The 288,358-nt window shown below is 43.2% G+C and overlaps 1 protein-coding gene and 1 long non-coding RNA gene across 3 annotated transcripts; one reads left to right on the top strand and one right to left on the bottom strand.

Moving 5' to 3' along the window:
* Positions 1–76,461: 76,461 nt before the first annotated feature.
* On the bottom strand, positions 76,462–249,422 carry RAB3C (RAB3C, member RAS oncogene family). Of its 2 annotated transcripts, none has more exons than XM_056540873.1 (5): positions 249,256–249,422; positions 209,238–209,465; positions 103,197–103,315; positions 80,217–80,341; positions 76,462–79,262 (listed from the first exon to the last, which is right to left on the bottom strand). In XM_056540873.1, the coding sequence occupies exons 1-5, from the start codon at positions 249,271–249,273 to the stop codon at positions 79,075–79,077; spliced, it is 678 nt and encodes a 225-aa protein (XP_056396848.1). In that variant the 5' UTR covers positions 249,274–249,422; the 3' UTR covers positions 76,462–79,074. The 2 variants fall into 2 exon arrangements, with proteins under 2 accessions (XP_056396848.1, XP_056396843.1); XM_056540868.1 differs by lacking the exon at positions 249,256–249,422 and adding an exon at positions 248,637–248,842.
* A 221-nt stretch (positions 249,423–249,643) lies between these two features.
* LOC130291729 (uncharacterized) lies at positions 249,644–260,032 on the top strand. The gene is made up of 4 exons (XR_008848017.1): positions 249,644–249,962; positions 254,430–254,593; positions 255,818–255,857; positions 259,897–260,032. It is a non-coding gene; the product is annotated as an uncharacterized LOC130291729 (long non-coding RNA).
* The last annotated feature ends 28,326 nt before the right edge of the window (positions 260,033–288,358 follow it).

Genomic DNA, 288,358 nt, shown 5'->3' with positions numbered 1-288,358 from the left:
ATATCTGTCTGTAGCCACATTAAATCTGTGAGTACAAGTCAAGTCTCTACTGTCCCTAACAAAGTCATAGCAGTAGTACAGTGGCCTGCATCATTATTATTACAACTACAAGTCCAAGCAAGCCAGAGAGGTTCCCTGTGTCCCGGTCACCTCTGTAGAAGTTGGCTGTTTGTAAAGACTTTTTTCTGCCTTCTTCAGTAAAGTTTCAGTTGCATCAAAACCCTGTTTTGGACTCTCATTTAATATATGCCTTTGGGGTTGGTTGTCGGCGGTGCTTTACACCATACAACCACATCCTGGAGTCATGAATACTAGGGGTTAACAACATCTTACCCCAGGGGTTAATACCATCTGGCCCCGCTACCGACATCGCTACACCCCGTGGTCCCGCCATACACCGGTGGCTCACGACAAAAGTGTTCCCCTGTACAGCGTGAGTCAAGCACTGGCGGTGATAGTGATTGGATCTTGTCAGAACTAGAGATGAGCGAATCGAAGTTGACAAACCCAAATTCGTTACGAATTTCATGAAAAATTCGATTTGCAATGAATATGAATATCGCCGCGATTCTATCGCGTGAATCGCTTCATTAAACTCCATTTTACAGCATTCCAGGCTATTGGAGACCTAAGATGGCGGATCCACATGTGAGTACATGGGGCAGGGGATTATGGGAGGGCGGGAAACAGTGGCGGGAATGAAGGTAGGTGGGCTGACCCTGAATCACATGTGAGATGCAGCCTATCAGTGTTCACTGACCCCTGTGATGTAACAGCCCTATATAATCGGCGGCCATCTTCCCTTTGGTCATTTCTCCTATGCACGAGATAGGGAAAGGAAGTGACTGCACGTCTGTGTGCTGATCGCATACAACGGCGTTATACAGCATATATGCAGCGGTGACATCAGCATTAGGGAAAGACACAGGGCACAGTGTTGCTGCAGTTCTGACCGAGAACGATTCCAGCAAAACCTCGTATTCTCCTTACTCCATATAGCAGGCATAGAGGTGCTGCACAGCAGTCACCTGCGTCATAGATCTCACAGCTGTTTTACCTGTATGGAGCATCTAATCTCCTCTTTTTTCAGCCCAATTGAGTTTTTTTCTGTTGCTCTACAAATCTGATTCTCACAATTGTGTGACAGAGTTCAATTTAGGGTTTAATCCCTGTAAAAAAAAAAAATTCTGGATTTCTGTGGTGCTGCCCAGTTGGGTCCTGCTGCTGTTCAGAAATAAGTCATATTAGTGTGGACTTTAGTGCCTTTTTACCATTTTTTTACCTGTTACTCTGTCTCTGTGCTAAATTCAGTGTTATACCACACGTTATACACCTGCCGGTGTATGAAAGAAAAAAAAAGTTTTTCCTGCGTACAAATACGCTTTTTCAGTGGCCTTATCATTGCAAAGGGCCTAAATACAAGCAAATAGCGTACCATATACCACCTTTTTTTCTGTGTCAATGCTAAATTCAGTGTTATACCACACGTTATACACCTGCCGGTGTATTAAAGAAAGAAAAGGTTTTTCCTGCGTACAAATACGCTTAACAGTGCGCTCATCATTGCAAAGGGCCTACATACAACCAAGTAGTGTACTATTTAGTACCTGTATTTCTGTCTCTGTGCTAAATTCAGTGCTATTCCACACATTAGTATACACCTGCTGGTGTATTTAAAAAAAAAAGTGTTTTTTTCTGCGTAGAAATACGCATTCCAGTGCGCTCATCATTGCAAAGGGTATACATACAACAAAGGAGTGTACTGTTTAGTAACTGTTATTCTGTCTAGGGCCTATATACTTTGAAAGGACAGCCGTAAGTAATCGCCTGCTGCTGTTCTATACCCTCATAAATGCACTAAGTATGTCAGGCAGGGAAGTGCCAGGACTTGCACAGAGAAGGGGCAGAGGCCTACATACGTGAGGCAGAGTTGGCAGCAGACTTGGGGCAAGTGACGGCAGGAGTCGCAACAATAGGCCTGAGCTCCCGTTAACACCCAGCGGTCGAGTCGTTGACCCATCTCTCCTCGTCAATTGGTTTGCACACTCATCCCCATCATCACAAGCGACATCTGACAACCTCAGTCAAGAGTCGGTGGGTTCCTCAGACACAACCCTCAGTTGGCATGGCCCGGGAGCAGTCCCCATAATCCCATTGCCTTTGTCCTATGCTGTTCCCTCTCCCAAAGAAGTATCTCATGCTTTGGTTTCAGCTCCACTATTTAGTGAGGACGATGTAATAGAGGACAGTCAGCAGCTAATGGGCAGCCAAGAATGTGAGGAGACATGCGCCGCTTGCTCCGCAAGGCGGGCAAGTAGTGATGCGGAGAGTGACGTGGGAGGCGGTGTTTCAATTGTTCAGGGTCCTGAGGCAGACACTGTTGTGTAACACGAGGAGGACATCAGTGACGTGCACACATCTTTTGATGATGATGAAGCAGATCGCAATTGGGAGCCGGGTGCAGAAGCCGGGGCTTCATCATCATCAGGAGAAGAGATTTGCTCTTTGTCTATGAGGCAGCAAGGCGGTAGCACGGTTGGCAATCAGCGTGGTGGTGGCAGTAGTGGAAATTCAGGAGCCAAACGTGCTAGGGGGAGACCACCTGCTTCGTGGCAAGCTACCATTCTGGGAGGTTCCTACAGGGGTTCCTGGAGACGGCGCCAATAGCAGTGAAATAGTGCGGACTGCGGCTGGGAAAATCAGCTACTCTGCGGTGTGGTTGTTCTTCATAAAATATCCGGACGACCTTAGCGTAGTCACATGCAAAATCTGTCGGCAGAAAGTGAAGTGTGGCCAGGGTCCCAACCTCGGCACCACAGCCCTGCGTCAACACATGATTCGCCACCATAAAGCGGCCTGGGATAACTGTGGCTCCGATGTAGTGGTCCAGTCTGCCGCATCACCCAGTGGCCATCCGCTCCCGCCGTCATCCAGCCAAGGCTCCACCACCTTCTTGTGCTCCTGCTTCTTCCGCTCTTAGTCAGCCATTCCGCCAACAATCGATCGGCGAAGCCATGTCCAAGAGACAACAGTATGCGCCCACTCATCCAACGGCGCAGAAGTTGAATGTACTTCTGTTCAAGTTGCAGGTGTTGCAATCCCTCCCTTTCCAACTTTCAGTCTAAATTCTATATCAATCAAGTGGGTGAAAAGCACCATAAGTCCCAGCAAGGCAACAGGGCTCCCAAGGGTTACACTGCATCCCTTCTACTCTGCTCTGTACTGTGTGTAATACCATCTGCACCTGCTCAGTAAAAGGCAGTTATCCTTAACCCGACATCGGTGTGTTCCTTACCCGTGTCTGGGCAAGGAAAAGCTCCACCTTGACCGTGTATAGGCTAACGGTGCCCTGGCATCACAAAGTGATAAGAATGCCTTTCACCCCTGTGTCATCACAAATCTTGGCGTCATAAACAGGATAAGAATTTCTTGCACCTCCGTGTCACCAGACCTACCCACTGGAGCAGGGGCGGACATATCACATGTGCAACATGCTCAACTGCACAGGGACCCAGCGTGAGAGGGGGCCTGAATGGAACCTCATGGAACCTGAATGATGCAGGCGGCATTTGTGTCTCTCGTGCAGGGCCGCCATCTGGGGGGTACAGCCAGTTCTCCAGTAAAGGGCCCCATCTCCCAGGGGGGGCCGGGCCCCTGCTGCACTCCCCTGCACAAAGTAAAATTGGTGGCACAAAAAGCAACAAGCCTCATATAGGTCTGAAAGTTGAAAATTAAAGTATTATGGCTCTAATACACAAGTGGTAGAAATCTCATGGTCGCAGCTGTCACAATCATGACTGAGCCCCCTGTGACCGGCCACCACTGCTGCCACAATACATGGCTGATCTGCCGGCAACTGTAACTGTAAGGGTAAAACTCCAAAACAAAGTACCTACACAAAACAAAAAAAGTGTCCACATATCGCTAAAAGTTTATTTTGTTAACACCAACCAAATTAAAAACATGTATATCAGGAGAAAACCACAAGTAAGCACAGAGGCCACAACACACATGAAATTCAGAGATAATGGGGGAGATTTATCAAATCCTGTGCAGAGGGAAAGTGGAGCAGTTGCCCAAGGCATCTGAAAAATTAAAGAACTGCTCCACTTTCCCTCTGCACATCTGCACAGGATCTGATAATTCTTCCCCCAAAAAGTGGCAGGGGGGGATCGGGTGGGGGATAAAGTGGCAGGGGGGGTCGGGGGGGGGGGGAATAAAGTGGCAGGGGGGGAATAAAGTGGCAGGGGGGGTCGGGGGGGAATAAAGTGGCAGGGGATCAGAGGGGGGATAAAGTGGCAGGGGGGATCGGGGGGGAATAAAGTGGCAGGGGGGATCAGAGGGGGGATAAAGTGGCAGGGGGGATCAGAGGGGGGTATAAAGTGGCAGGGGGTGGGATCAGAGGGGGGGGGAATAAAGTGGCAGGAGGAATCAGAAAGTGGAAATAAAGTGGCATGGGGAGGATCAGGGGGATGGCAAATGATATAGTGGGGAGTGGTTGAAATGGCAGAGGAGGTTGATCAAGGGGGAGAATGCATGGAGGTAGCAGCCCAATTTGTAATGCTAATACCGGTATCATGTTATATGTCGTAGGACATGCAACGCGATATGTGCAATTGGCGGTACTGTGAGGGGTGTCCAGGGGGCCCAGGCCTGAGCTGTGTAAGGGGCCCCAAAATTTCTGATGGCAGCCCTGCTCTCGTGTCCCGACGCCCGGGACATGCAGTCCCGGGGCGCCGGGCAGGAGATTTCTGCTAATAGCTACTTACATCTGCCTGCGGGTCACGGGATGCGGGTACTTCCTGGCGGAGGTGCGCATAGTGACGTCATTGCAAGCGCAGCACTGCGCCGCTACGTCGACTTCCTGCACGGCACATGCGATGACGTGCACACATCACTTATAGCGCGCACCTCCAAGAAGTCCCCGCATCCCGCGACCCGCCGGCAGATGTAAGTATGCTGCCAGTGCCTGATGTGGGGGCTCTAAATATCTGCTGCCTAAAGGGGATCTAAAGCTATGCTGCCTAAAGGGGGGCTCTAAATCTACAACATAGATTTAGAGCCCCCCTTTAGGCAGCATAGATTTAGAGCCCCCCTTTAGGCAGCATAGATTTAGAGCCCCCCTTTAGGCAGCATAGCTTAAAGGGGGGCCCTAAATCTATGCTGCCTAAAGGGGGGCTCTAAATCTATGCTGCCTAAAGGGGGGCTCTAAATCTATTCTGCCTAAAGGGGGGCTCTAAATCTATGCTGCCTAACGGGGGGCTCTAAATCTATGCTGTAGATATAGGGCTCCGCTTTAGGCAGCATAGATTTAGATCCCCTTTAGGCAGCATAGATTTAGATCCCCTTTAGACAGCAGAGCCTAAAGGGGATCTAAATCTATGCTGCCTAAAGGGAGGCTTTAAATTTATGCTGCCTAAAGGGGGATCTAAATCTATGCTGCCTAAACGGGAGCCCTATATCTACAGCATAGATTTAGAGCCCCCCTTAAAGCAGCATAGATTTAGAGCCCCCCTTTAGGCAGCATAGATTTATTTGCATTTATATGTTCATCTGTGTTGGGGGGGGGGGGCAGGCACATCTTTTGCACAGGGGCCCTCTGCTGTTTGTGTCCGCCCCTGCACTGAAGGCTACTACCTACAGGGGTTCTACCTACCACGGGAATTATCTATAAGGGGTGCATCCTATCTTCAGGGGTTATATTACATACAGGGAAACTTGCTTTTAGGGGAACATACCTACAAGGAGACCTGCCTACAAAAAACACTTACAAGGACCTAGTTAAAGGGGGGACCTACACAAGGGAGACCTTCCTACAGGGGTACCAACCTACTATGGGGAACCAATGTAATGATATAATGAGGAAAACTACCTACTGGAAAAACCTGTATACAGATTTGAGCAGCCTACCTACCTTATAAGGGGAGTATGCAGCGGTATTGTTTATGTCAAAACAACAGACACATGGATGGAGTCCATTATAACACAATACAGTCCATCAAACGGATCCAGGTGCACCTGTTACTTTCACAGGAACTCTATCATTCGCTGCCCTAAGATTCACCGGCCATGATCTTTGGTATGTGTGCAGAATTTCTGGCATGTGTCCCATGTATAAATTGTTTGTGTGCATGTGTGACTGGTGTGTGCAGCATATAATGTGAGATTATTATGTGCCACAATAAAACATTCTTCCTATAAGAATGGACTTCTTCCTCTCTGATCAGCTGCAAACTCTTGTAGTTCCATAGCAAATGACAGCCTCAAATTGTCCGTAACCCCGTATGCACATCCAAACTGTAATAGAGACACCTAGTGGCAGAACATCATATATGCCGGCTTTGGATAACATTTTTTTCGTCTTCAAGCTTATATTTGCTTCCACTTTGGGATGTACTTCTATGTTTTGACAGACTTGACAAACAGGAAGAACACATAAATGGTACTAAATATGCTACATTTTGTACTCCTTCCTTTAACTCCTAAAGTAGCAGCAGCAATGGGGAAGATTCGGGCCCTCATATACTAAGAGTAGAGCATTGGTTTGTGTTTGACTCTTGCTTTTCTGACCTTTTTTTCTCTTGGTATTTATTAATTTGTTGCACTTTTCCCAATCTTTTTAGTCGCAGGGAAAAATGGTCGCATGGTAAAATTTGTCGCAGGGTTAATACTGTCGCACATTAAAATCTGGCGTATGCATAAATCTGGCGCAATGAAAATTCGGTCGCAGTGCGACAGATTTTTAAAATAAAAACCGGGTAAAGAAAATAATATATAATTTGTGAAAAAAAAAAAACTATATATATGTATAGATATACAGTGATCCCTCAACTTACAATGGCCTCAACATACAATAGTTTCAACATACAATGGTCTTTTCTGGACCATTGCAACTTGAAATCAGACACAACATACAATGCTATGGAATCTGCGAAACGTGTCAATGGCTTGAAGAACTGACCAATCAGAATGGACATTTACACCTGTACTACTGAAGTGCATGCACTGACTGTCTGGTAGCATCCCCTACAGTACAGGTAGGTATTACACTACTCTTTAGGTAAGGATGTCTCCATTTTGCATGTACTGTACAGGACCCTGAAGAAGCTCCTTTCCTCTATATCGACCAGTCTTTCCCAACCACAGTGCCTCCAGCTGTTGCAAAACTACAACTCCCAGCATGCCTGGACAGCCTTTGGCTGTCCAGGCATGCTGGAAGTTGTAGTTTTACAACAGCTGGAGTCACCCTGGATGGTAAACACTGACATAGACAGTGATTACAGCTCCCAGCAGATCTTTCTTAATTTCATATGTAAAGATTTGCTTTATCTGTATTAGTTATCTACTTATTTATCTTTAATCCTCACTTTTTCCTATTTTTGGATGACATTTTGGTGGCTTCAGAACCAATTACCAGGTTTCCATAGAGTTATAGTCTCAACATACAATGGTTTTAACATACAATGGTCGTCCTGGAACCAATTAATATCGTAACTTGAGGGACCACTGTGTATATATATATACATATATGTATATGTAGAGAGAGAGAGAGAGAGGCTGACAGGCTAGCAACATTATTGCTCTTAGAGGTATTCCCAAAATTTACAGGGATCCCCTATCCACAGTGTGGTGGGCCACGGGGTGTGAAGGTGAGGTGTAAGGGGCAGATGTTATAGATATTAACCCCTAAATGTTTGTGATGCCAGGGCATGGTTTTCCCGATAACCACCCGAAGGGTAGTGCCGCTAGTCATAGTTAGGCAGGGCAAATAAGAGTCCAAGGCCAGGTCAGGGTTAACGGTAGCTTTAAGGTAGACAGATGGTAACAGTCTTTACAGCTAGGCCAGGATTCCAGAGAGGTTTTAGAACAGCCACGCTGACTATAATAGACGACTTGAATAAAGGTAGTGACAGCAGCCATAGATGACTTGACCTACTGACATGTGGCTGTAGTTTAGGCTTGAGGCCTCCAGGTGTGCTGAACACTAGCTCTGAGACATCTGGACTGAACTTGACCTCAGGATCTAAGAGAGTGATTGTAGTACCTCCCCTCTTTTAAAGGGGGGCTGAGCAAGGATCCCATAGGTCAAGCTGCAGGTCACCTGGTTAGCTGGTGCTCTCTTGGTAACAAACATGTGAATTGAACAGTATCATGTGACTAACTCTAAGGTCCTCAAAGGTCCTTTATACATAATACGTGTAACACTATGGGGGAGCCCCTAGGACACAGAGGGACTCAACCTGACAGGGCCTAAGTACTGTTACGGGACTATATCCCGTACTGGGACATCACAAACCCCTTCTACTTAGTCGCCCTCGACGAAAGTCCTGTCGGGCTTGAGGATTGAAGTGGCCTTGGGGCCGAATGCAGTCCTGGGGCATTGTAACCCAACGTCCATTTCAAGGCTGTTGTTTAACAAAAACTGATAATGCAATAGATTCTCTGTATCAACATCCATACATGCTCTGGTAGATTTTTGAATTTAACAGAGAATAACAACATACCTATGACTATGGTATAACACGACTTATGGACTATGACAATGTATATCATAACATGAGACTATGGCTATGCATACTATTACATTTGACTATGCATAACAACACTTTATACATTACTAAGAGATAACACTGGCAGATTGGGTTGCTGGAGGCTTTCTGCCCTATGCCTTGGCTACTGGGGTCCCTTGGCATTATACACTTCTCCCCAGAACACTAGGTATTTTTATACTAGACATTTTCTTATGCTCGACATTTTTTTACATACCATTTGACATTTTGTTACCTTTGACTTTTTGTTACATACTTTTGTGAGTAACAGGAATACCTTCTGGCCAGCAAAGTATCCTGAGCACAAGGACACAAGAAATATCACATTTGACATTTTTATGGACTGTGTGGTTGTGAGTGTTGCAGTCCTACTGTACATGAAATATGTGTACATGACTTTATGTGAACTTTATGTGTACTTATGACTATGTGTAGTACACAACTTTACTGTTTATTTAACTTTAATCTTTGTATCTGGCTGGTATTTGACCTTGCATGGACCGTTGGGACCTACACAGCACTGCCTCTTGGGACTCAGGAACGCCTACTTCTTAGGGAGCTCGATTGGAAATGCAACCGGGTTCTCCCTCATTGAGGCTGAAGTAGGTAGCGAGCCTGGACTTGCAGGACTTGGACTTGTGGGCATAGACATGGGTGAGGCACGTGGCCGGAAGACAGGAGTATAGACTGCCACCAACAATGAAAGGACTTGAGCTGGTGAGGTGACGAGAGTTGGTTGTACTGGCACCTGAGATGACATGATACTGAAGATGGCAGGTTGGCAGGGAGAGAACATGGGGACATCCATGGATGGGTGAATTCCCTCTCTGGGCACGTACTTCCTCACCGGTCTAACTGTTGGTGGTTAAAGTTTAGGGAATACAGGCAGGTCTTCTTTGTGGCATACCTTGATTCTGTTGTGATGGATGGCTTGCGGCTCGTACCCTGGCTCCTGGATTGCATACACATCTGAGTCTTGGTAGGGTATGGCCGTCACCATGTAAGGCTCCGTTTACCAGATGGAGTCCAGTTTGTGGGTCCTCAGGAACTTCCACAGCCAGTCCTTGTCGCCTATCTGGAGAGGTTTGGCAGAGGTATGATGGTTGTAGTCTTGCTGTTGTCACTGTTGAGCCTTGCCCATCTTTTTGTTGACTCTCTTTTTTACTTCCTGGATCCTTCTTTGGTGGTCAGAGACCCACTCCATAGAAGCATGTGGAGAGTTGTTAAAAGGAGCTTGGAGTCCAAACATGCGATCTTTTGGCAGCTGGCCGTGTCGGCCCATCATCAAGTAGAACAGAGTTTATCCACTAGAACGTTGGACTGTGTTATAGATTTGTAACAGTTTGGGTAACAACTGGGGACACTCTTCGTATTTGGACACAGACGCTGCTCGCAGTGTGTGGATGAAGACTTGATTAATGGGCTCACAGAGCCTATTCCCTTGAGGGTGTTAAGCAGTCGTCCGGAGTTTCTTGCAGGCATGGAATTGACACAGCTCCTGGAAGAGTTGAGCCTAGAAGGCCGTTCCTTGGTCCGTTAGGACAGATTCCAGACACCCCAGAATTTGCACCCAATGGGAGTAGAACATCTGGCCGGTAGTTTTGGCTGTGAGGTCTTTAACTGGAACTATGACAACCCACTTGGAGTAGTGATCCACCATGGTAAGAGCATAAGTGTACCCAGAACGGGTAGGAAACAACTTGACATGGTCTAATGCTAACAACTGGTTAGGCCTTTCAGTCTGGATGGAATGGAGGGGTGCTCCGGCATCCTTGCACCCGTTCTTGGTGACGTTGCAGACGGCATACTCACTGCATTGTTTCTCAATGTCATTGTGTCCCGACTGATCATGGTATGCATTGAGGACCATCGCCGCATCTCTTCATGGAACCAGGATCTGATAAAGTCGGTCACCTGACACCGAATCCAAAGAGTTTTGGAACAACAGTCCCTTGCGTATGAACAGTCGCTTCCTCTGTCGCCACAGACGCTTCAACTCGTAGTCGATCTGGGCCCGGCATAGACGGGTTGGCACCTTTTTCAACAGAAGCTAGTCCAACAAATCTTCCATGACTCGACTTTCCTCCTGTAGAGTCTTCCAGGTGTATAGGTCTTCCTGGACCTTCTCTGACCAGGGTTCACCTTCTTCAAGGGTGGTCGCGGTATTCTGACTCACAAACCTCTGGTAGAATGGAGGCATCTCCACGTCTTCCCACTCGTCTTCAACAGGTGGCTCTTTGCCGGGGGCCATTTGAGATAGTACATCAGCATTGACATTCGACTTGCCGCTTCTGTACTTGATGGTGAAATGGCACCCAGTTTGTTGGCGCTCAGGTGGGCACACAGGTTATTATCTGTGTAGACAGTGAATGGCGTGGAAGCCACGTAATCCTTAAACTTCTCAGTCACAGCCCATACGAGGGCAAGGAGTTCCAGTTTGAAGGAGCTGTAATTGGCATTGTTCTTCTCTGGTCCTCACAGATTATGAATAGGCTATCACCTGCTCTTGCCCCTCTTGAACTTGGGACAGGACAGCTGGCATCTGTATACAACCGGAACAGCTGAATGTAGTCTGGATAAGCCAGGATAGGAGGTTCGGTCAACAAGTGTTTCAGAGCTTGGAATGCTGTCTCTTGCTCCTTTGCCCACTTCACAGGTAGTCTTCCACTGTAGTTCTCTTTTGCTGTGCCTCGCAAGAGAGTTGTGAGGGGTTTTGCAATCTGGGCAAAGTACGGAATGAAGCAGCGGTAGTAGCTGGCAAATCCCAGGAAGCTCCGGACATCTTTCACTGTGCGCGGAGTAGGCCAGTCCTTACAATCGCCACCTTCTCGGGATGCAGAGGGCACTTGGACGGCTTGATTTTCAATCCATGTTTGATAAAAACTTGGAAGATGTCCGACAGATGACCAAGGTGCTCCTAGTAGGATTTGGAGTACACGATGACATCGTCGAGGAACAACAGGACACTCTGGAAGTTTAGATGACCCAGGCACCGCTCCATCAACCTCTGGAAAGTAGCAGGGGCATTGCACAGCCCGAATGGCATACTCTTTAACTCAAACAACCCCATGGGTGTCATGAAGGCTGTTTTCTCTCGGTCTTTTTCAGCCATAGGCACTTGCCAATACCCACTGGTTAAGTCCAATGTGGAGAAGTAGGCAGCCGACCCAAGAGTGGTGAGTGACTCTTCGATTCTTGGAAGGGGACATCGTTTAATTTCCTGTAGTCGACACAGAAACGGATGGTCCCCTCCTTTTTCTTGACTAAAACAAGGGGCACCACCCAGGGACTCCGACTTTCTTGAATGACATCCGCGTCCTTCAAGTCGACCAGCATCTTCTTGACGGTTTGGTACATGCCTGGCACGACCGGCTGGTGTCTTTCTTTGATAGGTGGACTGTCACCTGTCAGAATCCGGTGCTGGATCATGGATGTACGTCCAAAGTCTGTGGGATGCTTACTGACAGCTTCTTGGTACCTCTTTGCGACATTGATGACTCCATTAACTTTATCCCTCGGAGTAGTTTCATCTCCCACTTGAAGTCCCACTCATGGGGACTTTCAGCAGAACCCGGAGTCACTTGAGCTGTCTGTCAGTTGCTGAGCCACCTTGCGTTCTGATAAGATGTCACTTGACACAAGAAGATACAACTAGGCTTTGTCCCATTTATTGTGAGCCCCATCAATAAACCTGTCCATCTGTACTTTTTTAGCTCTAAGACTCTCACCTGGCTTCTGCGGTCTATCATACAATCACAGACGTACCTCTGACGGAGAATGTGACTCAAATACCTAGTACAACCCCTCGAAGATCTGCTCTACCGTCCCCTTCTCGGAGGCTGGCCAAGTGCAGACTTCCTCAAGTGCTGGTCCTTGTAGATGTGAGAAGCGGCACCTGTTGATTAGGAGGGAGAGAGTAAAAGACAAACAAACTCTGAATCTTCTCCTTGAAACCCCTCAGGGTGAAGGGGTCTCCAAAAACACTGGTGCTGATGCTGGAACACCCACATTGTTGACATGAACTGCCAGCGGGACCGGCAACATCCCGACCGCTGGAGTAGCTGGTGTTCTCACTGCTGGTGATGGAGAGGCAATAATGCCAGGTCGATCTGGAGAACCGGGTGCTGACATCTTGTAGATCTCCTTGAGTGTGCTGTCTCTTTAAGAAGATTTGAGTGCGTCGTCCCATGAGTGAGCTGCCTCTTTAAGAAGATTGGGGTGTTTCGTCTCTTTATTTTGCTTAAATGGTTTTTGGGGGACATTTAGCATTTTGGGGAATATGGTGCCAGAACAGCAAAAAAAAAAAAAAAAACCACATGGCATACTATTTTGGAAACTACACCCCTCAAGGAACCTAACAAGGGGTAAAGTGAGCCTTAACACCCCACAGGTGTTTGATGACTTTTCGCTAAATTCGGATGTGTACATGAAAATTTGTTTTTCACTAAAATGCAGTTTTTTCCCCAAATTTTACATTTTTACAAGGGGTAATAGGAGAAAATGCCCCACAAAATTTGAAACACCATTTCTTCTGAGTAAGGAAATACCCCATGTGTGGACATCAGGTGCTCAGCTGGCGCACTACAATGCTCAGAATAGAGGCAGCGCCATTGAGCTTTTGGAGAGAGAATTTGTTTGGAATGGAAGTTGGGGGCCATGTGCGTTTACACAGCCCTCCATGGTGCAAGAATAGTGGACCCCCCCACATGTGACCCCATTTTGGAAACTACACCCCTCACAGAATTTAATACGGGTTGCAGTGAGCATTTACACCCCACTGGCGTTTGACAGATCTTTGGAACAGTGGGCTGTGCAAATGAAAAATTATATTTTTCATTTTCACGGACCATTGTTTCAAACATCTGTCAGACACCTGTGGGGCATAAATTCTCACTGTACCCCTTATTACATTACGTGAGGGGTGTAGTTTCCAAAATGGGGTCACGTGTGGGGGGTCCATTGTTCTGGCACCATGGGGGCTTTGTAAACACACATGGCCTTCAATTCCGGACAAATTATCTTTCCAAAATCTCTTATGAGCATAGTAGTTCGCCCACAGAGCACTTTACATCCACATATGGGGTATTTATATACTCAGAAGAAATGGGGTTACAAATTTTGCGGGTCTTTTTCCCTATGTTTCCATGTGAAAATGAAAAATGTAGGGTAACACCAGCATTTTTACATCCAACTTTAACGCAAATTCGTCAAACACCTGTGGGGTGTTATGGCTTACTATACCCCTTGTTAAGTTTCCGTGAGGGGTGAAGTTTCCAAAATAGGGTCACACGTGGGCATTCATTTTTTTGCCTTTATGTCAGAACCGCTGTAAAATCAGCCACCCCTGTGCAAATCCCCAATTTAGGCCTCAAATGTACATAGTGCGCTCTCACTCCTGAGCCCTGTTGTGCGTCCGCAGAGCATTTTACGCCCACATGTGGGGTATTTCCATGCTCAGGAGAAATTGCGTTACAAATTTTGGGGGTAAATTTTTCCTTTTACCTCTTGTGAAAATAAAAAGTATGGGGCGAATCCAGCATGTTAGTGTAAAATGTTATTTTTTTACACTAAAAGGCTGGTGTAGACCATAACTTTTCCTTTTCATAAGGGGTATAAGGAGAAAAAGGCCCCCCAAAGTTTGTAACACAATTTCTCCCGAGTATGGAAATACCCCATATGTCACCTTAAACTGTTCCCTTGAAATACGACAGGGCTCCGAAGTGAGAGAGCGCCATGCGCAATTGAGGACTAAATTAAGGATTGCATAGGGGTGGACATAGGGGTATTCTATGCCACTGATTTCCAAACAGGGTGCTTAAAGCTGTTGCTAAACTCCCAGCATGCCCGGACAGTCACTGGCTGTCGGGAAATACTGGGAGTTGTTGTTTTGCAACAGCTGAAGGCTCTGTTTTGGAAACACTGCCGTACAATACATTTTTCCTTTTTATTGGGGGGGACAGTGTAAGGGGGTGTATATGTAGTGTTTTACCCTTTCTTATGTGTTAGTGTAATGTAGTGTTTTTAGGGTACATTCACGCGGGCCGAGGTTTACGGTGAGTTTCCCGCTAGGAGTTTGCGCTGCAGCGGAAAATTTGCCGCAGCTCAATCTTGAAGCAGGAAACTCACTGTAAACCCGCCCGTGTGAATGTACCCTAACAGACAGTGCATTCTGGGAGTTGCACACTGGTTGGAAAACCTTCAGTTAAGTTCTGTTATCTAACTCAGTATTTTCCAACAAGCGTGCCTACAGCTGTTGCAAAACTACAACTCCCAGGATGTACTGATCGCCGAAGGGCATGCTGGGAGATGTAGTTATGCAACAGCTGGAGGTACGCAAATACAACTCCCAGCATCGCGAGACAGCCGTTTGCTGTTCGTGCATGCTGGGAGTTGTAGTTTTGCAAGATTTAGATGGCCACCGTTTAGAAACACCACACAATGTTCTCCAAACTTTAGCCCTCCAGATGTTGCAAAACTACAAATCCCAGCATGCCCAATCAGCTGTCTGGGCATGCTGAGAGTTGTAGTTTTGCAACATCTGGAGGGCTACAGTTTAGAGACCACTGTATAGTGGTCTCCAAACTGTAGCCCTCCAGATGTTACTAGGCAATTTACCGGCTTCCGTAGTCTGCACCAGGGAGCCAGCACTTCCGCCCGCTGTGGCCGATCATTGCCTCCGCTGCTGTCGATGGTAAGTGGACCTTTGCTGCCGGTCACAGGACAGTTCCCCCGTTCTTCCTGCACTACTGTGGGTGGGCAGAACGGGGGAACTGAACTTTAACCCCCCCCCGCCCCCGATCTGCTATTGGTTGGCCACTTCTGACCGACCAATAGCAGGGGGATCGTGGGTGTCATGGACACTCCCGATCCCCCTTATTTTCATAAGACTGTCTAGGTTATATACTTCTGACCACTAGGTAATCCTGACTAGAACATTTTCTTTTTTGGCACAAGTTCAAGGCACTTTGGTGGTTTTTGGCACTAAATTAGAGAAAACATATGAAGACTTATTGGCTAAGTGCCAGGCACATACTCCTGCCATCCCATTGGCGGCAATTGCTACTCCTTCTGGTTTGGGACAGGAATCTTGCATCTCTTCCTTGAGAACCCTCTGGTGGGTTAATGGTATTAGTCCATGATACTCTTGACAATTTGGAATAGGACACGCTGGCGCTGATAGTGAGCACCATTTGTACTGAGGCGGCTTGCACCATTGGGGCTGGTGGTGCTGCAGCAGCTGTTCCCTCAATGTCTTCCTCTGATGGTAGTGCAGCAAGCCTAGGTATGGTCACAGCAGATGTTGGTTTCATGGACTGGGGTTTCCTCCCTGCAGTCGTCCTTAGGGGTTAACAGCCCATGGGGGTCAGAGGCCCAATCCTCGGAGGAGAAATAGATAATTGGCAGCTGAGTAGGGTTTTTGTGTCGGATCACGGCAGCTGCCCAAACAGCTGCGACTTTGTATGTGGGTATACTCCACAATTTTCCCACTCTCAAGGTTGTGTAGGTGTTGGGGTAGATAGTTCCTTTTCACCGCCCTCCTATTGACAAGTATGGTTCCCCCATGGTGACAGTGCATCAATGTGCCGAATCCTCGGGCCCGGTCAAACTTTACAACAGTGGCTCGTCGCTGTTTTAGCGGGGGGGGGGGGGGTTAGCCAGGGTGGGGGTGCTCGAGCATGTGCATGTATACATGCTGTAAGAATTTGGTATCAGTCTGCTGCTGCTGACGCACCTCTGGTGGGAGCTGTCGCTGGTGGGCTTCAGCTCGCTTAGCCTTCTGGATTCCCTGGTTGATGCCCGTGATGCGGGCCTCTCGCTCCACTTCTTGAGTCAGGCTGGAGGAAATCTGGGGGGGTGCTCTTTTCCCGGAAGGGGCAGCAGGAGCTGGTGCATGGCCCGGATGACTGCTGTCTCGTAGCCAAACACCTACCACGGTAACACTCTCTCTAAGTGCTCTCTGCAATCTTCTCTCTTCACAGCTCACAAGGTGCATCTCGTAGGCAGGATTCCACAGTCTCTCTCCACCAAAATGGCCACCAACTGGAAGCACATCTGTGCAGCCTCTTCAACTGTCCCCTGTGCAACAGGGGGGTGGTCTTTTGGGTTCCACCTTGGGCTTGGCACAAAATCTTGGTTCCCGTGCCCGGGGCTTTTTGCTTGGCAGGCTTTTTTTGCACTCTTTGTGGTCTGGGTTAACCCCTGCTGAGGCGGAACAAACTTTGTGGTGCAGCATAGGTTCTCCCCGCTGCTTACACATGCCGATTGTAGCAAACAACAAAGTCTCTAGTCACGGCCTCTGAATACAGTATGGCCGACAATACACTTCTTCTCCCCTTCTCTTTTCATAGCACCTCTGGTAATAGATGCTTGCAATGACAAAGTCCCATTTGTGTTCGGGGCTCCATACGTGTACTAGTGACAGGAAAGATTGCCTACATATCTATACAAGATCTTACCCTAGCATAGCGGTCTGAGTTGTGCCATAACCGCGTAATGAGGGCACGCCTATAGAGGGCATGCACTATAGTGAAGGAATAGAATAAGGGAGGGTTGGTTGGGTTCCACAAACGTCACGTGCTCCGCCCCTGTAGGAGAGGGGGAAGTTATATACACACGCCCCCACCTGTTCCCAACAAGCCCCACCTGGAAGTGCAGGGAGCGATAATTACTTCTGCCCCTCACACAAATACAGCCCATCAGGCTTTATACTTGTATTCGGGGCTCCATACGTGTACTAGTGACAGGAAAGATTGCCTACATATCTATACAAGATCTTACCCTAGCATAGCGGTCTGAGTTGTGCCATAACCGCGTAATGAGGGCACGCCTATAGAGGGCAAAAAGCAACCATTCTAGGATGAATACAATTCCTGAAATAACACATCCTACACCCAGCATCAATCTTCACCTTCCCAAAGTAGACTATACCTAGTGTGCTGAAAGAGTAGCCCCGACCGACTAGTGACTACTAGAGGTGGTAACCATACCTTTGAAACCGTGGTATTAAGTCCATCTGTAAAGAATCAACCTGAGAATAACATTCCCTGCCAAATATACTAACTGAATTATACCTATTACCATCCCTACTTGTGACATTACTTCAAATGGACACGGAAAGGCTAACTTCATGGCAGGTCTAAAAAAAAGCACCAATCCCTTGCTATTTAAGAGGCAAAAACTAAACTGACAGGTAAATGACAAGAAATACCTATCTACCTGATAGACCGTGTGGGTCATGTCGCCTGACAAGGTTCACGAAGGCACCTTACCTGATTGAGACAGTAACAACAGACATACCTAACTAGCCACTGTTCTGACCCAACTGGACTTGGAAGTGATGACCCGTTGCAAATGACAGCTCCCTGCGTGAGCAACGTGCCTGTAGATGTGACCAGTGTTTAGGTGAACCATCATGCCTGTAGACCTGATAGGTCTTTGTGACACCGTCGTGCCTGAACCCGTCACAGGTCCCCGCAAAACCATCGAGCCTGTAGACATGACAGGTCTTTGTGAAATCATTGCGCCTGTAAACATCACAGGTCTTTGTAAACCACTTTTTTTTTTTCCCAAATACGTAAGTGTGAAATGCCATATTGAGATTGTATGCTATCTGAAACGTGTCAGATTACCTACATAACCATGTCAAATCAATTGCTCTGAAATGAGACAGCAGCAACCACGATTCAATCCCCGATCCTAAAGAAATGAGTTATGTAACTGTGTATTAAATACACAATATATCTGCAACCAAATGCCGGCCCTCCTTAAAAGAGAACGTGCAACTATGCCGGATAGTTGAATATGTGTACTATAACGAAATGATAACGTAATCGAGAAATAGAACAGACGAGGTGGTATCTGACCTGAAAACGTGTCAGGTCATAACAAATATAACAAACGACAAAATTGCTCTGAAAACGAGTCAGTAGCAACTGGCATTACCCCTTTAACCTGAAGAGGAGTCAGGCAACAGGGTAACATCATGAGTATTCCTGACAAAAAACCTGTATGAAGCTGGCGTGTTGTTCTGAAGGCAGTAACAAAAATTACCAATTGTGTCCAAAACCCTAACCAAATGATCTACACCCACTGTGTGCACCGCATGAAACATGTTAACCATATGTGCGGCATAACCTGCTAACAGTATACCCAACTACAAGTCGCTACTCAATATGTTATTGCTCTGAGACATGTCTGTAACAATAACCTATGTGTTGCATCCCCCCCTGCAGACGTAGGAGGTTTAAGAATATGTGCTCGATATATCTGCAATGAATGCAAGCACAATATGAATACTGTAATCGTGTATTGTAAATATATGTACAGCCAGAGGTGCAACTGCTATTCAACACTAGGAACGAATGCACATAATAACCTACCCGCATACAACTATGGTAGTATGCAACAAATGCTGTGTACTGGTGCATGTATCATATACAAGCTGGGAGCGTAAGTACCGTGAAAATGTAAGGAATGTTATGAATTTATGCTCTAACACCATTATGAGTACAGCATACATGCCTAGAAATAAAGTGTAAACAACATATCTCTAAAAAGATAAAAGACAACGTGCATCTATACCGGATAGTTGAATATGTCTACTATAAGTAACTGATAACGTGGTCATGAAATACCACGGAGAAGGCTGTATCTGTCCTGAGAACGTCTCAGGTCATGACAATAAACTACAATGCAATTGCTCAGAAAATTCGTCGGTAGCAACCAACATTAACCCCTTAACCCCTTAACGACGCAGGACGTATATTTACGTCCTGCGCCGGCTCCCGCGATATGAAGCGGGATCGCGCCGCGATCCCGCATCATATCGCGTCGGTCCCGGCGCTAATCAACGGCCGGGACCCGCGGCTAATACCACACATCGCCGATCGCGGCGATGTGCGGTATTAACCCTTTAGAAGCGGCGGTCAAAGCTGACCGCCGCTTCTAAAGTGAAAGTGAAAGTGACCCGGCTGCTCAGTCGGGCTGTTCGGGACCGCCGCGGTGAAATCGAACAGCTGATCGGACACCGGGAGGGCTCTTACCTGCCTCCCCGGTGTCCGATCGACGAATGACTGCTCCGTGCCTGAGATCCAGGCAGGAGCAGTCAAGCGCCGATAATGCTGATCACAGGCGTGTTAATACACGCCAGTGATCAGCATTAGAGATCAGTGTGTGCAGTGTTATAGGTCCCTACGAGACCTATAACTCTGCAAAAAAAATGTAAAAAAAAAAGTGTTAATAAAGGTCATTTAACCCCTTCCCTAATAAAAGTTTGAATCACCCCCCTTTTCCCATAAAAAAAATAAAACAGTGTAAAAAAAATAAAAATAAACATATGTGGTATCGCCGCGTGCGTAAATGTCCGAACTATAAAAATATATCATTAATTAAGCCGTACGGTCAATGGCGTACGCGCAAAAAAATTCCAAAGTCCAAAAAAAAGAGTATTTTGGTCACTTTTTATATCATTAAAAAATGAATAAAAAGTGATCAAAAAGTCCGATCAAAACAAAAATCATACCGATAAAAACTTCAGATCACGGCGCAAAAAATGAGTCCTCATACCACCCCATACGTGGAAAAATAAAAAAGTTATAGGGGTCAGAAGATGACATTTTTAAACGTATAAATTTTCCTGCATGTAGTTATGATTTTTTCCAGAAGTGCGACAAAATCAAACCTATATAAGTAGGGTATCATATTAACCGTATGGACCTACAGAATAATGATAAGGTGTAATTTTTACCGAAATATGCACTGCGTAGAAACGAAAGCCCCCAAAATTTACAAAATGGCGTTTTTTTTTCGATTTTGTCGCACAATGATTTTTTTTTCCGTTTCGCCGTGCATTTTTGGGTAAAATGACTAATGTCACTGCAAAGTATAATTGGCGACGCAAAAAATAAGCCATAATATGGATTTTTAGGTGGAAAATTGAAAGGGTTATGATTTTTAAAAGGTAAGGAGGAAAAAACGAAAGTGCAAAAACGGAAAAACCCTGAGTCCTTAAGGGGTTAAGCTGAAGGAGTCAGGCAAATAGGGCAACGTCTAACAAAGCTGTATAAGCTTTCCGTATAAACACTATGCACAAATATGCAGTATGGAAGCTATGAGCATGAGTACAGTAAAGCTACGGGAGCATATGTGTGGTGTAGACTCTAAGGATGGAAATGCTGAAAAACTATTACCCATTTGCAGTACAACAAAATAAAGCTATGAACGTAACCAGACTACCAAACTATGAGCGTAACGTGCAACTATGCCAGATAGTTGAATCTGTGTACTATAACGAAATGATAACGTAATCGAGAAATACAACAGACGAGGTTGTATCGGACCTGAAAACAAATACACAAACGACAAAATTGCTCAGAGTCAGTAGCAACCGACATTACCCCTTAACCTGAAGAGGAGTCAGGCAACAGGTTAACATTGTGACTATTCCTGAAATTGGTTGCTCTGAATGTGAGTCAGTAACAACCGCGATTCAACCCCTAATCCTGAAGGAACGAGTTAGGTGACCGGGTATTGAACAGCCAATTAGTGCCACTAAAATGATGACCACCCTTTGAACGAGTACCTGTGCCGGGTAGTTGAATATGTGTACTATAACTAACTGATAACGTAGTTGTGAAATACAACAGAGGAGTTTGTATCTGACCTGAGAACGTGTCAGGTCATGACCATAAACAACAATGCCATTGCTCTGAACGAGTTAGTAGCAACTGACATTGACCCCTTAACCTGAAGAGGCGTCAGGCAATAGGGCAACATCCTGACAAACCTGAGTGAACTTTCCGTATAAAAGACTATGAACGAATACACAGAATGAATGCTATAAACATACATACAGTAAAAGCTACGGGAGCATGTGTGTAGTGTAGACGCTATGGATGACCATGCAGAATACATACCATTACCCATGTACAGTAAACGCTATGGATGTTAATGCAGAGAACATAACAGAATGAATGCTACATGTACGCAGAATAAGTACTACAACGTGTCAGCATAATAATTACTACCAGCGTATGTACAGAATGGAAGCTACGAATATCCGTGTAGTGTATTGCTACAATTATGTGCAATATACATGACGTGAACATGTCTGTGGTATGAATACAACGAGCGTATATGTGGTATAAATGCTATGAGTGTATAGTGGTATGATACTATCAGCAGTATAATGCTATGAGTATACTTGCGGTATCAATGCTAAGAGCGTATGTGCCTGATGTAGGCCATGAGTATGTGCAGTATAAATGCTACAAGTACATGTGCAGTATAAGTGTCGAGCATATGTGCTACAAATTAATATGTGGTATGACGCTATGAGGTATGAGTACTATGAGCAGTATAATGCTGTAAACATGCTATGAGCGTGTGGCCACAACCGCACGAAACAGCATGACACTATGTGTGAGAACCGTATGAAACCTGCATGTATAAATGCGGTGAACGTGTGAACAACAAAACCATGACCGTGTAACCAATATAACTGCCATGAGCTTATGAACCATAGGAACCCTGCGTGTATGAATGCGATGAACGTGTGAACAACAAAACCATGACCGTGTAACCAATATTACTGCCATGAGCGTATGAACCCTGCGTGTATGAATGGGGTGAACGTGTGAACAACAAAACCACGACCGTGTAACAAATATAACTGCCAGGGGTGTATGAACCCTGCGTGTATGAATGCGATGAACGTGTGAACAACAAACCATAACAGTGTGACCAATATAACTGCCAGGAGCGTATGAACCCTGCGTGTATGAATGCGATGAACGTGTGAACAACAAAACCATAACCGTGTGACCTATATAACTTCCATGAGCATATGAAACCTGCGTGTATGAATGCGGTGAACATGTGAACAACTTAAGAACCGTGAGCGTGTGACCACTGCCATGAGTATATGAACTGTATAATTGCTATAGGCAGTATACTGCCGTAACCAGTATGAAATACCATTAACATGAACCGAATGATACTTTGAGCGTATGAACCAATGATAATTACGAGGTGTTTGATTGCCATGAACGTAACATGGTAGAAAGAACGTAAGACCATGAACATGCCAAGAATATGTGAACAGCATAAAAGCCAAGTTTGTGGACCGTGTAAAACACCAGCTAGTGAGAGAATAACCATGAGGTGAACAGCATAAACGAGTTTGCACAGTATAGATGCTGTGAATGTATCGTCAGTGAGTATATGTACCGTATATAATGATATTTGCACATGAAACTGTATACATACTATGCGCGTACGAGCAGTGTGCCATAAGCGTATGAATTAACCATGAGAGTACGAACGATAAGAAACTTATTGAGTTATCAAACCGTGAAGATGCTCTACTTGTGTGCACCTTGTACCAGTAATGCGTGTATGCACATTATAAACCAAGCGTATGAACCGTATGGATACCATGATCGTGCAAATAACGAGTATTACACTGTGTATACTATGATTTAATTAGATGTAGCCTATGTTATATCTCTACAAAGAATTGCACCCTACTGTATACTATATTGAAACAAGACACTCTGCAGAGCACTGCATCACCCCACACAGCATATGCTACGCTGCAACGAGATCCTCTGCAGAGTATTGCACCACACCAAACAGTAAATGCCACCCTGTCTTGCAACGTGACCCTTCGCAGAGCATTGCACGATACTGCACATGCTAACTGTAACGACCCTCTGCAGAGCATTGCACTATGCCCTATATATTATGTTATATTTAAACCATCCCATCTGCAGAGCATTGCACTGACTGTATAAAGTTTGTTTACAATGAGACCATCTGCAGAGTATAGCACTATACTGTATATAGTATATATTATATTGTAACAAGACCATCTGCAGAGCATTACACCAGAACTATATATCATGTATACTATATTGTAATGAGACCATCTGCAGAACATAGCACCAAAGCTGTATATCATGTATACTATATTGTAATGAGGCCATCTGCAGAGCATTGCACCATAGCTGTATATCATGTATACTATATTGTAACAAAACCATCTGCAGAGTATTATACCACAACTGTATATCATGTATACTATATTGTAACGAGGCCAGCTGCAGAGTATTACACCATAACTGTATATCATGTATATTATATTGTAACGAGACCATCTGCAGAGCATATCACCATAGCTGTATATCATGTATACTATATTGTAACGAAACCATCTGCAGAGCACTGCACTAAACAGTACATGTTATATTGTAACAAGACCCTTTGCAGAGCATTACACTGTACCGTATACTGCAAGGGCACCGTATACTCCGCAGAGCACACAACAAAAGTTATATTGAAACGACTCTTTGCAGAGCATTGCACCACACTGTAAACAGCAAACGTTATATTGAAACAACCCTCCGCAGAGCATTGCACTAAACGTTAGATTAACGATTGCAGACCAGCTGACAGGACCGCCTAACGAGGACTGGGCAGCTGCCGCAACCTGTCCCAAGGGCATAGACAATTGTAGCTGTGCGGGTGGTCCACATGTCGCCATGAGCGCGAAATGCTGAGGCCGTGCCACCCCCAGCACCGATTTAACTCACCTGCTTGCCGCTCCTGGCCCCCACTACCGCTGCGAGCAGAGCCACCCAGAACCATACCTGCCCTATATTACCTAATAATCAGAGTGAGACACAGCATCCCCAGATAAGACAGCCAGCGGAGCTGCCAGGATGCCGCGCCTGCACCCTCCAAGCCAGACTCATGATCAGCGAGGCCTCCGCACCGTGAGCAGCAGCTCTGAAGATTTTTGTGGGAGATTCAAACACCAGACACAGGAAGCAGAGATTCCACAAACGACACGTGCTCCGCCCCTGTAGGAGAGGGTTAAGTTATATACACACGCCCCCACCTGTTCCCAACAAGCCCCACCTGGAAGTGCAGGGAGCGATAATTACTTCTGCCCCTCACACAAATACAGCCCATCAGGCTTTATACATAACAAAAACTGGCACATAAACTGTTGCATGCTCGTGCGTTCTCTGTAGTTTTGACACAGTTCAGACACACACACCCGAATCCTGTTCGTGCACACCAAGTTTTGTGGTGACATGGGGGTGCAAGATATACTTGTCAGGTCATGATGCCAGGGCATCATTAGCCTATACATGGTCCGAGGTTGAGACAGTTTCTCCTGGGCCTGGCACGGGGAAACAAACATGCCAATGCCAGGTTACGGATAACTGTCTTTTTACTGAGGCAGGAGCAGATTGTACAATACTCACAGTACATGGGTCCTGTTCTATTTCATATATTTATTAATGACCTTGTAGAGGGGTTGAAGAGTAAAGTAGCAATCTTTGCAGATGATACTAAACCCTGTAAAGTGGTAAACACAATAGAGGACATGGCACTGTTACAAATGGATCTGGATAGGTTGGAGGCTTGGGCTGGGAAGTGGCAGATGAGGTTCAACACTGATAAATGTAAGGTTATACACATGGGGAGGAAAAATACGGGCTGGGATTATGTATTAAATGGGATCACACTTGGGACGACTGACGTGGAAAAGGACTTGGGAGTTTTAGTTAACAGTAAATTTAGCTGTAGTGACCAGTGTCGGGCAGCTGCTGCCAAAGCAAATAAAATCATGGGGTGCATCAATAGGGGCATAGATGCCCATGACAAGGAAATAATTCTACCGCTGTACAAATCACTGGTCAGACCACACACAGAATACTGTGTACAGTACTGGGCACCAGTGTACAAGAAAGATATAGTGGAGCTGGAGAGGGTTCAAAGACGGACAACCAGGGTAATCCAGGAAATGGGAAGACTACAGTACCCAGAAAGATTATCAGAATTAGGGTTATTTAGTTTAGAAAAAAGAAGGCTTAGGGGAGACCTAATAACTATGTATTAATATATCAGGGGACCTTACAGAGATCTCTCCCATGATCTATTTATACCCAGGACTGTATCTATAACAAGGGGGCATCCTCTACGTGTTGAAGAAAGAAGGTTTCTACACCAGCACAGACGGGGGTTCTTTACTGTAAGAGCAGTGAGACTGTGGAATTCTCTCCCAGAGGAGGCGGCCATGGTGATCTCTGTAAAAGAATTTAAAAGGGGTCTGGATGCAATTTTGGACAGTAAGAACATTGCTGGTTATGTATACTAGATTTATAGGGACAGAACATTGATCCAGGGATTTATTTTGATGCCATATTTGGAGTCGGGAAGGAATTTTTACCTCTAGTATGAGGTTTTTTGCCTTCCTCTGGATCAACTCAGTAGGGAATCATTAGGGTTATAAGTTGAACTTTATGGACTCTGGTCTTTTTTCAACCTTATGAACTATGTTACTATGTAGAAGGGATGCAGTGTAACCCGGGGGAACCCTGTGGCCTTGCTGGGACTTATGGTGCTTTTCACCCACGTGAATTGACTTGCTATTAGATGTGACAGACTTGAGACTTGAAGATCTCCCATGCTGGCTAGGATTCTGCTAAGGTCCAATTTCACTGACACTGCCAGGGTATGAACTCACCAACTGTACGGGGGACACTTACAGAATGGCAGGGTTGATTTGATGAGAGATTTTCTTTAAGCTTCCCTTGGAATCACCTCACACTTTTCCCACCTCCTTTCCACACTGCAGCTTGCATGGAGCTCTGCACTAAGACTGAACAGCTCCTCCTTCCCTACACTATATACAGGGCAATTTGGTGGTTCCCATTGGGTAACTGGGCCACCTGATTACTCTGCATCTCCTTTTTTAAGGGTACAGTACACACATAATACAGTGAATCACAATATCATAATAAACAAGTAGTTAGTCCAACATAAGGGCAACAGGCATACCCGAGGCGATCTGCAGCTCACAGGTCAGCCTTTGGTGCTGGGACACCACAGCAGCAACTGTGTGAAAGAAGAGACAGAGTAAATGAGTGGGAATGCTGGTCACCAGGCTTATTCTCAATTTCATAGTAGGAAAGTTCTGTTCTAAGCCAGATAGGGAAATGCAATAGGACACAGTCTACTATCTGGCTCCTGGATCAGTCCAGCGTTTCAACTGACATGCTGGATGCAAGGAATGGCTCAATATAGCACAATGGGATTGGTTCTGGCATCAATTTCCCTCATTTACTACATTTTACTACTTTACCAGAGGTAAATTCACTGGATTGCTGGATATATGGGAATGGGGCCCAGGCCGACACTGTAACTTTAGGATCTAAATTACATGATAAGCATACATACCAATTGTGATACCACTCGTATATCAACATCTTAGAATTAACCTATCTATTAGGGCTGTACTAATATATGTATATATCGCACAGTGCATTACTTGCTTTTATATGAAAACATATTTTATTGTATTATTGCATTTTTTTAAATCTTTTTTACGTTTGTACTTTTTACATATTGTAATTTTAAAGTCAAGTCTCATATACCAGTCATCCAATCACATACTCCCAGCGGAATCTATTTTATATCATACTTTAAGATGTAACCAAGCGCTGCTTCCGGATCGAGTATCCCAAATCCAAAATCACTTTGCTGACATCTCTGCCAACCATACCAATCATGGGATGCATCTGAATACATCAGTTCCGTCACGGGGTGACGTCACTGAGATACGGATATTTCCCGTGTCCATTTGAAACTGTAAACATTTCTTCCATGTGTATAAATACAAGCTGCTTGTACCTTTTAAGTGTATAAACCTCGCAAAACGCGTTGTTTTACCTGACTGTATGCAGATAAAAAAAGTGTTTAGGCTAATCCGAAGCACTTGCATCACTGTCATCACGATTGCAGTGAACCTTATTCCTAGGCACCGCTGGAGCTACCAATTCTTCTAACCTGGAAGACACGCTAGATGCCTACCCCAGGTCCATTATCTCAACTTTAGGATCTTGACATACTGCAAATGAACAGTAGGGGGAGCCCTAAGACAAGATAAAATAAAACACTATTAACAGTCCTATGAAGTAAATGTAGGAATGTAGGTTCAATGCTTATGGATAGTAAATGTTCACTGACAATTTGTAAGTTTATGTTCTTTGTTATGTTCATTGTAAAATATGTATAATACACATTAATTTCATGTCTTTGTAAGCCCTAACACGAAAGAGGTGCAAGTCTTATTACAGTTTGCCGGTGTTTGTTCCACTGAAGCTTTAGCTGACAAATACTGATGTAAAATACTGTCCCAAATACTACTGTGACTGTGGCATAACAATGTAGGTTTTGGCGTGGACGTGGGAGTGTTTTTTAGGCATTTGTTTCCTTACATACTTCAATAGAAATCCTAAAATTACAAGATGAAAAAATCACATGACTTGTGAAGATAAAAACACAGGTGAAAATAATGGCACACTAATACACAACACACTATTTTGTGGGAAAACACCACAAAAACTGCATTATGGAGGACAAGGAGAAGGTGCCAATTTTTTTTTTTTTAGGTCAAGAAAACAATGAATAGTATCTGGATCTGAAAGACGCCCCAATGATGTCTACTACAATAACTTTACCACATGAAGGGTACATTCACATGTACAAAATCTGCTGCAGAAAACTGCTTGCAGATTATGTTGCTACCTATTGACTTTAAGGGGTCTGCAGAAAATCTGCAGCATAGGTTATGTTTGTGTGAACGTACTCTCAAGGGGTGTTTCCATTCTAGCCATGGGAATATCCTTAGGATCCCATCTCAAAAACAAAACCAATATATAATTCATATTGTATTCACAATTTAGTGGCTCATTTTTGCTACCAATAAAACTGATTGACTGGATTTACCCAAGAGCTGGCAAAACAAAATCATCAAGTGTTGATCTATACAGATCTGACGGTAATGGTAATCTGCAATACGACCACCAGATGGTGACAAAATCCATCTTTGTTTTTCTATTTTTAGTGAGTTAGTAAATTTTTCAGTTACCTTGTCACATTCATGGAACCCAAGACAACACGGATGCTGTATATGGACAGGGTACTGTAGCTGGCTGTTAGGTTGCTAGTAGAGAGAGATGAGTCAAGTTACACTGATTTGATTCGTCACAAACTTCTCGGCTCGATGTTTGCTGACTTTAGCCTGCATAAATTAGTTCAGTTTTCAGGTGCTCCGGAAAAGGTGGATACAGTCCTAGGAGAGAGTCTCCAGCCCATCGGAGCACCTAAAAGCTGAACTAATTTATGCAGGCTAAAGTCAGCAACTGCCGAGCTGAGAAGTTTGTGATGAATCGAATCACTTCACTCATCTCTAGTTGCTAGAGTTACAGCATTATACTCCAAAAAACATCCTGCTCCCACTGCAAGGTACCATATAGCTACAATAGTGCCTCTGATATAAATAAACACCCAAAAGAAAAAGACACTACCAATACCAATAGATAGTAAACAAGATAAATCTTCATTGAAAATGACAAGAATTATTATTAAAATATTAAAATAATGGCCCAATATAAAATCCCTATGGTAGACACAAACTATAGAAGGCTAGTAGGTAGCATACAATTGTACTTGTATCTATACTATATACTTATATCTAGTCACTATTGGCTATATGGGATTGGGTCAAGTTGGATATATATGTATGTTACCTACTAGCCTTCCATAGTTTGTATCTACCATGGGGATTTTCTATTGTGCTACCATTATTTTAATACAGTAATCCCTCAACATACGATGGTAATTTGTTCCAAAGACCCATCGTTTGTCGAATCCATCGTATGTTGAGGGATCCGTGAAATGTAAAAAGTGCATTAAATACTCACCTGTCCCCGCCGCTCCGGACCACGTCCTCAATGCTCCCGATGGTCTCCCAGGGGCTCCCGATGCTATCCCGCTGCTCCGGCGTCTTCTTCTGGGTCCTCCGGCGTCTTCCGCATCTTCACCGGGCCTCGCTTTCTGGTGACGTTATTAGGTTAGTGCGCCGGGACGGCGTGCGCAGCTACGTAATAACGACGCCGGAAAGCGAGGCCCGGACCCCGGAGAGGACCCGGAGCAGCAGGGATAGGTAAGTGAACCTGCTGGGGCACATTACACTGCTATCCGACAGCAGCTTAAGCATTTTGCGCTGCCGGATAGCAGTTAATGCGATGGCCCCGACATAAAAAAGCATTGTATGTCGATGCTGACATCGACATGCGATGGCCTCTGAGAGGCCATCATATGTCGATTTGATCATATGTCGGGGCCATGGCATATCGGGGGGTTACTGTATTTTTTAAATAATTCTTGTCATTTTCAATAAAGATTTATCTTGTTTTCTATCTATTGGTATTGGTAGTGTCTTTTTCTTTTGGGTGTTTAGTTACAGCATTATGTAAAAGAACTGACAACAAATGATAATAGTGTGCACTCAGGGGCTGCTTGCCCTTTTACCAGTTACACTTAGAATGATGCTGTGGCTAGCAGATGGTGGCTCCGTCCTGTCACTGCAGACTGTGCTTCCAGTGCATGCAGTATCTCTGTATGACACTGTCTGCACAGAAAGAATAGAAGCCTCAGGGAGAGGAGCACCTGGAACTCTGGGGGAATGATAGAAAGGTAAGTAGTAGTAGTTTTTTCATGGGGACAATGTGAGTGAATATGGGGAGGGAAATTGTGAGGAATATGGGGGCAATGTGACGGGCCTGCTATATGGTAGCACAAAGTGGGCACTATTACAGTGTGGAGCAATACGCATGGATAGTTTGTAAGAATTGTACTAGAACGAGCAGTCTAAAATGTTTGTCTGGCAGATTCTGTGAAGAGTCATGGCTGGAGAACTTGTAGAACATGTAGTTGTAATCAGAGCCTGTGTAGTTCTGAAATTTACCTCTATATGGTTACTGTTTGTGGGAATATTGATCTCTGTATAGTAGATTTTATTCAGTAACAGTATAGCACAAACAAAGGGTGCAACCAAAGAGGCGGGATCAAAGGGACGGAGCCAATGGGCAACAAAATAAGGTTTTGCCAAGTCCTGCATGGGGATGTAAGTTGTACAGAAGTTTATGAGATTTTGCTCTATTGTGCTTCTACAGAGGCATTCCCTGAACTGGGGCTCTTGTTTTTGGTTGGATGAGGAAATGGTGCATGCCACAGTTCTGTTCAGGCATAAAAACTGACTGCAAACAGAACTGAAGTAAACTGAGATGACATCAATGGGATAAATTCATGTTAGTTTCTGTCCCTTTACTGGATAACATGAATGGAACACAGAGTGTGTTCTAGCCTTAAGGAAACTAGTTCATTCCGCACCCACCTTTGTGAGCTCTCCGTGTTAAAAAAGGCTCCGAGTGTGAAACGTTACAACAACGTGGCCGGAGTATCGTGACGTCACGACTCCGCCCCTGTGTGATGTCACGTCCCACCCCCTCAAAGCAAGTCTATGGAGGGGGCATGACAGGGATAGGGGATAACATGTCTTAGGGCCAGAGTCCCACGTGCTGAATTTAACCCTGACAATGACATTGGCTGGCTGATGCTCTGCCAACCAAACTTCTAATTGCTTTACCCCAAGTTTTGCTTGACAATCGACTTGGAGGTGCTAACCACATATAGGGGAACAGAATGGTGGGGCATAACTACAAAGCTGGGGTGCAGTATGGTGGAAGCCTATCTACAAAGCTCGGGTGCAGCATGGTGGGGGGCTAACTGCAAAGCACAGTATGGAGACCTAACTACAGAGTGGTCAACACAGTATGATGTACAGTGGGGCCTAACTACAGAGTGGTGCAACAGTATGGCGGGCCTAACTAAAGAGTGGGGAAAAAGTATGGCAGGCCTAACTACAGAGTGGGGCAACAGTATGGTTGGGGCCTAAATACAAAGCGGGAGCATGGTAGGGGGGCCTAGCTACAGAGCAGAGGCACAATGTGAAGGCCTAACTAAAGAACTACGGAGAAGGGGAACTTTATGGGGGTCTATTTACAGATGGGGTCATTAATGCCATTTGTGGGGGGGGGGGTCTGTTTAGGAGTAGGAAAGGTGTTACAAATGTGAGGAGCTTAATATGTTTTCCAGCTAATTCTGCAGAGATGATTAATGTTTGAAATAAAATGTCATGACGGTCTGGGCCGGATAGAGAAGAATATGTCACATGTGAGTCACTAAATGTAGCTACACTGTAATCACTTATATGGTCTGCATTGTGCTTTACTGTATGGGGTGAATATTCTTTTTCTTGTATATTATTAATACTATGGGTTTTGACATAATAGGGTTTGACAGTAACAGTATGGTGATATTTGTACCTTGTACACTGGTCCTATTTGGCAGCTGTATTAGAAGTATATATTAATAATACATAGAAAATTATAACAGCTATGGTTTCCTCTGGTGGGCCTGACATCATACTTCCATATTATAATAAACCACTTAATACTAAAATATTCAATGGTTTTGTTTAAAGCTATGCAGTAAAGAATCACTTTTCAGTAAATGGAATAACAAAGCAATATGTATGTCACCTCAGAGAAGAGATTATGGATTGAGTGCAGTAGAGCTATTGATCCCACATTTACAGTGTTTACTGAGATGTCGGATGTTAAAAACTAATGTCCAGATGTCAACATAGTTACTTCTTAACTGCTGTAAGTGTTAGGCTATGTAACACTATGGATACACAAAGTGTATCGCTAGCCTGGTGGAGGCAAAAGGATGTCCTTTTGGACAATATATACACTAGACTACATTATTCAATATATAGAATCCAATAAAAAAACTATTTATACCATCATTTACATGTTTCTTTTTATCGTGGAAGCCTATGATAATGGATACCACTAATGGAAAAGTTGGATCTCTGCAAAACTCAAATGCAGTTATGTGTCAGACAAATATGTAAACGATTAAAGATCTGGTCTGATTACACCTTGGGCTTTTCCAGAAGAGGGCATAAAAATGCCTCCCTGAGGGGGGCGTGGTTTTGCGCGCTGGCGGCCCCCTGCTCTCCTAACCCAGGGGCATGCCCCATCCTCAGCCTTGCCTCCTACACCAGGTGTACCTGCCAGTGCCCTCTTGCCTCACCAGGGGTTTGCACAAGTTAACTCCCTGCATGCCATAGGGCCGCAACCAGCACCATCCTATGCCTCAGTGCTGATGAAACCACAGCCTGTCTCTCATACTCGCCCATCATCCGCCTCAACAGTGGGGGATTGGGCGAAACACTGTGCAGACATGGACTCAGATGCCTCTACACCTATTAATGATTCTTCTGAGGACAGCAAACCTTTAGACTACTGGGGGGAAAGCCAAAAAGAAATGATTTAAAACCCCACTCAATTGCATTCCATGAGCGGGCCCACGTTCTGGATGCTCCTCATCTGATGACTCTCAACCTGCTGATACCCCCTCAAACCTGTCATATGCCTGTTCCAGATTATGCTGCTCGGTATCCCCCGGCTGCACGGCCTGTGACCGCCCCACTACCTTCTACTGAGGTGGCTCTCCATGCCCTGAAAGATCTCCCACAACTCCAGGTCCTCCTAACCCTCATCCCAACTAAATTGGAAATTGTGTCCCTGGCTCCACCTCAAGAGAGCCTGGAAACAAGATCTACTCCCAGTGCTCAAAGATGTTCACCACCTGCAAAAGAAAGTTACTGACTTAGAACTATTTCGTGAAACTGTGAGGGCACAGGTGCGGGATCTCCAGATCTCTACAGCTCACAACAGCGCCCAACAACTCACAACTGTTGATCTTCTCTACCATATGGACAATTGAAACGGAAGAAATAATATTCATATCAAAGGTCTCCCAGAATCTCCCATTGCTCCGAATGTCATCCCGGGGACTTTGCAGGGATTATTCAACAAAATTGTTCAATGTCCTCCTGACACTCCCCTTGAATATGACACGGCTCAGCGGGCTTTGAAAGCGAAGAACCCTGACCTGAAGAAACCGCGTGACATGATCTGTTGAGTACACCACTATCTTGTCAAGGACAATATTATGCGTAAAGTGCGCACACTCCCAACCCTTACTTATAACGGGACACCTATCCAAATATTCCAGGACTTATTGTAATAGATTTATCTATGTAAAAAATGTTCATATAGGAGTCCCCCCCCTTCCTCATTTGTTTTCCTCCTCAACTCCTTCCGGTATCTGCTCTGGACCCCTCCCATCGTGTGAAGACTTTGAATAAAGGGAGCCCGGGAAAGTTACAGGAAGTGGAATGCCATGAGGATGAGGCACATTCCACATGATATTTGCACACTCCCTAAATGCTAGAACATCCCCTAGCAGGGGGTGGGAACTTATGTTAATGAAAAGGTGATATAAGCTTGAACAATTTGAAATAAAGTCCAGTGGACAGCACACAGAACGCTAAAGCACAATGGCTCTGTCTGAGTTATTTCTCTATGCTTCGGTATATACATTGTGTACAAGAACGATGGAGCTAATCTACAACAGATGTTGCCCAACGGGGGCTGGGCTATTTCGTTCATAATCTAGTCGCGCTGAATTGGGGAATCATTTTGAACCAAAGGAGATGGCACAAAGGAAGGCAGTAGATCATCTCCGGAAGTACGGTAAGAACACCTTCTTGTACCTAGTCACAGTGCTCCTGCCCTGCCTTTCCTTTGGTTTATCTTGATGCCTTAAAATGACTGGTTTGTGATGAAGAAGAGAAAGATGGATAAATTCTCGTCCAGCCAATTACCCATGTATAATGTAGATATCTTGCTGCCCGAGTGTGTATGAAATGTGTGTGAGTAAGCAGGATCCTGTTGGGGAGGAGTTGATTGAGTTAGCTGGGAGAATTGCATTTTTGGGGTGTGAGGTCTCTTGGGGGATTTCCAGGGACTCCCAAAAGTTACAGATTCTCAGGACTCTTTCCTTGGTCGCCTTGGAGGATTGGGTTTTTGGGGTGAGCTGATGATTTGAAGAGAGGGTATCAGTGGAATTTTGGCGCTGGACGCCGATTAAACGGGCCTATGTCCTTTGGGGGAATTGACTTTTGGGGTAGACTGTCAGCTAAGACAATGTGTCTTAAAATAACATATTTCCATGGACTCCCCAAAAATAACATATCCTCAGGACCTTGTCCCATTATATCTGATTGATATGTGTCTTGTCTTGTTTTGTCTTAATGTGTCCATGGAAATTAGCTAATTCAGACGAAGAGGGGAAATAACTTCCCTTCTAAAACTAGATCTAATGTATTAGTGTTTTAAAGATATCTCCTAAAAAGTAAGAGGTTTTTGAGAGGGCTTTAGTTGCAACAGCTGGAGGCACCTGTCAGGATCCGGACTGGAATGCAGCGAGGACACTGGAGGTGGATCCTCTGTGTCAGTGAGGTGATGGCGTGGGCCGTACCAGGAGAACGGAATCTAAGGGGTTACTGGTTTTCACCAGAGCCCGCCGCAAAGCGGGATGGACTTGCAGCGGCAGGTAACCCCCAGGTCGTTCCACGCGATAGCGACTCAACCCCACTGACAGCTGAGACAGGCGCGGAACACAGGGACAAGGCAAGAGCAAGGTTGGACGTAGCAGAAGGTCAGGGCAGGCAGCAAGAGTCGTAGTCAGGGGCAACAGCAGAAGGTCTGGGTACACAGGCTTGGAAACACACTAAAATGCTTTCTCAGGGCACAAGGCAACAAGATCCGGCAGGGACAGGAAGGGGAAGTGGGTTTTATACCAATGGAAGTGATTGACACTGATTGGGCCAGGCACCAATTAGTGGTGCACTGGCCCTTTAAATCTCAGAGAGCCGGCGCGCGCGCACGCCCTAGAGAGCAGGGCCGCGCATGCCGGGACGTGACAGCCGGGGAACGGGACAGGTGAGTGGATTGGGATGCGACCCGCGGGCGGGCGCGTCCCACTACGCGGATCGCATCCCCGCCGGCAGAAACAGTGCAGCGCTCCCGGTCAGCGGGTCTGACCGGGGCGCTGCAGAGAGGAGAACGCCATGATCGCTCCGGGAGGAGCAGGGACCCGGAGCGCTCGGCGTAACAGCGCCTTAGGATTTGTGTGTTTTTGGAGGAGACAGAGGGGCTATGGCTGCAGGGGGGGCTTTGGAATGCGCAGAAGTAATCTGATCCCATTGAAAGAATTGCATCTGGAGAGGAAGTGGGGGAAGGGAATTACACAAAATTGTAAAGAAAGAAAATGCAGTTTGATGGAAAGCATGTGGTGAGTTCAAAATGGAATTGATAAATTAAAGATATTAAGGCAGTTACAAGTTTGAAATATATTGATCGTTGAAAGAATAATAAGGTTTATATATATATATATATATATATATATATATATAGCAGTGTAATATACATTTATATATAACAGCGTGATTCTTGAGAACAATTATGATGTGACTTAGTTATATTGTAACTATCTGAATGGATATAGATAGACAAAAGAATGTGAGGCAAATAGATAGGCATAAGGTGTTGATTGAAAATATGATGCAAATATTTAGATATTGAAGTTAACACCGATGTACAGACATACATATGTTTATAAACTGGTGATAGGATGGTGAGAGTTATCATATCTTCAATTAAGAGAGTCTTTGTAGTAAGCAGGGGGGAGGGAGTGAGAAAATTGGTCTGTATATTATTATTATTATTATTATTATTATTATTATTATTATTATTATTATGGAGCTAAGAATCCCTTATGGAGTGACACCCTAATACTAATCCCTAAAGTTATAACCCAGATCTTACCTTTCTTCATTCCATGCTTTCTCTCTGTCTCTTTCCATGAGGCTGCTAGTCTCTGCCACATGCTTATTCTGTATGGGGGCAGCCATTTTGGCACTCCCAAAAGTGAAGTTCCTCCCCAGCAGCCATTTTAGTTCATTTAGTTCTCACCTCCACTCCCCGGCAGCCATTTTTAACACACCTAGTCAATTGAAACATATATGATAAATTAGAAATACACAGAGTATGACCAGTGAATGGATTTAGGTGAAACTATGTATGTACATGATTATGTCACAATGAAACTACTTGATGATATTTTATTAATCTCTTAATAAGTTTGTTTTAGCAGGAATGCAAGATGGATAAAAAAAAAAAAGGAATTTTATAAGGAAATGCAATTGACTATCTGATTATATTATGGGAGTAACAAGAGAACTTTGCCCAAGGAGAATAAAATAAAACATAAAATAAATAAAAAAGTGATCACTGTTTAATTAATGAATATTACTTTAAGCATTTAAAATCAGCTAATGGTTTATTGATTATAAATAATGAGCATTGAAGATGATTTTTTCCCAATTTTTTGAAAGAGCTATGTATATGTTTTTATTCATTTACATTTTATTTTTGGTGAGAATGTGGGCCCTGTCTGTATGTGTTGTATGTTGAGTATTTGTAAATGTTGGTATTGTTACATGTGTATGGTATGTCTCCATGTAGGCACTGATTGGTCAAGAATTTTCATTGAAGTTTCATTGAAGCCTCCCTAGTCAACAAATCCAACATTCCAGTCACCCGTCTAGTCAAACCTCTCTTCATTTCATCCGTCAATGGAGAGAGACTGGTCTGCACCGTGCGTTACCGCACTCAACCGCTACTCATATCTGTTGGAGTTCACTGTCATGAACATATTGAATTTTTTGTGCTACCCAACTGCACTTCTGAAATTCTTCTGGGCTTGCCCTGGCTCCAACGTCATTCGCCTAGCCTCGACTGGGTCACCGGGGACATTAAGAGCTGGGGATCTTCTTGCCACAAGTGATGTCTTCACCCAGTTTCTTCCTGCCAAGTCTCCATGGCTACTCCATTGCCAGGTCTTCCTAAGGCCTATCTGGACTTTTCGGACATCTTTTGTAAAAAACAAGCAGAGGTCTTACCTCCGCATAGACCCTATGACTGCCCTATCGACCTGCTCCCCGGTACCACACCGCCCCGTTGTAGGATTTACTCACTTTCTGTCCCGGAAACACAAGCTATGTCTGAGTACATACAAGAAAACCGCAAAAGAGGTTTTATCCGGAAATCCTCTTCCCCAGCTGGAGCTGGATTTTTCTTTGTCGCTAAAAACGATGGATCTCTCCGCCCTTGTATTGATTGTTACGATCCAGACTGGTAAGCGGGTAGTGGATCCTCTGGATCAGTGAGGCGATGACGGGGGCCGTACCGGGGGACCGGTTCTAAGAAGTTACCGGTTTTCACCAGAGCCCGCCGCAAGGCGGGATGGGCTTGCTGCGGCGGTAACTCCCAGGTCGTATCCCCCGATAGCGACTCAACCTCACTGACAGCTGAGACTGGCGTGGTACAGAAGGACTAGACAGAGGAGAGGAGAGGTCAGACGTAGCAAAAGGTCAGGGCAGGCGGCAATGGTTCGTAGTCAAAGGCAACGGCAGAAGGTCTGGAAACACAGGTTATGGCACACACAAAAACGCTTTCACTAGGCACAAGGCAACAAGATCCGACAAGGACAGGAAGGGGAAGTGGGTTTTTATATGTTTGGCACTAAAGAAACAGATGGGAGGTGATTTGGAACAGATTGGGCCAGGCACCAATTAATGGTGCAATGGCCCTTTAAATCTGAGAGTCCCGGCGCACGCGCGCCCTAGAGAGCGGGACCGCGCGCGCCGGGGCTGAGACAGAGGACGGGGCAGGTAATCAGAACGAGATGCGACCCGCAAGCGGACTAGTGCCGCCATGCGAATCGCATCCTTGCCGGCAGCACTGTAGCAGCGCTCCCGGTAAGAGTGAGAGACCGGGGCGCTGCAGGAGGGCAGATGCCTTAAGCGCTCCGGGATGGATGCGGGACCCGGAGCACTCGGCGTTACATTGATTGTCGCGGCCTCAATAAAATTATCGTAAAAAATCGCTATCCTCTGCCTCTCATCTCCGAACTCTTCGAACGACTGCGAGGTGCCAAGATTTTCACCAAACTTGATTTAAGGGGCGCATATAACCTCATCCGTATTCGAGCATGCAACGAATGGAAAACCGCCTTCAATACCAGAGATGGTCACTTTGAATACCTAGTCATGCCCTTTGGTCTATGCAACGCCCCAGCAGTCTTTCAGGACTTTGTTAATGAGATTTTTTGGGACATGCTGTACTCCTGTGTGGTAGTCTACCTTGACGACATCCTCATTTTTTCCTCCAACCTAGATGAACATCGCCTTCATGTTCATCAAGTGCTCCAACGATTACGTCAAAATCAACTTTACACTAAAATTGAGAAGTGTCTATTCGAACGCAGCAGTCTTCCCTTCCTGGGATACATTGTGTCCGGACAAGGTCTTCAAATGGACACTGATAAACTTTTTGCGGTAAGGGATTGGCCTTGTTCCACTGGTCTGCGAGCAATCCAAAAATTTCTTGGATTTGCAAATTATTATCGTCAATTCATTCCCCACTTCTCCACCATCGTTGCTCCTATTGTAGCACTGACTAAGAAAAATGCTAATCCGAAATCCTGGCCGCCACAGGTGGAGGAAGCCTGTAACCCCCTCAAAGCCGCATTCTCCTCTGCTCCTGTCTTGTCCAGACCAGATCCTCAGAAACCCTTCTTCCTCAAGGTTGACGCCTCCTCTGTTGGAGCCGGAGCTGTTCTCCTTCAAAAATCCGCTAAAGGAAAAAATGTCACTTGCGGATTTTTCTCCAAAACTTTTTATCCTCCAGAAAAAAACTATTCCATTGGAGACCGTGAACTATTGGCGATTAAGTTGGCCCTTGAGGAGTGGAGACATCTTCTGGATGGATGCCTTCACCCCATCACCATTTATACTGATCACGAAAATCTCCAATCCTCCCAGCGGCTAAATCCTCGCCAGGCTAGGTTGTCGTTGTTTTGTGCCCGTTTTAACTTTCAGATCCATTTTTGTCCCGCAGATAAGAATGTCAGAGCTGATGCTCTATCTCGTACCACCGATGCCTCTGAAGCCGAGACCCTTCCTCAGCACATCATTCCCCCTGAGTGTCTGATCTCTTCTGCTCCTGCTTCTCTGGTGCCTACCCTTCCAGGAAGGACTTATGTTTCTCCCCGTCTTCGCCTCCGTATGTTCAAATGGGGCCATTCCTCCCTTCTGGCTGGTCACGCTGGAATAAAAAAGACTTTACAGTTAATTGCCAGACACTATTGGTGGTCCTCCTTGGGAAAGGATGTGACCGACTTTGTACGAGCCTGTACAGTATGTGCACGTGACAAGACCCCTCGTCAGAAGCCTTCTGGTCTTCTCCATCCGCTGCCGGTGTCTGAACAGACTTGGTCCCACATAGCCATGGACTTCATCACTGATCTTCCTGTATCCCATGGCAACACTGTCATTTGGGTGGTCATTGATCGTTTTTCCAAAATGGCTCACTTAATTCCGCTTCCAGGCCTTCCTTCTGCGCCACAGTTGGCGAAGCAATATTTTCTGCAGATTTTCCGTCTTCACGGGCTTCCCACGCATATCGTCTAGGATAGAGGCGTTCAATTTGTGTCTAAATTTTGGAGAGCTCTCTGTAATCAATTAAAGATTAAATTAAATTTCTCGTCCTCCTACCACCCGCAGTCCAATGGACAAGTGGAGAGAGTGAACCAGTTCCTTGGTTACTACCTGCAACATTTTGTCTCCTCCCGCCAAGATGATTGGGTCGACCTGTTACCCAGGGCTGAATTCTCGTACAATTTCAAAAACTCTGAGTCATCCGCCAAGTCTCCATTCTTTGTGGTGTACGGTCGTCACCCGCTTCCCCCCCTCCCCATCCCCACTTCATCTGGAGTTCCTGCCGTAGATGAATTGACTCGGGACTTCTCCACTATCTGGAAGGAGACTCAAAAGTCGCTCTCACTGGCCTCTTCTCGCTTGAAGAAACATGCGGATAAGAAGAGAAGAACTCCACCTGTCTTTTGCCCCTGGTGACAAAGTGTGGCTCTCTGCCAAATATATTCGGTTTCGTGTCCCTAGCTACAAGCTGGGTCCTCGTTACCTCGGGCCATTTAGAGCCAAAAGTCAAATCAACCCTGTCTCCTACAAGCTCCATCTTCCTCCTTCTCTTCGAATTCCTAACTCCTTTCATGTATCCCTTCTCAAACCTCTCGTTCTTAACCGCTTTTCCCCCAAGGTCACCGTTCCTGCTCCTGTCACTGGGTCCTCTGACGTCTTCTCTGTAAAATAAATCCTCGCCTCCAAGGTCGTCAGAGGTAAAAAAAAAAAAAAAAAAAAATTCTTGTTCACTGGGAGAATTGTGGCCCCGAAGAGAGGTCTTGGGAGCCCGAGGACAATATCCTCGACAAGGAGCTCATCCATAGGTTCCTGGGCTCCAAAAAGAGGGGGAGACCAAAGGGGGGGTACTGTAACGCCGAGCGCTCCGGGCCCCGCTTCCCCTCCTGAGTGCTCGCAGCGTCACTTCCCTGCTTGCAGCGCCCCTGTCAGCGAGTCTAGGGCGTGCGCGCGCCGGGTCACTCAGATTTAAAGGGCCAGTGCACCATTAATTGGTGCCTGGCCCAATTAGTTCCTAACACTCCCTACACTATATAAACCCACTTCTCCTTCCTGTCCCTGCCAGATCTTGTTGCCTTGTGCCCTGAGAAAGCGTTTCTGTGTGTTGCATTGCCTGTGTATCCAGACCCTTGCCGTTGCCCCTGACTACGAACCATTGCTGCCTGCCCAGACCTTCTGCTACGTCCAACCTTGCTCTTGCCTTGTCCTTGTGTACCGCGCCTGTCTCAGCTGTCAGTGAGGTTGAGTCGCTATCGGGTGGAACGACCTAGGGGTTACCTGCCGCTGCAAGTCCATCCCGCTTTGCGGCGGGCTCTGGTGAAAACCAGTAACCCCTTAGATTCCGTTCCCCTGGTAAGGCCCACGCCATCTTCTCACTGACACAGAGATTCCACCACCTGTGTCCTCTCCGCATACCAGTCCGGATCCTGACAACTGGTTTTATTTAACAGTCAAAAAAGGTATTTTTTATTTTTTTTATTTGCACAACTGTCGCACCAAATGTTATTTGCACTAGGGTGACACAATTTGCCCTGCAGGCAAAAAAAACTGGCAACTGTGATGTGAACTGACAGTGACTGGTTTTATTTAACAGCCAAAAAAGGTATTTTTTTGTTTTTATTTGCACAACTGTCACACCAAATGTGATTTGCACTAGGGTGACACAATTTGCCCTGCAGGCAAAAAAACTGGCAACTGTGACATGAACTGACAGTGACTGGTTTTATTTAACAGCCAAAAAAGTTTTTTTTTTTTTTTAATTTGCACAACTGTCACACCAAATGTGATTTGCACTAGGGTGACACAATTTGCCCTGCAGGCAAAAAAACTGGCAACTGTGACATGAACTGACAGTGACTGGTTTTATTTAACAGCCAAAAAAGGTATTTTTTTTTAAATTTGCACAACTGTCACACCAAATATGATTTGCACTAGTGTGACAATAAGCAAAAAAGCTTGCCAGCGGAGTTCCCCTTTTAAGCAGTGGTCCCCAACCAGGGGGCCTCCAACTGTTGCAAAACACACGGACTGATATATTTCAGCCCTTTGAATACTGTAGTAGTTAGTTGCTTTAAAGAAAAAAAGCTTGCCAGCGGAGTTCCCCTTTTAAGCAGTGGTCCCCAACCAGGGTGCCTCCAGCTGTTGAAAAACACATGGACTGATATCTTTCAGCCCTTTGAATACTGTAGTAGTTAGTTGCTTGAAGGAACTTAAGTTTTATTTTGGAGTACCCCTTTTAACCAGCGGTTCCCTCCCAACCAGGGTGCCTCCAGCTGTTGCAAGACACACGGACTGATATCTTTCAGCCCTTTGAATACTGTAGTAGTTAGTTGCTTGAAGGAACTTAAGTTTTATTCTGGAGTACCCCTTTTAACCAGCGGTTCCCTTCCTCCCAACCAGGGTACCTCCAGCTGTTGCAAGACACACAGACTGATATCTGAGCCCTAAAAACAGCTTTTTTGGGTGCTGTCCTTAAAGCAGATGTTACACTAGTGCTTTAGGAGTAAACTGGAGCCTGACTACATCACCTAGCAGCAACCTAGCTATCCCTATACAGAAGGAGCAGCTTCTCTGACCCTCCACTTCCTAAGCCTGCAGCATGCCGAATGAGGGTAAAATGGTGTCCGTGCAAGAGGTAGGAGGGTCTGGAAGTGAGCGACTGCTGCTGATTGGCTGTAATGTGTCTGCTGACTCTGACTCACAGGGTCAAAGTTTACCGCAATGTTAAAGTATAGGGGGCGATTCGGCAAGGCGGAGGCGAACGCGAACATGCTAAATTCGCCTCTCTACCTGTCAACCAGACAGGCAGGAACAAGCGCTGTGCATGGTAAGCCAGACGGCTGTTGTGCCTGCTAGCTTGCCCGTGATGACCCGCAGTGCCTGACAACATCCCTACCACCCTCCTTACCACCCAGTAGCAATCCCCCCCCCCGGATTACATGAATGGCGGCGACAGTGCCCAATAGCACCAGCCCGGATTAGATGCCGGACGCAGCGCCCGCGAAAGCTCATTCCCCCACCCTTCGCCCAGTGATTACATGTCGGCAGCAGCGTCCGCGGCAGCTCACCCCCCCCCCCCCACCCCCCCGTGATTACATGCCGGGCGCTACACACGGCAGCAACATTCCCCCTCCCTCCTGTGAATACATAACGGCTGCAGTGCACAGAAGAAACCGCAGCCCCACTGGGTAACACAAGCAGGCCCGCAGAAGTGCAGAAGTGAGCCCAGGCAGGCTTCAGCTGATGTCAATCTTCTCGGCCACTCCCCCTTCCTCTCTAAAAGAAGCCAGGTAACAAAATGATAATGATAAAGGTGGGAAAAGGGTTTTTAAAAAAAAGGTAGGATTAGAGTGAGGAGGAGTCAGGGACAGATGAGGGGGGCAATAAGGGACAGATGAGTTAATGATAGGGATTCTTTAAGTGTTTGCAATCTAAAGACTACAGGTTAAAGTCCCCTATGAAAATAGTTAAAAAGGAAAAAAAAAAAAAGCCCTTTCCGATAAAAACTACAGATATGTAAAAATGAAAGTGTTTTAAAGTTTAACCCCTTAACGACGCAGGACGTATATTTACATTATTAAACGTATCAATTTTCCTGCATGTAGTTATGATTTTTTCCAGAAGTACGACAAAATCAAACCTACATAAGTAGAGTATGATTTTAACCGTATGGACCTACAGAATAATGATAGCATGTCATTTTTGCCAAAATTGGCACTGGGTAGAAACAGAAGCCCCCAAAAGTTACAAAATGGCGTTTTTTCTTCGATTTTGTCGCACAATGATTTTTTTCCTTTTCGCCGTGAATATTTGGGTAAAATGACTAATGTCACTGCAAAGTAGAATTGGTGATGCAAAAAATAAGGTAAGGAAAAACTCTGAGTCCTTAAGGGGTTAAAGCATACTCCTTTTCCTACAAAAAGTTATAATTTTTTTTGTTGTAGTCGTAAAGACTAGAGATGAGCAAACTTTTCAAAAATTTGATTCGGCCGATTCGCCAAATTTTCCGATAAAGTTTGTTTCGATCCGAATTTTTTCGTGGCAAATCTATGTTAAAAAAAAGGCTATTTCTAGCCTACATACAGCCTCTGTAGGGGTATAGAACACTTTGTTGTGTACTAAAACGCAGCATGAGGAGACCATATAGTGGCTGAATGGCACAGCGTGGAGGTGTTGACAGCATGAGGAGACCATATAGTGGCTGAATGACATAGCATGGATGTGGCTGAAGCATGAGGAGACCATATAGTGGCTGGATGAAACAGTGTGGAGGTGGTGGCAGCATGAGGAGATCATATAGTGACTAAATGACACAGCATGGAGGTGGGAGCAGCATGAGTAGACACTAGGGCTTCACAATCCCTAAGAATTTTGAAATTTACTGCTACCATAAAATTTTTCAGGCCCAGACCCAGCAGCATCAGTAAACCATATATTGGCTAAATGACACAGCCTGGAGGTGTTGGCAGCATGAAGAGACCATATAGTGGCTGAATGGCACAGCATGGAGGTGTTGGCAGCATGAGCACACCATATAGTGGCTGAATAACACAGCTTGGATGAGGCTGAAGCATGAGGACACCATAAAGTGGCTGAATGACACAGCGTGGCAGTGTTGGCAGCATGAGGAGACCATATAGTGGCTGAATGGCACAGCGTGGAGGTGTTGGCAGCCGGAGGACACCATATAGTGACTGAATAACACAGCTTGATGAGGCTGAAGCATGAGGACACCATAAAGTGTCTGAATGACACAGCGTGGAGGTGTTGGTAGCATGAGGAGACCATATAAAGGCTGAATGGCACAGCGTGGAGGTGTTGGCAGCATGAGGACACCATATAGTGGCTGAATGGCACAGTGTGGAGGTGTTGGCAGCATGAGGACACCATATAGTGGCTGAATGACACAGCGTGGAGGTGTTGGCAGCATGAGGAGACCATATAGTGGCTGAATGGCACAGCATGGAGGTGTTGGCAGCATGAGGACACCATATAGTGCTGAATGACACAGCATGGACATGTTGTCAGCATGAGGAGACCATATAGTGGCTGAATGACACAGCATGGAGGTGTTGGCAGCATGAGGAGACCATATAGTGGATGAATGGCACAGCCCGGAGTTGCCAGCAGCATGAGTAGGCACTAGGCCTTCACAATCCCTAAGATTAAAAGATGAATTAAGAAATTTAAACCGAAGATTTTGGATAGCGGGTGCTACCTATGAGAACATTTTTAATTCCCAGACCCAGGCCCAACAGCGGCATCAGTAACCCATATATTGCCTGAATGACACAGCCTGGAGTTGGCTGATGCACGAGTACACACCAGGGCTTTACAATCCCCCCCCCAAAAACACCACAATTTTAGAAATTTTTGAAAAAGATTTTGGATAGCGGGTGCTACCTATGAGAAAATTTGAAATTACCAGACCCAGGCCCCGCAACGGCATCAGTAACCCATATATTGCCTGAATGACACAGCCTGGAGTTGGCTGATGCACGAGTACACACCAGGGCTTCACAATCCCCCCCAAAAAACACCACAATTTTAGAAATTTTTGAAAAAGATTTTGGATAGTGGGTGCTACCTATGAGAAAATTTGAAATTACCAGACCCAGGCCCCACAGCGGCATCAGTAACCCATATATTGCCTGAATGACACAGCCTGGAGTTGGCTGATGCACGAGTACACACCAGGGCTTCACAATCCCCCCCAAAAAACACCACAATTTTAGAATTTTTTTAAAAAGATTTTCGATAGCGGGTGCTACCTATGAGAAAATTTGAAATTACTAGACCCAGGCCTGTCACGATTCGGCTTACGGGTTGTGGATCCGCTGTGTCAGCGAGGGATTGGCGTGGACCGTGCTAGTGGACCGGTTCTAAGATGCTACTGGTTTTCACCAGAGCCCGCCGCAAAGCGGGATGGTCTTGCTGCGGCAGTAGCAACCAGGTCGTATCCACTAGCAACGGCTCAACCTCGCTGACTGCTGAGAAGGCGTGGGACAGAAGGACTAGGCAGAGGCAAGGTCAGACGTAGCAGAAGGTCGGGGGCAGGCGGCAAGGTTCGTAGTCAGGATGGATAGCAGAAGTTCAGGTACACAGGCTTTGGACACACTAAACGCTTTCACTGGCACAAGGCAACAAGATCCGGCAAGGGAGTGCAAGGGAGGAGATCAGATATAGCCAGGGAGCAGGTGGAAGCCAATTAAGCTAATTGGGCCAGGCACCAATCATTGGTGCACTGGCCCTTTAAGTCTCAGAGAGCTGGCGCGCGCGCGCCCTAGAGAGTGGAGCCGCGCGCGCCAGCACATGACAGCAGGGGACCGGGACGGGTAAGTGACCTGGGATGCGATTCGCGAGCGGGCGCGTCCCGCTGTGCGAATCGCATCCCCGACGACCATGACAGTGCAGCGCTCCCGGTCAGCGGGACTGACCGGGGCGCTGCAGGGAGAGAGACGCCGTGAGCGCTCCGGGGAGGAGCGGGGACCCGGAGCGCTAGGCGTAACAGTACCCCCCCCCTTAGGTTTCCCCTTTTTTTTGTCCGGTAACTGCCTCCCCTGGGATGAGGACACCGGGAAAGAATGGAGGGTTTCCTCAACGGCAGGCAGTACAGCAGGAGTTGGAATGAGGAGGGAGGGCAGAGGGTGAAGCTTGGCACGGGGCAGGGTGACACAAGGACGGGAGCCATGAGGAGGCACAGAGGCTTGCCTGACGGGACTGGGAGGGAGGGAGAGGCACTTCCTAAGGCAGGCAGAGTCCCAGTTCTTGATCTCCCCGGTGGTCCAATCAAGGGTGGGGGAATGAAGCCGGAGCCATGGCAGGCCGAGGAGGACCTCAGAGGTACAGTTGGGTAGGACGAAGAGCTCAATCACTTCGCGATGGGGTCCGATACACATCAGGAGGGGTTCTGTGCGGTAACGCACGGTGCAATCCAATCTGACTCCATTGACCGCGGAAATGTAGAGCGGCTTGACGAGACGGGTCACCGGGATGCGGAATTTATTCACAAAAGATTCCAAAGTAAAATTCCCGGAGGCACCAGAGTCCAAGCAGGCCACGGCTGAGAGGGAGGAGTTGGCTGAAGGAGAAATCCGCACGGGCACCGTGAGACGTGAAGAAGCAGACTTAGAACCAAGAGACGCCACACCCACGTGAGCTGGGTGCGTGCGTGCGTTTCCCAGACGTGGAGGACGGATAGGGCAATCCACCAAGAAATGCTCGGTACTGGCACAGTAAAGACAGAGATTTTCTTCCCTACGGCGATTCCTCTCTTCCTGGGTCAGGCGAGACCGATCCACTTGCATGGCCTCCTCGGCGGGAGGCCCAGGTGTAGATTGCGACGGATACTGTGGGAGAGGTGCCCAGAGATCTAAGTCTTTTTCCTGGCGGAGCTCTTGGTGTCGCTCAGAAAAACGCATGTCAATGCGGGTAGCCAAATGGATGAGTTCTTGCAGGTTGGCAGGAACCTCTCGTGCGGCCAGCACATCCTTGATGCGACTGGATAGGCCTTTTTTAAAGGTCGCGCAGAGAGCCTCGTTATTCCATGATAACTCGGAAGCAAGAGTACGAAATTGGATGGCGTACTCGCCCACTGAAGAATTACCCTGGACCAGGTTCAACAGGGCAGTCTCGGCAGAAGAAGCTCGGGCTGGCTCCTCGAAGACACTCCGGACTTCAGCGAAGAAGGCCTGGACTGTGGCTGTGGCAGGATCATTGCGGTCCCAGAGCGGTGTGGCCCAAGACAAGGCCTTTCCTGAAAGAAGGCTTACTACGAACGCCACCTTACACCGTTCTGTAGGAAACAAGTCCGACAACATCTCCATATGCAGGGAACACTGAGACAGAAATCCACGGCAGAGTCTAGAGTCCCCATCAAATTTGTCCGGCAGGGACAAGCGAAGGCTAGGAGCGGCCACTCGCTGCGGAGGAGGTGCAGGAGCTGGCGGAGGAGATGGTTGCTGCTGTAGCAGAGGCAGAAGTTGCTGTAACATGGCGGTCAACTGCGACAGCTGCTGTCCTTGTTGGGCAATCTGCTGCGATTGCTGAGCGACCACCGTGGGAAGGTCAGCGAGACTTGGCAGCGGCACCTCAGCGGGATCCATGGCCGGATCTACTGTCACGATTCGGCTTACGGGTTGTGGATCCGCTGTGTCAGCGAGGGATTGGCGTGGACCGTGCTAGTGGACCGGTTCTAAGATGCTACTGGTTTTCACCAGAGCCCGCCGCAAAGCGGGATGGTCTTGCTGCGGCAGTAGCAACCAGGTCGTATCCACTAGCAACGGCTCAACCTCGCTGACTGCTGAGAAGGCGTGGGACAGAAGGACTAGGCAGAGGCAAGGTCAGACGTAGCAGAAGGTCGGGGGCAGGCGGCAAGGTTCGTAGTCAGGATGGATAGCAGAAGTTCAGGTACACAGGCTTTGGACACACTAAACGCTTTCACTGGCACAAGGCAACAAGATCCGGCAAGGGAGTGCAAGGGAGGAGATCAGATATAGCCAGGGAGCAGGTGGAAGCCAATTAAGCTAATTGGGCCAGGCACCAATCATTGGTGCACTGGCCCTTTAAGTCTCAGAGAGCTGGCGCGCGCGCGCCCTAGAGAGCGGAGCCGCGCGCGCCAGCACATGACAGCAGTGGACCGGGACGGGTAAGTGACCTGGGATGCGATTCGCGAGCGGGCGCGTCCCGCTGTGCGAATCGCATCCCCGACGACCATGACAGTGCAGCGCTCCCGGTCAGCGGGACTGACCGGGGCGCTGCAGGGAGAGAGACGCCGTGAGCGCTCCGGGGAGGAGCGGGGACCCGGAGCGCTAGGCGTAACAAGGCCCCACAGTGGCATCAGTAACCCATATATTGCCTGAATGACACAGCCTGGAGTTGGCTGATGCACGAGTACACACCAGGGCTTCACAATCCCCCCCAAAAAACACCACAATTTTAGAATTTTTTTAAAAAGATTTTCGATAGCGGGTGCTACCTATGAGAAAATTTGAAATTACTAGACCCAGGCCCCACAGTGGCATCAGTAACCCATATATTGCCTGAATGACACAGCCTGGAGTTGGCTGATGCACGAGTACACACCAGGGCTTCACAATCCCCCCCAAAAAACACCACAATTTTAGAATTTTTTTAAAAAGATTTTCGATAGCGGGTGCTACCTATGAGAAAATTTGAAATTACTAGACCCAGGCCCCACAGTGGCATCAGTAACCCATATATTGCCTGAATGACACAGCCTGGAGTTGGCTGATGCACGAGTTCACACCAGGGCTTCACAATCCCCCCCCAAAAAACACCACAATTTTAGAAATTTTTGAAAAAGATTTTGGATAGCGGGTGCTACCCATGAGAAAATTTGAAATTCCCAGACCCAGTCCCAGCAGCGCCATAATTTTTTTATTTGAAATTTAAAACAACCTTTGCGTGTCCCGGACCCCAGCGTGTGGGTACGAAGGACCAAATCCAACAAGCCCCCACAGGGCTCATGTGGCCATGAGATTTAGGCGCAACGTCTCCATTGCCCTGACCAGCCATTGTTTCCAAGAGTTCTCGCCAAGGCAAACCATGTGAAGAACAGCTTGACAACGCCGTGACCTGCACACATGGTATGCTGAAGGGCCACTGAGACTTGTCCGGGCAGTGGAGGCTTAACCCCTTAATGACCAAGGACGTACCGGTACGTCCTTGGTCCTGCTCTCCTGATATAACGCGGGGTTACACAGTAACCCCGCGTCATATCACGGCGGGCCCAGCGTCATAGTGAAGCCGGGACCCGCCTCTAATAGCGCGCAGCGCCGATCGCGGCGCTGCGCGCTATTAACCCTTTAGCCGCGCTCAGAGCTGAGCCGCGCGGCTAAAAACGAAACCGAAAGTTGCCAGCTAGCTCAGTCGGGCTGTTCGGGATAGCCGCGGCTAATCGCGGCATCCCGAACAGCTGACAGGACAGCGGGAGGGCCCTACCTGCCTCCTCGCTGTCCGATCGCCGAATGACTGCTCAGTGCCTGAGATCCAGGCATGAGCAGTCATGCGGCAGAATCGTTGATCACTGGTTTCTTATGAGAAACCAGTGATCAATGATGAAGATCAGTGTGTGCAGTGTTATAGGTCCCTATGGGACCTATAACACTGCAAAAAAAAAAGTAAAAAAAAAAAGTGAATAAAGATCATTTAACTCCTCCCCTATTAAAAGTTTGAATCACCCCCCTTTTCCAATAAAAAAAAAAAAACAGTGAAAATAAAAATAAACATATATGATATCACCGCGTGCGGAAATGTCCGAATTATAAAAATATATCATTAATTAAACCGCTCGGTCAATGGCGTGCGCGCAAAAAAATTCCAAAGTCCAAAATAGTGCATTTTGGGTCACTTTTTATATCATTTAAAAATGAATAAAAAGCGATAAATAAGTCCTATCAATGCAAAAATGGTACCGTTAAAAACGTCAGATCACGGCGCAAAAAATGAGCCCTCATACCGCCACATACACGGAAAAATAAAAAAGTTATAGGGGTCAGAAGATGACAATTTTAAGCGTATTCATTTTCCTGCATGTAGTTATGATTTTTTCCAGAAGTCCGACAAAATCAAACCTATATAAGTAGGGTATCATTTTAATTGTATAGACCTACAGAATAAAGATAAGTTGTAATTTTTACCGAAAAATGTACTACGTAGAAACGGAAGCCCCCAAAATTTACAAAACAGCGTTTTTTTTTTCAATTTTGTCGCACAATGATTTTTTTTTCCATTTCACCGTGAATTTTTGGACAAAATGACTGACGTCATTACAAAGTAGAATTGGTGGCGCACAAAAATAAGCTATCATATGGATTTTTAGGTGCAAAATTGAAAGAGTTATGATTTTTTAAAGGCAAGGAGCAAAAAACGAAAATGCAAAAACGGAAAAACCCCCGGTCCTTAAGGGGTTAAGGCACAGTGGAGGATGTGGAGGCAGAGTAGCACACTGTAGCAGGACCAACGGGCTGACAGAGTGTAGCAGGAAGCAGCATTGAGTAAACACCAGGGCATCAGAATCCCAAAGAAAAAATAACCATTTTTGAAATAATTTTAAGAATATTTAGGACAGCGGGTGCTACCTATATATTGCCTGAATAACACAGCCTGGAGTTGGCTGATGCATGAGTACACACTAGGGCTTCACAATCCCTCCAAAAAAACACAACAATTGTAGAAATTTATGAAGAAGACTTTTGGATAGCGGGTGCTACCTATGAGAAAATTAGAAATTCCCAGACCCAGGACCAGCAGCGCCATCAGTAAACCATATGAGTAAAAAGCTGCACCTTTTTGAGATTTCAGTAAACCATATATTGCCTGAATGACACAGGCTGGAGTTGGCTGATGCATGAGTACGCACCAAAGCTTCACAATCCCTAATAAAAAAGACAAACATTTTTGACAAAAAATTTTACGGAAATTTAGGACAGAGAGTGCTCTCTATATATTACCACAATGACGCAGCCTGGAGTTGGCTGCAGCATGAGGAGACCATTGAAATGTGTGATTTTTTTATTTGAAATTGAAATCAAAATTTGTGTCCCGGACCCCGCCGTGTGGGTACAAAGGACCTAATCTCACAAGCACCCACAGGGCTCATGCGGCCATAAGATGTAGGCGCAATGTCTCCATAGCCCTGACCGGCCATTTTTGTTTTTTGTACCTTTGTTTAAGAACAAGCGCATATCCAAGAGTCCAGAAGACTCTATAATGTAGGACGGTGGACCACCAAAAGACATTCTTTTATAAAATATTTTTTTCTGAAATAAAGAAGCAGAGTTCATCCCTCTGCGTATTTTTTTTTTGAAAATTTTACTTAAAAAATCACACGCAACAATCGTTCAATGGTGTAATGGTTATTAATGTGGAAAATTCAAGTTTATTACTGTGAAAATTATCAGAAAATTTGAGAAAAAAAAACACTACCCAAAAGTGTTTAATAACCCCATACATTGCACCATAAATGTTGAAATTTAAATTAAGCATGTATGTATGTATGTATGTAAAAATCCTAAAATTAAAGGCCCAAGCCCAGAAGCATCATGAAGTCAATCACTCGCGAGATCGAGCAATAACAGGTGTGTTATGCCCTCAGATGTCCAGGGCTGCACGCACGCTACACTGAACGGACCAGCATGTGTCTATCTTTCCCCGACAGGTGCGGTAACCCGCTGAACTCCGTTCGTGAAAGGGATCAGTGATTGCAATTATTTGCCAGGAAAGAAGAATCAAAACTAAGCACGGGTCATAAGCTCGGGTTCATTAAGTCCCTGCCCTTTGTACACACCGCATGTCTCTACTACCGATTGGATGGTTTATTGAGGTCCTCAGATTGGCCCCGGTGGGGTAGGAGAAGGCCCTAGCAGAGCGCTGAGAGTTTAAAGATCATTGTTGAAATTTGCATTAAGCATGTATTAGCTACTGCTAAACTTCCAAAAATTGAATGCCCAAGGCCTGAGGCATCAGGGAGGCAATTATTTCCTGAAACACACAGAATGAGTCAGGAGCAGTCATTCGCAGTACCCAAGAGGGTTTTATAACCAACCCCTTACATTTAAAGATCAATGTTGAAATTTGCATTAAGCATGTATTTAGCTACTGCTAAACATCCAAAAATTGAAAGCCCAAGGCCTGAGGCATCAGGGAGGCAAGTAGTTCCCGAAAGACACAGAATGAGTCAGGAGCAGTCATCCACAGTACCCAAGAGGGTTTCATAACCATCCCCTTACATTTAAAGATCAATGTTGAAATTTGCATTAAGCATGTATTTAGCTACTGCTAAACATCCAAAAATTGAAGGCCCAAGGCCTGAGTCATCAGGGAGGCAATTATTTCCTGATAGACACAGAATGAGTCAGGAGCAGTCATTCGCAGTACCCAAGAGGGATTCATAACCAACCCCTTACATTTAAAGATCAATGTTGAAATTTGCATTAAGCATGTATTTAGCTACTGCTAAACATACAAAAATTGAAGGCCCAAGGCCTGAGGCATCAGGGAGGCAAGTAGTTCCTGAAAGACACAAAATGAGTAAGGAGCAGTCATTCGCAGTACCCAAGAGGGTTTCATAACCCCTTACATTTAAAGATCAATGTTGACATTTGCATTAAGCATATATTTAGCTACTGCTAAACATCCAAAAATTTAAGGCCCAAGGCCAGAAGCATCAGTGAGGCAAGTAGTTCCTGAAAGACACAGGATGAGCCAGGAGCAGGCAATCGCAGTACCAAAGAGGGTTTCATAACCCTAATTGATAACCCAAGAGGGTTTCATTACCAACCATAATTGGGAAATGTTGGTGTAGCAGCATGGTCAATCTACTCTGAGGCATCTGGCATTGGTGGCTGGAAATCCTGGCTGATCCATCCCTGAATCATCTTGACAAACGTCAGTCTCTCCACATTTTTAGTGGACAGACGAGTTTTCCTTGGGGTGACTATGGCCCCGGCCGCACTAAACACCAACTCTGATGGCACACTACTGGCCAGGCAGGACAGCTTTTCCAGGGCAAACTCTGCTAGTTGTGGACATAAATCAAGTTTGGCTGCCCAGAAGTCCAGCGGATCTTCAATGGTTGTTGGCATGGCCATGTCAAGGTATGCCACCACCTACTGGTTCAGGTCCTGCTCCATGTCTACCTGCTGCTGATGAGTTGCTTCACTATGCGGGTGAAGAAAGCTACTCATCAGTGACTGTAGACTCAGGCTGCTGCTGATTGAGCTGGTACTGCTCCTGCCACCCCTCCCCTCCCCAGCAGCCATGGCAGTGGAAGGTGAGCGCAGAGGGCCCCCCGAGTCAGACCTGCGAGTGGATGGACCATGTGACCGATAGGCATCAGCCAACTGACTACGTAGAATCTCTCTGCAGTAGGTCAGTTTGTCCTCCCTCTCAGTGGGTGTAAAAAAGGCCCCCATTCTGGGCCGGTAGCGAGGGTCTAATAAGGGGGAGATCCAGAAGTCATCCCGCTGACAAATTTTGACAATTCGGGGGTCACTACGCAAGCATCTGAGCATGCATCGTGCCATTTGCGCCAGTGACTCGGAGGGGCTACCTGCCTCCATCTCCACTGCATACTGCCATGGTGTGTCTGGGTCCTCTGTTTCAACTTCCTCATAACCCTCCAGCTCCTCTGGCTGCTCCTGCTCCTCCTCTCCTGTCCGATGACTAGAAACACCGGCCATCTCATCCAACCTAAACTGTGCTCCGCTCTGCCCCTCATCATCCTCCTCCTCCAGTTCAGCCCCCACAGGGCTCATGTAGCCTTAAGATGTAGGCGCAACGTCTCCATTGCCGTGACCAGCCATGGTTTCAATCATTTGTTGTAGGAAATGTAGGAGTGGAATTACGTCGTTCATTGCGTAATCCAGGCGACTCACAAATAATGTGGCTTCCTCAAAGGGTCTCAGCAAACGGCAGGTGTCACGTATGAGCTGCCACTGGTTCACATTGAAGTTACACAGGGGAGTACCCCTATTTGCTTGGATCATCAAGAAATCGGTGATGGCTTTTCTTTGTTCGTATAGTCTGTCCAACATATGGAGGGTGGAATTCCAATGTGTGGCAACTTCACAAATAAGACTATGTTGTGGAATACCGTTTTGACGCTGCAGCTCAAGGAAGGTGTGCTTGGCGGTGTACGAGTGGCTGATGTGCATGCACAGTTTCCTTGCCATTTTCAGGATGTTTTGCAAATGGGGTGAAGACTTGAGGAAGTGCTTGACAACCAGATTCAACACTAGTGCGGACACAATGTTCTTCCCATTGTCGGTCACCATGGTTCCCATTTCCAGATTTCGTGGAGTAAGCCATACTCGGATTTCTTTACTAATGAACTTTAGCAGTTCCTCCTCTGTGTGACTCCGTTCACCAAGGCAAACCATGTGAAGAACAGCTTGACACCGCGGTGCCCTACACACATGGTACGATGAAGGGCCACAGAGATTTGGACGTGCAGTGGAGGCAGAGGACACGGTGGAGGATGAAGAGGAGGCGTTGCACACTGTAACAGGACCAGCTGCCTGGTAGCGAGAGCATGGAGGAGGAAGCGGTGTGACCTTTCCAAGTTGCTGTTGTGGCTGTGCAGGAACCACATTTACCCAGTGGGCCGTAAAGACAAGTATTGTCCCTGCCCATAGTTACAGCTCCACACGTCGGCGCTGCCGTGCACTTTTGAACACACCGACAGGCTCAAGGACTGGCCCACCTTCTCTTGTACAAACTTATGCATGGCTTTTACTGCCTTCTTCACAAAGAAATAACGGCTTGGGACTCTCCACCTCGGCTCGGCACAAGCCATCAATTCTCTGAAAGGTGCAGAGACCACCACTTGAAAAGGGAGGGACTGCAACACCAGCAACTTGGACAGGAGCACATTCAACTTCTGCGCCATTGGAAGAGTGGGCGCATACTGTTGTCTCTTGGACATGGCTTCGCCGATGGATTGTTGGCGGAATGGCAGACTAAAAGCGGGAGAAGCAGGAGCGACAGAAGGAGGGTTTGACACACAGCTCCCTTCGGCTGAGGTGGTGGAGCCTTGGCTGGATGAAGGAGGGAGCGGATGGCCACTGGGAGATGCAGCAGGCTGGACCACTACATCGGAGCCACGGTTCTCCCAGGCCGCTTTATGGTGGTGAATCATGTGTTGACGCAGGGTCATGGTGCCGACATTGGGACCCTGGCCACACCTCACCTTCTGCCAACAGATCTTGCATTTGGCTACGTGAACCTCCTCTGGATGCCTTATGAAAAACTTCCACACCGCCGAGTAGCTGATTTTCCCACCCGCAGTCCACACTAATTGACTGCTACTGGCGTCATCTCCAGGAACCCCTGTTCCACTACCTCCTGGAAAGGTAGGCTGCCGCGAAGCAGGTGGTCTCCCCTGGAAACGTTTGGGTCCTGAATTTCCACTACTGCCAACATGCTGACTGCCAACCATGCTACCGCCATGCTGCCTCAAGGGCAACCTGCAACTCTCTTCTCCTGATGATGATGAAGCCCCTGCACCTGGCTCCCAATTGCGATCGGCTTCATCATCATCAACAGGTGTGTGCACGTCACTGATGTCCTCCTCAGGTTCCCCAACAGTGTCTGTTTCAGGACCCTGAACCCTTGCAACACCGCCACCCACGTCACTCTCCGCATCACTACTTGGCCGCCTAGCAGAGCAAGCAGCACATGTCTCCTCCCCTTCTTGGCTGTCCAGTAGCTGCTTACTGTCCTCTATTAGATCGTTCTCAGTAAATAGTGGAGCTGAACCCACAGCATAAGATACTTCTTTAGGAGAGGGAACAGCATAGGACAAAGGCAATGGGAGGACAGGGACAGCTCCCGGGCCATGCCAACTGAGGGTTGTGTCTGAGGAACCCACCGACTGTTGACTGGGGGTGTCAGATGTCACTTGTGATGATGTGGATGAGCGTGTTAACCAATCGACGACGGCAGATGGGTTGCTGGTGGCGACACGACCGCTGGCTGATAACGGGAGCTCAAGCCTCTCGCTGCGACTTCTGCTGCCACTCGCCCCAAGTCTGCTGCCAACTCTGCCTTAAGTATTTAGGCCTCTGCCACACCTCTGTGCACATCCTGGCACTTCTCTGCCTGACATACTTAGTGCGTTTATGAGGGTATTACAATACGCTACCCTACTCTTTAAGCAGTATTTGTATAGAACAGCAGCAGGTGATTACTTACGGCTGTCCTTTCACAGTATGTAGGCCCTTGACAGATTAACAGGTACTAGATGGTACAATATTTGGATGTACCGATGCGGTATGCACTGATGAGGGCAATAATATGCGTAACTATACGCAGAAAAAACTCTGTATTTTTGTAAAAAAAACACCAGCCGGTGAATACTATTGTTTGGACTTTGATGGTTTGGAGCACCTTGACAGCTTAACAGGTACTAATTGGTACAATACTTGGATGTACCTATGTGGTATGCACTGATGAGGGCAGTAATATGCGTAACTATACGCAGAAAAAACTTTGTATTTTTGTAAAACACCAGCCGGTGAATACTATTGTTTGGACTTTGACGGTTTGGAGCACCTTGACAGATTAACAGGTAGTAAATGGTACAATACTTGAATGTACCTATGCGGTATGCACTGATGAGGGCAGTAATATGCCTAACTATATGCAGAAAAAAATCTGTATTTTTGTAAAACACCAGCGGGTGGATACTATTGTTTGGACTTTGACGGTATGGAGCACCTTGACAGCTTAACAGGTACTAATTGGTACAATACTTGGATGTACCTATGTGGTATGCACTGATTAGGGCAGTAATATGCGTAACTATACGCAGAAAAAAACTCTATTTTTGTAAAACACCAGCCGGTGAATACTATTGTTTGGACTTTGATGGTATGGAGCACCTTGACAGATTAACAGGTACTAAATGGTACAATACTTGGATGTACGTATGCGGTATGCACTGATGAGGGTAGTAATATGTCTAACTATTAGCAGAAAAAAATCAATATTTTTGTAAAACACCAGCCGGTGGATACTATTGTTTGGACTTTGACGGTTTGGAGCACCTTGACAGCTTAACAGGTAGTAAATGGTACAATACTTGGATGTACCTATGCGGTATGCACTGATGAGGGCAGTAATATGCCTGACTATACGCAGAATAAATTCAGTATTTTTGTAAAACACCAGCCGGTGAATGCTATTGTTTGGACTTTGACGGTATGGAGCACCTTGACAGTTTAACAGGTACAAAATGGTACAAATGCACTACAGTCCACTGAACAATCACGTATTTCTGAACAGCAGCAGGACCCAACAGTGCAGCACCACAAAAAATAAAAAAAATCCAGAGATTAAACCCTAAATTGCACTCTGTCACACAATTCTGAGCAGCAGAAGATTTGTGGAGCAAATAAAAATAAACTCAAGTGGGCTGAAAAATTAGGAGATAAGATGCTTCAGAAAGTTCAGGCAGCTTGGAGATCTGTATGAGGCAGCTGACAGCTATCTGCCCCTCTCTGATGCAATACTCAATAATGTGAATAGGAGGTTTAGCTATCAATGATCCTTCTCAGTGTTACAGCAAAGCACTCTGCACTCCTGCCTTTCCCTAATGCTGATGTGACTAGCAGTTGCAGTGTAACGCTGTGGTATGAGCTATTCACACACACACAGTCCCGTCCTCTCCATCTGAGTGCATAGATGAAATGAAGAGAGGCAAGATGGCCGCCGATTATATAGGGGCTGTGACATCACAGGGGTCAGTGAACACTGATAGGCTGCATCTCACATGTGGTTCAGGGTCAGCCCGCCTACCTTCATTCCCGCCTTCCCATAATCCCCTGCCCCATGTACTCACATGTGGATCCGCCATCTTAGGTCTCCTATAGCCTGGAACGCTGTAAAATGGAGTTTAATGAAGCGATTCGCGCAATCTAATCGTGGCGATATTCGCATTCGTTGCAAATCTAATTTTTCATGAAATTCGTAACGAATTCGGGTTTGTCAACTTTGATTCGCTCATCTCTAGTAAAGACCTACAGAATAAAGATAACGTGTTTATTTTACCAAAAAGTGCACTACACAGAAACAACTTTTTAATTGATTTTATTTTGCTTCATAAATATTTTCTTTTTGATTTTAATATAGATTTTGTGATAAAATGAGTGTTATCATAACAATACAATTGGTTGTACAAAAAAACAAGCCCTCATATGGGTCTCTAGGGGGGAAATTAGGGTGTTATGGCTATTAGAAGAGGAAGAGGAAAAATAAAATAAAAACACAAATAAAAAATCCCTGTGTCCTGGTGCCAGAACGTTAAACAGATTTGTAAATTACTTCTATTAAAAAATCTTAATCCTTCCTGTACTTTTTTAGCTGCTGAATACTACAGCGGAAATTCTTTTCTTTTTGAAACACAGAACTGTCTGCAGACATCACGAGCACAGTGCTCTCTGCTGACATCTCTGTCCATTTTATGAACTGTCCAGAACAGCATATGTTTGCTATGCGGATTTCCTTTTACCCTGAACAGTACCTAAAATGGACAGAGATGTCAGCAGAGAGCACTGTGCTCGTGATGTCAGCAGAGAGCACTGTGTTTCAAACGGAAAAGAATTTCCACTGTAGTATTCAGCAGTTAATAAGTACAGGAATAGAAATAATTTACAAATCTGTTTAACTTTCTGGCACCAGTTGATTTTAACCTCTTAAGGACTCAGGGTTTTTCAGTTTTTGCACTTTCGTTTTTTCCTTCTTACCTTTTAAAAATCATAACCCTTTCAATTTTCCATATTATGGCTTATTTTTTGCATCAACAATTCTACTTTGCATTGACATTAGTCATTTTACCCAAAAATTCAAGGCGAAACGGAAAAAAAATCATTGTGCGTCAAAATCGAAGAAAAAACGCCATTTTGTAAATTTTGGGGGGCTTCCATTTCTACACAGTGCATATTTTGGTAAAAATAACACCTTATCATTATTCTGTAGGTCCATACGGTTAAAATGATACCCTACTTATATAGGTTTGATTTTGTCGTACTTCTGGAAAAAATCATAACTACATGCAGGAAAATGTATATGTGTCACGATGCCGGCTGGCAGGTAGTGGATCCTCTGTGCCAGAGAGGGATTGGCGTGGACCGTGCTAGAGGATCGGTTCTAAGTCACTACTGGTTTTCACCAGAGCCCGCCGCAAAGCGGGATGGTCTTGCTGCGGCGGTAGTGACCAGGTCGTATCCCCTAGCAACGGCTCAACCTCTCTGGCTGCTGAAGATAGGCGCGGTACAAGGGAGTAGACAGAAGCAAGGTCGGACGTAGCAGAAGGTCGGGGCAGGCAGCAAGGATCGTAGTCAGGGGCAACGGCAGGAGGTCAGGAACACAGGCTAGGAACACACAAGGAAACGCTTTCACTGGCACTAAGGCAACAAGATCCGGCGAGGGAGTGAAGGGGAAGTGAGGTGATATAGGGAAGTGCACAGGTGTAAACACTAATTGGAACCACTGCGCCAATCAGCGGCGCAGTGGCCCTTTAAATCGCAAAGACCCGGCGCGCGCGCGCCCTAGGGAGCGGGGCCGCGCGCGCCGGGACAGAACTGACGGAGAGCGAGTCAGGTACGGGAGCCGGGGTGCGCATCGCGAGCGGGCGCTACCCGCATCGCGAATCGCATCCCGGCCAGAGGCGGTATCGCAGCGCCCCGGGTCCGTGGAACCGACCGGAGCGCTGCAGTGAGAGGAGTGTAGCGAGCGCTCCGGGGAGGAGCGGGGACCCGGAGCGCTCGGCGTAACAGTACCCCCCCCCTTGGGTCTCCCCCTCTTCTTGGAGCCTGAGAACCTGAGGACCAGACTTTTGTCCAGGATATTGTCCTCAGGTTCCCAGGACCTCTCTTCTGGACCACAACCCTCCCAATCCACTAAAAAGAAGGTTTTCCCTCTGACCTTTTTAGATGCTAAAATTTCTTTGACGGAGAAGATGTCCGAGGAGCCGGAGACAGGAGTGGGGGGAACAGATTTGGGAGAGAAACGGTTAATGATAAGTGGTTTAAGAAGAGAAACATGAAAGGCATTAGGAATACGAAGAGAAGGAGGAAGAAGAAGTTTGTAAGAGACAGGATTAATCTGGCGCAAAATCTTGAAAGGACCAAGATAGCGTGGTCCCAACTTATAGCTAGGGACACGGAAGCGGACATATTTGGCGGAGAGCCATACCTTGTCTCCAGGGGAAAAAATGGGAGGAGCTCTTCTTTTCTTATCCGCGAATCTCTTCATGCGTGAAGAAGCCTGTAAGAGAGAATTTTGGGTCTCTCTCCATATGATGGAGAGATCACGAGAAATTTCATCCACAGCGGGCAGACCAGAGGGCAAGGGGGTAGGGAGGGGGGGAAGAGGGTGACGGCCGTACACCACGAAAAACGGGGATTTGGAGGAAGATTCAGAGATTCTGAAATTATACGAGAATTCGGCCCAAGGTAGAAGATCTGCCCAGTCATCCTGGCGGGAGGAAACAAAATGTCGTAAATAGTCACCCAAGATCTGGTTAATTCTTTCTACTTGTCCATTGGATTGAGGATGGTATGCAGAAGAAAAATTTAATTTAATCTTGAGTTGTTTACAGAGAGCCCTCCAGAATTTAGACACAAATTGGACGCCTCTATCCGAGACGATCTGCGTAGGCAACCCGTGAAGACGAAAAATGTGTACAAAAAATTGTTTAGCCAACTGAGGCGCTGAAGGAAGACCAGGAAGAGGGATGAAATGTGCCATTTTGGAGAATCGATCAACGACCACCCAAATAACAGTGTTGCCATGGGATGGGGGTAAGTCAGTAATAAAATCCATACCAATCAGAGACCAAGGTTGTTCGGGAACAGGCAGAGGAAGAAGAAAACCAGCGGGCTTCTGGCGAGGAGTCTTATCCCGGGCACAGATAGTGCAGGCTCGCACAAAGTCCACCACATCAGTCTCTAGAGTCGGCCACCAATAGAAGCGAGAGATGAGTTGCACAGATTTCTTGATGCCCGCATGACCTGCGAGATGGGAGGAGTGACCCCATTTGAGGATTCCGAGGCGTTGGCGTGGAGAAACAAAGGTCTTTCCTGGTGGAGTTTGCCTGATGGAGGCTGGAGAAGTGGAAATCAGGCAGTCAGGAGGAATGATGTGTTGAGGAGAGAGTTCAATTTCAGAAGCATCTGAGGAACGAGAGAGAGCATCGGCCCTAATGTTCTTATCAGCAGGCCGAAAGTGAATTTCAAAATTAAATCGGGCAAAGAACAGAGACCACCTGGCCTGACGAGGATTCAGCCGTTGGGCAGACTCGAGGTATGAGAGGTTCTTGTGATCGGTGTAAATAATAACTGGAAATCTTGATCCCTCCAGCAGATGCCTCCATTCCTCAAGTGCTAATTTAATGGCTAGAAGCTCTCGATCCCCGATGGAGTAGTTCCTCTCCGCCGGAGAGAAGGTCCTAGAAAAAAACCCACAAGTAACAGCATGCCCGGAAGAGTTTTTTTGTAGAAGGACAGCTCCAGCTCCCACTGAGGAGGCATCAACCTCCAATAGGAAGGGTTTAGATGGGTCAGGTCTGGAGAGCACGGGAGCCGAAGAGAAGGCGGACTTGAGTCGTTTAAAGGCGTCTTCCGCTTGAGGAGGCCAAGACTTGGGATCGGCATTTTTTTTGGTTAAAGCCACAATAGGAGCCACAATGGTAGAAAAATGTGGAATAAATTGCCTGTAATAATTGGCGAACCCCAAAAAACGTTGGATGGCACGGAGTCCGGAGGGGCGTGGCCAATCTAAGACGGCAGAGAGTTTATCTGGATCCATTTGTAGTCCCTGGCCAGAGACCAAGTATCCTAGAAAAGGAAGAGATTGGCATTCAAACAGACATTTCTCAATTTTAGCATAGAGTTGATTGTCACGAAGTCTCTGAAGAACCATACGGACATGCTGGCGGTGTTCTTCTAGATTGGCCGAAAAAATTAGGATATCATCAAGATATACAACAACACAGGAGTATAACAGATCACGAAAAATTTCATTAACAAAGTCTTGGAAGACAGCAGGGGCGTTGCACAGGCCAAAGGGCATGACCAGATACTCAAAGTGTCCATCTCTGGTGTTAAATGCTGTTTTCCACTCATCCCCCTCTCTGATGCGGATGAGGTTATAGGCGCCTCTTAAGTCCAATTTAGTAAAGATGTGGGCACCTTGGAGGCGATCAAAGAGTTCAGAGATGAGGGGTAAGGGGTAGCGGTTCTTAACCGTGATTTTATTAAGTCCGCGGTAGTCAATGCAAGGACGTAGAGAGCCATCTTTTTTGGACACAAAGAAAAATCCGGCTCCGGCAGGAGAGGAGGATTTACGGATAAAGCCCTTTTTTAGATTCTCCTGGACGTATTCAGACATGGCAAGAGTCTCTGGGGCAGAGAGAGGATAAATTCTGCCCCGGGGTGGAGTAGTGCCCGGGAGGAGGTCGATAGGACAATCATAAGGCCTGTGAGGAGGTAGAGTCTCCGCTTGTTTTTTGCAGAAAACATCCGCGAAGTCCATATAGGCCTTAGGGAGACCGGTTACTGGAGGAAGCACAGAGTTACGGCAAGGGTTACTGGGAACCGGTTTTAGACAGTCCTTGGAACAAGAGGGCCCCCAACTCTTGATCTCCCCAGTGGACCAATCCAGGGTTGGGGAATGAAGTTGAAGCCAGGGAAGTCCAAGGAGAATTTCCGAGGTGCAATTGGGGAGGACCAAAAGTTCAATCCTCTCGTGATGAGATCCGATGCTCATTAGAAGGGGCTCCGTGCGGAAACGTATGGAACAGTCCAATCTTTCATTGTTTATACAATTGATGTAAAGGGGTCTGGTGAGACTGGTCACTGGGATGTTGAACCTGTTGACGAGAGAGGCCAAAATAAAATTTCCTGCAGATCCAGAGTCTAAGAAGGCCACAGAAGAGAAGGAGAAGGCAGAGGCAGACATCCGCACAGGCACAGTAAGACGTGGAGAAGCAGAGTGGACATCAAGGATTGTCTCACCTTTGTGCGGAGTCAGGGTACGTCTTTCCAGGCGGGGAGGGCGGATAGGACAATCCCTCAGGAAGTGTTCGGTACTAGCACAGTACAGGCAGAGGTTCTCCATGCGGCGTCGTGTCCTCTCTTGAGATGTCAGGCGAGACCGGTCGACCTGCATAGCCTCCACGGCGGGAGGCACAGGAACAGATTGCAGGGAACCAGAGGAGAGAGGAGCCGAGGAGAAGAAACGCCTCGTGCGAACAGAGTCCATATCTTGGCGGAGCTCCTGACGCCTTTCGGAAAAACGCATGTCAATGCGAGTGGCTAGGTGAATAAGTTCATGAAGATTAGCAGGCATCTCTCGTGCGGCCAGAACATCTTTAATGTTGCTGGATAGGCCTTTTTTAAAGGTCGCGCAGAGGGCCTCATTGTTCCAGGATAATTCAGAAGCAAGAGTACGGAATTGTACGGCATACTCGCCAACGGAAGAATCACCCTGGACCAGGTTCAACAGGGCAGTCTCAGCAGAAGAGGCTCGGGCAGGTTCCTCAAAGACACCTCGAATTTCCGAGAAGAAGGAGTGTACAGAGGCAGTGACGGGGTCATTGCGGTCCCAGAGCGGTGTGGCCCAAGCTAGGGCTTTTCCAGACAGCAGGCTGACTACGAAAGCCACCTTAGACCTTTCAGTGGGGAACTGGTCCGACATCATCTCCAAGTGTAATGAACATTGGGAAAGGAAGCCACGGCAAAGCTTAGAGTCCCCATCAAATTTATCCGGCAAGGATAGTCGTAGTCCAGAAGCGGCCACTCGCTGCGGAGGAGGTACAGGAGCTGGCGGAGGAGATGGTTGCTGGAGCTGTGGTAGTAACTGTTGTAGCATAACAGTCAGTTGAGACAGCTGTTGGCCTTGTTGCGCAATCTGTTGTGACTGCTGGGCGACCACCGTGGTGAGGTCAGCGACAACTGGCAGAGGAACTTCAGCGGGATCCATGGCCGGATCTACTGTCACGATGCCGGCTGGCAGGTAGTGGATCCTCTGTGCCAGAGAGGGATTGGCGTGGACCGTGCTAGAGGATCGGTTCTAAGTCACTACTGGTTTTCACCAGAGCCCGCCGCAAAGCGGGATGGTCTTGCTGCGGCGGTAGTGACCAGGTCGTATCCCCTAGCAACGGCTCAACCTCTCTGGCTGCTGAAGATAGGCGCGGTACAAGGGAGTAGACAGAAGCAAGGTCGGACGTAGCAGAAGGTCGGGGCAGGCAGCAAGGATCGTAGTCAGGGGCAACGGCAGGAGGTCAGGAACACAGGCTAGGAACACACAAGGAAACGCTTTCACTGGCACTAAGGCAACAAGATCCGGCGAGGGAGTGAAGGGGAAGTGAGGTGATATAGGGAAGTGCACAGGTGTAAACACTAATTGGAACCACTGCGCCAATCAGCGGCGCAGTGGCCCTTTAAATCGCAAAGACCCGGCGCGCGCGCGCCCTAGGGAGCGGGGCCGCGCGCGCCGGGACAGAACTGACGGAGAGCGAGTCAGGTACGGGAGCCGGGGTGCGCATCGCGAGCGGGCGCTACCCGCATCGCGAATCGCATCCCGGCCAGAGGCGGTATCGCAGCGCCCCGGGTCCGTGGAACCGACCGGAGCGCTGCAGTGAGAGGAGTGTAGCGAGCGCTCCGGGGAGGAGCGGGGACCCGGAGCGCTCGGCGTAACAATATGTTTAAAAATGTCATCTTCTGACCCCTATAACTTTTTTATTTTTCCACATACAGGGCAGGATGAGGACTAATTTTTTGCGCCGTGATCTGAAGTTTTTATCGGTATGATTTTTGCTTTGATCTGACTTTTTGATCACTTTTTATTCATTTTTTAATGGTGTAAAAAGTGACCAAAATACGCTTTTTTGGACTTTGGAATTTTTTTGCAAGTACGCCATTGACTGTGCGGTTTAATTAATGATATATTTTTTATAGTTCGGACATTTACGCACGCGGCAATACCACATATGTTTTTTTTGTTTTTTTTTACACTGTTTTATATTTTTTATGGGAAAAGGGGTGTGATTCCAACTTTTATTAGGGAAGGGGTTAAATTACCTTTAATAACACTTTTTTTTTTACTTTTTTTTTGCAGTGTTATAGGTCCCATAGGGACCTATAACACTGCACACACTGATCTCCTATGCTGATCACTGGCGTGTATTAACACGCCTGTGATCAGTGTTATCGGCGCTTGACTGCTCCTGCCTGGTCGGTTGCTGTGGTCGGTCAGGCTGACCACCAATGGCAGGAGGGGGTTAGAGTTCATTTCCCCCGATCTGGCCACCGATCGGAAGTCGGTACAGAGCGGGGGAACACGGTCGGAGAGGGGGGAGCATGGCCCGGCTTACCCGGACCAGAGGAGGCGGCGGAGGCGGCATCAGGAACCAGCGGCGCGAGCAGGAGGAGCGGCGGCCGGAAAGTGCGGCTGAGAAGGCTGCAGTGAAGATCGCGATAAGTGATCTTCACTGTGGCCTTCTAAAAGCTGCAAAGCTACAACTCCCAGCATGCCCACACAGCCAAAGGCTGTGTGGGCATGCTGGGGGTTGTAGTTTTGCAACATATGGAGGGTTACAGTTTGGAGACCACTGTGTAGTGGTCTCTAAACTGTGGTCCTCCAGATGTTGCAAAACTACAACTTTCAGCATGCACTAACTGTCTGGTTATGCTGGGAGTTGTAGTTTTGCAACATCTAAGTGGCACAGTTTGGAGACCACTATATGGTGGTCTCCAAACTGTAGCCCTCCAGATGTTACAAAACTACAACTCCCAGCATGCCCAGACAGTCAGGGATGCTGGGCGTGTAGTTCTGCAATATCTGGCCCTTCAGATGTTGCAGAACTACAACTCCCAGCATGCCTGGACAGTCTGGGCATGCTTGGAGTTCTACTTTTGCAACATCTGGAGGGCTACAGTTTGGAGGCCACTGTTCTTCCCCAGTTGTTGCATAACTACAACTCCTAGAATGCCCAGACTGTCCATGCATGCTGGGAGTTGTAGTTCTGCAACATCTGAAGGGCCAGATATTGCAGAACTACACGCCCAGCATCCCTGACTGTCTGGCCATGCTGGGAATTGTAATTTTGCAACAGCTGTAGGCACACTGGTTGGGAAACACTGAGCTAGAGTCTGTTTTCTAACTCAGTGATTCCAACCCGTGTTCCTCCAGATGTTGCAAAACTACAACTCCCAGAGTGCACTGACAGACTGTACATGCTGGGAGTTGTAGTCTTGCAACAGCTGGAGGCACATGGGTTGGAATCACTGAGCTAGAGTCTGTTTTCTAACTCAGTGGTTCCCCACCAGTGTGCCTACAGCTGTTGTAAAACTACAACTCCCAGCATGTACGGTCTGTCAGTGCATTCTGGGAGTTGTCATTTTGCCACAGCTGAAGGTTTGGGGCGCCCCCCCCCCTTACAGGGTACATTCCTTCAAGGAAACTTACTGTGAACCCCTGCCTGTGTGAATGTACCCTCAAAACACTACACTACACTAACAAATAATAAAAAGTAAAACACTACACATACACCCCCTTACACGTCGCCGCCCCCCCCCCCCCCAATAAAAATGAAAAACGTCTCATACGGCAGTGTTTCCTAAACGGCGCCTCCAGCTGTTCCAAAACCACAACTCCCAGTGTTGCCGGACAGCCATAGACTGTCCTGGCAGGCTGAGAGTCTTGCAACAGCTGGAGGCACCCTGTTTGGGAAACACTGCTCTAGGGTTTTGGTGGAGAAAAGCCCCATCCTTGTAACCGGGTCCACCCCTACTGCAAATTCCTTATTCAGGCCTCAAATGTGCATGGCGCTCTCTCACTTCAGAGCCCTGTCGTATTTCAAGGCAACAGTTCAGGGCCACATATGGGGTATCTCCGTACTCGGGAGAAATTATGTTACAAATTTTGGGGGAATTTTACTCCCATTATCCTTTGTAGAAATGGTAAATTTGGGGGAAAAAACCTGCACTTTAGTGAAAATTTTTTTTTTCATTTACACATTCGAATTTAACGAAAAGTCGTCAAACACCTGTGGGGTGTTAAGGCTCACCGGACCCCTTGTTAGATGCCTTGAGGGGTGTAGTTTCCAAAATAGTATGCCATGTGTTTTTTTTTTTGCTGTTCTGGCACCATAGGGGCTTCCTAAATGTGACATGCCTCCAAAAACCATTTCAGCAAAATTCACTCTCCAAAATCCCATTGTCGCTCCTTCCCTTCTGAGCCCTCTACTGCGCCTGCCGAACACTTGACATACACATATGAGGTATTTCCATACTCAAGAGAAATTGGGTTACAAATTTTGGGGGGCTTTTTCTCCCAGTACCCCTTGTAAAATTTCAAAAACTTGGTCTACAAGAACAAGCGAGTGTAAAAAAATAAGATTTTGAATTTTCTCCTTCACTTTGCTGCTATTCCTGTGAAACACCTTAAGGGTTAACAAACTTACTGAATGTCATTTTGAATACTTTGAGGGGTGCAGTTTTTATAATGGGGTAATTTATGGGGTATTTCTAATATGAAGACCCTTCAAATCCTTAGGATAGGGGATAAGATGTTTTTTGCCCGGAATACCCCTTTAAAGAGGACCTGTGGCCAGCCCCTAGAAATTGTAATGTTACTGTCATTAAATAGCTTAGAGTGTCCTGATCATACACCTTTTTTACAGTTTGTTGATACACGCTTACATTCCCAAGATATGAGGGTTTACAGTTTGCATATGGGTGTGGATTTAATTTTAACTCCTTAACCATGCAGGACGTATATTTACGTCATATCGGGTTGGTCCCGGTGGCCATCAACGGCTGGGACCCGCGACTAATACTGGACACAACTGATCTCGTGATGCCCGGTATTAACCCTTCAGACGGGGTGACAGTTGACCGCCGCGTCTGAAGTGAAACCCAAAGCATCCCGACAGCTCAGTCGGGCTGTTTGGGACCGCCGCGGTGAAATTGCGGCATCCCGAACAGCCTGCAGGACACCAGGAGGATCCCTATCTGCCTCCTGCGTGTCTGATCGCCAAATGACTGCTCCATGCCTGAGATCAGGGCAGGAGCAGTCGAGCGGCGATAACACTGATCAATGCCATGTTAATGTGTGGCAGTGAACACTGTAAGAGATCAGTGTGTGCAATGTTATAGTCCCCTATGGGGGCTATGACATTGCAAAAAACATTGAAAATAAAGTGTTAATAAATGTGATTTAACCCCTTCCCTAATAAAAATCAGAATCATCCCTTTTCCCATAAAAAAAACTACCTAAATAAATATAAACATATGTGGTATCACCGCGTGCGTAAATGTCCAAACTATAAAAATATATTGTTAATTAAACTGCATGGTCAATGGCGTACACATAAAAAAATTCCAAAGTCCAAAATTGCGTATTTTTGGTCACTTTTATAAAATGAATAAAAAGCAATAAAAAAAAGTCCAATTATAACAAAAATGGTACCAATAAAAACCAGATCACCGCACAAAAAAATGAGCCTTCAAACATCCCCATATGCGGAAACATAAAAAAATGATAGGGGTCAGAAGAGGACATTTTTAAATGTATAAATTTTCCTGCATGTAGTTATGATTTTTTCCATAAGTATGACAAAATCAAATCTACATAAGTAGGATACCATTATAACCGTATGGACCTACAGAATAAACAAAAGGTGTCATTTTTACTGGAAAAAGCACTGCGTAGAAAAGAAAGCCCCCAAAATTTACAAAAGGCCATTTTTTCTTCAATTTCGCCGTGGATTTTTGGGTAAAATGACTAATGTCGCTGCAAAGTATAATTAGTGGCACAAAAAATAAGTCATAATATGGGTGGAAAATTTAAAGGGTTAGGCTGGAAAATTTAAAGGGTTAGGCTTTTTAAAAGGTAAGGAAGAAAAAAACAAAATGCAAAAACTGAAAAACGCTGAGTCCTTAAGGGGTTAATGATGGGAGTGAATATCAGATGAATGTTATACATTTACCCTGACTGTGTTATCCTGCCCTTCACCTGATATTCACTCCTATTACTGAAACTAAGTCCACGCCCATCTGACTAATTCTCTGAATTGTCAGACAAACTATAAACCCTCATATTTCGGGATAAAGAGATTGTAAAAAGGTGTGTGATCAGGGCACCCAAAACTATTTAATTATAATGTGATCTAAAAAATGTTTGGGTTTAGCCACAGGTCCTATTTAGCAAAGATTGTGTCACGTGCAATTTAACAATATGAACAAGTATGGCTTGTGAGCAGCACCCTGTGGGACAGGTACGGTTGCATTTCGCCTCGGGGGTTTTTGGATCACCTTTCCCCGCTAACATAAACTAATTATGTAGGGCAGTGACAGCAACAGCAAAGAATAAGTTCTTTATGTTTATTCCCACATGCGACAATTGGACCATTCAATAAGGCCTTTGTCAAGCATGTTGCATGTGGGAATAAATTTGGATAAATAACTTCTCTGTTGGTGCTGTTACCATCCTACATCCTTGGTTAATGACAATAAAAACATACCTGGTGGCATTACTGGTGGGAGTATTTTATGCTTGCTGGTTTGCCTTTTGGCATTGCGTAGAATGCCTAGGAAATGTGTGAAATTTGAAGCATTTCATACTTTGACATCCCCTATTGGGCATTTTATAGATTGCCTAGGCATTCTACATGATGCCTAATTTAACTCATGGACCGTAACATATACACTCCGATAACCCGTTAGGCCATATTTTAGAAATGACACGAAGCACACAAATTAAATAGGTATTCTCAACTAATGTAGTTTAACTTTTCGACACCTCAAGTTAAATATTTTTGTAAAATACATTAATTTAGCAAATTTGACCCCTTCTTCTGCTGTTGTTGCTTTTCCTATACACACATTTTAATGAATATCCCCCATAGATATAAGACTTTAGTTGATAATCTCTGCCTTTTAAAGTGGGTACTCTGCCACTAGACATGTTATGCCCTATCCAAAGGATAGGGAATAACATGCCTGATCGGGTGCAGCCACACGGACCCCCGCTATGCCCGGTGCAAAACCCTGTAATCCAATGCACAGAAAAAACTCTGCTTCGTGCTGGATGATGAGTGACCACCGCCGTCACGCCCCCTCCATTCATGTCTATGGGAGGGGGAGTGACGGCTGTGTACTAGCTGCCATGCCTCCTCTCATAGACATGAATGCAGTGGACGTGGCATGATGTCGTGAACAGGAAAGCCCCTGACTTCCATTTTCATAAACGCCGGAGGGCCGGCCCAGAGATTTTTAATCTATTACCTATGGAATCAGGAGGATCCGTGTCTAGCAAAAATAAACTTTATAAAAGATAGATTTTTAATGCTGCATAGTGGGGCTGAAAAAGACAGAGAGAGATAAAGAAAGAGTACAAGATAACGGTTGAGAAATCCTCATTTATTCCACATGTAGAGCCAAATGGCTTCTTTAAGTAAATGCAATAAAACGCAAGAATAAACCTTACAGACAGGATTTCCTAGACTTCTTTTGAGACGATGCTTGGAAAATAATAGAACATGGTACATGCATTAGCATAGTCTTCTTGGTAACAAAATATTTTTGGATTTTTTTTGTGAAAGTAAATTTGTTTCCATTGCAATTACAAGTTCTGCAGTCAGGTAAAGCATACACAATTTGATATTCATAACATAGAAATATAATAATAAAGATTTAAACATATTATTTTACATCAAATACAACATCTCATTTAATAAAATATTTTAGTTCACTCCAAGCAGTCAAAGGTTTCCACCCTATCCCTATCTAGGATACAATATTACTTGTATAGTCTAACAACGCACAGCTTAAACCACAAGACACTGAATATCGCATACAGCCACCAAAGACACTTTCACACTGATACTATATACACCACAGAGGTCATCAAATATTGCACTTCATGGCCCATGGACTCTCGGATGAGAGTTGCTTTTTTTTTTTTTTTTTTTCCAGAATAGAAAAATATATGTGTATATTTATAGATCTCAAACATTTACTCATGCAACATTGAATACACTGAAGCTCAGAAAGTTTCATTATACTGTACAAAGCACATGAGGATCACAGAGCTACAGGTTCATACGACACAATATAGTTACGGTTTCATATGCATAAAAAAAGAAAATTAGAAAACATCTATGGACCCATCCTTATGTATTCCTCTTATATTTGTGGACAAAAAGTTAGAACAAGTAAGAAAAAAAGCGTGGTCCCCTTATTCATCATTAATATGCACGTTAGGCTTGGCTTCATTTCAGGACAGGGGGGGGGGGGGGGGTTGGAACTGGCTCCACAATGTCCATGGCCTAGCTTTTCTCCCATTGTGAGAAATAGTCGAACAATATAATATCTGTTCTTTGTTATTGAGGGAATAGTCAATCTGTTCTTATACAAATTCGATTTTCAGCAGATCCACCAACACCCACCTCATATTAATGGCCCAGAAAATAAGGATAGAGTAAAAAGCAGACTGTAAAAAAAGGTACTAAGGTGGATGTAGTGATAGGGCTGTTACCTATGTTCACAATGGAAAGTTTTAAGGGAATCCTTAGGCAAATGTTGAAAAGGATAGACCCATTAGACTAGAGCCTAAGCATCAACTTTTCTTTTGAGCTACAGGATTTTGTTGAAACTAGACTACAAATATTAATGGTAGCAATAGTAGCATTTTTTTCTTATTTCAGTGTTATTTGATTATGTCTACTCTACAGAGGAGAGGTCCCCAACTATTTGTAGGTCACCAGCCCCTTTCAAGAACAACAGATGGTCTTAAACCATAAGCCTATTAAAGATACTGTATAACCAATTTATATCACTTATACCTCAATGTATATAGGCAGGCATATGGTTATGACCCTCCCTACCAAATGGGCCAAGTGTTTATAATTTAGTCAATCTAAAATTAAGAAAACTTATTTTTAAATAAATAAATTAAAGCTGGGCAGGGTCTTTCAAAACCTTCTAACATTATACATGTTTAAAAAAAGTTTGTCAGCCAAAGCCAGAGGCAGCATGGTTTCTTCATTACTAACAACTAAGTTTTACTCTGAAATGCTATTTGTATATAAGGTAGGACCTATCAATCATGCACACATGGGTGGGGAAAAGCCAGGGACACCCCCTCCCAGACACTTCCCTGGTGTCCCTGCTCAATTTTTAACCATGTTTTACTTCTTAGTAACAAGGAGCATTGTAGGAATCTATTGACACACACCGTTTTCGTCTGCGTCTATATTGCTTAAATAGCCTGGTCAGATCTTTTTTCAGGTGAGCACACTTTAGATTTCCTCTCAAGATCATTTGCCTGTATAGAAATACTTCTTATTTCCATAGTGGGTAATTTTAATAAAATAGCATATACAGATGTACTTATTTATTATTTACTGTAGGTAAAACTGATAGATCATCAATAAACCTGAGTTCTGAGTGGCAGTAGGACTGCATGGAGACTGAGATTTGTAGTTCATCTTAGTGTAAAGCTAGAAGTACGAAGAAAACCCCCCTGCAGGCGTAGTGCTCCAGAGATGGCAGACACGAAGATGTCATTTTTTAAAAGATTATGGGGTTTTTCTTCGTACTTCTGGCTTTACACTATTTGTGGATGGATTTCAGCTCCTACCCCCTACCCCACGGCTCTGCACCTCCTCTGAGAATCGGCACTTGTACCCAGCTAATTTGGGTTACATGCGCTCCAGGTGAGCACAATAATATCTTTCCTAACACATTTTTCTGTCCAAAAGATTATGCACTAGGCACCCTGTGTGGTTGCTTTTTCCCTATCTAAAGTTCATCTTAGGCTGGGTTTGCATTACATTTTTACCAATACAGGACCATATACGACTGGTGGGAGCTAAAACCGGGCGCTCCTGTATACCAGACGTATGTAGCTCCTATGTAATGTATTTCAATGAGCCAACCAGAGTGAAATGCTGACTCCGGTCGGCTTATTTTTGCCCCGTATGCGGTTTTCCCACTGGACCTAAAACCGTGGTCTACTATGAAGACCCAGTCTGAGCACTATTTTGTACTAAAATTATAGGACCTCCCAAGCGCCATCTTGTACAGGATCATGTACTATAGTATACCTGGGGCAGTTACCTGATAACCTTCTTCTCATTGGTGGTTTAGCAGTCTGTAGTTTATAATCATTTCGCCTTTGCTATTATAGCAATCGGCTCTCCATACACCGACTTCCTGCTGAGCCTGTGATGGGCTTGTGTCTATGCACAGGAGCAAATTCGAGAAGGCCAAGCTGCAGGGGGAGGGACAAGGCAACAACCTGAACCAATGTGTCTCAGACTCCTTCAGACACCCTGTAAACACTGAAGTTAAGCTGGTTGCATCTCACTTCTGCCCTAATGGAGATGAGTAAAACCGTAGCCATGCGGGAATCACTGAGGAACATAAATAGCAGGTAAGCATCACTTAGGCTACTTTCACACTGCTGTTGTGCCCCATCCTTAAACGGTCATTATTGGGACGGGGCACAAAGGGCAACAACGGGTCTCGATGGATCCCATTCACCGTGTCCTAACAGCAGTCTGAAAGAAGCCTTATTTGTACAGACTTACATATATTTTTGGAGGTCACAACTAAACACTCTCTTTAAGCATTGGCAGGACAGGTTACCAATGACAAGACTGAACAAAGTTTTTAAGAACTTTTAGAATCAACCTGTTATTAATCAGAATTTTCAGCAGCATAAGTGACTTATTATTACTGTTAGATTGTTTTTCTAAAATACATTTCAGATTTTGTTTATGTCACATATTTTATGGCAGAATCGAAATGTATGGTGTGAATCTGCTAGAAGATGGTTGTATTTAAAAAAACAACCTATGTACAACAACATATGTAAATAGTGAAGAACAAAACCACATACCTATAATATTACAAACACTTTGCAACAAGATTCTCAATACAGGAAACTAATCGACCAATGTCATCAAATTTTTACAAATTGCCCAAATATATATCTTTTTAGGTCAAATTAATCAAACACATTTATACATATATACTGTATATACACATGCAAGTGTACATCATATAATTAGAAATATACTATATAGGTACAATTAATTAATTACACTAAAAATATTTTGATTATAACCAAGACTGAACTGTTTGCATAATATTAAAACCAAATAAAACTGATCCTGTTTATAGTAAATGCTACATTTTAGGCAAACAATAGATTGGGAATAGCACAGTAGTCATTTCGGAATAATTCCTGGAAAAAGGACTGTAGCCATAGGGAGGTGCAGAGGTAGCAGTCTAACCCAGGTGCTTAAGGGGGCCCAAATATCCCTTCACCACATAAGAATACATCAATATTTTAAAGGGCACATGATAGGTAAAGGACGCTGTCATGGATCTTGCATTAGGGTCTACACTTGTAATCTCCAAACTATGGACCTTCAGCTGTTGCAAACATACAAGTTCACTCATTTTACAAACTACTGTCTGATCTGTCATAGCATATCCCATTGTGGGAGAACAGGAATCAATATAAAGTGATATCAGGAAGAGGATGTTAAAGGGGTACTCCGCCCCTACTCCGCTGATGGGAACCCCCGTGATCTCGCCGCTGCACCTGTAGTTCGTTTAGAGCGTCGGGTACAGCGCCATAGGCTTGTGACGTCACAGTCACATCCCACTCTTGATGTCACAGCCACGCCCCCTCAGTGCAAGTCTATGGGAGGGGGCGTGACGGATGTCACGCCCCCTCCCATAGACTTGCATTGAGGGGGCGTGGCAGTGATGTCACCAGCGTGGCGGGGCAGTGACCTCACAACTCTCCACCCAGCATCGCCAGACATCCGTCAGGGAGCGACATTCGCTCCGTGCACTGGATGTCTGGGGTGCTGTAGCCAAGATCTTGGGGATCCCAGCGGCGGGACCCTTGCGATCAAATAACTTTTCCCCTATCCTTTGGATAGGGGATAAGATGTCTAGGGGCGGAGTACCCCTTTAAGTGTTTCATATAAAGTCGTAATCTGCTATAATGATAGAATGTGTGCAGTAGGCAGTGAGAAGACATTTAGAATTCTAGACAAAGAATCTATAGAGATGAATTAATTGACTACAACACTTTGGCTTTTAGCTTTCTAATGACTTTTGTCATCAGAATATATGTTAACAATGATTTATATGTATTATATCTGAACATTAGGCCTCATGAAGAGCGTATTTGTTGGCTGTGGGTAGTAGTTTCTTGGGGACCACTGTTAGCTGTGCGTATTTGTTAGCTGTGGGTCGTAGAGCTTGGGGACCACTGCTTTAATACTTTATACTGTACTACATAATCAAACAGAAAGCAGATATCCCGGCTCAATCCCTAGTCTGGATGCTGGGCACGGAGTGGGTGTGGACCTCACCAGGATAAATCACGAAGAAAGAGAAGAACTCCAGCTTTATTCATATCAACGAGGCAACAGGTAACAGGGAGGAAGTGACGCGTTTCGGCCAGGTGCTGGCCTTAGTCGTTGCCTCGTTGATGTGAATAAAGCTGTATCTTCCTGAGCTGAGCTGGAGTTCTTCTCTTTCTTCGTGCACTACATAATGTCTGTATGTAAATGTAAGACGACTTTCAGTGGTAACATCTAAAAATAAACTCCAGGTAGGAAACATAAGATCGTCTTTTGTTTTGTTTTCCTGCATCCTTTTTTTTATACCACTATATTAAAACATGTGAAATCTTTGTCTTAGCTCTGATGTTTGTTGGCCATCTTCTCTGACACCACCAGCAAATAAAATATATGCATTTTCACAGACTCAGTGATCCAGATGGGTCACACTCTCCCGGAGGCATCTACCGCTAAGAAACTGCCTTAACATATTAAGGCCTCAGTGCAGACAAAACATTCCGACTCTCTCCCGAAGGAAAAAGAAGCAGAGGAGGAATATTGATCATTCACATGCTGCTCATTTCCATAGACGGTCTCTCGGGGACCACATTTTATGTCCGTTTGTCATGTTTACCCATGAAAAATATTTATATACAAGATAACATCTAGTTGTCAAACAAAAAAAATCTATTTTTACAGCCTACGGGGAAAAGTACGGTTGTCACCTCATTATCATTAGTAGACAGATGGTTTATGACAGAATTGTCCTGCTTGAGCCAAGATAAACAGCTGTCACATTGACAATGCAAAATGAAATTGTAGTTGTCATTGTTTGGCACTGGCTTACTGTCAAGGTATAGTAATTATTCTTCTCTTGCCTTATCCTTACCTGAACCCCAGTAGTATCAATTGCCATAATCTGTCCTTTGTAACTTCTTTCTGGATTATCGATAGTCATCTAAGAATAACTGGGACAATGAATTTAATGGTTAAGCCAGCTGCTTTAATGTACCTTTTTTGTCACTGTTATAAAAATAGCTTTTATTGGTGATGTTGGATGTATCGCATCTTCAAACTGGTAGTGATAAGCAGCAGGGGCCATATTCGAATTTGCAATATTTCGTGAATATATTGATGATTATTCGTCCTTTGTTCGCGAAATCCGCATATTCGCTATGTTCGTTCACTTTTTTTTTTCTATGTGAAAATTCGCATGGAAAATTTGCATGGAAAATTTGCATAAAAATGTGAATTTGAAAAAAAAATAAAAAAAATATTCGTCATTACGAATATCTAGCATTATATTCTAAATGTTCACGAAATTGCTAAGTGCCTATATTCGCGATTAAAATTTGCATTAAGAATATTTGTGCTCAACACTAGTGGTAAGGCATGAATGGCTGTATTAACCCTTCTTATCTATGATTACATAGCATATATTGATGCATTTAATTTAGCATAGATGACTGTAGTTTTTTCCTCTGTACTTCTATAGCTTGAGTTACTCTCAGTATGCATTTTCATGATGGATATAGACACACTGATATATTGATAATTTAATATATTATTATTATTATTATTATTATTATTATTTAATGATAACTAGTGCTAAATATGTTTCATACAAACCACCGTGCTACAATTTAAGCTATGTAGAGGAACTTTACAGTCTATGGACACGTTCCTTTAAAACAGTTGTTTCCTTTACCATACACACACTATCTACAATATAGGATGTGTGCAACACCATTTGCTATAAAATAAACCTAAGACAAGGTCATAAAAACATGTACCTTTAGACTGTATATAATGTAATCAGAGATTAGACTCTACCTTTCTATAGTTCCCATAAGTTAAATGGGTTGTCCCATTGATATTTCCAGACAGCTCCTGCCATTTGCAAAAGCTGGAGATGGTTGGAAAAGCCATCATTCTGGTAACACCTAGTTGTCAATTTATGAATAATAATAGAGGAACAGTACAATGCAGACAAATGCAGAAAATGCTCAAGAATTGTTATTTTCATTATTTACTGAAACAGAGCTGGCAGGAATTTTTTAAGCTTCAATCTGAAATAAAGTTGAGCAAACTTCTACTTACCTGCTCTATCGATTTGAATATTGGGTAAAGAAGCACCCACTGCTGGGTCAGGGGCAAAGATCACAATTTACCTTGTTCTAGTGAATAGAATTTTCATATTGCCGAAGGTCTTATCTAAGAAACCCATATTTTAAGAAAGACAGAGCTGATAGCTATTCTTGTTTTCCCAGTATATATATATATATATATATATATATATATATATATATATATATGTATATAACAATGATTATGAGTATTGGCTTAGGCAAAGCTCAATAACCTAGTTTACATATGGAAGCGTGGAGAAGATTGACTTGGGACTAGTTCTGCTACAGCAGCAGCTGCTCTTTTACAGCCCAATGCCCTAATAGAGCAAATATACAGGGGATGCTTATAGACAGGGAATATCTAATACTGTACATAACCTGATCAAGGCCATGTATGCCATAGACGCAATATTACACCAGACCAAGACTGGGGAGTCTGGGTGAGTGTTGTGTGAACCAACACAATTATCAGTGTTTATGCAATGGGGCTTTTACTCTTTGAGTTCCCCAAGCCCCGTTTTGTATTTATTAAATTATTTGTTTATTTTTTAAACACTGCATATTCATTTATCTCCATCCCAGTTCTATGTAGGAGCACCTACCTAGAAACCTGGAAAATATTCTGCACCATACAGGGTGGTAGCACTGGAAAAAAAGAACCCTTGGACCAAATATAGACCTTGACTTACTTCAGTTAAATGCATATTAATTGTAATAAAATGAATCCAAATAATAATTCTGATACATAACAACAAAAGTAATAGATGAACAGGACATTAGGTAACATTCAGGAGAAAGTGCCATTCACTCTGCATATAATAGTCCTAAAAAAGGACAGTTGTCACAATGGACAAACATAACAAGAAGAGTGAAGAACATGTAAATTATCAGAGCATACAAAGCCATGTAACTTGCAAACAGCAGGAACATTTATTAGAAGGTCTCCACCTCCAGGCCACCATTCATCAGCTAACCATACAAAACAAGCCAAAATTCTTTTTTTTTAACAGATACTTAGACAGTAGAAATGTAAAGTGTATGGACCACTTTTTTTTTAAATACTTATTGGCAATAGAACACACTGAAGAGGACTAGATGACGGCATTAACATCCACAGTTGGGCTGCTGTGGAGGGGGCTTGTCTGTCAGTCTTGTGCTCTGCTTTGAAGCTGTAATAGCTGGATCCGTCTCTAAGTTCTCCGACATTTTGTCACAGATGATATCCACAAGGCGCTCGAATGTCTGCTTCACATTGATGTTATCTTTAGCGCTTGTTTCAAAAAACTCGAAACCTGAAAAAGAAAGAGAACAATTCTTGAAGATGTCACAGTAAAAGGGGTGGAAGTGATGGATCCAATATATTAGTTATACATTATAACAGAGGTTCATCTGTCTGTATACCTGGACGGTGTTAGGGTATATAAAATATCAATGAAGAATATGTCATCACACATTCCATGTTGTTAAAGATTTTTTTACGGCAATGTTTTTATGGTTTGTTAATATTGATGCGTGCTGTAAGCAGTGTACAAAGTTTCTCCTCTGTCTAGTGAGCAACAGATTTATCAACAGAATGCACACCCTGCTAAGGTAGACATTTTTCAATATTTATGTAAATAGAAAGGTGTTTTTCATTTTTAAATACTAGTCAATAACATCAATATGAATTAATAAATATTGTGCACTTTAACTATCATATTATTCAATGTATTCACAGTAGACAACTGGCATTTTGTTGACTGATGAAAAATGCTAGAGCTCTATGTTGGGAAGCAGAAGGAGTTCAGTGACATTCTGCCTCTCACCACAGGTCCCATAACAGTGGCATGGTCTTTGGCTATGGTATCTATGCCCCTGCGCATGACTGAAAGATCTGGGTTAGTGTTATATCTCACCCCAGTGATTTAATCACAGCTTACACTGCTCAGTACTGCTCTTTTATCTCCTCTGTGCTGCTGCTTCTTTTGAAGGTATACTAAAGAGCTACAAGGGAGTATGATCTCCTTTTTGTGTGTGTGCAGTGTATGAGGGATATGATAGTAGCTGGTCTAAACTCTCGGGGACGACTAAAAAATAGAGATAAATCCTACAGATTGTAATACTGGTGAAATATGCAAAAAAGTAAAAATTTGATAATGGGCTAAAATACATCCATTCTTTAAGTACACACATGACAGCTTTCCTGAAAAATGTGTTTAAAGTGCACTAACCATCGTTATAATGTGCTGAAAATCTCTGCCACTTACCCAGTTGCTCTGCTAGGTGTTTCCCTCTCTCTACCGAAACCACTCGTTCATCTTCCATGTCACATTTATTACCGACCAATATCACTTGAGCATTGTCCCATGAGTATGTTTTAATTTGCGTTGACCTGAAATGATAAAATATTGTGTTAGTTGATTCAGCACAGGTATAATGGTCATCGATAGAAAAATATCCTACTACATACAGTAGGTAAGGGTGCACTGATAGATATGCAACACCAAAATGAGATATAAGTGCACTAGACACAGAGAATAAAGATAAATTAATCTTTATTGAAAACACATATAAAAAACAGAAGGCATATTATTAAAAGCACCAGAATACAACAGAAAAGTAGGTATGGAGGACCTTATGAGCATGGATACAAGTTAGAATTTCAATACATGGCAGCCTAAAGCAATCAAGGAGAAAAATGTAAACTGAAAATAATGAACTCCAGTTTAATCACACCCCCTGAGGAAGCTCGTCTGTAGTGAAACAATCATTGGGGTTAGGGTAGATAATGGTCTGGCACCCTTGGATCACTCCTGTTGCTGATGCTGGAGTTATTTTCAGTTTACATTTTTCTCCTTGATTGCATTATGCTGCCATGTATTGCAATTCTGTATTCTAACTTGTATCCATGCTCATAGGGTCCTGATTACCTACTTTTCTGTTGTCTTCTGGCACTTTTAATAATATGTCTTCTGTTTTTTTTATATGTGTTTTCAATAAAGATTAATTCATTTTTATTCTCTGTGTCTAGTGCACTTATATCTCATTTTGGTGTCAGCACAGGTATAGTTTAACAAAAACAAATGAATAGTTAAAGGGGTACTCCGCTGCTTAGCATTTGGAACAAACTGTTCCGAACACTGTAGCCGGCTCCGGGAGCTTGTAACGTCATAGCCCCACCCCCTGATGACATCATGCCCCGCCCCCTCAATGCAAGTCTATGCCCCTTTCTATAGACTTGCATTGAGGGGGCGGGGCGTGATGTCATGAGGGGCGGGCTATGTCATCACAAGCTCCCGACGCCGACTCCAGCGTTCGGAACAGTTTGTTCCAAATGCTGAGCAGTGGAGTACCCCTTTTATTCAAGGGACATACAGTAGACAATAGACAATTTCTCTACAAAACTACTATGTATGTTCTTTATTATTTTTTGCAACTAGGATGCTTGGAAATATATTTTGAATTGATATATTTCCCTTTATATCAATATCACTTTCTCCAAATTAAAAATATCTTGTATTTTGACAAAGAATTTACTGGGCAATAAAAAAAAAAAAAAAAAAATACATTAAATGGACACTGTCATTTGCAAAACATTTTTTATTTAATTGTACATTTTTTTGTGACAAATACAGGAAGTGTGGGCAGAACAAGCAGGGCTCTGTGCAGGCTTCCGGCTTGTCAATCAGTCTGCTGTGTGAGTCGGGGGTCTGTCACAGAGCCTCACTTTACCCAGCCACACTTCCTGTCCACACTAGCTGCATGAACAAGACAGCATTTTTTTCACCCAAAATACACACATTTTTTAATCAATGTATAATACAAATAAACATAAAATGTTATTATATAAATTATATCAAACGTTTTTTTCAAATGACAGTGGCCTTATAAGGCCATGTTTCCACATGCTGGCCCCCATGCGTTCACCAGTGATGTTGCTGATAATCCCAGAACAATTAGAGATTTTGGCCACATATGTTTGTCAGGATGTGAAAATGTGTAGGGAGCTTAAAAAAAACAAACATATTTTCACAGAAATTTCTGCAGCTAACAATCACCACACATATGAATAGGGCTGGTTCTGCAGCATCTGCATATATTTTTGCAGGACCCATTCATGTGAATGTGACAGTAATAAAAGGTTTGGCAACCTGTATGGAAAAATAAAGGTCTAATAGAGCAGAGACATTAAAAATGCTCTGCCACTGGTGTGTTTTATTGTTTTATTGTATTTTAACACAATATAACACATCTAACTTTGGCCATACATGTCATACTGCAGTTCAGATAATCACCAGCCACATCAATGTCCTGCCTTGGCCGATAATAGGCTGAGCGGTGCCTGGGCCCAATATGTCATACTGCCGCTCAGCCAATCACTGGCCGAGGTGGGAAATTGCTGTGTCTGGCAATTAGCTGAGCAACTGCATGAATTGTTGGGCCCCAGAAGCAGGAAGAAGACCACACTGGGGACCGGAGCAGGACACCGGAGGCACTGCAGGAGTGCTGGAGGTAAGTAGAGGTTTATTTTTTCAAGAGATGAGTGAATCCGAATTCATTACAAATTTCATGGAAAATTTGATTTACAATGAATGCATATATCGCTGCAATTCTATTGCGCGAATCGCTTCATTAAACTCCATTTAGTGCGGTCCAGGCTCCTAAAATAACGGATCCACATGTGAGGACCTGGGGCAAGGAACTCTGGGAAGGTGGGAAGGCAAGGCGGGTAGGTGGGATGACCATTAATCACATGCAGGATGCAGCCTATCAGCTGCCAGTCACCCCTGTGATGTCACAGCCCTATATAATCAGCAGTCATATTCCGGCTCCTTACTTCATTCATTACACTGCAGAGAGATAAGACAGACAGCCTGTGTGTGTGTCACACAGAAAAGCTTTTTCCAGCAGCGTTTCACCTCCAAGTCACCTCAGTGTTCTTGTGGACAGAGAGCAGTACTTTTTTCATTGAAAATAATTTTTACTGCAGTCATTAACCTCCCAGTACCTCTACAGCATTGTATTACAGAGAGGGGCATAGAGCTGTGTGTTTCCTCATACATTTGAACAAGCTGCCTTAGCTTCATAAACCTTAGCAGAGGATGGAGGAATAATTTTATGCGCAATTCTGTGTCTTTGTTCCACAACAAATGGTCTGCTGGGTATACTAGTCTGTAGACGGTATAATACCTTGCAGTCAATTCCTAATAGTCTTTGAGAGAGTGCAATTTGGGGTTTAGTACGCAGCAACTGTTGTGTACTCCTGGTGTTGTGCAAAAATAAGTTTTTTAAGCATACTGTAGCACATTTTTCTGCCCTCATAAGTGCATACCACATGCCTACATCTAAGTAGTGTACTATTTTGCACCTGTTAATCTGTCAACGGCCTGGATACTGTGAAAGTCCAAGCAAAAGTAATCACCGGCTGGTGTTTTACTCCAATACGTTTTTTTAAAGTGTACTGTAGCACATTTTTCTGCCCTCATAAGTACATACCACATACGTACATCTAAGTAGTGTACTATTTTGTACCTGTTAATCTGTCAAGGGCCTACATACTGTGAAAGTCCAGGAAAAAGTAATCACCGGCTGGTGTTCTAGACAAATACTGTTCTAAGCGTAGTTAAGCGTATTGTACTCCCCTCATATACGCACTAAGTATGTCAGGCAGAGAAGTGCCAGGATGTGCACAGAGGAGTGGTAGAGGCCTAAATTCATCAGGCGCAGGCAGAGGTTGCAGCAGACTAGGGGCAAGTGGCAGCAGGAGTCGCAGCGAGAGGCATGAGCTCCCTGTATCAGCTAGCGGTCGTGTCTCGACCAGCAACCCATCTGCCATCATCGATTGGTTAACACGGTCATCCACTTAATCACAAGTGACATCTGATACCCCCTGTCAACAGTCGGTGGGTTCCTCAGACACAACTCTCAGTTGGCATGGCCCAGGAGCAGTCCCTGTCCTCCAATTGCCTCTGTCCTATGCTGTTCCCTCCCCTACAGAAGTAGCTTATGCTGTTGGTTCAGACATCCGCCACTTCTTCTGCTTGGCAGGCATGTAGTGATGAGGAGAGTGACGTGGGAGGTGGTGTTACCAGCGTTCAGGGTGCTGAAGCAGACACTGTTGAGGAACCTGAGGAGGACATCAGTTATGTGCAGACACCCGTTTATGATGATGAAGTTGATCACAATTGGGAGACGGGTGAGAAGGGGCTTCATCATCATCAGGAGAAAATGGTTGCAGGTTGCCCGTGAGGCAGCAACTGAGCTAGCAAGGCGGTAGCATGGTTGGCAGTCAGCATGGTGGCAGAAGTAGAAATTCTGGAGCCAAACGTGCCCAGGGCAGACCAATTGCTTCGCGGCAGCCAACCTTACCAGGAGGTAGTAGAGCAGGGGTTCCTGGAGCTGGCGGCAGTAGCAGTCAATTAGTGCGGACTGTTGGTGGTAAAATCAGCTACTCAGAAACTGTGGTGTGGCAGTTTTTCATCAAGCATCTGGAGGAGGTTAACATAGCCACATGCAAGATGTGTCGGCAGAAGGTGAAGCGTGGCCCTGTGTCAACATATGTTGCTCCACCATAAAGCGGCCTGGGAGAACCGTGGCTCCGATGTAGTTGTCCAGCCTTCTGCATCACCCAGTGGCACGCCGCTCCCTCTTTCAGCCAGCCAAGGCTCCACCACCTCAGCCAAAGGGAGCTGTGTATCATACTCTCCTTCTGTCGCTCCAGATGCTCCTGCTCCTCCCACTTTTAGTCAGTCATTCTGCCAGCAATCCATCGGCGAAGCCACGTCCCAGAGACAACAGTATGCACCCACTCATCCAAGAGTGCAGAAGCTGAATGTGCTCCTGTCCAAGTTGCTGGACCTGCAGTCCCTCCCTTTTCAAGTGGTCATTTCTTTGCAAAGAAGGTAATACCAGCCCTGCACAATTTTGTGGAACAGAAGGCGGTCCAGTCTTTGAGCATGTCGGTGTGTACCAAAGTGCAAAGCAGCACTGACGTCTGGAGCTGTAACAATGGTCAGGGACAATTCATGTTCTTTACAGCTCACTGGGTGAATGTGGTTCCTGCACAGCCACAACACCAAGTTGAACAGGTAACGCCACTTCCTCATCCACTTTGCATGCACTTCAGCCACTCGTACACCGCAAAGCACACCCTTCTTGAGCTGCAGCGTCAGAACAGTATCCCCCAACATAGTCTGATTTGCGACGTTGCCACATGTTGGAATTCCGCCCTCCATATGTTGGACCGACTATACGAACAGAGAAAAGCCATCACTGATTTCTTGCCATCACTGATTTCTTGATGATCCAAGCGGATAGGGATACTCCCCTGTGTAACTTCAATGTGAACCAGTGGCAGCTCATACGTGACACCTGTTGTTTGCTCAGGCCCTTTGACGAAACTACATTGTTAGTAAGTCGCCAGGATTACGGGATGAACAATGTTATTCCACTGCTTCATTTCCTACAAAGCTTGTTGGAAATGATGGCTGGTCATGGCAATGGAGACGTGATGCCTACATCTCACGGCTACATGAGCCCTGTGGGGGCTGAACTGGAGGAGGAGGAGGAGGGGGAGGAGCACAGTGAAGCATAGTTTAGGTTTCGCCAAATGGGCAATTTTTCTAGTACTCTGACAGGAGAGGAGGAGCAGGAGCAGCTAGAGGAGCTAGAGGTTTATGAGGAAGGCGAGACAGAGGACCCAGACACACCGTGGCAGTATGGAGAGTAGAGATGGAGGCAGGGAGTCCCTCCGAGTCTCTTGCTCAAATAGAATGATGCATGCTCACTTGCTTGCGTAGTGACCGCCGAATTGTCACCATTCGGCAGCGGGATGACTTCTGGCTCTCCATCTTATTGGACCCTCGTTACCACCACAAAATGAGGGCCTTTTTTTACACCCACTGAGAGGGAAGACAAACTGACCTACTAGAGGCATCCTACGTAGTCAGTTGGCTGATGCCTATCGGCACCATCGTCTATCCTCTCGCAGGTCTGACTCAAGGGGTCCTATGCGCTCACTTTCCACTGCCATGGCTGCTGGGAGGGGTGGGGTGGCAGGAGCAGTACCAGCTCCATCAGCAGCAGCCTGAGTCTACAGTCGCTGATGAGTACCTTTCTTCACCCGCATAGTGAAGCAACACATCAGCAGCAGGTAGACCTGGAGCAAGACCTCAACCAGCAGGTGGTGGAATACCTTGACATGCCCATGCCAACACACCTTGAAGATCCACTGGACTTCTGGGCAGCCAAACTTGATTTGTGGCCACAACTAGCAGAGATTGCCCTTGACAAGCTGTCCTGCTCGGCCAGTAGTGTGCCATCAGAGTGGGTGTATAGTGCGACGGGGGCCATAGTCACCCTGAGGAGAACTCGTCTGTCCACGAAAAATGTGGAGAGACTGAACTTTGAGAAGATGAATCAGGCAGGGATCAGCCAGGATTCCCCCCCCCCCCCACCAATGCCAGATGCATCAGAGTAGATTGCCCATGGTGCCATACCAACACTTCACAAATATGGATAGTGCCAAACAGATTTAAGGCGCTGCTCCCCAGTTGCAAACATTCCTACGCATCAGACCTTTTTTCACCCACCTTCGTCACCGGGTACTGGTATTGCTCCCCACCGGGTCACTTTCAAGACTCCTGATGCTGCTGCTGCCACCTCCATGCTGTCTCTTTCAGCCACTATATTGTCTCCTCATGCTTTTGCCAACTCCAGGCTGTGCCATACAGCCACTATATAGTCTCCTCATGGTTCAGCCACCTCCAGGCTGTGCCATTCAGCCACTATATGGTCTCCTCATACTTCAGCCACCTCCAGGCTGTGCCATTCAGCCACTATATGGTCTCCTCATGTTTCTGCCAACTTCTGGCTGTGCCATTCAGACACTATATGGTCTCCTCATGCTTCAGCCACCTCCAGGCTGTGCCATTCAGCCACTATATGGTCTCCTCATGCTTCTGCCACCTCCAGGCTGTGCCATTCAGCCACTATATGGTTTCCTCATGCCGCCAACTCCAGGCTGTGCCATTCAGCCACTATATGTTATACTCATGCTGCCGCCAACTCCAGGCTGTGCCATTTAGCCACTATAGTCTCCTCATCTGCCACCAACTCCAGACTGTGCCATTCAGCCACTATATGGTCTCCTCATGCTTCTGCCAACTCCAGGCTGTGCCATTCAGCTACTATATGGTCTCCTCATGCCAACTCCATACTGTGCCATTCAACCACTATATGTTCTACTCATGCTGCCAGTGACTCCAGGCTGTGACATTCAGCCACTATATGGTCTCCCCATGCTTCTGCCAACTCCAGGCTGTGCCATTCAGCTACTATATGGTCTTCTCATGCCAACTCCATGCTGTGCCATTCAACCACTATATGTTCTACTCATGCAGCTGCCAACTCCAGGCTGTGCTACTCAGCAACTATATGGTTTACTGATGCTGCTGGGCCTGGGAAATTACCTACAAATTTTCATGGTAGCACTAGCTACCATAAATCTTCAATTACATTTTAAAATTAATCTTTAAATCTTAGGGATTGTAAGGCCCTATGGTCTCCTCATGCTGCTGCGATCTGCAGGCTGTGTCATTCAGCCACTATATGGTTTACTAATGCTGCTGGGCCAGGGACATAACCTACACATTTTCATGGTAGAACTAGCTACCAAAAATGTTCAATTTCAAATTTTTAAATTCATCTTTAAATCTTAGGGATTGTGAAGCCCTATGGTCTCCTCATGCTGCCGTGAGCTGCAGGCTGTGTCATTCAGCCACTATATGGTTTAATGATGCTGCTGGACCTGGGACATTACCTACAAACTTTAATGGTAACACTAGCTACCATAAATCTTCAATTTCAATTTTAAAATTCATCTTTAAATCTTAGGGATTGTGAGGTCCTATGGTCTCCTCATGCTGCTGCGAGCTGCAGGCTGTGTCATTCAGCCACTATTTGGTTTACTGATGCTGCTAGGCCTGGGACATTACCTACAAATTTTCATGGTAGAACTAGCTACCATAAATCTTCAATTTAAATGTTAAAATTCATCTTTAAATCTTAGGGATTGTGAGGCCCTATGGTCTCCTCATGCTGCCGCAAGCTGCAGGCTGTGTCATTCAGACGCTATATGGTCTCCTCTTGCTGCCGCCAATTCCAGGCTGCGCCATTCTGCCAGATTATGGTCTCCTCATGCTGCTGCCACCTCTAGGCTCTATCATTGTGCCGCCATGTGACTCCTTGTTAGTTTGGGTTTTGTGGTCATACAGTATTAGTTCAAAGTAAACACTGGGGCATTAAACTTGGGAATCTAATATAAATCTGAAATTTAAAAAAAATTATGTAATCTTTTCAAGACTGAGGCCCTATGGTCGTCGCCGTAATATTACCTGTGGAATTATCACATGAATCCAATGAAACAGCTTGGAGCGATAACAATGAACCATAACTGATTAAATGAAACATTCACACTTTCTCAGTCAAGGGGACACTGAGAGGCAGGGGCTGGAACAGGTGGTATATCTCCTGGCGGAGGACCTAAGCTCAATTTTAAGACACAAGTACAAGCTTTTTCACTGCAGCCACTTCTAGCTTTATGCCCCCACTTATCCAATGGCACAGAAGCTGAATGTGCTCCTGTCCAAGTTGCTGGTACTGCAGTCCCTCCCTTTTTAAGTGGACACTTAGAGTATGGGGGTGCGCTGAGAGGCAGGGGCTAGAACAGGTGGTAGCTCGTCTCACGGCGGACCGCCAGCTTGAAGCTCACCAGAAAGGGTAATCAAAACATTTTAATAAATTCTAATTAAATAAAATAAAAATTACATAAAAAATCTGCCACATCCAGACGCTTTGCGGCAGTGATTATAATAGCAATGCCTGTAATCTGCATGTCATACTGAATAACAGTATTATTTCACTAACACAGCACACTCCCTATGCATGTTAGAACAAAGCAAAGTGTTCTACACCCCTATTGAGACTCTCTGTAGGCCAGAAATAGCCATTTTTAATACAGATTCACCACAAATAAATTCGGACCAAACCAATTTTTTTAGGAAAATCAGCGAATCGGCCAAATCGAATTTTTCAAAAGTTCGCACATCTCTAATTTTTTCATATATTACACAATGGGCATACTTCGAAAAAGAAAAGCCCTCCTGCTGGATAACCCCTTTAAGGGTTGATTTACCTCTCTCATCCTTTTCTTGCATTTTCTTAATGTTGTACTATATAGTTACATAGTTAGTACGGTCGAAAAAAGACATATGTCCATCAAGTTCAACCAGGGAATTAAGGGGTAGGGGTGTGGTGCGATATTGGGTAAGGGATGGGATTTTATATTTCTTCATAAGCATTAATGTTATTTTGTTCCAGGAATGTATCTAATCCCGTTTTAAAGCTGTTAATTGTTCCTTCTGTGACCAGTTCCTGAGGTAGACCGTTCCATAAATTCACAGTTCTCATGGTAAAGAAGGCGTGTCGCCGCTTGAGACTAAACTTTTTCTTCTCCAGACGGTATGTTATGTACACTTAGATAACTTAGTTATAAACACCGATAGACTCCATTTGAGTTTAATGTTTTGAATACCTTTGTACTTTATGGTGACCATTATGTATTTTTAAGTGTATTGTAAGGTGGAACACTATAACAGAGATCACTTATACATTGCTTGTACACCAAGACTGACAAATATCCATTGGGATTTGAGGAAAGGAGACCATTTACTTGTGCTCACTTGTAAAATACCTTCCAAATAAGAATACTAAGAACATGACATCTGTACCAAAGTGAATTATTAATGAGCTAGAACAAGGTCCATTCTACACAGCAGGCTAATGTAAAACTACATGCAAGTGTCAGTGTATATGTTAAGTAAAGAATAATAATTGCACCGCACAGTGTGAAACTGACACATCTGACAAATGACAATTATTTCCCCATTGAGAAATCTATAATGAAATGGTTGGATTAATGTTAACACCACTATACTAATGGACAATAAAAAAGTGGAATAGAAAGGGCCAGTGCTTGGTACATTTAGTATGTGTTTCACCTCTGAATATTTTAGTGCTGCCTGAGGGTTCCAATGATTGCAGGAACCATATGGTGCTTTACTGGCAAATTTACAGCTACTAAAACCAAGTAAAATACTTTACAAGCTCTAATAAGCATTAATCTTCTAGTCTTTCTTGATGCTCAGTTGCATATATAGAGGGCACCCGAAACAGCAACTGCCTTATTAATATTATGTCTTGGTATCAGAAGCTGTGGTGAGCCACGGGGGGGGGGGGGGGGGTGCGTTGTGAGGTGTATGGGGCAGATGTTGTATCCCAGGGGCAGATGGTGTTAACCCTGAAATGTTCGTGATGCCAGCATGTAGTTTTTCCGAGAACCAACCGAACGGTAGCACCGCTAGTCCTAGTTAGGCAGGGCAAATAAAAGTCCAAGGCCAGGTTAGGGTTAATGGTTGCTTTACTGAGGTAGACAGATGGTACAGTCTTTACAGCTAGGTCAGGATCCCAGAGAGATGACCAGTAACACAGGAGATCTTGCAGCTTGCTGGGGCTTGCAGTGACTTGGACAGCAGTGACAGCCACACTGAATATAATAGGCTTGACTTGACTGAAGATAGTGACAGCAGACAGAGATGACTTGACTTACTGACTTTTGGCTGGAATTTAGGCTTGAGGCCTCCAGATGTGCCGGACACTGGCTCTGAGATGTCTGGACTGAACTTGACCTCAGCAGAAAGTGTGGTGGAAGATAGAGATTTTAGTACCTCCCCCTCTTACAAAGGGGGCCTGAGCAAGAAGCCCCTAGGTTAGTTGCAGGTCATCTGGTCACCTGGTGCTCTCTGGGTAACAAAATATGTGACTTTCACATGTGACAACCATTATCATGTGACTAACAACCATAGGACCATATCAAAAGTCCTCAACACATAATATACAATCATACAGATTATAGGGGTACAGTGCAGGTGAGCCCTGGAGGGACATGCAGGGACTCAAGCTGATAGGACTGTGAGATGCATATCCCATACTGGGATATCACAAAACAATGATGGGAATGGAAAAGTCCTAACTCCTCGGGACCCACTTTCTAATTTAAGATTAGAAGAAACTCATAAAATGACAGCTAAATGAGAAAAATGGTGGCTCAGAGAGAAATTAACTTTTATTTTAGCAACTTAATGGTTTCAGAAAATGCAGAGGGCACAAAAGCTTACAAAAACTAAATGGTCACAACACACAAAGTAAGGCTCGGACTCGAACGTTATTAGACCTTTCTGTACAGTAAACTACACATGCCTTATGTTAACACCCAAAACCGCAGGGAGGGTGCCTACTTTCAGCTGCCCCAAACTATTCAAACTAACAAATATTGAGTGTAACATACACCAGAAGCGCAGTCACTACAACAGGAGAATAGCCACCACCTAACTTAGGTCTGTTCTCGTCAATGATACATACAACACTACCCCATCCTGCTGTCTCAGTCTGACACAGATACACCAAGGTATATCAATCTATTATCCAAGCCCTGGCAGACGTATCCCCAGTATCTCAGGCTAGCAACCCTTTACAGGTTTTACACCCTTCTGTCCAATACCTCAGTCAATCCAGCAGACTTTTCAAGAACTAACCCCATCCAAGGTGGATTGAATTCAGCCTCAACAGTATTCAGATGAGTTAGTGCACACCTGGGCGTTCCCTCACTCTGTCAGAGAAGTCTCTATAAGGGTACGTTCACACGAGTGGACCCACAATGTATTTTACGCTGGTGGCTTTACATGTGCCTGCTTGGAGCGGCAATACACTGCCACGAGCAGACACACTGCTATGTGCGAGTCGCAGCACGCATGAACAGTATACTCACACATCGCAGCTGCATTCTGCCTAGCTCATGGAGCAGTTTGAGTGGGGGAGTGCACCGCTTCAGTGTGTCTGCTCGTAGCGGCGTGTTGCCACTCTGAGCAGGCACATGTAAAGCCACCATGCAGGTGTCCTTCAGTGGCAGATCTGCACCGTAAAATACGCTGTGGGTCTGCTCGTGTGAACGTACCCTAATCCTCCGACACATAGGGGGAGAGTGGTGCAGTTGCCCATGACCAATCAGTTTACTTCTTTCATTGTTCACAGGTTGCTTTAAAAATGAAAGAAGCGATCTGATTGGTTGCCATGGGCAACTGCACCACTCTTCCTCTTCACAGTTTTTGATAAATATCCCCCCAAGTCCATATAGAATAAAGACAAGTGATCCAACAAATGGCAGAATTACTGCAATATTTAGCTTTACTTTATCAGTGATTTAAATTAGCAGTGATACAAAAATCATATTCCCCCTGGTGCAGTCTACAGAATGTACACTAACGGCATGGAGTCTGGAGATCCCAGCCGTATAGCTCAATGTTCACCATGGGTTGAGCATGGTGGTTCTCCACTTCCGCAGACATCGGCTTGAAGTAATCCTCAACAGTAGGTGCATCCCAGTCCCCACTTAGAAGTATGCTCAGTTTATAGGTCAGCCCACTGTCTAATTCTGAGAAACTCCGCAGACCTTGCTAGACAATCTTCAAAGTACATCTCAGGACTCTGGGTTCCTCTTAGCAATCTAGGCTTCATGTCATCTTCATCACTTCTCTGTTCACTACACTCAGTGGACAGCCATCTAAGCCTACATCCTCCCAAACCTAAAGCACAGGCCAGCAGGTGTAGGCCTCACATGTACTCCCTCTAGTGATAGACACCAAACTCTGTGCAATGCTGTGTCTTGGCATCATAAAAAATGATATTCCAAAAGTGACATCCCCACTTTTACTTGCTCCTGTCAGCTGACGACAATGACTCGTCATCTTTGTCAAACAAAGTGACATGGTCCAATGTTACTGTCAAGCATAATGAGGTGCCAGCCCCAACAACCCAGTATGGAAGAACACAGGACCAACCACACAAGCACCACATAGTGTACACATAAAAAACATTTAAACAATCCTTGAGGACCAAACAGCCCAACAAAAGGAATGGCAAAAATGCATCAGAGGTAGAGAAAGACATTTTCCTCTAATAAGTTGTGCTATTGATTTATGCATAGTGTATTGAAAGTGTGGTGTCTATTTAAAGACTCACTTAGAAACCTTCTCCTGCCTATGAACAAGTCTAGAGATGCTAGTGATAAGTTGTATGTGAATGCCCTGAGTGTAAAAAATGTGCTAATTAAAACCATTTTAATGAGGAAATATTTAAACACCTATGTTGCTGATTCTGACACCAATTGTCTCTCGAAAGGGTTATCCCATGAGTCCTGTTAGCCTGCAAAGTACAGGCATACATATAGTGTTGAAGTGTAATGTTATTAAGCAGTCAGGGCCAGATTAAAGGGTAGGCACTCATGGCCTTCACGACTAAACAGCATGAAAGGGCCACCACCAGTTGTGCCGCCAAATGTCCCCGGAACTGTCTTGCAAAAGTGGAAAAAAATAAATCACAATAAGTTAGCTTGGCTGTAACATCCAGCGCTCCAGCCAAACACCCAGAGTGCTCCCCTTCTCTCGCCTCCCCAGCCTGCAGGGCTCGGATTCGCATTGCGGGATGTGAATCCCAGCGCATCGCTCACCTCCGTTCTCTTCTGCCCTCTCCGTCCTCCCTCAGCGCTGGCATGCTGGAGCTTTCAGATTTAAAGGGCAAGTGCGCCCGTAATTATGTCTTACAACTACACCTTCCACATACCCCTGCCGGATCTTTGTTAACCTTGTGCCATAGAGAAAGCTTATTCTGTGTTTGCTCTGCCGTGTCCAGACCCTCTGCTCCGTGTCCTGACCCTGCTCCAGTGCCGCCTGTCAATTGACCTCCTGCTACATTTTCTGGCCACACACCTCTGCCGCCAACCCTGACCTCCTGCTATCCAGACCACGTCTTGCCGAATCCCTCCTGTGCCTCGCATCACCTCAGCTTCCTGTGTGGTCGAGTCGTGCCAGGGGTAGCGACCTGGGTGCCGCCTGCCGGAGCAAGACCGTCCCTCTTTGGGCAGGCTCTGGTGAAAACCAGCACACCTTAGACTCTGCTCCCTGGCACGGCCCATGTCATCTGCCACACAGGTCAAGCGGATCCACTATCTCCGTTTTTGTCCTGCCTACTGCCGTGAGTCTCACATTGGCAAGGTAAGATCTGCCTTCTCTAAAGTTTTAAAGGGGTACTCCACCCCTAAACATCTTATCCCCTATCCAAAGAAGGGCACGCACCTAACGGTACAGCATGGCACCCCAGTCATCCGGTGCATGGAGCGAGCTCTACTCCGTGCCGGATAATGGGCGACCATTCATGTCTATGGAAGAAGGTGTGATGGCTATGTACTAGCCATCACACCCCCTCCCATTGACATGAATGGAGGGGAGTGGTGTGACATCACAAATGCGGAAGCTCCAAGATTCCGTGTTCAGAACGTCGCGGTGCCAGCCCAGAGATCACTGGGATCCCAATGGCTGATGCTAAGAGTGGAGTGGAGTTTTCTTTGTGGTTTTTGATTCCTGACAGGGATTTTTCCAAGGTATTTACTAATGTTTCCATACATTTTGCACTTTTCCCTATGTTTTATTTATTTATTTTTTTACATTTATTCTGATCTGTCAGGTTTTTCCAGCTCAAATCCACCACATTTTCTGTGGAAACCTTAGTAAATCTGTTGGCATTTTTCAAAACTGTCGGGAACACGCCCCTTTTGTCAGGAACACGCCCTCTTTCAATGCGACCATGCCCCTCTTTGGATTTTTCCTGTAAAATGGAGTGTTTTGGGGGTTTTTTTGGTCGCAAATTGTGTCGCATGAAACGTGTGACACTATTTGGGCACAAAACCTGAGAAAAATGAGTCAGGATCACGTTAGTAAATAATCCCCAACATCTCCTTAGACTTTTATTTCATAAGTGAGATAAGTTTGTCTACACCAGTGGTCTCAAACCGTGGTCCTCCAGACGGTGTAAAACTTCAACTCCCGGCATGCTGGGAGTTGAAGTATTGCAACATCTAGAGGGTCACAGTTTGAGACCCCTGGTCAACACCCAACCTTTCCTGCATGTTAACCACCTACTGTACCCTAGTATCAAACATTATCTTAATAACCTCCTTATTAGTGTGAAAGATTAATTGTAGGCATTGTCTTCTATCATTAGTCATTTAATCCTTCTTAATTTCCGAGGCATAGATCAGTAATAGGTTCTTGTAAATTTCAGTCTTTGAGTGGGTGCAGTTACTAATGTAACCCTTCCATGCACCGCGCCCAATTATTTCTCTCTGCATTAGTGACCCTCTAACATATAGTCCCCTTTGAGTACATCAAAGTCTGTATCTATTAAATTGTAATGGATAATGGGGCATTAGGATCGGGAATGGGCAGCCGCAGATACGGATCCACAAGACAGTGAAGGCTCACTAATGCTAACAATGAAATTATACATTATGACCTATCTGGCTGCAGAGGGATTGCAATATTTGCCTGGAATTGTGTTAAGAAGTGACAGCTCTTTACGTTAAACTTCAGAGTGAGAAATGATGGATTATGTACAGAAAGCTGTTATGCAAATAGTTCATTACTGCGAAAGGAAATATCAGAGGAGGCAAACATGTATTTAAGGAGCGGAGGATAGAAACACTTATCCATTATCTCTCTTTTTATACAATCCCAAAGGCTTGTCAAAATATAAGAAATATTCGTCTTGTGTAAAAACCAAAGCGATATCTCTCCTTAAAATGACTTCGCAAGATTCATTTATCAAGGCCGGTTTGTCTGCCTGTGATATATTGTCCTAGTTTTCTGTCCTGTCATTGACTAATAGGATTTTTTTATTTTTGCTATTTTGACTTATTTCTCTTTTAACCCCTTCCCCTGACAGCAATTCTGGTATACTTTTTTCCCCATATTCCATTACGTCAAATGAGAAAAGGGGGAAATTTGAGTTTTTATTTTTTATTTCATTTTTTATTTCTTAATGATGGTATATTTTTAATATTTTGAATTTTTTTTTAACCCCTTAAGGACTCAGCCCATATAATTTTAGCATTTTTGTTTTTTCCACCTTGCCTTCTAAAAATCATAACTGTTTTATATTTTTATCCACAGACGAGTATGAGGGCTTGTTTTTTGCGCAACCAGTTCTCCTTTGTAATGACATCACTCATTTTACCATAAAACATATGGCGCAACCAAAAAAATACTATTTGCGTGGGGAAATTGAAAAGAAAACCGTAATTTTGCAAATTCTGGAAGGTTTGGTTCTCACACTGCACAATTTACAGTAAAAATTACATGTTTTCTTTATTCTGTGGGTCAATACAATTAAAATTATACCATGATTACATACTTTTCTATTGTACTACTTTTAAAAAAATCTCAAACTTTTTAACCAAATTAGTACGTTTAAAATAAAAAATTTCCCGTATAAGGGCTAATTTTTTGCACCATGATCTATACTTTTTATTAATACCACATTTGCTTATCTAATATATATTTTTATTCATTTTTTTTGGAATATGATGTGACAAAAAAGCAGCAATTTTGGACTTTTTTTTTTACGTTTACACCGTTTATCGTACGGGATCATTAACATTACATTTTGATAGTTTGGAAATCTATGCACATGGCAAAACCAAATATGTTTATTAATTAATTCATTTATTTTTTACACTTTTTGGGGATAAAATGGTAAAAAGGGACATTTTAAATTTTTATTGGGGGAGGGGATTTTTTTAAATTTTTTTACTATTTTTCTTTTTTTTTACACTTTTTATGTCCCCATAGGGGACTATTTATAGCAATCACTTGATTGCTAATACTGTTCAGTGCTATACATAGGGCATAGCACTGATCAGCATTATCGGCGATCTTCTGCTCTGGTCTTCTGAAAGGCAGATGAGTGTAGAAGATGGACGGAGGAAGGTGAGGGGACCTCCATCCGCCATTATGGATGATCGGATCCCACGGCAGAGCTGCGGGCAATCAGATTATCCATTTTTCTGACTGCACTGCTGCAGATGAGGGGTTAGCTGCAGACATAAACGCGATCGCTCATGTCTGCCATTACCGGCGGTGTCCCTGGCTGCAGGGGGGGTGCTTGCGGTCATGTGAAGGATGTAAAGGTGCGTCCTGGTGTGTTAAGTACCACCGCACCAGGACGTACATTTACGTTCTGCGTCGTTAAGGGGTTAACACTTTTTTAGTCCCCTTAGAGGACTGTCTTAAGCAATCATTAGATTTGTCACGCTCATCATGGCTATACTATTCCACTGTATTGATCAGTGAATTTGGTGCTCTGCCTCAGGCAGACTGGATTAGTGTAGTCTACAAGGCAGACATGGAGGCTGCGATTGTGTTGCTGTGATGCTGATTGGGACAGGCGTGGCGCCTGTCAGGTCGCCCTCAGTTTGTAAAAGCATGTTAAAGCGGGTTAGCCAACATAAGGTACTTTAGTAATTAAGTCTCATACAGTAATGGACATACTTTCCAAGGGTCTATGCTCGTGTTGCTGGTAAATGGGCATGTCCTGTGTACCCCCATCAAAGAAGTTTGATACCATCCACCAATCAGAGGCAAGCATATTAGTAACAAAACTAACTTTGATGCCCTTGTCTCACATTTGTAGAGCCAAAAAGAGCCATTTAAAGAGCTAGAATATCCCCTTAAAATGCCAGCATACCACTTTAAAATGAAGGCAGATGCAGCTGTAAGATACAGCCAGTTCAGCTCCTCAGCCCGCTCCATATTCAATGACCCCCAAGCACCATAAAAAAAAGCATAACAGTGGCCATTAAAAGTTTTAAAAAAGGCATCTATTAAATGACTAAACACTGACAAACCATAACTGTAAAACCATTGAGATGTGATGAATATAAATAAGATATGAATAAGATTGGCCATGACAATGGAACCTGCGATAGGGTGAAATTGGCAAATTCAAGTATCTGAGCAAGGATCTGAGTGGACAAGTCTCTTTTATTTCCTGTGTGCACATTATGTGCTAGTTTCCCCCCAATCAGGTCTAGCACACCTAAAGCCAGCAATGGCTCCCAAAGTTTCAGTCTCTCACCAGTTTGTCGCCAAGCAGGTACAGTCAGCTGCTCCCACAATATAACAAGGGGTCATGCGGTGGAGACCCGTGGCTTAAACCGGACATCACCAATCACGGTGATGCCTGGTATTAACCCTTTAGACGCGGCGATCAACTTTGTTGAAGTTAAAGGGTAGCTCCCACCATCCTCTTTTTTTCTTTTTCTGTCCCTGCCTATTGCCCATCTTTCCCTAACCCCCTCCCTGCCTTTATTTTTTTTTTTATTATTTTAAAAATGGCATTTTGTCTGCCAGTCACTACCAGGCAGACTTCCCCAGCAGGCACCACGTCACTGATGGCTGCTGGGGGCCGACTTCCGCCCTTAGTTCTCCTGACAGGGTGCCTCCAGCTGTTTCACCACTACAACTCCTAGCATGCCCTGACATCTATTTGCTGTCAGGGCTTGCTGGGAGTTGTAGTGGTGAAACAACTGGAGGCACCCTGTGTTGGAACACACCCAGCCCCCGACCAATATCGCCCCCTCCCCCTCACCTGTGCCGGACCATGAGCGGGGGTCCGTAGCAAGCAACAAGCGTGCGCCCGGCTTCCTGTTATGCCCGTACACTCTGGAAACTGTCTCTATGTTTCTGGAGGATTGAAAGTCCTCCAGAACCATAGAGAGAGTTACCAGAGTGTAGGAGCATGACAGGAAGCCGGGCACACGCTTGTTGCTCAGTGTGTGATGGGCCCTCCTGTAAATGGCGCCCCCCTCTCCGTATAACGCGCTCCCCCCGGTAATGACAGGACACAGCAGTGAGGAGGCGGCGTATCCCCACTGGAGCCGCGGCTGTAAGGAGAGGTAAGAGCCATGTGCCACCCTGCTGCAGGGAGAATATGCAGCAGGGAGGCGGCCAGTGTGAGAGTCCAGGGAGCCAATGCGCAGCCCTGGATTTCACTGTGCTTGCTCTCGCCTGTTTGATTGACAGGCGGGAGCGAGCACCGCAGTGACTGGAATTTCGACTCATTTGCCAGGCTCAAATGAGACGAAATTCTGTAGTGACGTCACTGCCGAATGCATTCGGCCACTAGGAGGGCGACCCCTAGTGGCCGAATTTAAAAGTGATTTTAAACTGGTTTAAAGTCACTTTTTTTAATTAAACTATATTAGAGATATGTTGTAGTACTTAAGTACTACAACATATAATTTTTTTTATTTCATGACAGTGCCCATTTAAAGTTAAAAAAGCATTCTTGGCTCAGTCGGACTTATCGGGACCACCGCGGTGAAACCTCGGTGTCCTGGTCAGCTGTGTGGACGTAAGGAGAGTCCCTACCTTCCTCCCCGGTGTCCGATCGTTGTTTGATTGCTCCATGCCTGAGATCCAGGCTGGAGCAATCGAGCGGCAAGAACACTGTTCAATGCAATGCTATAGCATTGATCAGTGTATGCAATCAATGTAATGCATTTTATAGTCCCCTATGGGGGCTATAACATTGCAAAAAAAAAGTTTAAAAAAAATAGTTAATAAATGTGATTATTATTCTCATTTAAAAAAAAAAAAACGATGTAAATGAAAATAAATATAAACATAAATGACCGAACTATAAAAATATATCATTATTTAAACCTCATGGTCAATGGCATACACGTAATAAAATTACAAAGTCCAAAATAGCGTATTTTTGGTCAAAATTCATAATAAAAAACTGATAAAAAGTGATCAGCAAATCCGATCAAACAAAAATGGTACAGATAAAATCTTCAGATCACGTTGCAACATATGAGCCCTTGTATGCGGAAAAATAAAAAAGTTATAGGGGTCAGAATAGAACATTTTTAAATGTTTTAATTTTCATGCATGTAGTAATTTTTTCCAGAAGTAAAACAAAATCAAACCTATATAAGTAGGGTATCATTTTAATAGTATTGACCTACAGAATAAAGACAATGTGTCATTTTTACCGAAAAATGTACTGCATAGAAACGGAAGCCCCTAAAAATTACAAAATGGTGTTTTTGTTTTCACTTTTGTCCCACAAATATTTTTTTGGGTTTCGCTGTAGATTTTTGGGTAAAATGACCGATGTCATTACAAAGTAGAATTGGTGGCACAAAAAAAAAAAAGAAATCATGTGGGTCTGTAGTTGCAAAACTGAAAGGGTTATGATTTTTTAAAAGGTAAGGAGAAAAAAAAGTGCAAAATGGAAAAATGCTGAGTCCTTAAGGGTTCTTAGCAACTCTGCTCAGCCCTTATTGCACTTCACTCAAACTCTCCATGTCTCTTTGCTACTGCCTACTTAAGGAACTATTCGTAGTCACTCAATGCATCCAGCAATCTGGCACCAAAGTCTGCTATTATGGCCCCTCCTTTCCCCTCCTTTAAGCATTGTGTCATAGCACTTACCATTACAATGCTAGTCCATGCTTTAGAGTTAGGCTCTGTGTATGTCCTCACTATAGCTTACCACCTACTCCTGCAAGATGGCAACTAGGAAACAACACTGGCAAAGTCTGGCAGTGCTGCCATGTATAGCGGCCTGCTAACCCTAAATACAAAATGGCAACAGATACAGCGCTCAGGTATCTCTAGCAAGGAGAAAATGACATCAATGATAGGCATGATGGGAGTGGCCAATATGAATGATGACTGCAGGCTGCTCTGTAACCTCCTCCTCTCTGGTTTTATAGTGCAGTCTCATAGGACAGGAGTGAGCACAGAGGAGTGCTAGTCCCACCCTCACTTCCTGAATTTTGTCCCTGTCTGGGCTTCAGCTTGAACTAAGATGATATTGCAGCCGAACAGGATTATGTTCTGGATGGTATTAGTGGTCTTTTTTTATATATGATATGATCTCTCTATAAAAAGAAGATGCACATTTTATGAAGTATTTTTTTAAGAAAGATTGATGTAAGGATGGGTTGGGATGGTGAGGCCAAAATAAGGAGTTGCCATAGCAGAGTTCTCCTATAATCCCATGACTGAAGCTATCTGACTACAAAATGATATCTTGAAGTCCCCGGGCTCTAGTAAATATTCTGTAATAGGGCTCGACTATCACATCATTTATAGTGCTGGTCTGTAGGGGGACCTGTTGGGCCTTCTCAGGCTCCAGCAAGTAGGAATTACACCCCTGCCTTGCTATATATGACGGAAGACTCCTTTACTACAGACGTGTAAAAATATTACAATGGTAAAAGAGGTTTCCTAAAATCTGACGTGTCTGAAAGCAGGAATATGTATCTGATGTTAATGTAATATAGTGAGCTGTTTATAGACAGATTTACTTGTGTGAACGTGTACAGGACCTGCTGATAAGAAGCAGACACACAGAGAAGACATTAGATGTGTTCGAGATTCTGGGAAAGACAAGCCCTGGTTCCCATGGAAACTGCCTTCTCCATTTTATCAAAGAGAAAAATACTGAACACTGCCCTATGTATTTACTTTGGGTTACAAAATATTGGATCAGCAAAGCTTTCCTTCAAATGCTGGGAAAATCCCTGTCTCTATACCCGTCCTTATAATTGCCTTATTTGCATTCATACATCTCTTGTATCCTGATACAGTCGGTTATTAGATCTTCCTGGATGTTCACCTAAATATCTTTTAAAAATAGGATTTGGACAAAATAATATATTTTTGAAATGAATTTTAAAACAAGCTTTTTAGATTTACTATGAATATATAAACATCCATCTCCACTAAGGAAGCGGTGATATGGGGAGCTGTTTGGTATGATCCTTGATACCTCACCTTGTAGTTACTAGCGGTCAATGGAGAATGAGAAGAGTTGATGACCAACACGTATAATGCATTTTCTATTTGGAGGGAGAAGTAGACCATGCATGCAAACCAACTTGCAAATGGATAGCAAGCAGAAAGACACTGGTAGACGGCACTCACAGGCAAAAACTTGCGGTTCCTTTATTGGGACAAGCTGGATACAAAGCAACGTGTAGTCAAGCGGCCGGTTTCGCGCTGCACAGAGCGCTTAGACGTGACCTCTCTCTGAGAGGTCACGTCTAAGCGCTCTGTGCAGCGCGAAACCGGCCGCTTGACTACACGTTGCTTTGTATCAAGCTTGTCCCAATAAAGGAACCGCAAGTTTTTGCCTGTGAGTGCCGTCTACCAGTGTCTTTCTGCTTGCTATGGATTTATCTATGTTTCGTAAGGACTGAGCACCATACAGAACAGCGGAGGATAGTAATTAAGCAGTGTGACCAGACTCCTATACTAAGGTATAGACTTGCAGTGCCGACTGCTAATTGCTTCACATGTGTATCTCAACTTGCAAATGGCACAATTTAACTTTTTAACTTCCCCTTTTCTCTGAAATACTTGGGAAAAGAGATTTTTCAGATACGAGTTTCATTTGCTAAAATCTTACTAAATTGGGAATTTAGGAGAAAATTGCCTGTTTATCTTTAGAGAACACAAAATTTAGGGGATGATTTATTAATATGTGCGACTTTATTTATTTTTTGCCTGTGAGTGAAGCTGGTCGGTATTAATCAGAGTGCCTATGCCTTCTGATAAATTTTGACTAATGTTTACCCAATTAATGTGGAATGCACTTGTCAGATAGCCCGCCACGGCTGCCTGTACCTGTTCCCTGCTAGAGTGGCTGTTGTTAAAAAAAAAGGACCCTGAGGGCACACGTAGATATTCGGGGTATATTTTCATGTTCAATGAAGTCATATACAACTAATAAAATGCATTTATTTCCAATCTAAACAGAAACATGTCAGTCCTCACTGGGACCTTCACCAGGCATCCCCTGTAGTGCTGAATCCTCACAACAACATAAGCAGCTGATTTATATTACAGCAAGGACAGAATGCTTATAATGTACAGAGTACAGTGAGAAAAGAACATTATGAAGCAATTGCCGCCATATACAGAGCTACATGAGCCTTAGTAAAGGGAGCCTAGAGAGCTGCTTTAAGTGTTGTATTCCAAATAAATGTAGTTTCCTAAAGTTAGCCCAAAGAGGAAGCAGGCACAATACTGACATACAGCATCTGTCTATATACACAGTGTGCTGCCATTACAAGAGACCCATGACAGCCACTGTTTTTTATTGCTTGTCACTTAGGGGCCACACAGCGGGATGCAATGATATTTTGGCACATGTTAAACATTCACTGTATGTCATTGTATAATGTGACAACACAGCTGCTGCATGAATAAAGAAGAACTCACCAGTCCTGCACTGCATTGAAGGATTCCTCATTTGTAATGTCATACATTAAGATGAACCCCATTGCACCTCGATAATAGGCTGTGGTAATGGTGCGGTATCTCTCCTGTCCGGCTGTGTCCTGAAATAACAAAACATAAGAAATCATACTAATATTGTCCCCTTATTAAAAAATAAATAAATAAATAAATAAAACTTTAAATATAGCAGTTGTGTTTGAAGGATACTGCCTTATGTCATGTGATATGTCATACTGAACCCAAGACCTTTTGCACATAAGGCACAGTTTTCAGTCGAGCCTTCTAGTCCCTATGGCCCAGATTTATCAAACTGTGTAAGAGAAAAAGTGGAGAGATTTTTCTACAGCAACCAATCACAGCTCTCGGTTACTATAGGAAAATAACTCCACTTTTTCTCTCACACAATTTGATACATCTGGGCCATATATGAGTTTATCCTTTGTTGTTTTTGTCCTAAGTGAGAGGACAACTGATAAAACTAACCCCATCATTTCCTATAGGGTTAGCTTTGAGCTTAAAGGGGTACTCTGCTGTTCAGCGTTTGGAACAATCTGTTCCGAACGCTGCAGCCGGCGCCGGGAGCTTGTGATGTCATAGCCCCGCCCCCTCATGATGAGCAGCGGAGTACCCCTTTAAGGACATCAGTCATGAGCTCAACAGAGAAATGCTGAATGCAATGTTATTCTACCCAGTGAGAAACAAAGTACATATTTTCCCTATTACTTGTGTCTAGCTCAGACAAAGAAGAAATGGGTGGACACAACTGTATCACAACTGTTTACACCACTCTAAGAGGATGGTCACCCAGGTATATGGGATAGAAAAACACAAATCTCAAATATGACACAAACTAGCGTTTAATAGGCAAACTGGCATTTGAAAATTTACAAAATCACTAAATACGAGAATGAGATATTATAGAATTATCATTTAAAGGGAACCAAACAGCATATTTTAGCATAACGTTGGCAATGTGTAATATATGCTAAAAATCATTATCCTCACCATCCCCGGGGGAAGTTTGTGCCCCCCAGGGATGGTGAAGATATTAAGTTATAAAGTCCCTTCATCCCTAAGGTTTAGGTAGCAGAGCGATGACGCGAGCCGTCATTTAAAGGGGTATTCCAGGCAAAACCTTTTTTTTATATATATCAACTGGCTCCGGAAAGTTAAGCAGATTTGTAAATTACTTCTATTAAAAAATCTTAATCCTTCCAATAGTTATTAGCTTCTGAAGTTTTCTGTCTAACTGCTCAATGATGATGTCACGTCCCAGGAGCTGTGCATGATGGGAGAATATCCCCATAGGAACTGCACAGCTCCCGGGACGTGAGTCATCAGAGAGCAGTTAGACAGAAAACAACAACTCAACTTCAGAAGCTAATAACTATTGGAAGGATTAAGATTTTTTAATTGAAGTAATTTACAAATCTGTTTAACTTTCCGGAGCCAGTTGCTATATAAAAAAAAGTTTCGGCCTGGAATACCCCTTTAAGCCGTCGGGGTGGGGCAAAGGCTGCAGCGAACGGGGCGGGGCCACGGCCGCAGCGAAGGTGGGGACTACTTGCCGGGTGGCCCGGGGGGACTTTATAACTTAATATCTTCACCATATCTTCACCATCCCTGGGGGCCCAAACATACCCCGGGGATGGTGAGGATAATGATTTAGCATATATAACGTGTTGTCAAGCGTAGCATTTTGTTACCGCATCTCAGGATTTCTTTACTGCAAGGACTTCACTAATGATAACCAATACTGTACAACAAGCTGCCAACAACTTCATCCAGGAGCAGTGACAGATCAGCTTTTCAGGATGGAGCCTTGTCATGGACCAATCTTTCAACCATAAATTTACATTCAACTTGAGAATGGGACTGCTTACTGGCCACACCATTGAGTTTATGTATACTGGCAAAATAACCGGCGTTGCCTAATCTTCCTACCTAAGCCTTATGGGAGAGGAAAAAGCAGCAAAAAAGCTATTTTCCTCATATCCTGACTTCATATCCCCTCCTCACATCCCATCCAAATATTCTGTTCTCATACCCTGTCCTCATATCCCGTCCTCCTATTCCAGCCTCATATTGTGTCATCATATCCCATCCTCATGTCCTATCCTCTGTCCCATCCTCATATCCTGACCTCATATCCCAAACTTATATCTAGTCCTCATATCATGTTCTCATATCCCATCCTTATACCCCGTCCTCATGTTCTGTCCTCTATTCCTTCCTAATATCCTGACCTCACATCCTGTCCTCATATCTCTTTCTCATATCCCGTCCTCATATACTGTCCTTATATCCCATCCCCCACACTAACTATTCTCTTCATATCCTGTTGTCATATCCCACCCTTATATTCTGACCTCATATCCTGTCCTCATCTCTCATTCTCATAACCCGACCCCACATCCTGTCCTCATTTCCCATCCCCCACACTAACTATTCTCTTCATATCCTGTTGTCATATTCCACCCTTATATTCCGATCTCATATCCTGTCCTCATTTCCCATTCCCCGCACTAACTTTTTTCTGCACCTGAATGCCAGACAGTCGTCAGGATGTTTAAAAGTCACGGGCAATCTCTGTAGTCTGGGAGTACTGTGATCAGGAGATGTACTGAATGTCTCATAGACTTGAATATAAAAATGCTACCATATTTATAGTTGGCATATAAGTAACATATGTACTATGTTTCATCTAAATATTCAGCCATTCCATTTTTTTTCAGCAATACAGTCTCTAATAAACAATGACTTCTGCCTCTGTCCATTTGTTTTTCATTGTTTTAATGTGCATATTCTAAATCCAAGGTACAATAGATTTGGAAGTCTTTACACCCTTTCACTTTCATATATCCAATACATACACATAACACTGCTATTTAACTGCTGGTGTTCGGGAGCTTTTTTCTGTGCGCTACCTGTCAATCTTGCCGAATGGCTTCTGGAGATTAAAGGCATTGATGTGACATTTACACAGCACCGTGGATGAGAACATGAACAAATACACAGCTCAAGGGCTATTGAGCTTTATATAGAGTTATCTCCCCCTATTCACATCCATTCTTCCCTATTACATTCCTTACAATACAGTTAATTCACACATATTAGGTCACATCACAGGGGGATCAACTATTTGCAATGTTTTATGACAATGCGCTGACGCCTTAGACAATTCCATTGAATGAACTGTTACTCTGGTGGCCTGGTAATGTGTACAGAAGGAAAGTGATGTCTTTTACAATATCAGGAGGCAAAAGGTGAGACTCTGTGGCTATGTTCATGTTTAAATGTTCCTGATTACTTTTTGCAGTGTGGCAGGCACAATATGTAGCTAAAAAACAGCTGAAAGAGAGCACTTTATATGAGGAATGCAGCTCCCATGTAGGGGTTTAAATTTTACATAGGTGGTATGTGCCAAAGTAACATCCACATGGATGCCAGGATCTATGGTTTCCCCAGACGATACACCGATTCCACCAGCTTGTCTTTTTCCTATATTACATCCTAGTGCCATCTGTGGTAGAGGAGTGTGATGCAAAGGGCAGATGGAATTACCCTAGGGTCAGATGGCATTAACCCCTTGTATTCGTGATGCCAGGGTGTGGTTTATCCTCGATAACACCACAAGGTATACCGCTAGATCCTGGGCTAGGCACGGGGGCAATAATGAATGCAAGTTATGGATAAGGGTAGCTTTACAGAGGGTAGACAGATGGTAAAGTCTATACAGTTCAGCCAGGGCCCACGGAGGTGACCAGTGACTCAGAGACATTAAGGGCTTGCTGGGACTTGTAGTAGATGGGGTCAATTTAATGCAGGCCACGTTGACATGACAAATAGTGATGACCGGGGACGTACAGCAGACTTCGGGACCTGGGGGGTTTGCTCAGGGCTAGGGGTAGAAGGAGGGGTAGAGAAAGCTGCCTCAGCCAGGGCACTCACTTCTTACTCCTCAGTGTGAATTTTGGCCCAGGACCCCCAGGTCCGATGGTGAGGGGACAGCCTCACCGGTGATGATGCACGGGAAGATGCCGGAGTTCCCTCTGCCGAGGTTGGGGTTGCTGACTAGTCTCCATCATCCTCAGGCAGCGGGACTCTTCTGCCCTGATGAAGATCTTTTGGAGATGGTCAACTAACTCTTGAAACAGGTGCGCAGCGGTGACTTTCCGGGCCTCCGGCACCATCATGGGGCTCTCTGCACGTGTGCTTGCCTGTTCCGCCATGTTGCTCCATTTGCTGTCTTCCAGCAAACTGGGAGGATCTGGCAGCGCTGCTCCTTTTAAGCAAGGCTTCTGGAAAATGGCTGTCGGCCAGAAGTGCATCAGCAGTGCAGACTCCCCCGGCAACAAGGGGCGGATCTTTACAGTTCCACTTCGGCATCGATACAGCAACATGGTTTCCACGCCCAGGGGCGGGACATTTTTGCACGCTTCTCCGGCACATCTTTAACCCTTGCAGGTACAGGAAATACTTGACAATGTAACATAGCTTCTGATCTGATCTTGCTCATGGTGGACACAGTACTTAAACGTTTCACAATGGCGGACAACAGTCTTTTTTTCACCTCCCCCTCTATTTCACAAGCGCCTAGGGTATAACACTTTCCACTGATAAAGTCCCGTACACTTTCTGGCGCAACTTTAATTTGCATCGGCATGCGATTTTCACTGACAATACTGGACACCATTTAGACCGGGGAAGGAATTGTCGCATAAGGCACAAACCCGTATCCTGTTCATGACGCCAAAAGTTGTGGTAGAGGGATGTGACGCAAAGGGCAGATGGAATTACCCAAGGGGCAGATAGCATTAACCCATTGTATTCGTGACACCAGGGTGTGGTTTAATCTCGATACCACCCTAAGGTATACCGCTAGATCCTGGGCTAGGCACAGGGGCAATAATGACTACGACGCCAAGTTATGAATAATGGTAGCTAAGTAATGAGGATAGACAGATGTTAAATTCTATACAGTTGAGCCACAGTTCAGCCAGGGCCCAAGGAGGTGACCAGTGACTCAGAGACCATAAGGGCTTGCTGGAACTTGTAGTAGAAAGGGTCAATTTAACGCAGGCCACGTTGACTTGACAAATGGTGACTGTGACTGACTTGACTGATGACTGACAATACTGAGACTGTGGCTTACTTGTAGCTGCTTGTGGCTGCAGACTGGACTTGAGGCCTCCTATGACTCTGGACACTCTCTAGGACTCAAATTGACCTCAGCAAAGACTTGTAAGACAGTCTTAAAGTGACAACACTTTCTCAACACATTACATGGTATAATACATTAGAAACATATTTACATGGGGGGACAGAAGCAAGGGGGCCCAGGGGACACTATAGGGAGGCTGCCTGACAGGGCAGCAAGAGTGCAGGGTAATACCTCCTGTGCTGGGCCACCACACATCTTTTTCCCAGATATGATGCATGGCTGATCATAACTGATTGAGCACAATAAAAGTAAAGTTTTAGAGAAGTAAATATAAGGGGGTTTTGTGCCCTGGGTTTTTGTGAATGATAATATTTGGAATCCCTGTCTTCCCTTTGGGAAATTTTGTGTTTGTGTGCAGTCAATGCTAGACTGCTGGGTAAGGGGGGAAACTGTGGCAGGGGCTGTGTGGTACAAAGCGCAGGGTGGCCTAAACCATTGAGCAGTGAGCAAATAACAAATAACCTAAATTGATATTATAACATTTGAAAATATCAAAACTATTATAACATTAAAAAAGAGAAAAAAAGAGTACCCAATGTCAGAATTGTATTGCCTTATTTTGGTAAATATTTTGCTCAGTAGTTTTACCAAAACCAGAAGTGGAACTGACACAGAAAAACTATAATGAAAAATGTGCACTTCTTCTTTTGTTTTGGAAAAATACTAACCAAAATAAGTCAAATAAAATGAGACCGAAAATAAAGCTCAAAATGCACATAGCCTAATGCTGTATATTTTAGTAGTATTTATGTAGCAGCTATGGCAGTAGGCACCTGTTCACACGGGGAGGGGGAGCTCTGAGGGGGGATCAGCCTAGAAGCTGCAGGTAGCAGTTATTTCAGCTGATTGTGTGAATTCTTTGTGTGATTATATAAGTTGAGGTGATGATGATGAGTGGATTTCAGCATCCTATAATAGTCACACTAGTCTTCACAAGCTTGCTGTGCACTTCCTATTTATAGGGATATCTGACAGTAAAGCAGTCACTTCCAATTAACTGGTTCTTCTGTGTAATATCTACATTATACCTTATCACTTTTTATACAAAATGCTGCAATTTTGCCCATCAGCAGTATAAGAGATGTTACCTTTTGCTGCAAATTAATGATTAAATAAATCAAATTTTTCCCCCTAATGCTTTACCACAGCTAGTATAGCATTCACCAAGCACAGATATCAGCATCTCCTGTCCTGTGGTCACCACAAAAAGAAATGGGGAGGGTCTGCACAGGTGTAATGGAATTTGGTCCCCTGGGGCACCGCATACGGTGCCTGGCAAATCATACTGGGTAGTACTTTTTGTGTTATAGTAGTGCAGATATAACCAGGTTACTGGGAGGCCGAAGAACCACTCTAAAGTGTAGTGCAATTGAACGGCTAACTTTACGGAACGGTAACAAATCATCCATATACGCGGAGACAAAGATCTTGAACAGTTTCCTGTTCCAACAGAAATAAAACGGCAAAAATTTGAGTGCTTGGTGCAGGATTAACCTGTAAGAGCTAGTCCTTAAGCTGTATCACAAAATGCATACCAGTTGGCTCCCAGTGGTACCAGAATATCTGAACTAAACCAGAGGTCCACCAAGGGTTTAGTATAGAAAGTGACGTTGACTGACTTTGTTTTGAAGGCTGCAGAAGATTCATCCCTCAGGCCAGGACAAGGCTGATATAGGTGTTTCTTTAGTTCCTCGCAAGAACCAGGATTTGTCCTACATGTCCCTGGGTAGACCCTGACAACTAACTTGTGCAGGTTTCTGATCACGACTCTCTATCTCGTTTTAATACTCTACCTATGTTCTTATGGTTCTCGCTCTCTCTCTCCTTTATCAAATGGCTTACCAAGGTTTATATTAACTCTATTGGAGCTCCGTGATGCAGGTCAGTTTTTTTTACTTTTGCTAAAATCCTGCAAAACAACATAGACCAGACGGAAAGCAGACGGACCTCAATCAAAGTCAATGAGACCTGTCTGGACCAGATGGTGCCCATTGTGCAATGGACTGTTTACTACAGCTTTTTCTGGCATGAACGGACTCTGTGGTGGAGCTCCCTAATGGACCTCTGACACTAGTGTGAACCTGGCCTACTTAGTTTTGGGATAACTTTAGGATGCAATCATACTAAGGCTATGGTTATGTGGTGGAAAGTCTGTCCAGAAAATTTCTGGGCAGACATTCCTCAGATTGCTCTGGGAAGACATTCTGCAGTGCGCCATATTCATAGAGGGCAATGCATTTCCGAGCTTGACAAGTCAATTATTTCTGCGAGGAAACAGAAATTCCACGGCAGATGCTGCTGCCACAAAAATTCTGCCATGTGCTCAAGTTTTACCTCCATTTCCTGTCCTCTAAGGCAATGTTCACACAACAGAATTCCCAAGTCCCATTGCTTTAAGTTAGTTTCTGCTGCACCTGAATGTTTGCCTGTGTTTTCTGGGCTGACATTCCGCAAAATTTCAGGGATTAAAAAAACGCCTGAAAAATCACCAGTGCAAGTGACGTCATCATGCGTTTTTTATTGCGTTTTTTCTGACGTTTTTTCCGGCATTTCTTTCATTTGTGTGGAAATTGCCCCTTGGCGTTTTGTTTTGGGTACCCCAAAAAAAAAAAAAAAGGATGCAGCAGTGATGGGATTTTTTTTAATTAAATGCAATGTATATATTTTATAACCCAATTTTTATTTAATTTATATTTATTTTTTAATAAAGTGTGTGTTTCACTTTTTTTAAAATACATTTTTTATGTAGTACTACTACTCCCAGCATGGAACAGACTGTTCCATGCTGGGAGTGATAGTACCTGTACTATAGACATATCGCCCCGGGTGTCAGTCCTGACACCCAATGCCATCGTCCATAATATAGCAGAGAAACGAGCGGGTCTATACATCGCTCGCCTCTCTGCACTATACTCCGGCCACTGATGTCAACAGAAATTCATATTTCCAACCCAGAAATGTGATTGGCCGGATGGTTGCAGCCAATCACAGCTCTGAGGAAAAGATGAATGAATGAGCGTTTAGTGAAGAGCAGGGATGCGAGCGATGTATACAGCCGCTCCATCTCTGATATAGACAGGACGATCACAGAGGGTGTCAGTAGTGACATCCACTGTGATGTGTCCTTAAGCAGGCACTACTACTCCCAACATGGAGTACACTCTGCTCCATGCTGGGAGCTGTAGTACCTGTATTAATAGACAGATCGCATCAAGTGTAATTTCTGACACCCGCTTCGATCTGTCTATTAATGCAGGTACTACAGCTCCCAGCATGAGGCAGAGTGTGCTCCATGTTGGGAGTAGTATTACCTGCAGTTATGGAAAGATCACTGCGGGTATCACTCCTGACACCCGCTGTGATGCTCCTGTATAATGTATAGATGCAGCGGCCGTTCTCCTATGGTCCCCTGCATGGCCGTATATATACACATGTTCCTATTTCTCACAGAGAGCTGTGATTGGCTGGAACCATCTGGCCAATCACAGCCCTGCGGGAAATATGAATAAGTGTAAATATACGTCAGTGCAGGGAACCATAGAAGAGTGGCTGCCGCATCTATACATTATACAGAAAGATCGCAGCGGGCGATCTGTCTATTAGTACAGGTACTACTACTCCCATCATAGAACAATGTGTTCCATGCTGGGAGTAGTAGTACTAACTAAAAAAAAAAATGTAAAAAATAAAGCAAAAAAGTGAAAAACAGACACACAATACATTTTTATAATTGTCGGCTACATTTTTATTTCCCCGCACACATACATTGATCCCTTTTTAAAAAGTAATATTTTTTTTTCTCAATAATATATATATATATAATAATATATATATATATATATATTTCTCAATAATATACAAAAAAAAAATGTAATGGTACCCTATGAAATTTTATTAAAAACAGCTATCTGCATGACTTTTTTGGATCGCTAAAGTCCAAAAAAGATTAAAAACTGCCTTCAAAAACGCCAAAGTTAAAATCCACATAGCGTTTTTCTTGGCGTTTTCTCACTCCCATAGACTTCTATTGGAGCAAAACACCACGATTTTGACAAAAAACGCCAGTTTGAGGGAACCACAGCGTTTTTTCCAAAGGTCAAAGAGCGGAAAAAAACGCAGAAAAAGTGAAAAAACGCCAAAAGGATTAAAAAAACACCAAAATGAAAAAAAGCAAAGTGGAATTCGAAATTTGCGATTTCTCATTGATTTACAGCTAACATCTGGCCGCAGCGTTTTTTGACCAAAAAAACGCCATGCGGCAGAATTGGCGTTTTTCTTTGCGTTTTGCAAAAAAAAAAAAACAAGTGGAGACTTAGCCTAAGAAACAAAGCTGAAATACAAGAGGATCAGATATACGAGCAGTTTGATGAAAATATTGTGCAATTAAAAATATATATATATTATTTTAAAATCGCACAAAAACATAGAAAACTAAATATTGATAAAAAGTCCTTTTTATCTCATTTTAAATAAAAGGCACCCTTAAAACCATTTAATTGCCTTTTTCTTTTATAAATGAAGAAATAAAAGTACGGCACTGAACTGATTGTGATCTCCGAGCTTTGCAGCAATAACAATTTATTTTATCAATGAAGAAAAGTAATTCAGACGGGAGCTGGACCGACAGCACGTGGACACACAGCTGTGATAAAGAAACAGGAAATATGGTCCTAACAGGGCACCACAAGGAGCCAAAATAGCTATTGTCATGGTGACATAAATCTCCCAGGCACAAAGAAAATGGAAGAGGTGAGAAAACTCAGAATACAATATTTCTTATTGAGGGAGTTATAAAGAAAAAGATACATTTCCTTGGATTAAGATGGATGCGTATTACTGGGGAAATATTAGTGTTGGGCGCGAATTTTCGCATTTCAAATTTTTATCATGAATTCGTGAATATTGCGAATATATTCGCAATATATTCGAAATTGCAAATATTCGCTTTTTCCCAGCATGTGTCCATTCCTTCTTTTCACTTGTGGGCCAAATATACTTGTCAGAGGTTATTAGCAACATCCCCAGCAACCAATAGTAAAGTTGCCCAGCCCCTCACTGTTTTCTTCCTCGAAATACGCGAATATGTGAATATTCACATATGCAAATATATAACGAATACGCTAAATTCGCAAATATAGGAGGAATATTTGTCTATATATTCGCAAAATATTGCGAATTCGAATATAAGCAATGCCGCTCATCACTAGTAAATATGAGATTGCGCTGTGCCTGCGCATTCGATTTCTGGAGCAGTGTTTCCCAACAAGAGTGCTTCCAGTCGTTGCAAAACTACAACTCACAAATGCCAGAAAAGATGTCAATGCAAAACCCATATTGTGTTTTTTTAAGAAGTTTTTCTCTCCCATAGACTTATATGAGAGAGAAATGCCAAGATTTCAGTGGAAAAATGCCATAGTCCTCAAAATGTTGCGATTTTAAAAACTTCCACTGAGCCCAAAAACTCAAAAAACACCAAAGATGACTGAAAAAATGCCAAAAACACCAATTGGGTAAGGCGTTTCCTATACCCCTAATGACTTGCAGCTTATATCTGGCTGCAATGTTTTTTGACCAAGAAATAAATAAAAAATACACTGTAAGGCTGTTTAGGCATTTTTTGGGGAGTTTTTGCTTAAATGAGAACTCCAGCGAAAATTTACTTGTACTCACAGCATAGGGGATAAGTAGCTGACTGCAGGGGGTTCGACCGCTGTGAGCCGAGCTCTCTCGGTGAGGAGCGCTTGTTGTCTACCGGTAGACGGCACACACTCCATTTATTTTGGTGGGAGCGCTGATGATGCCCGAGTGCTGTACTCAGGTTTTTTTTTTTAGCACTTCCATAGAAATTAATGGAGCACGTGCCATCTGCAGCACGCACTCCAAACTAAGTGTCGGGTCCCGTTCCAGAGATTGCGGGGGTCCTAGCGTTCAGATCCCCCCCATCAACATCACGATCAGCTACTTACCCCTATCCTGTGGATAGGGAATACAGTATTTTTTGCCGTATAAGACGCACTTTTTCTTCCCCAAAACTGGGGGGAAAAAGTTGGTGCATCTTATACGGCGAATACACCCCTATCGCAGCGGTCCCTGCGGTCATCAACGACCGGGACCAGCGGCTAATACAGGACATCACCGATCGCGGTGATGCCCTGTATTAACCCTTCAGACGCGGCGATCAAAACTGACCGCCACATCTGAAGGGAAAGTGACACTAACCCGGCTGTTCAGTCGGGCTGTTCACCGCAGCGGTCCCGAACAGCCCAACTGAATAGCTGGGTTAGTGCTTACAGGACACCGTGAGGGACCTTACCTGCCTCCTCGGTGTCTTCTCCGTTCAGGGATCCCCTGTATGGCCGGCGCTCTCCTTCCTCGTCATCACGTTGTCGCGTACGTGCGTAACGACGTGATGGCGGCGACGGAGAGCGAGGATACCCGGCCGGCAGCAGAGACGTTCCGGAGCGACGGGGACACGTGAGTATAACCTCCTATGCAGTGGTCTTCAACCTGCGGACCTCCAGATGTTGCAAAACTACAACTCCCAGCATGCCCGGACAGCCGTTGTAGTTTTGCAACATCTGGAGGTCCGCAGGTTGAAGACCACTATTGGGTTCAAAATCTTTATTTTTTTAGATTTTGCACCTATAAATTGGGTGCGTCTTATACGCCGGTGCGTCCTATAGGGCGAAAAATAAGGTAAGTTTATTTTTGCTGGATTTCTCCTTTAAAAAACAAACAAAAAACAAGTGGAAATTTAGCCTTAGTTGGCTGAACTGCAGTACCAGGTGCCACCACATGTACAGATGAACAATAGTGCTTCAGCCCCTTCATTCTGCTGATCATTTATTGATGGCTTATCGTAAGTATAAAAAATATCAATTTATATTCCTGGAAAACCCCTATAAACTAATGGAGACCATATACCTACAATTGTGACCCTAAAGAAATAAATCAGAGTTGTAGTCCATGTCACATTTAGTACCATTCTGCTACATAATAAATAGGCGTCCTATCCTATTAATATGACTTTCCCTGCAAACAGATCTCTAAAAAGCAGTAGATATTGATCACATTATGAATTTGGACATAAATGTGTAATGAAATCTGTCAGGCAAGGCCCTTAAGAAGATGATGAGTGCCCGGTGTGAGTAGACGGAATTATTTTGGCACGTTCTGCTAATTAATTAGAATCCTAACGATGAGAAGACGAGGATCCTGTAATGAGACATCAGACTGACGCGAGGACCGCAGGCAAAAAAAAAAACTACTACATAATCCTAGTGTTGCTCGCGAATATTCGCAATTCGAATATTATTCGCGAATATCGCATATTCGCGAATTCGCGAATATAGCGCTATATATTCGTAATTACGAATATTCGTATTTTTTTTTTCTTCACAGTACACATCACAGTGATCACCCCTCTCTGCTTCCAGCTTGTGTGGTGTAAAGAAGGCTGTAATACTACTGTGTAAGACTGGCGTGCGAAAATTCGCATATGTGAAAATTAGCATATGCTAATTTTCGCATATGCGAATATTCGCGTATGTTAATTTTGTATTTGCTAATTTTCATATAAGTTAATTTTCGCATATGCGAATATTCGCATATGCGAAAATAAAACGAGAATGTGCGAATATTCGCGAATATATGACGAATATTCGTCCATATATTCGCGAATATTCGCGAATTCGAATATGGCCTATGCCGCTCAACACTACATAATCCTTCTGGATATTACCTCTGCAGAAAGGGAATGAATCTCACTTTTCTACAAAGCCATGACGGATCTTGATGTGTCACTGATGTATCATTTCTATGCAATGGCTCGCATGTGCAATTTTTGTCCCACAAGACACAATGAACCGGAAAAAAACTTTTTTTTTTTTTCACCTTATGTTCCTAGACATAATTTTAGCCCCCACTAGGGAACTTATACAAGCGAGTATTACCACTCTAAGTCTAGGTTCACACTATGAAATTTCCGTCTGCAATTCCGCTTTGAAATTGCAGGCAGAAATTCTGCTTATTGAAATGTACTGTATAGTGAATGGGTTTTCCGTACACAAATTCACACTTCGGAATTTGTGAAGCAGAATTTGTGAATGGAAAATCTGCTGGAAAATTTTCGGAAATACTCATGGAACACATTCCAGTCTATTGGAGACTGCAGTGTCCGCACGGTCCTAGAGCCGACTGCGAAGAGACTATGCAGTGTGAACCTAGCCTAAGGCTCTATTAACACGGCAGAATTTCCGCTTGCGGAATTCTGCCTCAAATTAAAGTCCATAGACATCAATGGAATTCCACACTCCCATTCACACTTCTGAATTTCCGCTTTCGAAATTCCGCAAGCGGAAATTCTGAACTCTGAATGGGAGGGCAGAATCCCATAGAAGTCTATGGGCTTTAATTTGAGGCAGAATTCCGCAAGCGGAAATTCTGCCGTGTGAATAGACCCTAAGGCTAGGTTCACACTACGGAATCTCCGGGCAGAAAATTTCCGCCCAGAGATTCCGAGTGATCATTTCAACAAACGTTTCATAAATCAATGGTAGAAGTGAATATTAGAAACTTAGTAGTATATCTTCTTTGAAAAAAAAAAAAAAAAGCTCTTCTTGTGCCTTTTATGAAGCTTCTCTCCTCTTCTCCCTCCAGTGGTTCCCAACCTTTTTCAGTTCGAAAAAAGATTTTCTGTGGGGTACCCAAACCGAATTCGACGAACAAAAAAAAAAAGGGGGGGGGGGGCTGGGGGTATACAGCTGCAATGCACAGCATACATTTATCTGTTGGCTATGTAGATTACAGTGTTGCTTTATTCAGCAACTCACAAGTGAAGTCTTCTAAAATCATCATTGTTCCCTTCTCTCCTCCTCACCGTTAAATATGCAAATCAAACCTATTAGGTTCCGCACTTTTCCTGCATCAGCCTCCAGATTCCCCTTTTACAAGTGAAGAGGAATACAGGGGCGAAAAGGTGTAAAGGGGTAACAGAGGGGTGTAGAATAGTGCACATGGGTGACAGAGGGGTGTAGAATAGTGTACATAGGTGACAGAGGGGTGTAGAATAGTGTACATGGGTGACAGATGGTTGTAGAAGAGTGCACATGGGTGAAAGAGTGGTGTAGAGGAGTGCACAAGGGTGACAGAGGGGTGTACATGGGGGACAGATGGTTGTAGAAGAGTGTACATAGGTGACAAAGGGGGTGTAGGGGTTGACAGAGGAGTGTACATGGGTGTAGAAGAGTGCACATGGGTGACAAGGGGGCGTAGAGGAGTGTACATGGGTGACAGAGGAGTGTACATGGGTGACAGAGGGGTGTACATGGGTGACAGATGGGTTTGGAAGAGTGTACATGGGTGATAGGGGAGCGTAGGGGGCAGGAAATGACAAAGAGGTAATAGAGCAGTGGACAGGGGTAACAAAGGGACAGAGGGCCGGTGAACATGGGTGACAGGGGCAGACAAGGTGGACATGGATGACAAGAAAGTGGACAAGGGTGAAAGGGGGTGACAAAGGGGGGTGGACAGGGGAGGGTTCATTACCTTAATTAAGGTGAGCTATTTTTCAATGTCCTTCTGCAGGGAGCCGGGAAGATGGTCCTGGGGCTAAGAGAATGGTCCTGGGGCCGGGAGCGTGGTCCTAGGGCCGGGAGGATGGATGGTCCTGGGGCCGGGAAGATGGTCCTGGGGTCGGGAAGATAGTCGGTCCTGGGGCCGGGAGCATGGTCCGGCGCACCATCCCCATTACATATATCCCCTTCCTGGCCTGCATGCCTGTGATTAACTCACGGTGCTTCTGGGGCGAGGGAGATGCTGTGTGCGCAGTGCACACGTGCACACAATGTTCACGCAAGCTTCCCTTCCCCTCTGCACCGCCGTGATTCACAGGTGTGCAAGCTGGGGCGGGAGATTTAAAAAAAAAAACATTGCCGGAGCGTCGCGATACCCCGGGCAGGGCCTAACAGGAACCCCGGTTGGGAATCACTGGTCTACTGTAAAACTCAGCTCATCTTTTTCCTGTATCGGCAAGACAAGCCAATACTAGTCTATGGAGGAAGGAGGAGGGAGCTCCACGCACTAGCTCTGGGAGAACTGCAAGTTAGAGATGGAGCCTGTAGAGCAAAAATCCACTGAAATATACTATATAATGGCCAGAGATAGTGTTGTTCCTCATTTACTAACACAGGGCAGCTCATCCTGAAAAGTCCCCTGAAATTAATTTGAACTTGAAAGGAAAATGAACTTTAATGAATTCCAACTTTATTAGCCATGTCCCATTTGGTCTGCTCAGCTGACCCCAGTTTTTATTGGTGGTCATTCCCAGGCAACTCATTCAGGACTCTTGATCACTTTTTGTCTGTGGAAGGGCCTAGCCCGAAACATTTCCTTGGAATTCACTAAACATACACTTTGCCTGGAGTGCCGATATATTGTTGTCTCTACGATGAGAGAAGTTACCATCTCAATCCGGCACCCAAGATAGCCTCTAAAATAGGGTTGTACTACCCAAATACAGGTACTTCTTAAAGTGTCCTTGTCATTTATTAAAATTTTTGACATCTCAGACAGACATACCAAATGTTTTGAGCAATTGGGGTCTGAGTGTTTAGACCTCAACCAATCTCTAGATAACAATGTGAGCAGCACGGGGTAGCATGCTTTACTATCTAGCTGGCAGCAAACTTTATCCATCTACACTTAACAGACTCCAATTTTAGTTTATAGAGCCATCCAGTGCAGCTGGATGGAGCTCGCTCCCGCCTGGGAGTAAAGCGTGCTATGCCTTGTTTCGCCTGGAGACATTAGTTGGGGTCTGAACAATGAGACCCCGAGCGACCAAAACTTTTCACATGTCTGTGACAGGGACATTTTAAAGGGGTCTTATCCCCAATCCAAAGGATAGGGGATAAGATGTCTGATCGTGGGGGTCCCGCCGCTGGGGACTCCCACTATCTCGCAAGCAGCACCCACCTCTGGGAGTTGAACGCAGCGCTGCAGTCTTGGAGTATGCCGGGTCTGGGATGGCCATCATGCCCCCTCCAATAGACTTGCATTATGAGGGCAGGGAGTGACGGCACACCGGGGCGGAGTCGTGATGTCACAATACTCCGGCCCCATAGTCGTGACCCAGCAGACTCCATGGCTGCAACGCTGTGTGCAGCTCCCAGAGGTGGGTGCTGCTTGCAAGAGCGGGGGTTCCCAGCGGCAGGACCCCGCAATCAGATATATCCTTTGGATAGGGGATAAGATATCTTAGGGCTGGAGTACCCCTTTAAGTTTTTTTTTTTCGTTTTTTTGTTATTGCCTCTATGCATCTAGACTTTTGTAAAAAGAAAGAATGACACCGTTCCTTGCACCTAAATTAGTATAGTATTGTTTCGATATACCAGATGGAAAAAATTGTATTCCCACTAGCAGAAAATATATAGAACTTTTATTTGACAATGTGACATATTACATTCAATAAAAAATTGAAATAAAATTGTCTTGTTGGTCAGACAAGGAATTCTAAAAAGAACGTTACAGAAATAAAAAAAAACAAGAAAACAAATACGATAACAAATAGGAAAACAAATATAGCAAAGTAAAAAAAATTGTTATCGTATTTTGGATTTGTTTTCCTGGTAATCTTATTTTTCCGACTCATTTTCTTATTTTTCAGATTTGTTTTCATTTTTGTTATGTTATTTGTCTTCTTGTTTTTAATTTCTTTACCATTCCTTTTAGAAATCCTTGTCTGTCCGAAAAGGCAATTTTATTTTTTATTGAATGCAATATGTCCCATAGTAAAATAAAAGTTCTATATATTTTACGCTGGTAGAAATACAATGTTTTCCTATTTGCTATATATAGTCAGTTCGATAGTAATTGAGGTACACGCTAGAGAAGCGGTGTCATTCTCTCTTTTACGGCTAGGTTTACACTCGAGATTCCAAATCCCAGATTCTAAATCAGTAGGTGCTAGGGCCGCGTTTACATTTCCATCCTTATAAACAGCAGGGTATTCCACCAAAATATTGAGCAAGATTGTCCGCCACATTGAGCAAGATTGTCCGTAGTGTGGACTGTACAGCGGAATCCCATTGACAGCAATGCTGCACCAGAATTGCGAAGTATAATTTCTAAGCAAAATTACACTCTAAGTAAAATGATGTGGCCTTACAATTTAACCATGGGTCAGTAGAGGGTACGCAGACCTTGAACTCTCTACACCCGCACTCACATTCATCTACATTATTCACTTAAAGAAGGTGGAGCTACCATACCCCATAATTCCAATTAGAGGAAGGACTATGCATAATCCTCGGCTGAAAAGAAAAAAAAATGATATACATATCTCCTACTGTTTTCATCTAAAGCAATTATGTAGACCTATGCGTCCCCATGGTTACAGACTACAAACAAACTCTGGGTTTATTATCCTACAGTCATGTTTCCCTCCTTCCATCTGTCCTCTACTTCTGTCCAATTAGCAAGAAGATAAGAGACATAGATTAGAGCAGTGTTTCCCAAGCAGTGTTTCTCCAGCTGTCTAAAAACTACAACTCCCAGTATGCTTGGACAGCCTTTTGCTGGGAGTTGTAGTTTTAAAACAGCTAGAGGCATACTGTGTGGGAAACACTGGATTGGAGTAACTTATTGCTGCTATATTATTTGTAACAATGTAGATACAGACAGGACTGTTTTTTTTGTTTTTTAAAGTGCAACTGTCATGAAATGTGGGTGCAATAACCTGCACACAGCCTTTGTACTGGGTGCAGGTGGTGAGTATAGCAATGTTTTTACCTAATATTTGCATGCTGTCATGACCCCAAAAAATGCTTTTGATCAAAGCCACTGACAGTCGGATAGGCGTGGCGCGAGGTAAGCAATGCCCCGCCGCCACCACATCCACCCCCTGTATGTCAGCACTGGGACCGCTGTGTGATTGACACACAGGTCTCAGCACATGTGCCCTTCAGCTCACCTTTTTTGGCTGGTAATTATACTCGTGCCCATTATCTACCTTCTTCTCTCTGACGGAGGCGCAAATGCAAGCAGGACAGTTCCCGATACTAGGGGCAGAGAGAAAGCACACTCTCTGGACCTAGCACTGTACAGACGCACTGAGGAGGAAGACGGCGGCAGGAGCGAGCACGTGTTGGGGGAGCGCACGTTAGATGAGCTGAAGGGCACATGCGCTGGGACCTGTGTGTCAATCACACAGTGGTCCCAGCGCTGACATACAGGGAGTGGGTGTGGTGGCGGCGGGGCATCGTGTACCTCGCGCCACGCCTATCCGACCATCAGTGGCTTTGATCAAAAGCATTTTTTGGGGTCATGAAAGGCTGCAAATATTAGGTAAAAACATTGCTATACCCACCACCTGCACACAGTACAAAGGCTGTGTGCAGGTATTGCACCCAGATTTCATGACAGTTAGGCTAGGTTCAAACTACAGAATCTCCGTGCAGAAAATTTCCGCCCGGAGATTCCGAGTGCGGCCAGCGCTGACTGAATCAGTCAACGCTAGGACCGCGCGGACACTGCAGTCTCCAATAGACTGCAATGTGTTCCGCATGGATTTCCGCCTGAAGAAAGAGCAACGCCTTTCTTCAGGCGGAAATTTCCAAGCGGATTTTCCGTTCACAAATTCTCCTTCACAAATTCCGAAGTGTGAATTTGTGAAGGGAAAACCATTCACTACACTATACATTTTAGCAAGCAGAATTTCTGCCTGCAATTTCAAAGCAGAATTGCAGGCGGAAATTCCGTAGTCTGAACCTACTAGCCTTGTGCTTTAATCAAAGAATTCCAGCCACCTCAGCATCGACCCCCCCCCCCCACTGGTCTATAAAGGCAATCACAGGTCAACGCTAGGCATTGGTGCTAGAGCGCTGTGGAATTTGAGAGGCCATTACAGTTTCTCTTTCATACATTCTGGGACCTTTTTTCCCCCCAAATTTGACTATGCTACAGGGGCTGGAAAGTTAGTGTAGTTCATGATATAGTGTCTGTACTTGTGTTTCATGGTAGTTTCGCAATCCTTCTGTGATTTTTGCCCCAAGGTTTATTTTTAACTGCATACAAAATGATTGATGTCTCAGGTTTTCCTAGATTGCAGGGATCAGAGGGAGCCTGTCTTTGCTTTAATAGGAGGTACAAACCCCAACAGGAAATAGCCAGTTCACAAAAAGATAGCCTCATAATAATGGTAATCTCAAAACATAGCCATTTAGCCCAAAGATAAGGACAAAACCTTTCTAAACATGTCCATCACTGTCTGTCAGATACGTACTAATACCACATTATGGTGGATAACCCATTTAATCCATATTTTATAAATATTAAATAAAAAAATGAAATTATCAATTAAAAACTATGATAGTTTTCTAAGTAGAGATTAGCTTAGTGAAAGGTTGCATAGCATTTCCTATGGTTTCATTGCCTACATATTAAACCACTGTAAAGGTCAATGTAATTGTTTAGCTTCTCCTTCTATTCCAGGACCATAATCTGTAATTTTCAGCCAAGTGTTTTTGAAGAGACATCAGCAACAAAAGGATAAACTCCGTGTCTGACCTTTACCAAGAGGAATAGAAGTGTTTCTATGGCAACAACACAAGAGAGGGCCCAGAATGCTCTGCTCTCCTCCAGTAATGATACCATAAAACCTGATTTGCCAATCAATTATCAGACATGGAATTAATATTAAAAATAAGCCTATGCATTGTTTTCTGTCCGCCTGTCACTACTGTACAGGATTCAGACAAAGTATTAATAAGAATGGTAACCAGGGATATTAAAGGGGTATTCCCAGCTCCAAAGGATAGAGGATAACAATCTGATCGGTGGGGGTCCGACTGTTAGAGCCTCACAGGCTACAGGAAAGTTGTCCCGTGTGCTTGCAGCCAGTGCTTCATTCATTACCTATGGGGCTTCTGAACATTCTCAGGCTCTAAGCTCAGCAATGTTCAGATGACCCACAGAGAATAAATGAAAAGCTGGCCGTACATTCATCTGAGCACTTTTCCTCCGTTCTTGAGATAAGTGAGGGTCCCAGCAGTTGGACCACATCAGCTTGTTATCTCCTCTCCTGTGAATTAGGGATATATTTTGGAGATGGAAATACCCCTTTAAGCCGTAGCGGCCCTGGGCACGGCTAAGCTATAGATTATATGTATTATTATGTCACTTTTTGGCAAGGTAAAATGGACCTGTGATTATCAAATGATTGAAAGACATAGAGATGGAGATGTCTTGATGAAATAAGCCCCATACATTAATGGAGCCCCATATGGTTCCTGTTCTTCAATGGAACCCCATGGTGTGTCAACAAGTCCAATAGACCCTCATGGTGACTCACAAGTCCAATAGGCCATCCATTTCAACACAGGGATTTTAGAAAGAAATGCTATTTTTACCAAGACTAAGGCAAAATATGGGACAACAAAGTAGATTGGTCAAGAATGTGACAAAGCTCCGCAATCATTCTTTTCAAACCTGATTTTTTTCTTGGGCATGTTGCAATGTGTTTATGCATTTTTTTCAGCAAATGTCTGCTGCATATTTTGTTTGTCTGTGTGTTTGTTTGTGTGAGAGGGGGAGGAGGTTGTGTTGGGGTGGATTGTTGCAGGGCCGGCGTTAAGGTGGGGCAAACTGGGCCTCCACTGAGCAGCCTGCAGGGGGCCCCCGTTACATTCGGGACATCCCTGTGTTCTGAAAGATCTTTTAGGAACACAAGGATGTCCCGGTTACCTTTATGCGGCCCCACGTTAACTTTAAAAACACAGGGGCCACCAGGAGGTAGCGCACGCAGGGACGTCACTGATGTCCAGTGCATGCGCCGATAGGAACGGAGGATCGCAGCATCGTGGAGGAGGACACACGCTGACGGACTGGTAAGTTACCAGCTGCACATCAGCTTCGTGGCTCCAACCACCGCTCCTCCGGTCCCGGGACCTACTACTATGGCCTATAGACCATAGCAGTAGATCGTGACCCCTGACCGGAGGAGCGGTGGACGGAGAACTGAAGTGAGGCAATACACAGGCATACAGCCTCCAGCCATACACTGTATATGGCTGAAGGCTGTATTTCTGTGGGGGAACTATACTGCCAACCTAATGTGGGGGAACTATACTGGCAACCTAATGTGGGGGAATTATATTGCCAACCTAATGTGGGGGAACTATACTGTCAACCTAATGTGGGGGAACTACAACCTAATGTGGGGGAACTATACTGCCAACCTAACGTGGGGGAACTACACTGCAAGACTAATGTGGGGGGACTATACTGCCAACCTAATGTGGGGGGAACTACAACCTAATGTGGGGGGGACTATACTGCCTACCTACTGTGGGGGAACTATACTGCCAGCCTAATGTGGGGGAACTACAACCTAATGTGGGGGAACATACTGCCTACCTAAAGTGGGGGAACTATACTGCCAACCTAATATGGGGGAACTATACTGCCTACCTAATGTGAGGGAACTACAACCTAATGTGGGGGGAACTAAACTGCCAGCCTACTGTGGGGGAAGTACAGCTTAATGTGGGGGAACATTCTGCCTACCTAATGTGGGGGAACTACAACCTAATGTGGGGAAACTATACTGCCAACCTAATGTGGGGGGAACTATACTGCCAACCTAATGGGGGGGAACTACAACCTAATGTGGGGGAACTATACTACCTATCTAATGTGGGGGAACTACAACCTAATGTGGGGGAACTATACTGCCAGCCTACTGTGGGGGAACTACAACCTAATGTGGGGGAACTACAACCTGATGTGGGGGAACTATACTGCCATCCTAATGTGGGGAACTACACCCTAATGTGGGGGAACTATATTGCCAACCTAATGTGGGAGAACTACAACCTAATGTGGGGGAAATATACTGCCTACCTAATGTGGCAGAACTACAACCTAATGTGGGGGAGCAACAACCTAATGTGGGGAACTATACTGCCAACCTAATGTGGGGGAACTACAACCTAATGTGGGGGGACTATACTACCTACCTACTGTGGGGAAACTATACTGCCAGCCTAATGTGGGGGAACTACAACCTATTGTGGGGGAACTATACTGGCAACCTAATGTGGGGGAACTATACTGCCAACCTAATGTGGGAGGAACTATATTGCCAACTTAATGTGGGGGGAACTATACTGCCAACCTAATGTGGGGGAACTACAACCTAATGTGGGGGAACTATACTACCTACCTACTGTGGGGGAACTATACTGCCAGCCTAATGTGGGGGAACTACAACCCATTGTGGGGGAACTATACTGGCAACCTAATGTGGGGGAACTATACTGCCAACCTAATGTGGGGGGAACTATACTGCCAACATAATTTGGAGGAACTACAACCTAATGTGGGGGAACTATAGTGCCTACCTACTGTGGGGGAACTATACTGCCAACCTACTGTGGGGGGACCTATACTGCCAACCTAATGTGGGGGAACTATACTGCCAACCTAATGTAGGGAACTATACTGCCAACCTAATGTGGGGGAACTATACTGCCAACCTAATGCGGGCAGAAAGAGGAGAAGGAGAAGATGGAAGCTTAGGTCGTGCTGTCATCAAGTAGGACGAATCCAGGATATAGAAGTAAGTTACTTTATTTGAAATACATGCAACGCGTTTCAAAACACTCAGGTTTTTTCATCAGCTTGCCTCCCTCCTCCCATTGCATGTGTGCTCAAGCAAGCACAGGTAGGATTAGCGTAGGTCCCGCACCATCTTGAGAAACCTTGGCGTTGGTGTGCGGGCTCTGGTGTGTCCTTCATATAAGGATACACTGGCGAATGTCTCAATTTTAACATCAGTGTTGAGGGATAGCCAATGTCATTGTATACATCTACCACAGTAGTGCACCCATATTCCTGTATTGTTTTTTCATCAGGCATGAAAAAACCTGGTGAAAAAACCTGAATGTTTTGAAATGCATTGCATGTATTTCAAATAAAGTAACTTACTTCTATATCCTGGATTCCTCCTACTTGATGACAGCGCAACCTCAGCTTCCATCTCCTTCTCCTCTTTCTGCATATCATCACGTCTGCTAGCCGGCATGAGAAGCCGCTGCAGTCTCATTGTACTTATACCTCTGTGAGCGTTGTGCCTTTCCAGCACAACCTAACCAGGTGAGCGAGTTTCCATTACCTGCACTCAGCCTGCATTGATTCCACACAGGGAGCGCTCCATGTTCTTTTTGTAACCTAATGAGGGGGAACTATACTGCCAACCTAATGTGGGGAACTATACTGCCCGCCTAATGTGAGGGAACTATACTGCAAACCTAATGAGGGGGAACTACAACCTAATGTGGGGGAACTATACCACCCATCTACTGTGGGGGAACTATACTGCCAACCTAATGTGGGGGAACTATACTGCCTACCTACTGTGGGAACTATACTGCTAGCCTAATGTGGGGGAACTACAACCGAATGTGGGGGAACTATACTGACAACCTTATGTGGGGGAACTATACTGCCTACCTAATGTGGGGGAACTACAACCTAATGTGGTGGAATCATACTGCGTACCTACTGTGGGGGAACTACAACCTAATGCGGGGGGAACTATACTGCCAGCCTAATGTGGGGGAACTACAACCTAATGTGGGGGAACTATACTGCCAGCCTACTGTGGGGGAACTACAACCTAATGTGGGGGAACTATACTGTCTACCTACTGTGGGGGAACTATACTGCCAACCTAATGTGGGGGAACAACAACCTAATGTGGGGGAACTATACTGCCAACCTAATGTGGGGGGACCTATACTGCTAACCTAATGTGGGGGAACTATACTGTCAACCTAATGTGGGGAAATATTCTGCCAACCTCATGTGGGGGAACTATACTGCCAACCTAATGTGGGGGGGACTATACTGCAAACTTAATGTGGGGGAACTATACTGCCAGCCTAATGTAGGAGAACTATACTGCGAACCTAATATGGGGGAACTCAACCTAATGTGGGGGAACTATACTGCCAACCTGATGTGGGGGAACTATACTGCTAGCCTAATGTGGGGGAACTTCAACCTAATGTGGGGGAACTATACTGCGTACCTACTGTGGGGGAACTACAACCTAATGTGGGGGGAACTATACTAAACAGCACCTATGCATCTCCATTGTTCCCTTCATTAATTTCATTCCATCTAATCTATCAGTTCTATACAGTATTACTCGAACATCTATACAGTATTACTCGAACATCTACTAAGAAAAAAGTGCAGTAGGATGCCTCATGTAAGGGGGGCTTAGTTTGACCAAAACAACAAAAATAAATTACAGTCCAAAATGTCCTAGGTCTCTTACCACAATATACTATATAAGGATACACTGGCGAATGTCTCAATTTTAACATCAGTGTTGAGGGATAGCCAATGTCATTGTATACATCTACCACAGTAGTGCACCCATATTCCTGTATTGTTTTTTCATCAGGCATGAAAAAACCTGGTGAAAAAACCTGAGTGTTTTGAAATGCATTGCATGTATTTCAAATAAAGTAACTTACTTCTATATCCTGGATTCCTCCTACTTGATGACAGCGCAACCTCAGCTTCCATCTCCTTCTCCTCTTTCTGCATATCATCACGTCTGCTAGCCGGCATGAGAAGCCGCTGCAGTCTCATTGTACTTATACCTCTGTGAGCGTTGTGCCTTTCCAGCACAACCTAACCAGGTGAGCGAGTTTCCATTACCTGCACTCAGCCTGCATTGATTCCACACAGGGAGCGCTCCATGTTCTTTTTGTAACCTAATGAGGGGGAACTATACTGCCAACCTAATGTGGGGAACTATACTGCCCGCCTAATGTGAGGGAACTATACTGCAAACCTAATGAGGGGGAACTACAACCTAATGTGGGGGAACTATACCACCCATCTACTGTGGGGGAACTATACTGCCAACCTAATGTGGGGGAACTATACTGCCTACCTACTGTGGGAACTATACTGCTAGCCTAATGTGGGGGAACTACAACCGAATGTGGGGGAACTATACTGACAACCTTATGTGGGGGAACTATACTGCCTACCTAATGTGGGGGAACTACAACCTAATGTGGGGGAATCATACTGCGTACCTACTGTGGGGGAACTACAACCTAATGCGGGGGGAACTATACTGCCAGCCTAATGTGGGGGAACTACAACCTAATGTGGGGGAACTATACTGTCTACCTACTGTGGGGGAACTATACTGCCAACCTAATGTGGGGGAACAACAACCTAATGTGGGGGAACTATACTGCCAACCTAATGTGGGGGGACCTATACTGCTAACCTAATGTGGGGGAACTATACTGTCAACCTAATGTGGGGAAATATTCTGCCAACCTCATGTGGGGGAACTATACTGCCAACCTAATGTGGGGGGGACTATACTGCAAACTTAATGTGGGGGAACTATACTGCCAGCCTAATGTAGGAGAACTATACTGCGAACCTAATATGGGGGAACTCAACCTAATGTGGGGGAACTATACTGCCAACCTGATGTGGGGGAACTATACTGCTAGCCTAATGTGGGGGAACTTCAACCTAATGTGGGGGAACTATACTGCGTACCTACTGTGGGGGAACTACAACCTAATGTGGGGGGAACTATACTGTCTACCTACTGTGGGGGAACTATACTGCCAACCTAATGTGGGGGAACAACAACCTAATGTGGGGGAACTATACTGCCAACCTAATGTGGGGGGACCTATACTGCTAACCTAATGTGGGGGAACTATACTGTCAACCTAATGTGGGGAAATATTCTGCCAACCTCATGTGGGGGAACTATACTGCCAACCTAATGTGGGGGGGACTATACTGCAAACTTAATGTGGGGGAACTATACTGCCAGCCTAATGTAGGAGAACTATACTGCGAACCTAATATGGGGGAACTCAACCTAATGTGGGGGAACTATACTGCCAACCTGATGTGGGGGAACTATACTGCTAGCCTAATGTGGGGGAACTTCAACCTAATGTGGGGGAACTATACTGCGTACCTACTGTGGGGGAACTACAACCTAATGTGGGGGGAACTATACTAAACAGCACCTATGCATCTCCATTGTTCCCTTCATTAATTTCATTCCATCTATTCTATCAGTTCTATACAGTATTACTCGAACATCTATACAGTATTACTCGAACATCTACTAAGAAAAAAGTGCAGTAGGATGCCTCATGTAAGGGGGGCTTAGTTTGACCAAAACAACAAAAATAAATTACAGTCCAAAATGTCCTAGGTCTCTTACCACAATATACTCATTGAGGGAGATTGATCAAAACCTGTGTAGAGGAAAAATTGGCCAGTTGCCCATAGCAACCAATCAGATAGCTTCTTTTATTTTTCAAAAGCCTTGTTAAGAATGAAAGAAGTGATCTGATTGGTTGCTATGGGAACTGGCCAAATTTTCCTCTACACAGGTTTTGATAAATCTCCCCCAATGTTTCAGTATATAGACTGTATTAGTCCATACCAATGTAGCAGAGCTGAGATTTTCAAGCCAATAAATAAATGCTTACATATGGGACTGCAGGCTAACATACTACATTGTCTATGCATTATTATAGTGCAGACAATAGGAGTCCTGGAAATATTTCACAATGTCATCAACATTTTGGACGTCATTTAAACGGTGGTGAGTAAAAAGATTATGCTAGAGTAGACATTTTTTTGCCTATTCCTTGACACTTCTTCACAAGCATGAACACAGCAGCAGTGACTGTATAATGGCAAAGTAAGAAGGACTGGGAAAAAAAGATGAAGATAGATTAAGTAAAACACTGCATAAACTCTAAGCTCTCTTGAAAAAAAAACATGTGAATTTATGGAACAATCTACCTCAGGAACTTCGCGTCACTTCAAGGAAACAGCGCCAATCACCAGGTCCGGTAAAATTGCAGGCTTTTTATTGCATCCGAGCAAAAAACAATGCGATGTTTCGGCTAACACGCCTTTCTCAAGCATGCTTGAGAAAGGCTTGTTAGCGGAAATGTCGCATTGTTTTTTGCTCTGATGCAAAAAAAAAGCCTGCACTTTAACCGGACCTGGTGATTGGCACTGTTTCCTTGAAGTGACGCTCTGTATCTAACCCCACGCTTGGCAAGTGGGTGGAGTACATGCACCACACTGGTGATCATCCTGTGCTGGGTCCCTTCCATTGGACTACCTCAGGAACTGATTATAGCAAAAACAGTTGATGACTTCAAAACAAGCTAAGATACATTATTTGAACAAAACAACATTAACATACATGTAGAAATAAAGTATCACATGCCCATCCTTTCATCCACTAATACCCTTTCCCTTCAATTCCTTGGTTAACCTTAATGGATGTGTCTTTTTCAGCCATACTACATAACTATATAGTTGTGTCAGGTATAAATTCTGCACAATTCAGTATTTTTTACAGTTAATAGTTGCAGCTAATAGTGAATATAGCAGCAAATCATATGGTCTTCATTACTAAGCTATAGAAAGTATCCAGAACCTAACTTAAATTTTATGGAAAAAAGGGAAAGTTACACCATGTAGTTTTTCCAGATCTTAGACTAGTTATCCTGAATAGTGTTGCTTGCGAATATTCGCAATTCGAATTTTATTCACAAATATCGCATATTCGCGAATTTGCGTATATTTGCAAATATAGCACTATATATTTGAAATTACGAATATTCGCTTTTTTTTTTCACAGTACACATCACAGTGATCATCCCTCTCTGCTTCCAGCTTGTGTGGTGTTAAGAAGGCTCTAATACTACTGTGTGAGACCACCGGGCGAATATTTGCATATGCGAATATTCGCGAATATTGATCCCTCCCTTCTGCTGCTTCTATTAAGTAACACTGGTATACTTGCTATAAAGTTCATACATTTTCACATATGCGAATTTTCGCATATGCGAATTTACGCATATACGAAAAAACGCGAATATTACGAATATGCAAATTTAGCGAATAAATGATGAATATTCATCCATATATTCACGAAATATCGCGAATTCGAATATGGCCTATGTCGCTCAACACTAATCCTGAATATATGGATATAGGTATTGTTACTAACACTATGGGAAACAATATGTTTTTTGTAGCATTGTAATATTTTTATAACTTATTACTTTTGTTGTTATGTAATAAAAATATAGTACCAGTGGATTCCCTTATGTATAAGGGTTGGGACACAGCAATGGTCTATGGGAATCAGCAGAAGACAACTCCATCTGAAGTTGATTTGAAGACAATCACTTGTTGCTTTGGAAGCTGATTGACAAATAACTTATCAGACTCCCATTACAGTAAGGATACGTTAATAGCCTATATTCAGGGTAACTATCACAATACTATCAGCATATTTCCAGAATAGTATCCCAACCATGGTGCCCGATTCCTCTTTTCCCTGACATTTGCATATAAACAAAACACAAAACAGAGGAGTAATCCCTCGAGCGACACTGTCTCACAGTTTTATGAAGCTTATTAAAGGGGTTATCCACCATAAGGTGATTTTAGTACCTACCTGCCAGACAGTAATGGACATGCTTAGGAAGGATCTGCGCTTGTCTTTGGGTTAAATGGCCATGTTGTGAGATTACCATTAAATGGTCACTCTCATTAAAACTAATTTTTGCTATTGCACTCCTTATAGTAAATGAAAAATATTTCTAATATACTTTGATAAAAAAAAAAGAAGTTTTCTATGTTTTATTTGTGCTTAAAAAAGCTCAAGAGCACATTTTCCCCCAACTCATACACAGACTTTGGACTTTGGTCTTGAGCTTCTTTCAGCAAAAATAAAACATAGAAAAATATTTTTCATTTACCATAAGGAGTGCAATAGCAAAAATTTGTTTTAATGAGAGTGACCCTTTAAGCTGTGGCTTTCTTTTTGTGAACCTCAGTATTTCCTGTTGAAGTTTTCTATTTTACTACAAATCCCAGAATTTCACTTACCTACCGCCCACACATCAACCCATTAAACAATAAACAATCTGGATTCAATAAAAAGGTCAGTGCTTTCTAATCAGGGTGCCTCCAGCGGTTCCACCGACTGAAGCAGAAAGACTTCCTGTCATTACCTGACTAGTGATGTCAGGTCTCAGCTGCACTGTAGTGTTGGGCGCGAATATTCGCATTTCAAATTTTTATCGCAAATATAGCATATTTGCGAATATTGTGAATATATATTTGCTATATATTCGAAATTGCGAATATTAATTTTTCCGCATATGCGCATATTCATATATGCACATATTCACATATGTGAATATTCGCATATGTGAATATTCGCATATTCCTTCTTTTCACTTGTGGGCCAATTAGAATGATGCAAATACACTTGTCAGAGGTTATCAACAACATCCCTAGCAACCAATAGTAAAGTTGCCCACCCCCTCGCTGTTCTTCCTTGAATACGCGAATATGCAAATATTCACATATGCGAATATTCGCATATGCGATTATAACGAATACGCAAAATTCACGAATATTGGTCTATATATTTGCGAAATATTGCGAATTCGAATATGGCCAATGCGGCTCATCACTACTGCACTGCATCCTTGGAAATACCTGAGACAGGAGTCATTTTGTATGCTGTTAAAAATGAACATCCTGAGAGCAAAGATCACATAAGAATATGAAACCAGTTGTTAGAGACAGGTACAGACACTATATTAGGAACTACACTAACTTAACAGCCCCTGTAGCATAACCATATAACAAAAATTCCTGGAATACTTCTTTAAAGAGTACCTTTCATCAAAAAAACTTTAGATATATTATAGATTAATGTATGCAGAATAACTTTCCAATAGCATGCTATTAAAAAATATGCTTCGTTCGATTTAATTTTCCACTTTGAAAAATTACCACTAGGGGTCTCCCTACCAGTCCTTTTTTATAGATTTCAGACTCATGCAGAAGTCCTAAATCTCAAACTGCAGCCAGAACACTGACAAACTCAGCACTGCACACTGCCAGGGAGCAATGTTGCGCTTGTCTGTGTCCCGGCTGCAGTCTGAGATTTAGGACTCCAGCATGAGTCTGAAATCTATAAAAAAGGACTGGCAGGGAGACCCCTAGTGGTCATTTTTTCAAAGTGGAAAATTAAATAGAAAGAAGCATATTTTTTAATGACATACTATTGGAAAGTTATTCTGCATACATTAATCTATAATATATCAAAAGTTTTTTTGATAAAAGGTACCCTTTAATATAGTGCCATTGTATGCCTGACTTCCTTTTTTGTGTATCACCATCCCACTGCAGCTCCTTTTCTGGCAGCATCTTGTTACCCTTCATGGATGCCAGAAATAAAATGAAAAGTGCAAAGCCAGGACAAATGGCATCATGCAGTACCTCAGAATGCTTGGCACTATGGGATCTTCAAAATATGGCAGTTATACCATGCTGTAGAAGTGCTTAAAATCCAACCAATTTATAGAAATGCTATGCATTTTCATTACTGGATCAGTGTTTTTATCGGGCTAATTTTCTGATATGAAAGGGGGCCTACTGATTCCCCTGACAGATGATGTCTTAGGAGAGGAGGATTGGGCATGTTGGATTTCAAGGCCTGATCCTTTGCTCTTGGGAGATAAGCCACCAACAGAGCCACCATTGCTTGGGCATGTGATCTGTACAGATTGATGGTGGGCCCTAAGAATAATGTCCTCTGTTGGGCCCAAGGTACCTTATTTCATCAATGGTAGTATCATACGTTTTATATACTTTACATACTCTTTGGTTCATTGTCCTTTATGTATTTATAAAACATGGCTGGACCATTCACATACCCGGAATTTCTGGGCAGAATTCTTTCTGCTGACTTCGCACGGAATGCATAGCCGTCTAGGAGACAACACATTCCTGTGCGGTCTTAGCACCAGCCAGCGCCCGCAGTCTCCGAAATGTCCACATGTAGATTTTCCTTGTGGACATTCCAGCTTGTGAACATGGCCTAAAGTACCTTCTGCCTTTTGTCTCAACCCCATTCCTCATAGTCTGTAAGCTCTCTAGCTCCTCCTCTTTGAATATTTAGTGTGTAATATTATAATGTCTAGATTCTTGTCTTTATTTGTAGCCCCGAAATTGTAACATGCTATGAATCTGCTAGCGCTATATAAATAAAAAAAACATTATTATGATTATTATTATTATACCTATGTGATTGTGCACGCTCTTAAGCTTTCTTCCATATTAAGATTGGGGTGGCCCAGTACGGGAGGTGTTACCCGTACCCTTGCTGCCCTGTCAGGCAGCCTCCCTCCAGTGTCCCCTGCCCCCCCCTGCATCTGTCCCCCATGTAAATATGTTTATTATGTATTATACTGTGTAAAGTGTGAAGAAAGCGTTGTCACTTTAAGTCTGTTTAACATGTGATTTGTCATGTGATTGTTACTCAGGAGGCATCAGTGACCAGGTGACCCAAAGGTGACCAATGTGACCCCTGGTAGTCTCCCCTATAAAAGCCCTAGGAGGAACTAGCTCTCTCTCTTGTTGCTGAGGTCCAGTGCAGTCAAGTCGAGCCTAAGTATGTGTGGACAGAGTCAAAGGAGGCCTCAAGTCCAGTCTGCAGCCACCATCTACAAAATCTGCAAGTAAGCTACAGTCACCAGTCAAGTCAGTCACAGTCATCATTTATCAAGTCAACGTGTCCTGCATTAAATTTACCCCATCTACTACAAGTCCCAGCAAGCCCTTAAGGTCTCTGAGTCACTGATCACTTCCGTGGCCTGGCTGAACTGTATAGACTTTTCCACCTGTCTACCCTCAGTAAAGCTACCATTGTTCCGTAACTTGGTATTGGAGTCATTATTGCCCCTGTGCTTAGCCCAGGGTCCAGTGGTATACCTTCGGGTATTGAGGATAAACCACGCCCTGGCGTCATGAATACAAGGGGTTAATGCCATCTGCCCATAGGGTAATTCTATCTGCCCTTTGCATCACACCCTCTACCACAACTTGTTTATACAGCAAGGCAATTTGTGTAACACAGATACTAGAAAAATGTTATCAGAGGCAGAATATGTAACTCCACTCTTTTGAACATTTCTCCTTTTTTTTAAATTAAATGTTTTTACATTAAAATGTCACATTTGTTAGAGTTTTACAAGAACAGTGAATAGCGCGATGTAGATAATAACCGAGGACGCATTTAATATACCTCATTTAACAGATCCACTTACTAAACTGTTGGCAGAATTTTCATCCAGAATTACTAGATCAAAATCTGAAAGAAATAAGAGTATTATCATATAAAGACCTAGAAACTGAGGACCAAGGACCCTTCAGGCATTTCCCTGCACATGGTTCCCTGCACAAAATAACATTTTCAGTGTGTATTGTATTTTATGTGTGGATATCCCCTGTTTGCAGAAATTGATGCCATATTTAACCCCTTAACGACCACGGATGTAAATGTACGTCCTGGTGCAGCAGCACTTAGCGCACCAGGACATACATTTACGTCCTGTGTATGACCGTGAGCATCAGAGCGGTGCTCGTGTCATACTCTGCAGGTCCCAGCTGCTATCAGCAGCCAGGGACCCGCCAGTAGTGGCCGGGATCCGAGATCGTGCGGATGTCCATCATTAACCCCTCAGATGCCGTGATCAATACAAATCAAGGCATCTGAGGCAATGCGCATGTTAAAATAGATTATAGGATCGCCCGCAGCGCTGCCGCGGGCATCCGATCATCTGTAATGGCGGCTGAAGGTCCCCTCACCAGCCTCCGGCCGTCTCCCGGCATCTTCTGCTCTGGTCTGATATCAAGTAAATTTCCGAACTATCAAAATATAATGTTAATTATCCTGTTCGGTGAATGGCGTAAGCATAAAAAAAAAGTCCAAAAATGCAGCTTTTTTGTCACATTTTATATATTTTTTTTTATAAAAAGTGATCTAAAAGTTTTATATATGCAAATGTGGTATCAATAAAAAGTACAGATGACGGCGCAAAAAAGGAGCCCTCATACCACCTCATATACGGAAAAATAAAAAAGTTATAGGTGGTCAAAATAGGGCGATTTTATATTTCTGATTTTGTACAAAAAGTTTAAGATTTTTTTTGACCCCTTAACGACAATGGACGTAAATGTACGTCATGGTGCCGTGGTACTTAACGCACCATGGCGTACATTTACGCTCCGTCATGACTGCGAGTCCTGCAGGTCCCGGCTGCTATCAGCAGCCAGGGACCCGCCGATAATGGCGGACATCCGCAATGTCCGCCATTAACCCCTCAAATGCCATGATCAATACAAATCATGGCATCTGCGGCAGTGCGGTAGTTTGAATGGATGATGGGATCGCCTGCAGCGCTGCCGCGGCGATCTGATCATCCAGAATGGCGGCCAGAGGTCCCATTACCTTGCTCCGGCCTTTTCCCAGGGTCTTCTGCTCTGGTCTGAGATCGAGAAGATCACCGATAATACTGATCAGTGCTGTGTCCTATGCATAGCACTGAACAGTATTAGCAATCAAACAATTGCTGTAGATAGTCCCCTATGGACTATTTAAGTGTAAAAATGAAAGTAAAAAAAAGTAATTAAAAAAAAAGCAAAAAAAATTTTGAAAAATCCCCTCCCCCAATAAAAATGTTAAATGTCATTTTTTCCCCATTTTACCCTCATAAAGTGTAAAAAATTATAATTTATACACATATTTGGTATCGCTGCGTGCGTAAATGTCCAAACTATTAAAATATAAAATATAATACGGTGAACGGCGTGAATGTAAAAAAAATGCGCCAAATTTCTGCTTTTTTGTCACATTTTATTCAAAAAAATCTATTAAAAAAATTTATGAAAGTAAAGCAACATTTTTTTCCAATATGTCTTTATTATAAATTCTGTTTAGTTTCTTTTCTGCAGCCTGCATGCTTTCCATACTATGCAGACTGGTCTGTCCAGTACAGAAAGGCAGTCTAATGTATTTTATTCTGAGCAGCCTGCTGTGTGGATGAAAACATGCAGGCTGCAGAAAAGAAACCAAGCTAAATATTTAATAAAGATAGGAATATTGCGATTAGGTGCAATAAATTTTTTTTTAAATAAAATATGTCCATAGCCACTAGGTTTGTGGTCCTCGATCTACAAAGGGGAGAGAACAGACTCATTCTACATTCAATATGTGGAAAGTATACGGCAGTTCAACATGTGATTGCTATCAACCAGTACAAGTGAATTTATTAATTTACTGAACATAGCATTAATGAAGCTTTCAGGTTATTATCAGACCTGAACAGCAGGTAACAGACTACAGCGCTGGACATACACAGAATGGCCATAAATTCAGCTGATCCAATTAGACAGATAAGTGCAGATACAAGAGCATTAAACTTCAAGGGAGAATGGCAACCAGAGCAGGGAACATTATAATTATATTACAGAGACAAATGCTTATCACTCCGCCTGTACTGTAAAAACTGCAGACTTTCATCAAACTGAGCCCGGCTAAAATTAATGGAAGTTATTAATGTTTTTTCAATACTTACTGTGGGATATTGCAGCCAAATAGCTGTGCTGCATAAAAAGCCTTGGAGGGAAGGTGATTTATACTTAAAGAGGTACTCCAACATCAGGTAAAAGGAAAAAAAAAAAAATGAAATGGTGCAACAATACAGCATTGCCCCATATTTCCACCAAATATCCATTTCTCACTGGTTGTACCTCCTGGTTGTGCATCTTATTTCACAGCAGACTATCTCACAATCAATGAGGTTGCAGCACTTGCTATTCATTATCTGTCTTCTTCTCTGCCTGTGACATTGCAACGCCCAAGGCAGCATGCTATGCACATGCTTCATTATTCCATAAATGCCTTAAAGGACAACTGCAGTGCAAGACTTTTATATATTGCTGTGCCCGGGCTGCAAAAATAAACAAAATAAACTTTAACATACCTTCCTACGTGCCCCCGTCGGTCCGGTACTGGCCTCATGGTCCAGCGGTGCGAACCTCATTCAACTTCCTGGGGACGGAGATGTCACAGAGCTGTCGGCGTATCACTGGCCGCAGCGATGTCCTGCCCCGGCCGGTGATAGGCTGAGCGCACTGTCATGTAAGGAGCTCTGGCCGGCTTCTTACATGACAGTGCGCTCAGCCTATCACCGGCCGGGGCGGGACATTGCTGCGGCCGCTAATATGCCGAGGGCTCCGTGACGTCTCCGTCCCCAGGAAGTTGAATGAGGTTTGCACCGCTGGACCGTGAGGCCAGTACCGGACCAACGGGGGAATGTAGGAAGGTATGTTAAAGTTTATGCCAACGATGCCAACATTTATAGTTAACGTTTTTAACTACTCTTGCACAATACAAAAAAAATCTTTTGTTTTGTGATGTTATATTCTGAGACATAGGCCCAGATTTATCCAAAAATGTCTACGGTAGAGCTATTTTCCCACGTTTATTTGGGTGGTGAGCTTGACTAGCGTGCATCTTATTTATCAAGAAGGTGCAGCAGGATGATGAATTTTGCGCAGCTCTGCTGTGGTGGGAAAAGCTCTACCACATACACTTTTTCTAGACGCTTGTGAGGGAGGGAAGTAGACACTTTCCAGGGTCCTGAATTTGGCAGGTTAGGTGTTTTTACTTACTTACACAGAGCTGCCGGGACATTTTTACTTGCATTTTAGACGTTACAATCAAATTTGATTGCGGTGTCTAAGGGGTTAAACCTGAGCATCACCGTAATCGGTGATGTCTGGCATTAGAGATGGGTCCTGGTGGCAGATAGGGGCCAGGACCACCAAGCTATGACCCGCACTCAGCTCCTGAGCATGTGTCATAGAAGGGGAGTGGGACGCTGTCGTCCACAAGGGGTTAAAGGTTGAATTGTGGAAGGTAGAAATTATTCTCACGGCTACTGGTAGGTGGTGTAGCTTTGCGCCTAAAAAAGTACCTTTGCGCACAATATAGCGACTTTTGACAAAAGTCGCAAATGATAAATACGTGACCACTGCATGGTCAAAAAGAAAAAGTTCTACGGGTAGGCAAAAAGAGTGAAACTGTCTATATTAAAAGATACATAAAAGTCGCTAAATATGCTGCTTGTGCCGGAACTGCGCCTAAACATAGACAAAAAAAAATGCTCTAAAAGCAATGATAAATCTCCCACAATGGCCGTCATTCACTATTGCAAACCTGACATATTTTGTCGGGTTGTGCACCAGATTCTGTGGTATTGCGCCAGAAATTCTGTCTGTGCCAGATTGTGTGCCAGAATTTGCGCTAAAATTGAAAAAACCCCGATAAACTCTCCATGTTGCTAAGAAAATCCGAAAAAGGGGTGTTGCCGTCTGGATAAGGGGGCACAAAGAAACCTACACTCCACTCTTAGTAAATAAGGGCCTATATGTTTATTTGTTACTAATCCTTTGACAGAGCTGTGTGAGTGAGGGCATGTTTTTTTGCAGGATAATCTATAGGACCATTGGAACCAAATTGGGGGTACATTGATTTTTGTTTAACCTCTTAAGGACGCAGGGCGTATGGATACGCCCTGCATCCTGAGCCCTTAAGGACGCAGGGCGTATCCATACGCCCGTGGGAATTCCGGTCCCCACCGCTAGCCGGTTGGGGACCGGAGCCGGATGCCTGCTGAAATCGTTCAGCAGGCATCCCGGCATATCGCCCAGGGGGGTCATTATGCCCCCCCATGTCGGCGTTCGCCGCAGATCGCTGGACAATTCAGTCCAGCGATCTGCGGCGATTCCGGGTCAATCGGGTCTCCAGTGACCCGATGACCCGGAATTACTGGCTGTTCGGGGCCGTCTCTGACGGCCCCGAACAACCAGAGCCTGCAGGGGTGAGGTGGCACTGGTGCCACCTCACGATCGCCCTGATTCGTCGGCCGGATTACCGGCCGACCAATCAGGGCGCCTGCTGCGGGTGTCACTCCCGCACCCGCTCCGCCCCTCTTCCGGAGGGCGTGAGCGGGTGCGGGAAGATGACCCCAGGTGCTGGGGACCCCGATCCCCGGCGTCCATGTTGGAATCGGGGCCCCAGGAGCGACGGCGGCGGTGAGGGACAGCCTGCGATGGAGCAGCAGCAGGAGGTGAGTTACAGCCTCCTGCTGTTGCTTAGCAACAGCTCCCAGCATGCAAAAAGGGCATGCTGGGAGCTGTAGTTATGCAACAGCAGGAGGCAGACCACCACAACTCCCAGCATGCCCTTATGGGCATGCTGGGACTTGTAGTTTTGCAACAGCTGGAGGCACATTCTTTCTATGGAAAAGTGTACCTTCAGCTGTTGTGTAACTACAACTCCCAGCTTGAACAAACAGCTAAAGTGCATGCTGGGAGTTGTAGTGGTGCATCTGCTGGTTGCATAACTACAACTCCCAGCATGCCCGTTGGCTGTCGGTGACTGCTGAGAGTTGTAGTTTTGCAACAGCTGAAGGCACACTGGTTGTGAAACTTAGAGTTTTTTTTTTACCTAACTCATTGTTTCACGACCGGTGTGCCTCCAGCTGTTGCAAACTACAACTCCCAGCAGTCACCTTACACCATGCACCGTACATGCTGGGAGTTGTAGTTTTGCAACAGCTGGAGGCACACTGGTTTTGAAACACTGAGTAAGGTCACAAACTCCGTGATACATAACCAGTGTGCCTACAGCTGTTGCAAAACTAAAACTCTCAGCATGTACAGTCTCTCAGTGCATGCTGGGAGTTGTAGTTTTGCAACAGCTGGATGTCCCCCCCAATGTGAACGTACAGGGTGCACTCACATGGGCGGAGGATTACAGTAAGTATCTGGCTTCAAGTTTGAGCTACAGCAAATTTTCTGCAACAGCTCAAACTGCCAGCGAGAAACTACTGTGAACCCCCGCCCGTGCGACTGTACCCTAAAAACACTACACTACACTAACAAAACATAAAATAAAAAGTAAAAAACACTACATATACACATACCCCTATACAACCCCCTCCCCTCCCCAATAAAAATGAAAAACGTCTGGTACGCCACGGTTTCCAAAACGGAGCCTCCAGCTGTTGCAAAACAACAACTCCCAGTATTGTCGGACAGCCGTTGACTGTCCAGGCATGCTGGGAGTTTTGCAACAGCTGGAGGCACCCTGTTTGGGAATCACTGGCGTAGAATACCCCTATGTCCACTCCTATGCAATCCCTAATTTAGGCCTCAAATGCGCATGGCGCTCTCACTTTGGAGCCCTGTCGTATTTCAAGGCAACAGTTAAGGGTCACATATGGGGTATCGCCGTACTCGGGAGAAATTGGGCTTCAAATTTTGGGGGGTATTTTCTGCTTTTACCCTTTTAAAAATGTAAAGTTTTTGGGAAAAGAAGCATTTTAGGTAAAAAAATTTTTTATTTTTTTTACATATGCAATAGTCGTGAAACGCCTGTGGGGTATTAAGGTTCACTTAACCCCTTGTTACATTCCCCGAGGGCTCTAGTTTCCAAAATGGTATGCCATGTGGGGTTTTTTTGCGGTCCTGGCACCATAGGGGCTTCCTAAATGCGGCATGCCCCCAGAGCAAAATTTGCTTTCAAAAAGCCAAATGTGACTCCTTCTCTTCTGAGACCTGTAGTGCGCCAACAGAGCACTTTTCACCCCCATATGGGGTGTTTTCTGAATCGGGAGAAATTGGGCTTCAAATTTTGTGGGGTATTTTCTGCTTTAATCCTTTGTATAAATGTAAATTTTTTGGGAAACCAAGCATTTTAGGTAAAATTTTTTATTTTTTTTTTACATATGCAAAAGTCGTGAAACACCTGTAGGGTATTAAGGTTCACTTTACCCCTTGTTACATTCCCCAAGGGGTCTAGTTTCCAAAATGGTATGCCATGTGTTTTTTTTTTTTTTGCTGTCCTGGCACCATAGGGCTTCCTAAATGCGGCATGCCCCCAGAGCAAAATTTCCTTTAAAAAAGCCAAATGTGACTCCTTCTCTTCTGAGACCTGTAGTGCGCCAGCAGAGCACTTTTCACCCCCATATGGGGTGTTTTCTGAATTGGGAGAAATTGGGCTTCAAATTTTGGGGGGTATTTTCTGCTATTACCCTTTTTAAAAATGTAAAACTTTAGGGAAACCAAGCATTTTAGGTACAAAATATATATATATTTTTTACATGTGCAAAAGTCGTGAATCACCTGTGGGGTATTAAGGTTCACATTACCCCTTGTTACGTTCCCCGAGGGGTCTAGTTTCCAAAATGGTATGCCATGTGTTTTTTTTGCTGTTCTGGCACCATAGGGGCTTCCTAAAGGTGACATGCGCCCCAAAAACCATTTGACGCTCCTTCCCTTCTGAGCCCTCTACTGCGCCTGCCGAACAATTAACATAGACATATGAGGTATGTGCTTACTCGAGAGAAATTGGGTTTCAAATACAAGTAAAAATTTTCTCCTTTTTACCCCTTACAAAAATTCAAAAATTGGGTCTACAAGAACATGCGAGTGTAAAAAATGAAGATTGTGAATTTTCTCCTTCACTTTGCTGCTATTCCTGTGAAACCCGTAAAGGGTTAAAACGCTTACTGAATGTCATTTTGAATACTTTCGGGGGTGCAGTTTTTATAATGGGGTCATTTATGGGGTATTTCTAATATGAAGACCCTTCAAATCCACTTCAAACCTGAACTGGTCCCTGAAAAAAAGCGAGTTTCAAAATTTTGTGAAAAATTGGAAAATTGCTGCGGAACTTTGAAGCCCTCTGGTGTCTTCCAAAAGTAAAAACTCATCAATTTTATGATGCAAATATAAAGTAGACATATTGTATATGTGAATTTAAAAAAAATTTATTTGGAATATCCATTTTCCTTACAAGCAGAGAGCTTCAAAGTTAGAAAAATGCAAAATTTTCAAATTTTTCATCAAATTTTGGGATTTTTCACCAAGAAAGGATGCAAGTTACCAAAAAATTTTACCACTACGTTAAAGTAGAATATGTCACGAAAAAACAATCTCGGAATCAGAATGATAACTAAAAGCATTCCAGAGTTATTAATGTTTAAAGTGACAGTGGTCAGATTTGCAAAAAATGGCCGAGTCCTTAAGGTGAAAAAGGGCTCAGTACTTAAGGGGTTAAAGAACAAAAATAAAAATGCTGCTATTTTTTTCACCAAGCTGGCTAAATGATGTCAACATTTTATGGTTATGGTTATAAATGGACTGTATGTTTTGTGTTGTTTTATTTCGCAATAAGTAAGGAGAAAAAGGTAAAAAAAATTTAACATTCTTTTAAACTTTTTAAATAAAAACAAAAAATATATATAAACAAACAAACATTAGTAAAATAAGTATAGGGTGTTTAACCAAAACAGAATGTTGGGCATATTCAGATAAGAAAAAAAAATAAAATAAAAATAAAAATAATAATAATAATAATAATAATAATAATAATAATAATAATAATAATATATATATATATATATATATATATATATATATATATATATATAAAATATATATATATATATATATATATATATATATATATATATAAAAATAGAGAGATGCAGCACTCCCAGTTAGTGTTGAAATAAACTTGTAGTTTATTCCGTGATGTAGACAAAGTTTCGGTGATCTCTCACCGCCATTTTCAATATATGAAATGTATGAAATATATTAAATGCTATTGAAAGGTCAGCATTCACTTAAAACACAACAGGGTGACATTTGGAAATGGGTCATGCCATTTGATTGAATATTTTTTGGTGATGTAATATTTCATTCACGTTTTACATATGTATTGAAGTATTTCTGCAGGGTACAAATCCTAGAAATGCTGTAATATTTAAATGTCTTCTACAACATGTAGCTAGTTCATGCATCATAAAAAAGGCCCAAGACTCCCCAGAAAAGCAAAAAGCAGTGTGGATTTAGTGAGTGCCAAGAAAATGCTACCTACTGGAATACAAAATGTCTACTGTAAAATAGGAAGGATAATGGTGCAGGGATGTTTTTCAGGGTTCCTTCTTCATGACTCTCCCCAAAAAAACTCTTATTGGTTCAGCAGTCCACCAATAATTGTAAGGCCTGAAATAATTTGCATAGTCCCTTAAAAGTAATCTGTTTGGTCAGAAGGTATGTGTGAATACCTAAGCGCACCGTGTGATAATGGGTTACATGACCTTTTGCCTTTAGAACTGCCCTCATTCTTTGTAGTAAACTTTCTACAAGGTGCTCGAAACGTTCCATTTTGGTCCATATGGACATGATGGTATCACACAATTGCTGCAGATTTATCAGCTGCAAATCCATGATATAGATCTCCTGTTCCACCACATCCCAGAGGTGATCTATTGAATGGAGATCTGGTGACTGTGGAGGCCATTGGAGTCCAGTGACGTCATTGTCATGAATGAGATCATGTGATGTGACATGGTGCATTATCCTGCTGGAAGTGTCATCAGAAGGTGGGTCCACTGTGGTCATAAAGGGATGGACATGGTCAGCAATAATACTTGGCTGTAGCATTTAAAGCCTATGGGAGGGGTCGTGGCGGCTGTCAGATATCTTATCCCCTATCCTTTGGAAAGGGGATAAGATGTCTTAGGGCCGGAGTACCCCTTTATACAATGCACAAGTGGTACTAAGGGTGCCAAGGTGTGCCAAGAATATGTCCCCCTCACCATTACACCACCGTTGATATAAGGCAGAATGGATCCATGCTTTAAAGTTGTTAATGCCAAAAGCTGACATTCGACTGTTGCAGCTGGAATAGAGACTCATCAGACCAGGCAACGTTCTTCTGCTTTAAGGTTTGAAGTGTTATGCGTTTTCAGTGATGGTATTCTGCATATCTGTAACAAGTGGTTATTTGAGTTACTATTGCCTTTATGTCATCTAGAACCAGTTTGCCCATCCTCCTCTGACCTTAACAAGGCATTTTCATTCACACAACTGCTGCTCACTGGAAAAAAAAAATTGGCCCATGATCTGTAAACCTTTAGCAGTTTCTGTAATACTCAGACCAGCCCATCTGGCACCAGCAACTATGCCACATTCAAAATCACTTGAATCCCCTTTCTTCTCCATTCTGATGTTTAGTTTGAACTTCGCCAAGTTGCCTTGACCACATCTACATGCCTAAATGTATTGTTGCTAATATAGAGGCCAGTGAATGTATATAGTGCCCAATTGTGTTGCAATATGACTGTATTATAGCCGTCAGATGTACAGTATACCCAAGTCATATCATTTACCTATACAGATGTGTAGAACTACATACTCTAAATGCTCTTTGACTTACATCTGAATGTCACACAGCTTAAAAGAATAATCCCTTTATTTTCCCCTCTCCGTTTGGCTGGACCAGCATCATTTCTGGAGACTAAACCTTTTCTCTGTTGGTTTCATTTGTACGAAAAAACAATTGTGAATGTGACCTAGAAGAAGGATGAGATGACAGCAGGGCTTATTGTCATTTTCAAGCATTCCCTGTGTTGTATGCAGGTACATAGACCAGGTTTTATCTGATACCTTTGATATTTTGACAGTTTCTTATTTTTCTTTTCACCTCACAGTTGAAATTCAACTTAAAATGTACAGTGACCCCTCGACCTATGATGGCCCCGACATACGATAATTTCAGCATACGATCACTCTCAGAGGCCATCGCATGTTGAAGGCAGCATCAACATACGATGCTTTCATATGTCGGGGCCATCGCATAAACGGCTATCCGGCAGGACTGACTGCTTCAGCTGCCACCGGATAGCCGTTTACGGTGCCCCGTGTGGTCCGCTGACGATCACTTACCTGTCCTCGGGGCTCCGGAGCGTCCTCTTTGGGATCCCCTGCATCGTCGGCGCTCTCCATCGTCGTCATCACGTCGCTGCGCTTGCCGTCCCTTCATCCAATAGGAGCGGCGTGCATAGTGACGTGATGGCGGTGACGCCGAGCGCGGATGCCGGGGAAACGGAGGCCTTGCCAGAGCGTCGGGGACACCTCGGGGACGGGGCGACAGCGATGGGCGGCGACCTCCAGGGGAGCGGTGATGAGCGGTGACGGTCCGGAGCGGCGGGGACAGATGAGTACAACTTCCTCTAATAGTGGCCTACAACCTGCGGACCTCCAGATGTTGCAAAACTACAACACCCAGCATGCCCGGACAGCCAACGGCTGTCCGGGCATGCTGGGTGCTGTCATTTTGCAACATCTGGAGGTCCGCAGGTTGTAGACCACTGTCCTATACTTTACATTGCACGGATCCCTCAACATGGAATGGTTTCAACAAACGATGGTCCGTTTGGAACGGATTACCATCGTATGTTGAGGGACCACTGTATAGGTTTTGCTATACTATCCAATTTAGCTGGATACTGGATGTTTCAGGGTCATGGTTCAACCAGAGGTGAAAATTCTTTTACTTGGGGTAAAATGACGGCAGGGTGGCACCACTTAGGCAGCTATGCCATCTGCCTGTGCACCATGCCAAGCGCTGTCTCAACAGGAGGGATCACTTACAGAGCGCTCTTTCTGCCCATCAACCCTGACAAACTACTCACTTCTTGTTATATCTAAAAACTCTTGAAAGGACACACTGTGCACACCACGTGTACTAGTCCGTCCTTATCTTCACAATCAATAAAATCAATAAAAAGTAGTCACACGTGTTTAGTTTTTTTCCTGTTGCAGAACACCTTATTTTTATAAATAACAATTTTTCTGATTCCAGCTGCCACTAGAGGGCTCACTGCAAATAGATTTATACAATTTCCTTTATTTTTTTAATTTTTTTTTTTTAAATAATATAACTATATGCAGTGGACAAAGTGTTATCAACTAAAACTATGGCTGTGTAAGATATGGCTTTGAAATAGGTAAATGTTCCACATCCGCTAAGGAAATAAAGAAGCTTCCTGCAATTTTTTTTTATTGATGACCTATCCTCAGACGGCACATACTCCACTGATTTATTTAGAAGCGCCGAGATGCCCAGCTGCTTCTCTTGGGCATCTTCATTGCTCCCACAGAAATGGAGCATGTGCCATCTGCAGCACACACTCTCTCTGAGAGCTGAGGCCCCATTCTGGAAATTGTGGGGGGTCCCAATGGTTGCCCATCCCCACACCAAACCCCTCCTACTGTGTGATCAGATACTTATCCCCTATCCTGTGGATAGGGAATAAGTTGTGTTTCACTGGACTACCCCTTTGATATCTGATCAGTGGGGGTCTAACACCTGGAACAGCATCAATAGACTGTTTGCCAGAGCCGCAGCACCAACATATACAGTAAAAAAGCATAAAAACAAACAGCTCCGTTCATTATGTGGTAGCCAAGCTGAGTTACTGTAGCTTTGCACTAAAGTACGGTAAATGGGAGCTGAACTGCAGTAACCCAGTACAGCCACTACACAATGTATGGCGCTGTCTGCTCCCAGCTCCTTCCAGTGTGCACGAGGAAGTCACAGCATTGGCAAACAGCTGATTATCAGGGGTGCCTGATATTCATGGCATATCCTGACAATAGGCCATCAATAAAGTCTCAAAAAACATATTGAATTTGGACCAAAAAACAATATTCATTGTAAAATTATTTTATTCACAATTATTGTAAAAAAGGTTGAAAATGTGGTTAATAAATATGCAGCTTTGCCTGTGCTGTAATTTGCTCTTTAGGGTTATTCCCAGAGTATGATGTGCCCTGAAACGAGTAACACTGCGATCAGGCGTGAAAGGTCAATGCCCATGGAAAATGTTACCTGTTGTACAGTTACACTTCAACGACTATGGTACACTAGGTTATTTCTTTAAAGGGGTTATCCAGGAATAGAAAAACAGAGCTAATTTCTTTTTTTTTTTTTTTTTTTTTTTTAAAGAAAACGCTCCCTGTCTGCCTCCAGGTTGGGTGTGGTTCTGCAGCTCAGTTCCATTGAAATGAATGGAGCCAAGTTGTAATACCACACACTTCCTGGGGAAAGACGTGGACCTGTTTATGAAAGAAATTAGCTCTGTTTTTTTCTGTTCTTGGATAACTCCATATTTGAATTTGTGATATTCCGCAAATATATGGATGAATATTCCTCCTATATTTGTGAATTTCGCATATTCGTTAACTTTTTTCCATGCAAAATTAATAATGAATTTCTCAAAATCCCCATGCGCAATTATATCTTTTCACCAATTTTCGCCAATATTCGCGAATTTTTGCATATTTGCATATTCGCCTTCTTTGGACCACAAGCTGGAAGCAGGGAGGGATGATCACTTTTTATTTACACAGTAAACATCATTGTGATGTGTACTGTTAAAAAAAAAAAATTATATTTTTCATAACGAATTTATTTTCTTATATTATAAATATTCATGAAATTGCGAAGTGCCAATATTCCCGTAAAAAATTTGCTATTCGAATATTCTCGCTCAACACTAATTGTAAGCTCTTTTGAACAGGGCCCGTACTCCTCACTGATTTATTTGTAATAATGGTAGTTTATTACTATGTAATATCTTATTTTGTCTCTACAGGATAAATGATGCAGAATATGTTGGCGCTACATAGATATTATTATTTTTAGCAATGATTCTTCATGTGAGCTAATACATACAGAAAATAAACAAATAATTACAAGCGCATAAATATACTGATGATAAAGAAATTTTAACACTCTATGCCATAATAATGGTAGATATGTTATAGACATTTCCACCTTTCCTTCAGTATGGTCTGTCTCCTCCTGGTAAGTCTACCTGAGTTAATATACGTAAGTACAGTAAGTACACAAGACGTAGTAGGAGAAGCGGAACTGTAAACTTTAGATGGCAACTGGTTATATGACAAGTGGTTATTTCAATACTTTGGACAAGAGGGTTACGGTCAGTCCTTGAAATGGTTAATCTAACTATAGTATAGTGTTGTTCATGAATATTCGCAATTCGAATATTCATCGCGAATATCGCATATTTGAGAATTTGCAAATATTACGAATTTGGCGATTAAAATTCGCTATTACGAATATTCGTCTTTTTTTCAAACTGTTTTAAAAACTGAGCACGGATCTCCTTCGACTGATAAATGCAATGCTTGTATCATTTCAATAAAGACCCAGGGATGAGACTGTGAGGCAAAAGGTTTATGCATGCTAATATTCACATTGCGGATATTCGCAATACGAATATTCGCAATGCGAATATTTGTGGAAATTTTGCCCTACTTATGCCTTTGAGCCAATGAGAGTTCTGCAAGCACAGTTGTCAGAGCTTAGCAACGTCCCTCGCATGATGTTATAGCGCGCATGCGCAGACGAGCGAAATTTCGCTATTAATTTCACATTTGCAATAGCAAAATTTTGCAATTCAAAAAAATGTCACGAATATAGCGAATATTCGAATTTCACGAATATGGGACTAATATTCGTCCTCATATTCGCGAAATATCGCAAATTCGAATATGGCATATGCCGCTCATCACTACTATAGTATCTTTTCATGTGGATTCTTCTTTATCTGATGCATGCTGCTATACTAGGTATGTGTTTTAGATTGGCAAGAACAAATTAATTAAATTGGAGATAGTGTAAACAGGTATTGTACGTTCAGCAATATAGGTTTTTGCTTCTTTGTTCCTAAATAGTTTAATGGCAGCTGCACAGCTTTAGACTACGAGGAGTCAGCAACTAAAAAAGACTGACACTGGCAAAAAAATGAAATTCTCTCAAAGTAAAAGCATCTTGGGCATTACAAGAGTGAAATATCTTTGTATCTATCCCCCTGTGGGATCAATGTGCAGCCTAATCCACTATGTTTTCCATATATCACCTGTGTTTATGGGTAATGTCAGATATAGGTAGCTGTCAGGTAAATAAGACTATAAACATATGAATTATGTATATAAATGCCGAATGTTTGATGAACAAGTCACAAAGCCATTCTCACCAGTGTTTTAAAAGTAAACATTTTAAGCCCTACCCCCAAGACCCCCAGGAACACCCCTGAGGTTCCTACTTTGGGGCAGGGTTTACATAAACTCCCCCTCTATGAGGCCTGGCTTGCAGGATTGGGTGCTGCAGTTCTGGGCACTGATATAGCACCATGCTATAGGGCTAATCTATGTTCTGGGGACCTATGAACCCATGCAGAATTCATGTAAATAAGTGACATATCATGTATTTCTCTCCTCAATGAAGATTTTTAATTTGTGGTGGGAAAAAAATGTGTCCCATTAAAAATATTGAGGCATAGTTTGCAGGTAAAATTTATACGGATTTTGACAAAAAATACACATCGATTTTGTGCTGAAATCAACCTTAAAGGGATACTCCGCCCCAAGACATCTTATACCCTATCCAAAGGATAGAGGATAAGTTGTCTGATCGCGGGAGTCCCACCGCTGGGGACCCTGCAATCTCAGCTGCAGTACCCCAGACATCAAATGCACGGAGCAAACGTTGCTCCATGCCGGCTGACTGGCGATGTTGGGCGGAAGCTCGTGACGTCGCGTCCATGCCTGCTGGTGATGTCGCGGCCACACCCCCTCAATCCAAGTCTATTGGAGGGGGTGGGACGTCATGAGCCTCCAACGCTGCCCCCAATGCTCTAAACGAACGCCAGGTGCAGCAGGGAGATCGCGGAGGTCTCCAGCGGCGGGACCCCTGCAATCAGACATCTTATCCCCTCTCCTTTACATAGGGGATAAGATGTCTAGGGGCGGAGTACCCCTTTAAGTCTGCCATGTGAACATACCCTAAGGAAAGTCCTTTATTATAGGCCAGAGCTGTGCTGCAGCCACAAGTCTGATGGTTACTATTGGAAACAGTCAGACCCTTGTTGTCAGACACTCCTATAATGTAGTGTATGGTGCCTGGCATGAAGACAACACTTCTCAGACATTCACCATTATATGCTGGTGTCCTGCAGCCCCATTTATATAGGGAAGCATAGTCACTTTATAATGCAACTTATTAAAAGTTAAAAATCAAAAATGCAGTAGACATTTGTATGGACATAGAGTATCATATGTCTGACCATATGGTTTGTGCCTTTAAATGATCCCACCAAACAAAGAGTTCTTATAGCACTAGCCATCTCTTTAAGAACAAACCATTTTTCGCATTACTCCATCTCACTTTGAATATTAGAACAGCTCTCTGAAGTCAGACTACAAAGCAAAAGTCAATTTAGCAGGTAATAGGTAAATGAATAACAGGAAAGCAACAGAGAACAGCATCGTCATTGATTTCCATTTTACGTTCAATGCATAGTAACTCAAAGGCACTGCGTTGTCTGAGTTGTAAATGACCACTATGGATGAACAGGCAGGGACAGTATAGAAAAATGGAATGAAAAACAAATCTCCACACCCATAGGTCTTATTCTAACAATAAAGCCATTAAAAATAATAGAAAAAACAAGCAACTGTTCTTCAATTGTTGCTAAAGAAATATTAAAGGGGTACTCTGGAGGGGCAAAAAAGTCTCAAAACTACTGGTGCCAGAAAGGTATACATATTTGTTAATTACTTCTATATAAAAATCTTAATTCTTCCAGTACTTATCAGCTGCTGTATGCTCCAGAGGAAGTTGTATAGTTCTTTTCAGTATGATCTAAATGTTCTCTGCTGACACCTCTGTCTGTGTCAGGAACTGTCCAGAACAAGAGAAAAATCCTCATAGCAAACCTCTCCTGCTCTTGACAGTTCCTGACAGGGACAGCTGTTGATTTTAATTTTTTTTTCTTCTTCAAAGTATCCCTTTAAATTACTTCTATTCCGGGATGATTAGTTTATGAATAACAAAATATCTATTAAGAGAAGATCCATTTTACAACCAATATATATTTATTGTTTTAATGCATCTAAAATAGAAAATAGAATATCTACAGGTGGAGAATCAGCAGTGTGGACGGACCATAAATGGGCACTGTCAGATAAAAAAAAAATTTTATGATGTAAATGAAAGACTTTTTGTAATATGGTTGCCTAAAAAATGTTTAACATTTAATAAAGAAAACAGCTCCTGAAAATCCCATCACTAGGGGTCCATGATTCATGGACAAGGCTGCATGAGCAGACACACCAATCACCTCCCACCACAACAAGGGAGGGACACCCCCCCTTCCCCTGAGAGGATTTTTAACACTGTGAGCTAATGAAAAGGGAGATTTTTTTTAAAATAATAAATATAGGTGATAGAGGCATAAAATTTAGATGTACATGGTCAGGATTAGGTACTGAATAACGTATTTTTTATTTTAGACCAGTATCATAATTGACATATGGGGCTCTGTTGAAGATTTTGCATCGGGGCCCAGAAGCTATAAGCTATGTCTCTGCTTTAAGGTTAGGTTCACATCTAATTTCTAACTACAGTCATTGATTGGGATATAAAAATTAACCTCTACTTACCTCCGGCACTACCACTGTGCCAACGGTTTCCTGCTTTGGTCCCCCACAGCGAACGACTTCCTGAGCTGCAGTGTGACAGATTGAGTTAGGGTATCCATAGACGGCAGTCATGCTGCAGTTCAGGAAGATGATCGCACTGGGGACCGGAGCAGGACACTGGAGGCACTGCAGGAGTGCTGGAGGTAAATAGAGGTTTATTTTTTAATATTCCAAACAATGACCATAGTTAGAAAGAGAAAACCCAGCCAGAGTTTTACTTTAGTGTAGTCACAAGTGCTGTATTTTGCTGCTTAATTAGCTGCATATTTTCTGCAGCTGAGTTTGTTTCTCAATGACTTCAATTGGTAGGAAAATAATCAGCAGCAAATACACAGCAAAATACGACAATGTGACCTTACTACACAAATTATGCAAATTTTAGAGAAATACCTAAATAAAGCAAACTGATGGGATTAAAAGAGTATTCCAGGATTTTTTTTTGTATTTGACTATGCTACAGGAGCTAGTGCAGTTAATAAAATAGTGTCTGTATCTGTGTGTGACGGTTTTCTCACAATCCTTATGTGATTTTCACCCCAATTTTTATTTTTATCCGCATACAAAATTACTGTTGTCTCAGATTTTTCCCAGGTTGCAATGCGGCCGAGACCTGACTCACTAGTAATCTGATGACAGGGAGCCTGTCTGCTTCAAAGGGTGGAGGGATCACTTGGTGGGAGAGAGATCAATCTGCAACTAATGCAACAGCTGTAGGCACCCTGATTGAAAACCACCGTTCTTTTGAATGAAGGCAGCTCATTTATTTTTCAATGGGTGGGGTGGCTGATGTGTGGGAGGGAGGAAAATAGAATTATGGGATTTGTAGGCAAAAAAGAAAAACAAACAGGAAATACAAATTCACAAAAAGCTAGCCACAGTGTTATGGTAATCTCACAACATAGCCATTTAGCCACAAGACAAGCGCAGATCCTTCCTAAGCATGTCCATTACTGTCTGACAGGTATGTAATAAAATCACCTTATGGTGAAGAACCCCTTTAAGGTTTGAGCATTAAATACATACAAACAATTTGTTCTAATGGGTTGTCTTCCTAAATCTTCTTAACCTGACATTTCAGTCAAATTTTAGTCATCGTAACTCCATTTTTATTTAATTTTAGTCTAATTTTAGCCATAGAAAAAGTGCTTCTGACTGAAACTTTGATGACAATGTTTGGTCTACCAATTTAACACTTCTGAGCAATGTGCTCATCCATTTCTGTTCAGCTCTTTTTGACTTTCCATAAATCTGTACACCGTGCGTTAAGCTTTTCAAACCAATCTGAGCGATAGAGAACAACCATATTGCTCATCTAAGAGATCTTGCCCTTCTGTTTTAGCAATCGCGGAGGTCTCAATATCTGGACCCCACCGACAAAAACTTCTGATATGTCAATATGACACTGAAGTTTGATAAAATTTTAGATACCTATACGAGATTCATAGGTGTCCAGTGGGCCTCCCATCATTGTTAAAAAAAAGTCAATTTTTGTTAGGTATCAGGATCCATTTTGTCAGGCGGAAAAGTAAATCAAGACGGTCAGTGGCACAGGATAGAAATCCCGGTGTACCATCATCCAGTTTGACATGTCTTTTCCTTACATCATAAAAAAGGACATTTCAATAGAATGGTCAAAATATGGTGTGAACCTAACTTTAAAAGTAAAGGACAGATGAAAAAATAAGTGGAGGATGGGATTACACGGTTTAGTATGTAGTCTGTAATGCTTTCATGTCAGACCAAACATAGTTGCAAATAGACTGGTCTGCTGAACCGTATGGCTATACTGCAGGCCTGCTGCGGTGAACATGGGTTGAAGTGTCTTTGGCCCATCAGAGCAGATGACTGTATTGCATACCATGCTGTTATCGCTGCATAAAGTACTTGTAGCATCAACCTAACTTGTTATAAATCCCTGTTATTGTTGGAACACACTTTAAGATCATATGTTCCTCTAGTGGCTAGCCAGACCCTAAACACAAATCACTTTTTAAAATAGCTATCAGTACTTTATAGAGCTGGAACAGCCACCTAGAATCACTGTAATATCGGTCTCTTTGTAGTCCCTTTATCTTTGTCACTTTCACTCTGTCACATTTGGCCTCAATGCATCATCCCAAAGCTCCGTATCTAAACTCTGTGCTGAAATCCAATTTAAAGTTCTACCGTGAAAATAACATTTCTCATATGGCAAATGATAACATACTGCCATGGCTTGGTGACATTGAGATACAGCATTTTTTTGCAGTTCATAAATGTTTCACAGCATATAAACCTCTTGTGACAGTTTAATGACTGAAGATGCAAACAGTATAGATGTGACAAAAAAGTAAAAAAAAACAACAACAAAAACATTGTAAATTTGGTGTATACTGTTTGTTGTATAATACATGGTGTATCTGTCATATTAAGGTTTCATGTATATTGTTCACAGAACCTGTATGGTGGCTCGCTAACATATTGCATCATCACAAAACTTCAGCTGTCATCATCCATGCCTAGCTGGCACTGCAGTAATACCCTTTTAAGACTATTTTTAATGCCCAATATGCTAATAAGGTCCTAGACTGTCAGCCGGATTGTTGCCATTGCTCCATTTTTAACAAGGAGAGTGCTCCGTTTCACACTTCACTGATGATTGATCGGTGGTGACCGCCATTTTGACAGTCCATAAACTGCAATGATGTCCATAGACTGTCAAGGAGATGGTCACCACTGCTCATCTTTCGGTTCATGGGTTTTCCCTGCTCTGAAGTGGTGCCAGTCTATGAACCCATTAACCCATCAAGCACCAAAACTAACTTCAGTGATAGCTGGTGAAGGAATTGACTAAAAAAAGAGGGCAGCAATAACTGGAGCAGCACCTAACTATGGATGGTGACAGCTGAAGTTTTTTGAAGATGCCGTAGTTCTTCTTTAAAGAAACATTTTAAAACAACAGATAAAAGCATCTGAGGGTAGACAGGATTGCAAAAAGATTTAAAATGTTAACTTTTGACCTTCTTACGCAGAAATCTCAAAAGTTTTGATTGTTCAGGGTCTCAATGCTGAGACCGCCACTGATCACTAGATAGATCCGGGAAATGGGTGCCACTCCCTGGCTCAGTGCAGTCTGTCTGATTGCAGGAGTCTGGCTCAATAGACTTATAATGGAGCCCGACTCTTGCAATCAAAGAGACTGAGCTAGCTACACCCAGCTCTATGAAGAGATTAGTTGGGGCATCAGCACTAAGACTCCAACTGATCAAAACTTGTGACAAGCGGTATTAGAACAGCCATACATTAACAGTTGATGGATACATGTGATTTAACAAAGAGCATTGGAACAGGCCAATATCACCCTGTGTAATGTGGCCAACTATCAGCCAATGAATGAGCAAACACCCATTTATCAGCCTTTCGAGCGATTTTTTACTGTCAAAAACCAATTGGCCAATTGCCCATCTCACCGTGTAATAGGGAAAGTGTGTCTGACTGTTAATTGCAGCAAAAGCCCCCAGGGTTAAACCTATGCTTCTTTGATGACCCTGTCTGACCAATACTAAGGCATGTAATAGGCTCTTTAAACATGCGCCAATCTAGTAGTTCGGCACTAGCATCAGCAGGCATTGGGCTGCGTAATACATCCCTTAGAGTAAAGTTGGAATCCATACATAGTATCCTTATTGCTTGTCGGTATTAACACCAGATCCTATGACTAAAGGTTCATAAACCTGAAATGTTTGAGAGGAGATGTTTGTTTTCATGGATTTTGAATTAAAGAATAAAAGTTTCAGCTGAAACTCTTGGGGCTGGATAATGAACTTTAATGACTACTTATTGGGGGAGATTTATCAAAACCTGTCGAGAGGAAAAGTTGCTGAGTTGCCCATAGCAACCAATCAGATAGCTTCTTTCATTTTTGAAAAGGCCTCTGAAAAAGGAAAAAAGCGATCTGATTGGTTGCTATGGGCAACTCAGCAACTTTTCATCTGGACAGGTTTTAACCTCTTAAGGACGCAGGGCGTATGGATACGCCCTGCATCCCGAGTCCTTAAGGACGCAGGGCGTATCCATACGCCCGTGGGAATTCCGGCCCCCACCGCTAGCCGGTTGGGGACCGGAGCCGGATGCCTGCTGAAATCGTTCAGCAGGCATCCTGGCATATCGCCCAGGGGGGTCATTATGCCCCCCCATGTCGGCGATCGCCGCAGATCGCTGGACAATTCAGTCCAGCGATCTGCGGCGATTCCGGGTCAATCGGGTCTCCAGTGACCCGATGACCCGGAATTACTGGCTGTTCGGGGCCGTCTCTGACGGCCCCGAACAGCCAGAGCCTGCAGGGGTGAGGTGGCACTGATGCCACCTCACGATCGCCCTGATTCGTCGGCCGGATTACCGGCCGACCAATCAGGGCGCCTGCTGCGGGCGTCACTCCCGCACCCGCTCCGCCCCTCTTCCGGAGGACGTGAGCGGGTGCGGGAAGACGACCCCGGGTGCTGGGGACCCCGATCCCCGGCGCCCCTGTTGGGATCGGGGCCCCAGGAGCAGCTGCGGCGGCGAGGGACAGTCTGCGATGAAGCAACAGCAGGAGGTGAGTGACAGCCTCCTGCTGTTGCTTAGCAACAGCTCCCAGCATGCAAAAAGGGCATGCTGGGAGCTGTAGTTATGCAACAGCAGGAGGCAGACCACCACAACTCCCAGCATTCCCTTATGGGCATGCTGGGACTTATGGTTTTGCAACAGCTGGAGGCACATTATTTCTATGGAAAAGTGTACCTTCAACTGTTGTATAACTACAACTCCCAGCTTGCACAAACAGCTAAAGTGCATGCTGGGAGTTGTAGTGGTGCATCTGCTGGTTGCATAACTACAACTCCCAGCATGCCCGTTTGCTGTCGGTGACTGCTGAGAGTTGTAGTTTTGCAACAGCTGAAGGCACACTGGTTGTGAAACTTAGAGTTTTTTTTTTTACCTAACTCAGTGTTTCACGACCGGTGTGCCTCCAGCAGTTGCAAACTACAACTCCCAGCAGTCACCTTACACCATGCACCGTACATGCTGGGAGTTGTAGTTTTGCAACAGCTGGAGGCACACTGGTTTTGAAACACTGAGTAAGGTCACAAACTCAGTGATACATAACCAGTGTGCCTACAGCTGTTGCAAAACTAAAACTCTCAGCATGTACAGTCTGTCAGCGCATGCTGGGAGTTTTAGTTTTGCAACAGCTGGAGGTCCCCCCCAATGTGAATGTACAGGGTACACTCACATGGGCGGAGGATTACAGTAGGTATCGGGCTGCAAGTTTGAGCTGCAGCAAATTTTCTGCAACAGCTCAAACTGCCAGCGAGAAACTACTGTGAACCCCCGCCCGTGCGACTGTACCCTAAAAACACTACACTACACTAACACAAAAAATAAAATAAAAAGTAAAAAACACTACGTATACACATACCCCTATACAACCCCCCTCCCCTCCCCAATAAAAATGAAAAACATCTGGTACGCCATGGTTTCCAAAACGGAGCCTCCAGCTGTTGCAAAAACAACAACTCCCAGTATTGTCGAACAGCCGTTGATTGTCCAGGCATGCTGGGAGTTTTGCAACAGCTGGAGGCCCCCTGTTTGGGAATCACTGGCGTAGAATACCCCTATGTCCACCCCTATGCAATCCCTAATTTAGGCCTCAAATGCGCATGGCGCTCTCACTTTGGAGCCCTGTCGTATTTCAAGGCAACAGTTAAGGGTCACATATGGGGTATCGCCGTACTCGGGAGAAATTGGGCTTCAAATTTTGGGGGGTATTTTCTGCTTTTACCCTTTTTAAAAATGTAAAGTTTTTTGGAAAAGAAGCATTTTAGGTAAAATTATTTTTATTTTTTTTACATATGCAATAGTCGTGAAACGCCTGTGGGGTATTAAGGTTCACTTAACCCCTTGTTACGTTCCCCGAGGGGTCTAGTTTCCAAAATGGTATGCCATGTGGGTATTTTTTGCGGTCCTGGCACCATAGGGGCTTCCTAAATGCGGCATGCCCCCAGAGCAAAATTTGCTTTCAAAAAGCCAAATGTGACTCCTTCTCTTCTGAGACCTGTAGTGCGCCAGCAGAGCACTTTTCACCCCCATATGGGGTGTTTTCTGAATCGGGAGAAATTGGGCTTCAAATTTTGGGGGGTATTTTCTGCTTTAACCCTTTGTATAAATGTAAATTTTTTGGGAAACCAAGCATTTTAGGTACATTTTTTTTATTTTTTTTTACATATGCAAAAGTCGTGAAACACCTGTAGGGTATTAAGGTTAACTTTACCCCTTGTTACGTTCCCCGAGGGGTCTAGTTTCCAAAATGGTATGCCATGTGTTTATATTTTGCTGTCCTGGCACCATAGGGGCTTCCTAAATGCGGCATGCCCCCAGAGCAAAATTTCCTTCAAAAAAGCCAAATGTGACTCCTTCTCTTCTGAGACCTGTAGTGCGCCAGCAGAGCACTTTTCACCCCCATATGGGGTGTTTTCTGAATCGGGAGAAATTGGGCTTCAAATTTTGGGGGGTATTTTCTGCTATTACCCTTTTTAAAAATGTAAAACTTTAGGGAAACCAAGCATTTTAGGTAAAAAAATTTTTTTTTTTTTTTACATATGCAAAAGTCGTGAATCACCTGTGGGGTATTAAGGTTCACATTACCCCTTGTTACGTTCCCTGAGGGGTCTAGTTTCCAAAATGGTATTCCATGTGGGGTTTTTTGCAGTTCTGGCACCATAGGGGCTTCCTAAAGGTGACATGCCCCCCAAAAACCATTTGACACTCCTTCCCTTCTGAGCCCTCTACTGCGCCCGCCGAACAATTAACATAGACATATGAGGTATGTCCTTACTCGAGAGAAATTGGGTTTCAAATACAAGTAAAAATTTTCTCCTTTTTACCCCTTGCAAAAATGCAAAAAATGGGTCTACAAGAACAAGCGAGTGTAAAAAATGAAGATTGTGTATTTTCTCCTTCACTTTGCTGATATTCCTGTGAAACACCTAAAGGGTTAAAACGCTTACTGAATGTCATTTTGAATACTTTCGGGGGTGCAGTTTTTATAATGGGGTCATTTATGGGGTATTTCTAATATGAAGACCCTTCAAATCCACTTCAAACCTGAACTGGTCCCTGAAAAAAAGCGAGTTTCAAAATTTTGTGAAAAATTGGAAAATTGCTGCGGAACTTTGAAGCCCTCTGGTGTCTTCCAAAAGTAAAAACTCATCAATTTTATGATGCAAATATAAAGTAGACATATTGTATATGTGAATAAAAAAAAAAATTATTTTGAATATCCATTTTCCTTACAAGCAGAGAGCTTCAAAGTTAGAAAAATGCAAAATTTTCAAATTTTTCATCAAATTTTGGGATTTTTCACCAAGAAAGGATGCAAGTTACCACAAAATTTTACCACTAAGTTAAAGTAGAATATGTCACGAAAAAACAATCTCGGAATCAGAATGATAACTAAAAGCATTCCAGAGTTATTAATGTTTAAAGTGACAGTGGTCAGAATTGCAAAAAATGACCGAGTCCTTAAGGTGAAAAAGGGCTCAGTCCTTAAGGGGTTAATAAATTTCCCCCATTGTATCAAGGAACTGCAGCACTTTTAGCCGATCCTTTAGGCACATTATAAAAATTTTCCAAAAATTTGGTACAAGAATATGAGGATAAATTCAATAGAAGATCGATATGGAAATAAAATAAAAAAAAAAGCCAAAAATTACTGATAAATGAGGGCCACCATTTTACAATACTGTTCCAACTAGCAGCCTATTATGCTTTATACACTGCTCAACATAAAGGGAACACTTAAAGGGGCTATCCAGGAAAAAAAAAAAACTTTTTTAGATATATCAACTGGCACCAGAAAGTTAAATAGATTTGTAAATTACGCCCATGAACATTTTTTAATCCTTTCAGTACTTATGAGCTGCTGAAGTTGAGTTGTTGTTTTCTGTCTAAGTGGTCTGTGAATGACACCTGTCTCGGGAGCTGTCCAGAGTAGAAGCAAATCCCCATAGCTAACCTCTTCTACTCTGTGAAGTTCCCGAGACAAACAGAGGTGTCAGCAGAGAGCACTGTTGCCAGACAGAAAAGAACAACTCAACTTCAGCAGCTGATAATTATTGGAAGGATTAAGATTTTTTAATTGAAGTAATTTACAAATCTGTTTAACTTTCTGGAGCCAGTTGATATAAAGAAAAAAGTATTTTCCTGGAATACCCCTTTAACCCTTAACAACGCAGGACGTAAATGTACGCCCTGGTGCGGTGGTACTTAACGCACCAGGACATGCATTTACGTCCTATACATAACCTCGAGCATTGGAGCGATGCTTGGGTCATGCGCGGCAGGTCCCGGCTGCTTATAGCAGCCAGGGACCCGCCGGTAATGGCGGACATCCCCGATCATGCGGATGTCCACCATTAACCTCTCAGATGCCATGATCAATACAGATCACGGCATCTGCAGTGCTGCAGTCACTAAAATGGATGATCGGATCGCCCGCAGCGCTCCGATCATCCAGAGCGGCAGACGGAGGTCCCCTCAACTGCCTCCGCTGCCTTCCACGGGTCTACTGGTCTGGTCTGGGATTGAGCAGACCAGAGCAGAAGATAACCAATAACACTGATCAGTGCTATGCCCTATGCATAGCACTGAACAGTATTAGCAATCAAATGATTGCGATAAATAGTTCCCTGGTTGGACTTGATGGACGTATGTCTTTTTTCAACCATACTAACTATGTAACTATGTAACTATGGGGACTGTTAAAGTGTAAAAATTAAAGTAAAAAAAGCAAAAAATTTAAGTTAAAAAAAATTAGAAAAATCCCCTCCCCCAATAAAAATTTTCATAAACATATTTGGTATTGCCGCGTGCGTAAATATCCGAACTATTAAAATATTATGTTAATTATCCCGTATCCAGTGACAGAGCACAGCGCAAAAATGTGCCCTCATACTGCTGCTTATACGGAAAAATTTTAAAGTTATTGGTCAGCAAAATAAAGGGAATTTAAGCACATTCATTTGGTTAAAAAGTTTGCAATTTTTTTAAGCTGTATAACAGAAAAGTATGTAATCATGGGTATCATTTTAATCATATTGACCCACAGAATAAAGAAAACAGGCCTATTTTACCGTAAAGTGTACAGCATGAAAACGGAATCTTAAAAAATTTGCAAAATTGCGGTTTTCTTATCAATTTCCCCACACAAATAGTATTTTTGGGTTCAACCATACATTTTATGGTGAAATGAGTGATGTCATTACAAAGGACAACTGATCACGCAAAAAACAAGCCCTCATACTAGTCTGTGGATGAAAATATAAGAGAGTCATGATGTTTAGAAGGCAAGGAGTCCTTAAGGGGTTAAACAACACAATGTAACTCCAAGTCAATGGCACTTCTGTGAAATCACACTGTCCACTCAGGAAGCAACACTGATTGACAATCAATTTCACATGCTGTTGTGCAAATGGAACAGACAACAGGTGGAAATTGTCGGCAATTAACAAGACACCCCCAATAAAGGAGTGGTTCTGCAGGTGGTGACCATGGTAGCATGAGATGGAATCTACAACCCACACAAGTGGCTCAGGTAGTGCAGCTCATCCAGAATGGCACATCAATGCGAGCTGTGGCAAGAAGGTTTGTTATGTCTGTCAGCGTAGTGTCCCGAGCATGGAGGCGCTACCAGGAGACAGGCAAGTACATCAGGAGATGTGGAGGAGGCCGTAGGAGGGCAACAACCCAGCAGCAGGACCGCTACCTCCGCCTTTGTGCAAGGAGGAGCAGGAGGAGCACTGCCAGAGCCCTTCAAAATGACCTCCAGCAGGCCACAAATGTGCATGTATCCACTCAAACGGTCAGAAACAGACTCCATGAGGGTGGTATGAGGGCCTGACCTCCACAGGTGGGGGTTGTGCTTACAGTCCAACATCATGCAGAACGTTTGGCATTTGCCAGAGAACACCAAAATTCACAAATTCTCCACTGGCACCCTGTGCTCTTCACAGATGAAAGCAGGTTCACACTGAGCACATGTGACAGACGTGACTGGAGATGCTGTGGAGAACGTTCTGCTGCCTGCAACATCCTCCAATGTTGCTTGGCGGTGGGTCAGTAATGGTGTGGGGTGGCATTTCTTTGGGGGCCGCACAGCCCTCCCATGTGCTTGCCAGAGGTAGCCTGACTGCCATTAGGTACCGAGATGAGATCCTCAGACCTCTTGTAAGACCATTTGCTGGTGCGGTTAGCCCTGGGTTCCTCCTAATGCAAGACAATGCTAGACCTCATGTGGCTGGAGTGTGTCAGCAGTTCAATCAAGAGGAAGGCATTGATGCTATGGACTGGCCCGCCCGTTCCCCAGACCTGAATCCGATTGAGCACATCTGGGACATCATGTCTCACTCCATCCACCAACGCCACGTTGCACCACAGACTGTCCAGGAGTTGGCGGATGCTTTAGTCCAGGTCTGGAAGGACATCCCTCAGGAGACCATCCTCCACCATCCTCCAGGAGCATGCCCAGGCATTGTAGGGAGGTCATACAGGCACGTGGAGGTCACACACACTACTGAGCCTCATTTTGTCTTGTTTTAAGGACATTACATCAAAGTTGGATCAGCCTGTAGTGTGGTTTTCCACTTAGATTTTGAGTGTGACTCCATATCCAAACCTCCATGGGTTGATACATTTGATTTCCATTGATCATTTTTGTGTGATTTTGTTGTCAACACATTCAACTATATAAAGACGAAAGTATTTCAAACGATTTGACATTCATTCAGGTCTAGGATGTGTTAAAAGTATTCCTTTCATCTTTTTTTTTTTTTTTTTTTGAGCAGTGTAGTAGTAAGTGCTGACACACCAGTGCTGACCAGCAATGCATCATGGAAAGTCACTGTAGTCTTCAGGTCAGTATTTCCTCACCAGGGTTGATCCAGCTGTTGCAAAACTACAACTCCCAGCATGCCTGGACAGCCAACGGCTGTCCAGGCATGCTGGGAGTTGTAGTTTTGCAACATCTGGAGGCACCCTGGTTGGAAAACATTGCTTCAGGTACTAAACCGTGGCCACATGTGCTGCATCTTTTGCTTACCTACAAACACTGTCTGTTCATGTTGTTCATGTTTGAGATTGTGGCGAAAAGGAAAGGCTTACAAATGCTTTTTAGGTTCATAAGATTGTCCATTACTTTAGGAAAGCCAACACAGCATATTCCACACAACAGCAGAATCACAGCAAAACATTTCTTATTTCCACATTCTGCAATTTTTATTTATTTTTTTGCTATTAGCAGGTTCATTGATCCGGTTGATGCCGAATGTTATGCTCTTTTTGTCTGTGTTGCTGAATGTTCTGGTATGATATTGTGGCGGCTCTCCTTACACTCTACTGGAACCAGTAGAAATGTCACCCAACTGTGAAAACGGTGATGAAAAATGGCAATGCTGCAGTTAGCATCCAGCAAGGCCCGTCCTATATGTGAAGAAGTGACCACAGCCTTATGGATTTTGCTGCTTATCATCCGGTCTACTAAAAAAGCTGAATCCACATTGAAAAGGGAATGGAAGTCTGGCCACATCTTCAAATGGGATGCTTATGCAAAGCATCATGGGGAATGCTGTTGCTTGGACTGTAGTTGGGTGCCAAATAAAGACATAGAGGCAACTTATCAAGACCACTTTCCGACAATACATAAATTCTAGTGCATATCAGGCTGCCGGTGGGCCCTGTCTGAAATCTACTCCTCCAAGCTGATGTAGATTTTAGTTTCAATTTTTGCCTGTTTGCAGGGGAATATTAAACTAAACTTGTCCCTTCCATGACATCACACCCCCTTCGTGTGGTGTCCCGCCCACTTGGTACCATGCCCCGGTTTCTGGACCTGATCTACCAAGTGCACCACCATATACTAAGTATAGTTGGACGTCAAGTTGGACGCCGGACGGTGGAAAACACTGCATGGGCGCCAGACAGGGGAACACATCTGTCTGCATTCCCCTGTCCTGCATGCACAATAAAGAATGCCGGATCCTAAACAACTAATGCACTTTTGTCATCAGTTGTGGCATCAGTTGCAGCCACTTTAAAGGGTATTCCGCTCCAAGACATCTTATCCCCTATCCAAAGCATAGGGGATAAGATGTCTGATCGCTGGGGTCCTGCCGCTCGGAACCCCTGTGATCTTGGCTGCGGCACCCCAGACATCCGGTGCACAGAGCGAACTTCGCTCCGTGCTGGATGACTGAGGATGCGGGGTGGAGGCTTGTGTTGTCATGACCACACCCCACTCGTGATGTCATGACCACGCCCCCTCAATGGAAGTCTATGGGAGGGGGCATGAAGGCCATCACGCCCCCTCCCATAGACTTGCATTGAGGGGGCATGGCCATGACGTCACGAACCTCCTGCTCTGCATCCTCCAGCGGCGGGACCCCCGCGATCAGACATCTTATCCCCTATCCTTTGGATGGGGATAAGATGTCTAGGGGCAGAGTACTGCTTTAAAGGGGTTCTCCCTTGTTTGTACTGTTTTTTGTTATTATGTTTGTGTGTTATGTGTGTATAAGTATGTGTTTTTTAATGTGTGTTGTGATTATGTATATATGTATTTTCTTACCTTTTGTGAAGATCCGGAAGCTGGCCCCTTTTTCTTCCAGTGGCTTGCTGTGTACCTCGGCCTCTGCCATGTTGTGTTTGGTAAGTGGGATGTCGGGGGGTGTGTTCTTGCTTCTGTCCTTCCTATCTTCTGACGTCCGAGGCGAATCTTTTCTTCCTGTTTCTTCCGTGGCTCAACGACAAATCTGCGGTCTCTTCCGGCGCATGCTCAGGTAGTTTGTTTGTTTTTTTCACCAATAAAGTTTTTTTTGTCTAATTGACAAACTGTCTGCGCATGCGCGAGTATGCAAGTGCTACGCTAACAGAGTAGCGTACGTTAGGTCTATGCTAATAGCGTAGCTTCGCGCAAGCGCAGACAGTTTGTCAATTAGACAAAAAAAACTTTATTGGTAAAAAAAAAAAAACTACCTGCGCATGCGCCGGAAGAGGCCGCAGATTCGTCGTTGAGCCAAGGAAGAAACAGGAAAAAAAGATTTGCCTCGGACGTCAGAAGATAGGAAGGACAGAAGCAAGAACACACCCCCCGACATCCCACTTACCGAACACAACATGGCAGAGGCCGAGGTACACAGCAAGCCACTGGAAGAAAAAGGGTCCAGCTTCCGGATCTTCACAAAAGGTAAGAAAATACATATATACATAATCACAACACACATAAAAAAACACATACTTATACACACATAACACACAAACATAATAAGAAAAAAACAGTATAAACAAGGGAGAACCCCTTTAAGCTAAGCTGGATGCCCGACATATGAGAGCCCAGCCTAACATAAACATTTTTGTTTTTGCAGAGAATGTTGGATACCTGTAACCAAGTATACGACTGACTGTAAAGCTATGCGTTCCCTATCTTTTCGTTTTCCATCAATACCTTCATTATTTTAACATTACAATCCTCATCAGCCTAATGATCCAGAATAAAGCAGATTATTAAGAAGTAAATTCTGGATAGCGCAGCAGGGACACCCCAGAGTGGCTGTGTATAGGGCCACACAAGTCTATTGTCCCTAGCTGAACGAATGATGATGAATACGTTGTATTTCGCATGACATCATCCTGTGTCTCGGTCATCACATACTGCTTATTATGCTGCCATCTTCCAAACCTGCTAGAATAAGATAGTATCATGAAATATTGATGCAGTGGATCCAATCCTTAGCAGTCACTATGGACGCCATTTCATAGTGAGTGATGGTTATTATCTGTGGCTCTTACAGTACTATCTGGAAATGTTAATAAAGCAGCATTTTGTAATAAATTCTACTAAATCACTTAGGGTCTCAAAATAATATAAATAGCTGAATATATATTACAAAATTGAGGCTATGCCATTAGATTATACTCTCTATGGGCTCTGGAAGACATAAAAAGCAAGTATCCATTTACACACTGTAATTTGATATGCTATACTTTGTATAACATATTGTATCACTATCTCATTGACATTTTAAGTAATTGTGGCATATAATCCCGCCCCCTTGCCCTGGTGTATGCTGCTGTCCTCTTATGTAGCATTAAAGCGTACCCGTCAGATCAAACAAAAAAAACATTTTTTTTTATATATCACTCAGTACCTATTCCTGACCATGTACATCACATTTTTATGTGTCTAGCGCCTTTATTTATTATTTTATTACGCTTTTAATTTAGCTCACTAGTCTGAATTCCTCTCAAAGGGAGGGACGTGGCCTCACTGTGCAGATCTCCGCCCCCTCCCTCAGTATGCTGTCTGCTCACATCTCCCCTAGCATTAGCAAAACTACAACTCCCAGCTTGTCCTCACTTGTTACTGTTACTCCCAGCTTGTTACTGTCAGTAACCGGACACAAGCGGACAGTGGGAGGATTTTTCCTCCAGCTCTGAGCCCTGCGCTCCCAGCTGTCAATCAAGGAAGTGTGTCCATGACATAGATGATGATGCATGGACACAGCAGGACTTGTATGTGTCCAAGCAGGCAGGGGGGCAATTGTTTGACTGGCTTTTTCATTATGAAATACTGAAAATTTTCTAATGAAAGCAATTGCAAAACCTATTGGTTTTGCATGCTTTACAACACATCAAAACTTTTTTTCTTATCTAACAGTGCCCATTTAAGGACCTACAAGGCTCAAGAAATAGTGGCATAAGATTGCAAGCAGTATCCTAAAAGGCTGTCACAGTACCATAAATGTCTCATGTTGTGTCTAAATAATGAAGTTGTACAATGCTCATATAATAATAATTATTATTAGGGATGTGGTGAAGGTCATGGAGTACTATCCCCTATTGCAGTGGTCTCCAAACTGTGGACCTACAGCTGTTGCAAAACTACTACTCCCAGCATGCCGGACAGCCGTTCCAAATTAGGTCACAACTTTAGATATAAATACAAAATATACAGACATGCTCCTTTTATGGGAGCCGCAAGGGTTCTTACCCCCCCAATCCTGAATAACCACATAATGATTGCTGGATTCTCTATCCTATACTCACACATATTATGGGTTATCACTGTTTGATATTCTATTGGGAAGCATTATTTAGCACATGAGGATCTTGCATTAGGTGGGGGTCCTGACCTGGACATGGTTCAGACAAGGGAGCGTTAGTACCTTTTTTGATACGGTTTTGAATATTTATAATCTTATTGCATGTTTTGGTATATACTGTTCATGTAGTTCCATGCCTGTTATATTAATCCATCATAAAACAGAAGAATAGAGAAATTGTTTGTATGCTTCTTCAAAATGCATTTTATTAATGACCATTCACTAGGTCTTTCTGCCAAGTAACACTACATTTTTCACTTAAAAAAAATAGGTAGCTAGTAGTGGCTTCTCGCCAAGAGAAGAGGTCTTAGAGGGGGTTTCTGTGCTATTTGCTAAATATCAACCATTGGCTTCAGTGATGTACATGATGAAGTATACATGACTGTTGATGCTAGTGATTGGCTGTCGCGTCCCAGGCGGCAGTGCTGGAGCAGGAGTGAATGGAGGGTGTGTATAGTTTTTTACTTTGTCCTCCCATTCCATGACCAGAATAATTTTGCAAAACAAAATCAGGAAAAACGCTTTAAAGGTGTACTCCACCTCTAGACATCTTACCCCCTATCCAAAGGATAGCTCATAAGATCTCTGATCGCAGGGGTCCTGCCACTAGGAACCCCCGCGATCTCAGCTGCGGCACCCCAGACATCCGATGCACTGAGCGAACTTCGAACATCGGATGATTGGCCATGCGTTGCTGAGGCTTGTGATGTCACGGCCATGCCCCCTCAATGCAAAGCTATGGGAGGGGGCGTGGCAGCCGAGACACGATCCCTCCCATAGACTTGCATTGAGGGGGCGTGGCTGTGACATCACGAGCGGGGCACGGCCATGACGTCATGAGCCTCTGGCACTGCACCTAACGCTCTAAACGAACGCCGGGTGCAGCAGGGAGATGGGGGATAAGATGTCTAGTGGTGGAGTAACCCTTTAACCCCTTAACGACCACAGACGTAAATGAACGTCCTGGTTTGGCGGGACTTCGCGCACCAGGACATACATTTACGTCCTGTGTATGACCGCGAGCATCGGAACGGTGCTCGTGTCATACAGGGCAGGTTCCGGCTGCTAGACGCAGCCGGGGACCCAACGGTAATGGCCGACATCCGCGATCATGAGGATGTCTGCCATTAACCCCTCAGATGCCGTGATCAATACAGATCACAGCATCTGTGGCAGTGTGGTACTTTGAATGGATCGCTGCCGCGGCAATCCGATCATCCAGCATGGCGGCTGGAGGTCCCCTCACCTGGCTCCAGCCGTCTCCCGGGGTCTTCTGCTCTGGTCTGAGATCGAGCAGACCAGAGCAGAAGATCACCGATAATACTGATCGGTGCTATGTCCTATGCATAGCACTGAACAGTATTAGCAATCAAATGATTGCTATAGATAGTCCCCTATGGGGATATAAAAAGTTTTAAAAAAAAAGTTGAAAAAATAAAAAGTAAACAAAAAAAGTGAACAATCCCCTTCCCCAATAAAAATTAAAATTGTCAGTTTTTCCCATTTTAACCCAAAAAAGCGTTTTTTTTATAAACATATTTGGTATCACTGCGTACGTAAATGTCCGAACTATCAAAATATAATGTTAATGATCCAGTACGGGGAATGGCATAAACGTAAAAAATACAAATAGTCAAAAAATGTTGCTTTTTTCTTTTTTGTCACATTTTATTAAAAAAAAAAATGAATAAAAAATTATCTAAAAGTTTTATATATGCAAATGTGGTATCGATAAAAAGTACAGATGACGGTGCAAAAATGAGCCCTCATATCGCCCTATATACGGAAAAATGAATAAGTTATAGGTGGTCAAAATAGGGTGATTTTAGATTACTGATTTTGTACAAAAAGTTTTAGATTTTTTTAAGCGGTACAAAAATATAAAAGTATCTAGCCATGGGTATCATTTTAATTGTATTGACAGAATAAAGAACACGTCATTTTTACCATAAAGTGTACAGTGAGAAAACAAAACTCTCCAAAATGTGCAAAATTGTGGTTTTCATTTTAAATTTCCTCCCTAAAAAAATGTTTTGGGGGTTTATCGTACATTTTATGGTAAAATGAGAGGTTTCATTACAAAGTACAATTGGTCACACAAAAAAACAAGCCCTTATATGGTTCTGTAGATGGAAATATAAAGGAGTTATGGATTTTAGAAGATGAGGAGGTAAAAACGAAAACGCAAAAATAAAATTGGCCTGGTCCTTAAGGTTAAAATGGGCTTGGTCCTTAAGGGGTTAAGGACAGATTTGTTAAGATTAGTACATGATTAAATAGGAAAAGTTACCAAATGACAATAAAATCTAAAATCGGGCAATGTAGGCTGCACCTGGCTCAGTTGCTAATGGCCACTGCTTTTCCCTTCCAATTAGCTTGTAGAAATGTTTTACAGATTCTACTCTGACTTAAAAAAAATTTTCATATCTAAAATACATTTCTCCACTTCTTGACCAGAATACCATTTTATACTATGATTCTGTGCGGCCCATTCAGCCTTATTCCCCTTTTCTATTCACTATTGTATGCTATTGAGCTGCCTCTTCAGATCTATACCTTCATTTCATTATTGTGTACTTCATTCCTATATCTATTCTTTTCTTTTCTGATTCTTTTCTTCCTAGTCATGCCTATTATGCTTTAGTCCTACTATTCCCTTAATGTGATTAGACAAGTTCTACTTTCCGATTATTGTACTGCCTTCCAGACCTCTTCTAATACATACTTAAAGTGTACCTGTAATTTGTAAAAACTTTTTATATAATGTAGATAATATTATTCTATGTATATTTATAACATACAATGGTTAAAAATTGTTCATATTTTTGTCCTTGCAGCTACTGCCTGTGTGTCTCTGTGAGGAGACCAAATGCAGGAAGTGTGAGTGGACAAAGAGGACAAGCAGGGCTCTTTACACTGAGGACAATCAGGACTGTGTACACTGAGGACAAGCAGGGCTGTGTACACTGAGGACAAGCAGGGGTGTGTACACTGAGGACAAGCAGGGCTCTGTACACTGAGGACAAGCAGGGCTCTGTACACTGAGGACAAGCAGGGCTCTGTACACTGAGGACAAGCAGGGCTCTGTACACTGAGGACAAGCAGGGCTCTGTACACTGAGGACAAGCAGGGCTCTGTGCACTGGGGACAAGCAGGGCTCTGTACACTGAGGACAAGCAGGGCTGTGTACACTGAGGACAAGCAGGGCTCTGTACACTGAGGACAATCAGGACTGTGTACACTGAGGACAAGCAGGGCTCTGTACACTGAGGACAAGCAGGGCTGTGTACACTGAGGACAAGCAGGGCTGTGTACACTGAGGACAAGCAGGGGTGTGTACACTGAGGACAAGCAGGGCTCTGTACACTGAGGACAAGCAGGGCTCTGTACACTGAGGACAAGCAGGGCTCTGTACACTGAGGACAAGCAGGGCTCTGTGCACTGAAGACAAGCAGGGCTCTGTACACTGAGGACAAGCAGGGCTCTGTACACTGATGACAAGCAGGGCTCTGTACACTGAGGACAAGCAGGGCTCTATATACTGAGAAGGAGCAGGGCTCTGTACACTGAGGACAAGCAAGGGCTCTTTGCACGGAGGATAACCAGGACTCTGCACACTGAAGACAAGAAGGGCTCTGTACACTGAGGACAGGCGGGGCTCTGTACACTGAGGACAAGCAGGGCTCTGTACACTGAGGACAAGCGGGGCTCTGTACACTGAGAACAGGCAGGGCTCTGTGCACTGAGGACAGGCAGGAGGGTTAAGTTCTCTGGTGTTTGGCTGAAGCATCCTGCATTGTTGGGATGATGCCTGGGCATATCAGAAGGCTTGGACATTGAGCCAATAACATCTGGTTGCAGTGTTTTGAACCTTGTTACACCCCCTTCACTTACTCAGATCTTTTAGGGTGGATACTCATGTAGGCAGGGAATGTATCTGTAGCTGGGCTCAGGGCTGAACATATCCTTGTCCTACGTTTCACCTATACAATATTAGGCAATTGGTTCTAAAGTGATGGCTGATCAGAGTATGTGTCTTCATAATTACAGTCTGCAAACAAATCCTCTGCATTCAGATCCTGCAGTCATCTGTCCCCTACTTCTATCTATCTAGCCCAGTGTACGTGAGCAAGTAATGGGCACATGTGTATGAGAGTATGACTACAGGATCATACTGCACATAGATTTTTGCAGTTTGCAACAATGGAGGCACATGCTGTAGATCTGTATAGACGCTGCATACACAAATAGGTAGACATTTCAAGTTGCCTTCTAAACTTTGGAAGGCAGGTAACAACGGTGTTCAAACCTCAGAATCCTGAAAAGAAGAAATGTTCCAAGTCATTCAGTTGTTCAGAAGTATTTTACTCCTATGTTCACACTCATTTAGGCAAAATTAAGCTTTGACATTACTCAATATTAAAATATGTGCGGAATGTAGGACTCCTTTGGGAACATTTCCCACAGATCCAGCAAATTATTCACTGTAACCTGTGAATGAGGAGGCAAGCTTGGATGCTTTTGGCAGATTGCTGGCGTCAAGACAAAAGGTGTTAATTAACGGAGAAGATTTTATCTTGTATTTATTTCTTGACCTACTTTTTCCAGAATAATTTCCAATGGATTTAAAACAACACACATCTGGGCTCAGTCACTCAGGAGCTCTGGGGAAAAACTTGCAAAGTACAGAATGTGGAGAAGACAACTGCTGAGCCTGGTGTCTTGTTTCTACGAGCTCCTTATTTCCATATACCTGCTGTGTACGCACATCTCAAGAACCTCATATTGTCTGCAAATCATACAAGACAACAATCCTTCATTAAACCTTTAATTTTATTATATTTTTTTTCCAAGTGTCTGGGTTAACCAGAGCTTCAGACATTAGGCGGAGGGGGCTGCTGTAAGCATATTAATTTCTGTGCAGAAAGGCTCAGTCATGGGGACCTTTATGGTTATCATCCTTCAGCCACACATTCCCTATTACATGGGGATATGTGCGTCCTATTATTTTTATAGGGCTACTCCACCCCTAGATATTATCCCCTATGCAAAGGATAGGGTATAAGATGTTTGATCTGTCGTAGTTATTGTATGCCCTAAAAATGAATCACTAATGATAACTATATCTGTCTGCCATTATTTGTATGTTCTAAGTAGGCCAAAATTCGAAAGTTTCTTCTCTACAAATGTGCCAGTATGAGAAGAATACTTCTTGTCCCCTTAGATATTTATAGCTGTTTAGATGAGACAGATGAGAGGGCTACTTAGCCAGTCTTGTGAATGTTATGCTGACTAACAATTAATTAACCATTTGACTGGACAGATAAACATTCACACATCTGTTTTGGAGACATCCATTTCCAATAAATTTATAGCTGTGAATATATTCAACTAGGCCCCAGGATGTCTGAGTATCCACCATAGTTGATTACAGAAGTGTCAGAGTTAATTCCCTATCCTTCTAATTTAGGGCTCCATACGTCAAGTGTGAAATGTGGGTTTGAGATTAGCTTTGGACAGTTAACTCTTACTGGTAATTGTGCCGATTTCCTATGCAATAGCACCCCCTAGCGTATGGGTAGTTGACATTACACCAACCAGAAATGCATTCTGGGTATTATAGTGATGCCATAGTCATTACCATATGTATAAGCCCAACCTACATTCATTGGGGAATTCCAATTTAGGAGGGAGTATCTAACTAATTAAAAAGTCTGTTAAACCAGATGTTAGACACACAAAGAAACGAAGAGACACACCTAGAGGAAAGCCTTAGACAGACAAAGAAGTCTGCAACTGAAAGAGGTCCACAAGATGAAAGCCATGTGAGATCCTTGCAAGCTGGGCTGATCACACGGTACTGAACCAATGGCTACCCATGATGATGCGATGATGGACCATCCAGCTTTCCTAAGAGCAGAAATGAAATTCTTACATAGACTTGGTAAGAGACACAAAAATGGTATTCCATCTAATTAAGACCAATTTGGATAATGTAGATGGAATTATACTATTTAGATTGGCGAATAAATTAATAAACATTAAATAATTAATTATCTCCATATTGAGATTATAGTTTTAGGATATTGTGAGACTTCATTCTACCTGCAGAAGAATCAAGACTTATAATCTATCAAAGCATTAAATTACTGCTTATATATATTTATAGAACTCCTATACTCACCAAGCTAAGTGTTATATATAAAATTTCCCCCACAGGAAACTTGTTTCAAGTTCTTCCTCCTAAAATATAGTCTAACAAAGGTCATATGTCTTTGTACTATCAGTCTTATTTGCCTTACTAAGATCATGTATAGAAAATAGTCCAGAATGGGGTGGAAGTATATCAAAGTTCTTCCATGTTTATATCCTTAGATGGATTTGCCCATTCTTGGAGTCATGTGATATGTAGTTGGTAAGAAGGGACGGAGTGTATTTAGCATTCCAGATTAATGTCTATGATTAGATATTGCCCATCTTGATATCATGAGGTTTACTCTGGACAGGGTGATGTATAAACCTTTTTCTTGTAGGATATCCTAACCTAGTAGCTCATATCTTGTAACATACAGTAGTTGCTGTCACGCCGAGTGCTCCGGGTCCCGCTGCTTCCCCGGAGCGCTGGAGGCATGCTTCTGTATGCAGCGCTCCGGTCAGCACCGCTGACTGCGAGCGCTGCGTCCATGTTCTCGGAGGGGACGCGATCCGAGGTGCGGGACGTGCCCACTCTCGGATCGCGTCCCGTGTCTCTCACCCACCACGTCCTTCTTCACTGCCCTCCCGGTGCGCGCGGCCCCGCTCTCTAGGGCGCGCGCGCGCCGGCTCTATGAAATTTAAAGGGCCAGTGCACCACTAATTGGTGCCTGGCCCAATCAGTTCTAAACATATAAAAACTCACTTCCCCTTCCTGTCCTTGCCGGATCTTGTTGCCTTGTGCCCTGAGAAAGCGTTATAGTGTGTCCCAAGCCTGTGTACCTTGACCTTCTGCTGTTGCCCCTGACTACGAACCTCGCTGCCTGCCCTGACCTTCTGCTACGTCTGACCTCGCCTCTGTCTAGTCCTTGTGTACCGCGCCAGTCTCAGCTGCCAGAGAGGTCGAGTCGCTACTGGGGAACACGACCTGGTAGTTACTGCTGCAGCAAGTCCATCCTGCTTTGCAGCGGGCTCTGGTGAACAACAGTAACTGCTTAGAACCGATTCCCCAGTACGGCCCGCGTCATCGCCTCTCTGGTACAGGGGATCCACCTCCAGTGTCTTCACCAGCCGCTAGTCCGGACCCTGACAGTTGCTCACTACTCACATGTATTGTTCTACTGTTATGTCGTCAATTAACAAGCTTATAAAGTTTACTAGCATATTAAATTGATATTCATTTGCATATATCATTGTGTTTATTACTCATTTATGCTTATAACCTTATAACCAATAAATCTGCATACTTTTATAATACCTGTGAATTATTGTATATTGTAAAACTACATCCTTAAGCATTAATGTCCTCTTGTCAAAGAACTTGTTGATGTCTGAAGAAACAGTCGGACTCAGATGTCAATTATATCAATTAGCTTTGTCTACAATTCACCAGGTCATAATTTTGATATTTTTGCTAATTTTCAAAATTTGTAATTTTTCATAATTAATATTTTTTATGACAATAATTCATAATCGAGTTATTACCGCAAGACAGATCACGGGGGTCCCGCTGCTGGGACCCACACGGTACCCCCACGATCTGTAACGCCCCCTCCCATAGACTTGCATTGAGGGGGCGTGTCCGTGACCTCACTAGCGGGGTGTGGCTGTGACCTCACAAGTCTCTGGGGCTGCACCCGACGCTCTAAACGAATGCTGGGTGCCGCAGGGAGATCATGGGGGTCCCCATTGGCGGGACCTCTGAGATCAGAAATGTTATTCCCTATCCTCTGGATAGGTGATAAAATGTCTAGGGGTGGAATATCCCTTTAAGAATGTCAAAACTAACCAATCATCTGACAAAAGAGCAAATGCTCGGCTGATAATCACCCCACGTAATAGAAATAATCCATGTGTGTTAAGAACAAATATAGGCCCGTAAATGGTAGAGGTCCTCGATAATAGCTACTTTTCTTCTAGCACAAATACCTATTCATACAATCCCTTATGGGTTTATACTAATTTGGTTTTTCTAATATCAGAATATCTTTCTGCATTGTGCCAGTTTCTTACATTTTTTGTACTCCTAGGTAATATTTTTGGGTGGCTGTGGTGACTCTTGACCATTTAATATAGAGAAAGACAGCACCATCCTTCTATGCTCCAAAATTTTAGATGTAAACCTTGTAAAATCTGGTGCACATGGTTTTAGGCCTTCACCTTCCAGGGCCCCAGTAGTCATGAAAAATTTAGGAAGGCCATAGCACCACCATATCCTGAGTTGTGAGAATAAAACCTTACAGTTTATGCACACCTGAAGATATGGCAGAACCATGGTCTTCTTCAATTTGCCCCAGATTCTTTTATTTATTGTAATTCACAAGACTGAATGGTTATAAAGAAGAAGAACATTGTTTGTTCCTTTTCCATTTTTAATGTACGTACTGGAGAGTGTGAGGCGACAGGTGTGCTCACCACATTAACATGTTATGTTTCACAAAGAAGAGCAGGGAAGCAGCAGACGCAATGTCATTAGAAAAGCTGAGATTTTACAGATGCATTTAATTTAATTGTAAACAGCACTTACACCAGGGAAATAGATGCAGATCTGGTTATGTTGTTTGTCTTACTAATTATTGAAAGAAAAGCAAATTACACCCAAAGAACTCCACAACCCTAACTGCTTAGGTACAAGACAGACATAGTTACTAGAGAAAATGCAACAATTTAAGGCCAATGAGTTGTATATATATATATATATATATATATATATATATATATATAAAATGAAGAAACAGCAGCACTCAATTCTGTGGAAATAGTGTGTGGCTTTATTCAACCAAACATCTGATAAGCGACGCTTCAGCCGTCTCGCACGGCCTTTGTCAAGCTTGACAAAGGCCTTACGAGACGGCTGAAACGTCGCTTATGAGATGTTTGGTTGTATAAAGCCACAAACTATTTCCACGGAATTGAGTGCTGCTGTTTCTTCATTGGATTTACTGGACCTGTGACTGGGTTTATCAGCTAGCACCAGACTACACCTAGCAGTGCTGCCCGCTTTTCTACAATATATATATATATATATATATATATATATATATATATATACATATATATATATATATATATATATATATATATATATATATACACATATATATAATACAAGAAATAAGACAAACAATGTATATGCTCTTCAAGCACAACCTCATAAAGCTGCCAACCTGTTGGCCGTTTTCAATGGGGAGAAGCAGCTACCAAACACATCTGGCTGTAAGGATTCACTAAGAAAGGTAAGACTCCGGCACTGACGCAACTAGGAGCGCCTCTGGCACTATAGTCAGTGGAGTTCAATGTGATCTGGACTAAGCTGGTAGCAGTGGTGCTCAACCCTAGGGAAAAGCTCCATATAACAAACAAAAAGAAGCAGAGAAGGCGGCACTCACCATCCAGAATGGTGCTTTATTCAAACCATGGTACCATCACAAGTGCAGGTGGGTATGGCGATGTGAGGCAGGGACAACAGTCTGATAACTAGCTGGTAGGTAGGGCTGTGACCGCTTATACCCCCACTGATCCCAAGAAAAGGGAGAACATTGTACCCTGAATAAATGGAGTGCACTGCACATGTGCGCCCAGCGTTTCATTTATTCTTTGTGGAGCTCCAAGCATTGCTGAGCTCAGTTTTAATATTGAAGATGATTTCCCTTTCCTTCAAAGACAGCATAAATATGTTAAAATGGCCTTTGTACGGAAGTATATCTTGTGTTCAAGGTGAGTCCTCAGAAGGTATTTAGAAAGAGGCAATATGCTATTTGATTTTATCACTGGTTTATACCTTTCTTTTTTGCCTGCTAAAATATTTGTCTGCTTTAGTTTCTGCACTTAAACGACATATGCCTTTTGAGTGTACGCTAGACTTATTTTCAAGCACAGCATGTGTCATAGTCCCCTTTCGTGAATAAACATATGAAAACACAATACAGAGGTTTGGAACAGAACATCTCTATATCCTAAAATTAGTTTGGGAATAGAGAATATGCTTAAGTCTAATTGTTGTATAAAAAAAAAGGAGCATGCCAAAAGTTATGATCAGATGAGGTCTGTGTTTTCACTCTGTGCACAAGACAAGAGATGGTCCCATAGAATTCCTATGAAGTCCATCTCCTTTTGTATTGACCAAGCAGGGAGTGAGTGCGCTTATTGTACACATCTACCTGCTCATTCTAATAATCAGACTCTGATTGATCAAAACCAGGGGTCAAGTCCTGGAAAGAAAAGTGTGGGAACTCACCCAAGATGTCCACACAAGAGCTGCTCCTGCAGGACTCATGCTAATGGGAACAGTCCTCCTGCTGTGGAAAAAGTACAGGAACTCCATTCCCATGCGTTCCTGCAGGACTTGAGCCCTGATCAAAACCTTAGACATGTCCCTAAGATATTTGAAATGTATGGCCTGTCCCAGGACTTACCACTGCTAGGTCACAGTCACTTCTCCAAATCACCAGTTCTTGGCTTTTTTCTCCAGTCTTCCTTGTGCTTCTGACCCCACAGCTGCAGTTCCTGCTCTGGCCTTTAGGGGACCAGTGTTTGCTTACCTAGCATTGCCTCTGCCTGACTTTTGTGTACTACACTAAATCTGTTGTGCATGGCTGCTGACTCTGTACCACCTTTTACGACTCTTCTGCCTGCACCCTGATTTAGCCATATGCTTGCTAGTGTACTACTCATACCAGGACCAGTCACACCTCTGTCTGTTTTTTTGGCACCTGACACTGGAAACATCTGGTCTTCCTGGCAAGCCACCAACCAAATTGGGACCATTCATAGGAAGCAACTTAGTACCCTCTATTAGTAGAAGTCCAGCTTCTATATCCTGGACCAGTATAAAGGGTGAAAACATTGAGGGTTCCTTTCCTGTACTCCGCTCCAAATGCAAAACCGGTTTGGGTAACACAGCACATCCACACAGCTGTTGGGTGTTACATAGGCTATACTGTCACATTACTACTGAGGTTCTGGTCCTCCCTAGAAAAGCAGAACGTTTCTCTTGTCTGCTCTACAGTAAACAGGGGATTATTACCCAGATGCCTGGCTGTAGAAGAGGGATATATTTCCACCAGCACACAGCTCATTGGGTGGGCACACACATTGATATAGACTTTGGACACCAGGTGGCACTATACTATGTAAGTAAATGTCTTAACTCTTCACAACATAATGTTTCAATAAGTTTAAATACAAAATGTGTTTGCAATTTGGTGCTTTGTGGAAATAAACATAATGGGGAACATTTACTGTACCAGATACAGCATACGTTTGAATTAAGAGGTTTTCCAGAGAGAGAAAAAAAACATTTTAAATCAACTGGTGCCAGAAAATTATATAAAATACTTCTACTTAAAAATGTCAAGCCTTAGAGTACTTATCAGCTGCCCTATGCCCTAGAGGAAGTCATGCAATATTTCCAGTCAGACACAGTGCTCCCTGCTGCCACCTCTGTCTGTGTCAGGAACTGTCCATAAAAGGAGCAAATCCCCATAGAAAACCTCTCCTGCTCTAGACAATTCATGGAATGGACAGAGGTGGCAGCAGAGAGCACTGTTTCTGACTGTAAAGACTACATGACTTTCTCCAGGGCATACAGCAGCTAATAAGGGGAAAAGAGGAAAGGATGTGTGGAATGTAATGCTACACTGTGCACCAAAATGTTGGTGCAATATATTAGCATATTGTTAGCCAACTAATAGTATGCAGTTCTTCAGATGCACTATAATAGTTTTGGAGCATTCATAGACTGCCTAGTCTAAGTTTTAGACAGTTTTAGTAAAGCTGCTACAGACAGGATAACCCATTTAATAAAAAAAAAAAAAAAGCTTTTAAGGTAGATTAGAGATAGGACTCTATACGAGGAAGCTGTGAGGGCTGCCAAATTCACAGAGGTTATATAAAGGTTCAGCATAATCATTTGAAGTTTCCTGCTTGAATAAATCCATTGGAACAATACCAGTAAAAATTGAACTAAGAATTGTAGCAAAGAAAACGTTCAGTGGTTATTTTTGAACTATGCAACGGTCTATTAAGAAATTTGAGTAAAGGAAATGATGACACATGTATAGTAATGTGATCCCAGAGGGGTTGGACAGTATTAAGAAAATCATATATATTTTTTTTCTTTCAGGGAACAGCATTGCACCTGTCCATGGGTTGTGTCAGGTATTAAAGTTAAGGTGCATCAAAACAGATAGGGATGACCTGCAATACTACACACGACAAACAAAAGAAGCCATAGGCAGAACTCCAATTACAATGACCCTATGAAGGTGGGCAATGCTATTACTTCCTTCCATCAAATGCTATCTGCAATAAACAGTGTTTGTATGTTAAGTGCCAAGCCTTATATTTCCTCTGCTGAGGTTAAAGGGTGTTAGACAGTGAGATGAATATTGGGGATTGCTATATGCCTGTTTTATACAGCAACCAGGTTTTAAGAAGTGTATATCTTATTCAGAAAAAGCTGTGCAAGATATGGGAAATCCAGAAATAGTTAAAATCCCTGGTAAGACTAGGCATACTAAGGATTTTGGTATGTCCTGTTTTTGGGCCTGGAGCTTTATGATATAAAAGGCAGGTTGGTTGTGGGGCCTTTTATTCTCGCCTTGGCCAGTCCAGGTTTTCAGTGTGGCCCAGATCAGCACAGGTGCTGAATTTAGCTAGTTACTGGGCTTTAAAACTAGGCTTAACTCAGTCTGCAGGCTGAGGCTGTGAAGAATCTGTCCCTCTGATAGGAGTTGGAACCCTGCAGACTGCAGCCTAAAAAGGGGAATTGTCACTGGTATGAGTAATACATTTGTTGTCTACTTTTTTGGGTGGCTGGTAGTAAGCCACCTGTATAGATGTACGATTTCTGTATAGTTAGCACTGGGTAAGCAGTTTTTTGTTTTAGAGTGTCAGAAAGAAACAGTAGAAGCTATGTTTAAAAGGGTACTACACCCCCCCCAGTGCTCGGAAAATTTATATACGAATGCTGGCGCAGACTTTGGGGGTTGCCACGCCCCCTCCTGACATCACGCCCCACCCCTCATGACATCATGCCCCGCCCCATCAATGTACGCCCTCTCCCATAGACTTACATTGTGGGGGCGAGGCTAGACATCATGAGCGGCGGAGCGTGACATCATGAAGGGGCGTGGCCACCCCCGATGTTCTGAATGCTGGGGAGGGGAGTACCCCTTTAAACCTTACTCCTGTGTCCCTGTCTCTGGCTGTTATTTGCCTCTACTTGCCTGGCTCTACAGTGATAATCTCCCACAAAAAGTATATGGTTCCTTATTTTTCAGTCCTGCAGAACACATCAAATAAATGTTATTTACCCTTTTAACCCCTTAACGACGCAGGACGTATATTTATGTCCTGGGCTGGCTCCCGCGATATGAAGCGGGATCGCGCCGCGATCCCGCATCATATCGCGTCGGTCCCGGCGCTCATCAACGGCCGGGACCCGTGGCTAATACCACACATCGCCGATTGCTTCGATGTGCGGTATTAAACCTTTAGAAGCGGCAGTCAAAGCTGACTGCCACTTCTAAAGCGAAAGTGACCCGGATGCTCAGTCGGGCTGTTCGGGACAGCCGCAGTGAAATCGCGGCGTCCCGAACAGCTGGCAGGACACCGGGAGGGCCCTTACCTGCCTCCTCGGTGTCCGATCGGCGAATGACTGCTCCGTGCCTGAGATCCAGGCAGGAGCAGTCAAGCGCCGATAACACTGATCACAGGCGTGTTAATACACGCCTGTGATCTGTGTAAATGATCAGTGTGTGCAGTGTTATAGGTCCCTATGTTAATAAAGGTAATTTAACCCCTTCCCTAATAAAAGTTTGAATCACCCCCCTTTTCCCATAAAAAAAATAAAACAGTGTAAAAAAAATAAAAATAAACATATGTGGTATCGCCGCGTGCGTAAATGTCCGAACTATAAAAATATATCATTAATTAAACCATACGGTCAATGGTGTACGCGCAGAAAAATTCCAAAGTCAAAAAAAGCACATTTTTGGTCACTTTTTATACCATTAAAAAATGAATAAAAAGTTATCAAAAAGTCTGATCAAAACAAAAATCATACCGATAAGAACTTCAGATCACATCGCAATAAATGAGTCCTCATACCGCCCTGTACGTGGAAAAATAAAAAAGTTATAGAGGTCAGAAGATGACATTTTTAAACGTATAAATTTTCCTGCATGAGTTATGATTTTTTCCAGAAGTACGACAAAATCAAACCTATATAAGTAGGGCATCATTTTAACCGTATGGACCTACAGAATAATGATAAGGTGTAATTTTTACCGAAATATGCACTGCGTAGAAACGGAAGCCCCCAAAATTTGCAAAATGGCATTTTTTCTTCGATTTTGTCGCACAATTATTTTTTTTCCCGTTTCGCTGTGCATTTTTGGGTAAAATGACTAATGTCACTGCAAAGTAGAATTGGCGACGCAAAAAATAAGCCATAACATGAATTTTTAGGTGGAAAATTGAAAGGGTTATGATTTTTAAAAGGTAAGGAGGAAAAAATTAAAGTGCAAAAACGGAAAAACCCTGAGTCCTTAAGGGGTTAAGAGTTTTGTCCCGCTTACTGTATATAAGGACTGCATGGTATGTAAATAATAAAGGCATTGGGGGAGATTCACCAAAACCTGTGCAGAGGAAAAGATGCCCAGTTGCACTTGTATCCAGACTGCAGGTATCTTAGTTCACTCCTCATAAGATCCTGCTCCAGATGTCTCAGGTGTGAAGGTGTCTTCTCCTGACTACAGGTATCTTAGTTCACTCCTCATAAGATACTGCTTTAGCTTTCTCAGGTGTATAGGTGTCTTCTCCTGACTGCAGGTATCTTAGTTCACTCCTCATAAGATCCTGCTCCAGGTGTCTCAGATGTGAAGGTGTCTTCTTCAGACTGCAGGTATCTTAGTTCACTCCTCATAAGACCCTGCTCCAGCTCTCTCAGGTGTATAGGTGTCTTCTCCTGACTACAGGTATCTTAGTTCATTCCTCATAAGATCCTGCTCCAGGTGTCTCAGGTGTATAGGTGTGTTCTCCTGACTGCAGGTATCTTAGTTCACTCCTCATAAGATACTGCTCCAGCTGTCTCAGGTGTATAGGTGTCTTCTCTCGACTGCAGGTATCTTAGTTCACTCCTCATAAGATCCTGCTCCAGATGTCTCAGGTGTGAAGGTGTCTTCTCCTGACTACAGGTATCTTAGTTCACTCCTCATAAGATACTGCTTTAGCTTTCTCAGCTGTATAGGTGTCTTCTCCAGACTGCAGGTATCTTAGTTCACTCCTCATAAGACCCTGCTCCAGCTGTCTCAGGTGTATAGGTGTCTTCTCCTGACTGCAGGTATCTTAGTTCACTCCTCATAAGATCCTGCTCCAGGTGTCTCAGATGTGAAGGTGTCTTCTCCAGACTGCAGGTATCTTAGTTCACTCCTCATAAGACCCTGCTCCAGCTGTCTCAGGTGTATAGGTGTCCTCTCTCGACTGCAGGTATCTTAGTTCACTCCTCATAAGATCCTGCTCCAGCTGTCTCAGGTGTATAGGTGTCTTCTCCTGACTGCAGGTATCTTAGTTCCCTCCTCATAAGACCCTGCTCCAGCTGTCTCAGGTGTATAGGTGTCTTCTCCTGACTGCAGGTATCTTAGTTCACTCCTCATAAGATACTGCTCCAGGTGTCTCAGGTGTGTAGGTGTCTTCTCCTGACTGCATTTATCTTGGCCCGCTCCTCATAATATACTGCTCCAGCTGTCTCAGGTGTGAAGGTGTCTTCTCCAGACTGCAGGTATCTTGCTCCACTCCTCATAAGATACTGCTCCAGCTGTCTCAGGTGTGAAGGTGTCTTCTCCTGACTGCAGGTATCTTGGCCCACTCCTTATAAGATCCTGCTCCAGCTGTCTCAGGTGTATAGGTGTCTTCTCCAGACTGCAGATATCTTAGTTCACTCCTTATAAGATCCTGCTCCAGCTGTCTCAGGTGTATAGGTGTCTTCTCCTGACTGCAGGTTTCAGCTCCTTCCCCAGATGTTCCGTAGGATTCAGATCAGGCCTCATAGAAGCCACTTGAAAATAGTCCAATGTTTTGTTTGTTTGTTTATTTGTTTTGTTCTTGGGAGTTTTTATCTGTGTGTTTTGGGTTATTATCCTGTTGGAGGACCCATGACCTGTGATTGAGGCCAAGCCTGCTGATTTTGTTCCAGAATGCCTTGATAGTCTTGAGATTTCCTTGTATCATGTACAGATTCAAGGCATCCAGTGCCAGATGCAGCAAAGCTGCCCCAAAACATAACTTAGCTTTCTCCATGCTTCACAGTTGGTTCAGTGTTCTTTTTTGAATGCCTAATAGAGCTGATGCGACTTGCCAAAAAGCTCCAGTTTTGTCTTATAAGTCCAGAGGACATTCTCCCAGAAGCTTTGCGGCTTGTCAATATGCATTTTGGCAAATGCCAAATCATTATTTTTTTTCTTTGGTCCCTGAAAGCCCCTTAAGGGGTTAGAACATAAAAGGAATATATTGATGATCTAGAAAAATGCTTCTTCATTGGTGAAATACAGAAATACAGAAAATTACCCTTCTTTCTTTTTGCTCCTTTTATTTATTATTAGATATGTATGTAAAACTGGTTAATAATAATAGTATTATTCGCCGATCTTGCACTATCGCCATAATGATCTCACTTAGCATTGTCAGTAGTTTTACAAAGCTGATAAAACACCATGACATACACTGGCAGCTTCTGAATAATCTGCAGATGTTAAGCCGGCAGAATATTATGGAGGAAATGTTATTCAATTGTAGCCTCAATTGTTACTAACGACAAAGGCACAATAAGGAGAAATGATGTCAATGATATGTAGCATAGCACAAATGGCTATCCTTTTTTTTTTTTTTTCTTTCATTTGTTAATAAATTTGAAGAATTGCATTTCCATTACAGTCTATTGAATGGGAAAATCCTTAAAATGCAAATCAAGCTATGAAATCATCCCCCCCCCCTTAAAGTTTTAGAGGTATTTGCCAAGGGGAGAAGGATGCATCTGAGCTCTTCTCTCCTCTCGCTGGCTTTAGCGGTACATAGGGGTCTGAATAGTTTTTATAGTAACAATGCCCATTTAAAGGGGTATTTTTTCAAAGACCTCTCCCTGTTTCCTGTTTGTTTCCAGTTTGGGTGGATGGAGCCAAATTGTAATACCACACCCAAAGTGGAGACACACAGGGAGAGGTCGCTTTCTTTGAAAGAAAAAAAGGCCTGCTTTTTTTTATTCCTGGAAAACCCTTTAAATCTCTGGTTGTTTTGAGTGCCAGCAGCATAATAGTATACTGTAATTCAGGAAGTAGTAAACATCAGCTGACTTACAGAGAAACATTGAGACATTTGGATAACATACAGACTGTTGTCAGACCCATATTGAGTTTTTAACCCCTTAAGGACTCAGGGTTTTTCCGTTTTTGCACTTTCGTTTTTTCCTCCTTACCTTTTAAAAATCATAACCCTTTCAATTTTCCACCTAAAAATCCATATTATGGCTTATTTTTTGCAACACCAATTCTACTTTCCAGTGACATTAGTCATTTTACCCAAAAATGCACGGCGAAACAGAAAAAAAAATCATTGTGCGACAAAATCGAAAAAAAAAAACGCCATTTTGTAACTTTTGGGGGCTTCCGTTTCTACGCAGTGCATATTTCGGTAAAAATTACACCTTATCATTATTTTGTAGGTCCATACGGTTAAAATGATACCCTACTTATATAGGTTGGATTTTGTCGCACTTCTGGAAAAAATCATAACTACATGCAGGAAAATTTATACGTTTAAAAATGTCATCTTCTGACCCCTATAACTTTTTTATTTTTCCACGTACGGGGCGGTATGAGGACTAATTTTTTGCGCCGTGATCTGAAGTTTTTATTGGTATGATTTTTGTTTTGATCTGACTTTTTGATCACTTTTTATTCATTTTTTAATGTTATAAAAAGTTACCAAAATACGCTTTTTTGGACTTTGGAATTTTTTTGCGCGTACGCCATTGACCGTACGGCTTAATTAATGATATATTTTTATAGTTCGGACATTTACGCACGTGGCGATACCACATATGTTTATTTTTATTTTTTTTTACACTGTTTTATTTTTTTTATGGGAAAAGGGGGGTGATTCAAACTTTTATTAGGGAAGGGGTTAAATGACCTTTATTAACACTTTTTTTTTACTTTTTTTTTTGCAGTGTTATAGGTCCCATAGGGACCTATAACACTGCACACACTGATCTCTCATCCTGATCACAGGCGTGTATTAACACGCCTGTGATCAGCATTATCGGCGCTTGACTGCTCCTGCCTGGATCTCAGGCACGGAGCAGTCATTCGTCGATCGGACACCGAGGAGGCAGGTAAGAGCCCTCCCGGTGTCCGATCAGCTGTTTGGGACGCCGCGATTTCACCGTGGCGGTCCCGAACAGCCCGACTGAGCAGCCGGGATACTTTCAGTTTCACTTTAGAAGCGGCGGTCAGCTTTGACCGCCGCTTCTAAAGGGTTAATACCGCACATCGCCGCGATCGGCGATGTGTGGTATTAGCCGCGGGTCCCGGCCGTTGATTAGCGCCGGGACCCACGCGATATGATGCGGGATCGCGGCGCGATCCCACTTCATATCGCGGGAGACAGCGCAGGACGTAAATATACGTCCTGCGTCGTTAAGGGGTTAATGGGTACACCACTCCAAGACATCTTATCCCCTACCCAACAGCCCAACCCCAGCTATCTCCTGGCCGGCACCCTGGAGTTCTGAATATTATTTTCAGAATGCCGGCTGTGGTCGTGACATCATGCCACACCCCCTCCATTCATGTCTATGGGAGGGGGCGTGATGACCATCACGCCCCCTCCCATAGACATGAATGGAGGGGGGCATGGCATGGCATCACGACCACAGGAAATTAGAGGAGGAACCAACATTCTAAAAGTCACCTCCACATCTAGAGGAAAGATTTACAGCATGTGGCATATACAAAGTATATTAAACGATTTATATTAAATAATTCTCTCTATATAAAGCACATTACAAAGCACTGAAAACTACCTAATGACAGTTAAAAGCAGCGGAGCCAAATGCTTTGATAAGGCTTTGTCACACTGTCATCAGCAATAGCATGTTCAGGATTAGGGGGAGATGAAAACAACCTTTACATAATAGCGCCGAAAAGACGGCGCCATTGCATTGAAACAATCTGCTCTTTAAACAAAAACTAAACTACTCCTTTGCCCCCTCTGGTTTATGCTCATAGAAGCTTGAAATGGTAAAGCATCTATGAGTTAATAATTTATGTGCTGTCCTTAGGGAGGAAAACCTCAATTACAATAATAAAGGAAAATACGAGAACGTAGTCACGAATTCTACTGATGCCTCTAAGGGGCTACTTAATGAAAAATATCATCTCTCCAATATGTCGGAGGAGAGAGACGTACCGTGATGCACCCGCTAGTTGTCTGCTAGGGTCTTGGCAAATAAAGTATTGACAAGTTGTGATGTACAGACTGTGAGAGACTGGAACACTGAAGAGGTAGAATACACAATGAGATTAAGAAAGTTTGAGATTTTGCTTTAAGGGACATAAAACCTAAGTCTATTTTGTATTCATTTACTGTGCTGACAAACATAATGTATTTTTCTCTTTTATTAGGCATTTGGAAAGAGAAGAACTACAGAAGTACGTGTTTTTTCCATGACAACATCCATTTTAAAGAAACAATAAAACAAAAGACATATTATATATATATATATATATATATATATATATATATATATATATATATACACACACACACACACACACACACACACACACACACAATATAGGATATAAGCTATCCCTATTCAAGCCTATATCAGGGTATACTCTCTAACATTGAAATATTAAACCCTGTGGGGCTGTACATCACTGGCATACATTAGTCAACCTGCAATAAGGTATGCCAATGTATTCCATGGCATACCTGCAGTAGGCCTATTCACTTTATTTCTCCATCATATACTTTTTTGTTATGAGACTCAAGCATTGCCTACTGCACTAGTAGACTGTTTGACCTATTGAAGTAAATACACCCACCATTGGATGCATTAACATATCTTTTTGCCTGTATCTCTATGTATGATGTAGCTTGTACATATCTCTGAAATGTGATGTGAATGGGGCCCAAATTGGACAATCCCTTTAAAAGTAAATTCAGTATATGGTTCAACATTCTAGTGTTACTGTAGCTTATAAAGTGTCTTCTCTGGTCCTAACATTAAAGGGGTATTCCGGGCAAAAACATTTAATCCCCTATCCAAAGGATAGGGGATAAGATGCCTGATCACGGGGGGCCCGCCGCTGGGACCCCCCGCGATCTAACTGCAGCACCCGCATTCTATGCGGGAGCTGCGTCTCCAGTTTTGGAAACATCATGCCCCCTCCCATAGACATGAATGGAGGGGGCGTGGCGTGACGTCATGTCGCCAGTCCCGGAAACCCGGAGGTTTCCAAAGCTGTAGACGCAGCTCCCGCATAGAATGCAGGTGCTGCAGCGAGATCGCGGGGGGTCCCAGCAGCGGCCCTCTGCGATCAGACATCTTCTTATCCCCTATACATTGGATAGGGGATAAAATGTTTTTTCCTGGAATACCCCTTAAAGTACTATGTATCTTGCTAAATAAAGTGCTGCAATAACATGCACCAGGTCATAGTCTTGCCCTCACCTACTAAAGTAGGAGAGAATGTTCTGGCTGCTTCATTCATGGAGCACCTTCCAAAGGCACCATACAATTCTGCACAACTTGTTCTGGGTATGAACACTAGGACATACATTCTGAGAACTCCATCCAGTGCAAACTTTATGATGATGATGGTGGGGGGGGGGGGGGGGGGTGCATATCAGTAATTTGTAACTCCTCTTGTTTAATTTTAACAAAATCCACATCCAAAAATAGTAAATCCCTTTTAGAAAGTCCCCCCACTCAATTTTTTTTACCCATTTTATGATCAGATTTACAAAGATTATCTATCTTCTAAAATAGTTTGTGTGGCGTCCTTTCTTGTCCTCCAAATTTGAACATGGAGAAAAGATGTCATTCTAGCCTGACGTATTATAAATTCATGATAATTGTGATTTTTCAGCACCCACAAAGCAAGTTTGCTCTACTTTAAAGGGGTACTCCGCTGCTCAGCGTTTGGAACAAACTGTTCCGAACGTTGAAGCAGGCGCTGGGAACTCGTGATGCCATAGCCCCGCCCCTCATTATTTCCCACCCCGCCCCCTTAATGCAAGTCTATGGGAGGGGGCGTGACACCCCTCCCATAGACTTGCATTGAGGGGGCGGGGTTTGACATCATGAGGGGGGCTATGACGTCACAAGCTCCCGGTGTCGGCTCCAGCGTTCGGAACAATTTGTTCCAAACGCTGAGCAGCGGAGTACCCCTTTAATGGCTTATTGCAATGACCTTCATGTTACATTTATATTTGGGTGAAAATTTACCGTATACATGTTTTCCATAGTTCTCAAAACTAAGAGTGGCCTTCATCTGCAAGCTGACATATTTTTCTGGTTATTCTTAACATTTATTTATTATTATCTTTTTATTATTAACATCAATGACTCACTTGCAGTTTATTTTATTTTTTTAATCTAATCAGGCTACTGAAGAATGTGACATTACGTCGTGAAACGCGTCTAGCCTTGTTTCATATTTATCAGCCATCTCTATCTCAATCCTGTTTAATACCTTTATCAGCCGATACCGCCTAGACAGCGCTGTAGGACCTGGACTAGTGGACCACTGTGAATTAGCGCGCTATTCACACGCCACGAGGACGCTGGGCAGCCGCTGCAGATTTCTCTACAGACCGGCCACTGAGCTGTGCAAAGCACGATACTCCTGCTTGTCTGCATATCTATGCTAAGATCTATAACCCAGCGCTCTACATCAACGCAATCAGGATTATTACATCTTTCCAACTACGGCACGAAAAGTACCTCCCTACCCATGCCAGGGTGGTGATTGATTCGGTCCATGCGGGCACTGGGCTCCCACAGTCCCCGGAGCCTGCAACTCTGGAGACATTCAGCTGCCGATCATCACGGTGAATACAACCATAAGGTACTGTGCCTGATTTCATATAAGCAACTGTAACTATATTTTGCTACTAATACTGCTATTCTACAAACACCTGTTGTGGGACACAAGTGGATAACAGTGAGCAATTACATTATATCTTCTGAATGAAATATTGAAACATTTGCTACAGTTTAAGGTGACTGTGTTTCACATAGGAGTATCACTGGAGTACACAGACTCTCCGATCGCTGGACAATATATTCAATACTGTTGCTGTTTATACTAATTTATTTTATAAGATTTTTTTCGGCTATAAAGGACTATTTAAAATTTTTAAATTTTAATATTTTGAGATAGTTGGCACTTCTTAAATCATTACATTTGAATATTTAGATCGCATGCCTGAGCAAGGGCCCTGCCCAGGCATTAATTATTATTTTATTATTTAATAAATGCATATGATTGTTTAAAATTATCATCTTTTGCAGGCATTCTTACTATTCACATATTTTTTGATATTTTTTGATGTTTAATAACTATTAATATTTTCATTACCCCTAATTTTTCTGATTATTACTCTGCACTTAGCCACTCTTCTTTGATATTGGGAACCTTCATACTCACCTTTATTTTTCATTTTTTATTTCACTCACATATTACTGTACATTTTCAACTCTAAATCACTATCACTATTATCCCTTGTGCTTTTCTCTTTCTTTTTTATTTTTTCCTTTTCTTTCTTTTTTTCACTACTTTTTGAGGACTGGTTATATAATTATTTTTGATTATATATTTCCTCCTCTTGATTACTGGGTCTTTTGGGGTTTTTCAGACCTACCAGTTAACCTCGGGTAGATGGTTGATTGAGCTGCACTGTCTCTTTGTCATTTTTTGCATTTTATGATCAGATTTACAAAGATTATCTATCTTCTAAAATAGTTTGTGTGGCGTCCTTTCTTGTCTTTGAACATGGAGAAAAGATGTAATTCTAGCCTGACGCATTATAAATTCATGATAATTGTGATTTTTCAGCACCCACAAAGCAAGTTTGCTCCACTTTAAAGGGGTACTCCGCTGCTCAGCGTTTGGAACAAACTGTTCTGAACGTTGAAGCAGGCGCTGGGAACTCGTGATGCCATAGCCCCGCCCCTCATGATTTCACACCCCGCTCCCTTAATGCAAGTCTATGGGAGGGGGCGTGACACCCCTCCCATAGACTTGCATTGAGGGGGCGGGGTTTGACATCATGAGGGGGGGCTATGACGTCACAAGCTCCCGGTGTCGGCTCCAGCGTTCGGAACAGTTTGTTCCAAAGGCTGAGCAGCGGAGTACCCCTTTAATAGCTTATTGCAATGACCTTCATGTTACATTTATATTTGGGTGAAAATTTACCGTATACATGTTTTCTATAGTTCTCAAAACTAAGAGTGGCCTTCATCTGCAAGCTGACATCTTTTTCTGGTTATTCTTAACAATTATTTATTTTTATCTTTTTATTATTAACAACAATGCCCCACTTGCAGTACAGATAATCAGTGGTGACATAGCAAAAAATAAAATGGGCCCCAACTTTAGTGCAGGGTTTTGTCTGGGGTTTGTTTCCCACTTCATGCAAACTGCCCACCCCAATAAGGGGAGACCTGGACAGGATTTAGTAGTAAAGAGGGCAGCATAAACCAGTGGTCTTATAGCAGCTCAATGATACAGAAAATACCGTACAAACATTCTACAATCATTTTTGTTGATAAATGTATAAAGATTACACAATGTATCAGGAGGTGAGGGGACTGCATTTCCTAGTGAAGAACTGACAAAGTATTTACCAGGGGATTTTCCAACATTTTGTTTCTGAAGTGAATTAAGGATAAGCGGCTTAGTTTCTGCAGATGAGGATTCATCACAGTTTGGAGCCAACGAAAACAAAGTATTACAGATAGCCAGCTCCAGTGTGTTAGCCTCGCTTCACCAACCTGGAGACCACGCTTGTTCCTAAGTGACATTGCCATATGGATTCTGTTCTATACTTACTAAATGCTTGCGTCTCTTATAGCGTTTTATATTGGAAAGAAGTACAGTGTTAAAGGGGTATTCCAGGATTTTTTTTTATTTGACTATGCTACAGGGGCTGTAAAGTTAGTGTTGCTCATAATATAGTGTCTGTACCTGTGTGTGATGGTTTTCTCACAATTCTTAAGTGATTTTCACCCCAATATTTATTTTTAGCAGCATACAAAATGACTGTTGTCTCAGATTTTTCCCAGGTTGCAATGCAGCAGAGACCTGATTCATTGGTCAGCTGATGACAGGGAGCCTGTCTGCTTCAATGGGTGGAGGGATCAATCTGCAACTAATGCAACAGCTGTAGGCACCCTGATTGAAAACCACAGGTCTTTTGAATGGATGCAGATTATTTATGTTACAATGGGTGGGGTGGCTGATGTGTGGGAGGGAGGACAATTGAATTTGTAGGGAAAAAGGAAATACCAGTTCACAAAAAGCTAGCCACAGTGTTATGGTAATCTCACAACATAGCCATTTAGCCCCAAGGCAAGTGCAGATCCTTCCTAAGCATGACCATTACTGTCTGCCACGTACGTACTAAAATCACCTTATGGTGGATAACCCCTTTAAAGCCTGAAAGAAAAACTCAATCATACAAAGACATTAGCTATAGCATCACAATCCACCACCAGGCTGGTACAAAACACCAGTACTACATTTATGTGTTCAGAGTACAAAGTACTTCAAACTTTTGAATTTTCTGTTACCCAAGAAAATTCCTTCTTTGGGGTGCCCCACCATTACTCCATCCGCAGGAATAAAATATTTCAATAAAATATTCAATATTCATATTTTTTTTTTTATTCTGGAGATTTGTCATGCAACTTACCAAAATACAATATTACAGTTTTTGTTGGCAGTCACTAGAATGCAATCATAGCCTGAGTTCTGTTTTCTTATTATTCAGCTTTGTTGTATAGACTAGGACATGTAGAGCAGGGTCACCCTGTTAACATTACAAGACTAAGGTTTAATAACAGAGGTATTTTGCTGCTGAGCTAAGCAAGCCTTTCAAAAGTTTGGTTTGCCTGGCTCGCAGAATTTTTTGACAAAGCTTGGTTTGAAGAAAACAATGGCCGGCATTTATCATTGTAGGTGTAAGTGAAGCATTTTTCTACACCTTTTTTTGTGAGCTGGTAATGTATAGGAGCACCACATTTATTAAATGGTCACAGAGCATTTGATAAATTTTGTGCAGGTCACATTTTCTGACATTTCTCTCTTCATATACACCAAAAAGCTAAGCTAAGTCTGGGCTGGTGTAGTTTCAGGGACTTTTCAGTGTCTTTGCACCTTTTTTCCCCTTTTCACAAAAATGTGCAGTTCATAAAACCCTTCCAAATCATGTGTATTGCCAAAATCAGTGGATTACAACTCAAAATCAGCAGAAATGTGTAAACCAAAAGGCGCAAAAAAAGCGCAAATAAACGCTGCTTGCGCCTTTTTTTGTGCCTTCTCTAGACACAAAAAACAGTCTAAAGACAATGATAAATGTTGGCCAATTTCTCTGTGAACCAGCAATGCAAAAGCCTCAATACACATGAATAACACTGCATAAGAGCTCTAAAGCCTTGTATAATACTGCAAGATCAGCCAGGAATGTATTCAAGTCGTTGTTTTAGGCCTGAATTAATGTCTAAGTTACATCAATATGCGGTAACCTATGCTAACTAACAGCTTGTTTAAAAACACACTGCCCACTGCTCAATGCTTTGCTTTAATAATTATTTTTTTGTATCTGTGAAGGGTTTCTGGAATCGGTAGTTCCCGTGCACTGTTCTGTCTCAGATTTGTCTCTCCAAGGTGGTGGCCGCAATGCAGTGCATAGGGTTTTATCAGCCACTTAACCAACCAACAATGCATTTTTCTTTTACATCTAATTTAGAAAATATTTAAATAAATGCATAAGTTATTGGCCAAGGTTTATCCATCTGTTGGAGACAAAAACTAGTGTAATTTGCCCATGGCAATAAGTTACAGCTCAAATTATATATTTTACCAGAGCTTGTTGAGATATGAAAGCCGAGCTGTGATAGGTTGCTATGGGCTACTTACAACACTTTTAGTCTCCATCAGCTTGATAAATCTGGGCCAGTTTCACTAAAGATGACCAGTGCTCCTGCGGTCTTTTTTTTTTTTGATTTTCATATGTTCCGAGGAACAAAGTGATTGCACAGATTTAACGTAATGTAATAATTGCTTATTGAATCTCATTCGTTGAGTAACAGCAGATGGCTTTACTTATTGTGGTAGATTAGCTCTGTAGGGCCAGGCAAAAAACTGCACATAGCAGTCAAAGACTGGAACACGGAAGTGAAGTTTAAACAGGGATTCTCCTGTTTTTATTTTTCAGCAAACAAAAGTACAGCCTTCACACCCCTACTTAATTTCGGCTTTTTCAAACATTAACTATACAATAACCTTCCCTGTTTATACTGGTGGCTTACTACGAGCCACCAAATAAAATGTCTTACTCACACATGACAAAATGTCCCTTTTTTGAGTCTGCAGACATCAGGACTCAAAATTCCATCAGAGAATCAGGTTCCTCACAGCCTCAGCCTGCAGACTAAGCTACACCTTGTTTTAAAGCCCAGGAATGAGCTGTCTTCAGCACCTGTGCTAATTTTGGACCACAAAGACAACTTGGACTGGCAGGGAAGGGAATGAAATGCCCCACTACCAAACTGTCTTTTCTTTAATAAAGATTTAGGCCTATAAACAGACTTTACTAAAGTCCTCAGCAGCTATGGTCTGCTAGGGATTCAACTATTCCTAGGTTTATAAAATCTCATCCAGCTGCAAGCACAATTTTTTTCTCTGCTAAATTCCTGTAAAATACAAGATCACGACAAGTGAATGGGCTCCGTCGGGACCGGCAGTAGCCGTTTCCACCCAACCCGTTTCAGGGTCCCTTTGGCATTAGATGTAGTAAAAAGCAGAGGATTATTTTATGTGCATCTCTTGCACTATATAAGTACTAAGTAGCTATGTATAATTTTGCAGCTTTAGTACTACTACATGTATTGAAAAAGATTCATGGAGAATTTGTTATGGCACCATATAATACCAAACAAGTAGTTACTCAAACATGGCATATTCCTTACATTTAACATTCTGAAGGTGATGGTTAGTGCAGAATGTGTAATGGAGGATGGGAATTCTCAACAGTCTACTGTTCTCCAGCTGCTTTCGATTGACCATTAACACATACAGAAAACGTAACTAAGTTATCTAAGGCTAATTAGACAAGCCATAAATATTCACAGAAATAGATGTAAGTTCTGAGACTTGGACAGACATTTTGTGGACTTCCTTATGTATTCCAGTGAAACACAGTCACAGTGGTTACAGCCTCATTCCAGCCTGAGAGGGCAAAAGGGACAACGTCTTTAATGCCAACACCCTAATAATGTTTATGATTTTGGTACTATAATTTAAGCACAATATAAACCTTATTGGACCATTTATTGCCGTCATTATGCATGGCTTTGGCATAGTTTACCTTGTCTTCTCCTTTTGCTCTTTATTCTGATATCCCTGTGAATACATACGGTTCCAGATTCCATAATTATACTGTTTGCTTTTCCCGAGTGCAGTAAATGTTGTTAAATATGAATGAAGCTTCCTCTGACTCACACGCACATCAGTTTTACTAAAAGTCTAATGGGAACCACCATCAGATGTTTTTGTGAACTCCAGGAAATCCTCCTTGTGAGACATGCCATAAATGAGATGCAGATAAGATTAATGGGATTAATAATGTTTGCATCTCACATCCTGAATTCTTCTATCCATACTTATATACTTTATCCATATAGTTTTCATTATAGGCTATTCCAGTTATGTACAGTAATGTATATATAAAATATAGGTCATCATGTATGTTTAGACTATACAACTGACACACATAGGTCTACAGAAGAGCTGTAGGCACAATAGTAGGATATCATTTTCTATTTAAAGGGAACCTGTCATCGTATTTTACAATATATAACGTGTGACATCGCAAGACATTTCTGCCGGTAGCAATGGTGAGGGTATTTTCAAAGGTGCCCCCCGCCGGCCCATAAGTAGTCCCCTGGGCAGGGAGCCATTCTTTGCTCGTTCCATCTGCTCGGGCTGTAGTCACGCGACCTTAGCAGTGTCACTGTTCTCTGTCTGCTTAGGGAGCAAAGTGATGACATTGGTTGTCAACCAAGCTGAGGTGGCGTGATTACATCAAAAGCAGACAGGGGGGATATGAAAAAGATGGCTCCGCCCAGGGAACTACTTACGTGCTGATGGGTGCCAGTAGAAAAGTCTTCCAGGCAATGTGAGGAAGATGATTTTACAATATATAATGTGTTGCCATATGGTAAAATCTGATGGCAGCAGGTTCCCTTTAAGATGAAGTAGAAGAATTAACAAAATTGGCTGAATAAGTGTAAATAACTATTAATAAATAGCTTTATGATTAGACTCTGTTCAAACTGCACTATTACTGTTATTTGATGTACACACTGGGAAAAGTACTGAAGCATACTACTGATGCTACTACTACATGATAGGCTCTAATGCAGTGTTTCCCAACCAGTGTGCCAAAGACTGTCCGCAGAGGAACAACTTGTAGCTTCAGGGCCCCAATGCAAAAATATGTTACAGAGCCCTTGTCTTTTGTGCCTCTTTTATAATACTGGTGTTTTCTTATGGGGCAGAGGTGCCTTTGGGTCACCTTAGGCACCAGGGTCCAGGTGTGACTGCGACCTCTCCAACCCCTATAGTTACACTCCTGGTTATGCGGGCATGCTTGGAGTTATCACCCTGGAAATACATCTGCCTCTGTACTGCAAGGAATGAAGTGGAAATACCCTGGGTGTCCTGGCGCAAACAGCAGCTCACTTTCTTCTTTTCCAGTCTATTTTCGGAGTGAGAGAAACGCACATGAAATAGACTGGATAAGAAGAAAGTGAGCTGCGACTTGCGCCAGCACAACCAGGTTTTTTCCATTTCATTCCTTGCATTTTGTTTTTCCGGTCAAAGAGAATCTGAGACCAGCGTCCGAAGGCCTGCACCACTGCCACACCAATAATGCCCTATAAGCTGTGGTGTCTTCTCTATATAATGAGAACAGGCAAGCGGTTACCCGTAAGGGATTTCTCTGCTCTTCTTTCCTCTTTGGTGTTACAGAAAATATTGCAATATGAAGTGCTCTGCTGTGCTTTTTTGTATAGACCCATCTTCACCTGTTCTGAATCTGAGTTGGAATCTGAAGGCAATTTGAGCCAATTGGACCCAAAATGACTTTCAGGGGGCTCGCTCACCTCTAATTGCTAATAGATTATTGGTTCAAAATAAAAATGTTGAATAGTAACAAGGCTGGCGATTAGAGAGTTAATCTTTTTTACATTACCTCCTCTAGACCTAATGATAATTTAGCCCAAGTATTCCGCTTGCATGGATCGATGCGGCTTCTTCCATCCTCGCACACTGACACAAATATTAGAGAGGAACGAGTACAGTAAATAAACAATTATTTCCCTGTATTGCTCTTCCCCAAGAGATAACAGGTTGCTAGGCAACAGCTTAGCAACCCTTTACAAAGATCACACTATAAAACAGAGAAATCGCCAATTCTACAGTCTATTCCATGAAAGCCTTGTTACTCAAAACATATCTATCACATTTAAATTCCCTGTGATCTACAGAAAAGTAAGGTCCCTGGGCTCAATACAAGTGTGGAGATAAAGATTACTGCATGGAGTGTCCTGGGACATAGAAGAAACAATAGTTAGCATGCAATGTGTGTTAGGTGCTGTTTACATATTATTTGGGGTCTACATTGCTGGTATATTCCATGATACAGGTAAAAAAGTATGCTGACATGGCTCACCAGCTGCAGTATTTTTTCTGAAACTTTAAGGCATTGTCTATCTTGCTATTGAGCCCTGCAAAAAATTATAGGGGAGATTTATCCAATCCTGTCCAGAGGAAAAGTTGCTGAGCTGCCCATAGCAACCAATCAGATCGCTTCTTTCATTTTTGAAAATGCCTGTAAAAAATGAAAGAAGCGATCTGATTGGTTGCAATGGGCAACTCAGAAACTTTTCATCTGGACAGGTTTTGATAAGTCTCCTTTTCCCCATTTGTTTAGAAAAAAAAAAACAAATGTATTCTTGACACATCCGATGATGATCCATTGGCAGGTTATCTGTCTAAAATTCCCAGAGACTTTGGACCCTAAGGCTAGGTTCACACTGGTCTGCCACCAGACCATCATTAAATGTACGCCGTATTGACATTGCCATTGGTGTTCTGCAGTTTAGATTGGCAAACCATTTTTGCCAATATTCCAAAAAACGACATGGACCAAAAACAAGATGTTAATAAAGACTTAGCAATGTGAAGCTTTGAACAGTTTGACAGACCTTTATGATATCTCCTAATTGGTGGCCCAGCTTTAAGCTAAGGTCAAGACCGACACAGAGACACAAATCATGAGCTGATAGACTAAAAACCAGTGGGAATCATCTATGTAATCAACCCAGAGCTAACAGGAACCACTTTTATTTGTTTTAGCTTTGGTCTACTATGTACTGATCCCTGTAACTTTTTTTTTTTTTTTTGCTATGTAAAGAACTTTGTAAGGGTTCATTTTTGCCCTGTGATCTGTTGTTTTTATTGGTACCATTTGAGGGGAGATGGGACTTTTTAAAAAGTCATTATTTCATTATTAGATTATATTTCGTATTGCAGTGCACTGTCATTTTGGCAATCAGCTAATAATAGTAGATCTTACATGGTAGCCGTGTAGGCCTTCAGAAGGAATCTGGCTGCCATGTAACCAGTCATCACCCTGTGATTGTGCTGCTGGGGCATTAATGGGAACTCTATCAGAGACGGCATCTGTCAAAAACTTACTAGAAGCAGTGTTGTTATAGACATATGGGGGGGGGGGGGATTTATAAAAGTTTTCTATTTCCCGAGTCTATTGTGCGCCTTATTTATCAAAAGTCGCACGGCTCTTCATATATTCTGCGCACAGACTTTGGGATCTACAGTTTAGACTGTATTTAAACCTGCTTCAGCATGGTCTGATATTTCAGCATACTTTCTGCCGATGCGACTTTTCGGCTGAAAAGTCACTATTGATAAATTCAGCACCAATGCATTTTCTGTCTAAAATAGACTAGAATGCATCATGTGCTAAAAATCCTCTAAAGCAAAAGTCTGGAGACTGCAACTTTTTGAAAGGCAATTAAAGATGGGAAAAACCAGTCTAATTCCTTTGATAAATACCCCCCATAGACAGTTAAATTGACCTGCATCAGAATAATCTCACTGTTGGTGGGTATCAGCTGCAGAAAGCAACTGGCATCCATCATGAAGGGATCCGGCTCAATTTCTAAGTGCACTCCATACCTCTCCAACCTGACAAATAATATCCATGTGCATCATATGTCTCGTAGGTGGTCAACAGCCTTGAAATATGACTAGTTTTTAACAACCAAACCAGAATTGTCTTATAAACAAAGACTGCCCTTCTGTAGACATCTGATTCAGTCCCTGATCCCTCATCAGTACAGACAAAGTCAAATAAAAACATTTTTTGTAGGAAAGCTAATTTGCATACCTTTTTTTCCCCAGAGAGCATTGTCTGGCCTGTAAGACCGCCTACACCAGCTTGGTGGTTTCCTCAAAAACAAGCACATAGACCCTGATTTACTAAGAGTGTTGTGTAGTTTTCTTTGTGGGTTTTAATTCCCTACAATTTTTTCCACGACATTTCCATACATTTTGCACTTTTCCTTATGATTTGCTTTTTTTTACACACGCTCTGATCTGTTGGGTTTCCTTCAGCAAATCCACCACATTTTTTGTGGAAACCTTAGTAAATATCTTTTTTTGTGTGAAAATGTCGGGAACACGCTCCCTTTTCTGTAGGCACACCCCTTTCCCAGAAGGCCATGCCCCTTTTGGGGTTTTCTCAGTAAAATGGAGAGTTGGTCATTTTTTTTTTTTTTTCAATTCTAGTGCAAATTCTGGCACAGACAGACAGAATCTGGTGCTAAACCTGACAAAACATGTCGGGTTTACAATAGTAATTTAGGGCCATTGAATCAGTTTAATACGTAACCACAGAATAATAAGTCACCACAATGTATGTGCTAGTGAAAAGTCTGTGTTGTCAGGGCTGACTGTAGTGCCAGAGCCAGTTATATGATCCTGAATCAGGAGCACAGAACCAATTATATGGCATGTATCCAAGTCATTTCATGTTAGTACTGTATTAATACTAAATACCAGGTGTCATTACGGCACAAAATTGTTGGCTTTCCAAAACTAGGGGACTCTAAAAACTACTGATTACAAATATTTTTGGCTTCCAAAAGCTGCACATTTCAGAAAGTATGGACCCACACAGAAAAGTAACTATAGGGAACATAGTAGCTGCAGTCATACTTGGGATATGACACCAATGGGGGCACAACAGTATATCTATCACAGTACACTAGTATTTCACATGGCACATGATAGTTGTGGTCCTCTATTATTGCTTTTGCACTGGGGTCAATTAAACCATTTGGGGGGGGGAGGGGGAGGTCTGAGGATGGCACAAGGCACTCTTTGATAGATAGACATTGATTTAAAGCTATTCTTTACATTAACTAGAATTCCTTTAATTGGGAAGAGGGCTAAATAGACGCCAAAGGTTGAGAGAGACACATTTTATCTTCTAGCAGCCTGCTGAGACAGCTTAGCTTTAAACTTTTACAATCCTCTCCCTTTTTGATGACTATGTCCCATTTTCTATAAATACATCCCAGCAGGCTCACAAATGTCAGCTAATAGCCGGCTACCTTTCCATCACTCCTCACTTCCACCTTCATATACCTCAAATATCCTATTGATTGAAACAATGAGTCATTTGTGTATGAGAGAGACGCTCCCTCCGCCTGACCTCTGTATATAACCACCATCAATCTCTTTATATTCCCTTGTATCCAGATTTATTAAGTAGATTGTTTGTCACTGTGTAATTGAATCTTCCTCTTACAACAAGCCTGGAAACTGTCCCGGACACTTTACTGTGATTGTACTTCTAGAGCCTGCGCTGACCCAGTACAGACTGTAACAAGGAGCTTATTTTTTTCTGTAAGGTTCTTTTACATAATTTCATGATCATTTTATAGTTCACCTCCAGTCACTAAATGACTCAAAAGATAGTCATAAACTATATCTCATAAAGTGGACCTGACAAGCAGAGTAGTCACACAATGACTAGACAGTTGTTCTATGTGGGGGTATAAAAGGTCTTATGGCTTGACTCCCCCGTGTACCGTACTTCTGATAAAAAATAAATTGGGTAACCCAGAGTTACTGCTAAAAGTTAGCAGCCATACAGGGGGATAGCCTGAGGCATCTGATGTGAGATGTCTTCCAGGGCCTCATTCCAACTATCATGAACCATTTACAGTACTTCTGGATTTGGATGAACATGATGCCATCCATCATTACCCACAGTCTGCACAGATACATAGACACAGATAGTCATTAAGGGTCCAACCAGGGAACGCCCTGTGATCTGCCAATCGTCTATGGACCCTTCTAAAAGAGAAAAACAAATTTTGGCCAGGGCAACAAAGTGATTCTGGCCACAACATGGGTCGCTTGACCAAAGATCATGCTGCCCTATGTGGATCATGCTGCGTTACAGCTAAGCAAAGTAAATGGGGTCACATAGTGACACACAAATGACAAAAAAACATCAATGCGAGATTGATGCAGTACAACATCAATGAGCTTAGCGGTGATGCAGTACAATCAATGCATTGAGACATGATGATTTTTGGTCAAGTGACCCCTGTCGCAAACCAAAATTTCCATGTATCCCTAGCCTTAAAGGGATTGTCTATTAAAGGGGAACTCTGGTACTATCTGCTAGATAGGGGATAAGTGTCTGATCGTGGGGGTTCAGCTGCTGGGAACCCATGCAATCTTTTTCCTGGCACCCTGGCAATCCACATGCATGGAGCAATCTCCACTCCATTCTGCATTACTGTCGACCACAACCTGAAGCTAAAGAGAGAGAGAGAGAGAGAGAGAGAGAGAGAGAGAGAGAGAACAGCTGCTTCTTCTAGATATATTTGGTGGTGGGTGGGGGTCTCGGTACTGATTTACAAATTAAGTTTTTTTGTAAATTACAGTAATGCTTTAAGGGCCATGTTTAAGGACATTCTTTTTTTAATGCTAAAATCCCAAAAAGTTTTTTTTTTTCCTTGTGTGAGTGACTAGGAAGCAGCATTTTTAAGTGGTTAGGTAACATATGTAAGCTCATTGCAGTTGAAGCAAATAAAAGCCCTAATGTTCAATCTGTACAGGTTGAGTCTTCATGGCAGCCCCCCATGGCTTCTCCCCAAACCATTGGCTTTGAATGACCAATCTCTCTCTGTACCCAAATAGACAGTGAATGACTAATAGCTGCCAGAAAGGGAAAGAACCGCCGGGGACCACCCCAATGAGTCCCATTTCTCATTGCAATGGTCCCCAGCGGTTCTACCTTACTCTATCATACACCATTGTAGTAAGGGAGCCTGTTAGTATTGCTTTACCGATAATACTGATGAAAGGTTCCCTTTAAGTCTATGTGCACACACAGTTAATAAAAAATGAATAAATAAAAATGTCTGTTTCTACGCCAAAAAAATATCTGAAACTTCTTTCTCTTGGAGCATTTTTTTTTAGACTTTTTTGCATCTAGGCCATTTTTCAAGCCTTTTAAATATATTTTAGAAATGTTTCAGACTTTTTGGGCTACAACAAAAGCGATAAGGAACAGACTTGGATAGGAACAGATATTGTACCACTGAATTCAATACTTAAAAAAGTGGCCATTTTTGGGTGGCTGTTTACATCTCAAAAATTACCAAAAACAAACTGTGCGCACATAGCTTATGGCTGAATTCATACACTGCAGATTCGTGACAGTAGCCTGCTGTGTGATGAAACGCGTGTAGATTTTGTAGCACAGTTCTACTGAAGTATGTCCACTCCAGTTAAGCTTGCTTTCACATGTGCATGTGACATTTTAATGGGGTATTCCAGTAAAAAACATTTTTTTTTATATATCAACTGGTTCCAGAAAGTTAAACAGATTTGTAAATTACTTATATTAGAAAAGCATAATCCTTCCAGTACTTATCAGCTGCTGAAGTTGAGTTGTTATTTTATGTCTGACCACAGTGCTCTCTGCTGACATCTCTGTCCGTCTCAGGAACTGTCCTGAGTAGGTGAAAATCTCCATAGCAAACCTCTTCTGCTCCGGACAGTTCCTGACGTGGACTGAGGTGTCAGCAGAGAGCACTGTTGTCAGACAGAAAAGAACAACTCAACTTCAGCAGCTGATAAGCACTGGAAGGATTAAGATTTCTTAATAGAAATCATTTACAAATCTGTTTAACTTTCTGGAGCCAGTTGATATGAAAAAAAAAACAATGTTTTTTTTTCTTTTCTTTTTTTTACTGGAATAGCCCTTTTAAGGCTGATTTTTATTATGCAGTTTTTTTGGAAGTATAATCCTTATTCTATATACTTTTCCTCCCCTTACAATCATTGATAAAAACTGCATAAAACTGTCACGTAAAAAAAAACACCTTAATAATTAAACAAAATATGAAATATATAGGAATTCTATCAGTCAGAAATAAGTCTTTCAATACCATTGATTCTCCATATTCTGAATAAAATAATGAAATCGATAAAAGCATAAGAGCAGAGCTTCCCAACCAGTGTAACTTCGGTTGTTGCAAAACTACAACTCCCAGCATGCCGGGACAGCCTTCGGCTTGCCGGGCATGCTGGGAGTTGTAGTTTTACAACAGCTGTAGACACACTGGTTGGGAAACACTGGACTAGAGTGAAAAAGAGAAGAAAGGTAACTGCAATAACTAAATGGGGAAATGTTTTAAAATCATTGCATATTCCTCTATTATTCCTCCTGGAAATGTTGACAATTGAGGGGTTTGTGAATAGTGTGTGTCCCTACATGGTCTGAGACAGATTGTGTCACAGGATAATGGTCCCCCTCCCCCAACCCGTCAATGAATTCCTCCATTTCTAGGAGAAATAATGTAGAAATGTGATCATTTATTAAAACACGGCCAGGAAAGATATCGGTCCTCTTTAAACATTAATATACCTAATGGGCAGCCACATAGCCCTTCTGAGCCACGTTTGTGTGCACACAGATGTTACGCCTAGCGCTCCGGGTCCCCGCTCCTCCCCGGAGCGCGTACGGCGTCTCTCTCTCCGCAGCGCCCCGGTCGGTCCCGCTGACCGGGAGCGCTGCACTGTCATGGCCGTCGGGGATGCGATTCGCACTGCGGGACGCGCCCGCTCGCGAATCGCATCCCAGGTCACTTACCCGTTCCCGTCCCCTGCTGTCATGTGCTGGCGCGCGCGGCTCCGCTCTCTAGGGCGCGCGCGCGCCAGCTCCCTGAGACTTAAAGGGCCAGTGCACCAATGATTGGTGCCTGGCCCAATTAGCTAATTGGCTTCCACCTGGTCCCTGACTATATCTGACCTCCTCCCATGCACTCCCTTGCCGGATCTTGTTGCCCTTGTGCCTAGTGAAAGCGTTTTGTGTGTCCAAAGCCTGTGTACCAGAACTTCTGCTACCCATCCTGACTACGAACCTTGCTGCCTGCCCCGACCTTCTGCTACGTCCGACCTTGCTTCTGTCTACTCCCTTGTACCGCGCCTATCTTTAGCAGCCAGAGAGGTTGAGCCGTTGCTAGTGGATACGACCTGGTCACTACCGCCGCAGCAAGACCATCCCGCTTTGCGGCGGGCTCTGGTGAAAACCTGTAGTGACTTAGAACCGGTCCACTAGCACGGTCCACGCCAATCCCTCTCTGGCACAGAGGATCCACCTCCTGCCAGCCGGCATCGGGACAGTAGATCCGGCCATGGATCCCGCTGAAGTTCCTCTGCCTTATATCTCTGATATCACCACGGTGGTCGCCCAGCAATCCCGACAGATCGCCCATCTAACCCACCAGCTGTCGGAAGTGTCCACCATTGTGCAGCAACTTCAGTCGCAACTTCTGCAGCAATCATCTCCTCCGCCAGCTCCTGCACCCCTTCCGCAGCGAGTGGCCACTCCTAGCCTCCACCTGTCCTTGCCGGACAAATTTAATGGGGACTCTAAGTTTTGCCGTGGCTTTCTTTCGCAATGTTCCCTGCACTTGGAGATGATGTCGGACCAGTTTCCTACTGAAAGGTCTAAGGTGGCTTTCGTAGTCAGCCTTCTGTCTGGAAAAGCCCTGTCATGGGCCACACCGCTCTGGGACCGCAATGACCCCGTCACTGCCTCTGTACACTCCTTCTTCTCGGAAATTCGAAGTGTCTTTGAGGAACCTGCCCGAGCCTCTTCTGCTGAGACTGCCCTGCTGAACCTGGTCCAGGTTAATTCTTCCGTTGGCGAGTACGCCATACAATTCCGTACTCTTGCTTCTGAACTTTCCTGGAATAATGAGGCCCTCTGCGCGACCTTTAAAAAAGGCCTATCCAGCAACATTAAAGATGTTCTGGCCGCACGAGATACTCCTGCTAATCTGCATGAACTCATTCATCTAGCCACTCGCATTGACATGCGTTTTTCTGAGAGGCATCAAGAGCTCCGCCAGGAAAAAGACTTAGATCTCTGGACACCTCTCCCACAGTCTCCATTGCAATCTGCGCCTAGGCCTCCCGCCGAGGAGGCCATGCAAGTGGATCGGTCTCGCCTGACCCTGGAAGAGAGGAATCGCCGTAAGGAAGAGAATCTTTGTCTGTACTGTGCCAGTACCGAACATTTTTTGGTGGATTGCCCTATCCGTCCTCCACGTCTGGGTAACGCACGCTCGCACCCAGCTCTCGTGGGTGTGGCGTCTCTTGATGCTAAGTCGGCTTCTCCACGTCTCACGGTGCCTGTACGGATTTCTTCTTCAGCCAGCTCTTCCCTCTCAGCCGTGGCCTGCCTGGACTCTGGTGCCTCTGGGAATTTTATTCGGGAGTCCTTGGTGAATAAATTCCGCATCCCGGTGACCCGTCTTGTCAAGCCACTCCACATTTCCGCGGTCAACGGAGCCAGGTTGGATTGCACCGTGCGTTTCCGCACGGAGCCCCTCCTAATGTGCATCGGACCTCATCATGAGAAAATTGAGTTTTTGGTCCTCTCCAATTGCACTTCTGAAATTCTCCTTGGACTACCCTGGCTTCAACACCATTCCCCAACCCTGGATTGGTCCTCAGGGGAGATCAAGAGCTGGGGTACCTCTTGCTTCAAGGACTGCCTTAAACCGGTTCCCAGTACTCCCTGCCGTGACCCTGTGGTTCCTCCTGTATCCGGTCTCCCTAAGGTCGTTATGGACTCTGCCCGCCTTAAGAAGTGCCTCTCCCCCCCTCCCAGTCCCGTCAGTCAAGCCTCGGTGCCTCCTCGTGGCCCTCGTCCTGGTGTCACACTGCCCCGTGCCAGGCCTCGCCCTCTGCCCTCCCTCCCCATTCCCACTCCTGCTGTACTGCCTGCCGTTGAGGAATCCCTCCATCCTTTCCCGGTGTCCTCATCCCAGGGGGGGCAGTTACCGGACAAAGAGAAGGGGAGACCTAAGGGGGGGGGGTACTGTTACGCCTAGCGCTCCGGGTCCCCGCTCCTCCCCGGAGCGCGTACGGCGTCTCTCTCTCCGCAGCGCCCCGGTCGGTCCCGCTGACCGGGAGCGCTGCACTGTCATGGCCGTCGGGGATGCGATTCGCACTGCGGGACGCGCCCGCTCGCGAATCGCATCCCAGGTCACTTACCCGTTCCCGTCCCCTGCTGTCATGTGCTGGCACGCGCGGCTCCGCTCTCTAGGGCGCGCGCGCGCCAGCTCCCTGAGACTTAAAGGGCCAGTGCACCAATGATTGGTGCCTGGCCCAATTAGCTAATTGGCTTCCACCTGGTCCCTGACTATATCTGACCTCCTCCCATGCACTCCCTTGCCGGATCTTGTTGCCCTTGTGCCTAGTGAAAGCATTTTGTGTGTCCAAAGCCTGTGTACCAGAACTTCTGCTATCCACCCTGACTACGAACCTTGCTGCCTGCCCCGACCTTCTGCTACGTCCGACCTTGCTTCTGTCTACTCCCTTGTACCGCGCCTATCTTCAGCAGCCAGAGAGGTTGAGCCGTTGCTAGTGGATACGACCTGGTCACTACCACCGCAGCAAGACCATCCCGCTTTGCGGCGGGCTCTGGTGAAAACCTGTAGTGACTTAGAACCGGTCCACTAGCACGGTCCACGCCAATCCCTCTCTGGCACAGAGGATCCACCTCCTGCCAGCCGGCATCGTGACAACAGATAGCACAAACCCAGACACCACAATGAGCCATGGAATTTATTATGCAGACACTGAAATAGCCTTAATGCCTTTATGTTGCCGTTTCATGAAATGCATCAGTCTAAGTGTTCTCAATGGTAATTGTGATTCTTATCAGCTGTTCGCTTTACGAGACCTGCATTACCTGATGAAATATGGAGAATGCCAGCATCCATTATTTATTGTCGAGTTATGAACAGGACTATTGAATGTTAGCCGTTCAGATGTGTTTTTTGTGTCACTGCCTGGCTTACTAGTCAACCTTCATGTCAATATTATTTATTCATTTATTTTTTTAATTATTTTCCAGCGTACCTTTCATAGTTATTCACTAGGTCATGCAAATGCTTTACATGTCTTTTTATGTGTCTAGCTTCTGTATTTGTCTCACAAATCCCTTTGTTCTGCAGCTCACTCATTCTGCTGACATCCACTGCTCAGGAATGGGTGTGTCCCAGGCAAGCACTGAGCCCGCCCTCACCCATCATGCATTCACTCTCTGTTGTGCTGTGCTGGGTCTCTTCATCCAATCACTGCAGGCTTCGCTGTAACCCTCTCCTCTCTGTTTTTAGACAAGAGTCTGATAGGACAGGAGTGAGCATAAAGTAGTGCTAGTCCCTCCCTTATTTCCTAGACTTTGTCCATGCCTGTGTTTCATCTGGGACAAAGATGATGCTGCAGCCAGACAGATCCTTAAACGGGTTATCCAAACATAAGTTGACTTTAGTACTTAACTGCCATACAGTAATGGACATGCTTTCCAAGGACATCAAGGAGATGTGCATGTGTTGGTGGTAAGTGGCCGTGTCATGAGTCCCCCATAATGCTGTAGGCTTGTTTGAGTGAACTGGCTATTTCCTATTTCTGTGCCCTCCCTCCAATTACAATCCCCAGGATCCCTTGTTACTAAGTGGGAGGTGACTCATCTCCCTCCCACATCTTAGCCGCCCCACCCATTGCCACACAGCTAGGCTCCCTTCCATGCATCCTGTGCTTTAAACAACAATTCCCTACAGCCCTGAGGAGAATGATCTCCCTCCCAACCAACAGTCGGTGCACCCATTAAAGCACTGCCATGTTCTCTTTCAACACCTGACTAGTGAAGCATTGTCTCGGGCCACACTGCAACCCGGAAAAGGGCCAAGATAACACTGATTTTGTATGCTGCTAGAAATGAACATCGAGAATAGATCACATAAGAATTGCGAGATTAGCCATTAAACACAGAGACAGACACTCAATGATGAACTACACTAACTTTAAAGCAACTTAACAACCCTGCAGCATAGTCAAATAAAAAAAAATCCTGGAATACCCCTTTAATCTGGATGGTATGGGGACCCCTAGTGGTCTTTTTTTTTGTGAATGGGATAGAATTTTCTTATGAAGTATATTAGAAATGTTAATGTTTTGCCAAGATCTACAACATATAAAAAGTTTTTGATTCTGACAGTTTCCATTTCAGGTTTCCATTAAATTACCAAAAACTATTTAATGAAAGTGACTACATATAACTCACCCAGATTTGCAGCTTGATTCTTTTCTCATTTTTGAAGACGGTCTTAACCTTGAAGTCAATCCCAACCGTGCTCACAAAAGCTGAGGTGAACGAGTCATCGGCGTAGCGAAACAAGAAGGATGTTTTGCCTACGCTGCTGTTTCCGATGATTAGCAATTTAAACATATAGTCAAAGTTCTGATCAGAAGTGTCTTTCTGTCCATATCTGGAGTCCTGTACAGATGCCATCTGCAATAGGAAAAGTTACACATATTACTAACAGTTCTTTTCTACGGTGTTCATCTTCAAGCAACAGTCTTTTTTGCAAATGTTGTTTTATCCTCTATCCAATCTTTGTTTACTAAACCCTTTGGTTGACTCTTTTTTGGGAAAAGTTTTGAGACTTTATAAAAAAGAATTGTGCAACAATTTAAAAGTAAGATCCTGGAGGCCCGACAAAGTGTCCTAAAAATAAATAAATAAATCAAATATCTATATCTATATCTATATCTATATCTATATCTATATCTATATATATATATATATATATATATATATATATATATAGTAAATTTGAGTAGCCGTATTAGTCAAGTGATGCAGATGCAAATCAAAAGATGTTGCAGTATCTTGTAATACCTTTTTTATTAGACTAACAGAATTATGTAGAGACAAGCTTTCGGGATTCCTCCCTTCCTCCCTTTATCTTGTGAGCTTAGATTTGCTTTGGACTTGTCTCTACAAAATTCTGTTAGTCCAATAAAAAAGGTATTACAAGATACTGCAACATTTTTTGATTTGCATCTATATATATATATATATATATATATATATATATATATATATATATGATGTATGCAACATTGGGCCAAATTAGTTATGCTTTGGAAAATAAGTTTGTGGTTTACCACAGATGTATATACCACAAAAAGACCAATTTGGCTAAATGTTGCATACATTTTCATCACATATCTTTTTTTGTGGTATACGTTTGTTTATGTTTGGATACATTTTAAACCTCTAATTTTTTTTGTAATGTTTTTTTTTTATAATGTTTTATGTATATACGTAGTCCTATACCAAACCACATGGCATAAATATACTTCTAAGAGAAAAAAAAAGTATACGTTCATATACAATTTTTATGTGTGCAAAAAAATCATACACAATCGTTCAGGGGACAAAAAGTTAAAGAGTACCTGTCACCAAACGAAACATTTAATATGCTGTTCCTCATGTAATTATAAGACATTTTGCTATTTACTTGCTGACAAATTCTCAACATTTATATGTTTTTAATGTGATTGAAAAACAGCCACTAAGTGGCTCTGTTCTGTTCCCTGCCATAAGTCAAACAGTTAGTTTGGTCTTCTCCCGGCCTGGCAGAAGACCAAACTCAGGAAATGCATGCAGGGCATGGTGAGGCACAGCTCTCACAGGCTTCAGTGACGCCGCACCTACTGGGGAACACCAACTTTCTCCTGCCGGGTGCTCACACAATGGGGGAGATTTATCAAAACCTGCCCAGAGGAAAAGTTGGTGAGTTGCCCATAGCAACCAATCAGATCGCTTCTTTCATTTTTAACAAGGCCTCTGCAAAATGAAAGAAGCGATCTGATTGGTTGCTATGGGCAACTGGGCAACTTTTCCTTTGCACAGGTTTTGATAAATCTCCCCCAATGTGAGCAAAGGGAAAGGTATGATACACCTTAAGGGCAGGAGAGGTGTTAGGAGTAGTTAGGGAATATAATCTGAGTTAGTTTAGAAAATATGGTTTGATGACATTCACTCTTTAAGGCTAAATTTCCACTTGTTTTTTTTTTTCTGGCAGTTTTTGGATATCTGCCACTGCAGTTTTTGAGCCAAAGTCAGAAGTGGATCCATAAGGGAGGAGAAGTGTAAGTCCTTCCTTTATATGTCCTATTCCTTTTTAATACACTTCTGGCTTTGGCTCAAAAACTGCAGTGGCAGCTATCCAAAAACTGCCAGAAAATAAACCAAGTGGAAACTTAACCTAAAAGGGACATACTTTTGACTATGTTGGCATAATGGATGTAATGGATGTGTATACTACAGCATTTCGCTATCATTTAAACATATCTCCTGGCATACTGCTGTGGCATAGATGTCAGTCAGGTCTTGACCGCATTGCAAGCTGGGAAAAATCTGAGACAACAGTCATTTTGTATGCTGTTAAAAATAAATATTGGGGTGAAAATCACATAAGAATTGTGAGAAAACCGTCACACACAGGTAAAGACACTATATTATGAACTACACTAACTTTACACCCCCTGTAGCATAGTCAAATAAAAAAAATTCCTGGAATACCCCTTTAATATTTGCATTGCATACACCAACACAGCATGAAATGCATAAAAATGTTAATGTCCATCACTCAGTTTTAATATGTCCTATGTTTCCACCATAATTTTTAGACTTCTGGACAAGGATGTGAGTACCATGGGTAAAAAGGCAGCAGCAAAAGACCCTCTACCATATAAAAAGAAAAAAACAGCACCAATCTATTTGACAGTGCCAAGATCTAGTGAAGAGAACTCATGGCCTTAAAGGGGTACTCCAGCCCTAAGACATCTTATCCAAAGGATAGGGGATAAGATGCCTGATCATGGGGGTCCCACCGCTGGGAACCCCCACAATCTTTCATGCCGCACCCCACTATCATCAGCCTCCGGAGCAAACATCACTCCAGGTGTGATGCATCACGATCATGGGGCCAGAGTATCATCACATCACAGCTTCGCCCCTGTGAGATGTAATGCTCCGCCCCCTCAATGCAAGCCTATGGAAGGGGGCATGACAGCTGTCAGGCATCTTATCCCCTATCCAATGGATAGGGGATAAGATGTCTTAGGGCTGGAGTACCCCTTTAACGATCCATCCCCCTAAGTGTTATTACATGCTCTTAAAATTAAATGTATTACCGCAACCCATGTGTTTTGTGGCTATAATGTCTGGTAAGTGTTATATGACTTTCCAAGACCATTTTTAATCCCTTCCATAAAACAAAAAATCTTTGGTCAGAAATCAATACAGATAGAATTCAAAGTATGCTGTAAATAAGAATTGGTGGAATAATCAGTATCACATTACCGCCAAATCACGGTGTACATCCATATCCCAGAATAGACCTGACATATCAATAACAGCATATGTCAAGATATCAGATGACTTGTACATTGATACTAATAGAGTTAGTTATTCAAGAAAGGAATCACATTGGGAGTCTGCAGTACCACAGTAACAGTAAAACACTAAACTATGCGGAAAACTAAGAGAATCAATGGGTAATGAGAATACGTTATGTGCCAAGTTGCAAAATATGAGGACTGGAACCACAAGTCAGAAAAAGATACGGGGCATTATGTTACTCTGAGAACTGAGATATGGCAGCCTATGTGTATGTTAGGAGATGTCACTATGTATCAATATACACAGAATGTAGACAAAAACGTAGCATTTTTTACATGCCATAAATACTCCAAACCAAACAAATCAAGAACAAAACAAATATTCATAGATATCACCACAGCTTTTGTCCCACCCTGAGCCCCACCCTAAGTCATGGGGATAGGGTCACAGTTAGTAGAGGTGCGATACGTATGCAAGTTATTATTATTGTGGTCACTAGAGATGAGCGAACTTACAGTAAATTCGATTCGTCACGAACTTCTCGGTTCGGCAGTTGATGACTTATCCTGCGTAAATTAGTTCAGCCTTCAGGTGCTCCGGTGGGCTGGAAAAGGTAGATACAGTCCTAGGAAAGAGTCTCCTAGGACTGTATCCACCTTTTCCAGCCCACCGGAGCACCTGAAAGCTGAACTTATTTATGCAGGAAAAGTCATCAACTGCCGAGCCGAGAAGTTTGTGACGAATCGAATTTACTGTAAGTTCGCTCATCTCTAGTGGTCACACAACATGCTCAGTATCTTGGTCAGCTTTTGATGGCACATCAGCTGTGGTGCTATCTGTGAATACTTGTTTTGTTTTTGTTTGTTCTAGATTTGCTTTTCTGTACAGTATTTTAAGGTACTGTGTAATGCTTTTCAGTGATTTGTTGTATAGATGTTATTATTAGAGTTGTAAGTATGTTATTTACTGCTGCATGTCACTACCACCTAAGGGTCTATTCACACGGCGGAATTCTGCCTTTAAATGAAAGCCCAATACACTTCTATGGGATTATGCACACCCGTTGACAAGCAAGCGGAAATTCCGAAGTGTCAACGGGAGTGCAGAATCCCATAGAAGTGTATGGGGCTTTCATTTGAGGAAGAATTCCGACAGCGGAAATTCCGCCACGTAAATAGAACCGAAAGATATTTTATTTCTATGGCCAAACAGTAACCGATATTTTCTGCTACTTGGCATATCTTTTCCTGGTCTTTTCTATTAACACCAAAAGACTGGCCTTTCTTCACAACTTCTACATCAACATCTACTTCTACTACTACTTCTATATCTATTACATCCAGGGCCGATCCTGGGGTCACGGACACCTGGGTTCAGCATTCTTTACCTCTACTTCTACATTTACTTTTACTTTTCTCCATCCTCCTTTCTTCATCTTTTCTTTTCAGGGTGCATTCACACTTACTGGGTCTGCTGTAGATTTGATGTTGTAGATATCAATGAAATAAATGATTGAACACACCATACAATCTGCAGCAGATCCGGTAAGTGTGAATGTCTCCTCAGGCTTATTCTTTTTTTCATCTTCTTTTAGACTCCTCATCATCCCCGTCTGCAGATGAAGTTAAAGCAGCCAAATATTGAACTCTATGGGGGAGATTTATCAAACCTTGTTGCCCATAGGAACCAAACAGATTGTTTCATTCATTTATCAAGAGACCTTGGGAAAAGGAAAGCTGGAATCTGATTGGTTGCTTTTGGCAACTGCACATGGCTCATGGGGGAATGCTCTTGAAACAGATTGGTACAAACAGCACAACATTTTATGACTTTTTACCGATCTGCACCTCACTCGCTTACCGCGGCTTACCGCGGAGGGGGTGTGGTTTTGCAATCCTACATTGGCAGTTTACTTAAGACTGTCAGAAACGTTCAGGGATGCAGTCTCAGCTGTTCCTCCAAAATAAGAATTACTATGCACACACACTCACACCTTTACCTGCTCTGTTTGTCAAAAATGACAGGCCTCACAGGCAGAAGCAAGTTATGGCAGAGCCCATCTACTTCTGTTGGAACAGAGTAGCGTTATTGGGTGGGCCCCACCGATTCGCTTTTGCAGCTGCCAGAGTACTCCACCAGCTACTATAGAAAGTAAACAGTGCAGCAGTAATGTGTGCACACTGCCCTTCTATTCCGACAGGAGGCTCGGATCCCCATTCCTGAGATAGGAAAATTTTATCATGGAGCTTATTTTGCTTGGACCCCTAAGTGATCAGTTATCACCTTTTGTTTGGTTAACTTTTTATGGTGTGACAACCCCTTTTACAGTCTCTGCACTTAAAGTCTGCATCTGTCAAGACGGGTCAGGGGAGGAGGGGCTCTCTATGCCCTCTGCTCTGGCTGCCTGTGTCTGTGTGTAGAGAAGCTGAAGCAGATCAGTGTAAGAGCAAGGAGAAGCTCCTGCTGCTGTGTGTAGGAACTTTGTTGCCTCCTCCATCTCTGTCTGCCCTGGTGCCTGGGTGCTGTGCACCCTGTGCACCCACCCAGGATCAACCCTGTCTACATCTACTTCTACATCAACATCTACTTCTACTTCTTCATCTACTTCTACTTCATCTACTTCAACTTCTACTTCTACTTCTTCATCTACTTCTACTTCATCTACTTCAACTTCTACTTCTACTTCTTCATCTACTTCTACGTCATCTACTTCTACTTCTTCATCTACGTCTATATCTACTTCTTCGTCATCTACTTCTACTTCTACGTCATCTACTTCTACTTCTTCATCTACATCTATATCTACTTCTTCATCATCTACTTCTACTTCTACATCTACTTCTACATCTACATCTATATCTACTTCTTCATCTACTTCTTCATCTACATTTATATCTACTTCTTCGTCATCTACTTCTACTTCTACATCTACGTCTATATCTACTTCTACATCTACGTCTACATCTACTTCTTCATCTACTTCTACTTCATCTACTTCTACTTCTTCATCTACTTCTACATCATCTACTTCTACTTCTTCATCTACTTCTACGTCAACATCTACTACTACTTCTTCATCTACTCCTGCATCCTCTACTTCTACATCTACTTCTACAGTTATATTTACATCTACATTTACTTCCACATGTATGGATAGGGAATAACTTCTAATGGTGGGACAACTCCTTTTACGATTTCTCAATCTAGAAAGAGGTATGAAGGGAACATTTACCTTTTTACAGCAAAATCACCATTGCTTACAGACCTCTACTAGCTAAAAGGGTTCTTTTCATTTTTCAATATAATCGGAAATCATGCAGTATTTCATATAACTGTTTATTCATGAAAATAATTTTTTTTTTTTAATTCTCATAAAAGAAGTGAGCAAAAAGAAAAACATGAATAAAACACAGGTAAGAAAATGAAAATCAAGGAGTACAATCAAACATTAAGGTTATCTTGCTTACTCCTCAGGCCTATACAACATTTCCCTATAAACTGGAGGATAGTAACATATAATCATTATAGCATAACTTATTTATAAAAGTATGCATGGCATCAGCAATTCAAAAGAATGGGAATTCATAAAGTGTTTTATTTTTTTTAAATAAACATGTATCTTATGTTTTTCCCATATACCTTTCTTATACTAATGCTTTTGACCCCTGTCTAGAAAAAGATGGGGTAGTAAGGACAAAAAAGTAGTGGCAAGATTCCCTAGTGTGTTTTTTTTTTTCTACGTTTATCTCGGTTAACAAAAATGTGTTTGCCTGCAGCAAAACTAGAGCGAGAGCTGGAGCTTACTGCCTAACTGTCTTACTGATGTATACTGTATAAGAGGGTACACTTAGCTCCTAAGCTCCTGGTAGCTGTGTCTGCAGGCAGACTGAATTTTTCATGAGGACAACCCTTTTTTAGATAGACACTAGCTCAGTGTTCAGTTGATCCCTGCTGGTCCAGCTTCTCGTGACCATTCTAAATAATGGACGACCATGTAATTTATGGATGATCTGTTCTTATCGTTGGGTGATCACATCTTTTGTGGAGTCAATAAAATAATTATTATCGGTCGCACATTGTATTAAGTTAAAAAGGGGATGTGTGGCTGATAATAATGAATTTGAAGGGCCACAAGATAGATCCAGCCCAACTGCACAACTGATCAAACTTTGTTATGGCTCTGTAATTGAGCGCCGATCAGCGAGATCTGGGCCTGTATATTGCAGCTAGTTGGCCTGTGTAAAAGGGCCACTAGCAGCTCCTTGCACTGTCTAATAAAGGGCAGTCCTGAACGAACTAAAATGTCCATATGTCCTGACAGGATATAAGGAAACAGGCTGTCGACGTGAAACTACCTGTCTTAAAGGGGTACTCCGGTGGAAATTTTTTTTTTTAAATTAACTGGTGCCACAAAGTTAAACAGGTTTGTAAATTACTTCTATTAAAAATCTTAATCCTTTCAGTACTTATCACCTGCTGTATGCTACAGAGGAAGTTCTTTTCATTTTGAATTTCTTTCCAGTCTGACCGCAATGCTCTCTGCTGACACCTCTGTCCATGGCAGGAACTGTCCAGAACAGGAGGAAATCCCCATAGCAAACCTATCATGCTCTGGACAGCTCCTGACATGGACAGAGGTGTCAGCAGAGAGCACTGTGGTCAGACTGGAAAGAAATTCAAAAAGAAAAACTTCCTGTGTAATATAAGCAGCTGTTAAGTATGGGAAGGATTACAATTTTGAAACAGAAGTCATTTACAAATCTGTTTAACTTTCTGGTATCAGTTGATTTAAAAAAAAAAAAAATTCACTGAAGTACCCCTTTAAGCAATACTGAGAAGCATTACTTAGACAGGAAATCTAACCTCCTAAAACCATCCCGATAATTAAGACTTACTATTGCCTTAGGATGCGTTAACTTCCATTTGTTCAAATACCGGAAATTACTTTGCAATGCACGTTGGAAACTATCTATAAATCTGAACCTGTAATTTCAGCCTGTTATAGTGCCAGCATATATAACTTACCTACAGCGTATCCTGTGCATACTCATATCTGATGTCCGACAATAAGATTTACTTGATATTGACTGAATTTGTTCTACTGAATAAGCATCAAGAACTCCAATGTTTTCTTATTTCTGTTCCATTTCAGCAAAAAGCGACAATACCATACAAGTACAAAATGTCACAATAACATAAATGTATTTTGTTCTGCTTCAGCCCATCATGAATGCAGCAGCAAGGTTGTTTAGCGATAATACTAATTCATCTGCTATTTGTCACTCATTGCACCAATTACCTTTACCTTGTACAATAAAACATTCTGTCTACAAAGCGCTCTACAATGTGTCATACATCTCTAATTTCAGCCAATGACCTCTGACTCTGACCTACCTTTATACATCTTCTCAGTCCAATTGGCAGGACTTCTCCTGTGCTGCACCCATTTTGGGGAACTCACTGCCATGAACCATGAGACTTTCCCATAACATTCCATGCTTTAGGGTCTATTCACACGTACAGTATTCTGTGCAGATTTGATGCGCAGGATTTTAAGCTGTGTTCAGTCATTCAGTTTACATAGAAATCTGCAGCAGAAAATCCTGCGCATGAAATCTGCACATCAAATCTGTGCAGAATACTGTACGTGTGAATAGACCATTAACCTGTTAAGGACCAAGGGCGTGCCTGTACGCCCTGAGTCCACTCCCTAACAACAGCCGGGACCTGGGACTAATAGTGCGTTGCACCGATCGCTGTGTTGCGCGCTATTATCCCTTTAGACGCGGCGTTCAAAGTTGATCGCCACATCTAAAGTGAAACTAAACTACCCCCGGCTAGCTCAGTGGGCTGTTTGGGACCGTTGCAGTGAAATCACGGTGCCCAAATAGCTGTAGGACACAAGGAGGGTCCCTTTACCTGCCTCCTGGTGTCCGATCGCCGAATGACTGCTCAGTACCTGAGATCCAGGCATGAGCAGTCAAGCTGCAGAATCATCGATCAATGGTTTCCTATGAGAAACCATTGATCAATGTAAAAGATCAGTTAGCGCAGTGTTATAGCCCTCTATGGGAGCTATAAGATTGCAAAAAAAAAGTGAAAAAAAGGTAATAAAGATCATTTAACCCCTTTCCTAATAAAAGTTTGAATCACCCCCCTTTTCCCATAAGAAAACAGTGTAAATAAAAATAAACATATGTGGTATCCCCTTTTGCAGAAATGTCTGAATTATAAAAATATATCATTAATTAAACAACGCGGCGGTCAATGGCATATGCGCAAAAAAATTCCAAAGTCCAAAATAGCGTATTTTTGGTCACTTTTTATATCATGAAAAAATGAATAAAAAGTGATTAAAAAGTCTGATCTATACAAAAAAATTGTACTGCTAAAATCTTCAGATCATGGCGCAAAAAAATGAGCCCTCATACCACCCCGCACGCGGAAAAAAAAAAGTTAGGCTGGGTTCACACCACGTTTTTACCATACTGTTTTCAATCAGTTTTTCTAAAGAAAATCGTATGGCAAAAAAAAACAGATGGAACCGTATAGGAAAAAGAAAACTGCATGCGTTTTTAAACTGTATACTGTTTTTAAAAGTGCATACGGTTCTGTCCGTTTTTATTATAAAAAAACGTACGTTTTTGAAAATTTTGTCCATTTTTAATGGGAGGGGTGTTGGGTGGGGACTTTAGGATGCAAATGCGCATGTGCAAAGTAAAATCCGTATACGGTTTCCCGTATGGAACCGTATACATGTGCGTTTACCATTGACGTCCATGTTAAAAAAAAGTATGCGGTTGCAGTATGGTTTTTAAACCGGAGTCAAAACCATGGTTGACCACGGTTTTGCCATTCTGAAAGTGTGTTCAGTTTTGCAACATTGTGGTAATGGTGCAGGATTTTCACTAAAATGTTATGTAGTTACTATTATACATTGAATGTTACAGTGGAATATAGAATCACAGGCCTTACTAAGGACCCTGTCACACATTTATCAGTTGCCCTGCTTAATAATCATTGTTACTTGGCCGCACATCTAGGAAATATGAGGTCAACATATGAATGAGGCAAAGAGCTGCACGAACGATGAAGCGATCCTCCCCACAAGGAAGAAGAACCTTGTAATAGGCTCTGCAAACAGGTGCCGATCTATGATGCCAGTGCATGGGGCTCCAAGAACCTAAATTTTTTTGCATAATGTATATTTAAACTTTTGATCATTGGATCGTCAGATTCTTAGTGCTGGCTAGTGTTGCTTGCAAATATTCGCAATCCGAATTTTATTCGCGAATATCGCATATTCCCGAATTTGCGAATATTCGCAAATATAGCACTATATATTCGTAATTATGAATATTTTTTTTTTAATCACAGTACACATCACAGTGATCATCCCTCTCTGCTTCCAGCTTGTGTCGTGTAAAGAAGGCTCTAATACTACTGTGTGAGACTGGCATGCAAATTTTCGCATATGCTAAATTTTTCATATGTTAATTTTTGCATACGAGAATTTTCGCATATGCGAAAATAAAACAAGAATATTACGAATATGCAAATTTAGCAAATATATGACGAATATTTATCCATATATTTGCGAATATTCGCGAATTCGAATATGGCCTATGTCGCTCAACACTAGTGCTGGCTTCTCCACTGATCATTAGAATGATTAGGGTGAAGCACACACATAAACTCTGTATTCCCAATGCTCAGAGATCTCTGGAGGGAGATTTCTGTGAGCCAAGGAGTGAAGCACTGTGGGGGAGATTTATCAAAATCTGTCCAGAGGAAAAGTTGCTGAGTTGCCCATAGTATCCGTAGTTTCAGGTGCTGCACATCTCGTATCTTCACAGTATTAGACAATTGCCTTCAGATGACCCCAAAGATAAAAGTCTAAGGGGGCCAGATCGGGAGACCTTGGGGGCCATTCAACTGGCCCACGACGGCCAATCCACTTGATGTGTTTCCCTCTTTATGCACTGAAGCTGGCACGTTCCCTGAGTTTTTCCAGCAAGATGGTGCACCACCACATTATGGGTTTCAGGTCCGAGCATTCCCAGATGAACAGTTTCCTGGAAAAAGGATTGGTCGTCGTAATAGTGCATGCATATTAATAACGGGCTATAACGGGTTAAAACGGCTATTAGAAAAATCCCATAGACTATAATGGGATTTTCTAACGGCCGATTTCCAGGGTTTTTCTAACTGCCGTTTATCTTGATTTTCAAGATTTTTATGACTGAGATACATTACAGATTAATTTTTATAGTGTGAAAGGGGCCTTAAATTCACAGAGACACTTAAAGACGTGGCTGCCGGCAGCCAGGATTGTATAATATAACATCATGTATATGCAAAGAACTTTCATCAGAAAAATTGAGTTCTAGCTGCTTTCAAGATGTATTACAAGATGAAATGGTTTGAAATATTACTTTGTGCTAAAAAGTGGACACTCGCTTTCAGGGTACGTTCAGACAAGCAGATTTGCAGCATATATTACGCTGCAGATCCGCCGCTGAAGGAGCTCTATATGCTGGCTTTACATGTGCCTGCTAGGAGTGGCAATACGCCGCCAAGTGCAGACACACTGAAAAGATGTGTTAGTCGCCGCGCATGCATGCGCGGTGTACTCGCACACATCGTGGCCGCTCCCTCTGCTCAATGAGCTGCCGCGATGTGCGAGTATACTGTGCATGCGCGCGGCGACACGCACATCGCAGTGTGTCTGCTCATAGCAGCGTATTGCCGCTCCGAGCAGGCACATGTAAAGTGTAAAGTGAAATACGCTGCGAAAATCCGCTCATCGGAACTTACCCTCAAACTGGGTTTTCTTCTGGGTGTTGCCCACAGCAGGTGCCATCTATATCCATACTTGCATTTGTATACATTTATTTATATATTAATAGCACCAGATACAAATGACTGGTCCTCTCTAACCTGAGGTGCTTTCTCTTGCTTGTATTTATTTATTTATTTTGCTTCTTTTTATTTATTCAGCTGATATTGGCATGGACAGCCATTTTAGTATGTTTGACTTCTTTGCTGAGGGTGGTTTCTAAATATCCGGTTTACTTAACATAATACAGGGAGTCTGTAAGATCTTTATGCCCTGTGATTTTGGTATACAGTCATGGCCGTAAATGTTGGCACCCCTGAAATCTCTCACAGAAAAGGATTGCAGTAACACATGTTTTGCTATACACGTGTTTATTCCCTTTGTGTGTATTGGAAATAAACCAAAAAAAAGGGAGGAAAAAAAAGCCAATTCGGCATAATGTCACACCAAACTCCAAAAATGGTCTGGACAAAATTATTGGCACCTCTTCAAAATTGTTGAAAAATAAGAACAAGTAACAGGTGTGGGCAATATAAAAATCCCACATGAAAGCAGATAAAAAGGAGAGAAGTTCACTTAGTCCTTGCATTGTGTGTCTGTGTGTGCCACACTAAGCATAGACAACAGAAAGAGGAGAAGAGAACTGTTTGAGGACTTGAGAACCAAAATTGTGGAAAAATATCAACAATCTTAAGGTTACATGTCCATCTCCAGAGATCTAGATTTGCCTTTGTCCACAGTGCGCAACATTAATCAAGAAGTTTACAACCCATGGCACTGTAGCTAATCTCCCTGAGCGTGGACGGAAGAGAACAATTTATGAAAGGGGTCAACACAGGATAGTCCGGATGGTGGATAAGCAGCCCCAAACAAGTTCTAAAGATATTCAAGCTGTCCTGCAGGCTCAGGGAGCATCAGTATCAGCACAAACTATCCATCAACATTTAAATAAAATGAGACGCTATGGCAGGAGATCCAGGAGGACCCCACTGCTGACACAAAGACATAAAAAAGCAAGACTACATTTTGCGAAAATGAACTTGAGTAAGCCAAAATCCTTCTGGGAAAATGTCTGTTGGACAGATGAGACCAAGATAGAGCTTATTGGTAAAGCACATCATTCTACTGTTTACTGAAAACAGAATGAGGTCTACAAAGAAATATGGTGGAAGTTCAATGATGTTTTGGGAATGTTTTTCTGCCTCTGGAACTGGGTGCCTTGAATGTGTACAAGTCAATATGAAATCTGCAGATTACCAATGGATTTTGGGTCGCACTGTACAGCTCAGTGTCAGAAAGCTGGGTTTGCATCTGAGATCTTGGGTCTTCCAGCAGGACAATGACCCTAAACATACATCAAAAAGCACCCAGAAATGGATGGCAACAAAGCGCTGGAGAGTTCTGAAGTGTCCAGCAATGAGTCCAGATCTAAATCTCATTGAACACCTGTGGAGAGATCTTAAAATTGCTGTTGGGTAAAGGCGTCTTCCAATAAGAGAGACCTGGAGCAGTTTGCAAACAAGAGTGGTCCAACATTCCGGCTGAGAGTTGTAAGAAGCTTATTGATGGTTATAGGAAGCAACTGATTTCAGTTATTTTTTCCAAAGGGTGTGCAACCAAATATTAAGTTAAGGGTGCAAATAATTTTGTCCAGCCCCTTTTTGGAGTTTGGTGTGACATTATGTCCAATTTGCTTAATTCCTCACCTTTTTTGGTTTAGTTCCAATACACACAAAGGGAAAAATGTGTATAGCAAAACATGTGTTACTGCAATCCTTTTCTGTGAGAAATACTTATTTTTCTTGAAAAATTTCAGGGGTGCCAACATTTACGGCCATGACTGTATTTTTACAGTAAATAAATACATTACTGATATTATACTGATATCATTTACCTTTATTTGTCCTATTGCCCTATAAATAACCTGTGTATCCAAAAACCATATAAGGCTAATGCCAATTGCCCCATACCAGGGGGGGGGGACTTCTTTCCTGACTCCAAATATGGCAATCAGAATAAATCCCTGGATCAACGTTCTGTCCCTATAGATCTATTACCCATAACTTGTAATATTATTTTTGTCAACACCCAAGTCCCCCTTGAACTTGTTTATTGAGTCAGGCATCATAACATCATGGGGCAGAGAGTTCCATAGTCTCACTGCTCTTACAGTAAAGAATCATTGTCTGTGATAATGGGAAAATCTTCTTTTTTCTATATGTAGAGGATGCCCAATTGTCATGGTTACCAGTCTAGGTATAAAAAGATCACTAGAAAGATTTCTGTACTGTCCATTCATATATTTGTACATTGTGATCTCCTCTAAGACGTCTTTTCTCTAAACTAAATAACCCCAAGCTTGATAACCTGTCTTCGTCATGTAATCCTCACATATCATTAATTATCTTTGTCACCCTCCTTTGCACCCTCTCAATTTCAAACATGAATTTTTGCTTTGTTAATATCATTTATTTGTTTAATTATAACAAATGATTAGAAAGTAAAGTACAACATTCACAGCTTTACAACGGTTCAAGCTATAACTGACCTCCTCATAGAATGAGATCATATTAGTCTGACATGACCGAACCCGCATAAACCCATGTTGATTCTGTGTTAGAGGGTTATCATTAACCCCTTAAGGACTCAGCGTTTTTCCATTTTCATTTTTTCCTCATCACTTCTAAAAATCATAACGCTTTCAATTTTGCACATAAAATTCCATATGATGGCTTATTTTTTGCGCCACCAATTCTACTTTGCAGTGACATTAGTCATTTTACCACAAATTCCACGGCGAAACGGAAAAAAAATTCATTGTGCGACAAAATTGAAAAAAAAATGTCATTTTGTAAGCGTCCGTTTCTATGCAGTGCATTTCGGTAAAATGACACATATCTTTATTCTGTAGGTCCATACGGTTAAAATGATACCCTACTGATACCCTACCCTATATAGGTTTGATTTTGTCGTACTTCTGAAAAAAATCTTAACTACATGCAGGAAAATGTATACGTTTAAAATTGTCATCTTCTGACCCCTATAACTTTTTTATTCTTCCATGTTCAGGTCTTTATGAGGGCTCATTTTTTGCGCCATGTTCTGAAATTTTTATTGGTACCATTTTTGCATTGATCGGACTTTTTGATCGCTTTTTATTCATTTTTTTAATGATATAAAAAGTGACCAAAAATACGCTATGTTGGACTTTGGAATTTTTTTGCGCGTACGCCATTGACCGTGCGGTTTAATTAACAATATATTTTTATAGTTCGGACATTTACGCACGCGGCGATACCACATATGTTTATTTTTATTCACAGTTTTTTTTCTAAGGGAAAAGGGGGGTGAGTCAAACTTTTATTAGGGAAGGGGTTAAATGACCTTTGTTAACTTTTTTTCACTTTTGTTTTTGCAGTGCTATAGCTCCCATAGGGACCTATAACACTGCACACTGATCTTTTACCCTGATCCCTGTAAAGCCATAGCTTTGCATGGATGAGCGAGATAGGGGCTCGATTGCTCAAGCCTGTAGCTTAGGCTTGGAGCAATCAAACCCAGATCGGATGTGACGGAGCAAAGTAAGGGGGTCTCCGCTCACGTCCTAGCTGATCAGGACATCGTGATTTTATCACGATGTCCCGATCAGTCCGACTGAGCTGCCGGGAAGCATTTACTTTCACTTTCAGACGCGGCGGTCAACTTTGATTGCTGCGTCTGAAGGATTAATAGCGCACAGCACAACGATCGGTGCTGCGCACTATTAGCCCACGGTTCCGGCTATGACTAGCAGCCGGGACCGACCCGGTGTAATGGGGGATCACGGCGTGACCCCGTTTTAAACACCGGGACTGGGCTCAGGGCATACAGGTACGCCTTGAGTCCTTAAGAGGTTAATAGAGATGAGCAAACTTTTGAAAAATTTGATTCGGCTGATTCACTGAATTTTTGGAAAAAATTTGGTGCGATATGAATTTATTCGTGGCGAATCTATATTAAAAATGGCTATTTCTGGGCTACAGAGAGCCTCAATAGGGTTGTAGAACACTTTGTTTTGTTCTAACACGCATATGGAGTGTGTTGGGGTAGTGAAATAATACTGTTATTCAGAATGACATGCAGATTACAGGCATCGCTTTCAGAATCATTGCCGCAGAGCGGCACAATGGCAGAGCCTGGAGGTGGCATCAGTATGAGGAGACCATATAGTGGCTGAATGACACAGCACGGAGGTGTTGACAGCATGAGAAGAATATATAGTGGCTGAAAGACACAGAGGGGAGGTGTTGGCAGCATGAGCAGACCATATAGTGGCTGAATGACACAGCTTGGATGTGGCTGAAGCTGAAGCATAAGGAGACCATATAGTGTCTGAATGACACAGCACGGAGGTGATGACAGCATGAGAAGAATATATAGTGGCTGAATGACACAGAGGGGAGGTGTTGGCAGCATGAGGAGACCATATAGTGGCTGAATGACACAGCTTGGATGTGGCTGAAGCATAAGGAGACCATATAGTGTCTGAATGGCACAGCCTGGAGTTGGCAGCAGCATGAGTAGACGCTAGGGATTCACAATCCCTAAGATTAAAAGATGAATTTTGAAATTTAAATTGAAGATTTAAGGTAGGTAGTGCTAACATAAAAAAATGTAGGCCCAGACCCAGGCCCAGCAGCATCAGTAAACTATATATTGGTTGAATGACACAGCCTGGAGTTGGCTGAAGCATTAAGAGACCATATAGTGCCAGAATGGCATAGCCTGGAGTTGGCAGAAGCATGAAGAGACCATTGAAATTTAAGATTTTGAAATAGAAATTTAAGATTTTGAAATTGAATTTTTAACTCTGAAGTTTAAGTGTCCCGGGCCCAGGCATGTGGGTACAAACAAACTAATCTAACAAGGAGTCACATGTCCCATGGCAGCACAATGACAGAGCCTGGAGGTGGCATCAGTATGAGGAGACCATGTAGCTGCTGAATGACACAGCCTGGAGCTGGCAGCAGCATGAGTAGACACTAGGGCTTCACAATCCCTTAAATTAAAAGATGAATTTTGACATTTAAATTGAAGATTTAGGGCAGCTAGTGCTACCATAAAAAAATTTTTAGGCCCAGGCCCAGCAGCATCAGTAAACCATGTATTGGCTGAATTACACAACCTGGAGTTGGTTGAAACATGAGGATACCATTTAGTGTCTGAATGGAACAGCCTGGAGTTGGAAGAAGCATGAGGAGACAATTGAAATGTAAGATTTTGAAATTGCAATTTAAGATTTTGAAATTGAGGATTTTGAAATTGAAATTTTAACTTCCAAGTTTTAGTGTCCTGGGCCCCGGCATGTGGGTACAAAGGACCAAATCTAACAAGGAGTGACATGTCACATGGCAGCACAATGACAGAGCCTAGAGGTAGCATCAGTATGAGGAGACAATATAGTGGCTGAATGGCACAGCCTGGAGTTGGCTGAAGCATGAGAAGAGATCATATAGTGTCTGAATGAGACAGCCTGGAGGTGGCATCAGTATGAGGAGACCATATAGTGGCTGAATGACTGCCTGGAGTTTTTGGCAGCATGGGGAGACCATATAGTTTCTGAATGGCACAGCCTTGATTTGGTTGAAGCATGAGACCATATAGTGTCTGAATGGCACAGCCTGGAGGTAGCTGAAGCATGAGCAGACAATAAAGTGTCTGAATGGCACAGCCTGGAGGTAGCTGAAGCATGAGCAGAAAATATAGTGTCTGAATGGCACAGCCTGGAGGTGGCTGAAGCATGAGGAGACCATATAGTGGCTGAATGGAACAGCCTGGCGTTTGTGGCAGTATGAAGAGACCATATAGTGGCTGAATGGCACAGCCTGCTGGTGGCTAAAGCATGAGGAGACCATATAGTGTCTGAATGGCACAGCCTGGAGTTGGCTGAAGCATGAGGAGACCATATAGTGTCTAAATTGCACACCCTGGAGTTGGCGGCAGATGAGGAGACAATAGGGCCTCACAATCTCTAAGAATAAAAGATGAATTTTGAAGTTTCCATTGAAGATGTATGGTACCTAGTGCTACCATAAACATATATAGGTAATGTCCTAGGCCCAGCAGCATCACTAAACCATGTACCGTATTTATCGGGGTATACCACGCACCGGCCTATCACACGCACCCTCATTTTACCAAGGATATTTGGATAAAAAAAGTTTTTTTCCCAAATATCCATGGTAAAATGAGGGTGCGTGTGTGTGCGCGTGTATACCCCGATACACCCCCAGGAAAGGCAGGGGGAGAGAGGCCGTCGCTGCCCGCTTCTCTCCCCCTGCCTTTCCTGGGGTCTAGAGCCCTGCTGCCGCTTCTCTCCCACTGGCTATCTGTGCCGCTGCCCGTTCTCTCCCCCTGACTATCGGTGCCGGCACCCCATTGCCGGCGCCGATAGCCAGGGGGAGAGAAGCGGCGCCGACAGCCTGCGTCGTTGCTATGCACGGCGCGGCGCACTGACGTCATGCGCCGCGCCGTGCAGCGCATAGCAACGACGCAGGGGACGCATGCCGGAGGCCTGAAGCAGCGCGGACCCGACCCCGGCAACAGGTAATTATGCAAACGGGGATGGGGGGAGGCAACGGGGCAGCGGCGCCGGCTATGGGTGCCGCTGCCCCTTCTCTCCCTCTGGCTGTCGGCGCCGCTGCCCCATTGCCGGCGCCGCTTCTCTCCCACTGGCTATCGGCGCCGGCAATGGGGCGCCGGCACTGATAGTCAGGGGGAGAGAACGGGCAGCGGCGCCGATAGCAAGGGGGAGAGAAGGGCCGGCAGCAGGGCTATAGACCCCAGGGCAGGCAGGGGCAGAGAAGCCGGCAGCGCTGGCTGTCTCTGCACCTGCAAAGCCGCTGCAGTTCATTGATTTAAAGTGCCCGCTTTAAATCATTGAACTGCAGCAGCTTATCGGCGTATAACACGCACATAGACTTTGGCTAAAAATGTTAGCCTAAAAAGTGCGTGTTATACGCCGACAAATACGGTAGTTGCTGAACGAAACAGACTAGAGCTGGCTGAAGCATCAGTAAACCAAATATTGGATGAATGGCACAGCCTGGAGGTGGCTGAAGCATGAGGAGACCATATAGTGTCTGAATGGCACAGCCTGGAGGTGGCTGAAGCATGAGGAGACCATATAGTGTCTGAATGGCACAGCCTGGATGTAGCTGAAGCATGAGGACACCATATAGTGTCTGAATGGCACAGCCTGGAGGTGGCTGAAGCATGAAGAGACCATATAGTGGCTGAATGACACAGCGTGGAGGTGTTGGCAGCATGAGGAGACCATATAGTGGCTGATTGACACAGCATGGAGGTGTTGGCAGCATGAGGAGACCATATAGTGGCTGAATGACACAGCGTGGAGGTGTTGGCAGCATGAGGAGACCATATAGTGGCTGAATGACATAGCATGGATGTGGCTGAAGCATGAGGAGACCATATAGAGGCTAAATGAAACAGTGTGGAGGTGGTGGCAGCATGAGGAGATCATATAGTGGCTAAATGACACAGCATGGAGGTGGCAGCAGCATGAGTAGACACTAGGGCTTCACAATCCCTAAGATTAAAAGATGAATTTTTAAATTTACTGCTACCATAACATTTTTCAGGCCCAGACCCAGCAGCATCAGTAAACCATATATTGGCTAAATGACACAGCCTGGAGGTGGCTGAAGCATGAGGAGACCATATAGTGTCTGAATGGCAAAACCTGGAGTTGGCGGCAGATGAGGAGACAATAGGGCCTCGCAATCTCTAAGAATAAAAGATGAATTCAGAAATTTCCATTGAAGATGAATGGTACCTAGTGCTACCATAAACATATATAGGTAATGTCCTAGGCCCAGCAACATCACTAAACCATGTGGTTGGTGAATAACACAGCCTGGAGGTGGCTGGAGCATCAGTAAGCCATATATTGGATGAATATAAATGGTATTTATTTACCGATAAAAACTTCAGATCACAGCACAAAAAATTTGCCTTCATACCGGCCCGTACGCAAAAAAATATAAAAGTTATCGGGTTAGAAGATGGCGTGATTCCTGCACGTAGTTATGATATTTTTTAGAAGTAATACAAAATCAAACCTATATGAGTAGGGTATCATTTTAACCATATGGACCTACAGAATAAAGATAAAATGTAATTTTTAACGAAAAATGTACTGCGTAGAAACGGAAGCCCCCAAAATATACCTGCATCCTTAAGGGGTTAAAAAACTACATGCACCAAAATTTGTATTTTTAAAATTTTCATCTTCTGACCCCTATAACTTGTTTTATTTAACCTGTTGGGGACCGAGGGCGTACAGGTACGCCCTTGGGTCCCATTACTTAAGGACGTACCTATACACCATCCGCATTTCCGATCACCGCCGCTCACCAGGTGGTGATTGGAATGGGATGCCTGCTGAGATCATTCAGCAGGCATCCTGTAACATCACCCATGGGGGTCCTGAGACCCCCCCCCCCCCCCCTTGTCGGGGATTGCCAATCATGTTTTTTCCAGGCTGATCGGGTCTCTGGTGAACCGATCACCCCGAAAATAAGCGTGATCGGATAGCACAGATCACTCTGAAGGATAGGAGTGAGGCAGCAGGGGTGCCACCTTCTCCTATCCCCTGCCATTGGTCGGCCATGACTGACCGACCAATGACAGTTGGGGACGGGGGGGGGGGGGGGGGTTGAAGGTTCATTTCCACCACTCTGGTGCAAAATTACAACTCCCAGCCCAGCCCAATGCTGTATGGCCATGCTGGGAGTTGTAGTTTTGCAACATCTGGAGGGCCCCAGTTTGAAGACCACTGTGTAGTGGTCTTCAAACTGTGGTCCTCCAGATGTTGCAAAGCTACAACTCTCAGCATGCCCAGACAGTCCAGACATGCTAGGAGTTGTAGTTCTGTAACATCTGACCCTACACAGTGGTCTCCAAACTGTTCTTTTCCAGTTGTTGCTGTCAGTGCATGCAGGGAGTTGTAGTTTTGCAAAAGCTGTAGGCACACTGGTTAGGAGCTAGAGTCTGTTTCCTAACTCAGTGTTTCCCAACCCGTATGCCTCCAGCCATTGCTAAACTACAACTCCCAGTATGCACTGACAGATTGTGCATGCTTGGAGTTGTGGTTTTTCAACAGCTAGAGGCACCCTGGTGGGGAAACACTGAGTCAGTCTGTTACTTAAAGGAGTGGTCCGGCACGCAGTTTTCTTATTTTATCCGGTCCAGGCTGCAAAAAAAAAAAGAAAAACTTTCTCTTGCCTGCCAAAGGAGCTCCGGTACAGGTGTTCGGTCACCGGGCTATTTGCTTCTTACTTCCTTTTAGCCCCGCACGTCACACGGAGCTTCAGCCTATCACCGGCCGAGGGGGACATCGCTGCGGCCGGTGATAGGTTGAAGCTCCGTGTGACGTGCCGGGCTAACAGGAAGTAAGAAGCAAACAGTCCGGTGACCGAACACCTGTACCGGAGCTCCGGGGGCACGTAGGCAGGCAAGAGAAAGTTTGTTTTCTTTTTTTTGCAGCCCGGACCGGATAAAATAAGAATAGTGCGCGCCGGACTACTCCTTTAACTCGTGTTTCCTCACCAGTGTGCCTACAGCTGTGGCAAAACTACAACTCCCAGCATGCAAGGTCTGTCAGTGAATACCGGGGGTTGTAGTTTTGCAACAGCTGGAGGCATCCTCTCCACCACCACCCTATGTGAATATACAGGGTACAGTCACACAGGAGGAGGTTTACAGTGGGTTTCCTTCTGCAAGTTTGAGCTGCAGCAAATTTTCCGCCACAGCTCAATTCTCGGTGGGAGATTCATTCGCTGTGAACCCCACGCCTGTGTGAATGTACCCTAAAAACACTACACTACACTGACAAAAAATAAAGAGTAAAACACTACATACACACACCCTTACACTGCCTGCCCTCCCCATAAATAACATCTTTTACGGCACTGTTTCCTAAATGGAGCCTCCAGCTCTTGCAAAACAACAACTCCCAACATTGTTGGACAGCCATTGACTGTCCTGGCCCATATGCAAATCCCTAATTTAGGCCTCAAATGCACATGGTGCTCTCTCACTCCAGAGAGAGAAATTGTGTTACAAATTTTGTGGGTCTATTTCTACTTTTACCCCTTATGAAAAGAAAAAGTTAGGGACTACACCAGCATGTTAGTGTAAAAAATGTAAAAATTTTACACAAACATGCTGGTCTTGCCCCATACTTTTCCTTTTTCTCAAGAGGTAAAAGGAGAAAAAGACCCCCAAAATTTGTAACGCAATTTCTCCTGAATACGGAAATACCCCATATGTGGACATAAAGGTCTCTGCGGGCGCACAATATGGCTCAGGAGTGAGAGCGCCATGTACATTTGAGGCCTAAATTGGTGATTTGCACAGGGGTGGCTGATTTGCTTTGCACAGCAATTCTGACATGAACGCAAAAACTAAAACACCCAAATGTGACCCCATTTTGGAAGTTACACCCCACAAGGAACGTAACAGGGGGTACAGTGATCCTTAACACCCCACAGGTCTTTGACAAATTTTCATTAAAGTTGGAAGTGAAAATGAAAAATTAGATTTTTTTCACTGAAATGCTGGTGTTACTCCAAATCTTTCATTTACACAAGGGGTAATAGATGAAAAAGCCCCCCAAAATGAGTAACCCCATTTCTTCTGAGTAAGGAAATACCCCATATGTGGTGCACTACAATGCTCAGAAGAGAAGGAGCAAAATTTGTTTTTTGTAGAGAGAATTTGGCTGGAATTGAAGGCCATTTGCCAGAACAATGGACCCCTGACATGTGACCCCATTTGGGAAACTACACCCCTCATGGAATGTAATAATGAGTACAGTGAGAATTTACACCACACAGGTGTATGACAGATTTTTTGAACAGTCGTCCGTAAAAATTTAAAAATTTATTTTTCATTTGCACAGCCCACTGTTTCAAAGGTCTGTTAAACGCCAGTGGGTGTAAATGCTCACTGCACCCCTTATTACATTCTGTGAGGGGTTTAGTTTCCGAAATGGGGGTTCCATTCCAACCAAATTCTCTCTCTCAAAAGTTCAATGGCGCTCCTTCTCTTCTGAGCATTGTAGTTCGCCAGCAGAGCTCTTTACATCCACACATGGGGTATTTCCATACTCAGAAGAAATGGTGTTACAAATTTTTGGGGGCTTTTTCTCCTATTACCCCTTGTGAAAATGAAAAATGTGGGGTAACATCAGCATTTTAGTGTTAAAAATAAAATTTTTCATTTTCAAGTCCCATTTTTATGAAAGTTTGTCAATCACCTGTGGGGTATTAAGGCTCACTTTACCCCTTGTTCCGTTCCTTGAGGGGTGTGGTTTCCAAAATAGTGTACCATTTGTTTTTAGCTTTTTTTTTTTTTTTTGCTGTTCTTGCACCAACAACAACATGTCCCCAAAAACCATAACAGAAAAGTTCACTCTCCAAAATCCCATTGTCGTTCCTCCCCTTTTGAGCCCTGTAGTGCGCTTGTAGAGCATTTAACATCCACATATGAGGTGTTTTCTTACTCGAGAAAATTTGAATGACAAATTTTGAGGGGCTTTTTCACCTTTTACCCTTGTAAAATGAAGAGAAAAAAAATGGGTCTACAATAACAAGATAGTGTAAAAAATTTAGATTTTGAATTTTCTCCCTAATTTTACTGCTATTCCTGTGAAACACCTAAAGGGTTAACAAACTTTCTGAATGTCATTTTGAATACCTTGAGGGGTGCAGCTTTCATAATGGGGTCCATTGTAGGGGATTTCTCACATTAAGACCCTCAAATTAACTATAAAACTGAACTGGTCCCTGCAAAATTCAGATTTTGAAATTTTTGTGAAAAATTGGAAAATTGCTGCTATACTATGAAGCCCTCTAATGTCTTCAAAAAGTAAAAACATGTCAACTTTATAATGCCAACATAAAGAAGACATATTTTATATGTGAATCAATATATAATTTATTTGCAATGTCCATTTTCCTTACAAGCAGAGAGTTAGAAAAATGCACAATTTTCAAATTTTTCCTGAAATTTTCAAATTTTTCACCAAGAAATGTAGCAAGTATCGATGGAAATTTATCACTAACATAAAGTAGAATATGTCATGGAAAAACAATCTCGGAATCAAATTTATAAGTAAAAGCATCCCAAAGTTATTAATGCATAAAGTGGCAGTGGTCAGATTTGCAAAAAATGCTCCCGTCCATAGGGTCAAAATGTGCTCTGTCCCCAAGGGGTTAAAAATTGGAAAAGGGGGGTGATTTAAACTTTTATTAGGTGAGGGGCTTATTAGCATTTATTAACTTTTTTTTTTTACACTTTTTACTCTCTTTTTTAGTCCTCATAGGGGGCATCACAGCACTGATTGGACAGCATGGAGGCAGGTAAGGATTCTCCCACCGTCCTCTCAGCTGATCAGGTCATTGCAATTTCACCGTGATGGCCCCGATCAGCTCCACTGCGCTGCCAGGACGTTTTTTTTTTTTTTTACCATTTCAGATGCCGCAATCAACTTTGATCGCAGCGTCTAAATGGTTAATGCCGGGCATCAGCCCGATCGGTAATGTCAGGCATTAACCCTGGGTCCGGGCTTCAGATTTTAGTAGTACGTAACTGCCAGAACTGGGTATTTCCTGTTGAAATTCGTTCTCTAAACTACACATCCCATAGTTTCATAGTTTGTAAGTATGAGGTCACTTTCCTCCCTCCCACACATCAGCCACAACACCCACTGAAACACTCCTGTGATCCCTTCAATGCAATACATCAGTGTTTCCTAATCAGAGTGCCTACAGCTGTTGCAAAATGATCTCTCTCTCACCCAGCGGTCACTCCACCCATTGAAGCAGGACAGACTCCCTCTGATCACCTGACTAGTCATGTCAGGTCTAGACACATTGCAACCTGGGAAATCCCGAGACATAGTAGAAGAGTGATTTTGTATGCTGTTAAAAATAAATATAATCACAGAAGAATTGTGAGAAAACCGTCACACACAGTTACAGACACTAGATTAGGAACTACACTAACTTTACAGCCCCTGTAGCACAGTCAAATAAAAAAAAAGATCCTGGAATACACCTACAAAAGAGAAGAACTTCCTAGGGAAAAATGCTCACTGTTCAGTATTTAGAATAAAATGGAGAACAGATTTTTGGGAGGCTATTAAGAATCAGGCCTTAGTCAGTTAACTTTGGTTTCTGCATAAATGACAACATAATTCAATGTGACATTTAGATATTAATTAAAGATACAGTATTTTAAGTAAAGTGATATTGAAGAACCTGGAAATTACTGTCACCGGGATATCAAACATGCTAATCAAGAAAGTGTTTATAATTATAAGACATCTCCTGATGGAATATTAATAGCAAAAACCTTCTTAAAACATGTCTCTAAAGAAGCAGGGCTGGAAACAAAATGTACAATTCAATTGAAGAATTTATATTCATTTATGTAAGAGGGAAGGGAGAGCCCTTCTGGGAGAGGACATTCTGACTGTATAAACATATATAGGTGCATAGGTTGTCTTTGCTCCTTGACCATGGAGTCTGATGAGACCAAATATTACCTTAACATATGAAGGTAATTGGTTGCAGGCGGACCATTGTTTGTTGAAACCATCGTATGTTAAGGGATTCGTACCAATGATACCGCCTATCCGGCCCGTCAGTTCGCCGCTCTTCTGCTGCCGTATCACTACGTCACTGCTGCCCTGTGCCATTGCTCTCCGTCACCATCATCACGTTGCCGCTCAAGCGTTGCCCCTATTGGATGATGGGGCAGCATGAGCGGTGACATGATGATGGCGACGGAATAACTGAAGCCAGTCAGCACTGCCGGATAGCCGTTTTTGCGATGGCCCCAACACACAGAAGCATCGTATGTTGATGCTGCCTTCAACATACGATGGCCTCTGAGAGGTCATTGTATGTTGAGACGATCATATGTCGGGGCCATCTTTTGTCGAGGGACCACTGTACATAGCAGCATTTGGGGAAGGGATGGTGATATATACTCTGGTATGAGGCTCAGGAGCTTCATCCTATGCTTCATAATATATGGGTGCAATAAATTTTAATTTTTTTTCTGGCCTACAATTGATCTATGCAACTTATACTACAATGACAGCTATTTAATGTTGTAAGGCCGCCAGAAGAATGGGTTGTCAGTAAAATCATAGTGCCTCTGCGTCTTTGCTTCTGTTTACCAGCTCCTGATTTCTCCTGACTTCTAGCCAGTTCCTTGACAACTGGTAGATTGCAATCTTGTCTTCTTTAGCTTGCTCATTTTACATGAACTGCTTGATTCTTCTTGACAAGTCTGAATGATGTATGCCCAATCTCCCTACTGTTATTTGCCAATGCATTCAGGAGTTATCACTGAAGATCTTATGGTATTCAGACATCTAAAAGTGAAGAAAACTTCCCATATAATGATCTGGTCACTTTATTACTTCTTAAATTGAATCTACATCTTTTAAGAATATAAAAATGTATAAGACAATTGCATGAATATTAACCCGATATTATATTGGTATTATCATGTTATGCATGACGAGACCAGTCCTACGATGTCATTTTCCTCTGCCTTTTAATGTCAGACAGTTGCTGGTAGAGGGTTAGTTTGAGATAGATTGTTGCTCCATGCCAGGTTTTGTGGTGCCTGGTTTCAAGTGATGCCTTGGGCCCAGCCCAGATGAAGTGGGCCCAGCTCCTCCCAGCTACTAGCCCTAGGTGCTGGAGATATTTATTTGTTAGTCTCTGCTTTTATGTGCCATCTATGTCTTTCTAATTTGTGTGAGTTTTGGCTTCTTTGTGTGGGAAACAGACAACAAAAAACGTGGTCTCAAAAGGCTGGAGGTGCTCAACCCCAAATGCGGTTGTGCATTTATGCTGGGGGAGCAGATCCTGCCCTTGTAGTCCGTTGCTAGGGGCGATCCCCAGCATAAAAATGCATACAATGAAGGAGGCCTGCAGCGGACTACAAGTGCCACAATAGAATCCTACACCAGATAAACACTATGGAAGAAGGAGCTGACATTGGCCAGGTCAGTGCTGGTAACACATCATGTAATGTACTGAACTGGCTTAATGTAGAGATGGTACAAGGTAAGTTAAGTGATATAAATGTAAGCAAATCCCCAGGACCGGATGGACTACACCCAAGAGTTCTTAGAGAGGTAAGTTCAGTAATATCTGTACCCCTGTTCATGATATTTAGAGATTCTCTGGTGTCTGGTATTGTGCCAAGGGACTGGTGCAAGGCGAATGTGGTGCCAATCTTCAAAAAGGGCTCTAGGTCTTCCCCAGGAAACTATAGACCGGTAAGTTTAACGTGCATTGTGGGTAAATTGTTTGAAGGACTTATAAGGGATTACATACAGGAATACATAGGGGATAATTGTATTATAAGTGATAGCCAGCATGGGTTTACTAAGGATAGAAGTTGTCAAACCAATCTAATTTGCTTTTATGAAGAGGTGAGTAGAAGCCTTGACAGAGGAATGGCTGTGGATATAGTGTTTCTGGATTTTGCTAAAGCGTTTGATACTGTCCCTCATAGACGTCTGACAGGTAAGTTAAGGTCTTTGGGTTTGGAAATTTTAGTTTGTAACTGGATTGAACACTGGCTCATGGATCGTACCCAGAGAGTGGTGGTCAATGATTCGTACTCTGATTGGTCCCCGGTTATTAGTGGTGTACCCCAAGGTTCAGTACTGGGACCACTGTTGTTTAATTTATTTATCAATGATATAGAGGATGGTATTAACAGCTCTGTTTCTATCTTTGCAGATGACACCAAGCCTTGTAGCACAGTACAGTCTATAGAGGATGTGCATAAGTTACAAGATGACTTGGATAGACTGTCTGGGCATCCACTTGGCAAATGAGGTTCAATGTGGATAAATGTAAAGTTATGCATCTGGGTACTAATAACCTGCATGCATCGTATGTCTTAGGGGGGATTAAACTGTCAGAGTCACTGGTAGAGAAGGATCTGGGTGTACTTGTAGATCACAGACTACAGAATAGCATGCAATGTCAGGCTGCTGCTTCCAAAGCCGGCAGGATATTGTCATGTATCAAAAGAGGCATGGACTCAAGGGACAGGGACATAATACTCCCCCTTTATAAATCATTGGTACGGCCTCACCTGGAATATGCTGTTCAGTTTTGGGCACCTGTCCATAAAAGGGACACTGCGGAGTTGGAAAGGGTGCAGAGACGCGCGACTAAACTAATATGGGGCATGGAACATCTTAGCTATGAGGAGCGATTAAAGGAGTTACAATTGTTTAGTCTTGAGAAGAGACGTTTAAGGGGGGATATGATAAACATATATAAGTATATTAATGGCCCATACAAAAAATATGGAGAAAAACTGTTCCAGGTTAAACCCCCCCAAAGGACGAGGGGGCACTCCCTCCGTCTGGAGAAGAAAAAGTTTAGTCTCAAGGGGCGACACGCCTTCTTTACCGTGAGGACTGTGAATTTATGGAACGGTCTACCTCAGGAACTGGTCACAGCTGGAACAATTTACAGCTTTAAAACAGGATTAGATACATTCCTGGAACAAAATAACATTAATGCTTATGAAGAAATATAAAATCTCATCCCTTCCCAATATCGCGCCACACCCCTACCCCTTAATTCCCTGGTTGAACTTGATGGACATATGTCTTTTTTTGACCGTACTAACTATGTAACTATATGTAACTATGTAACTATGTGTAACAATTAGAATAATATAATACAGGAATATGGGTGCACTACTGTGGTAGATGTATACAATGACATTGGCTATCCCTCAACACTGATGTTAAAATTGAGATATTCGCCAGTATATCCTTGTATAAAGGACATACCAGAGCCCGCACACCAAAGCCAAGGTTTCTCAAAATGGCGTGGGACCAAACGCTAATCCTATCTGTGCGTGATAAACTAATCCTCCCATTGCATGTGTACGCTGGAGGGTACCTGGGAGGAGGCTTTGAGTCGACCAAATGCTGCCGTAATTGCCCACTGGCCCCTGTTTTGCCAGGTAGGATTAGCGTTAGGTCCCGCGCCATTTTGAGAAACCTTGGCGTTGGTGTGCGGGCTCTGGTATGTCCTTCATACAAGGATATACTGGCGAATGTCTCAATTTTAACATCAACGTTGAGGGATAGCCAATGTCATTGTATACATCTACCACAGTAGTGCACCCATTTTCCTGTATTGTATTATTCTTTGTGTGGGAGTTTCTCTGCCTTTCGACTTTCTACTCCTGTCCTGTCAGATTTTTACTCAGTCTATCTTGTCCTGTTGTGAAGTTGAACTCATTCTCAGCCTTCCTACAAGACAGCTACTGCTCCCTGCATGTCTACGACTTCTATTGGTCACTGACATCTATGAAGACTTGTTTGCTTTCACTTCTGATATTCATAGGAGCTTATTTAATTTCTTTGTACGACTGCTGGTGGGCCTTACCATTCTGCTCTACCATATGACGTGGGGGTAGCTGGGTACTGGAAGGCATTGTTAAGAAAGGTGAAAGGCGACTAGTAAAGGTGAAGCCTGGCTCTGCACTATAGCAACCTGTCGTTGTTGTTACATTGTGAAATCACTCACTAACATGGCTAACATACTTTATAGATAATGTGCAATACAGAGGAAAAGACGACAATGACCCACAACTTCCTAATGCACACAACTGGAGAGCCCATTCACAAAGACAACTACAAGTGTACGCACTAAGGGTCTATACACAAAACGTAATTTCCAAGGCCGGCCGGCACCGACTGAATCAGTCAGCACTAGGACTGCAAAGGCAATGCCGGTCCCCATAGAGATATTTCACCAAAAGAATGACCATGTTTATTTCTTGATGGAGAAATTTCCAACTGTTGAAAGCTTCGCTGCTGAAATTCTGTGCAGCCGAATCCCATTGACAGCAACCAGAATTTCCAAGTGGAATTTAAAAGCGCAGTTACATTTGGAAATTCTGTAGTGTGCATGTGCCTTAAAGGGGTACTCCGACCCTAGACATTTTATCCCCTATCTAATGGATCGGGGATAAGATGTCTGATCGCTGGGAACCCCCGCAATCTAGGCTGCAGCACCCCAGACATCCGGTGCATGGAGCAACTGGCGATCTTGGGCAGAGGCTCAAAACATCCCGCCCCTTCCCATAGACTTGCATTGAGCGGGCTTGGCCGTGACTTCATGAGCGGGGTGTGACCATGACATTAAGAATCTCCGGAGCTGCACCTGATGCTCTAAATGAATGCCAGGTGCAGCAAGGAGAGTGTGGGGGGTCCCCAGCAGTGGGAGCCCCGCAATCAGCTATCTTATCCCCTATCCTTTGGAAAGGGGATAAGATGTCTAGGGGCAGAGTTCCCCTTTAGGGCTACTACTACCCCATAGAGCCATAGGAGGGAAATGTTAGTCTGACAATGATGACATACAGTCATGGCCGTAATTGTTGGAACCCCTGAAATTTTTCTAGAAAATGAAGTATTTCTCAAAGAAAAGGATTGCAGTAACACATGCTTTTCTATACACATGTTTATTCTCTGTGAGTATTCGAACTAGACCAAAAAAGGGAGGAAAAAAAGCAAAATGGACATAATGTCACACCAAACTTCAAAAATGCTCTGGACCAAATTATTGGCACCCTTAACTTGATATTTGGTTGCACACCCTTTGGAGAAAATCACTGAAATAAGTTGCTTCCTATAACTATCAATAAGCTTCTTACACCTCTCAGCCGTAATGTTGGACCACTCTTCCTTTGTAAACTGCTCCAGGTCTCTAATTTTATGGACTTAGGCCGGAAGCTTAAGGCAAGGACCTCCAAGGTAATATTCTCTGAAATATTACCTGTACCACGAGCCACACCAGAGAGGCAGCGGGCGATTAGGGAGGTAAACAAGTGGCTCAGAAGCTGTTGTAGTAAGGAGGGGTTTGGGTTCATGGAGAACTGGGCTGACTTCGCTGTCGGTTACCGGCTCTACTGTAGGGACGGGCTGCACCTCAATGGGGAGGGTGCAACTATGCACCGCCCAGTTTAGAAGCAAATCTCCATAGCAAACCCCTTCTAAACTGGACGGTTCCCGAGACACGTGTCATCAGAGAGCACTTAGACAGAAAAAAACAACCTTAACTTCAGAAGCTCATACGTACTGAAAGGATTAAGATTTTTTAATAGAAGTAATTTACAAATCTGTTTAACTTTCTGGAGCAAGTTGATATATATAAAAAAAAGTTTTTTCCTGGATAACCCCTTTAAACTAGGGACTGGGGGGAGAGAATCTATACCATAGGGGGGGGGGGAAGACAGTGTAGATAGAGAGGGGGGACTTAGTAATGTACCTGGGGGTGGAGAAGAGGGGGGGTTAGAATAGTTAATACGGATAGGCTTCATAGGAAGAAAAAACGTACACCATTGAATTGCATGATGACTAATGCCATAAGTCTGTCCAATAAAACTGATGAACTGGAGTGGTTGATGTCTGAGGAAAATTATGACATAGCGGGTATAACAGAGACTTGGTTGGATGATACCTGTGACTGGGCGGTCAACATACAGGGTTATAGTCTACATAGTTACATAGTTAGTATGGTTGAAAAAAGACATACGTCCATCACGTCCAACCAGGGAATTGAAGGGAAGGGTGTAAGGGGATAAGGGAAAGGGATGTAGTTTTATAATTCTGCATAAGCATTAATGTTATTTTGTTCCAGGAATGTATCTAACCCTGTTTTAAAGCTGTTAATTGTTCCTGCTGTGACCAGTTCCTGAGCTAGACCGTTCCATAAATTCACAGTCCTCACGGTAAAGAAGGCGTGTCGCCCCTTTAGACTAAACCTTTTCTTCTCCAGACGGAGGGAGTGCCCCCTTGTCCTTTGGAGGGGTTTAACCTGGAACAGTTTTTCTCCATATTTTTTGTATGGGCCATTTATATACTTATATACGTTTATCATATCCCCCCTTAAACGTCTCTTCTCAAGACTAAACAATTGTAACTCCTTTAATCGCTCCTCATAGCTAAGATGTTCCATGCCCCATATTAGTTTAGTCGTGCGTCTCTGCACCCTTTCCAACTCCACAGTGTCCCTTTTATGAACAGGCGACCAAAACTGAACAGCATATTCCAGGTGAGGCCGTACCAATGCTTTATAAAGGGGGAGTATTATGTCCCTGTCCCTTGAGTCCATGCCTCTTTTTATACATGACAATATCCTGCCGGCTTTGGAAGCAGCAGCCTGACATTGCATGCTATTCTGTAGTCTGTGATCTACAAGTACACCCAGATCCTTCTCTACCAGTGACTCTGCCAGTTTAATCCCCCCTAAGACATACGACGCATGCAGGTTCTATTCAGAAAGGATCGGACAAAACGGAAAGCGGGTGGAGTTTGTATGTGAAATCAAGTCTGAAGGCCACACTGCGGGAGGATATATGGGAGGGAGATGATAATGTGGAGGCATTATGGGTAGAAATATATGGAGATAAAAATAAAAAAAATTCTGATAGGGGTTTGCTATAAGCCACCAAACATAATGGAGGCAGAAGATCAATTACTGAGGCAAATAAACAAAGCAGCAAATCAAAATGATGTGGTAATAATAATGGGGGACTTTAACTATCCAGATATAAATTGTGAGACTGAGACCTGTGAATCTCATAAAGGAAACAGGTTTCTGTCTATAACTAAAGACAATTATCTGTCCCAAATGGTGCAGAGCGCGACCAGAGGGGGTGCCCTACTAGACCTAATATTAACCAACAGACCTGACAGAGTAACTAATGTGCAGGTAAAAGGACTACTGGGAAATAGTGATCATAATATAATACATTATAACTTGTTCTTCAATAAGGGAATCTCTCGAGGGGCCACAAAAACAATGAACTTTAGGAAGGCAAAGTTTGATCAGCTCAGAGAAGCCCTTAACAATATAAAATGGGATATTGTTCTCAAAAACAGGAATACTGACACTAAATGGGAGACTTTTAAAGATATCTTCAATTATCACTGTAATAAATATATACCTTATGGGAATAGAAGGGTCAGAAATAAAAGAAAACCAATATGGATGAATAAAAACATTAAATGGGCAATAAATGACAAAAATAAAGCATTTAAAATACTAAAACAGGACGGCAGTGAAGAAGCATTAAAAAGCTATAGAGAAAAATGTAAAATATGTAAAAAAAACAAATAAAAGCTGCAAAAATAAATACAGAAAGACTCATTGCCAAAGAGAGTAAAACTAACCCCAAAATGTTATTTAACTATATTAATAGCAAAAAGGTAATAAATGAAAGTATGGGCCCCTTAAAAAATGATGAGGAAGAAATTATAAACGGGGATCAGGATAAAGCAAATATATTAAACAAATTCTTCTCCACTGTATTCACTGAGGAAACTGAAATGCCAGGTGAAATACAGCAAGATAAGGTAAACTCCCCAGTACAGGTCACCTGTGTAACCCAGGAAGAAGTACAGTGCCGCCTACAAAAACGCCCCCCGTGTTCTAAAGGAATTAAGTAATGTTATAGACAGACCCCTATTTTTAATATTCCAGGACTCTATTGTAACAGGGACTGTTCCCCTGGACTGGCGCATAGCAAATGTGGTACATATATTTAAAAAGGGAACAAAAGGTGACCCCGGGAATTACAGACCTGTTAGTTTAACCTCTGTTGTATGTAAATTGTTTGAGGGTTTTCTAAGAGATGCTATTTTGGAATATCTTGATACAAATAAATGTATGACTCCATATCAGCATGGCTTTATGAGGGATCGGTCCTGTCAAACTAACCTGATCAGCTTCTATAAGGAGGTGAGCTCCAGACTGGACCAGGGGGAATTGCTGGATGTCGCATATCTGGATTTTTCCAAAGCATTTGATACGGTGCCACATAAAAGGTTGGTGCATAAAATGAGAAGTATCGGGCTGGGGGACAATGTGTGTAAGTGGGTAAGTAACTGGCTCAGTGATAGGAAACAGAGGGTGGTTATTAATGGTACTTATCCTGATTGGGTGACTGTTACTAGTGGGGTACCACAGGGGTCCATCTTGGGTCCTGTTCTGTTTAATATATTTATTAATGACCTTGTAGAGAATTGAATAGTAAAGTAACAATCTTTGCAGATGACACTAAACTCTGTAAAGCGGTAAACACAATAGAGGAGAGTGCACTGTTACAACTGGATCTGGATAGGTTAGAGGTTTGGGCTGGGAAGTGGCAAATGAGGTTCAACACTGATAAATGTAAGGTAATGCACATGGGGAGGATAAATCCGGGCTGGGGTTATGTATTAAATGGGAGAACACTTGGGACGACTGACATAGAAAAGGACTAGAAAAGGAGTCTTGGTTAACAGTAAATTTAGCTGTAGTGACCAGTGCCGGGCAGCTGCTGCCAAGGCTAATAAAATCATGGGGTGCATCAATAGGGGCATAGATGCTCACGACAAGGAAATAATTCTACTGCTGTACAAATCACTAGTCAGACCACACATGGAATACTGTGTACAGTACTGGGCACCAGTGTACAAGAAAGATCTAGTGGAGCTGGAGAGGGTTCAAAGATGGGCAACCAGGGTAATACGGGGAATGGAAGGACTACAGTAACCAGAAAGATTATCAGAATTAGGGTTATTTAGTTTAGAATAAAGAAGGCTTAGGGTCGACCTAATAACTATGTATAAATATATCAGGGGACCGTGCAGAGATCTCTCCCATGATCTATTTATACCCAGGACTGTATCTATAACAAGGGGACATCCTCTACGTCTAGAGGAAAGAAGGTTTCTACACCAGCACAGAAGGGGGTTCTTTACTGTAAGAGCAGTGAGACTGTGGAATTCTATGCCTGAGGAGGTAGTCATGGTGAACTCTGTAAAAGAGTTCAAAACGGGTCTGGATGCATTTTTGGAGAGTAATAACATCGCTGGTTATGTATATTAGATTTATAGGGACAGAACATTGATCCAGGGATTTATTCTGACTGCCATATCTGGAGTAGGGAAGGAATTTTTACCTCTAGTATGAGGTCTTTTTTTGCCTTCCTCTGGATCAACTCAGTAGGGACTCAGTAGATATATAGGTTGAACTTGATGGACTCTGGTCTTTTTTCAACCTCATGAACTATGTTACTATGTTACTGGAAGGGCGCCTTTTCCCAACAGCAATTTTAAGATTTCTACACAGGTGTTCAATGGGATTTAGATCTGGACTCATTGCTGGTCACTTCAGAACTCTCCAGCGCTTTGCTGCCATCCATTTCTGGGTGATTGTTGACATATGTTTGGGGTCATTGTCCTGCTGGAAGACCCAAGATCTCGGACGCAAACCCAGCTTTCTTACACTGGGCTGTACAGTGTCACCCAAAATCTGTTGGTAATCCTCAGATTTCATGATGCCTTGCACACATTCAAGGCACCCAGTGCCAGAGACAGCAAAACAACCCCAAAACATGATTGCACCTCCACCATATTTCACTGTAGGTACTGTGTTCTTTTCTTTGTAGTTATTTTCTATGTCATTCCATTTTCAGTAATCAGTAGAATGATGTGCTTCACCAAAAAGCTCTATATTGGTCTCATCTGTCCACAGGATGTTTTCCTAGAAGGATTTTGGCTTACTCAAGTTCATTTTGGCAAAATGTAATCTTGCTTTTTTATGTCTCTGTGTTAGCAGCGGGGTCCTCCTGGGTCTCCTGCCATAGCGTTTTATTTTAGTTATATTGTCGACGGATAGTTCGCGGTGACACTGATGCTCCCTGAGCCTGCAGGACTGCTTGTATATCTTTGGAACTTGTTTGGGGCTGCTTAACCACCATCCAGACTATCCTGCGTTGACACCTTTCATCAATTTTTCTCTTCCATCCACGCCCAGGGAGATTAGCTAAAGTGCCATGGGTTTCAAACCCCTTGCCAATGTTACGCACGGTGGACAAAGGCAAATCTAGATCTCTGGAGATGGACTTGTAACCTTGAGAATGTTGATATTTTTCCACAATTTTGGTTCTCAAGTCCTCAGACAGTTCTCTTCTCCTCTTTCTGTTGTCCATGCTTAGTGTGGCACACACAGACACAAAATGCATAGACTAAGTGAACTTCTCTCCTTTTTATCTGCTTTCAGGTGCGATATTTATATTGCCCACACCTGTTACTTGCCCCAGGTGAGTTTAAAGGCGCATCATATGCTTGAAACAATCTTATTTTTCCACAATTTTGAAAGGGTGCCAATCATTTTGTGCAGCCCATTTTTTGAGTTTGGTGTGACATTATATCCAATTTGCTTTTTTTCCCCTCCTTTTTTTGGTTTAGTTCCAATACACACAAAGGGAATAAACATGTGTATAGCAAAACATGTGTTACTGCAATCATTTTCAGTGAGAAATACTTTCTTTTCTTGAAAAATTTCATGGGTGCCAACATTTATGGTCATGACTGTACATGACTAATAGCTACTAGTATGATTCTAAGGAGTAAAAAATAATAGAGTCTAATAGATATTAGATGGGTAGATACGTAAAAAGTTAAAAGATTTTTTAATTTGAATGTAGCTTATTTTTATGGAAGCACAATGAAGGAGGTTAAAACTCTTGATATTACATACATCTCTTGATATTACTGTTATACTTAGATACTCATGATAATATAGGATTTATAGGATAAACTTCTATTTAAGGGATGTAGTAGGCTGGTTTATTATGGAATAAATACAGGGTGCTATTCAGAGGAAAGTGGCTGCTGAATCCTCAGTAAAGGAAAGGCATCACATAAGAGTACAAGGCATACACTATCATTATAGACTAACTCTATCAAAACCTAATATTTCATGTAAGCTGTGGTTAACCCTTATTTACCACACTCTTCTTCATCCATACCAGTGTACACAAATCTGAAATACAGCAGCAGTCTAAGGATGGTCAATGGTTTCCTATAGCAGGTGGTCAATGGTTTCCTATAGAAGGTGGTCAATGGTTTCCTATTGCTTATAGACTCCAGGTTTAAAGATTAAAGGCAGAATGAGATTGTCTAGGTAGGAAAGCCCATTTTAAGGCATGTAAAATTATTTAATGGGCACCCTGTATTCAGATGTATTGTCAATTAGTGCAGAAAGCTGCTATAACGTGTATCTTCCACTCTGGAGGACCCATCATTGTAATGCTTCATTTCCCCTTTGGGAAATTGAACACTTGCTGCTTGAGTTCCTAACAGATCAAAGCTGATCCCTGGAGGGGGTGGGGGGTCAAAGCAGCAGGACACCCTGTTTTAGGGAACAATCTTTAAACAAAAAAGGGGTTGTCCAAAGCAGACAATTGCTTTAATCCAGCTCTGAGCTCTCCATTGTGAAGATTAGGAAAATGGAAGAAGTTGGAATATGGGTATTTTTCAAGGCAATAGATAGCCAAAGAGGTACATTGGTAGATTGAAGTTAGATAGATAGATAGATCTTGCAAAAATTTGCAGCACTACTTAGCCAATATGTGGTTGGTGCCAGCGCCCCAAACTCCGATCACCATTCTTCCAAAAAGATAAACAAACAACAGTGCAGCACTCAGGACTGAAGAAAACCATTGTGAATGTATTCTCTCACGTTAGGTATAGCAACATTTCTGCTCCTATGGAGCTATTTTCAAACTAGGTAGAGAGATAGATAGATAGATATGAGATAGATAGATAGATAGATAGATTAAATAGATAAATAGATATGAGATATATAGATAGATAGATAGATATGAGATAGATAGATAGATAGATAGATAGATATGAGATAGATAGATAGATATGAGATAGATAGATAGATATGAGATAGATAGATAGATAGATTAAATAGATATGAGATAGATAGAAATGAGATAGATAGATAGATATGAGATAGATAGATATGAGATAGATAGATGTACATGAGATAGATAGAAAGATAGATATGAGATAGATATAAATGAGACAGATAGATAGATAGATAGATATGAGATAGATATATGAGATAGATAGACAGATATGAGATAGATAGATAGATAGAGAGATATCATATAGATAGATAGATGAAATAGATAGATATGAGATAGAAAGATAGATAGATATGAGATAGATAGATAGATACATATGAGATAGATATATATGAGCTATATGAGATAGATAGATAGATAGATAGATAGATAGATAGAAATGAGATAGATAGATAGATAGATATGAGATAGATAGGTAGATAGATAGATATGAAATAGATAGATAGATAGATAATATATAGATAGATATCAGATAGATAGATAGATAGATAGATAGATGGATAGATATATATGAGATAAATATTAGATAGATAGATAGATGTGAAATAGATAGGAGATACATATTAGATAGATAGATAGATAGATAGATATGAGATAAATATTAGATAGATGTGAAATAGATAGATATGAGATAAATATTAGATAGATAGATAGATAATATATAGATAGATATCAGCTAGATAGGTAGGTAGATAGATAGATATGAGATAAATATTAGATAGATAGATAGATAATATATAGATAGATATCAGCTAGATAGGTAGGTAGATAGATAGATATGAGATAAATATTAGACAGACAGACAGTCAGATAGATAATGATAGATATTGAGCTCTGCATGTTTACTGCATAATTATTTTTAAGTACATAGAACATCAAAGTGCAAAAGAATCATGTCATACATAAACTCATTCAACAACTCTAGAAAGAAGCCAAATGTCCATACATAGCAGAACCTAACTGGTTGGGCACAAATTGACTTAGTCTTAGCTGTAGTGGGGCTATAGAGAATCACAGAAATCGCTAAGAACACAATCAGTTTTGCTACATAACAAACTCAGCTCTGCTGCACCTCTAACAGGAATCATGTTGTTTTCTACAGCTCTGCTGTACAATTTGGGAGGCAGTCACAAGCTTTTAGCCACTTGCCTGCTGTAAAGTCAATTATTTATAGAGCAGGAGTGCATTGCAGCTGTTTCACCTCATTCTCAATATTTCATAGCTATTCTGTAGACATCTACAAAGATACTTTGTCCTGTGCTCAATTGTTTTATTCCAACCTTAGGGTATATGCATGGTGTATTATCGCAATTGATGTGGTTGCATTTGCAGTATGAATCCAGTGTGTGTTCATATATGTGAAGAGAAGACACTAGGACAGTGGTCTCCAACCTGCGGACCTCCAGATGTTGCAAAACTACAACTCCCAGCATGCCCGGACAGCCAACGGCTGTCCGGGCATGCTGGGAGTTGTAGTTTTGCAACATCTGGAGGTCCGCAGGTTGAAGACCACTGCACTAGGACCTGGACAGAACCCACTCTATCATCACATAGGACTTGGCTATGGAGATGGCATTGTCTCTACTAACCTGCATAGGAGCTTCGTGTCTCATTCTGCCTCAAGCTCTCCCTTTGCCTTATTAGAAGGTCTGACCCAATTGCAGAAATGTCCCCGGTCCAGCAGAGTGAGGTCCAGCCACCCTGCACTGTATAATGCTCTGCTTCCTGACCGGCTGGATGATCAGCACCAGGAGCTGTCCACTGCTTCATGTACTGCCTGGCAGCGCCTCTTCTGGTTATTGTAGTCTTGGAGCGCGCTGCCTTCTCTAATCCATCAATGTGGCATATGCTAGGATACAAACTACACCTCCCACAATGCAGCAGTGCACAGCTTCCATCTGGCAGCCTTTCTACAATAGTCCTGGTCTACACTGGAAAGTGAAAGACGTGATTGTTCCCGTAATGATCTAGAGCTTAGTACGTTCAGGAGTGGGGACGATGGGAGTAGCATTCATAGGAATAATAATAATAATAATAATAATAATAACACCTTTATTTATATAGCACCAACATATTCTGCAGCGCTGTACAGAGATTGTCATCATCCCGGGGCTTTAAAGCTAAATTCCAAATTATGCTATCAGTAGGAATATGAATACAATCTGGCCTATTAATGCCGCAATGCAATTGATAGACAAAGGTACCTACCTTCCCATACAACTCCATGTACTAGTGCCAGGCTCCTCTGTGTGGCTGGCTGCAGTCTGCTAGGGTGTTAGTGTATTTGCAGACTATGAATGGGAAGGTGGTGTCTGCTGAGCAGCATATATCATCATCAGATCACCAAGCAGCTGGAGAGGAGAGGGCTGAATGCTGCGCACATCAGGGCAGGAAGGACAAAGCAGCCGCAGGAAGTGTCTGGTTACAAGGCAAACAGACTACTAGTTGATTACCTCTATGTGTCCTCAACAGCGGGGAAGAAAAGATGTCCCCCCCCCCCCCCAGGACTGTCAGCAGAACATGAGTAACCAGTGACATTACAGGAGAGGGGCATCGTTCATACAAAGGGCTGGAACTGCCTTGTAAATCCCACAGCACCTATGTTCCAATTATATTCCTAAAACATCCATCCATTGAAAGGGAATCGTCATCCGAAAACTCTTAGTTTACACCTCTACAACACAATTGGGTTAGAAAGACATGCACCAGAGAAGACTCCCACCCCCCATCAACCATGACTTCTTAGGAACATGACTTTTCCTGTTACCAAGGTGTCAGGGCTGCGAATAAAGGACTGGTACTAAAGGGTTAATGTTTCTCCATGAGAAGAGTGTTCTGAAGATGTGTGGAGACTTATAAGCCATTTATAAAGGACTGCGCTGACTCTTCTTCTGGGGGTCCACATCGGATCATAGGTGAAAGGAACATAACAATTCTCCAGTCGCCTGAGGCTGGGTTCACATCACATTTTTCAACTACGGTTCCCGCATATGTTTTCTATCAAAAACCGTATGGGGAAAAAACTGATGGAACAGTATGGGAAAAAGTAGGCCGTATGCGTTTTTAAACAGTATACTGTTTTTAAAAGTGCATACAGTTCCATCCGTTTTTATAAAAAAAAACATATGTTTTTGAAAATTCTGTCCATTTTTAATGGGAGGGGTCTTGGGTAGGGACTTTAGGATGCAAATGCGCATGTGCAAAGAAAAAACGCATACGGTTTTGCCGTATCAAACCGTATGCATGTACGTTTCCCATTGACGTCCATGTTAAAAAAAAAAAGGTAATGCGGTTGCAATACGGTTTTTCAACTGGAGTCAAAACCGTGGTTGAACACTTTTTGGAGTACTGTTAAAAACCGTATTGCAAGCAAACCATACGCAACCGTATGCATCAGGGTGCATACGGTTTGCAATGCTTTGCCTATGTATACTGTTTTCAATACCGTTCCATACGTTTTCACTAATGAAAAAGTATGCGGGAACATAAGAAAAACATGATGTGAACCCAGCCTGATTGAGACTTTACCATTGCACTTGCTAGCTCAGTGTTAGAGTGTTTGTAAGGCTAGGTTCACACTACAGAATTTCTGCCTGCAATTCCGCTTTAAAATTGCAGGCAGAAATTCTGCTTACTAAAATGTACATGCGAGTTAATGGGTTTTCCGTCCATCAATTTACACTTTGTAATTTTTGTTGTATAATTTGTGAGCAGAAAATTTGCTTCCAAATTTCCGCCTGAGGAATGATGGTGCTCATTATTCAGGTGGCTCTACTCACGGAAGACATTGATGTCTACTGGGGATGACAATGGCCGCACTCGGAATCTCTAGACATCATTTTTCCATCTGGAGATTCCGTAGTGTGAATCTAGCCGAAGGGTCTATTCACATGGCAGAATCTCCGCTAGCGGAAATCCGCCTCAAATTAAAGCTTATAGACTTCTATGGGATTCCGCACTCCCATTCACACTTCTGAATTTCCGCATGCAGAATTCTGCTAGCGGAATTCTGCAAGCAGAAATTCAGACGTGTGAATGGGTGTGAGGAATCCCATAGAAGTCTATGGGCTTTAATTTGAGGTAGATTTCCTCAAGCAGAAAGTCACACTATGGAATCGCCAGCCGGAGTAGATCCGCCTGAAGAATAAGCACCACCATTCTTCAATCGGAAATTTGAAAGCGGATTTTCCGCTCACAAATTCCGCTTCCAAAATTAGGATGTGTGAATTGGTGGAAGGAAAACCCATTGACTTGCATGTACATTTTAGTAAGCAGAATTTCTGTCTGCAATTTCAAAGCAGAATTGCAGGCTGAAATTCTGTAGTATGAACCTAGCCTAAGGGTGCATTCGCATCACGTTTTTGCAATACAGTTCCCATATCAGGTTTTTGATGAAAAACAGATTCCTCAAAACTGGACTAAACTGTATCAAAACATGTGTACAGATTTTAACCCGTAAACGGTTTGAAAAATGATGTCCGGTTGCATCCGTTTTTAACCCCTTAAGGACTCAGCCCATTTTGGCCTTAAGGACTCAGACAATTTAATTTTTACGTTTTCATTTTTTCCTCCTCGCCTTCTAAAAATCATAACTCTTTTATATTTTCATCCACAGACTAGTATGAGGGCTTGTTTTTTGCGTGACCAGTTGTCCTTTGTAATGACATCACTCATTATATCATAAAATGTATGGCGCAACCAAAAAACACTATTTTTGTGGGGAAATTAAAACGAAAAACGCAATTTTGCTAATTTTGGAAGGTTTTGTTTTCACGCCGTACAATTTATGGTAAAAGTGACATGTGTTATTTATTCTGAGGGTCAATACGATTAAAATGATACCCATGATTACATACTTTTATATTATTGTTGCGCTTAAAAAAAATCACAAACTTTTTAACCAAATTAGTACGTTTATAATCCCTTTATTTTGATGACCTCTAACTTTTTTATTTTTCCATATAAGTGGCGGTATGGGGGCTCATTTTTTGCGCCATGATCTGTACTTTTTTTTGATACCACATTTGCATATAAAAAACTTTTAATACATTTTTTATAATTTTTTTTTAATAAAATGTATTAAAAAAGTAGGAATTTTGGACATTTTTAATTTTTTTTCGTTCACGCCGTTCACCGTACGGGATCATTAACATTTTATTTTAATAGTTGGGACATTTACGCACCCGGCGATACCAAATATGTCTATAAAAAATGTTTTTTACGCTTTTTGGGGGTAAAATAGGAAAAAACGGACGTTTTACTTTTTTATTGGGGGAGGGGATTTTTCACTTTTTTTTTACTTTCACTTTTACATTTTTTTACATTTTTTTTTACACTTGAATAGTCCCCATAGGGGACTATTCATAGCAATACCATGATTGCTAATACTGATCTGTTCTATGTATAGGACATAGAACAGATCAGTATTATCGGTCATCTCCTGCTCTGGTCTGCTCGATCACAGACCAGAGCAGGAGACGCCGGGAGCCGCACGGAGGAAGGAGAGGGGACCTCCGTGCGGCGTTATGAATGATCGGATCCCCGCAGCAGCGCTGCGGGCGATCCGATCGTTCATTTAAATCGCGAACCGCCGCAGATGCCGGGATCTGTATTGATCCCGGCACCTGAGGGGTTAATGGCGGACGCCCACGAGATCGCGGGCGTCGGCCATTGCCGGCGGGTCCCTGGCTGCGATTAGCAGCCGGGATCAGCCGCGCATGACACGGGCATCGCTCCGATGCCCGCGGTTATGCTTAGGACATAAATGTACGTCCTGGTGCGTTAAGTACCACCTCACCAGGACGTACATTTACGTCCTGCGTCCTTAAGGGGTTAAGAAAAAAAGTATACATTTTTAACTTTTCACTCCGTTATAAATAAAGTTTCACTTGTTTGATTAAAATTCCAAGAAAAAAACTGTGCAAAGTCAAAAGCCGTATGGTGCAAACCGAATCTGTAGGGTTCCCATTGACACCCATGTTAAAAAAAAATTAAACGGTTTAACCCCTTAAAGATGCAGGACGTAAATGTACGTCCTGGTGTACCTGACGCACCAGGACGTACATTTAAGTCCTAAGCATAACCGCTAGCATCGGAGCGATGCCCGGATCATGCGCGGCAGTTCCCAGCTGCTGATCGCATTAACCCCTTAGATGCCGTGATCAACGCAGATCACCGCATCTGCCGCATCGCGGTCACTATAATGGATGATCGGATCGCCCGCAGAGCTGCCGCGGCGATCCGATCATCCAGCACGACAAACGGAGGTCCCCTCACCTGCCTCCGCTGCCTTCCCCGCGTCTTCTGCTCTGATCTGCCTTCTCGCAGACCAGAGCTGGAAGGCAGATGAAGGCGAGGAGGAAAAAACGAAAACGTAAAAATGTAATTGTCTGCGTCCTTAAGGCCCAAATGGGCTGCGTCCTTAAGGGGTTAATATGGTTTTTCACCCAGACCAAAAACTGTGGTAGGCTATGGTTTTGGGTACAGGAAAAAAAAATGGACAAAACCGTACAAGACGTAAAACAGATGCAACCAGATGCCTTGTTTGGCCTACGGTTCTCAGTGGAGAGTCAATGCAAACAGTTTTCAATACGGTTCCATACGGTTTTCACATTGAAAACATATACGGAAACTGTATTGCACAAACGTGGTGTGAATACATGATAAGACATGTTCTGGTGACAGGTGGTCTTTAATGGTAGAGGAACCATGATATAAAGATAGAGGTGTGTAAGGCTATGTTCACACAAGGGGGTGGGATGTATCAGTCATTTATGCCTATTTCCAGATATAAAAAGAGATTTTTGTAAACATTTTTGCGTTTTGGAGGTTTTAACACCGCACATACCAACTTTTATATAGTGGGTGGGGCTTAAGGAAACGTCAATATTTTACAGCAAATATTTTTTACAGCTTTCATTTTATAACTGTGAGTGAGATTTCGACAGGAGAAAATCTATTAATGCCTAACACCAGATAACTGTTATGAAAGTTGTTGAATTTTCTGGAATACTCTTAATTTATGCACAAAACTGAGGAAAATTATCAATTTTGCACAGATGAACGATTGTTCCAAAATTTTTAGCAATTTTTTGGCCCAAACCTACACAAGAAACACTGAAACAAACCTTGGGGGGTAATTAAGGTTTAAAAAACAACTGGTTTGCAAATAGCATAATAGCATAGAAAAATGTCAGGAAAAAATGTAAAAAAGGCTCAACTGAACAAATGGCAAAAATTATTTAGCTATTTTTTGCATGAAAAATGGCTTATTATTTTGAGGCTGAAAATACAGACCAAGGCACATAACCTTAGGGTGCAATGTAGAGACTACAGTAGCAGCTATATTGTTAATATTGTATTCAATGTTTTCATTATAATAGGAAGTATTTTGCTGAATATTGCTGGGACATGGCTTCACTGACCCCCCCACCGATCCTCAGAATGAAGAGATGCTCAGATCTTCAGAATTAAGTGGTGCTCCTATCTGCCCCCTAAAGGAGACTTCAGCACAGCTCTGTTCACTGTACCAATACCCTCTATTCAGGTCAGATTTGGTTAGGTAACATGACATCTTGCCGTTTGATCTTCTAGTTCACATGTAAACATTTGCAAACAATTGCAACCTGTTTGGATTATTGCCCTGTTACATAGCTAAATAGTCCAGCAAGTTAATGAGGAAGTAAATAAGGTCTCTCTTATTGCACATGCTTGCTTGATTTGAACATATGGAATGCAACATTATATGCACGTATATATTTAAAATGCAATGTGAACAGAGCCTGAGTTCCAATACAGCGATTGCCGGCAGTAAGAGTGCTGCGCTAGACACTGCCCTTGTAGCTCAAGCCTTAAAGATGAAAGCGTGTAGTCAGCCGTAGCATAATATATCTCATGAATCTACACTGCTCATAAAAAATAAAGGGAACACTAAGATAACACATCCTAGATCTGAATGAATGAACTTATGTGGCTGGAGTGTGTTAGGAGTTTCTTCAAGAGTTTCTAAAAGAGGAAGGCATTGATGCTATGGACTGGCCTGCCCGTTCCCCAGACCTGAATCTGATTGAATACATCTGGGACATCATGTCTCGCTCCATCCACCAACGCCACGTTGCAACACAGACTGTCCAGCAGTTGGCGGATGCTTTAGTCCAGGTCTAGGAGGACATCCCTCAGGAGACCATCCACCACCTCATCAGGGTCATGCCCAGGCATTGTAGGGAGGTCATACGGGCACATGGAGGCCACACACACTACTAAGCCTCATTATGACTTGTTTTAAGGACATTACATCAAAGTTGGATCAGCCTGTAGTCTGGTTTTCCACTTTGATTTTGAGTGTGACTCCATATCCAGACCTCCATGGGTTGATCAATTTGATTTCCATTGATAATTTTTGTGTAATTTTGTTGTCAGCTCATTCAACTATGTAAAGAGGAAAGTATTTCATATGATTAGTTCATTCATTCAGGTCTAGGATGTGTTATCTTAGTGTTCCCTTTATTTTTTTGAGCAGTGTATTTTAATAGTGCAGACATTTCCACTCATGCAGATTCCACATATGTTTATTTTTGTATCATGATTTTTTCTGAAAAATGAGAAAAGTGGGGTGATTCAAACTTTTGTTAGGGGAGGGGCTTATTCACATTTATTAACTTTTTTTGTTTTAATCACTATTTTTTAAGCCCCATAGGAGACTATTACCTGCAATCTATCGATTTCACACGCTGTTTAATTGATCAGTGTTATTGCTGCCCTGCTTCTGCAGGCTGCCGAAGAGCGGATCACACTGATGTTTGGCATTAGCGGTAAGTGCCAGCTGCTGATAGTAGCTAGAACTCACCATATTTGAAGCTGCGACCAGGGTGTACATGTAATTGTGATATAACCCAGGGTGTACATATAATAATGTAATTGTTATGATATAACCTAAAATGGCAAATTAGATTTTAACTCCTGAATTCAGAGCAGTCAAAACAATGCAGACTGGCTGCTGTAAATTACCATGCTTACATTGCACTTACCCCTACCCTTTTCTTTGGCTGGGTAAACACTTGGTGTTTTTGTCAAAAAACACCCAGAAAAGATTTCACCCCACCAACCAATCACAGCTCAGCTTTCACTTTACCAGAGACCATTAAGATATGAAAGCTGAGCTGTGATTGGCTGCTGTGTTTGTGTCTCAAATATTGGACATTTATTTAAAATAACAATGATACTCTTGATGACTTAATGGTGATGTCCTAGGCAGGGCCCTTGCTTTGGACAACACACAATATAATACAAATGATATATAAAATGTAAAATACATATAAAAAACAATTGCTAGCTAAAGTTGCACAAATGAGGTGGCTGGGACACAGGGTCTGTGCTATAGTAAGTACAGTGGGACAGTCTGGAAATTGCAAATGTCCTATTTGTTATAGGTGATGATTGGTGTGAATTGTAGTCTTAGTGAGGGTATTTAGCGCAAATAGCGCTGAAAGATTAAATCCACAGTGTTGGCCGTAGTTTCAGCGCTCGACAGTGCTGGAGACTCCCAGTGCTGAGCCCACTCTCCCTGTCTGCGCAGGGCTGTCTGTAGAATAGGCAGATGGGCGTGGTAGCGCTGAAGCTTCACCAAGTTTCACACAGTATCACGAAGTTACTCCTTCTATACCCCGACAAGTTAAAAAAAAGTGATAAAGGATAGGCACTATGTGCCTCTTACCGGCTCTTTAAATGCTTGTTGCTCTGTGCGTATCTGCGTTGGAAGTACTCCGGGCTCTGACTTCTATACCCCGGCGGCACGGGGAGGATAAGCAAGAAGGACAGAGGTCCAAGGCTAAATGCCGGTGCTAGCTGTGGCTAGTTAGTAATGCAAGTCTTGGGCTCTGCTCAGGTAGCTAAGTGTCAGGCTCTGCTGGGGTAGCGGAGCATCCCTGTTAAGTCCCAATCTCTGTGCAGCAAAACAGTCTATGACCAGACGCGTTTCGGGGAGCCACGTCCCCTTTTTCAATGGTGAGGGTAAGAACACATTTTTGTCTAGGTTAAAAAAAATAAAAAATCCAGACAAAAGTTGTGTATAATCCCACACTTGACAACCCCAATTTTAATAAGTGAAAAACATTGCTATATAGTTATAGATATCACAAGGTTTAGGCGGTAAGACCGGGCAACGCCGGCAGTCTGCTAGTAAACGCGCACAATATATATATACCATAACAGAAGTACCACAACTATAATATAAATGCAGCATCTTGGATCGTTGGTACAGCTTTAAACCTTCCATGACTTGCGTCTCATAGCACAGTATCTTCTTGCCAGAGAGTAAAACAGCATGTGTCAGCAGCAGACATACAGTAAGTGATCCAATCCATGCTAGATTTATTAGCCATCAATGATGTACTTAAATCAGGGATTCAGTCGTCATTGTGAGGATTAATCAGGGAATAGACATTGTGAGGGCCGATCACCAATCTCCATAAATCACCTTCCTGCCATAAATCTCAGGCTCGCCTCTCTGTATCCAGTCTAACTATAGGCTAATTTATTTTAATTACTTTGTGGGAAACATTAGAGTAGATGTGCCTCTTTTCATTTTAACAAATGCCTAATATGAGATGGATAGAATAATGTCAATGGTTTATGAGATAGTCTGTTACTAAGCAACAATACCGAGGATATACAATGGTTTGGAAGGGGAATTCCAATTTTAATAGCTAAAATGTAATTGAGACATAATAGAGGAAAACATCTGTTGAGTTCCATAAACTCAGACCAGGATGGTAACTGTAGGGCCCCCTTTCCCCTATAACTAAACTTGGAATGGGGCTACACTAATTTGACAATGCTGAAGCATCTTTTCATAGAATTCTGTGTAAAAGCAACTAGTGAGGACCTTGTGTACTACTCAACCAGTTTGACTTTGGGCCACACTGAGGAGAGTAACCTCTAGGTTTTTTACCCTTTGTCCCTCTCCTGGATGTGAAAACTAGAGTTAGCTCCTAAAGGGTACCAGATCATTCACCAAGAGTGGTCTCAGTGGACCAGACTATAGGTTGTGGGTAGGCACCAAGAGAGCGTATTCAGGAACAGAGAGAAGGGTTGTGGCAGACAGTGCAGGTTCAAGGACATTGGTACAGATCAAGTTCAAGAGATTCAATATGGTGCAGGAGGGTCAGAGATGAGAGGTCAGGCACAGTTACACCCAGGGCCAGCTCTACAATGGGTCCCGATGGGTCCGTCGGACCCAGGCAGCACCTTCACAGGGGCAGCCCCAAGAAGATTTTTGACCCCTTCGCGACAGACCTTATCCATCATGGTGCCGCTCAGGGTGCATGTAGAGGGCTCCTGACTCGAGCCCGCTCCATACCCGGTGACCCCCCAGCTGGTTTCAGTAGCGGGGGGCCGCCCTTAATAGCCGACAATGTGGAGTGGATTGCCCCCCACACAGTACGATCAGGGTGGGGGGGGGGATTCACTGTGGAGGTAGCCGGAGGGCTTACCTCTGCTTCCTTTTGGTCCATTGCTCTGCAGATCACACAGATCAATGAAGTTCTGTGGAACTTCATTGATCTGTATGAGTAATCTACTGATTCCTCCTAATAGTCCCCTAAGGGACCAATAATTTGTAAAAAAAAAAAAAAATAAAATAAAAAAAGTTTCATAAAGGTTTAAAAAAATAAATAAATAAAAATTCCTTTGGTATTACAAGTTCAAATCACCCCCCTTTTCCCATTTTTCCATATAAAAAAATGTAAACATTGTATAATAAACATATTAGGTATCCCCGCGTGCGTGACTGTCTAAACTATTTAACTATAACATTATATATCCCATATGGTTAATGGCGTTAAAGTAAAAAAAAAAAAAATACTAAACCCCAGAATTGCGTTTTTGTTATGGCCTCCTGATATGCAATGGTGTAGTACTTTTTTTTAATTTTTGGGGCGGGGCAGCATTTCACTCCTGGACCCAGGCAGCACAATGTCTTGGGCCGGCCCTGGTTACACCCAGGATTCAGTTTATCTTCACAAAAATACTTTTGCTAGGGGATAAACCACAATATTTGTCAGGCACTGGTAAATGGGTCGAGCAGCCTTAAATAGGTAGTGCGGGGATAAGTTAGGGACAGATTTGAGTGTGCATGCCTTCCCTTTAAGTAGCATGGAGAGAGCGCACACACACCCTATGGGACAGATCATGATGGTAGCCAAGTAGAGAGCGGGGCATAGACAGAAATCCAACAATAGTGAGTGCTTGGAGTGACACAGGGGCCGACCGCAACATTTTACTTTACAACATTACACCCCTATTAATGGTGCAACTATCTCAGCCTACTGACGGGGGAGTGTTAATGCAACGGATGACAATTCATTCATACATTTCAAGGTAGAAAAACACAATGACGCAGAACAATGAACTAACAAGGGGGGTGCATGTTATGAGAAATACAATTATTACTAAAATGTCATAACTGTCACATCCTCCATAAAAAAGGAAGGTTGTCAATGTTACTCCACTGTTAATTTTGACTTAGTTTGACTATGGCTTCAGTAGATGTTAAAATTCGGCAAAAAGCCACTGCATGTTCACACCCAAACCAATTTCTAGAACAAATGAGGAGAGATGTGCAGAGCCTGTGTCCCATAGACTTGCATTCTGAGACTGTCTTTGTCATGTGACAGAGAACCGGAAGAGACTAAGCACCTCCTAGCTTGTTCTAGTGATCGGTCAGGATCAAAACTTTTCATTTGTCTCTATAGCCCCGCTGACCAGATGTCCTGGTTTACTGAAATATTTCTACTGTCCCTGTGTCCCAAAAAAATCTTTCAAGACTCAGGTATGTCTTGTTTTTTTCCGCAGCACGCCTGTGGCCACTTTGGATCCCGACCCTTTACTGGAGGAGCAGTTTCGCACTGAAGTTGGGCAGTACAAGTGTATTGCCTCCAGTCATACAGTATTATATATTTTCTATATGGCTGGAGGCAGTATGTCTGTGGGGGCCGCCTACAAGGGGGGAACAGACAGAGGGGGGCCTACAGCATATGGGGCTTGGAATGAATGGGAATGGGCCTACAGTCAGCTATATGGGTGAACAGACTGAATAGGCCTACACACTATAACTATACAGGGGCACAGAATGAATGGGTCTACAACTATATTGAGTAACAAAATGAATGAGCCTAAAACTATATGAGGGCAGTATGGGGGCCTACAACTATATGGGGACACAGAAGGAGACACTATTACTGTATGGGAAAAAGCCCATGGGGGGGGAGGGGGGAGTTTATAAAGAAATGGGCATTATGCTGGAGAAAGAAGCCTAAAATGTTTGTCCGGAAGGTTATATGGAGACAAGTCTTGGCCAGGCAAAATCATAATGACAATCTAGGCCTAATAGTGAAGAAAAGGAAAAGTAAAGATGCCCCTGTGATTCATTTAGAGAAGAAAGTATAATAAAGACTTGGTACACTGTTTTTTGTAGCCATGTCAATGTGAATGGACCTTCCTCAGACCTATAAACAGTACAGAAAATGATAACAGGTGATCAAAATTAGATATATAGTAATGTAAAATAAAGTCAAGGAAAAATAGAAAATCATGGTCCCATACAGAAAATGCAAGAATCAACTCACAAACAGTGCAAAAATCACATTTACTTGTATATGGGTACATCAATGTGAGAAGAAAATGAGGTAAATATATGGTTACAGGGTGTACTTAGATCAAGAGATCATAATAACATATGACATGTGACGTATGTGTTGGTAAATTTTAAATTACATAAAGTAACGTATAGTAGTTATTCAGGTATCACATGGTGTAATGCGAATCATGCATTAACAATAATGTAGTAATTGTACAGGTATCGGACAACAATATATATACTAGGATTTACAATGGCGCCAAAAACCTGTGGTACATATCATAAACATAATCACAAGTAACAGGACAGAGAGGATATGTTTCATCTCAATAGACAGGGGACTCATCGGATTGCTGCGGAGGCTGTGAATGGAAAACGTAGAACGGCTCATAGCCATGTGAAAGGCATATGGACAGGTGGCCTGTAGTCACTGGAGTGTATGTGGAAGTATCATGGGGGGGATTAAATGGTGTATGACCGGATATAGGAGGAGATTGTTCACTTCCGGTGAAGAACTGTAATAACATCAAAATTGTGTTGCTGTAGTGTAGAGAGAGCATGGCTAGTTTTCCATAGTGTAGGGTGATGTATTAATAAGGAGAAAGCACATTGGTGTCAGTGGTGAAGAAAACTCTGGTCCGCGGCACGGCGCTTCATTTAGAGAAGACATCACCTGTGAGTCATTGGATGCAACTGCACTGTAATCACTTATGCACTTGCGTAAAGCTGGTTTCACTCTATATCTCTATGAATACTGTATATTCGTGGGAATATTGGTCTTTGTATGAATGTAGTCATTAATAGGTGTCCCATATTTTTTCAAAATCTTGTCACCCTGTATAGAGGCAACAGGTACTGTAGCTATGTAGACACCTGCTTGCTCAAATTGCAGGTGCCTACTTTGCTCTCATAAAAAGACATTAAGGGGCTGTGAAGTAAGCAGGAGACGTACACAATTTCAGAGCTTGCCATAGGTGCCATTTCTAGTAGATACACCTCTGCCTCCAGCAAATGTCTTTAACCTCTTAAGCTTGCGTCCTGGTACTTAACCCCTTTACACAAAATCAGGTACATGTACGTGGTGATTAGGGATGACTTCCTGTATTACCACGTACATGTACCCTATTTCTTTAAACTGTCAAAGCGCCGCCGGGAGCTGTGACAGTTTAGTAAGCTTGGCTGTGCTGCACAGCCAAGCCCCCCTGAAGCCGGCTAGGGACCAATAGCATGCATCTGGCGGGGGTCTCCTCCCTCCCTCTCTCCTCCATCGCTTCACGATTGGTGGTGAGGGGGGCCCCATCGAAGGAGGTCACCCTCTGGCACTCAGGATCGGAGCTGCACTATCAATTAGGGTGACAGAGGGATGGAGCTCCCTTTGTCACTGTTCGGCACTCGGCAAAGTGAAAGTAAAGCACTGATGGTTGCCATGGCAACGGAGGCCTGACACTGGACTCCGTTGTCATGGCAACATGAGTGATCAGTCCTTACCTAAGATAGAGATTGATCTATCCTATGCCTGTCAGTACTGACAGACATAGGCATAATTCAAAGGAGTACAGATATGTACTCCATTGAATTATGTGTATAGTAGTATAAAAAATTTTTTAAAAAAAGACGTGTGAAAAAATTTTGAAGTGAAAAATAAGAGAAATCTAAAAAAAAAAATTATAATAATAATAAAAGAAATTATATATGTATATAATACACCCCCAAAAATAGTCCCCCCCAGAAACAAAAAAAGAGTCCCCACACAATTGCATCAGTGAAAAAATAAAAAAGTTACAGCTCATAGAATACGGCGACTTACAAACGTGATTTAAAAAAAATAAATAAATAAAAAAAAAAAGAATAGTTTTTATGCCATAAATGAACTCAAGTAAAAAAGTATATCAATTTGGTATCGCCGTAATCGTATCAACCTTCAGTGTAACGTTAACATGCCATTAATACCGCATAAATAGAAGAAGGTTCCAGCTCCCTGGAATTCATAATATTGTGAAAAATTTTAAGTCCAAAATTAATTTAGTCCATTTTAAAATCCAAACAAAAAACACCCAGTGCGGATAGAAACACCCTTACGCCGACGCGTTTCGGACTAGTCAGTCCTTAGTCATGGCAAGGAAAAAAAACATAAACCTGACCTTATATACAATATGCCAGAAAAGCACATGGCTCGGGAAAACCTATCCCGCATTTGGAAGCTGGCGTCTGCCGTCACTTCCTGGGCGGAACATTAATTTGGTTTATGTTTTTTTCCTTGCCATGACTGACTAGTCCAAAACGCGTCGGCGTAAGGGTGTTTTTATCCGCACTGAGTGTTTTTTGTTTGGATTTTAAAATGGACTAAATACATTTTGGACTTTTAATTTTTCACAATATTATGAATTCCGGGGAGCTGGAACCTTCTCCTTCTATTTCTACTATATCGAGGACAACGGCTCGACTTTTTCCTGGCTCCTGGATAGAGATGACAAAAGTGCTTGACATCAATGCTTCATAAGTGGTGAGCTGGCTATTCTTTTCTTTGACTGTATTAATACCGCATGACGAACGACCTAAAAAAATAAAATAAAAAACAACCACAGAATAGATTTTTTTATGTATACCACCTCATAAATAAAAAACCATCAGAGTGTCACATGTACCCAAGAATGGTACCAATGAAAGCGTCAACTTGTTTCCCAAAAATATTTTTGTAATTTTATATGATGCCAACAAAATATCCTAAACTAAAAGGATGCCCCAAAATCCACACAACACACCTTCATGTCTGAGGCCTGTGTGAGAGACACGTAGCGCACAAAGGCCACATATGGGATATTTCTAGGTACGTCAGAATTCGGGGAATACATCTTTAATTGTATTTCTTCTGAACACCTACTGTGTTACAGAAAAAACTGGATTAAAATGAAAAATCTGCCAAAAAATTTAATTTTAAAATTCCTCCTCCACTTTGCTTTTATTTCTGTAAAACGCCTAAAGGGTCAATAAACTTCTTGAACTACTTAACGATGCAGGACATATATTTACATCCTGCGCTGGCTCCTGCGGTCCCGCGGCGCCCCCGTGGTGATGCCCGGTATTAACCCTTCACACACGGCGATCAAAGTTGACCGCCGCATCTGAAGTGTAACCGAAAGCATGCCGGGAGCTCAGTCGGACTATTCGGGACCACCGCAGTGAAATCACGGTGTCCCGACCAGCTTGCAGGACACCAGGAGGATGCCTACCTGCCTCCTGCGTGTCCGATCGCCAAATGACTGCTCCATGCCTGAGATCCAGGCAGGAGCAGTCGAGCGGCGATAACACTGATCAGTGCCATGTTAATGCATGGCAGTGATCAGTGTAGGAAATCAGTGTGTGCAAGGTTATAGCACCCTATGGGGGCTATAACATTGCAAAAAAAAAGTGAAAAAAAGTGTTAAATGTGATTCAACCCCTTCCCCAATAAAAGTTAGAATAACCCCCCTTTTCCCAATAAAAAAAAACTATGTAAATAAAAATAAATATAAACATATGTGGTATCGCCGTGTGTGTAAATGTTCAATCATAAAAATATATTGTTAATTAAACTGCATGGTCAATGGCGTACACATTAAAAAAATCCAAAATAATGTATTTTTTGGTCAATTTTTATACCATTTAAAAATGAATAAAAAGCTATCAAAAAGTCAGATCAAAACAAAAATGGTACCGATAAAAACTTCAGATCACGGCACAAAAAATGAGCCCTAATACATCCCCATATGTGGGAAAAAAACGTTAAAGGGGGTCAGAAGAGGACATTTTTAAACAAATACATTTTCCTGCATGTAGTTATGATTTTTTCCAGAAGTACAACAAAATCAAACCTATATAATTATGGTATCATTTTAATCGTATGGACCTACAGAATAATGGTAAGGTGTCATTTTTAACGAAAAATGCACTGCGTAGAAATGGAAGCCCCTAAATTTACAATAAGGCGTTCTTTCTTCGCACAATGATTTTTTTTCCGTTTCACCGTGAATTTTTGGGTAAAATGACTAATGTCATTAAAAAGTAGAATTGGTGGTGCAAAAAATAAGCCATAATATGGATTTTTAGGTGGAAATTAAAAGGGTTATGATTTTTAAAAGGTAAGGAGGAAAAAACTATAATGCAAAAACCAAAAAACGCTGACTGCTTAAGGGGTTAATGTCATTCTGACTACTTTAAGGGGTGCAGCTTATAAAATGGGGTGATTTATGGGGGTATCTAACATACAGGCCCCTCAATTCCACTTCAGAACTGAACTGGTCCCTGAAAAATCGGATTTAGCAATTTTCTTGAAAATCTGAAAAATTGCTGTTAAACTTATAAACCTTCTAACATTCTAAAAAAGTAAAAGAATGTTTACCAAATGATGGGAACATAAAGCAGACATATTGTAGATGTGAATTAATCATTCATTTGGTGCGGCATGACTATTTGTCGTTCGAGCAGAAAGTGTAAAATCTAGAAAAATGCAAATTATTATTTTTTAACAAAAAACGCTAAATATATCAATCAAAATTGACCACTAATGTAAAGTACAATACGTCACGAAAAAATTATCTGAGAATCACTTTCATAAGTGAAAGCGTTCCAAAGTTATTACCAAATAAGTGGACGCATGTCAGATTTTGAAAATTTGCCTTAGTCATTAAGGTCAAAACAGGCTAAGGAGTAAAGAGGTTAAGGACCAAGGGCATATCTGTATGCCCCGATCCCATTACCGGGGTTTGAAGCATGCTCACGAGCCGAGCACTCTTCATACCTGTGAGTTCCGGTTGCTATGAGCAACAAAAAAAAAACACTATATGAGGGCAAAGTATATATGGTGGCACAGGTCACAAAATGCAGCTTCGCCTGTGTAGATAAAGATCCTTGCACTGGCGCTGTAAAAACTGCACAGCAAGACTGTAACAAAACAGCACAGTGAAAGAGCACCCTTAGCAGTGAAAACAATGAGCAGGAATTGCTCATTATTTCCCTTTTTATGTAATGGTTCTTCTTTTTTGCTGATATTCACATGAAATAAGTTATTTTTGAGTTAAGAACCCTTTACCTTGTGTAAGCTATTTTTATATACTTTTGATGTGCTGGGTCAGAATGCCCTTTTTATTTTCGTAAAGCTTTTTGTTCTTAGTCTTCAGGCTAATCGCATAAATGTGAGATTGCTCATAAAAAAGCTCTTGACAATCCTGTATTATGATTTGATTTAGCCCTTAGTTGTATAGATCTTATTGGGTAGCGTTGGGGGTTTCACCTGTGAGGCCTGCTATATATAGACCAGCAAGGGTGGGGCTTGTAACCTGTCTCCCCCCTCCCATTGTATGTGTGCCTAGTACACACTGGAGGCGACTGGGGAGCAGTCTACAAGTTGGACCTTAGGCTGCTGTATATCTGGTTCCTGGTTCTATGTATCTGGCCAGGTAAAAAAGGTTAGTGATTAGGTCCCGCATCACATGAGAAACCTTGGCGTGGTGTGCGGGCTCAGGTATGTCCTTCATATAAGGATATACTGGCTAATGTCTCATTTTTACATCAGTTTTGAGGATTAGCTAATATCATTGTATATATTTACCACAGGATTGAAACCCCACTCTTGTCCATAGGTGCGGGTCCTCTACCCCATTGTATGTGTGCACAATTGCACTTGGGGTTGAGCACCTGTTATCACCTTGAGACTACGTTGTTTTGTTTTCTTAGTTGTATAGAGTCTTTGTAAGTCACCCAAAGAATAATTTGGGACCCTACTTTGCTTGGTTCTATAACAATCCAATTGACTAAAACTGCGTCACACTGGTCATCATATTGCAGGCTTCTCTCTGTTTGCTGCTTTATGGTGCTCTGTTGAGTGGCATATTATACAACTATTCTTTCATACAAGCAATGCTTACAGTGCAGACTATTATGGAACATGTCCTATCCAATATCCTATAAAAGGGAAAATAGGGCACTATAGAAGTCTATGGGGGTATTCTGTATTACGGTTCCATCTGTCTTTAACCCCTTAAGGACAAGCCCATTTTCACCTTAAAGGGGTACTCCGCACCCCTAGACATCTTATCCCCTATCCAAAGGATAGGGGATAAGATGTCAGATCTCCGGGTTCCCGCAACTGGGGACCCCCGGGATCTCGGCTGCTGCATCCACCTGTATGGCTTCCACCTCACACCGGCAACGCTGGAGGCTTCGGATCCCGACCACAATGGCGGACGAGCGTGACGTCACAACTCCGCCCCGTGTGGCGTCAAGCCCCGCCCCCTCAATGAAAGTCTATGGGAGATCAGACATCTTATCCCCTATGCTTTGGATAGGGGATAAGATGTCTAGGGGTGCGGAGTACCCCTTTAAGGACCAGAGCGTTTATTGCACATCTGACCACTGTCATTTTAAGCATTAATAACTCTGTGATGCTTTTACTTATGAATTTGATTGCGAGATTGTTTTTTCATGACATGTTTTACTTTAACATAGTGGAAAATTTCCACCGATACTTGCATAACTTTTTTGTGAAAAATGCAAAAATTTCATGAAAAACTTTCAAATTTTGAAATTTTTCTAACTTTGAAGCTCTCTGCTTGTAAGGAAAATAGACATACCAAATAAATTATATATTGATTCACATATACAATATGTCTTCTTTATGTTTGCAACATAAAGTTGACATGTTTTTACTTTTGGAATCAGAGGGCTTCAAAGTTCAGTAGCAATTTTCATATTTCTCACAAAATTTTCAAAATCTGAATTTTTCAGGGACCAGTTCAGGTTTGAAGTGGTTTCAAAGGGCCTTCATATTAGAAATACCCAATAAATTACCCCATTATAAAAACTGCACCCCTCAAAGTATTCAAGATGATATTCAGAAAGTGTGTTAACCATTTAGGTGTTTCATAGGAATAGCAGCAAAGTGAAGGAGAAAATTCTAAATCTTCATTTTTTACACTTGCATGTTCTTGTAGACCCAGTTTTTTAATGGGGTAAATAAGTGGTAAAAGGAGAGAAATCCCCACAGAATTTGTAACGCAATTTCTTTCGAGTAAGGAAATACGTAATATGTGGATGTAAAGTGTTCGGCGCAGTAGAGGGTTCAGAAGGGAAGGAGCGACAATGGGATTTTGGAGTGATTTTTTCTGAAATGGTTTTTGGGGGACATGTCGCATTTAGGAAGCCCCTATGGTGCCAGAACAGCAAAAAAAAAAAAAAAAAAAAAACATGTGGCATACTTTTTGGGAAAATACACCCCCCAAGGAACGTAACAAGGGGTACAGTGAGCCTTAACACCCCACAGGTGTTTGATGACTTTTCGTTAAAGTTGGATGTGTAAATGAAAAAAAAATCACTAAAATGCTGTTTTTTTTCCCCAAGTTTACCATTTTGCCAAGAGGTATTGGGAGAAAAGGCCCCCCAAAATTTGTAACCCCGTTTCTTCTGAGGATGGAAATACTCCATATGTGGATGTAAAATGCTCTGCAGGCGAACTACAATACTCAGAAGAGAAGGAGCGCGTTTGGGCATTTGGAGAGAGAATTTGTTTGGAATGGAGGTCGGGGGCCATGTGCGTTTACAAATCCCCCATGGTGCCAGAACAGTGGACCCCCCACATGTGACCCTATTTCAGAAATGACACCCCTCACAGAATTTAATAAGGGGTGAGCATTTACACCCCACTGTCCTTTGACAGATCTTTCGAACAGTGAGCTGTGCAAATGAAAAATTTAATTTTTCATTTTTATGGATGACTGTTCAAAAAATCTGTAAGATCGACATTCTGTGAGGGATGTAGTTTCCAAAAGGGGGTCACATCTGGGGGGTCCACTGTTTTCGCACCAAGGGGGCTTTGTAAACACACATGACCTTCAGCTCCTGACACATTCCCTCTCCAAAAGCCCAATGATGCTCCTCTTCTGAGTATGGTAGTTCGCCCGCAGAGCACTTTACATCCAAACATGGGGTATGTATATGCTAAGAAATGGTGTTACAAATTTTGGGGGCTTTTTTCCTATTTCCCCTTGTGAAAATGAAAAATTTGGGATAACATTTAAAATTTTTATTTTCATTTCCAACTTTAACTAAAATTTGTCAAACACTTGTGGGGTGTTAAGGCTCACTATACCCCTTGTTATGTTCCGTGAGGGGTGTCGTTCCAAAATGGAGTCACATGTGGGTGTTTTTTGTTTGTTTTTTGCGTTTATGTCAGAACCACTGTAACGATCAGCCACCCCTGTGCAAATCACCTCAAATTTACATGGTGCTCTCACCTGAGCCTTGTTGTGCACCCGCAGAGCATTTACCCCCCCCCCCCCCATATGGGGTATTTCTGTACTCAGAAGAAATTGCGTTACAAATTTTGGAGGTCTTTTTTTCCTTTTACCTCTTGTGAAAATGAAAAGTATGGGTCAACACACAAAATTTTATTTTTTTCACAATGACATGCTGAAGTAGACCCTAACTTTACCTTTTCATAAGGGGTAAAAGGAGAAAAACCCCCCCAAAATGTATTTGTTAGGCAATTTCTCCTGAGTACAGAAATACCCCATATGTGGCCCTAAACTGTTGCCTTGGAATACGACAGGGCTCCGAAGTGAGAGAGCACCATGCGCATTTCAGGCCTAAATAAGGGATTTGCATAGGGATGGACCCAGATGCAAGAATTAGACTTGCCTCTAATACCAAAATTACCCTACGGCAGTGTTTCCTAAACAGGGTGCCTCCAGCTGTTGCAAAACTTCCAGCATGCCTGGACAGTCAATGGCTGTCCAGCAATACTGGGAGTTGTTTTGCAACAGCTGGAGGCTCCGTTTTGGAAACAGTGTTGTACAAGACATTTTTTTATTTATATAACTGTGTAGGGGTATATGTATATGTAGTGTTTTACCGTTTATTATGTGTTATAGTGTAGTGTAGTGTTTTTAGGGTACATTCACATGGCAGGGGTTTACAGCGAGTTTCCCGCTGGGTTTGAGCTGCGTCGGAAAATTTGCTGCATCTCAAACTTGTACCCTGTACATTCACAGATGTTGCGAAACTACAATTCCCAGCATGCCCAGACAGCCTTTGACTGTCTGGGCACGCTGGGAGTTGTAGTTTGGCAACTCCTAGAAGGCAGCAGTGAAGATCACTTACCACTGATCTTCACCGCTGCCTCCACCGCTGCCTCTGCCGTCACCTCCGCCGTCGCCTCCTTACTGCCGCCGATCCCGTCGCTCCTTACTGTCGCCGGTCCCTTGGCCTCCTCCTGCACTCCGTTACCCGCCGCCATCTTTCACCCCGCTCTGCCCGGACATCCAGGGGCAGGCAGAGTGGGAATTTCACCTTTGACCCCCCCCCCCGTCCCCAATTGCCATTGGTCATTTAGTCCTAACCGACCAATGGCAGGGGGTAGGAGGTGGTGGCACCACTGCCACCTCACTCCTATCCCTCAGGATGATCGGGGATGTCTCTGACAACTCCGATTATCCCTATTTTCCGTGAACCCCACAAGTCGCATGTCATTGGTTAGTCACTAACTGACTGGCCAATTACAACGGTCAGCAGCTAGGGACCATTCTGATTGGTCCCCAGCTGCATAGTAACATTGGCCAGCTGTTCAGAACAGCTGCAATTACATTTCTATCACCATGCCACGGGACATGGGGATAGAAAACGTATTGGACATGTATGAACGTCCATTTGCGTTAAGTGACAGGAAACATGGACATCCATTTGCGGGAAGGGGCTAAGGTTGTATGGAGCTGTAATATTGTAGTGTGCATTGTCACGATGCCGGCTGGCAGGTAGTGGATCCTCTGTGCCAGAGAGGGATTGGCGTGGACCGTGCTAGTGGACCGGTTCTAAGCCACTACTGGTTTTCACCAGAGCCCGCCGCAAAGCGGGATGGTCTTGCTGCGGCGGTAGTGACCAGGTCGTATCCACTAGCAACGGCTCACCTCTCTGGCTGCTGAAGATGCTGAAGATAGGCGTGGTACAAGGGAGTAGGCAGAAGCAAGGTCGGACGTAGCAGAAGGTCGGGGGCAGGCGGCAAGGATCGTAGTCAGGGGCAACGGCAGGAGGTCAGGAACACGGACTAGGAACAGACAAGGGAACGCTTTCACTAGGCACAAGTGCAACAAGATCCGGCGAGGGAGTGCAGGGGAAGTGAGGTGATATAGGGAAGTGCACAGGTGGGAGCCAATTAAGCTAATTGGGAAGATTGGGCCAGGCACCATCATTGGTGCACTGGCCCTTTAAATCGCAGAGACCCGGCGCGCGCGCGCCCTAGGGAGCGGGGCCGCGCGCGCCGGGACGGGACCGAGGGAGAGCGAGTCAGGTACGGGGACCGGGGTGCGCATCGCGAGCGGGCGCTATCCGCATCGCGAATCGCATCCCGGCTGAAGGCGGGACCGCAGCGCACCCGGTCAGTGGATCTGACCGGGGCGCTGCAACAACAAAGATGAGGCGAGCGCTCCGGGGAGGAACGGGGACCCGGAGCGCTCGGTGTAACAGTACCCCCCCCCTTGGGTCTCCCCCTCTTCTTGGGGCCAAAGAACCTGAGGAAAAAAAACTCAATTTTTCCGTGATGAGGTCCGATGCAAATTAGGAGGGGTTCCGTGTGGAAACGTACGAGACAGTCCAATCTTTTATTGTAAAAACAATAGATGTAGAGGGGTCTGGCGAGACTGGTCACAGGAACGTAGAACCTGTTGATGAGAGAGGCCAAAAAAAATTTTCCTGCAGATCCGGAATCCAAGAAGAGCAAAGTAGAGAAGGAGAAGGTAGAGGCAGATATCCGCACAGGCACAGTAAGGCGTGGAGAAGCAGAGTTGACATCAAGAACTGTGTCACCTTTGTGCGGAGTCAGCGTACGTCTTTCCAGGCGGGGAGGACGGATAGGACAATCCTTCAGGAAGTGTTCGGTACCGGCATAGTACAGGCAAAGATTCTCCAAGCGGCGTCGTGTCCTCTCTTGAGGTGTCAAGCAAGACCGGTCAACTTGCATAGCCTCCACGGCGGGAAGCACAGGAACAGACTGCAGAGGACCAGAGGAGAGAGGAGCCGGAGAGAAAAAACGCTTCGTGCGAACAAAGTCCATATCCAGGCGGAGCTCCAAACGCCATCCGGAAGAACGCATGTCAATGCGAGTGGCTAGATGAATGAGTTCAAGTAGGTCAGCAGGAGTCTCTCGTGCGGCCAGAACATCTTTAATGTTGCTGGATAGGCCTTTTTTAAAGGTCGCGCAGAGAATCTCACTATTCCAGGACAACTCGTAAGCAAGAGCACGGAACTGAATGGCGTACTCGCCAACGGAAGAAACACCCTGGGCCAGGTTCAGCAGGGCAATCTCGGCTGAAGAAGCTCGGGCAGGTTCCTCAAAGACACTTCGAATTTCCGAGAAGAAGGAGTGTACAGAGGCAGTGACGGGGTCATTGCGGTCCCAGAGCGGTGTGGCCCATGACAGGGCTTTTCCAGACAGAAGGCAGAACACGAAAGCCACCTTAGACCTTTCAGTAGGAAACTGGTCCGACATCATCTCCAAGTGCTGGGAACATTGCGAAAGAAAGCCACGGCAATACTTAGAGTCCCCATTAAATTTGTCCGGCAAGGACAGGCGGAGGCTAGGAGTGGCCACTCGCTGCGGAGGAGGTGCAGGAGCTGGCGGAGGAGAAGATTGCTGGAGAAGTTGCGACTGAAGTTGGTGCGAAATGGTGGACATTTCCGACAGCTGACGGGTTAGAAGGGCGATCTGTCGGGCTTGCTGGGCGGCCACCGTGGTGAGGTCAGCGACAACTGGCAGAGGAACTTCAGCGGGATCCATGGCCGGATCTACTGTCACGATGCCGGCTGGCAGGTAGTGGATCCTCTGTGCCAGAGAGGGATTGGCGTGGACCGTGCTAGTGGACCGGTTCTAAGCCACTACTGGTTTTCACCAGAGCCCGCCGCAAAGCGGGATGGTCTTGCTGCGGCGGTAGTGACCAGGTCGTATCCACTAGCAACGGCTCACCTCTCTGGCTGCTGAAGATGCTGAAGATAGGCGTGGTACAAGGGAGTAGGCAGAAGCAAGGTCGGACGTAGCAGAAGGTCGGGGGCAGGCGGCAAGGATCGTAGTCAGGGGCAACGGCAGGAGGTCAGGAACACGGACTAGGAACAGACAAGGGAACGCTTTCACTAGGCACAAGTGCAACAAGATCCGGCGAGGGAGTGCAGGGGAAGTGAGGTGATATAGGGAAGTGCACAGGTGGGAGCCAATTAAGCTAATTGGGAAGATTGGGCCAGGCACCATCATTGGTGCACTGGCCCTTTAAATCGCAGAGACCCGGCGCGCGCGCGCCCTAGGGAGCGGGGCCGCGCGCGCCGGGACGGGACCGAGGGAGAGCGAGTCAGGTACGGGGACCGGGGTGCGCATCGCGAGCGGGCGCTATCCGCATCGCGAATCGCATCCCGGCTGAAGGCGGGACCGCAGCGCACCCGGTCAGTGGATCTGACCGGGGCGCTGCAACAACAAAGATGAGGCGAGCGCTCCGGGGAGGAACGGGGACCCGGAGCGCTCGGTGTAACATGCATGAGTGCTGAGGCTCTATTCACACGGCTACAACACAGCTCTGTGTGGAAATCCATATAAAAAGAGCCAAAAACAGGACCAAATCCCATCAAGAGTCTTTTGGGGAAAGGTTTCCTAATCTAAATGTTGGCTCTACATGTATGACTTTCACACAGAGCTGTAATATATACATGTGAATACAGTCAAAGTTTTAACACCTTTTCTTTTAGAATGAGATGGAATCCTATTGACAGCCATTACATAGGAAAGTCCCTTGTTCATATCTACAGTTCCCTCTACTTTTTCTTATCTACCATGATGATCATTAGCTTTAGCTACTATTTCCAGTTATTACTAGACTCTTATCATTAGTATATTCAACAAGAGAGAAATAAAGGGAAAGCACTAACCACATATCTTTATTCCTTTTGTTCCGAGAAGTTGTGATGGGATGCTTAGAGGCATGAAACGACTGTAGCCTCTGAGGGCCCCTGTCATGACTGACTGGGGGAACAGGGATAGTGATCCCTAAGCTGTCCCTAATAACACCTTCCCTGACTACTTGCCCTAAACGGCGGATCAGCAACCACGGAGCCGTTCCCTACCTGAGCTAAAATGCAGTGAGTGTAAAACAAATAATAATATACATAGTTGGTCACAGGCAAGAAACACAACAGAAAAACTAACAAACAAGCAGATATACAAGACCAGGCCAACAGGACAAAATATAGCATACTAACAAACAGTTCAGAAACCAGACTCCAGATAAATGGCAGATATGAATAAATGAACAAGACTAGGAATGGAACAAATATACAGCAGAATCCAGGAGATGCAGGGGATGAACGGAAGAACTGAATGCCAAACACCAAAATGATCAGGAACATAGCACACGGTTCACACTGGACTCAGGTGACTAACATAAACAGATTAAGTTCAGAGGACACAGATCAGTGGGTAAGCACAGAGGACACTACAGACCAATGGTAAAGCACAGAGGAAACACTAGAGCAGTGATCATGTACTCTATGATCAGGGCATGTAAAAAAAAATCCAATGATCAGAAATCATGAATTCTCTAGACTCCCCACTCCATACATGGAGGGACATTAATACTAAAGCTAAATAGATTACTAGCCAATGGGACTCACTCCACTGTGTGTTCAGGATACTGGCCTAGTAGGAAACAAAAATATAATGCACGAAACACTAAATACAGGGTACGATACAAACAAGACTCACAGTGTGGACACAGACTAAGATACAAGGTTAAAGCAGAATGGACATACATAATCCTAAAAACTTTCAAATGTACCACAGACTATAATCTATCATAAACAAGACTGTTAACCATGGTTAAATATAGAGATGAGCAAATATTGAAAAATTCTATTTGGGCGATTTGTCGAATTTTGCCAGATAATTTGTTTTGGTCTGAATTTATTTGCGGCAAATCTAAACGTCTATTTCTGGTCTACAGAGAGCCTCAATAGGGGTGTAGAACACTTTGCCCTGCTGTATGAAATATTACTGTTATTCAGTATGACATGCAGATCAGAAGTGTCGCTATTAGAATCACTGTCACAGAGCGGCACAATCACAGAGCCTGGAGGTGGCATCAGTATGAGGAGGCCATATAGTGGCTGAATGACACAGCGTGCAGGTGGCGGCAGCATGAGGAGACCATATGGTGGCTGAATGATACAGCGTGGAGGTAGCAGCAGCATGCGGAGAACATATAGTGGCTGAATGACACAGCCTGGAGTTGGCGGCAGCATAAGGAGACCATATAGTGGGTGAATGACACAGCGTGGAGGTGGCGGCAGCATGAAGAGACCATATAGTAGCTGAATGACACAGCGTGGAGGTGGTGGCAGCATGAGGAGAACATATAGTGGCTGAATGGCACAGCCTGGAGCTGGCTGTAGCATGAGGAGACCATATAGTGGCTGAATAACACAGGGTGGAGGTGGTGGCAGCATGAGGAATCCATATAGTGCCTGAATGACACAGCCTGGAGGTGGCAGCAGGATGAGGAGACCATATAGTGGCTGAATGACACAGCGTGGAGATGGCTGCAGCATGAGAACATATAGTGGCTGAATGAAACAGCCTAGAGTTGGCGGCAGCATTAGGAGACCACATAGTGGCTGAATGACACAGCCAAGAGTTGGTGGCAGCATAAAGTGGCTGAATGACACAGCCGGGAGTTTGCGGCAGCATGAGGAGAACATATAATGGCTAAATGACACAGCCTGGAGGTGGCAGCAGCATGAGGAGAACATATGGTGGCAGTATGAGACAGCTTGGAGCTGGCATCAGCATGAGAACATATGGTGGCGTAATGAGACATCCTGGAGGTGGCAGCAGCAGCATCAGGAGCCCTGAAAGTCCTTGGCATCAGGCAGGTGGCAGGATCAGAATAGTAGCTGAGGCAGGTAGGCAGAAGAAAATGTTCTCTTTTGTAAAAGTGTTAGTGTGCACAAGTAAGTACTTAGGATATGCAATACATAAAACTTCACTTTTAATAATATTCTTAGGATAAAATATATGGACCCACATTTTATCTTTTTTTTAAACAAAGAAAAGGAAAGGTGTGTAAAAAACACCATGTGCCACCTACACCACCAAGTATTGTTGTACTGCAAAGACATCTAAAAAGGTGGAAGGGAAAGGTGGAAGTGCTGCCGTGCTCTTTGGTACACACCTACAGGCTCAAGGACTGGCCCACCTTCTGTTTCACAAAATTGTGCAGGGCTGGTACTGAGTTCTTCGCAAAAAAATGATGGCTTGGAACTCTCCACCTCGGCTCGGCACAAGCCATCAGTTCTCTGAAAGGTGCAGAGTCCACCACTTGAAAAGGGAGGGACTGCTGCACCAACAACTTGGACAGGAGCCCATTCATCTTCTGTGCCGTTGGATGAGTGGGCGCATACTGTTGTCTCTTGGACATGACTTCTCCGATGGATTGCTGACAGAATGACTGACTCGAAGTAGGAGGAGCAGGAGCATCTGGAGCGACAGAAGATGGGTATTTAGGCCTCTCCCACTCCACTGTGCATCTGCCTGGCATACTTAGTGCGTATATGAAGGGAGTACAATACACTCCACTACGCTTAAAACAGTATTTGTCTACAACACCAGCAGGTCTGTACTTTTGCCTGGCCTTTCACAGTATCTAGGCCCTTAAGAATTTAACAGGAACAAAATAGTATACCACTTAGATGTACGTATGTGGTATGCACTTATGAGGGGAGGACAATGTGCTCCAGTATGCTTAAAAGAGTATTTGTTTACAACATCAGCAGGTGTGCACTTTTGGCTGGCCTTTCACAGTATCTAGGCCCTTAAGACTTTAACTTGAACAAAATAGTACACCACTTAGATGTACATATGTGGTATGCACTTATGAGGGGAGGACAATGCGCTCCAGTACACTTAAAACAGCATTTGTCTACAACACCAGCAGTACACACCAGTCTTGCAGCCCACAGTCGCTGTTTACTACACCTAAAATTGCACTTTCTCTCTCAATCTCACTCCCTTCCCTATTAGTGTTGCTCGCGAATATTCGCAATTCGAATATTATTCGCGAATATCGCATATTCGCGAATTTGCGAATTTCGCGAATATAGCGCTATATATTCGTAATTACGAATATTCTTTTTTTTTTTTTTTTTTTCTTCACAGTACACATCACAGTGATCATCCCTCTCTGCTTCCAGCTTGTGTGGTGTAAAGAAGGCTGTAATACTACTGTGTGAGACTGGCGCGCAAAAATTTGCATATGCGAAAATTAGCATATGCGAATTTTCGCGTACGTAAAATTTTGTATATACTAATATTCACATGTTAATTTTCGCATACGCGAATTGTCGCATATGCGAAAATAAAAGAGAATATAACGAATATGCGAATATTCGCGAATATATGACGAATATTCGTCCATATATTCGCGAATATTCGCGAATTCGAATATGGCCTATGCCGCTCAACACTATTCCCTATCAGTGTTTCTAGGCTGGATTTGGGCTTAAGGAGAATCGATGCTGTAAACAAGCTTTTCTGTGCAACACACTGCTCTCTGTCCCTCTCTGCAATAGAACGCTGCTGTGACTGAGAGGGGAATTGCTGCTGTAAAAATGATTTTCAGTGCAACAAACACTGCTGTCTGTCTGTCTCTCTCTCTCTCTCTCTTTTGTAATAAAAGGCTGAAGTGACTGGCTGCAAGATGGCTGCTGATTATATAGGGCTGTGACATCACAGGGGGGGCTGGCTGCTGATAGGCTGCATGTTGCATGTGATCCAGGGTCATCCCGCCTACTCACCTTCCCAGGATTCCATGCCCCATATCCTCACATTTGGATCCGCCATTTTAGATGCCCTGGAGCCTGAACCACACTAAATAGAGTTTAATGAAGCGATTGAATCGCGGTGATATTTGCATTCGTTGCAAATCAAATTTTTTCTGAAATTCTTAATTAATTTTGATTTGTCAGATTTGATTCGCTCATCCCTAGTTAAAAACTCAGAAATATCATAATATAAATACAAGGTGCATGATTAAGCAGACATAGTCAGAATTGCAGAAATCATTAGCACAGAGTGTAGCAGAGCTCGGGTTAAAATACCCGATTACTCATTGGCTAAGAGCTTTAACTATTCTCTAGCCAGGGAGAACTGGTCAGATAAAAAATAATGTCTAAACAGACCCCAAGACATAAAAACACAAAAACAAATAAACGGACATTACAGCCCCATCTGTGTCTACCAACACCATCCCGCTACTCCAGATAAAGGAATGAAGTAAAAGAAGACATTTATGTGGTTAGCGCTCTCCCTTTATTTCTCTCTTGTTGAATATGCTATTGATGTACTTAGGGGATTGAGCACCTGTTCTGTCTTGGATTTACAGTTTGCCCTGGCCGCAGCTCCGTTATGTCCCATTGTTGAAATCATGTTCAGTATTAGCTCCGTGATCAGTACCCTCCTCTCTACACTCTACTGCATGTTATTTACCCTTATCATCACTGTGCAGCACCTGTCCATGTGCAATTTTGTTGAAATGAATAGGGCTGTGTCAAGCTGGGGAGGCATAAGTGCAGCTCTGAACTGACTGACACGCTTTGTCCCTTCCTTTTAGTATGCCTACCTCTATAATACACTACTTAGGTGGAGGGCTAAGCAAAGTCAAAGTAAGAAACAACACAGTATAGAAGTCAGAGAAAGGGTCAGGGTACAAAAGAGTTAGCGAGCAAACAGCAATGAGTACTTACAAGGAGTGCACAAACAAAGGTATAATCAGGTTCAAACAAGCCAGGGTGGTAACGGAGAACAGTGCGGTACAAAATTATAATGCAATAGAGTAGTCAGGAAAACAGGCCAAGCATATACACAAGATACACAGGAATAGCAAACCAGAGCCAGGGACAAGGAAACTGTTTTTTTTAATCACAGGCAAGAACATGGAGTCGGAGAGCAGTATAAATAGACCAGTTTAGGGGGGCCTGAACCATAGGGCTGAACATGATTGGTCAGTCGTTCATGTCTCCTGATTGGCATCGTTCACATATAGATAAAAGCAGCAGTTACTTTGTTGCATTAAAAACACATTTCAAGTGGCATTTCCTTTATTTCTCAGGTCATGTGACCCGAGGAAGGGGGGGAAATGCACTTTGAAACGTGTTGTCTATAATGTAATAAAGTAATCCCTGCTTTCATCTACTTGTGACGAAGCTCTGTTATTCGGTCTATAATAGCTGACTCCTGGACAAGTATCCATTTTTCTTCAGTGGTCCGCAGACTTTTGCTGGAGCATGTGCACCTGACTGCCTTTCCGTGCCCCATCTCGAGTCACAGCTAGATACGGGCAGCCTTCAGAACACTTTAATCAGAGACGCGATATTTCTACATTCCCATTCCAATGTTGCGCTTGCAGCATAACATCCCCAGGTGAGTGTATATATTTTATTCCCCTATACACTACCTGCTACCAAGTTACGGCACTAAGAGCGCCTACCTGTTCCAACTTTTTCTCTTGCATATATGTTGTACAGATCTATACTACAGTGACCAAAGACTACTATAAGTCATATTATACAATTGAATTCCTCAAATTTTCCACAAAACATCATGGCATTTTCTATTGCATGTACTTTTAAGGTAGAAAAGCATTATACTGCAGCATACAGAGTGCAAAATGTTCAGTAATAAGAAGCAGTAGGCATTCCATGTGCCACCATACTGGGTCCACCATGCAGATCCTAAATCTGATAAAAGATCCATGTACAGTACCAGTGCTGTAGGCTTACATCCATGTCTGATATCTACCATAATATTTTTAGAGACATAGACACTTAAATCTAAATTGCCATTTTAATACACCAGGAGAAACAAGCTATAACAACCCATAAAACATTGGTCCCAATTATTTCTTCTTCTCACATGGAAATTGGGAGAGCACTAGAGACGAGCAAATTTTTGAAAAATTCGATTCAGCGAATTCACAAAATTTCCCCCCAAAATTGCGGTAAATTGCTATTAAAAACAGCTATTTCTGGCCTACAGAGAGCCTCAATAGGGGTATAGAACACTTTTCCTTGCTGTAACATGCATAGGGTGTGGTGTATGCTGGGATAGTGAAATAATACTGTTATTCAGTATGACATGCAGATTCTTTTGGAAATGTCCTTCATGCCATGAGAATGTAGTGACAAGAGTTACCTTCCATACTGGACTTCTTACCTGGCTTTTATGGTTTAAAATTATTTATTTAAATTCTAATACATCTTATTTAAAAAATGACAAGTCACTTTTCATAAATTATAAAAAGTCTTTTAACAAAGTCTACAAACTACAAGGCGATCAGATGAGTGCTAAACATTGTGACATGATGTGAATTACAGACAGAGCTTTAGCTGGCTCATTTTGCTCCTGAGGCGAGAACAGAAAATTGTGTGTGTGTGTGTGTGTCCATTTTGGCTGGGGGCACCCCTTGGAAAAATAAAAATAAATATGCGGGACACCCTTACTGAATAATCAGAGTCATTACCTTTTTTCCCCCCATCTAGCACAGGACATCATGAAACCTGCAACACAAACATAGAAACTGCACTTTTCAAGCATTATCCTGCCCTTTTCCCTACAAATGACTCCAGCCTCCTCCAAACATAATGCCACCAGCCTTCCCACAACGCCCAATAAATTAGGATTATAATAGCGATCCGATAAGTGCTAAACATTGTTACATGATGTCATGTGCATTACAGACAGAGCTGTAGCTAGCTCTTTTTGCTCCTGAGGCAAGAACAGACAATTGTGCCCCCCCCACCCCATTTTGGCTTGGGGCACTCCTTGGAAAAAAAAAAAGAATTAGCGGGACACCCTTACCGAATAATTTTTTAAATATAATTCTTATGTAGATTGCAGTACAGTTAAATTCAGCGACTCACAAATGACATATTCACTGATCAGTCATTTTCTTCTTTTCTTCCCCATCTGGCACAGGACATCATGATAATTTGTTCCAGACAAAACTCTTGGCCAGAACCTGCAACACAAATATATTAGTATTAGCCTCTGCACTTTTCCAGCATTATCCTCCCCTTTTTCCTACAAATGACTCCAGCTTCCTCCAAACACAATGCCACCAGCCTTCCCACAACAAACAAGGGGGGAGATTTATCAAAACCTGTGCAGAGGAAAAGTTGCCCATAGCAATCAGATTGCTGCTTTCATTTTTTTACAAGGCCTTTGCAAAATGAAATGAGAAATCTGATTGGTTGCTATGGGCAACTGGGCAACTTTTCCTTTGCACAGGTTTTGATAAATCTCCCCCAAAGTTTCCAGACCCCCACAAGCAAACACAATGCCTCCTGCATTACCCCACACAGTGACAGAGGAGTGTACATGGGTGACAGAGGGTGTAGAGGGGTGACAGAGGGGTGTATGGGATAACAGAGGGGTGTCCAGGGGTTACAGAGAGGTTACGAGGGGTGACAGAGAGATGTAGAGGAGTGAAAAAAGTGGGGGTGCGCTACCTGAAGCTGAGTAGGCGTCTGTCAGTGCTGCCCCTGCTCATTCCCTCCATCCACATCATTCTGCTGAGGGACCAGGGAGAATCCAGAGCTGCTCCACAGGAGAAGGAGGATACAAGAGGATTGGAGCACCCATCCCTGCACTGCACGTAGACTTCCCTCCCACCTGGCCTGCATGCCTGTGACTCACAGGTGCGCAGGCCTGGGCAGAAAAATCTAAAAATGTTAGCGCCATATTTCCCACCAGAGTGTCCTGGCACCCTGGTTGGGAATCAATGCCTCAGTGTAATGTGTGCTGGACCCCCTTGTGCCCCCTTGCAACAGCGCACCTGAGGCGATCGCCTCACTCGCCTCATTGGAGCTACAGCCCTGATTACAGAACATGCAAGTGCAAAAATACGAACTTCAAAAAACACTTAAATCTGTGATCAAAGTGCTATAAAAAAAGAGTTAGTATTAGGTAGGTAGTATGTGACAAGGTCATCAAGGGTGAATTTAAAAGGGGGTCAGTTTAAGTTGTTGAAATTTCTGAAAAAGTCCATTCCATAAACCTGAGTGAGGGGAACTCTGAGATTAATGTTTTGCCACCAGTTGGTTTCAAAACAATTTTATCCAGATTTGTAATTTAAAAAAAAACTCTTAACACTTTCACTACTTGGAGCTGGAATAACTGCGGCTGCTGGCATCAGACTTTCCCTCCAGTGGGTTCTCAAAAAAGGATTTAATTTTGTTTTTAATAAATTAAAATTAAATTAAATAAAAATTTTATTTAAAAAATCTCTTTAATCTCTTCAGTTGTGATGCCATATGGTCCCCCGACCCTGCTGCAACATCCAGACACTCTGCGGCAGTGATTCTAATAGCAATGCCTGTAATCTGCATGTGACTTGTACATTTTTTAATAATATTTAATATAATTTAAACAAATAATTGCTATACAACCCACTGATTGATGACTGGGGGTGTCAGATGTCACTTGGGGAGAAGTGGATGACCAAGTTAACCAATGAATGACGGCAGATGGGTTGCTGGTTGAGACATGACCACTAGCTAATACCGGGAGCTCTGGCCTCTCGCTGCAACTCCTGCTGCCAATCGCCCCAAGTCTGCTGCAACCTCTGCCTGAGCCTCTGCCACTCCTCTGTGTATGTCCTGGCACTTCTCTGCCTGACATACTTAGTGCGTATTTGAGAGGAGTACAATATGCTCCACTACGCTTAAAACAGTATTTGTGTACAACACCAACCGGTGTGTTTTTATTGCCTGGCATTTCACAGTATCTAGGTCCTTGAGGCTTCAACAGGAACAAAATAGTACACCATTTAGATGTATGTATGTGGTATGCACTTATGAGGGGAGAAAAATACCCTACAGTACGCTTTAAAAAGTATTTGAGCACAACACCAACAGTACACACCAGTGCTGCAGCACACAGTAACTTTGTACTAAACCCAAAATTGCACTTTCTCTCTCAATCTCACTCCCTTCCCTATCAGTGCTTCTAGGCAGGATATGTGCTTTAGGTGAATCGCTGCTTTTCTGTGCAACACACTGCTCTCTGTCCATCTCTGTAAAAGAACGCTGATGTGACCGGGAGGTGAATCGCTGCAGTAAGAATGCTTTTCAGTGAAACACACAGTGCTCTCCTATGCAGCAGAACGCTGACTTGAGTAGGAGGTGAATCTCTGCTGTAAAAAAAGCTTTTCTGTGCAACACACAGCGCTGTCTGTCCCTATCTATCTCTCTGCAGTGAAAGGCTGAAGTGACTGGCCGCAATTTGGCTGCCGATTATATAGGGCTGTGACATCACAGGGGTGACTGGCTGCTGATAGGCTGCATGTCATTCAGGGTCATCCCACTTACCCTTGTTCCCGCCTTCCCAGGATTCCTTGCCCCTTGTCCTCACATGTGGATTTGCCATTTTAGGTGCCCTGGAGCCTGGACCTCACTAAATGGAGTTAAATGAAGCAATTCGCACAATAGAATCGCGGCAATATTCACATTCGTTGCAAATCAAATTTTTTCAGAAATTCGTAACAAATTTGGATTCGTCAGATTCGATTCGCTCATCTCTAGTGAGCACCTCACACACGGAATATGAGGCAGAAGAACAAGTTGTTTTGATTGAATGTGATTTCGCTTTGTGCTGCTATATTAAGGGCACTTTTATTTGCTGGTTCTGTGAGCTGGAAACTCACTGCATTAGTTGAGATAAGGAATTCTCATTCCACTAAGTGAATACATAAGAGCCAATTTTTTTTTTTTTTTTAGAGTCTAATACAAATGAGACTTTCATGTACGTATTCAGATCAGATAACATTAGAAAAGGTTGAATTTGCGGAAGATTTCAGTAATGGGCTGTGAAAGTTCATGTTGGATGAAAGCAAAAAAGTAATTTTTTAGCTGATTAACAACACAATGGGGAGGATTTGAACAAAAAAAAATGGAACGGTTCATTATCAGCATAATATCTGTTTTTGTTTGTACTATGCCCTAGCACAGACTTATAGGGGGGGGGGAGGATTTATCAAGTGAGGTGTTGGATAACAACATTTCTACATGTGTAGTGGTAACATGTACGCGCGCCAAATATATTAAATGGTCACGTAGCATGTGATAAATATGGTGCTAGTGCACTTTTTTTTTTATTTTTTTATTAAACTTTGGCACACCACTGTGTATGGTTCTGCAACTTTTTAACTCGTTGCTTCAAAATGTGGGACTTTTAACAAATATCGTCCACAGCTAGTTTTGTAAGCCATGTCTGGGCTTTTGTCCATTTGTGTCAAATTGAAGGCGTTGCGATAAATTGTGCAATGAATTGTAAATAATAACTTCATGATCACTGCAAATGACTGTAAATAATAAGTTCATGATCACTTAAAAAAGTTGCATACAAAAGCTGCAAAAAAAAGCAACTGCCACAAATTTAGAGTTATAATATAGTCTACATACATTGAAAAATACCCCCCTCATAATCTAGTTCTATATTTCTATGGCAGTTTTAAGAAAAACTAACATCTGTGCATTTTTGCACCTACATTATGACTTCAAATGCTAGCCAGACATTGAGTATAATGACCTAAAAAAACAGCATAATATTATGGCTGCAAATCTGTACCTGGCGAAGGGTATGAAGGCCTAAACTAACATCATCAGACATCTATGTTGCTATTAGTTGCAGTTATTAGACCAGTGGTCCGGACAGGATTTGCAATAGTTATATGTGAAACCAGGCTTAAAGGGGTGTGCCGATATTACTGCTACAAAGCCTGAATGTTCATAGGATATGCCATAAATATCTGCTAGATGTGCATCACATCTCTGAGTCCTTTGCAAAGCAAATATTGAAATCTGCAAGTCCGCAGCAAATCCGTTCAATTTCATATCAAAATTCACACATATTGTTTAAAGAGCCTTTGCAAGGCTTGATAATTTAGTGTTGGGTGAAAATAATCGCATTTTGAATTTTTATCGTGAATATCTCTAAATTCGGGAATTCGCGAATATTGCGAATATATTCGCTATATATTCAAAATTATGATTATTCACTTTTTTTACGCATATTTGCCTATATGTATATTCACATATTCCTTCTTTTCACTTGTGGGCCAATTAGAATGATGCAAATACACTTGTCAGAGGTTAGCAACAACATCCCTAGCAACCAATAGTAAAGTTGCCCACCCCCTCACTGTTTTCTTCCTCGAATATGCGAATATTCACATATGCGAATATTCACATATGCGAATATTCACATATGCAAATATAACAAATACGCAAAATTTGAGAATATAGGACGAATATTCGTCTATATATTCGCGAAATATTGCGAATTTGAATATGGCCAATGCCGCTCATCACTATTGATAATTGTGCGGGCAGGGCTGTAGGAAAGATCGCTGGATTGTCTGTGTGGCCCACTGCTTCTTTCACTCATTGGCCATACATTCTCTATTACATGTGAGGCAGAGGAGCAGCATTTTTTTTAAGGTTAAAACAACCTAATCAACTAGTTTGTTCAATTTCTTAGCTGATCACTATTTGACCAATAATTTCTTTAAGTAATAAGGTCATTATGTGCAGGCCTCTTATAGAGAGTAGAAAGGTTGCCTCACACATCCTCTCACTAGAGAGGCTAGATCTAGACATCCCTCTCCAAAGAGTGGCTACTCTGAACCAACTGAACCTCCTGTTCCTCACAATAGGGGGCCCAGACTAGAGCAAGTATCTGCCTTTTCTCTGAAAGGTTTCTAGCTATGTGTCTGTGCATGTTACCCCTTTTGCTCCAAGTCATTCCTGATACAACTCAGTTAACCCCTTAACGACTACGGATGTAAATTTACGTCCTGTGTATGACCTTGACCTGCCGGTAATGGCCGACATCCACGATCGCGTGGATGTCCGCCATTAACACCTCAGATGCCGTGATCAGTACATATCACGGCATCTGCGGCAATGCACATGTTAAAATAGATGATTGGATAGTCCGCAGTGCTTCTGCGGGGATCCGATCATCTGTAATGGCGGACAGAGGTCCCTTCACCTGCATCCGTCCATCTCCTGGCGTCTCCTGCTCTGGTCTGAGATCGAGCAGACCAGAGCAGGTGATAGCCGATAACACTGATCAGTGCTATGCCCTATGCAAAGCACTGAACAGTATTAGCAATCAAATTATTGCTATAGATAGTCCCCTATGGGGACATAAAAAGTGTAAATAAAAAATTTGAAAAATTTAAATACCCCCTCCCTTAATAAAGATGAAAATTGTCAGTTTTTCCCATTTTACCCCCCAAAAAGTAATTTTTAAAAATAAACATACTTGGTATTGCTGCGTGCGTAAATGTCCAAACTATCAAAATATAATGTTAATGATCCCGTACGGTGAATGGCGTAAATGTAAAAAATAAAAAAGTCCAAAAATGCTGCTTTTTTGTCACATTTTATTCCCCAAAAAATGTATAAAAAATTATCTAAAAGTTTTATATATGCAAATGTGGTATCGATAAAAAGTACAGATGACAGCACAAAAAATGAGCCCTCATACCACCCTATACAGTGGTCCCTCAACATACGATGGTAATCCGTTCCAAATGGACCATCGTTTGTTGAAACCATCGTATTTTGAGGGATCCGTGCAATGTAAAGTATAGGACAGTGGTCTACAACCTGCGGACCTCCAGATGTTGCAAAACTACAACACTCAGCATGCCCGGACAGCCAACGGCTTTCCCGGCATGCTGGGAGTTGTAGTTTTGCAACATCTGGAGGTCCTCAGGTTGAAGACCACTGGTATTAGAGGTTATACTCGTGTCTCCGCTGCTCCGGACCATCACCGCTGCCTGGATGTCGCCCTCCATCGCTGTCGCCGCATCCCCGGGTTGTCCCCAATGCTCCGGCAAGGCCTCTGCTTCCCCGACATCAGCGCTCTCCGTCGCCTCCATCACGTCGCTACGCACGCCGCTCCTATTGGATGACGGGATGGCGTGCGCAGCGACGTGATGACGACGATGGAGAGCGCCGACGATGCAGGGGATCCCGAAGAGGACGTGCCGGAGCCCCGAGGACATGTAAGTGATCGTCAGCGGACCACACGGGGCACCTTAAACGGCTATCCGGTGGCAGCTGAAGCAGTCTGCGCTGCCAGATAGACGTTCAAAAGCATCATATGTTGATGCTGCCTTCAACATGCGATGGTCTCTGAGAGGCCATCGTATGTTAAAATGATCGTATGTCGGGGCCATTGTAGGTCAGGGGGGTCACTGTATACAGAAAAATGAAAAAAGTTATAGGTGGTCAAAATAGGGCAATTTTATATTACTGATTTTGTACAAAGTTTTTGATTTTTTTTAAGCGGTACAAAAATATAAAAGTATCTAGCCATGGGTATCATTTTAATTGAATTGACCCACAGAATAAAGAGCACGTGTCATTTTTACCGTAAAGTGTTCAGTGTACAATTTAAATTCATTAAAATTTCCTCCCTAAAAATTTTATTTTTGGGGTTTGCCTTAAATGTAATGGTTAAATGAGAGGATTCATTACAAAGCACAATTGGTCATGCAAAAAACAAGCCCTTATATAGGTCTGTAGATGGAAACATAAAAGAGTTATGGATTTTAGAAGGCGAGGAGGAAAAACAAAAACGCTAAAATAAAATTGGCCTGGTCCTTAAAGGACATCTATAGTGCAAAATAACATCCCTTATCCGAAGGATAGGGGATAAGTTATAGATCGCGGGGGGTCCGATCGCTGGGGCCCCCCGCGATCTCTGGTACGGGGCCGCGGCAATGTACAGGAAAGGGAGCGTTCCGTCCCCGCATGACGCATGTACCCCATTGAGATACATGGAGGGAGCGTGTCTGCCGCGGCTTTCTACTGGGGACGAAACTTCACTTCCTGCAGACTGCCGTGGCCCCGTCCAGGAGATCCCGGGGGGCCCCAGCATTCGGACCCCCTGCAATCTATAACTTATCCCCTATCATTTGGATAGGGGATACGTTATTTTGCGCTGGAGTACTCCTTTAAGGTTAAAATGGGCTTGGTCCTTAAGGGGTTAAAGTATGAATAAATTAGAAAACAGTATAAATAGCATAAAATTGTATAAAACAAGGCATTAACTGGATGACACCCAACCACAGAACCTGCAGGGATCCTAACAGGACACTGTATTAGGGCATCTCATAAAAGAACCTAAATATCTAGACTACAAAGCCCATTAAAAACCTGAACATTAAGTGTGACACCATTAAAGTGGGTTTCCTATCTGAAAAACCCCAGCCCATATATCCCTACTTATGACTTCAATCATTAAGCCACAATGGGAAGTCACTAGAAAGAACAGGTTGAGCTTGCAGCCTATTCTTACAACCATAAATACGAAAACCAGACAGATCCCATCAACTTCAATGGAAAAATTCTATCTGTCTGTAAATAAAACCACTGCAGTGTCATGGCTCCCATTAAAAACAGAAGCCAAGATGCTAACGTTCATATAACCTCAGGCTTTAAACATCGGAGCCAAATAACATTAACCTATGGCTAAATATCACAAAGAGAAGCCAGAGAGAAAATAAATGTATTCCAGTTATGAGAAGCAATGCATTAAAACTATTTCAC

The sequence above is a fragment of the Hyla sarda genome, chromosome 1 (assembly GCF_029499605.1).
Source record: "Hyla sarda isolate aHylSar1 chromosome 1, aHylSar1.hap1, whole genome shotgun sequence".
In the NCBI taxonomy this organism is placed as follows: Eukaryota; Metazoa; Chordata; class Amphibia; order Anura; family Hylidae; genus Hyla; species Hyla sarda.
Note: the sequence above shows the minus strand (reverse complement) of the source record. Positions and strands in the feature narration are given on the sequence as shown.

Coding starts and splice junctions, on each gene's coding strand:
- RAB3C (XM_056540868.1), bottom strand. CDS start 248,660: ATGAGACACGAAGCTCCTATGCAG. Junction 103,316..209,237: donor GAATCAAGCTGCAAATCTGG/GTGAGTTATATG, acceptor TTGTTATTTCAG/GACACAGCCGGACAGGAGAG. Junction 79,263..80,216: donor ACACCTAGCAGAGCAACTGG/GTAAGTGGCAGA, acceptor TTTCTTTTTCAG/GTTTCGAGTTTTTTGAAACA.